At 41.9% G+C, this 288,358-nt stretch overlaps 5 protein-coding genes across 8 annotated transcripts; 4 read left to right on the top strand and 1 right to left on the bottom strand.

The window, feature by feature from the left end:
- Positions 1 to 49,164: 49,164 nt before the first annotated feature.
- On the top strand, positions 49,165 to 100,774 carry STAC2 (SH3 and cysteine rich domain 2). Of its 2 annotated transcripts, XM_081345395.1 has the most exons (11): positions 49,165 to 49,335; positions 79,441 to 79,732; positions 80,970 to 81,067; positions 83,631 to 83,724; positions 84,430 to 84,545; positions 84,854 to 84,935; positions 85,853 to 85,914; positions 87,196 to 87,293; positions 87,577 to 87,628; positions 96,685 to 96,822; positions 100,644 to 100,774. In XM_081345395.1, the coding sequence occupies exons 1-11, from the start codon at positions 49,243 to 49,245 to the stop codon at positions 100,746 to 100,748; spliced, it is 1,230 nt and encodes a 409-aa protein (XP_081201521.1). In that variant the 5' UTR covers positions 49,165 to 49,242; the 3' UTR covers positions 100,749 to 100,774. The 2 variants fall into 2 exon arrangements, with proteins under 2 accessions (XP_081201521.1, XP_081201522.1); XM_081345396.1 differs by lacking the exons at positions 87,196 to 87,293; positions 87,577 to 87,628.
- A 36,495-nt stretch (positions 100,775 to 137,269) lies between these two features.
- RPL19 (ribosomal protein L19) lies at positions 137,270 to 141,683 on the bottom strand. The gene is made up of 6 exons (XM_081344790.1): positions 141,653 to 141,683; positions 139,505 to 139,611; positions 139,078 to 139,200; positions 138,744 to 138,864; positions 138,279 to 138,389; positions 137,270 to 137,452 (listed from the first exon to the last, which is right to left on the bottom strand). The coding sequence occupies exons 1-6, from the start codon at positions 141,655 to 141,657 to the stop codon at positions 137,329 to 137,331; spliced, it is 591 nt and encodes a 196-aa protein (XP_081200916.1). The 5' UTR covers positions 141,658 to 141,683; the 3' UTR covers positions 137,270 to 137,328.
- A 16,909-nt stretch (positions 141,684 to 158,592) lies between these two features.
- CACNB1 (calcium voltage-gated channel auxiliary subunit beta 1) lies at positions 158,593 to 235,458 on the top strand. Of its 3 annotated transcripts, XM_081343815.1 has the most exons (14): positions 158,593 to 158,681; positions 162,528 to 162,614; positions 195,149 to 195,268; positions 214,153 to 214,275; positions 215,055 to 215,191; positions 221,623 to 221,699; positions 222,385 to 222,545; positions 224,893 to 224,973; positions 226,702 to 226,760; positions 227,375 to 227,484; positions 229,592 to 229,743; positions 231,391 to 231,486; positions 232,420 to 232,605; positions 232,861 to 235,458. In XM_081343815.1, exons 1-14 carry the CDS (start codon positions 158,595 to 158,597, stop codon positions 232,981 to 232,983), a joined length of 1,599 nt encoding a protein of 532 aa, XP_081199941.1. In that variant the 5' UTR covers positions 158,593 to 158,594; the 3' UTR covers positions 232,984 to 235,458. The 3 variants fall into 3 exon arrangements, with proteins under 3 accessions (XP_081199941.1, XP_081199942.1, XP_081199943.1); XM_081343816.1 differs by having other exon boundaries at positions 232,420 to 233,002; XM_081343817.1 differs by lacking the exons at positions 158,593 to 158,681; positions 162,528 to 162,614 and adding an exon at positions 188,865 to 188,913.
- LOC308678962 (voltage-dependent L-type calcium channel subunit beta-1-like) lies at positions 235,332 to 239,412 on the top strand (the record flags this gene model as incomplete). The annotated part of the gene is made up of 1 exon (XM_081346193.1): positions 235,332 to 239,412. A coding segment is annotated over one exon (570 nt), but the record flags the coding sequence as incomplete, so codon positions are not given.
- Positions 239,413 to 261,809: 22,397 nt separating this feature from the next.
- Positions 261,810 to 280,631, top strand: MYL4 (myosin light chain 4). Its single transcript, XM_081344417.1, has 7 exons — positions 261,810 to 262,236; positions 269,224 to 269,251; positions 275,473 to 275,622; positions 276,021 to 276,194; positions 277,526 to 277,603; positions 279,320 to 279,364; positions 280,212 to 280,631. Exons 1-6 carry the CDS (start codon positions 262,114 to 262,116, stop codon positions 279,346 to 279,348), a joined length of 582 nt encoding a protein of 193 aa, XP_081200543.1. The 5' UTR covers positions 261,810 to 262,113; the 3' UTR covers positions 279,349 to 279,364; positions 280,212 to 280,631.
- Positions 280,632 to 288,358: the final 7,727 nt, after the last annotated feature.

Genomic DNA, 288,358 nt, shown 5'->3' with positions numbered 1-288,358 from the left:
TGGTTCTCCAACGCCCATACCCATCTATCCCATGAACTGGATCCTGCCCAAGGCCTTTTTCTTTATGGAACCTTGGCCTTCAGTTTTCCTGTCTTCCAAACAAAGAGGAGAGAGACTCCAGCACTCCTGACTCATTTAGCTCAGTTGTGGAGCTGAGCACACGAATCCATCTCATATTTTTCTTTATTACGCTTGTAAAAGGGAAAAAATGTACATGCAGATGCAAACTTCAATTAGTTACAAATGATAAATAACAAATGACGTAAAAGAAAGCATTCTCAAATTGAATACTTAACAAATCAATAGGAACGTTTAAAACAAATTATTTCCCGCTATTTGTTCTTGTTACAGTACACAAAAATTATAATTATACTTGAAAGTCTTCCATTCTCCTTCACCATCATCTATAGCCAATTCCAGTATCAAGAGAGGTTACATATCAGTTATTCACTCTCAGAGATCAAATTTATGTTGAAATGCCATGTAATAATTTGTTTAGCTGGTTCTCCCACTTAGAGATTGACAATCCTTAATATGACATAGATTCTCTACCTTATGGAACATTTCTAAGACATTTGATGTACAAATGAATATCGGTAGCAATAATTTGCCTTAACAATTCTCAGTGCTTTTTTTGTAAAAGAAAAAGGTGCCGGAACTCACATATGTCATACAACCCACCTTGCCTACCCTACAGGGTTCCATCCAAAAAAGGTGCCGGAACTCAGTTCTGAGCGTTCTATGAGAAAAAAAGCCCTGACAATTCTTAATACCAAATGAAGCAGTAATAAACTATATGTTTGACTGTTGTATGCTCCCAAATCACAGGTGGGAGTTCATTAACGGTCTTTATTAAACAATCTTAGACATGCTCATAAACATGATATAAATATTATTATTGTGATAATTTTAATTCAAGAAACTAGAACAAGTATAATGGTGCATAAATAAGCCTGCTGAACTAAGCCAAGAGATTGCCTTTAAGTTTAATAAGATGTTAATCCTCAAGGAACTGGTCCATTGTATTAAATGTATTTGCAGGTATTACAAGAAAAGAGGGCCAATCAGAACTGTCCTCCTATTGCTGGGCATCCTTTCTTCTGCCCAACCAATTTTAGAGGGCAAGCGCATTGTGTAGCCTATATCATTTCTTCTCATTCCTCTCCTGCAGCCACCACTACAGCTTGCCTTTAATATTAAAATCTGATTTTTGCTAGGGCTGAGAACTAAGACTGAGATAGGCATGAGAAGCCTCTATAAAAGAAAAAGAAAAAACACACAACATCAGAATTTAAGGAAGGGATTGAATAATATCTTTTGTGGCTGGAGAATTCTGGGAGCTGAACTCCACCTATCTTAATGTTTTCCAGGCTGAGGACCACTGCCCTAGAAAGACTTAACCATGATTAAATAGCAAGGTACTAGTAATATGGCACCATCCCATACAGCTAGCTGTTCTTTTGAACAGTCAACATGCCCCCCCAAAAAAGATACACAATGTAGGTCAACAAAAACCTGGTTCCACATTTGTAGGTGCAATTGCCAACCAGAATTCAGAAGTCTAGTGAACAAATGGCAACCACTGTCATTTTTGGCAGCAGCAGCTCATTTTATTTTAGAAGCTTACAGAAGGATGATTCTACTTATTGTTGCAACAAAAGCAACCATGTCTTGATTTCTATGATTTGTGTGTAATCCTTATCTTCATAGTCTTGCTGGATTAGACCGAGAGTCCACATGATAGAGCTTTCTGTAGTAATAGCCTGCAAGAAGAATATGTGAAGCTTGTGGTGCTATCAGGGGAAGATTCTAGGGCAGAAAACTGTGGTCTAACTTAATAGAGCAAACAGAGTTTCTCTTTTCTTCCTTCTTTCCCAGCACTAGAACCTTTTCCAGAAAGTTGGATCTTCTCATAGTGTGTTCATTTGTGCCTCATAGTGTGATCATTTGTGCCTCAAGCGCAAAACTCTTGTTTTGTTTGATGAAACATTCGTTTGTTTTCTTGATTGTCTATGATATTCTCAGGAGTCTTTCCCAATACCAAAGTTAAAAAACATCATTTTTCTTCCTATGCTACTAAAAAAAACACCAACCCAACTTTTACTTCCATAGAATGTCACAGGGTATACAGTAGCATAGCTTGAATGACTCAAAACAGGATGATATGACTAATTTCCACATAGATGCTATTGTTTTTACTATACCCAGATAGTTATAGTACCGTATATACTTGAATATAAGCCGACTCGAGTATAAGCCGAGACCCCCAATTTCACCCCCCAAAACTGGAAAAAGTTATTGACTTGAGTATAAGCTGATCCGCCGTTCTGCAAGCCTCCGCCGCCGGCGGAGGCTGGATCCGCGCTCTGCAAGCCTCTGCCGCCAGCAGAGGCTCGATCCGCCATTTTGCAAGCCTGAATACACAGGAATACCCTGTGTGGCCGCGGCTCTCGGGGAAGCCCTGGCTGTCCGCTTCCTCGCTCCACGCTGCCATTCGGGGCCCGCGCGTTCCCCGGGCAAATCGCGGCGCCCAGCAGGCGAGGAAACACGCCCGCTCCAGTGGCCCCCCCCTTCCCTCAGGAGGCGCGAAGCAAGTGACCGCCCGGAGCTTACCGAGGACTTGCGCGTGGCCGAGGCTTCTGTGCTTCCAGGATCGCGCGCACCTCTCCCAAGCCGCCGCCGTCCGGAGACCTGCCGAAGTTTGGGGAGGTTTGGGGAGGTGCGCGCGCACCTCCCCAAACCTCCCCAAACGTCGGCAGGTCTCCGGACCTCCGCGCCCTGCCTGCCTGCTTCTTTCCGCTGCGGAAAGAAGCAGGCAGGCAGGGCGCGGAGGTCCGGAGACCTGCCGACGTTTGGGGAGGTTTGGACCTTTCTTCTAAGAGTTCAAGGCAGAATGCATACTCCGCTGCGGAAAGAAGCAGGCAGGCAGGGCGCGGAGGTCCGGAGAACTGCCGACGTTTGGGGAGGTTTGGGGAGGCGCGCACCTCCCCAAACCTCCCCAAACTTCGGCAGGTCTCCGGACGGCGGTGGCTTGGGAGAGGTGCGCGCGATCCCAGAAGCACCAAAGCCTCGGCCGCGTACAAGTCCTCGGTAAGTTTTTTTGTTGACTGGAGTATAAGCCGAAGTGGAATTTTTCAGCCCAAATAGTGGGCTGAAAAATTCGGCTTATACTCAAGTATATACGGTAATTTAAGAAGGGCCAGAGAGTCCTTTGGGATAAAGGCAAGTTATTCATTCTTTCTTCTTTCATCAGGTTTGGAGATTGAACCTACTGTAGTTAGAAATGCAAGCCTTAATAAACAGTTCTGTTGTGCTTTCTTTCCATTGTAACCTTCATTTTTCCTTTTTCTCAATAATCAGTTCAAAGCAAGGCAAAAGAAGGAACGGAAGAAAGGAATATTTACTTTCTTAAGGTGGGAAGGCACTTTATTTAAAAAAAATGGATGTGAGAAGGGCAAAATTAGGCAAAGGGGCAGAAAAGATCCATTAGCCTGTATGTCCATAATTTATTATTTATTTATTTATTTTTATTTTAATTCCATTTATATCCCGCCCTTCTCCGAAGACTCAGGGCGGCTTACAAGCTTAGCAGTAGCCTTCATTCTATGTATATGCCTGCTTATTAGGGCTTTCATGCACCCCCCCAAGCGGCATTATTACAAAGTCAGCTTAATTGCCCCCAACAATCTGGGTCCTCATTTTACCTACCTCGGAAGGATGGAAGGCTGAGTCAACCTTGAGCCTGGTGGGATGCGAACCTGCACTAATTGCAGGCAGCTGGTGTTACTTAAGGAGGCATTAGCCCACTGCTCCACCAAGGCTCATAATACAGAAGATGACCAGTATCTCCTCAAATGAGAGTCAAAGCAGTACCTATCTAGACTCTTTTATTCCACGGAGAAAGAAAAAATGCAAGTAGTCCTCAATGTAAGGATACAATTGGAAGCAGAATTTATCAAATTAAGCAAGGCAATTGTTAAATGAATCAGGCCCAATTTTACAATGTTTTTGCCCTGGTTGTTTAATGAATCACTGCAGTTGCTAAGTAAATCATGTAGACATTAAGTGAATCAGGCTTCCCCAGTGACTTAATTAATCACGGAAATGCTACGATGGTGCAAGGACCAGTTTGTAACTCTGTTTTTAAACATATTGTAACTAAAGGTCACTAAACAAATGGCTGTAAGATAAGGACTACTGTATGCATTCTCTCCTTTCAAAAAATGGTTTATAATAAAATAGGTTCTGTATAGGTGTCTATGAGGACCACATTCCAAGTAATAGGGAGACAGTGTTAGGATAAAAAATGGGAAGAACCAGCCAAAAACCTAACTGAAATGTAACTAAAGCTGGTAATTCAATTCATGATTCCTCCCTCTGTATTTAGTAATGTCTTTTTTCTTGTCAAATTAGAAACTATTGTTCAGTATTAACTTTTGGAAGAATTTGAAAGCTACATCTAAGACTTTCAGGGAATGGAAGTAGCCCTGAGCCTCAAACCAAACATCTTTTATCAATTTAACGATGACAAATGACTGTTCTAGAAAAAAGCACTTTGTCAGCACTACAAACATCTTTCTTCCCACCCACAATGCGCAGCACCATAAAGAAAATAATGGAGTTCTAGGTATATGCGTGAGCTGAATATCAATTCATAAGGAGAGATAATATGGCCCAGTGAACCGCTCACTTGAACATGACACCAAATCCTTGCAATGTGTGGTCTTACTGCATACACACCTTGATAAATGAGAAGAGGGCACATGGGTATATACGTTTCAAGCATTCTTGTCTGTAGTCATAAAGACTCTTGTGTTGGGAGGTTTGGATTAGAAGACCTCCAAGCACCCTTCCAGCCTTATTATTCTGATTAAATGATTCTACTGAAAATAAGGGTTCATGAGAAAGCAAGATGGCTGTCTTAGCTTTGGCCCAGCTGGAATTCAGGACCAGAACTAGATTAGCAGCTCTTGTGAAGATATATTCAATACATCTCCAACTTGTTTAAAATCTAAATCTGTCTTTTGCAACAGCACTTTTCTTCTATCTCGTCCAGCACCTTATGTTCTGAAATGTTGCTGATTTATAGGATAAAAATCTGCTTTGGAAATTTTACACGGGAAGGTGTGTCATAAATTATCTTATTTAAATAAATAACGTAACGGAAGTGTTTGGCTTGAACATATGAACAAAATGTATTTTGGACCTTGTAACTATTTTACAGAGGGCCGATCGTCCCACCCTTTACTGCTTTAGGAGTTAGCCTTTGAGTGAAAGAGCATATCCTATTGTTGAGGAATAGATCTGTGCCTCTTTCTCCCCAGGGATTTTTTTTTTGCACTTTTGCATTTCTCTCTATTGGAGTTTATTTGTAAACAAATAAGCAAAGGGTGTCTGACATAAGTTGTATCTCTCCCTCTACCTTTAAACCCCCAGCCCTTATTTCTCTTGTTTATACAGTATACATCCCAGAGGCTCTCACACTGTCCTAGAAACTGGGCATGTGTTTGATGTCAAAACATATGGAGATCAAAGGCCTGAAGGAGAGCAGCAGAGAGAAGAATCACATCCAAAGTCGGGATGCCTGGAGTTCAGCTGTAATTCCCTAGTAATGTTGTTGCTTGTGTGTTGCAAAGAGAGGAAGAGTATGTATCACAGCGAAAAGAAAATAAACAGGTACAGATTGGAATAACAGTTTGGTATGATATGGATGCAATGATAGGAATTATTATCTAATTTCAGTAAAAAAATATCACTATAGCCATCTGTATTTCTGTTCAATCTTCAGTCTAAGCAATCCAGAATGGTCCTTTAGGATGGGTGGCCATTCAAATATTTTAAATAAATTAAAATAAATAAATATGTCTGCATTCTAAGTATTCACAGATTAGGGTCAACGGCTGCTGCCACTGCTCTCTCTTTTGAAATCTTTTTATTTTTAAACAGGACTTGTGGTGGAGATGCTTTCACAAAGAGAGTGGTTCTCCATAAATAAATTTATATGGACGCCCTCTAGCACAGAGCTCCACTCCATGAGCATTGCTTCAGATGCAGAACAAAAGTGCACCCAGAGATAAGTTTATTTTGGACTCCCCTCCCCATCTATGTTGCATTTATTTTTCATGCTTTCCCCTCTGCTTTCAACATTAGGCACAATGAGTTTCCTGCTACCTAGGATTTCCTTTTTTTTTCTAACCAAATAAATGAAATAGGCTGTCATTTTGTTGCTGCCTCTCTTCAGGTAACCTTCAGATAAATTGGACAAAATCATTCTCATTACAGAAACATTTTTAAGGGAAAAAAAATATAATCATACCATTATGGCCCATTCATATTTCTTTAGAGATGCTGTTATAGATACTCTCTATAACAAAAATGTGACATTACAAATAAATAAGATAAAATACATTTGATTTTGTAGGCAATTGAAGAATTCACCATTCTAAGTTGCCAGTTTTGATATACTTTAGCTTTTCCTACTTGGTAATCCTTTTGAGAAATGTGTCGGCTCTTTTAACTGAACTTTATACTTTGTCAACCTTCTCTCTCTCTCTCTCTCTCTCTCCCTCCCTCCCTCCCTCCCTCCCTCCCTCCCTCCCTCCCTCCCTCCCAAGAAATTAAAATAAATTTTCATTTTTATCCCCAGTGCTTCTATTGGGCAGCCTCCTGCTACATGCATTCAGTTGTGTAATCAAGTACAAATATCACTTTGCACACTACTACATATAGGATATTGTTTCTTTTGAGTTGAAGTTGGAGAATCTGTGGTCGTCCTAATATTGCTGAACTATAACTCCCAAAACCTTCAGAAGCTGAGGCAAGGAATTCTGAGAGTTCATAGAATCTTAGAAATCTTAGTTGAATCCCTTTTTCAGTGCAGGATCCATTACAAGAACATTTCCCAATCTAATCAACTATGCATGGACTTACATTCCTAGAATTCTTAAAAATAGTTATGCTGGCTGGGGAATTCTGGGAATTAAAGTTTATGCTTCTTCAAGTCACTTGGATTGAGAAACACTAGGTCTCAGGCAAATGACTTTATAACTTTTTCACGATCTCCAATGGAGGAAAATGTTTCATGTGGCAGTCTGTTCCACCAGCAGACAGCTCATACAGGAGGGAAGTTACTCCTGACATCTGCTCTGGATATCCTTCCTTGTAATTCTAAACCTCTGCTGAAGGTCCTGACATCTGAGCCTCTTCCAATTATTTGAATATTGTTATCATTTAATCATCTCTTGGCTAATCATACCCATGCCCTTTCTTTGTTCCACTAAGGTCTTGATTTCCAGACCCTTCATTACTTTGGTAGCGCTTCCCTGAACCTGCAGTGAAATTTTCACAGTTTGAGTGAAAATAGATGTTCCTTCAATCTTCTCCATCCAAGTCACTGATAAAAAATATTCAACCGAGCCCTGTGGAACTCCACATATTAGTCCCCCCCAAGCTAAAGTGCAGCTAGGTAATGAGTTGTGTAATTCAGTGACTTCCAGCAGGCTACCAAGTCTCCATCTGTGCTTTTCTTGCAGACTGAAATGGACTATGCAATTATATTTGCACTACATACTAACTCCACTAAGTGATTTTCATCTAATTGCCTGGGTTCACAAGTACAAACTGTAAAGAAGCCACACAATCTGGGTTCATGCTGAATGATAAACAAGCCAACATAACATCAATCACACTGTAGCTTCATGAACTGTGTGGACTCAGTTCATCTGTTGGGCCAAACGTGCGTTCTCCAGGGATAGACTTTACCAGTCCACCTCCTGCCTCTCTCTATACCCCCAAATGTTCAAAACCTGTCAACTGTGAGTAGAAGAAAGGTGAAGCAACAATTAGAGGCCTTGGGTGTGGGGTGGATAATTCTGTACTTTGGATGTTTTCTATATACACATGCCCAAGTTTTCCTACCTGTTTTCAGTAAATATTATTTCACGTACAAAGCTAGTAAAGCTGCAAAGTCCTGCCTTTCTGTTAGGGAGGAGGAGAATTTTATGGATAGACACAGAACAAAAGAAAAAACTGCCTTTTCTTTAACATGTAACCCTTTTCAGCCATTTATTTTGGTCTGAAGCTGAACTGCTTCCTCCTTGGTAGGATGCTTAGACATTTTCACTTGCAAGGCCAAAGAATGTCTTCACATCTCTGTCCTGACGACAGATAGATCATTATGGCCTGTTGCTGCCCGCCCTGTTACTATTTCAGCTGTGAAACAAATTATTTACTCTTTTTTCCTACTACCACCATGGCTATTCCAGGTTTACAACAAGTTTGCCACTGGTGACATTTGTTATTTATTTGAGCAATTTAAATCTTGCCTTTCTTCTAAGAGTTCAAGGCAGAATGCATACTCCATCTTCCTGTTGTTGTTTTTTTAACTGTAAAACAGCAACTTGTAAGTAGGGGGAAGCATTAGTCATAATCTAAATTAAAGCTGACTCTCCCAAGCACATATTCTGGATGCTGGCCAACCTGATGTAGAAGTAGTTAATTCTGAATGTCCCACTCATGTAAATCGCAGTTAATCTGCAGAAATAAATAGCTCTGAATCTTCTGTCTGCTTCATGGCAAGTATATTTGCTTAGAAATAAGGCCATTTTGTTGAAAAAAGGAACATATGAAGCCTAGGAAAAATAATGTAAGTAAAAATATTAAATATTAGAAATAATAAAAATAATATAGGGAACCCATTTTTTTTAGCCGTAAGAAGAAGCAAGCAGAGACGATCAGGATTATTAGCCCAGTGGGTCACATCAGAAATGTAATGCCGTATCTTAAGCTATGGCTGGCTTCATCTGCTACCCCGGTCCTATAACAGTCATTATATTAACTGTTTGCGTGCAACTTCCCACTTTGACATTTGCATTTTAAATTATTTGCCCAAGTGTCACTGGGAAGATAGGGGCTTCTCAGAAAGGTTCCAGGTTGCAACCTTTGAAGAATTATAGTGCCCCCTGCAGCCCCAAAAAAGAACAGCACTGTCTCAAGTACATCACATCTCTCGAATTTTATTTCTTTTTTTGTTAAATTTATTTGTGACCCATCTCACCACAGGGAACTCTGGGTAGCTTACTATAAAAGCAATAAAGCCATAAAAATAAACAATTCTAATACAAATTATAATTAAAAGATGGGGGGAGGAGCAGGATGTGTGTGTCTGTGTATGTGTGTATGTGTGTGGGGGTAAGATTTTCATCAATCACCTCTAATGTAGGGGCCCCAACTCAATTGGCAGAGCCAAGTCTTCTGGCTCTTGCAGAAGGCCAGGAGGGTGAGAGCAGATCTCACTTTGGAGAGCAAGAATTTCCAAAGGGAATGAGCCACAGCAGAGTAGGCTCTACTCCTAGTTTCCACCAGCTGGTATTCCTTGACCAACAGGGTCTCCAGCTTGCCTCCTCTGCCAGCACAGGTGGGGCAGCCAGTCCCATTGTGGTGTGACAGTTCCTCAGGCAACCTGGACCCATGTTGTGCAGGGGTTTAAAGGTGATCATCAACATCTTGTATTGACCCAGGAGGAAAACCGGCAGCTTATGGAACAGTAGTGTAACATGGGCTACTCTAGATGCACCAAAGACTGCCCATGCCAGCATCAGTGTAGCTTCTGAATGCTAGTCAAGGGTAGCTCCTTGTAGAGCACATTAAATTAGTCTAGGTATCTCGGCCAGGGCCTGAGTGACTAAGAGCAAGACTCTTGATCCAGGAAAGCAACTGGTGCTCAGTGTGAAGTTGTGCAAAGACTCTCTCAGACATGACTGCCACCTGCTCTTCAGGCAGGAGTTGTGAGCCCAGGACAATTCCCAAGTTGCAGATCAGATCTGCCTAAAGTAGTGCAACCCCGTCCAGATCTAAGGATGTTAAAGTCCTGGATCTTGAAGCTCAGTGCATCCAAAACCACTCGATCTTGCCAGGATTCAGCCAAAGCCTCTTGTCCCCCATCCAGGCCCCCACATTCTCCAGGCACCATGAGAAGGCAGTAACAGCACTCTTGGATCACCAGGGGTGGAGATATGAAATTGAATATCATCAGCATACTGAAGATACTTCAACCCACGATGACAGATGATCTCACCCAGTTGCTTCAAATAGATGTTGAAAGGAGTGGGGGGAATATTAAGCCATGTAGCACACCACAAAAGAGCAGCCGCAGGCTGGATTTCTCACTCCCTATCAACACAGATTGGGGCCAGCCTTGGAGAAAGGAACTGAACTAGTGCTAGACTATGCTGCCCAGCCCCAAACCCTATAGCCACCCCAAAAGAAGGTGGCTGAGAGGCCAAGGAGAGCAAGGATAGTTGTACTTCACCCATTCCCCTCTTGCCAGAGATAGCATCAGAGATCATGCTATCTCTGCCCCACAGAGCCTGAATCCTGACTGGAAGGGGCCCAGATAATCATTTTCATTTGGGACCCTCTGAAACTGTCAGGCAACCACCTATTACCTTCCCTATTACAGGAAGATGAGAAACTTGATGGAAATTGTCCAGGCAGATGGGATCAAGTGGGTTTTTTTTTTCCTTTCCTGTTTTTTTCCTTTCAGGAGGGAGCAAATTCCCAGATAACTAAGCAAGATCTTTCCCCAGGCATCTCATATGAACTTGCACTACTCATGGGTTCCAACTGGGAACAAATCTGAGTGACTTTGTCCATCAGGTTTGAACAAATTCCTATGCAAGGCCCTGAAAATAACAGAATAACAAAATTTGAAGGGACATTGGAGGTCTTCTATCCAACCCCCTGCTCAAGCAGAAAACTCAACACCATTTCAGACAAATGGTTGTCCAATCTCTTCTTAAAAACCTCCAGTGTTGGAGCACCCCCAATTTCTGAAGGCAAGTCATTCCACTGATTAATTGTTCTAACTGTCAGGAAATTTCTTATTTCTAGGTTGCTTTTCTCCTTGATTAGTTTCCATTCATTGCTTCTTGTTTTCCATTCAGATGCCTTAGAAAATAGGTTGATCCCCTTGTAATGTATTGGGATTTAATTGAACTTTTTTCACGTGTCTTTTGAATGCTGCTTAAGGTTGCTCAATTGGTGTGTTTGTGTAATGGTCACTGACTTGCCAGTCTCCAAGAAGATCATTGGAGGATTTGGGGTGGGAATTGGTTCCTTTAAATCTATTGGCCACCGCCTAGTGGCCAACTGTATAAGTAGCTGCGCAGAAGCCTCTGTTTCAGTTCTGTTCCTGCTTGCCTCAATAAAGCAATGTTCCTGTTTGCAATGCCTCATCTCACTTACTGCCTCCAAAGAACTCACTACACAACACTGGTGATGAAGGTGGGATCCTGCTTCTTCAGAAGAGCTGAAAGTCACTAGGAGGTGAGGCCACCAAAGCGCCTGGCAGGGACCACGTTACTCACCCCCCTTGGTCAGCCTAGCAAGCCACGCTAGCGACCACACTACCCTGCAGAACAGTCCCAGGGCCTACAGAAGAAGCAGGACGAGGCAACGAGAGGCACAAGCCACAAAGACTTCCCTACAATGGCGAAAGTCAGAAAGCTTGAGGAATTTGATGTTACTCACCCAGAGAGATGGTCATCCTACATCTAAAGAGTAGAAAACTACCTCCGTGCCAACCAAGTCACCGAAGATGGCCTGAAGGCCGCAACACTCCTCTGCGTTTGCAGGTCTGCAACATTCGACATTGCGGAGAACTTAGTCGCACTGGTGCAGCTGGAGTCCGTTACTTACGCAGACCTGAAGAAATGGCTTGGCGACCATTTCCAGCCCACACTATCAGTGATTGCATGTAGGCATGCCTTCGAACAATGAGTTCTACAACCTGGAGAGATGGCCATGGAATTCATTGCGCAGTTGAGCAAGCTTCGAGCCTGTGCCAATTTTTGGATTTGGAAGAAAGGCTTCGAAACCGACTCATCTGTGGATTAAGGAGCAGAGAGCTGCAACAGAAACATTTTGCAAAAGAAAGAGACTCTCTCGCTCCAGGAAACCTTAAAAGAAGTCATGGCAGACGAAGCCACTGGCAGAGCAGTGAGGTTCAAAGGAGAGCTTCAGGCATTCCTGGGTCTCCTTAATTGTTACCATGCATTCCTTCCTAACAAGGCCACAGTGGCAGAGCCATTACACCAGCTCTTAGAGAAAAACACCCCATGGAAGTGGATCAAGGTTCACGAAAACAGCTTTAGGGCAGTAAAATCACTACTGTCCTCCAATTCAGTGCTTACACACTTTCATGAAACATTACCTGTGTGCATTGCATCTGACACATCCCATTATGGGGTGGGGGCAGTTCTAAGCCACATGTCAAGTGATGGGACTCAAGTCCCCATTGCCTATTATTCAAGGACATTGTCTTCAGCTGAGCACAATTATGCTCAGATTGACAAAAAGGCCTTGGCCATTGTGGCCAGGGTGAAGAAATTCCATGATTACTTGTATGGCAGGGAATTCATGGTCTTCACTGACCATGAATTTTTTTTTTGCCACGCCTCCTGGAAGATGGCCGCTCGCAGCTGATCGCGGAGATCAAAGGGAGCGAGTTTGGCATGGGGCCCTGCAGGGGGCTGTTGTTCCCTAGCCCGGATGGGTGACAGGACCCTCCGAGGCTTCGGTGGAGCCCGTAATGAGCGCCAGCGGGGTGGTGCTAGAGAGGACAGCGAGGTGGCGAGGAGGCAAGGCTCCCGGACTCAAAACAACCGAGCGGAACGGCTCGATCAGGCAGGCGGTCGAATTACAACGGCCGACAGCAACCGGCGGCACCCCACGGCAGCCTGTAAAACGGCCGATGATGGGCGGGCTGCAACGTGCAATTTACTGCCTTTTCTGCCTCGTTCAGACCGGCAGAAAGCATATATCAGCCAGCAGCTGCCGGTGGCATCTTGCGGCGGCCTCCAAATCAGCTGTTAAGCGGCCTGCTAGGATACGCGGCGTGCGGAAGCCTGCAACGGACCTGCAACGACCTGATCGATCTCCCTTCGACAGACAAACGGTCCGGTCCTGCAGCCACCTGTGGAGGAGCTGTAACGACCTGGGACTGCCTAGAAAGGTAGTCCGGATGGCGAGGCTCCAGAATCTGTGGCTGCTGCCCCCATCTGCCCATCTACTAGATCATCGAGCTTCCCCCCGACGGAGGTCTTTGGGATGGTCACCGTCCGTAGGCTGGAGCGCCATTTAAAACCCTCCTGTATCTGGTCTGGAGGGCGGAATTCACCAGGGACCACCTGAAGCTTAATTTGGAGGTGGGATATGCCGAATGGCCCCCGAGATAGCAGTTATCCCCTTGGGATCATACTTTAAATCTTGATAATCCCTCCTTCATTTTTTCACCGGAGACTGACTACAGCCCCTCGGTCGCGATGACATCTAAGACATGGAGATAGATGAAGTACCACCGCTCATCACCGGAGCTACGAAGTTATCCACCAACAGACTATCCTAGCATCCACCAGACTCTCTCTCCTCCTGCGACCTACCCAGGGCTGGATGGTGGTCCCCTGAGATCCTGATCACTGTGAGAGGGTGACCATGTTCTCAGGAGCCACTACTTCAGCTCTGTGGTCTTGATATGCAGTTGTTCCAACCAACTCGTCCTTTACTCCTATTTCCGCCTCTGATGGCTTACACCAGAAATGAGCTACTTGCCCTGAGAGCTTCCCCCCTCTCTCAGATGTGGCCATCAAACCTACGCCGCCGTTTCCTTAATGACGGGTCCTGGGACCCCGAGAGGTGGCATGGCGCCAAAAAGAGGCTCTTGGGTTTTCTTTTAAAAAATTTTGAAGGGTTAGGGAGGGGGGAGGGTCAGGCCCGGCAGAATGAGGGGAAGATCCTACCGGACCTGTCTCAGTCTAGGTTGGCCAATGGCCGCGGCAATATGAGGGCCGGGGAAAGTCTTGTGACCCAGGGGAATGGGATAGGGATACCGATCCCCACAGTAATTGGGAATGGCAGAAGATGGATGAGCAGAGGGCCATATCGTAATCTGAGATCGCGCCCCTGCTATCTTCAAGCTGTGACGCGCTCTGACCCTCTGGCTCTCACCTGCTGTCCTGGGGAAGAGGGAGGGCAGACTCCTGAGCTCAGGCTGATCTATTTTAATGCCAGGTCTGTTGTGAATAAAGCTCCCCTCATCCATGACTTGATCGAGGAGGAAGACGCAGACCTGGCGTGCATCACGGAAACCTGGTTGGGCCCAGAGGGAGGGGTCCCTCTGACTGATTTATCCCCTCCAGGTTTCTGTGTGCTACATCAACCTCGAGCTCAGGGTAGGGGAGGTGGCGTGGCGGTCATTATCAGAGAAACCCTCCATCCGCGGGAGGCCACTGCCCCTCAGATAGACGGATGTGAATCCCTCCTCTTAAGATGGGGTCCTGGTGGTCAGTTGGGCCTACTTCTGGTATACCTCTCTCCAAGCTGCACAGCAACGGTTCTACCCAAGCTACCTGACGCCATCTCAGGATTGGCGGTCGAATTTCCAAAACTTATGGTACTGGGAGACTTTAATCTACCATCCCTGGGCAGTGCATCAGAAGTGGCCCGAGAGTTCATGGCCTCCATGACGGCCATGGACCTGACTCAAATTACTCAGGACCCAACTCACGAGGGAGGAAACATGCCCGATCTTATTTTTGTCTCTGGGCAGTGGCTAAATGGACTGGATGGGGTTACTCCAACATCACAACCCCTTTCATGGACAGACCATTACCTCCTGCGGTTGGGCCTCCGTCACGTCACCCCCCGCTGTCAGGAAGTGGAACCGACCAGGTGGTTCCGCCCCAGGCGCCTGATGGACCCAGATAAATTCCAGATGGCGCTTGGACCGATTCCCACCTCCCTCTCCCACAACCCGGTCGAGTCCTTAGTTAATGCCTGGCAACAGGCTGCTTCGGAGGCTCTCGACCGCGTTGTCCCTTTGCGGCCTCTGACCCGGCGCAAGTCCCGACTCGCTCCTTGGTTCTCCAAGGACCTGCGGGAGAAGAAACGCCAGAGAAGGGGCCTAGAGAGCATTTGGAGAACCAGTCGGTCTGAGTCTGACCGAACACAGTTAAGATCCTTTTCTAGATCTTATCTTGTGGCAATGAGGGTGGCAAAGCGCGCCTACTTCACCACCCTCATTGCGTCCGCAGATAACTGCCCGGCCACTCTATTTAGAGTGGTCCGCTCCCTTTTAAGTCAAGAGACGGGAGAGGACCCCCTACATGGACGGGCTGAGGAATTTAGTAAATATCTAGTGGACAAAATTGCTCAGATTCGGGCTGGTCTGGACTCTGACTGGGCAGTATCTAACGAGAGGAAAACGATGAAGTTGGCCGAGTACATTTGGGAAGAGTTCGATCCTGTGACTCCGGATGAAGTGGACAAGATCATGGGGAAACTAAGTGCCGCCACATGTTTGTTGGACCCGTGTCCCTCCTGGCTAGTCTATGCATCCCGGGAGGTTACACGAGGCTGGCTCCTAGCAGTTATCAATGCCTCACTGAGTGAGGGGTACTTCCCTGCCGCCTTGAAAGAGGCGGTGGTAAGGCCCCTCCTCAAGAAACCGGCACTGGACCCAGCTGTTTTAAACAACTTCCGTCCTGTCTCCAACCTTCGCTTCCTTGCGAAGGTCGTTGAGAGCGTGGTGGCACGACAGCTCCCTTTGAACCTGGAGGAAGCCGAATATCTAGATCCGTACCAATCGGGTTTTTAGACCCGGGCACAGCACGGAGACGGCATTGGTCGCACTGGTGAATGATCTCTGGCGGGCCCGAGATAGAGGCTATTCCTCTGTCCTGGTCCTATTAGATCTATCAGCGGCTTTTGATACCATCGACCATGGTATCTTACTGCGTCGTCTTGAGGGGCTGGGAGTGGGAGGCACTGTTCTGCGGTGGTTCTCCTCCTACCTCTCGGACCGTTCGCAGACGGTGTTGGCAGGAGGGCAGAGGTCAAGCCCTAGGCCTCTTAATTGTGGAGTGTCTCAGGGTTCGGTGCTCTCGCCCCTCCTGTTCAACATCTACAGTATATGAAGCCGCTGGGAGAGATCATCCGTAGCTTCGGGGTGAAATATCATCAATATGCTGATGATACCCAGCTATTCATCTCCACCCCGAACCAACCCAGTGATGCCCTCGATGTGATGTCCCGTTGCCTGGAAGCGGTACAGATTTAGATGGGAGAAAACAGGCTTCGACTTAACCCGGCCAAGACTGAGTGGCTGTACATACCGTCATCTCGTTTAGTCTAAGACGTTCCATCTCTGACTATAGGAGGAGAGATGTTACCTCCCATTGATAGAGCACGCAATCTGGGCGTCCTCCTAGACTCACGACTCAGTTTTGAAGATCATATTGGAGTCGTGGCTAGGGGGGCATTTGCACAGATTCGTCTTATATACCAATTGTGCCCCTTTTTGGACTGAGATGCCCTACGTACAGTCACCCACGCACTCGTCACCTCCCGTATTGATTACTGTAATGCTCTCTACATGGGGCTGCCCTTGAAGACCACCTGGAGGCTTCAGCTGGTGCAGAATGCAGCTGCACGGGTTGTGATGGGAGCACCCCGATACTCCCATATTACACCCCTCCTGCGTGAGCTGCATTGGCTACCAGTTGCCCTCCGGGTGAGATTTAAGGTGCTGGTACTTACCTTTAAAGCCCTACATGGCTTAGGTCCGGGATACTTGCAGGACCATCTGCTGCCGGGAACAAATTCCCATCATCCAGTATGCTCACACAGAGAAGGCCTCCTCAGGGTACCATCAGCTAGGCAATGTCGGCTGGCGACCCCCAGGGGGAGGGCCTTCTCTGTGGGAGCGCCAGCCCTATGGAATCAGCTCCCCCCTGAGCTTCGGATGACCCAAAACCTCCAATCCTTTCGCCGCGGCCTCAAAACACTCCTGTTCCACCAGGCTGACCTGGACTGACAGGCATTTTAATTAATTTATATTTAGAATTTTTAATTTATTTTTAATTCTTTAATTTTAATTAATTGCACAGATGATTTCAATTTTATTTTTATCTTGATTTCTGTACTTATTATATGTTTTGTTGTTAGCCGCCCTGAGTCCTTCGGGAGATAGGGCGGGATATAAATCCCATCAATAAATAAATAAATAAATAAAATAAATAAGCCACTGTTTGGGTTATTTACTACAGATAGGCAGACACCTCAAATATTGTCCCCTAGAATGTTAAGATGGTCTATTTGTATGTCAGCCTACAGCTACAGGCTGGTTCACAAACCCGGCAAAGACATGGGCCATGCAGATGGCCTTAGCAGGTTGCCATTGCCACAGGTAGAGCCATATCCGGCTCCAGAAGCTCACATTTTGTCAATACAGGATTTGCCTGAATTTCCCCTCCATGCTGGGGATGTGGCTGCAGAAACTGCTGCAGACAAGGTTTTAAGTAGAGTCTTGTCATGGATTCACACCGGGTGGCTGGAAAATATCCCTGGACCAGAGTTCCAGAGCTATTTCACATGTAGACACGAGCTTTCAGCTCACAAAGGCTGCAGTCTCCAGTTCATTAAGGCACCGTGTGCTTCAGTCTCTGCATGAGGGACATCCGGGCATAGTCTGGATGAAGGCATTGGCACGAACCTACCTATGGTGGCTGGGGTTAGATAAGGCTATCGAGGCCCAAGTACACGGGAGTTACCCGTGTCAACAGTCCAGACCAGAAATGCCACATGTTCCTGACCACAGATGGGAGGAAACTCATACATCATGGTCAAGGATTCACACTGACTTTGCTGGGCCCTTTCAGGGACAGCTGATATTGATAGTGGTCGACAGCCACTCTAAATGGTTGGAAGTAATTCCTATTGCAACTATGACTACTGCTAGGACCATCCAGGTGCTTAGAAAGCTTTTTGCTACACACGGGCTACTGGATGTCGTAGTCTCGGTCAACGGGGCCCAGTTCACAGCAGCAGAGTTTCAAGCCTTCCTGAGGACTAATCTCATAAGGCATGCAACATTGGCTCCCTTTCACCCTTCGACTAATGGGCAGGCTGAACGCATGGTGCGCACAACAAAAGAGTCACTCAAGTGCATAGTGACCGGAGATTGGCACCATAGGCTGGCTGATTTCTTGCTTTGCCAGCACAGTACGCTTTGTACAGCAATGGGCAAGAGCCCAGCAGAGCTTCGCTGGGGAAGAAGGCTCATCACAAAAGTGGACAGGTTGCATCCTGACTGGGTGGCAGCAGACACCTCATGCCCAAAAGCTCCAAGGGGGTTGCAAGTGGGTGATGGGGTGTGGGCCTGGAACTATGGGCATGGGAACTTGTGGGTGCCGGGTAAAATTGTCAAAATCTCAGGCCCTCTTTCATATGAGGTGGCTCTGGATGGGAGGAGTGAGTCGTTCACTGCCATATTGATCAGCTGTGGAAGCGTTTTGCAGAATGGCCACAAAGCAAGGACCTCATGAAGGGTCAGCTGCTCCTAGAGCCAGAAACTGGCAATGTAACAGAGCAGTTCACACGCTCTGAGGACTCATGCAGTCAGTACAATGGGGAGGTGGTCTTAGACGGACACAATCCAGGAGTGCAACATGGGTCTCCTGACAGGGAAAGTCAACCCGAACAAGGCAGCAACTCTGCTAACTCTGCTTCTTCACTGAACTTTGGTTTAGGCCAACCTGGAATGGCCAGCCAAAGGGACTCAAGTCAATCCGACTCTCGTGAACTCATGAGTCCTGGTCTATCCAGCCCGGCAGGCAAGCTGGTGGACCGGGAGTTGCCTGGATCCCCCAGGTGGTCTGCAAGGTCGTGCAGACCACCACCATATCTACAAGACTTTATTCTTAAATAATCTTAATAATGTGTGTGTACATTCTAGCAGGGAGGGGTGTAATGTATTGGGATTTACTTGAACTGTTTTCATGTGTCTTTCGAATGCTGCTTAAGGTTGCTCAATTGGTGTGTTTGTGTAACGGTCACTGACTTGCCAGACAAGCTGTCTCCAAAATGATCATTGGAGGATTTGGGGCGGGAATTGGTTCCTTTAAACCAGACATGTCAAACACAAGGCCCGGGGCCCAGATTCGGCCCGCGAAGTGGTTTCATGTGGCCCGCGAAGCCATCCTGGAAACAGTGAGGGAACGGCCCCCACTGCCTTGGCCCTGGCCCAGAGACCCTCCTTCTGCCAGAGACCCTCAGATCTGTCCCACTCCTGCCCAGGCCCCCATAGGCACCCTTGATGCAAACAATGTATAGCTGGCCATGTTCACCCCGTAGGCCATATGCACTCTAGCCACGCCCACCCAGTAGGTCACACCCACCCTGGCCATACCCACCTGGCCCCCTGAGGGCAACCGCAATGCTGATGCAGCCCTCAATGAAATTGAGTTTGACACCCCTACTTTAAACCTATTGGCTGCCGCCTAGTGGCCAACCGTATAAGTAGCTGCACAGAAGCCTCTGTTTCAGTTCTGTTCCTGCTTGCCTCAATAAAGTAATGTTCCGGTTTGCAACCTGTCTCGCTTACTGCCTCCAAAGAACTCACTATACAACACCCCTCTTCTCTATGGAAGAGCCTTAGATATTAGAGCACTGCTATTATGTCCTTCATAGTCCTTCTTTTCATTAAACTAGACATATCCAATTCCTGCGACCATTCTTCATATGTTTTAGCCTCCTAATCATTTTTGTTGCTCTTCTCTGCACTCTTTCTATACTCTCAACGTCTTTTTATATCATGGTGACTAAAACTGGATGCAATATTCCAAGTGTAGTCTTACCAAGGCATTATAAAATGGTACAAACACTTCATGTGATCTTGAATCCATCTCTCTGTTAATGCAGCCTAGGACTGCATTGACCTTTTGATAATCACCAGAGCCCTCCTGTTCCAGGAGGCCCCAGACAATCCAGAATAGAGCCACTGGGCAACACTTTTTGGACACAATAAGAGTAGAGAAATAATGCTATTTCATCATTCTTACCACCATGAGGTAGGCCTTAATAGCAGCTCTAAGTTGTGTCCATTTTCCTCCAATGGTGCTCTAGGTGTCTCTTAAGTCTTTTCAGCTTAAGAGATGCCTAGAGCAGCTCCTCTATGAACCACAGGGAGAGTTTGGCATGAGTGGTTGGAAGAGGCTGGCCAGGCACAATACCATCCAGATTCTTGGCTGATCTTTGATTCCAGGACATTATCAAGGCTTCAGCAGGGCCATGCAGCAAAGCCCTCAAGTTATCCCCTAGATCCCTTTGGAAACCATTTAGTCCATCAGTGGACTGCTTAAGTGGTTCCCCCTTCACTGAGAGGGTCAGCATAAGAAAGTCTCAAAGAACCATAACAGAGGGGATAATGTCAGATCTCCCACCAGATCACTTTGCCATTGCTCCAACAAGAAGATCAAATCTAATATGTGACCACTGTCCTGAGTCAGACCCCTGTCTGCCGTGATTGTTAAGTATTGTGGGTCAACCGATCAGGAACAGATGACATGACACCGGGTCAGTGCTCAGCCTTATTGTGGATGGAACAGGACAGAGTCTCCACAGCTCAGCTCCTTTAAATACTGTTGCCGGCAAGCCAGCGACCAATCCACATCCTTAAAGGGTCCCGCCAGAACGGCCTGACCAATAGGATGGGAGTTACGATGCCACCTGTTGTTGCCGGGTGTTACACAGCTGATGCCCGGCTGAGCTGTCAGTTTAACAATAACACTTAATATATAACATTCCCTTCCCCCCCTAACAAGAACAAATAACAATAACTAGACTCTCCTTCTTGCCCTTGTGGATGACCTATGACCTTACGAAATCTTGCAGATATGCTGGGGGCTTGCGAATTCTACTGGAGCGTCTTAATGGCAGCTCTGCCCTGTCTGGAGACTGGCTAAGTTCTTCCCCGCTATCCCTTGGTCTGGGATTGGAGTCCCACAGCTGGTCCCCCGGGTTCTGAGATGCCTCACTGGTCTCTGGTCTTTCCCTGATACGTGTGGTTGGCATATACACATACGAGGGCCTTTCAGGTGTTAAGGTGATTGCAGGGCCTGAGGTTGACCCTCTGTCGTTGGCCTCAACCTCATGCTGGTTTTCTGGAGCCCGTTTCCTTAACTGATCTAAATGCCTTCTAAACTGTCGGCCCCCTTCCCCCTCAATAATATATGACAGTGGCCCAGTTTTATCAATCACCACCCCTTGAACCCAAAAGTCCCCTGCGGTGTAATTTCTGACCCACACACGGTCCCCCACTTTCAGCTCCTTCACGGTCGTGCACTGCTCCACTTCCGCTGCCACACGGTCAGGGTGCAATCTGTCCAGTTTAGTAATGAGGCGTCGGCCCCAACGAAGTTCAGCTGGGCTTTTGCCGGAGGTAGTGGATGGAGTGGTATGTTGACTTAATAGGAATTGTGCCAGTCTTTGGTGCCAGTCTCCGGTAATAATTTGTTTCAGGGCGTCTTTTGTTGACCTTACCATTCGTTCTGCAAGGCCGTTAGTCTCCGGGTGGAAAGGGGCAGATGTGATGTGCCTAATCAAGTTGGCTCTGATGAAAGCCTGAAAATCAGTAGATTTAAATTGTGGGCCGTTGTCTGACACAATGACATCAGGTAGGCCATGTGTTGCAAAGAGCCCCCGAAGCACCTGCACAGTTTTGGACGTGGTCATGCTAGACACAGGCACTACCTCCAACCATTTAGAGTAACTGTCCACAACTATAAGAAAAAGGTGGCCTTGGAAGGGGCCTGCATAGTCAATATGGATTCTTGACCAGGGCGTAGAAGTTGGTTCCCATTTATACACAGGGGAGTGTGGTTGTTCGGGCCTGGTTTTTTGACACTGATAGCACCCTGCAACCTGCCCTTCGATTTCCTTGTCGAGACCCGGCCACCACACATAGCTGTGGGCCAGGGCTTTCATTCTAACAATGCCCGGATGCCCTTCATGTAATGCCTGTAATACTTTAGTTCTCAGTTTGTCAGGGACTATAACCCTACTACCCCATAGTAGACATCCTTTATGTGAAGACAGTTCATTTCTTTGGGTAAAGTATGGTTGAAAGTCCTTCCCTGGGCTTTGTGCCTGCCAGCCTGAGGCTACCCATGCTGATACCCTGCTTAAGATTTTATCGCCAGCTGTGCTGCTTGCTATATCCTTAGCTTGGAGGGGGGAGTCAGGGAGCTCCTGAATGGTAATGACGTTACAGGCCGGGGCTGGGTCTGGCTCAACAACAGACAGGGGCAGCCTGCTTAGTGCGTCCGCATGTCCCATCTCCTTTCCAGGTTTATATTTCAAGTCATAAGAGTAGGCAGACAGAAATACGGACCATCGTAAGACTCTGGGGGATAGGATCTGAGGTGTTATTTTGTTGGTTGTGAATAACCCCAACAGGGGTTTGTGATCAGTGAAGATCACAAATTTCCTACCATACAGGTAGTCGTGGAACTTCCTAACCCCTGCCACGAGGGCTACCGCCTCCTTATCAATCTGCGCATAGTTCCTCTTTGCTGGTGTAAGTGTCCTGGAGTAAAAGGCAATTGGCTTTTGCTCCCCGGTGTCTTCTAAGTGACTGAGTACTGCGCCCACACCATAAGGAGAGGCATTGCATGCAAGGCATACAGGTTTCCCTTCAATAAAGTGAGTGACAGCTGAATTTCTAGAGAGCAATTGTTTTAGGGTTTTGAAACTATTGTCATGCTTTGTGGACCATTTCCAAGGGGCGTTTTTGTCTAGCAGCCTGTGCAGAGGTTCTGCAATGGTTGCCTTATGGGGTAAAAATGAATGGTAGAAATTAATCAAGCCTAGGAATGCCTGTAATTCAGCCTTATTTTTAGGAGTTGGAGCCAACTTAATAGCTCTTACTTTCGAGTCAGTGGGGTGGATGCCGTGTGCATCTATCCTAAACCCTAAAAATTCGGTTGAAGTTACCCCAATACAGCACTTGTCTTTCTGTAGTTTCAAACCGGCAGTCCTGAATCTACTAAGTACTGCTCTCAGCCTGTCAGCTAACTGTGTCTCCGATTCTCCGGCGATCAGCACATCATCAAAATACGGGCACACACCAGGGATACCTTTCAGCGTTTTTTCCATTATTTCCTGGAAAATTCCCGGAGCTACAGCAATTCCAAATTGTAAACGATTCACTCGAAAGGCTCCCTTGTGTGTGACAATTGTTTGAATTTCAGCTGTTTTGCAGGAAACCGGAACTTGCTGGTACGCCTGCGCCAAGTCGAGCTTGGCAAAGATGGCGCCGGACTGTATTGCTGCGAGGACGTGTTTCACCGAGGGGACCGGGTAAGCATGCGGATTTAAGGCCCAGTTTACCGAGGCCTTAATCCGCGCAAATTCTTATTTTACCATTCGGTTTTAGGGGGGTGACGATAGGAGTTTCCCATTCTCCCCCCTCTACTGGTTCTAGAATTCCCTGCCTTACTAGTTTGTGTAACTCGCTTTCAATTCTTTCTTTTAAAGTGAACAGGACCCTCCTAGCTTTAATTCTAACGGGCAGGACTTCGGGATTGAGTCTTAATTTTACTGGGGGCCCAGTGTATCTTCCCAATCCCCCCCCAAACACGTCTGTAAACTCGCTACAGACGGATTCTAGGCTATTAAATTGGACGCTGTTTATTCCCCCTAGCCAAATGCCCAGGGCCTCAAACCAATCCAAGCCCACTAGATTAGTCCTTTTTCCCTCGGTGATTAGAACTTCTAGCTGACCCTGGAATCCCTTATACTTGACAAACACAGTGGCTTGTCCTCTTAGTTTAATCGGGGAACGTTGGAAGTCCGTTAGTCTAATTTTGGTGGGTCTTATGCCAATCCGCTGCCTGCTCTTACAACAAATTAAAGAATAGGTCTCTGATGAAATTAAAGAAACAGGTGAGCCGGAATCCACTTCCATTTGGCAAGGGATTCCCTCCACACTGATAGTAATTTGGATTTTTGGTTTGAGCGGGGGGTGGATCGCTGACTGGCATGCCACTTCCAAATTTTCTATGACATGGGGTGCCCAGGTCCCTGGGGTTTCAAGGGGGTTACTGGTACCTGCAGGCTGCTTGTCGATGTCATTTAAGTTGTTGCGGTTTTGGGCTTGGCAGACGGACTGTATGTGGCCGGTTTTACCGCATGCATGGCATTTGGCTCCGTGGAACCGGCAGGATGCTCTGGGGTGGTTGCCCCCGCAGCTGGCACAATTTTGGCTGTTCCCTGTTGGATTGCGACTTGGGACTCTTGCATTTCTGCTGGCCCCCACCGGCTTCTTCTGTGACTGGATGTGGTCACGTCGGTTCTTGAACTTCTCCAGCCTCTGGAGAATAGCGTCGATTTCTGTTTCGTTGGCCTGTTCCCCTTCTCCACTGTCTGCAGCGTTCTCCTGATGCACGGAGCCGTTCGGGTTATTATTGTGTCTGAGCGCGTTCTTTTCGTTGATCGCCTTTTGAGCCATAATTTCGTTGATTACTTCTGACAGGCTCAGGGTTGGTTTTGCGATTATTTTTTGCTGGAGGTGATCGTCGCTCAGGCCGAACACAATTCGGTCCCAAATCTGATCTTCCAGGTTGGGGAATCTGCACATTCGAGCGGCTTGTCGCACGGCAGCCACGAAATCCATCGCTGATTCACCTGGAAGCTGATTCCTCTGGATGAATCAGAGTCACCAGTAGATTTCAGATTTCTTAGGCATGAAGTGTTGGCTCAATTTGCTGAAAAGGTCAGCGTAGGGCAGTGCCGTGACAGGATCTGGGATGCATAGCCCGATGGCCACGTCGTACACGGCTGGCCCGCTGATGTATAGTAATGCCGCTGCCTTCGCCTTATCTTCTGTGATTTTGTTCATGAACAAATATCCCTCAACTTGTCCCAGATGGGACTCCCATTGTCCTGGGTGATGGACATCAAACTCGCGGACGTGACCAATTTGTGTCATACTGTCCCAGTGCGGTTACTGCTCTTGCCGGGAAGGAATTTAGTCAGGAGAAAATTCTCTTCCCTCCTTTCCCACGTTCGTTCGTGCTTCAGCTCTAGTGACTCAGCTAGCGCTTCAGCTCTAAAAGCAGTATCCCATCCTTGTCGCCACTGTTAAGTATTGTGGGTCGACCGATCAGGAACAGATGACATGACACCGGGTCAGTGCTCAGCTTTATTGTGGATGGAACAGGACAGAGTCTCCACAGCTCAGCTCCTTTAAATACTGTTGCCGGCAAGCCGGCGACCAATCCACATCCTTAAAGGCTCCCGCCAGAACGGCCTGACCAATAGGATGGGAGTTACGATGCCACCTGTTGTTGCCGGGTGTTACACAGCTGATGCCCGGCTGAGCTGTCAGTTTAACAATAACAATATATAACAGTGATGTTTATGAATTCTTGGGCTGCCTCCAAAGCCAAACCCAGGGAAGCCAGACTGAACTTCCCCAGAGCCACAAATCTAGAGATCTCCACTGCCAACTCTGAGACAGCCTCCAATACTCAGGCAGGGAGGCTGGTACACTAGCAATAATGCCAACTGATCTCAGGAGCCTTGCTTCAGAAACAGGATCTCCTAGCCAGAGACTTGATGAACAAGGCCTCTGAAGCCAAAAGAGACTCTCTGATGAGCACTGTCACCCCACTTCCAGAGGTCTCAGCTGGTGCCAAACACTAAATCCATCTGGGCACATCTCCAAGAAGGGAACCCTCCCATCTGGAGTCAGCCACATCTCAGTGATGTATACCAGGTTGGCTCACTTCTCCTCAATAGATTCCTGAATAAGGGGAGCCTTATTATTGACCAATCTGGTATACACCAGCAGCAGCCAAAGCTCCGGGCCTCTGGCAGTATACTGGGAATGATCCCAGGGGGCCAGAACACACCACTAATACTACACATCAGGGGCATCTTCCCTGTAACAACCTGCCCTCTGGCTCCTGTAGCATTCCATGCCTGTCACTACAGGCAACAATTACAATTTTTTCAGAAAAAGCAAAGAGTATCTATCTGATGCCTGCCCAGAACATTGTCCCCCCAGAATCTATAATCCAGCACAGTTCTCACCTTGATCATGGTGATTGGGGACTATGGAAACTGAAGTCTACCACATCTATTGTGGGAGATAAACCATCATATTGCAGCCATAGTTTGTTTAAATAAGCACTGTATAGATATTTAGGATTGTAATGGATATCCAGAGAGATTTGGCTTTGGGAAATTGTAGCTAATAACCAATTAAAATGACAATATGTGAAAACCTAATAATGCAGCGTATCTCAGTCTTGGTAAGGTTGAAGGTGAATGGAGTTCAACTCCTAGAATTCTCTGGCCAACATGCTGGCTGAGGAATTCTGGGAGTTTAAGTCCACCCTACAGTAACAAACACTATAATAAAGATATACATATATCAAATGAAGCATAATTTGAACATTTTAAGTAAAAAGAATGAGCAAATATCTAAAAATAGCAAACATCTATGAACTTGATACTCAGACCAAAATGTCCTTCCATTCTCCTCCACAGGCTTACCTGTGGGAAGAAAGTGTTAACAAAGCAGTGGGATAGCAGAATGTCACTTGCGGGGAGCTATATAAACTGGAGAGAGAGAATGGGGAGAGAGACTCTCTCTCTCTGTGTGAGTGTGTGAGTGTGTGTGTGTGTGTGTGTGTGTGTACACACATACATCCAAGACACACACACACACACACAGTCTCCTGTTCAAAAATTTGCTGGCAGGTCGGCTGGCCAGAAAAGTTGGCCATGAACGCATTAAAGACCTGTTGCCAATCCCGCTATATGAAATGGGGAGCAGGGCGTCATCCGCGAGGATGTCAAGTGGCAGCTTCAATCAGGTGGCCAAAACCCTACCTTGACTTTTGTTTTACCTCCTCTATAAATATCCCAATTCCAATATTTTACTGTCCCTGATCTGGACTGTAGAAAAGGCCACTGCAGGTGGCCGCTAAGTAATGGGGAAAAAAATGTACCAATAGTATAATCCCATGTACCATTTATGTAGTCATAACAGATGACTGTTCTTTGCCAAATCTGGCTGCTTCTGAGAAGCTAAACAAAGATAGGCCTGCTGTAGTTAGTTCTTAGCAGGAAAGCAATTAGGGAGTTATAGGGTTAAAGGCTAGACTGGGAACTCAAAAGAAGATCTAAGAATTATAGCTTATAACTCTTCTGTGTCATATTCAACAGTAGATTATATTCTTAGTATTGCAGTTTGAAAATATTCTTGGGTAAGTTGACATTCTCTGAATTGATTTGGCATGATATCAGTGTGAACTAATGCTCTCTATGGATACTCAGCAAATCCAAGAATAGATCTGTGGCGTTTATCTTGCACCTTCAAAACATTGTGTTTTAAAATATTTATCTGCATGGCAGTCTGCAAATGTTGTAGAGGATAATGTTTTGGTAAAGGAAAAGACTGGGAACCACTCCGTATGTTATAACATCAGAAAATAGGTTCTCAAATCATTATGGAGAAGGATGGAAGGAATTAAATATATAAATTAAATTAGATTTATAGTACTAGTGCAGACATGTCAAACACAAGGCCCGGGGGCCAGATCCGGCCCGCAAAGTGGTTTCATGTGGCCCACGAAGCCATCCTGGAAACAGTGAGGGAACGGCCCCCACTGCCTTGGCCCTGGCCCAGAGACCCTCCTTCTGCCAGAGACCCTCAGATCTGTCCCACTCCTGCCCAGGCCCCCATAGGCACCCTTGATGCGAACGATGTAGAGCTGGCCACGCCCACCCAGTAGGCCATACGCACTCTAACCACGCCCACCCAGTAGGCCACACCCACCCTGACCATACCCACCTGGCCCCTTGAGGGCAACCGCAATGCTGATGCGGCCCTCAATGAAATTGAGTTTGACACCCCTGTACTAGTGGTTATTGCTGTTATTGCTGATCATTTAAAAAACAACAACTGCATTTATACATCATCCTATGTGTTATTAATGTTAACTTTGGACCTTTTTGTGGCTCAGTGTGAGGTATGAATAAAGATTGTTTGGTGAGCCTGTGTTATAGTGTATTAGGCAAATTCAGAAAATGGGTTAATTCAGTAGCTAGGTTAGGTATTTTGGTGGATGCAGCCTTGGGTTTCAGAGAAATGGGTCATTCTTCAGAGTCAGGGATAGGCTCACCATTCTGCTTACTTTTGTTTTCAGTTCTAAATAGCTATAGCCAGCGTGAAGGATGAGAAATAATGGCAGCCACAATGCACTATGTATTTATTTATTTATTTTATTATATTTATATACCGCCCTTTCCCGAAGGACTCAGGGCGGTTTACAGGGTGATTAAAACGAAAAAATACAAAAGTTAAAAACAATTAAAAAATTTATATCAATCCCTGAACAAATAAAAACCCCAGTTAAAATTAAAATTAAAATTCTCAGCCTGGGCCAGAGAGCTCGAAGAGCCAGGTCTTCAGGTCCCGGCGGAATGAACGGAGGTCGGGGGCAGTCCTGAGCTCCACGGGCAGCTGGTTCCAAAGGGCAGGCGCACCCACTGAGAAGGCCCTCCCCCTGGGTGCTAACCATGCAACCCTGGCCTAAGAGATTGATCTAAACAAAACTTTAGTTTTTGCTGTTGTCCAGGATTATTTTGGCTTTAAACGTTTCATCAAATCTATAGTATAATCTGACATATTTTCAATTTTTGTTAAAATGTTCCAGCCTTTCCCCAGTCAGGGACTTGCCTTGCTGGCTAAAGACAATATAATAGTTATAATTTCATTAGCCATCAGTGAGAAAGTTTTGCACTTTTCTTTTTATCTTCAGATTTTTGCCACTCTTGGAAATCACATGTGGTCTTCCAAGTGGAAAGTCACTTGTGGGGCACACCATGCCAGAGCTATGCAGATATACCCCTTATTCAAATGGTTCTCCACTGAGGAGAGGGATACCTCAGATTTAGCAATTTGGTTACGCTTGTCTTAAGTAATATGTAATCCTTCTCTACCAGGTGGCTCAGCAAGGTGGCAGGTGAGGTTCCTCCGTCCTTGTCCCCCTTAAATGTCTACCAGCATCATTTCCATCTCAGCAGCATTTTTGCATACACATTTTCATAACTCTTCATCCTGAAGCTAGCTGCATTGCAGCTTCTTAGCAGTGGGTAATAAATACATGCATGGTAATCAACTGCTAAATATAGCCAACGTTGGAAGCTTTTTATACCCAAGCACACCTGACTTAGCTGAGAAAAGAGGAGGGGCTAGGATATTTGAAAGGATGTTTGGAATGCTTCTTCAGCAATTACTTGGATTTCATGATCCAATAGTTATTCTTATTATTTCTACTACTATTATTTCTTCGGATGTTTCTCAAAAAAATCACCAGCCAGGCTATATGCTCAAAAGCAAACTGCTGGGTGAATTTGGAATTAATGACTATACTTGGTTTTCATCCAAAGCCGCAATTTAGTTCTGTGTGACCACATGGGCTGGCAGTCAGATATTTTGCAAACTTGTATGAAAATAAGCCCTGTTGACTTCAAGGGGGCTAATTGCCAAGGAAATGAGTAACATGCAGTCCGCTTGTAAATACTCTGATACAAATATGAATTCCCAACGAATTTTCTTCTAGGGCACAATATTTTCTGTCTAAGCATCTTTTATTTTGTGCATTCTCCAGTTCTTTGTAATGCTGAATGTATAAAAAGATGTAGACCAGAACAAAAGCCAACTTATCCACTGAATTTTGGGAACCAGAAACAGCCTCCTTACCTCCAGATGCTTCAATGTTAAGAGCAGCTATTCACTAGGAAAGTGCAGTTGTATTTCCTATGTAGCTATTGTCTTCTGATATTGTCATTTGACATAGTTTATCTTTCCTTGAACTGGTACTCTGGACTATGTTCTCCCATCATTTTCTGTCCTTCTATAGTTATCAGATACAATTGAATGGTGTACAATCAGAGAAAGCTGCCCTCATTCTAAGACTTAGCCTCATTGTCAAAAAGTGGCCTTTGGCTAAGTGGAGAGTAGGCTGTCTCAGCCTATGTCCTTCAGATTCCTTGCTCCCCTGGGTATTTCTCTGATTACCTCATCTCTTCTCATTTCTTCTCTTTTTGCCTGTCTGTTCCTTTCCTTTGGTGTCAGTCCAGAGGTATCTATTTCCTGTGTTGTTGTGTTATCTCTTTCTGCCGCACTTCATCCCTCTTGTCTCCCCCACGCCTTTATCTCTCCATCCTTCTCCAGTCCCAGCCTTGCCTATCTGTCAGTTAAACCACCACACACAGTCAGAGAACAGGCTCATTCATATTAAATGAAACAGCATTCTTTAAAAAGCAAAGCAAGACTAATCCGGTTGGATTTCCTTCTGGAATAAGAGGTCAGAGATCTTTTTAAAGCAGCCTGAGGAACAAAAACTGATGACAGCCCCCTCTGCTCAGTTTCCTAATTGAAAACACACACACACACACACACACACACACATTATTTAATCTAAATGTTAATTCGCTCTGACAGTCATGGAGAAAAGAATGGTTTCCTGAGTGGCACTATGGAACAATAAAAACCTATACTTGTATGATTTGACTTTGATAAGTTATTCAGTTAGTTTTACAACAACTCTTTGAGATAGGCAAATGGTATTACAGGTAGTCCTCAACTTACAACTATAATTTCTGTTACTAAGCAAGGCAAGTGCTAAGTGAGTTCTGCCTGATTTCACCACATTTTTGCCATAGTTGTTAAGTAAACCACTATAGTTGTTAAGTGAACCACCCAGTCGTTAAGCAAGTCCAGTTTCCTCCATTGACTTTGCTTGTCAGAAGCTGACTGGGAAAGTCACAAATGATTGGCCACATGACCAATACACACCAGTTACCAAATGTCCAAATTTTGATCACATGAAAACAAGGATGTTGCAATGGTTGTAAACCCCTTTTTTGTAACTTTGTAACTTTGAACGGTCACTAAAACCAATAATTATAAGTCAAGGGAAACCTTGAACTCTATTTATACCTTGCACTATATATCCGTTTCTTCCAGTGGACAGTAATCCAGATAGACAAGATTGGCTAACTATTTATTGTACTCTGCATATTCCCTTTCTTTGCTCAGGTCAAAAGATGCAACAGATGAGGGTGAACAAGCTAAAGCTCTTAGTGGATGGCTAGATCTGCTGATAGAAATGTTGCTAGGGACAGGAGGAGAAAAGATTTTTAAAAGACCATCCAAAACCAGCAATTAATTCTTAGGAAGCTGGTAGCTTGATTATTAGCAAAAGTGAATCAGAGAAAGTACCTTGTTCCAGCTGAAGCCAGCCATACCAGGAAGCAAGATAGAGCAGGTTATTTCAAGATAATAGGTGGGGCACAGTTGACATGAACCATGAAATCTTTTTGAAGCAGCTTTTTTCCACCTGGTGCCTTCAAGAATCATTGGACTTTAAGTTCCATTTGTTTTTCATCAACAAGGGCAAATGTTGCTGTTATGTTACATGGCCAGGATAATACTTGAAATCCAATCTGGAGGGTACCAATTTGGTGAGAAATACTTAAAGTGTTTTGCTTCAACAAATAATGTTCTGATGCCCTCAATGCATAGTGATTGCATAACCAAGTCTTCCTCTATTTGTTTTTAGAGCAAGCACATCATTCATATTTTTATTTGCTGCGTCTATAAGGTTGCTATTATTAAAACAGCAAAATATGTCAAGCATTGTATATTAAGCTACTCTGCTAATGATAACATAGAAAGAAGATGTGCATATACTGAAGTGCTTTTTTATTTTTAGACTATACACCCACTGAAACAATTAACACTGCTTATCTTGAATAACTTGTCCTATTATTTTCAAAATCTTCTCTAAATCTGCTCAAATTTGAACTCAATCCCCCAGATGTACAAAATTTTAAAACTTCATCTTTCATTCCATAGAAAAGAGAGGGATACATTCTTTCCTGTGGTGGATCAGGTTGCAATAATTTAAACTGTTTTTGAATAACAATTCTGTATTTATTTTTTTATTCATTCGTTCGTTTGTTCGTTCATTCAACTATTTCAAAAGGAATTACACTTTTTGCTTAATCTAAAGTTAGGCAGATTCTAATGGTATCTTTTTTCCATTGCTGCAAAATAAGTTCATTGGCTTTTTCGACTAGCAGGTGTATGAGAGCATTTTGGGATGGGAGTGGGAAGATTCACATTATGTGAACATTTGGGAGGATATAAATCTACAAGATCTAATAAATAGGATTAGATTCAAACTAAGAAAGCAATTGGCTGGAACAAAAGAAATTAGAAGGGGTGGAGCAGCTTCTCTTCAAACCTAGAGGTGGTTGAGGCCCCACTCTCTTTTTACCTGCATCACATATAAAAGGAGTGGGGGTTTGGTTGCGTGTTGTGGATGCCCTCTTGACTTTTGTAACCCCCTGGACATCCTTGCCTCTAACAGTGGGGAGTGGCAGCCCTTGCAAAAATCTATGGAATGCTCTGGAGGTGTTTTTGCCACCCTAGGCCCTGAATAAGGCCTTTTGGGATACTGGAAGGCTCTGTGGGATCTATCCAGTGTTCAGTCCCCCAAGGTTCATCTCTAGATAAAACAGGAAAGTCTTTCGTTTAAATCCTGAGAGAGCCACTGCTGGGCTGTGAGAATTTCTGCACTAGCAGTTCAGAGCCTCACCCTGCCGTGGCTGTGGCAGTATAAGCTGTGTCTGCATTTATGATTTATTACCATTGCTGTGGCTCATTGACACTATAAATCATTTGTGCAGAAATCTTCAATGTAAAGGCCATACCGCCTGAGATGAGGAAAAAGCGCTGCCAAAGCTGCCTCTGTTCTTGGGTAGTTGCCCAATTAAGAGATTTAATGTTAGGTACTTATGAAAATAACAAAAGGTATACTCAAAGCCAAAACAGCCATTTTTCATGCTCAGCCAGCTTCACTTAGCTCTGCTTTCTGAGTAATCGTCTCAGCCACTTGTAGCAAAAAGATCCAGAAGTCTGACTCGATCTAAACAGCTGACCAGTCTCATGGGGTGAAAACTTTTGTGGCTTTAAGTCTATATTTCTCTGTGAAATTCACTTCCAGAATTGAGCGGGGAGAGTGAGCAAAGGGACCAAAAAGAGGTGGGGGCAGAGGGGGAGGGGAGGGAGCCAAAGCAGCATTAATTTCTTAAAAGCTCACTTGCTTTAACCCACCTACACACAGAGACATTTTTTAGCTTTTCATCTATTTAATCACTTAAATATGAGCCAGCAGTGTGCTGCAGCCGCCAAAACAGCCAATGCAATCTTAGGTTGCATTAACAGAGGGATAGAATCAAAAGCACAAGAAGTATAGCACCGCTTTATAAAGTCTTAGTAAAACCATACCTGAAATATTTTTTTTTTATTAAAAGTTTTAACATACAATTTTTCCTTTAAAAATCCCCCCTCCCCCTCCCTTCTCCCTCCCCCCCTACCTCTCCCCCCTCCCCCCCTCCCCCCCCGACTTCCCAGAGCTAAGTACAAGGTATATAAAAAAAAACAATCATAAACAACCATATACTAACATCCATAAACTCTAAAATCCATCACTCTCTAGCTTATATAGGATAATATATATATATATATTAAATATATATAGAAAAACAAAAATAGGAAAAAAGAAGAAGAAAAGAAAGAAGACTTATTCAAATGCTACATGAAACTTCTTAACCCTATAAATCCATTTTCTCCATTCCATAATATAACGTTCTTGCGAAAAATCTTAGGCCAAAATCTACACCATCTCTGCCAGGTCAAAAATCTTTGAAGTCACTCTCCTATAATCGGCAGTTCCTCTTTCTTCCATTACTAAGCTATCAAAAGTCTTGCTGCCGTAATTAAATTTCACATAATTAGTATCCACAACCGTAACGTCCGCAATTATCCCCAACAAAAAAAAAAAAAAAAAAATTGCGAACAAAACTTTATCCTTTGCTTAAAAATCTTCTACATATTCCACCAAATTTTTATCCAAAAAGCCTTGATCTCCACATCTCCAACATTTTGGCTGATAGTCCGGATACATACTTGCACACTTTTTAGGATCTAAATGCCATCTATAAAGCATTTTATAAAAGTTCTCTCTTTACGTTCCTAACCCAAATCTTTTCCCACGTGTCCATTGCGATAACTTCCTAGGTGTTCGTTGTGGAAGTTCCATAGACTTCTGCTGGTCTTGCTCTTTTATTATTTTCTTTTTGATCGTTTTAAAGCAGCACGCGTCACCCTCCGCTCTCCAGGATCATCCAAAGAAATTGTAGCTTGATCTCCTCCAGCACCATTCTCCTCTATCTGTCCATCCTCAGTCTCTTGATGTTCTCCTTCTCCAGATCCCTTTGCAGCTTCCAGAAGTGATAATGAGGTTGCTTTTAAAACGTTATTATAAAAATCTCGTGCCTGCATCACAGTAATCAGACGGTACCTTTTACCTTCATACATCACCATCAACCCAACTGGAATCTCCCATCTGAACCTTATATCTCGTTGCTTGAGCTCTTGCACGAGGAATATGAAATCCTTCCTTCTCCTTAAAATCTTTGGAGGAATTTCTTTTAAAACCAAAACTTCTTGATCAGCAATCACCACTTTAGAATCATAGGCAACTTGTATAACTTCATCTCTAATTTCCCTCTTAGTAAAATAAACCACCACGTCTCTAGGCAGCTTTCTCTGTCTTGCAATCCATGAATTCACACGAAACACTTTATCCATGCCTCCCTTTATTTCAGATGCTGGCTGATTCAATACCACTTCCAGAGCCTCAGAAATCAGCTGCTTTAGATCTTCCTTAATATTCTCTTTTAAACCTCTAATTCTAACAGCAAACTGCATCTGGTAATATTGAACAAGACTCAATTCTCTGTCCATTTTGTCTCTTAAATCTTCATTCTCCAGTACTTTTGCTTCTAATATGGCATTCTTTTGAGTCAAATCTTCCACTTTTTCCTCCAATTCTTCCACACATTCAGCCACTTTATACACTGAGGACAAAATGTCTACCTTCATCACCCTGAACCTCTGTTCCATCCTCTCTTCCATTCTCTCCTCCAATTTCTCCAATTTCGCCTCCATCTGTGCAAATTTATCACCCATTGATTCCAGAATTACCTGGGCATGTTTTTCAAGAGCATCTTGTAAATCCTTCGATGTCAATACATCAGAAAGGTGCAACGCCTGCAATGATGATTGTTGTACCGGAGAAGTTCCAGCACTCCGAAGAGTTTTTGAGGGAGGTTTAGCCGCCATCTTTTTCACTTGTGACGCACTTTCACTTTAAGTTTAAAAAGTCCATCAAGCTAGAGAGTAGAATATAATAATCCTCTTCACCTTTTCCTCTTGTACCGCTCTGCCTGCTCCTTTTATTCCATAGTCCTTCCTTCAGGCAGGGGTGGTCGCAGACGCCTGGCTCTGCTCCATGTAGTCCGGAGCAGAGACGCTGACCAGCTGGGAGCCACCCAGGCTACGGGGGAGTTCAATCCTTCAGCCGCCCAAGCTACAAGCTCAGGCGGCCCCGGAGAACTCAACCCCTACCTGGGGCCTCACCCCCTCCTCTTCTCCCGAGGAGGGGGCTTCAAATTCGCCCGAACAGCTGATCGGTGCTGTTTCGGGCGAAAATCACTCAGCTGAGCCGTGGGCAGCCCGGGAAGGCTGTCTCCGGCGCCGCGCAGCCACCGGAAGTGAACCATACCTGAAATATTGTATCCAGTTTTGGTTACAGCGTTATAAAAATGGTGTTAAGACTCTGGAAAGAGTGCAGAGAAGAGCAACAAACATGATTAGAGGCATCCACTTGTCTGAAATGGTGTAGGGTCTCCTGCTTAAGCAGCGGGGTGGACTAAAACACCTCCAAGGCCCCTTCCAACTCTGTTATTCTGTTATCTGCACATGTCTTTTGGCAAGCATGAAAGTTACCCTACTGCATCCACTGTAGTGTTGTATGGGATTCTCTTCATTCGTATCTTGATATAATAGGGCGGTGTTGCAACAGTAACTTCATCCCTTATATAAGTACCCATACATATACCATGAGTAGCCCTTGCTTAGCAATCTGGTGATGCTCATTCAATCATTTCTCTCCCTTTCCCACCTGTGTGGGTGCCTATGACAGTGATTAGGTGGTGAATATGAAGGGGAAAAGGTGTTTCAGAGCAGGGAATGTAGCTAGCACATTCAAACACTCCTTAAACCAAAATGCTTAAGGAATGCACTGGGAGATGGCAGCCACAAGATCTTGGAAAAGGCACAGGAGCTCTAAGGAACCACCAGTAATTATTATATGAGGCTCTCCATGCACTCTAAAACAGTGTGTTCCCTTTGAATTCAAAGCCGTGTACTGTTTCAGCACATGCAGGACAATAGAATAGAGCTGAAAGGGACCTTGAAGGACTTCTAGTCCAGCCCCCTGCTCAACCAGGAGAACCTATACCATTTCAGCCAAGTGACTGTCCAATCTCTTCTTTAGAAACTCCAGTGATGGAGCGCCCACGATTTCTGGAGGCACACTGTTCCACTGGTTAATTGTCCTCACTGTTAGGAAGTTTCTCCTTAATTCCAGGTTGCTTCTGTCTTTGATCAGTTTCCAACCATTGTTTCTTGTCCTGCTTTCTGGTGCTTTGGAGAATAATTTGACCCCCTCTTGTTTGTGGCAGCCCCTCAGATACTGGAATACTTCTATCATGTCTCCCCTATTTCTTCTTTTCTTTAGACTAGCCAAACCCAAGTCCTGCAGCCGTTCTTCATATGTTTTAGTCTCCAGGCCTTGGATCATCTTAGTTGCTCTTCTCTGATCGTCCTCTAGGACTCCAAGGTCTCACAGTTACTGTTTTTGAGCCAGGTTTCATCTAATCTGTACTTATACCTTTGATTTTCCCTGCCTAAATGTAGAACTTTGTTTTTTTCCACATTAAAACTCATTTTGTTGGATAGGTCCCATTGTTCAACTTTGTCAAGATCTTATTGGATCCTGAGCTTGTCTTCTGGAGTGTTGGCTATTCCTGCCAGTTTGTTATCATCTGCAAATGTGATGAGCTCCCCTTCTATTCTCTCATCTAAGTCATTAATGAAGAAATTGAAGAGTACTGGGCCTAAGACAGAGCCTTGTGGCATCCCACTGCTTACTTCTCTCCATGTGGATGTAGTACTATTGAGGACTATTCGTTGAGTACGGTTTGTCAGCCAGCTACAAATCCATCTGGTGGTGATGTTGTCTATTCTACTTTTATCTAGCTTACCAAGCAGAAGACTTTGGTCTACTTTGTTGAATGCCTTACTGTAATCTAAGTATACTATGTCCACAGTGTCTCACTGGTCTACTAATTTAGTCACTTTATCAAAGAATAAAATAAGATTGGTTTGGCATGATCTGTTTTTAACAAACCCATGCTGGCTACCAGTTATAACTTTGTTTTCTTCTAGTTGTTTGCAGATTATCTTTTCCAGGATTTTCCCAGGTATTGATGTTAGACAGATTGGTCTGTAGTTTCCTGGTGTTCCCCCCCCCTTTCTTGAAGATGGGAACCACGTCAGCCCTTTTCCAATCCTCAGTTACTGAGATAACATCTGCCAGCTCCTTCAGAACTCTGGGAGGTAATCTGTCAGGTCCTGATTTATATTCATCAAGATCAGATAGGTGTTCTCTTACCATTTTCTTGCTTATTCTAATTTTTGTTTCTAGTTTGTCTTTTGCAGTATGTGCTATAATTTCTTTTTGTGTGAAGACTGATGCAAAGAATGTTAAGCAGCTCTGCTTTCTCCCTATTGCTTGTTACTTCCTTGCCATCTTTTCTTTAGTGGACCTACAGTTTCCTTGACTTTCTTCTTGTTATTAATAGGTTGAAAGAAACTTTTTTTATTATTATCCTTGATTTCTGTTGCAAGTCTTTGTTCATTCTGAGCCTTTGCTTTCCTGACTTCATTTTTGCATGTTCTGGCTGTCTGCTGATAATCAGCCTTAGTTATGTGTCCCTCTTTCTATTTTTTATACTTGTTCTTTTTGTCTTTTAGTTTGTCTGAGAGATCTTTGTACAGCCGTGCTGGTTTCTCTTTGACTTTTTTGTTTCTCTTTTTCAGTGGTATTGTGCTGGACTGGGCTTTTATGATAGCATTTTTCAGAGTTTCCCATGCTTCTTGTTTTCCCCTTTAGGATTTTCATCCATGGAATGTTTCGTAGGATCTCTCTGAGTTTGTTAAAATCAGCTCTTTTGAAGTTTAAGACTGGTTGGATTATTTTCTATTGTTTGTGTTTGCATTATATTGAATTGCAGTATGACGTGGTCACTATCTCCCAAGGTTCCAGCAACTTCAACTCCCTCTATCACTTCTTCTCTATTAGTAAGTGCAATGTCACGTGGTTGTACGGAGAGGCGGACACTTGAGCTGGGTAGTATTTCTTTATTGAGTCAGAAATGAAGCTGGAGCAAAGGGGTTACCTGGCGTCTCTTTATACCTGCCCAGGTGAATGGTGACCAATAGGTTTAAACCTGGGCTTCCCGCCAGTGCAGGTGGCCAATGGATTTAAACCCTGGCTTCCCACCAGAGCTGACCATGCCCTGGGGCTGTCAACGACTCGCTCTATTCAGGCTTTCCCGCCAAAACGGTTATAGCCTGGAGCTGTCCAGCCCCCTGCTGTGCTGACATTTCCGTGTATGCTTTACAGGCATACACTACAGTAAGGGTCAGGTTCAGTATAGCTTTACTTCTAGTTAACTCCTCCACCTTTTGGATAACAAAATCATGGCCTAGGTTGGTTAGGAATCTGTTTGATCTCCTGCTCACTGCAGAGTTTGTCTCCCAGTTGATATCTGGATAGTTGAAGTCTCCCATTACTACTGTGGTATGGTTCCTACATATATTTGTTTAATGCTTGGCAAAGAGTCCACCTATTTCTTCTGGTTGGTTGGGTGGCCTATAGTATACCCCTATGCCAGTGTCACTTCCCCCCCTTTTATATTGACCTATATACCTTCTGGAGAGATTTTATATTTGATCATGTGCATTTCTGTAGATATGCAGTATTCTCTTACATATAGTGCAACTCCCCTTCCTCTTTTTGTAGTTCTGTTTCTTTTGAACATCAGTCCATTTCACTCATGGGTTTCATCCCACCAGGTTTCTGTAATGCCAACCATGTCATACCAACCTCATGTACTATTGCTTCTAATTCACCCTGTTTTTTCTCCAAGCTTCAAGTGTTAGTACATAAACATTTAAGACATTTATGCCAGTCTGTGGGTGTGTTTCCTGGATCTCCCAATTGTTGTTTGATTTTTTCTTTTTTCTCATCACTCCTTACCTCTTTGTTTGATCTGGTTTTTTGGGATTTGTGATTGATTTTGTGTTCTAGAGATTCTAAAGATTGGTCATCCTTCCCCCTCAATTTTAGTTTAAAGCCCCTCTAATAAGTTGGGCCAGTCTTTTTGTGATTACATTTTTCCCTGTTTACATGAGCTGTAGGCCAATCCCTTGACAAGAGTCCTTCACATAGGAAATTCAGTCCATGGTCCAGGAAACCAAAGTTTTCTTGGCAACACCAGGCTTTTAGCCAGTGATTTATTTCTAGAATTCTTTTTTTCTTCAATGGGTATTGGCCTTTTGTTGGGAGTACTGATGAGAATACTACTTGTGCTCCTAGCTCCTTAACTTTATTGCCTAGTTGCTTATAGTCTCTCAATGTTGTGCTCAGGTTCTTTGTTGTGTCTTTGTCCCAATGTGAAGGAGTAGGAGAGGGTAGTAATCTTTGGGCCTAATTATTTTGGTTAGGTTCTCAGCCACGTCTTTGGAAGACAACATACCTCCCTGGATTGTATGTTGGGTCTGCAGATGGATTTGAAACTGAGTTAACTGTTGTAACCCAACATCTCAATCACCAGGTCACAGCAGCTCTCAAATTTCCTCAAGATGAATTCAACCCTTGATAACTATCTGGCCTTGCCTATTGCTTTCTTCTAAGATGGTTTTTTCTACTTTCTTTTGTTAAGAAACTGTTGGTGAGTCCATGTAGGTTGACGTGAAGGAAACTTTATCTTAATTTTCTTGGTTATTTCATGTATCAGACACAAAAATATGATTACCAGCCTTATATAATGGGCAGAAAGAGTAATCTTGAGGAACAAGAGAAAGAGCTGCTACCAAGACAATGGTCAGGTAAAAGAAAACTAAGTCTGAGACAGAACTGTCACCTGACATGACTCTTCCTAGTTATCAAAAAACTAAAGGGAACACCTGCTGACGGCGTCAACTTCCCTCCGCCCTGTGCGTTCCCACAGAGAGGGACTCCTCAGGGTGCCACCGGTCAGAGAATGTAGATTGGTGGCCCCCAGGGGGAGATCTTTCTCTGTGGGCGCCCCGGAGCTATGGAACCAGTTACCGGTTGAGCTCCGGATGGCGCCCGATCTTCGCTCCTTTCGCCGCGATCTGAAAACATACCTGTTCGAACAAGCCGGCCTGACCTGAGGGGGGATTGGTGGGGTTTTTTATTATCATTTTATTGGGGTTTTATTAATGTATTTATTGTTTTTATGGGCATGTATTTAATTACTTTTTAATTTTTGTAACTTTGTGTTTTATTCTTGCCCTGTACACCGCCCTGAGTCCTTCGGGAGAAGGGCGGTATAGAAATATTAATAAATTAAATTAAATTAAATTAAATTAAATTAAATTAAATTAAATTAAATTAAATTAAATTAAATTAAATTAAATTAAAAGGAAGATTCCTGGAAGCATATTTAGACTTCCAAGATTTTGTTACTGTAACCTTACAATAAAAGTAAGGTTTATGCATAAGTATAACTAGTCTGTCTACTTTGAAGTAATGATACCTTCCATAAGATCATTGGCCTGGGTTTTGTTGTCTGGATACTTACATTAACCCTAACGAAGATAATGAGGTAATGGGGCTTGAACTTCAACTTATCAGGGGATCAGTGATGCTGACTGTTCTCTTCTTGTATAAAAAATTCAGTTTAAGGAGTCTTCAAGAACTATGTCTTGAAGCTTTCCCTCATGGGATAGTATGGGTGCAACACAGATCAAAAGAAAAATGGTCAATGCAAAGATACTTGGATTCCTTTTGTGTCTTTGAAAAATATAACACAATTATTAACCTGCTAAAAAAAGCCACCAATGTACCTTTTTGCAGCAAGTTTGTTAATAGAAAATTGTGCTCAGTCAGATTGATTGGATTCAAACATGACTGGTGAATAAATTTACACTGCAGTTTAGATGCTGTGTCATCAGTGATGTATTATGCTATTTCGCCCATTTGTTCCTATGTCAGTGTTTGTATCATATTCACAGCTGCTGAAGATCCATTCTCTCCCCTGTGGATAAACTCAACCTGGCATTCAGCATTCTCTAGTATGGTTGGAAGCATTTAATTTAATGTGATGGTTTCTTTCCCAATTATAGATGGGTGACCCACTTACTGGGACTAAACTGTCCAAACCTTTGCTAAAACTCCAAGTAGCCAGTGGTGGGATTCAGCCAATTCGCACCACTTCGGCATAACCGGTAGCTAATTTTTTGTTGCCCAGCCCCAGAATGGACTTCCGGAGGTGGCATCCACACAGAGAACCGGTTGTTCACATATCTGAATCCCACCACTGCGAGTAGCCCTTTGCCTGAGTGTCCAATCTGGCACATGCTGATACTAGAACTAATAATGTTGTTTTAAAAAAATCTTGGGAATTTATTATAATCAGCCAGCTGCTGGATGGTATCCATAAAAGAGAGTGAAGCTGATGTGGGAACTGTACAACAAGCAAAACATGAAACTGAGGTGATTTAAAAAAAAACATGTCTGAGGGAAGGGGTGAGGGGAAAAAAGATAGCAAAGAATTTGAAAAGCAAGAAAAAAAAGCAGACAGGAAAGTCAAGGTTTCTTCTGCTATCATCATTCTCTACACCTTCTAGCAAGTGGGACCCTTAGCTAGGACTATCTCCTTTCTGTGAAGCTTATCAAATGCATAAGCCACTGCTCACTACAGAGAGCATGGGGAAGATGAAAAGCGCCAAGAAAAGGAACCTATTCTTGGTAGTTGTATCTTCTAGAACTGGCACCCCAACTATCTACTTGCTGTTGGCCTAGACCAGGGGTAGGCAACCTCGGCTCTTTTATGACTCATGGACTTCAACTCCCAGAATTCCCGAGTCAGCATAGCTGACTCAGGAATTCTGGGAGTTGAAGTCCATGAGTCATAAAAGAGCCGAGGTTGCCTACCCCTGGCCTAGACTGATGTTTAGCCACCTTTTCCTAAGCTGTTATAGGTAATGCAATTAGCGAGTAGCCATAAACTACTGAGAGTTCTGTTATTGTATGACACAGAACAATCTGCATCTTTCTAAGTCAACAGTCTATTGCCTCTCTTTATCTATCTTTACAATTGAGCAGGGAGAGTGAGCAAAGGGACCAAAAGCAGGTGAGGAGGGGGGGGGAAAGGACAGGAGGAGCCAAAGCAGCATTAATTTCTTAAAAGCTCACTTGCTTTTACTTACCTATATACAGAGACATTGTGTAGCTTTTCATCTATTCAAACACTTAAATATGAGCCAGCAGTGTGTGGTAGCCGCCAAGAAGCCAATGCAATCCTAAATTGCATTAATAGAGGGATAGAATCAAGAGCACAAATACTAGCACCACTTTATAAAGTCCTAGTAAGACCATACCTAGAAAACTGTATCCAATTTTGGTCACCACAACATTATTTAAAAAAATATTGAGACTCTGGAAAGAGTGCTGAGAAGAGCAACAAAGATGATTGGGGCCACAAGGCCATACCTTCTGAGAGAATCTGTTCCATGTCCAAGGTTGCACAAACAATTGGCAGTTCAGCCAGTAACTATATATTAAAAAGGGCAGCACCACCATCTTGTACTTTTCCACAAAATGCTTTGGATCAAGCATGATCATGAAGAATAAGTTTACATGGAGTGGCTCTTTAATATGCAGCAATTCAAAGGGCAGAAATATATGTTCCTGTGCAATCCAAATTCTGGGCAGTCCAAAAGCTGAATCATGCATATTTTGTTAATAATGCAGATTATATTGGTACATATTCTTTGGTGGTTTGGATTATTTATTCAGAATGTGCAATAACTAGAAACTTGTTTATAGTTCAAAAAAAAAAAACCTGAGCTCCAAACCTACTTATCTCAAATTCAATACTTTTTCTACTCTCCTGCAGAGATTTACGAGCAAGGAATGTAATGGTGGTATGTTTATTCTTGTCTAAAGGCCAAGAACACAGTCTGGTGTTATTGCCACATATTGTAGAGGTTAATATATTTCTTTACTTTCATTGATGGTACATTAGTAGTGTTGAACTATATGAAGTTCCCTTTTCTGGCATTGTCAGCTGTTGTTCAGTGACATTTTTTTTCATGGAGAACGCAAAAGGTCATCCTTGCCAAAGGTCATGTGGGTCAGGTAGAGCAGAAGAGGCCACTCTACACCCATCAAAAGTGTATTGCATCTAAAACAAGTCAAAGCATTTTGGCATGCCAAAATTTCTCACCAGAATTTCTTCCCATCCAAGGCAATAAAAATAAAACAAGAACAAATAAAATAGTTAAGAGGCAGCTCACTGTCACATCTATGATGCCCACATTTTCTGCTTGGGGAGGCTACCTCACTCTGTGACATAATACCGCCAGCCTTGATTCCAGCATTTCCTTTTCCCTTTTAATTTTTTATCTATATGTTTTCTATTCAAATCCATCCCAATGACCAACCACACATTCTAAAAGCTTACAGGGAAGAGCAGTTTAGTGATAAATAACTCATCCCTTGCATCAAAGACCAGGCTTAGGAAGAGCTCTATTATCTCTATTATCTTTTTTTAAACTGTTCCTCTGTTTCTACTTGTCATCCAGCAATCAAGGAAGAAAAGGCTGCAATATTATTTTAGATGTCTCATGTCAAAAGTGGCACTTTGGCTCCTATCCCTCTTTCACTGTTCAACTCAAAGGCAAATTCAACCTTTTCCTCACCACAAATCACTTGAAATACTAAAAATGCTTTTCATTTTCTGCTGCTTTCATTATTGCTGCCTCATGATGTGCTTTCCCAGACCGGTATGTTTTTATCTTTTTTTCTGTTAATCTGGTTTTCCAAACAATCCCTTTATTTGTTCTTTCTGAAGAAATTCTCTTCCTCCCCTTTCTAACAACAATGATGCCAGTTCCAGGGATTTCTTGCCTTCTGTCTTTGGGGCGAGGGGATAATCTTCCCTTTAAACAGCTGCTGTAATTTGCCAGGAAAGTAGGGGGTAGAAAGGATGAGGAACGGGGTGCTCTTGTGTTCATTGCAAGGTCATTGATGTAGACAATGGCTCATTTCCTTCCTACACACTCATCTTATTTTTTTTTTAAAAGCACACTCACATTTCAACAGAGTAAGATAATTTATGGTTTTCTTCCCCCAGAATCAAGGGGGGGGGAAAAAATACTTTTGGCTGTTTATTCCATCCGCCTGATGACTTCACCCGACCTATTCATATGCTTCCCACCACTTTTTACTCATACAGCTACCACCAACCCTGTGCACTGATTGTGCCAGATGCATATTATGCAGGGATCATGAACACCCATTCTCCTCCTTCCTCTGACCTTCATCTCTGCATCTCACAGTCTTAGCCACAATCTCCAAAAAGGTCTTTGCTCTCATTCAGGAAGCCTGGCTAGAAACATAGAAATGCAAGACACCAAAAATGAGAGGAAGAAAATAAATGTTTCCCATAATTTTTCTTACTCCTAGGCCTACTGCAGCAACATCCTGTTCTCACAACTGCAAGCTTCCCACTTGTTCAGATTGTCCTCATTCCCAATTCAGAAAGAATCAGCCTTAAGTTGCCACTTAATGGATCAATGTAAAAATAGTCTTTTCCATCTTAAGGCAATGCTATCTCACCATAATTCAAAATTCATAAAATCCATTATATTGGATGAGAAGCTTGAGGCTGATGAGATGCTCCAGGCAGGAAACATGCCCAGAAGTAGTACTCTTAACTTTATTGTAAGAATGCATCTGTACTTTCAGACTTGGTAGAATCTGGCAAGTCTGAAAATACATCTTCCTTCTGCGTACAATGCCAGAAAGTAGGGATGGTCCCTTCTGAGATGTTTGCCACACACTCATTCCTTCTGCAGTTTCAGCTGCCTCTTACCTGACCACTGTCTAGTTTGCCATTCTACCTCTTGTCTCCCAACACCATTCCACATATCGTTACATGAGGCCAGGTAATCCACTCCCTTCTAATCACTAGCCTACCTGCATCCCTCTTTCTCCCAACTTTGTCCTACCTATTACAGTTCGTTTCCTGAGTTCCTTTTGTCACCATCACTTTTCCTATTTGCACATTTTGTAACCTGTGCATGTTCTCTTAGATTGAAGAGAACATGCACGGGGAGGAAGAAGAGACAAATGTCATGGTTCCAATTAATGAGACAGATCAAAGAACACTGCATGGTTGTTTATTCCAAAAAAGTCTATAATAATGAGAATGGAGCATCGGCACTCATGGATGGATGCTAGAATCTGAATTCTCCTCCCCTTAACACATCAAATCATACAGAATCTCCCTCCCTTAATTACACATCATCAAACACATTCACCAATTAGTTTAACACAAAAAGTTTCACTTCCCTTCTGAAGTGCACTCTTATCTTCTCAAAACGTCCGGGTTGAATTCCTCCCACACTTTAGTGATTCAAAGCCAAACAGTTAAAGCAAAAGGCTGCCTCTTATACTGTCAATGCAAAAACATGTAAATGTTTGCAGCATTGACAACAAGTTTGTACAATCTCTTATTTTGAATATTTTGAAATGCCATCAGGACATCTGTACAACGGGGTAAAGCAACTCCACTTTTCTTATAGTAGCATCTTGAAAATTAGGAGGATATTGAACTACTTTATTATTCATTTATTCTCCATTTCCCTGTATTCATTCATTTCAGTTATTCATGGCACCCACTTCTCTGAAATAAGAGACATATGTAGTTACAAAGTTGTGTCAGTTTCAATTTCCTCATAGGACCTAACTACTTGAACAAGCATTGCAGACACTGGGTTATTTCTGTGGCTTTCCCCAAACTTAGTGATGACCCAATGAAATGTGAAATGTGAATCTAACTAAAATTATCATGCTGGTATGTCATGGCAGAAGCTCAGTCTTTTTATGCCATGAGTTATAGAAGTTTGTAGGAGCAAAATTAGCATCATCATACATATTTTATCCATTAACCCTCCTTACGTGACTGTGAGAAATCCAGGCAGAGTCCTGAAGATAGACCCATTCCATTTCTGCTACAGTGCCCCATTGATAGATGTTTTCCCCACTGATGTATCATATGCTGAAGGGGAGGAGCAGCAAATTTGGGGAAGAAAACTGACCATTTACATATAACAACTGACATCAGAACAACATAATGGTTTGGAATAGATGCACAAAAGACATAATAGGCATTAAGAATAAAAATTACAAATGTTATGCTGATGTTATGCTCTTCCCACTGAAGGAACAGTGGATAGCATTTTACTCAGTTGTGAGGAATAGCCACACCTTAGCTAATGCCCTTATGTTGGCTTTCCATATTCCACCTTCAACAGCAAGGCATATGGAATCTCCCTCCAAAAGGAATAATAGTCCTCTTTCCTAAAGAGGAATCTCAGCCCAGATAAGAGCACTTTGAAGGGGAGAGTATCACTAGAGAGATTCCTGCAAACTTTCCTAAGAGCATGAAACTAATTTGTGCAGACACAAGCATGATAAGAGCTGAACAAATCAATGCCCTCAGTGACATCTTGAAAAGGAAGAGAGGTAACAGCTTGCCTTCACTTACATTTCTTAGAGTAAGAAACTCTTCAAAAATAAAGTTTTACCATTTCGCCTGGCTCTTGCTATTGTTTTGGCTGCTCTCCCTGAAAAGCATTGTTTTCATTGTTATGAATGGGGTGAGGTGAGAATATCTTAAGGCAAGGAATCTCTGAGGAAGGGTCAGTCCCTCCACCCAAAATTGACCAAAGCTGGCCTGATCACAGTTCTCAAAAGGAGAGGCAAGATAAAAGACAAACAAGTTTCCATACAATTTGTCTGTGGAGATTTTCAATCATCCAGGTCACAGGTGCTTTTCTAAATGGCAACTAAGAAGCAAAATGTTTTCAGAGAGAAAAATTTTTTCAAAGAAAAAGCAAAAAAGTCTGGTTGTCTTTTGGAAAAGCAATACAATTGCACAAAGTCATTTAAATAAAAGAGCTTATTTGCTGACCTCTGAAAGGACAACCTAGGTGCAAGAAAAGTTGGTATCATGTGAACAAGGAGCAACATGGAGTTGCCATAGTATTTTAATCATATCAGAACTGGGAACTGAGGAAATGTTTATTTGCAAGTATTTCACAGGGTTGTCTACAGTTTGTAGGAACACAGAAATCTCAGGGGGGTAGTACAATATAATACTGTAGAGCTAGCGTGGCATGCTAGTTTGCTCACTTTGCTTTAAAGCTCCCAGTATACTTAGGGACGCGGTGGCTCAGTGGGTTAGGATGCTGAGCTTGTCGATCAGAAGGTCGGCAGTTTGGCGGGTCGAATCCCAAGTGCTGCGTAGCAGAGTGAGCGCCTGTTACTCATCCCAGCTTCTGCCAACCTAGCAGTTCGAAAGCACGTAAAAAATGTAAGTAGAAAAATAGGGACCACTACCGTGGGAAGGTAACAGCATTCCGTGTGCCTTTGGCATCTAGTCATGCCGGCCACATGACTACAGAGACGTCCTCAGATAAGCGCTGGCTCTTCGGCTTTGAAACGGAGATGAGCACTGGCCCCTAGAGCCGGAAAAGACTAGCATGCATGTGCGGGGGAACCTTTACCTTTTATACTTAGATAAATGATGGAAAGATTAGTGGACTAGCATCAAAACATGATATTTCATACTTGAAGATTTTAGGCATTCAACAGACTTTGGCTGTCTTTCCTCCAAAGGGAAATAATCCGATAAATGGTCAATTCATTAAACCGGCTACGTTCAGATTTAAAAGTCGAAGAAAGGACGGCCAGCAGTCAGGTGCACTATCAATTACAGTGGTGACGAACGCACCGTTGGGAAATTTTAAATCCCAGATTAGGAATAGATCATCATGCTCTCTGAGCTTGGTTGTTTTCTTGCAGATGTTTCATTACCCAAACTAGATAACATCATCAGTGCTAGTAAGGAGTGAGATTGGCTCTCAAGTTTACACGCTCGTGGCTTGACCTGTCACTGTTGGTGGTTGGTGGGGCTGTTTACTGTTCGTTTGTTTGGCAGTTCCTTGACTGGGGTATTGTTTACTTGATTGTTGGTCTGATGTTAATCTTGAAATTAATCTATGCTTATCTGGATGCTGATTGCTGGTAAGGAGGTGTTTTGGTCTTTTTGCTCCATTTTGGGCTTGTTGATTGTCTCTTTTGAATACTATAGTTTTAGAACTTAATTTCTTTTTCTGTCAGATTTAGGTGCACATATAACTTCTTAGTGTGGATCCATCTTTTAATAAAGAATGTCCCTACGTCTATTTTGTGGGGCATAATGGCCTATGGGAGAAGGTTATCTAACACAGGGGTCTCCCAACCTTGGCAACTTTACGACTGGTGGACTTCAACTCCCAGAATTCCTCAGCCAGCTGTTCTTTGCAAATATGCTGGCTGAGGAATTCTGGGAGTTGAAAACGCGCACACACACACACACACACACACACACACACACACACAGAGCGATTATGACAAACTTCAAATCACACACACACACACCGCGATTATGACAAACTTCACACACACACACACACACACAGAGCGATTATGACAAACTTCAAATCACACACACACCGCGATTATGACAAACTTCTCACACACACACACACACACACACACACACACACACACACACCCCGCGATTACGACAAACTTCAAATAAGAACTTCCAGAGCTTAAAGACTAGGAAGCTTTATCGGCGTTCGTCTGAGGGGAGGGGAGAGTAACTACGTGGGGTTGTAAATTCTCTTTTCATTTGCATAAAAGGGGAGGTCCGAGTGGTAAGGAGACCCATCCGCAGCGGCTTCAGAGTTTTCTACACTGAGAACCGTCTGTTGTCTCTTTAAAGAACGGGTCGTTTTTTTGCTTTCCTAAAAGCAAACTAAAGTGGAAGAGGAGGTTAATCCTCAAAAAATTCTCCCGAGGGGGGAGGGGGACAGGAGAATAAAGCTTCCTGGTCCATCGAGGCGGGAGCAGAGGCGCTTCGGATTTCAGGTGGGAAGAGAGGAGAGGAGGTAGAGCTCCGGTCCGCAACCCTTCCGGAGAACTGTGTTCATCTGCTTCAGCTCCGGACCCCCAGCTCAGCCGGACTCGTCCTAGGCGCACCATGACGGAAATCACCGAAAAGGAGAACGACCCCCAACACAGCACAGATGCGCAGCAGACCCCGAGCACTGGTTCCAGCCTGCAAGAAACAAAGGTAGCCATCTCCGGGTGCCCGTCTCCCTCCCTTTTCTCTAAACTAAGCGAGTTATTGATTGGCGCACTTTCTGATCTCTCGTCTCCTCCTTCAGCGCAGCTCTCCTTTCCCGGATCGAGGAGGCAGAGGGTACTTGTGTGCCGTGGAGATGTTTTCTCCTTGGTTAATCTCCACAGAGCCTCTCGTCCGTTCTTCCGCCCTGCCCCGCTCCATAACTAGTTCTCCACGAGCCCCGAGCGATCGCGTGTCCCCATCTCGCCCGGTTCCTCCATCCTCATCTTTCAGCTCCGCGCTTCCTCCTCTTTCGCCTGTTTTTTCCTCCCTGCAGTAGCCAAGCCGCGTGCCATCCTCCTGACTGTTTCATCACAACCGCAGTACTGTATAATCCGTCTGAAGTAAGCGGTAGCGCGCTCTTGTTGCCCCTTCGCCGATCTGGCGCCCTCTAGAAGTGTTGGATTGTCGGACCGATAGTCTGCAACGCCTCTGGAGAGCGATGTAGATCATTGCTGGATATTTCTGGGATTCCTTTTAGGCATGCACCTGCTGTGTGCATGTGGCATGGTGGGTTACAATTGTATGGGATGGGCGGATGGGAAGAGAGGAGAGAAAGCTGTTTACCATCAAAAAGACACTTCCGAATCTTTCCAGTCTGGTGACTGATTTTTTCCTTTATTAATCAGAATGCTGGATATACAACTGCATATAAATGTTTATTGACATTTAAGTAGAGAAGTACTCTAAAGACCTGAGTTAAGAATTTATTTTCTATGTCCCATTTATAATCTGAAAGCCAAATTATAGGGCAGATAATTATGTAGCTGGCAGTAAGAGACACAGCAATGGAATAGTTCGATCTCTTTGAAGTTGGATTTTTAAAAACATGATCAAAGCTTAAAAATGGTTGTATGTCCCCATTGTCATTCTCCAGGACCGATAGCCTTAATGTTCAGTTTAAAAGGTAAATAGGATTGCCAAGAAGTATCTTAACAATACATACATGTTTGTAAGGATCTAAAATATCACTTCAGTGTTAAGTGTGAAATAAGTGCAGGAGACTGAGGATAAGGGCACTGCTATTCAGTACACACACACACACACACACACAGAGAGAGAGAGAGAGAGAGAGAGAGAGAGAGAGAGAGAGAGAGAGAGAGAGAGAGACAGAGAGATTGAAGGGGATTGAATTTGAAAAGGTTACTATCTGGAAATTATAATAACATCTAATTAGGAAGGAGGACAGTCTTGGGGAGAACAGGGGCTTTGGAAAGTAGCAAAAATTAGCATTGTATGTGTTTGTCCACATGCATGTTTCTATCAACAGGGTGACTTATTACAGCATGCTTTAATTATAGGCTTTGTGTTATAATAGTTGTGTTCTTTTGTGTCTTAGGATCATGCTTTGGAGGGGAGAAGGGGAAGAAGATGGGTAACAAAATTATTTTGCTACGGCAGAAAAAATGCTTGAACTATATCAGCATTTCTTTGCAAGGCCACTCAGTGGGTAGAAAAATGTTCTTTCTTTGCTAGATGATTCTGGCATACAGAGGAATATTACTTTTGTAATGGGGGCTCCATTAATTGAATCAGCTAATTAGCCTATTCTCCCTTCATAAGAAGTATGAAAATTATTCCTGGGTTTGTTTGTTTTTTACATCATTGATAATATTTCCAGTATGAAGAAAGAACATGTGGCCAGTGCAATAGTGAAAAGAAGTCTTGACTTCTCTAGAATTTAGTTTTGCCAGCCCAACGCTTACTCCCTGTCTGCTAGAGTGAAAATGCACTCAACAACGTCAACACTTCTTTTTCCTGTTCTTACACTCCTGAGACCTGAAACCAAAAATAGACATTAGGGACTGCTATACCTAGGAGAGTGTGGACTGAAAAGAAGCTGATACATATATTAGAAACCACATTTAAAATGGAATCAGATCGTCTAGAATAACTTTTTCCAACAACGCATTCTCCACACATGTCAGACTGCAACTTCTATAATCCTCAACTCCATATAGCTGAGAACAATGGGATGTGTAACCTAACATATCTGGAAAGCCGGGGAAGGTTTTCCCAAAACCTGACCTGTTACGATCAGTTACATGAATCTGCAAATGCAGTCCAGAATCATGTGCGTCAAAATTTGGATTGTGATAGAGGAAATAAGAATTTCAGTTATCAAAAATAAGGGGTGTTTTCAATCCACTCCAGTTGCTACTAACGCAGGCTGTGCTGTGGAATGTGCAGGCTCATTCAGCTGCCAGTCTAGAGCCCTGCTGATGTCAAAACTGTGACGTTGGTTACTAATGCACGTAACAGCTCAAGTGGGTTTAAAATTCTAGGCAACACGTGCAGTTCCAACAGTGATACTGCAGCTTCTGCCCTTGCCAAATTTTTACTATGAAAAAAAGATGCCTCTGTGTATGTATGTGTGTGTGCGTGCGTGCGTGATTGTCTCTGGCATGTACAGCAGGATATGTTCCTACTTTACTCTGCAATTCACTCGCTAGGAAGCTACCTCTGTAAGGCAGGAGATGGATACAGTGTTATGCAAGTTCCCTGTGTGGGTGAAGAATTCCCACATGCCTCTGAAATCTATGTAATGTCTGGCACTTTTCCTCTCATATTATCAATTGCTTATCATTCTTTAGTTTTGCTATCCACCACCAAATCTGTGGGGTGACTCCACTGTTGCTTTAGAGCAGGCACGTCAAACTGCCGGCCCGCAGGCCAGATGCATCATGCTGAAACTATGCCCACCCCATTACTGGCAATGGGGGGAAAGTCACACAACGTCATGTGACATCGCGAGTTTGACATGCCTGCTTTAGAGGCTGACAGAAATGAAGGAGGACTTTATGTCCTGAGTTTTCCAGGCCATGCTGCTTGCGCCACACAAACCCAAGAATTCTGGCTTGCCTGATTTGGAATCATCTGAGTCTGATCTGCTTTGAAGATAGAAAATCCCATTGATACCCCTCTTCTCCTTTATGTAATTACCATTACTGAATAATTAACTATGTGCTGCCCTTTCGTGGCACTTACAGTCATTCTGCCTAAAGGTGCAGCCACCCACAATTTCAAGGACTAATAAGAAAAAGAGTCACATTTTTTAATGCTTTTGTGATGGGTGGGAGAATCATTTCTCTGTATGAAGGATGCACCTTATCAGTGGAATGGCACAACACGGCCTTCTCCTTGATAGGCTATATTTCATAGCACAGAGATGCTGATGGGAGCATGTATTTGAAAAACAGAGAAAGCCAGAAGAAATAATCAAGAATGCACCCTACTCATCCACAGGCAGAAATGATGCTCCTTGAGTCCATTGTCTGGATAAAACTGAGTAGAAACAAGGGCAAGGGTCACTAGGAATGTAAAGGGTTGTAACTGAATAAGGGGCAAAGGTTATGATAAATTAGAGAAGGCTTTCCCTCTACATTTTTTTTCTGGCTAATCCCCATTTTGTGAATCTGCTATTTCACTTCCATAAAAAGCAATATAGAATATGCCATCTGAATTTCCATTGTGAAAGAAATCACAGCAGGGAATGCGGTAATTTTGAAGTGGGAAAAGTAGTGTTATGGAATGGGAGAGAGGAGAGTTAAGTTAATTCAGATTTTTTGTCCATTCCCACAGTTGTGATTGAATTTCACACTCCATTTCTGAAGCTTCCTGGTGGTTTGTTTAAAGACACAGGTAGATCTACTATTTCTGTGAGTATTTGTGCCTAAGTTGTGCTTTTAGAGCAGCTTTTTCCAACCTGATAGTCTGTTTTGGAGGGCTCCATGTTGAAAAAGATTGATGCAGAATAACTTTCATGTTCAAAAGGATCCCTTAAGTACCATCCCAGAAGCAAAACCGAAGAAATTACAGCTGTTCGTTTGATACCATTTCTTAGTGATACTTCCTAGAGATGTGGTAGCCTCAGGCCAAAATATTAGGCTTGCTTTGTAGAATTGTTTTGAAAGATATACCTCCTTTCTTCTTTTCTCCCCAATGTCCCTCCCTTTTTAAAGTTTTTTTCCTTGGTCAAGCCAGTTGCTTAGCCCACAGCCTCTCTATGGATTTCGTTGCAGTTCCTTCTGAAGGAGCTCTGGTTTTTGTTTTGTTGGGAAGAGACGATTTAGCAGCCAAAAAAATATCTCCACTGGAAATAAAGTGATTAAGCACCCAAATATTCCTGACGTTCGAAAGATTAGCTTTCCCCACGTCCCAGGGAGACAGTTTGGCCTTACAGAAACCTGATAAGAGTTTTCTAGCCTACCCAAGGATTCTTTAGGAAACTTTTTGAAATAATAATAATAATAATAATTAATAATAATAATAATAATAATTATTATTATTATTATTATTATTATTATTATTATTATTATTATTATTATTATTTAGATTTATATACCGCCCTTTCCCGAAGGACTCAGGGCGGTTTACAGGGCATTTAAAAAACCGTCAATACAAACGTTAAAACAAAATTAAAAGAGATTAAATAGAACCCTGAGAAAATTAAAACCCAGTTAAAATTAAAATTAAAAATATTCTCAGCCTGGGCCAGAGAGCTGCTCCCTCCCTAGAAAACAAATTTTCCCAACTTTTAAAATTTTATTTAAGGACAAGATCTCACCAGAACAGGCACAGGACATAAAGCTCCTGCACATTTATGATATGTGAGGGAAACCTTCTGGTGGCTTTAAAACAGGACAATGAATAGGACGAAAGACTCAGTGGATCAGACCTGAGAGATTTCTGTACTTCTTTTCTTTTCCTTATTCTGGTTACAGGAAGACTTATAAACAAATGTCTGTACAATTCCAGCACAATTGTGGTAATTTACTTTGAGAAGAGGGGGTTGGGTTGTAGAGGTTGAATCTGTTGTGTTATAATTCCCTGTTCTCAACATATAACAAAACAAAGTTCCAGAATATCTCCATGCCATTCTGCTTTAGATCTGAATTAATTTGAATCATAGTCTCCTTCCTGAAGTGAAATTGATTTATTTCTGACTATAACTCAGTTTATTGGAAACCATTAAAAACTGACATTTTCCTTTGAACTACAACTCTGCAAATCTCATAGACAATCTGTTTTCTGTTTGGCAGGAGAAGCCTGATTCCAGGTCACAAGCTGCCATCATGGTTACATGTCCAAGGATCTTATTCCTGAAACTTTCCTGTCTCCTCATTGCCTCCCCCACCATAGAGGTGGTGAAATTTCAGCAGTAAAAACTTGGGGAATGGAATTCCTCAACATCCCCCTAGGGCAGAGGTGTCAAACTCAATTTCATTGAGGGCTGCATCAGCATTGCGGTTGCCCTCAGGGGGCCGGGTGGGTGTGGCCTGGGTGGGCGTGGCCTACTGGGTGGGCGTGGCTAGAGTGCGTATGGCCTACTGGGTGGGCGTGGCCAGCTCTACATCGTCTGCATCAAGGGTGCCTATGGGGGCCTGGGCAGGAGTGGGACAGATCTGAGGGTCTCTGGCGGAAGGAGGGTCTCTGGGCCAGGGCCAAGGCAGTGGGGGCCGTTCCCTCACTGTTTCCAGGATGGCTTCGCGGGCCGCATGAAACCACTTTGCGGGCCGGATCTGGCCCCCGGGCCTTGTGTTTGACATGTCTGCCCTAGGGGTTTATTTTGATGGTGTGTAGATTCTATCCTGGAAAGGTGTTGCCTATTATCTTGATACAGCACCATGAAAGATTTTTAAAATGATGATCAGCATTTTGAATTGGATCTGGAAACTGACCAGCAGCCAATGCAGGATGGATATAATCCTCTTCTGATGGGTTTGTCTTGTCAGGAACCTAGCCACTTCACGGGAAATTGGCTGCATATCTATTGAGATCTCTCCAAAAGCAGCACCACATAGAGTGCGTTACAATAGTCTAGCTCAATGAGTCATCATTGCCAAGTCATTGGTTAAAGTAGGATTGTAACAAATGCAGCAGCCAAAGCTGAGCAAAGGCTCCTCTTGCTATGGCTCCCAGCTCCTATTTCAGCAGAAGCCATGAGTCCATACAGCTAGTCCTTGCTTATCAACCATTGTTCAGTGACCATTGGAAGGTACAATGGTGCTGAAAAGATAATTTTATTGCCCCCTTGCAACCTTTGCAGCATCCCTCCATCAGGTGATTGCCATTACAATCAGTGGACACAGTTCTGTGCCTGATCTGTGTTTTTTCTCTCCCCACCCCCTTGCAGAGCAGAGAAATGTAAGAAAAAGGGATTGCAAGAAAGTAAGGTGTTGTTTCTACACACCAAAAGCAGTGTGATTGCACTAATAGATTCGTCCTGGCAGCCGTGTGACACTAGGCAAACAGCTTACAGCACTCTCTTGAAATCCCTTCTTCAACCTCTGTACTTTGGGGCAGCCTGGAATGGGAGAGAAAAAAGCAAGTGATTTATATAGGCACTCTCTCCTTTGCCTGCCCCCTTCAAACCCCCCCCCCCCCAAGAGAGACTGGAGAGGGATTTCAAGAGAATAAGCTATTTGTTTTGCTCCATATTGAAAGCAGTACAATCACACCAGTAATGGGAAAGGATCAGACCAATGATTGCCTACAGAAATTTTTCTCCCCCTCTCCTATCCCCCAGAGCAGACATGTCAAACTCGCAACATCACGTGATGTCGCACAACGTATTGGGAGAGTTTTGCCATTGCAGGCAATGGGGTGGGCGTAGCTTCCGGATGACGCATCCGGCCCGCGGGCCAGCAGTTTAACACCCCTGCCCCAGAGAGATTGGAGAGAAAGGGATTTCAAAAAAGTAAGCTGTTCTTGTAGCATGCCTGTGACACCCAGCCCTGGGCTGCAGCATGATTATACTGCTTTGATATGTATACAACAGCAGGCAGGCACTCAAGCATTCCAAAGAGTGGGGGAACAGTTTGGAAACAAATGAAAGCCAAAAGTATAAAACTGAGTAGCCTTGTATGTTTCCAGACAGATAGAACAGTTATGGTCATGTCATTTCTCCTTACTGACCACTTCACGTAGAAATGGAATTGCATATCCCAATAGAGTACTAAGCAAGGACTACTTGTAAAAACTGCAGATCATGCACCAAGCCCTTGAAAAGGAGCATTGCCCTGTCAAGAGTACCTACCAGGTTAAAAATAAAGCCATGATGATTGCTGGCACCAAACATCTCAGTGGGTTTTAGTCTGAGTTTTTTTCATTTCTTTCAGATCCTGCCCAAGCACTACCGGTAATTCAGGGTTTCCATATGTGCTTTGTGCAGCATCAGAAAACCATTTGTCCCTATGTCCAGGACTGTCCTAGATAGCTTTTCAGATAATGAATAAAGAGCCTGATTTATCCTGCTTTTATTAATATGGAAAGATCAAATATTGTTATCTTCAGCATAAAACTCATCACTGAATCCTGGAAAATATTTACCTAATGCATCTCAGATTATTTATTCAGAACAGATTCTATTCATCAGCTCTGATGACATCTGATTTAATTTAAGTTCTGAATGTTAAGTCAGGAATGTACTCATGAAAGATCCCTTAGCAACAAGATGTGAGAAGAGTTTCACTGGTCAAGATCATCCTTTTCCAGCCAAGGCTGCATTCAGACTGGAATCAAAGTGAGGATGTAATTGAGGGCAGGGCATAAAAATAATGGAGCTGAATCAGTTGTGATAAGTGTATTCTTTACAAGCTTCACCCATCAGTGTTTGGTTGCAAAAGAGGAATTTTTGTGGGCAGTGTGCCAAATTCCCTGGGGAACTTTGTGTGTAATTGCAGGGCATGAATTGTCCTGCTTGCTTAAGAGCAACTGTAAGTTAAATATGCAGCTTGGACTTGAGAAAACATGTTTGGTCCTCTTCTCTTCGTAGCGAAGGAGTATTGGGGTGATGTTAACAAAAATTAGGGTTGTATGATGATATTTAAAAGAACTTGAATGGACATGATAGAAGTATCTGCCTTAGTCCGTTCCCCTTGCGGTTAGTTGTCCTTCCTTCTCCAGCTTTCCCTGATCAACTTCTGTGAATGGGTCATTTCAAGAAGTAAAATTAGAAAATAAAACTACTAGCAGAAGAGAGAGAAGAACTAAAGTTAGAGATTTTGATCTTGTTAAGAGCATATAGGTAAAGGTTCCCCCGCACATGCGTGCTAGTCGTTTCCGACTCTAGGGGCCGGTGCTCATCTCCGTTTCCAAGCCGAAGAGCCAGCGCTTGTCCGAGGACATCTCCGTGGTCATGTGGCCGGCATGACTAGATGCCAAAGGCGCACAGAACGCTGTTACCTTCCCACCGGAGTGGTCCCTATTTTTCTACTTGCATTTTTACGTGCTTTCGAACTGCTAGGTTGGCAGAAGCTGGGACGGGTAACAGGCGCTCACTCTGTTACGCGGCACTCGGGATTCGATCCGCCAAACTGCCGACCTTCTGATCGACAAGCTCAGCATCCTAACCCACTGAGCCACCACGTCCCTTAAGAGCATATAGCTGACCTATAGAATACGCTGCAATCAGATATATCTATTAATTTAAATTGCTTTAAAAAGCATTGGACAAGTGTGTTCAGGATTAGGCAATTGGACAATAATAATTATTTACAATTCCAGGATCATATTGTAATACAAGCTGACCACACACACAGCAGAAGAGGGCTATTGAACACTTGTCTATGTTAGCTTTTTGAATGCACCTGGCTGGCCATTACATGGCAGAAAACTGAACTGGAGGCCTGAAGTAACAGCTTCTTTTCTTATAGTTTTGTCAGCAGAAAGGAAGGAGAAGGGAGCTTGGAAAAGATGACAAATCTTAATAGCAGCTGTCAGTGCTAAGGAGGCTCCTGTAGAATCTTGCATCTCAGGAACAATTATTATACTGAGAGACTTAAAGCCAGTAAACCGGACTGTTGATACACTGTGTTTAAAAGCCAGGCTAAAGAAACAGAAATCACTTATGTTAGTTCTCAAAGAGTTTGGGGCATAATCACAAGAAATATTCTCTGCCTGAACCTTGGCGGTCCTCACTGACTGGTTGGCACTGGACAGGACCATGCCCAAGATCCAGGTTCCAGAGCTATCTTCCAGAATCTTCTTGCTTACAGTCAGGAGGAACTTACTCCTGCATGCTGACCAAGGCAAAGCAGCCAGGATTAAGTTCCCTTCCTTTTCCAAAATGGCTCTTTCTGTGCTTTTTTTCTGCAAGGTGTCATGCTGGATGCTCAGGTAAAAAATGTCCGTCTGCTCCAAGCAGCTAAATCAGGCTGGTCTTCCCTTGTGAGGTGCCAATGTTTTTCAAAAAGTACAAGTGGCACCTTACTCAGGCTGACCAGGGGAAAAGGGGCTACCACAAAGAAGAGGGAGTCAAGCTATTCTCCAAAGCACCTGAGGGCAGAACAAGAAGCAACGGATGGAAACTAGTCAAGGAGAGAAGCAACCTAGAACTAAGGAGAAACTTCCTGACAGTTAGAACAACTAACCAGTGGAACAACCTGCCTCCAGAAGCGGTGAATGCTCCAACACTGGAAGTTTTTAAGAAGAGACTGGACAGCCATTTGCCTGAAATTGTATAAGGTTTCCTGCCTGAGCAGGGGGTTGGACTAGATGACCTCCAAGGTCCCTTCCAACTTTATGATGATGATGATGATGATGGTTGTTGTTGTTGTTGTTGTTGTTGTTGTTGTTATTATTATTATTATTATTATTATTATTATTATTATTATTATTATTATAAAAAAGCAGGCCAGGACCCAGCATGGCATTCCCAAAAAGAAGAACAAGAAGAGTTAGCTTTGCTCTTTGTTTTCAGAGCCACTCTTTCCCAGTAATATCGCCTTCCTTATTGAAGAAGAAGAATTGTGAATAGATACAGGAATGTGGAACTGGGGCAAAGTCAAGCTGAGGCTTCAGCAAATTGTTGATTGGAGCATAACTTGAGCATTTTAAATTTTATGTGATGTAAGAATTGAACTAAGGTTCAAGCTGTCCTTACCTCCATCCTGATTCTGAATTTTCACTTTGTTGGGATTTACTCACAAGTTTGCTTCAGTGACATAAAATCTCGATGGTTTCTGTCATGCCAGCCTAGGGAAAGAACAAGCATTGAACTTTTATTATGAGAAAGAAAAAAAATAAAAGATGTACATAAAGGTTCTGGTGTCTTTGTAACCTACAAAGAAGTTGCATATTGTAGTTTTTATATGTATAAGAACTTGTGTAAATGTGAGAAGGACGTTTTCTTTTAATTGTTCATTCTGTTCTAGACAACATCTGCAGCTTGTTTATGAAAGCCAAGGGATTCTGTTGTTTAAAGCCCATCACTTATTTATTTGTTTGCTTATCGAATTTGCATGGCTGCCTAACTCCATAATGTCTCAGGGCTGCATCTCCTATTAAGACAGTTTGGAAGAATAAAAAACAGAAAAGAGCAATGAACATCCAGGAAGAGCAAAACAAGCACACCCCTTTAGCATAAAACATCTCTACAATCCACTCCAGCCCAAGGCCTGGAGAAAAGCTAGGTTTAAATGAGGTCAGAGTAGGGATTATGTTGATCTTGAGAATGGGGAGAATGCTGTTCCAAAAAACATAGTGCATAGTGCAACAAAGAAGGCTTGTTTCTTGGGTTCAGGTCAGCTTATGAAACTTTCTGGTTCTGTGTGGTCCCAATACCCTCAGGCACTTGATGTTGTTAGGGCTGAGCCTGAAACTGTTCTTCCCCATCCAGACCCTGGACAATGTCAAGACCTTGACAGCATGATATCATTGGGCTGAAGTTGATGTTATGTACTGGGCTTTTGGTACCACACCACGTGTGTTGCTGGAGAGCTAACGGATCTCCAGCAACCCAGACAGGCCGTCTCCGGTCCTGCAATTGGTCAGCCCCAGGTGGCAAGCGCGGGTTCAATCCTGTTGACTGCTACCATAGGGCTTGGCTATATATTGTGGCTGGATGCGGCCCAAGCTCAAGTACAGTTCCAGCAAGAATAAAAGAATGAGTTTCTCTGTACTCAGCTGTGTGTCTTCATTCCTGCTCACCAGAGCCCACGACTTAACAGTTGAGATATACAATCAGGTACGATCTGTATATTGATGATACCTGACCCCAACTGATGGATAATCTCACCTAACAGTCTCATATAGACATTGCAAAGGAGGGCAAGAGCACTGAGTCCATGGCATCCTGCATATCAGACACTTTGAACTCAATCTCTCTCCACATGCTATGATCTACTGGAACCAATTACAGAGAAAGAACCACCATAACATTTCTAATCCCCAGAGGCAACTCAGAAGAATTACTATTTGATGGTGTTAAAAGCTTCTGAGAAATTGAGAAGAACTAGATGGCTTCACTACCTTGTCCTGTCTCTGCCAAAAGTTGTCAACAGCTGTGTGACCATTGCTTTCTCAATATTGTGTCCCAGTCTGAAACTGGCTAAAAATTGCCTAGATAATCCTTATTAGTCACAACTAATAAGGTGGCTGGCTGGGCAAGTGTCTAGGGTGAGCCAATAGCTTCTTGAAAAGAGGACACACCATTATTTCCTTCAACACAGGTAGAGCCACACCTCTTTGGATGTGGCTTTCAATTCTACCAAGAACTATAGCATGTAGTGAGATTCAAGGCTTAAGAAGAGAATTTACCATCAGGAAGAGGAAAAGGGAGAAGTTGAATGAGGGTAGCTCCAAAGAAAGGCTGTTATCTCTTATATTTGAATGTGTGATGCTGTGTATAAGGTGAAGGGAGGGAAGAATCAGTGTCTTATTAAATTTAATCCAAGCTTGAATCAGAAAGCCCTTTAAATAAAAATGTCTTCCAAGAGAGGATAGTTCTATGTAAAATAGTATTTTGGGATCTTTAGGGGTCGTGAAGAAAAAGAGGCTGGATATGAAAAAGACAGGTACAAAAGCTGGGCTACTGATCTTCGTGGAATCTTCCTTACTGCCTCATTTACAGACCTTGACTAATGAGCCAGGGTGTGTGTCCTCTGCAAGCATATGTAACGTATAATGCATGCCTATTTCAAGCATCTTATCTTGTTGTAGATCTTGGAGTAATGGAAGGAACTTTATTTTCAGTGTTCTTAGCTACCAAAAATAGAGACTGCACCCTCTCTAAACTGGTCTGATGTCTTGTAAGATCAAATTAAATTGGACGTTGGAGATGCTTCATTATATCTTCCTTCTCTCTTCATTTCTTCTAAGATCAGTCAAGTGGGGAAGCAAATTTGATCAGGACTGCAGTATTGGAGAAGAATATTTTAGTTGTTTCTCCTGTTCCAGCTTCCTCCCACCTGATGCCCTCTAAAGAGAAGGTACCAAGGTGTCCACTCCATCTTTTTTATGAAATACTTCAGGTAATTCAGGAAGAGGCAAAACATGATGGTGAGTTATGGCCTTAACCAAGTGACTTATCATCGCCTGTCTGAACTCTTGCATTGTACTTTACCCAAAGCTACCAAACACTGTAGCTGGGACAGAATGCAGCAGCCTGATAGTTAGCCACTGGGAATTCCTATAGCCACTGGGAATTCCTATAGCCACGTGTTACCGCACACAGTACAGTGTTTATCAACAGGTTTCCAGATAAAATTCAAAACGATGATTTTGACCTATAAAGTCCTATGTTGCTTGGCTCAAGATAGCTTCAGAATTGTGATTATGCCATAAAGGAGGGAGTGCTTCCCATTCCTCCTGTCTAAAAGATGGCTGGGGAAGGCGGGAGGTAGAGCTTTTTAAGTATGGGAATAGTCTTCTCCAGAAAACTGAATGGGCCCAAACTTGCTAGCATTTAGAGAGCAACTTAAATTGTTCTGTTCTGCAACGTGTTTGCATTGTGACTGATACTTCAGTGATAAGGGTCCTATTTAGCTGTTATGTAGGTGTACAGGTAATTTTTAAAGCTTTTTATTTTTGATGGTATGACTATAACAATTTTATTGTTTTGTGGCTTTGTTTATAGATAAAGTGCAATGTACGGTGATACAATATGTAGAATAATGATAAAGAGGAATACATGACAGCAAATAATATGACTGGACTATGTTTTTGGCATTGCTTACTTAAAACTGGGCAAAGATACAGCCAGGCAGAACAATTTTGAAAGAATTCCAAATCAACTCACCTGAAAAGACTCTTATCTTTAATACTGTGCTTGCTTGCAATATTTCTAACACAATAGTCCCAAGGGAAGGTATGAGAAATAGATGATGTTCCTATTCTGGCTCACATACTGAAGATGACTCCTGGTTTATGTTGATCCCAGGGCATTTAAACTAGAGATGTACAATCTAAGAATTCAAGTTGTGTATCCTCCTTCCACCAAATACAGATCCTCCATAGGCTGGCAATGAATTGTACTTTAGAATATCACAGAAGAGAATATTTATTATTATCTTTATTATTGCAAGGAAAATAATTTTTAACTTTAAATTAAATGTAGAATTTACCTATGTCTAAAACATATTTGTTCTGGCTTCTCCTATTTGTTTGTGTATAGACCCTGGCACATTAATCAAAATCTTGGTGAAGCTTTTAGTCATGGGTTCACCAGAAATAATCCAAATTGCACACCAGTTTTGAACAGGGAAGTGCAATCCATTCTCGGTTAAACACAGAAAGTCTCCAGTCCAAATAATCCTAACTACTAGCTTTTGTTCCTAAGTCTCTTTCCGCACACTCCTTCATAGTCCTCATTATTGCTTTTTCCAAAATGCTCTCCTTGGATTGAGTTTCAATGGAAGTTGGCATTCAGCACAATGATACACAGTTAAATATCAGGCTGGCCGAATTAGTTCTACTCAGCCCAACGGGAACAGCAATTGGTACCAATTTAAACTTCTCCAGGCTAGCTTCAAGCCTAGCCATTGAGAATGCAGTAAGATAATTCAACCTGAAGATGATAACATGAAAGGCCAAACCATTTCAGTTTTTTCCTACTGCTGCTATATTGGAGCAAATTCTAACAGAAATAAATTGTAAACTGCAAGCACCACTTTCCCAACTGTGACTCTCCCCTCCCCTTGGATAATGAGGTTTCTTTTCTGAATAGAAATGCTGTTCACTTACCTTCATCCAAAGCATTTTTAAGATAGCAGTTCTTTCCATGATTTGGTTAGATGAAAATGAGAATAACAGCTGAGCATTACCTGTATAAAATCCAGACCATTCCTTAGCAGAAAGCAGATGCAGATTCTAGTGTGATGCATATTCTGAACACATTGGCACATTTCACTAAACCACACTGTAATTTGCTTGCTATTATCTAAATGTATTATGTCAACCTTGCCACTATGATTTGTAACCAGTGGTCTGTGCCTTAGTGTGAGATGTAATCCCATCAACAGAGTAGATAAGTTGTGGCAATCATGAATATCGGTGGAGAAGGAAAGAGAGTTAAAGACATCCCCAGAGTTGTGAACTTGTGAATTGGTGCTTGAAGCCTTTGGAGGATATGCAGTGTTGGGGGTGGTAAGAGTGGCAGAAAGTTAAACATTGTACATCATTTCATAAATATGGGGAAAGGAAAGTTTTTGAAAAGGTTGGGAGCTGAGTCGCCAATGAGACTTATATTTGCCAAGCTGTTTTCACAGCAGCTGTGTTAAAAATAGCTTGCAGGGGCTTGAGCTACATGTCAAGAAATATTAGCCTTTTTTATAGTATCTTGGCAGGTTCTTTGAATGTTGCAGAAGGTGAAAAACTGAGAAATGGCAGTTTGAGCAAGAACCTGGGATCTGCTCTTTTGAACATCCATTTAAAACAGCATAATAGAACCTGGGTGAAGGGGAAGGCCTCACCCTCCCTTGGCATAATCCCTCCCACTGGGTGCTCTGTGAATGTGTAGGGACCACAATTCCTGTAACACCAAGCTTTCATACTGGCTTTGTATGCTGGAAATTGTGACCGCAATGCATTATAATTGGAAGGCAACAAAGAGGGAAGACTCCCTTATGGCAGCGATGGCAAACATTTGGGCTCAGCATATCAAAAATTTGAAAAAACAATTATTTACATATTCATCTATATATTTTTTTAATGAAGTCCAGTTGTGTGTGATCCCCAGGATCTGTCGTGCGCCTCTTACCATCAGGCCCTATTATTATTTGGTTGATAGGCCCCCTGCGGCCTACCAAAGGCAGCTCTAAGGCCTTCATTCTTTTTTTAAAAAAAACAAGTTTTATTGGTTTTTCAGTTAAAATCTACATATTTAGAAAGCATCATGATGACTGGGTAATCAGAGATTCAGTAACAAGGTTTTCAGTACATAATTCAGGTTATATTATCAAAACATCCTTCTCAATTTCCCTTAACATTTCATAAAGGTAAAGGTAAAGGTTCCCCCGCACATGGGTGCTAGTCGTTTCCAACTCTAGGGGCCGGTGCTCATCTCCGTTTCAAAGCCGAAGAGCCAGCGCTTGTCCGAGGACATCTCCGTGGTCATGTGGCCGGCATGACTAGACGCCAAAGGCGCACGGAACGCTGTTACCTTCCCACCAGAGTGGTTCCTATTTTTCTACTTGCATTTTTACGTGCTTTCGAACTGCTAGGTTGGCAGAAGCTGGGACGAGTAACAGGCGCTCACTCTGTTACGCGGCACTCGGGATTTGACCCGCCAAACTGCCAACCTTCTGATCGACAAGCTCAGCGTCCTAACCAACTGAGCCACCGCGTCCCTCTTAACATTTCATACAACCAGTTTAAACTAATAAATTTCTAGAAATAGCATGGTCAGTTGAAAAATTTGTCAATTCAATTTCATTGAAATATATCTATGTCCTGTTATTAAAGTTTACCTAATTTAAATTTTAATTATATTATTCAAATTTAGCCTTTAACATCCCAAATAATATTCACAACTCAAATTTCCCTTATTTCATTACAGCAAAAACTATAGCATCTAACGTGTACACAGTGGTTGAATAGCTATGTTCTACCTAATAAACATTGTCTGTTTCACATCCTATTACATCACATGTTACTGACAGGACCACAGTCTATGTTTATCAATCTACAACTATTTATGCCCAACCTGATTCTGTTTTAAATTTTAGCTAATTCTTAATTCTTAAATAGAATAATCAAACGTTTTTTAACATCAAACGTGGGATCTATAAACCAAATTTCCATTATGTCAGTGCACAAATTATAATGTCTAAAATAAGCCTAATAGATACATAAACACATTCTAGTTCTATCTCATAAACATTTTCTATTTTAGATCCTGATAGATCACTGATTACTAAAAGGTTAACCTTTAATGGTTCTCTAAGAACTCACTTTTTAAATCTGGCTTTCTTTTTTTGCCAATCAGGTTTCCAGACCAAGGCCTTTGAATTGCCAGATAGGTCTCCCTTCGCTCCAATACATATTATTTGAATTGAAGGAGGCCATCTAGCCATCAGTGATCCACAAAAACCAAACCATTTGTAATCATTATGTTGTTGCCCTGTTAGTTCTAGTCTCTGTATTTGCTCTAAAAACTTTATCTTCAGTTCGGTCTGGATTTCTCTTCCATCTGGGTTCATCTGCTTTAAGTAAAGAGTCTTATCCAATTTTGTAATTAATGTTTGGCTATCCAGGCTTTCAGGAGACTGTCTTGGTTGATCTTCCACGTCCTCTATGTTAGCATCACTATCTTGCACATAGTATACTTCTAAAGTTATAGGCTCTTTTGATGGAGTCAAAAGTTGAGTATTACGTTTTCCCATAGTTTGTTGTTGGTCCTTAAGGTTATTTGCCATAGTGATAGTTCCTTGTACTTTTAGAGTTGTCGGTTCTTTGGATAGTTGTTACTTATATTCCTCTGTCTCAATAGTAATATCTTCCAATTTTGTTATATTCTGAAGTATAAATTCTTTCGTTGCAGTCTGGGTTTCAATTTGTGACTTAAGGTTGGCATGTAAATTATTAAATCTGGAGATAGACATCTCAGTGACTCTGTAGATTGTTTCAAGTATGAGGTTATAGTCAAGCGAGGTTTGTGGCTGATCCTTCTCCATTCTGTAATAATTATAAATAGTCCTTGGTGGAGGCTATTTTTCAGACAAAAATCAGTCCACCTCCACAAGTCTAAGCCAAATTTATCTCCAGCTGCTTCAGCTTTTTATCTTAATGCCAAGGTCAGTCCAAAATGTAAGCAAGCTTGTTTGCCAATAGCATTCACTAGATATCCCCAGAGTATTTCAAATCCTTTTCAGACAGTATCTTTTTATTTATTTCTTTTTTTGTCCCCTTTTTTAGACTAATAGGTAGAATAGTCCATTTCTGTAAATATAGGAACTTTGGGCCAAAAGTAGAAAGCCAGTAAGTCCAATAAATCAGTATAATTTAGTAGAAGGCTTTTCTTTTCTCTCCCAATGTAGACAAAGGAGGGTGGGGGAAAAAAATCCCTTCCCTGTCTTCTCACAGGGGGAAGCAAATTCAAGAAGCTTTTGGCAGGGAAAGTAGACAATTAAGAAAACAAGAAGGCAATTGTCACCCAGTTTTCAAGTGCTTTGTTGTCCTTTTGGCTTCGGCAGGAAACGGCTAAATGATGGGCCATGGGAGTGGCCGATCCTTTCTTCTTCGGTTTGGAGAGTAGCTCCAAGCTGACAGGAGGTCCACTGCCCTTCTACCCCCGACTGGAGAGACCTGTCCCCTGCTCATCACCCCTCCAGGGCGACTTTCGACTCCTTTACAGCCCCCCCCCCCCCGATGAAGAAATCCAGGTGACATGAGGAGCAATTCCCTCACACGTCTGGATGCACCAAAAATCCGGAACCGGAAACTTAAGGCCTTCATTCTTGAAGTGGCTTCAGAGAATGCTCTTCCATATGCTCTTCAGCCCCCAAAAACTGGAGGCATGCCCATTCTCGCACAACTTCTGGAGGCTCTGGAGGCTACTCAGAGCATACTTCAATCTTGTGCAGCCTTCCCAGCTTCCAAAAATTATGAAAACAAGCATACTTTTGAAAATAGTTGTCAGGTGAACTCTGATATCAACCAAAACATGATGGTTGTCACCCTTGACACTCAGATTCATCCTCACTACCTTATGGGGAGGGGAAGGACTCAGTTTGCCAGTGTTATTTCCCGATAAACCACCTGTGTTATGCAAACATTTTTCTAATGGTTATATGATGTTGTTAGAAAGTCACAACTATTTTGTAGTTCATCTGTCTCATATTCCAGGCCATGGTTCACACCTTGTGCTAAGCCATATGCTTTGTTTCGTTTTGTTTTAGGGTGTTGTGTTATGTTGTGCTTCACAAATAGCTGAGGGCTTAGCATATTTTTGCCAAGCTTTTGTGGATTATTTAGCAAACTCATGTTAATCCAAAACAGTGTTTGAATTCAGAATATCCTTCAAACCCATTCCATTATTCCTATGCCAAATGTTTGTTATTTATTTATATCTCTTCACTTGAAACCATGTTTTTCAAAAAAAATAACTTAACTTTTCTTGAAGAAATAATAGCATCACTAGTATTTTGAGGTGTTTTCTTTGAGCAATATAAATTTGAGAGTTATCCTTCCAATTCTCTTATTTAAAGGCAGTAAGCAGAATTGAAGACAAACTATACTCTGCAGTTAATTTTCAATCCGAGCATATATGCTATACAGCAGATTTTCACAACAGCATGACTGGATGCTCAGTTAATACTAAGCTTCAAACCACAAAGTTTAGATTTACCCAGGTATTGATTTATCATGTGGTGTGAACCTAACCGCTGTGGTTCATAAACCATAATTTATCATATAGTATGGTATGAAAATTCAACAATTGTATTCATCCAATTATGGTTTAAAAATCTAGTATAACATGTGAATGCACCCATTAGGATATTAGAATAACAGAGTTGGAAGGTATCTTGTAGGTCAGACATGTCAAACACAAGGCCCGGGGGCTGGATCCGGCCCTCAAAGTGGTTTCATGTGGCCCGCGAAGCCATCCTGAAAACAGTGAGGGAACGGCCCCCACTGCCTTGGCCCTGGCCCAGAGACCCTCCTTCTGCCAGAGACCCTCAGATCTGTCCAACTCCTGCCCAGGCCCCCATAGGCACCCTTGATGCGAACGATGTAGAGCTGGCCACGCCCACCCAGTAGGCCACGCCCACCAAGGCCATACTCACCCGGCCCCCTGAGGGCAACCGCAATGCTGATGTGGCCCTCAATGAAATTGAGTTTGACACCCCTGTTGTAGGTCATCTAGTCCAAACCCCTGCCCAAGCAGGAGACCCTACACCATTTCTGACAGATGGCAGTCCATTATGATGTATAAAGGACCATGGTTAAAATAAACAAGTCTGTAGTGTAAAGTGGTGGATCTAGCATGTATCTCCAGTAATGCTTATTTTGAAAATAATAACTACTCATAAAAGGCAGAAACCTTTTATCTATCCTTAAATATAAGATGCCTTTTAGTACAGTTGGGACTGTGCATATGTGCTTTGTGATACCAATGGGAGCAGCAGGGTCTTCTGCCTGAAGAACACCAATTCCTCATACAGACACACACACCAGTACAAGAATTCTCCCTCTCCCCCCCCTTTCTTGGTATCTTGAAAAAAGTACACAAGAACAATTAGGCAAAATAAGAGACAACTCAGTCATGGGAATTGAGAAGATGTGAGAAAGAAATTCTGCATTGAGTTGGTTTGATATGAGAGGAAGGCAGAGGGGAGCTTTCAAGAAGATTGTGTTGTTATATCCTACAACAGTAATAGCATTTCTGGAATGCTTATGCTGTTTGTTTCCCAACCTAACCTGCCTCAAAGGATTGGCATACTCAAGGTTACCTAGGATCAGCCTTCTATTTGTTTCATTCTCCCCATTTTCTTTTCTTTTTTAACTGATCTGATTTATTTTGTATTACTATATGACATTACAGCAGCTGAAACACATTTAATAAATGAAAGTTTCCACATTCCATGCTTGAAAAGACTTACTTTACTCCATTTCCATATGCTAGACTGCTATTGCAAATATAAGAGCAATGATGTTTATCAAAAGAGGAAAGGAAATGAAGAAAATTTGACTATAGGTGCTCCTTGAATTACGACCACAACTGTAACTAGAACTTCCATCCTGAAGCAATGGATCATTAGGTTACTCGTGTCCCATTTTATGATTCTTATTGGTGCAGTTGTTATGTGAATCCAGCTTTCCCCCATTGCTGAAAACCCACTGAGATGATCACGAATGGCAAACATGTGACTGGGGCTCTTCAACCATCCTAAATATATACCGGTTGCCAAGCACCCAGATTTTGATCATTTGATGACAAGGACACTGTGGGTGGCTGGGTTCACATATGCATGAACAATTTTAAGAAGCCATACTGCAGGGGTGTCAACTGCTTGCCCGTGGGTGGGTTTCATCATAGCCACGCCCACCCCATTGCTGTGATGCGTCGCGGCACGTCACATGACATGGCGACTTTGACGCCCATGCCATACTGCATAGTGAGTTAGTTAAAAAGAACTTTAGGCATAAAAGACTATGGCTTTTCAGTTTGACAAAGGTTTTATCAGCTATTTAGCAGAGGCTTTATTTTTCAATGTTAAATATAGAATTTGATCCACAGAAGGAGCTGGTGACCATTTATTTTATTTCTAATATGCCTGAGGAGAAATAAATGGATGACTTGGAATTTGTAGTCCATCTGTAGATGGACAAACACTTGGGCCCAGTTCAGGCTCCAGGTGGGCCTCAAGCATCTTTTTACAAATAGAACTTCTTGAGTTAAAATAGATTATGTGCTTCTGTATTGTGTGAAATGAAGCAGCCTCTATTAGCACACTAGATTTGGAAGCCCAGCGGTATTTCTTTCGCTCCAAAGTTCCCAGCTCATCAGTATTTAGTGGAGCTGAAACCTTTTAAGCTCAGTCTGCAGAGACAGCTGGGCCCCTCCCCCCCCCAGCTTGCCCATACAGCAAATAGCCACAGCCAGTGAGGTGTACAGACAACCCACATGCACATTTCTACTCTCTCACCTTTCACTTTCCCTACCCCCAGCAATCTTTCTATATTTCATGTTTTTTTTGCTACCCCCACCCCCTTTTTTTTCTCTAGCAAAGCTGAATTAATTTCACTTCATAGCCCGTTTTAAAAGTCAGACCTGGTTCGTGCAAACTCATGGTACAGTAAATGTCAATTCTATGAGCTTTTCTAGAATAGGTGCGGGTGTCCCAGAATTAGGAAACAGAATATCTAGGCCAGTATAATGCATTACCCCAAACTAGTATTTCTCAAACTTAGCAACTTTAAGATGTGTGGACTTCCAGCTCTCAAAATTTTTCAGCCAGCATGCATTGCTGCATTGATGAAGCCTGACCCTGTGATTTCTAAACTATTAGGACTTAGTCTCAGGTGTGAATCCAATTATTGGCAATTTTAAAATAAATAATGTTGTGAGTACAATGTGTAAACTTTGCAGGAGGGAGGACAACAAGGCAGAATTTGGTACTAGTTGCAGAATCTGACTTACTGTGATATAATAACAAGCAGATGGAAGTAACTAAGCCGAGAGCAGCTGCAGATCCTACATCCTCCAACATCTTTTATTTTCTCTTCATTTAACTTTGCTCCAAGCTTTTTCTGCTCCATCTCCTGTCAGATAGACTAGCTTTTCCAAGCTGGGATGGGTGATAAAACCTGAGGCTAACAACTAGGGACCAGCCAACATTCACACAGCAAGTTTCATAGTTGAATGAAAATTGTAACCCAGCCAGCTGTATTTGGTGAGCTCAAATAGGCCTAGCCGTACTCGGCAGATTTCTAGAAGCTAAGGTCTGGATCTGGTTGCAGTATGGATAAAAAACCAATACGAAGTAGGTAGACTGAGAGGTTTAACAAAAACCCTATAAGAGAATGAGAAACTACTTCCATTGTATTGCCAAGAAAGCTACGTGGACGAATTTCTCCTTAAGGTCGATGGAGATTAAGTCAGTTTTGGTGCTAAATACTATACCAGACAGCCTTGCCTTTGTGGGACTCAGATAAATCTAAGAATACCCTGTATGCAACAATAAAAATGTACAAACACATCACTGTATTTTGGAAATTTTAATAATGGTGGAGCTGGTCCTGCACAATGTAATATATAAGGGGGAACAGTTGAGGGAACACTACCACGTCCCCCAATTTAAAGTGCAAATATCAGAAGGTGGCCAGTCATTTGGGAATTTGTGCAAAAAATCTCACAAGGATTTTCCCCCATTGGCAAAAAATGTAATTAAATAAGTAACCAGTCATTTGCAATCCTTGTAACAGGCAGCTAATATGGCTTGACGTGAGTCCTAACTTTGTAGATTTTTCATAGTGTCATAAATGCTCTTTTCTCCTTGAAATTATTTCTAATAAAAATGATTGTTTCTAAGTATTTGTTAGTAATGTAACTCTCCAGCTTTTGCTGCAGCACAGAAGCTTGCCCTTATTTCAAGACCTGAAATCTTCCACATATTTCTGAAACAAAAATCTCTTCCAGATTTTATTCTCGTTGATCTTATTGTCACTTTTTCTATTCAAAGGGAGAGCTGCAAAATGTCCCTTGTCCCCTTTTCCAATAAAAAACAAAAGACTTCTAGTTACCAACCAACATTACACCTTTCCTTCCTGACTTTTAGAACCAAAGATTAAGAACAGTTCTATTATACTATAGTCCTAGCACTAAATGACAATACAGACTATCAAGTTTACACTGATACAAGAGTAATGTGATACATCAGCAAATATTCAAATCAATATAAATGGTTCCTTCCCCTCCTCCCCCAATCCTCCTGAGAAGCTTTCTTAGAGAAGGTAGTTTATCTTTGAAATCCAGGACAAGTTAAACCACAAACTTACTCAACAATCCTAGTTATCTTGCCAAGGTTTTACAAAGAGCAGTTTTCTCTCCCGTCTTCTTAATTCTTCTTGCACCACACCACATTACTGGCCTCAATTCAAATTCAGGTGGACTCTCCATTGCTCTTCCTACCATGATCTTGTCTCTCAACTGTTCCACCTCCTTGGGCGCTTTGTCTGCTCTTGGCCTCAGTCCTTTCTCTCACTGGCATATGGGTTGATTTGTATTAAAGAGCAGTGGTTAGAATGCAGTACTGCAGGCTAACTCACTGCTCACTCCAGTAGTTCGATTCTGAGCAGCTCAAAAGTTGACTCGGTCTTCCATCCTTCCAAGGTCAGTAAGATGAGGAGCCAGATTGTTGGGAGCAATATGCTGACTCTGTAACTTCTTAAGAGGGCTGTAAAGCAAAATGAAGTGGTATATAAGTCTTAAGTGCTATTACTATTGCTATTAAGAGATGGGATAGGGCTTTGTGCCCCATTCTGCTTCACTGAAGCCAAAGCTACAAGCAAGGAATGGCATCTATCTATCTATCTATCTATCTATCTATCTATCTATCTATCTATCTATCTCCAACTCCAATAGAAATTGGATAGCAAAAAGGATAAAAAAATCCATCAGAACAAAACATAAAACCACACAATAGTAAATACTAAAAGACAGCACAGATGAAAACATAGCACTCCCCCCCACTCCCACCCCTACAGTAATGCATTAATCCCCCAGCCCTGAACCAAAGCCAGTAAAAGCTTCCTGGAGCCCAAGGAGAGAGCATTTTCAGGGGGGGAAAGTGTCATTGTGCCAGAAGAGACCAACTTCCTTAGTCTTGCAACATGATAATGTTTACTAGAGGGGACCTGAAGCACAACCAGATGAGCAGAAGCAATTGGAGACTTATCTCGGGAAAAGTGTTTTATCTCATCACTATAAAACTAATTCATTTTTTCTTTTTTCAGGTTGCTTCATTTGATCTAGTGAGTTCCTTTTTTTTTTGCTTCCGACCTAGTCATTTCTTCCAGCCTTGCTCTGTTGCTGGCTCCTTGTTTGTATCCAGAAGAATCCCTGTACCTGTAGGTCCCCAGATGTATCACTTGTGCCCCTCACCGACATCTTTTATATTCCCAGGGCTTTTTTCCTCATAGAACGCTCAGAACGGAGTTCCGGCACCTTTTTTGGATGGAACCTTGTAGGGTTGGCAAGGCGGGTTGTATGACATGTGTGAGTTCCGGCACCTTTTTCTTTTACAAAAAAAGCACTGTATATTCCTTTTCCCAAACATTGCTTTCAACTCTCTGAAGTGACCTTTCCCTCTCACCAGAAAGTCACAGTTCATATATCCTTGCACTTTGCCTTCTAAAATACTCTGAATCTCATCCTGTGATCTCAATACTCTATTTTCCTTTTCTTCAAATTTGTATCTCTTATTCCTCTGTTATGCACCCACCCATCCAATTACAGAGTTATTACTTCCAGCATTTTGCTCTGTCTTCACTCATTTGTTTCACTTTATTGCAACTTCCTGAGTCCCAATAATGAGTGCTGTTGGCTATATTTATCTTGGGTTTCAGATAGTATCCTTAAGCATTTCTAACTCTTAGCATGGATGGAGTCACTGAAGCAGTAGGTGTGAGCTTAAATGGACTCCAGAAGATGGTAGAGGACAGGAAAGCCTGGAGGAACATTGTCCATAGGGTCGCGATGGGTCGGACACAACTTCGCAACTAACAACAACAACAACAACAACTCTTAGCAGCTTAAATGATTTGGCATTTATTCATTTTAAAAGTTGTTTCAACAGTCTCTTTAGGTCAGGAACTTTAGTCATGGTTTCCCCCTAATTACAGATCCCATTTCCCATGGCCACGTTGGTTGGGGATGATGGAAAGATTATGCCACATCGCTGGTGCTTATAATGGGCCTCACTATTGTCAGTCCTTTTACCGCAGTAAGTGACTGGAATCATGTGGCATAGCAAAACTGGCATTATATAAGGAGAGTGGAAAATATATTAGTAAACAAATTCCGCAGAAAAGTTAAATGTGAGCCAGATTACAATACACATAGGTAGAAACGAAAAGAGGCCAAATTGCTAAGTTACCATAAAATATTGATTTACTCAACTACTAAAATGGCTGAGATATACTAAGGCATGAAATTATTTGTCCCATTCTTTGATGTTGCGCCATACTTGGTGCAAGTACAACTGCTTCACCAGCAAAATGGATTCAGTTCTCACTCACCAGAAAGTGATAATGAAAAGAGCAGTGAAATGGGGTTGCAGGCTAGCCAGCCCTAAGCTCACTCATCTCCAGACACACCTAGAGATTGGAGCATCTGTGGTAGTCCTCTAGGCCCACATGTTAGCCAGTGGGTTGCTGTTACATTGAGCAGAGCTTTTCCTCCAGGCCTAGAGCATGCTGTACCTTGAGTGCAGTTAGTCATGGTCTCTGCTCTGTATGTTCATGGTCCAATTCTCACAACAGCAGGTCAGTGGAAAATTTTCCTAACTTGTTCCACTGTTGACAGGCCTCTTTTCCCCAGCAGGAAAGAAAAACAGTAAAGAGAGGATAGTTTTTCTAGCACATATATGACCTGCAGCCTTAAACAATCTCTTCTTTGTCCTTTTTTCCTCTCTCTCTCTCCCCGCTACCAAAGCAGCCTCTCTTCCAAATCAGATTAAAGTAGTTTTTGCTTGCTTTTTAAAATAGAAACCTTTTCTTGACTTCCACGTGCCCTCCTCTAGTTATTTATTTGAGGCTTCTCTGGTAAATGTGGAAAGAGACTGAAGCATTTCTCTTCTGTGAAGTCCTTCATGCTCTCTCAGCTTGGCTGTTTCCTTGAAGATGTTTCATTATCAAACTAGATAACATCTTCAGAAATGAGGAGGAGAAATGGGTTAAGTTTCTGTTTTGACCATTCCCCCCAAAGCATTGCCTTCAGTTCCTTTTGGGAATTCCCCAGAAAAAAATCTGATGATTGATGAGAAAGGCAAAAATGAAGTTTATGAAGTATAAGAGGCTCAGTTTGATGTAGTAGTTAACACACCAGCTAGAAACCAGGAGATTGTGATAATAATAATAATAATAATAATAATAATAATAATAATAATAATAATAAAATAAATAATAATAATAATAATAATAATAATAATAATAATAATAATAATAATAATAATAATAAAATAAATAATAATAATAATAATAATAATAATAATAATAATAATAATAATAATAATAATAATAATATAAAGTTGGAAGGGACCTTGGAGGTCATCTAGTCCAACCCCCTGCTCAGGCAGGAAACCCTATACCATTTCAGGCAAATGGCTGGCCAGTCTCTTCTTAAAAACTTCCAGTGTTGGAGCATTCACAGCTTCTGGAGGCAGGTTGTTCCACTGGTTAATTGTTCTAACTGTCAGGAAGTTTCTCCTTAGTTCTAGGTTGCTTCTCTCCTTGACTAGTTTCCATCCGTTGCTTCTTGTCCTGCTTTCAGGTGCTTTGGAGAATAGCTTGACTCCCTCTTCTTTGTGGTAGCCCCTGAGATATTGGAACACTGCTATCATGTCATCCCTCACCCTTCTCTTCGTTAAACTACACATACCCAATTCCAGCAACCGTTCCCTATATGTTTTAGCCTCCAGCCCCCTAATCATCTTGGTTGCTCTTCTCTGTACCCTTTCTAGAGTCTCGACATCTTTTTTACATCGTGGTGACCAAAACTGGATGCAGTATTCCAGGTGTGGCCTTACCAAAGCATGGTAAAGTGGTATTAGTACTTCACTTGATCTTGATTCTATCCCTCTGTTAATGCAGCCTAGCACTGTGTTGGCTTTTTTGGCAGCTGCAGCACACTGCTGGCTCATATTGAAGTGATTGTCTACTAAGACTCCGAGATCCCTCTCACAGTTACTACTATTGAGCAAGGTACCACCTATACTATACCTACTGTATGCATTTGATTTTTCCTGCCTAAATGTAGAACCTTACTTTTTTCACCATTGAATTTCATTTTGTTAGATAGTGCCCAGTGTTCGAGTCTGTCCAGATCCTTCTGTATCTTAAGCCTATCTTCTGGAGTATTGGCTATTCCTGCCAGCTTGGTGTTGTCTGCAAATTTGATGAGTTCCCCATCTATCCCCTCATCCAAATCATTAATGAAGATATTGAAGAGCACTGGGCCCAGAACAGAGCCCTGGGGCACCCCACTACACACTTCCTTCCATGTAGATGCGGTTCCATTGAGGACCACACGCTGAGTACGGCCTGTCAGCCAGCTACGAATCCATCTGGTGGTAATGCTATCTAACCCACATTTTTCTATCTTATCAAGTAGTAGGTTGTGATCTACTTTATCAAATGCCTTACTGAAGTCCAAGTAAATTATATCTACAGCGTTCCTCTGGTCCACTAATTTTGTCACTTGGTCAAAGAATGTAATAAGATTTGTCTGGCATGATCTGTTTTTGACAAACCCATGTTGACTTTTAGTGATGACTTTGTTTGCATCAAGGCGTTCGCTGATTTGTTGTTTGATTATCTTTTCCAGAATCTTGCCAGGTATTGAGGCCAGGCTGATAGGTCTGTAGTTTCCTGGATCTATTTTTTTCCCTTTTTTGAAGATGGGAACTACATCAGCTCTCTTCCAGTCCTCTGGTAGTTCCCCAGTGCTCCAGGATCTTTGAAAAATATAGTTCAGTGGTTCTGAGATCACGTCTGCCAGTTCCTTGAGAACTTTGGGATGTAATCCATCTGGCCCTGGTGATTTGAACTCGTCTAGGCTGGACAGGTGCTCACTTACCATTTTCTCGCCTATCTTAACTTGCGTTTCTATTCTGTTTTTTATGGCACTGGTTTGGGTAGGTTGGACTGTTTTTCCCCTTTGTGTAAAGACAGATGCAAAAAACGAATTAAATAGTTCTGTTTTCTCCCTATTGCTTGTCACCTTCTTGCCACTTTCCCCCACTAATGGACCAATCATTTCCTTAACTTTTTTCTTGTTTTTTATATGTTGAAAGAAGCTTTTTTGTTATTTTTGACTTTGGTCGCAAGCCTTAGTTCATTTTGAGCCTTAGCTTTCCTCACTTCATCTTTGCAGGCACGGGCTATTTGCTGATATTCTGACTTAGTTATGTGCCCCTCTTTCCAATTCTTATACTTGTCCTTTTTATCTTTCAATTTATCAGAGAGTTCTTTATGCAGCCATGCTGGTTTCTTTTGAGAGCTGTTATTTTTCTTCTTTGTTGGTATTGTACTAGACTGGGCCTTTATTATCTCACTTTTCAAAATTTCCCAAGCTTCTTGAGTTGTTTTCCCCTTTAGGATTCTCATCCATGGAATTCTTCCCATGGTCTCTCTAAGTTTATTGAAATTAGCTCTTTTAAAGTCCAAGACTCTAGTTTGGCTGTGTTCTATTGCTTGTGCCTCCAGAATGTTGAATTCCAATATTGCATGATCACTTCCCCCCAAGGTTCCTGTGGCTTCGACACCTTCTATCATTTCATCTCTGTTAGTGAGAATTAAATCCAATATGGCTAATCCCCTAGTTCCCTTCTCTACTTTTTGGGAGAGAAAGTTGTCTGCTAGGTTTGACAGGAATCTGTTTGATCTTCCACTCGGTGCAGAGTTTGTCTCCCAGTTGATATCAGGGTAATTAAAGTCCCCCATTACTATTGTGATGTGCTTCTTACATACCTTAGTTAGCTGACTAGCAAAAAGTTCATCTATTTCCTCTGCTTGGTTGGGCGGCCTATAGTATACACCTATGACAATGTCATTTTCCCCCCCTTTTATATTGACCCAAATGCTTTCAGGTTTACAGTTTTCGTCATTGTTGTGCTCTATTTTTGTAGAGATAAAGTTATTTCTTATATAGAGAGCAACTCCTCCTCCTCTTTTGTTTAGTCTGTTTCTTTTAAATAGTTTAAATCCCTCTAGCTGTGTGTTCCATTTGTAGGTTTCGTCCCACCATGTTTCCGTAATGGCAACAATATCATATCTGCCCTCATTTACCTGAATTTCTAGTTCACCCTGCTTACTGTTCATACTCTGTGCATTAGTGTATAGACATTTGAGTCCTTTATGACTGACGCTGTGTTTACTTGCTGCATAACTTGTGTGGTGCCTGGCTTCCCCTATTTTCTTAGATTGCCGGGGACAGTGATGTACTGTATCAATTAACTCACTATCCCCATTATTTAGTTTAAATGTTCCTCCAAAAAAGCTGTGATTTTATTGCCAAGTAACTCAGTCCCTTTCTTGGATGGATGCAGACCATCTCTTTTATACATTTTTTCATTGGACCAGCTACAGACATCATGACTAATATAACCAAAGCCTTCTCCTTTACACCACTCCTTTAGCCACATATTAAATTCTGCTATATGCTGGCCTTTTCCATTTTGCTCCTTATACACTGGTAAAACCTCTGAAAAAGTAAGCCTACAGCCTATTCTGCTAAGTTCCTGCCCCAAGCTCTGGAAATCATTCTGCACAGAGAGTACAACTTTTTGGGACAGATCATTAGTGCCAAGATGTACAATAGCCTCCACATCACAGTCCTTGCTGGCATTCTTGATTATTTTGGAAATACGCTTCTTGTCCCTACTGGCAGTAGCACCTGGAAGACACCTGACCTCTTTCAAAACCTCTGTGTCCTTTCCTAAATTTACATCCCTTATAATTGAATCACCAACCAGAAGGTGGCTTCTCTTTTTGGATGCCTTTCTGTTCTTGCATGACTGGTGTGTAATACCAGATTCACACTTCTCCCTGTCGAAAACAAGTTTTTCATCTTGGACCACGATCCCCTGCTTATTTGAGTTAGTCCCACCTAAATCACAAAGCCAACTGGGTGATCTGATCCATCATTTTCTCTCAGTCCTAGGAAGAAACCAAGGGCAAACCATTTCCAAAAATCTTCCCAATAAAACTGCACAGACTAGCCCAGGCAGTCGCTAGGAATCATGGTGGTGCATTGGTTAGAATGCAGTATTGGAACTATTTCTGCTCACAGCCTGGAGTTTGATCCTGATTGGCTCAAGGTTGACTCAGCCTTCCATCCTTCCAAGGTTGGTAAAATGAAGACCCAAATTGTTGAGGGCAATATGCTGACTCTGTAAACCACTTAGAGAGGGCTGTAAAGCACTATGAAAGGGTATATAAGTCTTAGATGCTATTGCTACTGTTATTTGAAAGCACAAAATCCATTAAGTATATTGACTATTTCATCACTTCCAGTGGATACTGGGCAAAGTTCATGGTGCTAATATAATATGCCTTCCTCCCCAATGACTGCTGTTATTTCTTCCCTTTTTCTCTCCCCTTGTCTGATAGTTACAAAGGTTCAAACGCTCTCTGTCACTCAAGACCATCCTGCGCAGCAAGAGCGTGGAGAACTTTTTTCTGCGCTCTGGTAATGAGTTCAAGCTGCCCTCCGATGTCCTGCTCAGCCCTCCTGATTCCATGCCACCCCCGTCTCCACCCCCAGTTCCCTTTGAAACAGAAGCCTCCCCCAGAGCCTTCCACAAGTCCCTGGGGACCCTCAAGCCCATGAAGACCCACAGTTTCCAGGAACACATCTTCAAGAAACACAATCCTTGTGAAATTTGCCATCAGCTTATTGTAGGTAAGCAATTGGACGCCTTGTTTCCCCACCTTCTTGATAATGTTTGCTAGTTCTTGTCATGCACACTCAGGAGCTGAATTCCGATCATTCTTTTTCTATCCGTGTCTGGATTACCTTAAACTCTAAATCCTGAGCTACTGCCAAATCAGGATAACCCTCCTTCTTTTCCTCAAATAGATTTACATTTAATAAGGATTAGGCATTGATTCTAGATGAAGCTTGGAAAAATATGCATTAACGGAAGTTGGCTGTTGATGTATCTCATCTGCTTGAGTGGAGCTTGCAGAGAAAGAATAAAACAGCTGGAGCACAGCCAATGAAGGAACAAGGAGATGCCCCCAAGCCTGATTTTTCTTTTTCTTTTTTAAGCAGGCTAGCAACAAGCAATTGGAGGTGGCTGGAAACTTTATAGCTTAATAGTTTAATATCTTTTGTTGGGAAGAATTGTTTGTTTAGATTGGAAGTTATGATGGCTGTTAAGTGAAGCACCCATGTGTTCGTCTCATGTATGACCCCCACGTACCTCTTCTTCCCAATGCAGTCATTAAATGAATGTGTGGGTTGTTGAGCAGAGCATAGGATGCCTCAGGGTTGCCAGAGAACACCCCAACCTCTTGAGGCACCTTATGCTCTCCCCATGCCCCTCAGGATTCCCACCTCATCAGGCCCCTTATCCTCCTCCTTGCCCACATCACCAAGTTGCCCATCCCGCATGTCCCTAACCCAAGTTCTGAAGCTCTTCGAAAGGTACGTGTGTGATGGATGACATTGGGTGAGGAGGAGGTTATGAGGCTTGGTGGGGGAGATGTGAAGGGAGGTGGGAGGGCCTTATAGTATCCCTGTGGTCAGACCTAGGAATGAACAATCACAGGGGCAGTGCAGTGGCTGCAATGTCAGGACCAGGTTGTAAATAGCTTTTTTTGGGGGGAGGCGCTAAAATGTCCAGTTGTAAGTCAAAGGCTACCTGTAAATGAATAGGAAATATAACCCTAGAAATAAGGATTAAAAAAAATCAGAAGATGGTTGTTTTATAATAGGCCACCCTCCAGATATGTTGACTAGGGGGGATGGTAATCATTATCAGCCTAACTTGAGATGAGTATATAGCCTGCTCCTTGTTATCAGACATGTATTTCTGATTTTTATTCTCTGCCTCTCAATATTATTCCCACCAACATACATCTATTATCTTAGCAAAACACCTTGTAGCTCCCTTGTGTCTTGGTTTTACTTTTAGGAAACTCCAAGCAAGGTCTACGATGCAAGACATGCAAAGTGAGTGTCCATCTGTGGTGTTCAGAAGAAGTTTCTCATCAGCAGTGCCTAGGCAAGACAGTAAGTAGCTAAGCAAAGCTATGTAAGGGTTAGGATAGAGAGATCCAGGGAGGGAGAGGATGGACTGTATTCTAAAGTTTACACAGAGTTGATGTAATACAGATAGGCCTCACTTAACATCCAGTTATTGAACCACTGTTTGACATTACAGTGGTGCTGAAGGAAGGAATTTGTGTGCAGTCCTATAAATTCAAGCCATTGCAGTGCCTCTACAATCATTTGGACAAAATTTAGTCCCATCGGGGCCCACCTGCTTATATGACCACCTTTTTTGCCATCCACCAACACCAACATCCCAGCTGTTGCCACACTGCATACCATTACTGTATTGGGCAGGACTTGTTTCATACTGCTTTCCTTCAAGCTATGTAGCCAGGGCTTCAGTTTGCATACCAGCCAAAGTCTCCATTCATATGCCTGTCAGGGCCTCTGTTCTCAGGTCAGCCCGGGCCTTCTTTCACAAAAGGAGAGCCCGGCCAGTGTGCAAAAGAAGGTCCTATCTGTGTTGGCACAAAAAGAAGGTCCCAGCTAAAAGAGTACTTCTTTCAGGCACTGGCCTTCTTTCATGTGGCCTTATTTTTGGGGGGGGGGAGTAGTTCTGGCCAGTGCAGATACGGAGCCCTGGTTGGGACTCAAAGAGGAGACCTTACTTACTGTACAAGAGAACCCCCTGATTGCACCAGTGTGAAAGGAGATGGCCCAAAAGAAAGCCCCCAACTAGTATAGCAATGGCATGTGGTGTAGCAATAGACAAGGCTGGGCAGTTTTCACTTAGCACATAATATGTGGAATTCATTACCACATGGCATGATGATGGCTACTAACATGAATGGCTTTAAAGCAAGGTTTGTTGTCTTCGGATTGAATGTTGCCTCTGGCTTGGGGAGAACATGCCTCCAAACAGGTTAGAGGAACAAGGGGAGGGGAAGGTACATGTCCTTTTGCCACTTAAAAATACTCAGAGACACCGGGATGAAAAACGAAAATTTTTATTGATTTATTTTTCACATTTCTCAATGACCTGACTTCCTCAGAGAGATACTCTTAGCGATGTACAATAAAACATCAAAATATAAAAGCAGTATATACAGTAAAAAAGCATTATATACTGTAAAAAATGAAATGTTAGAATTAAATTTTTTATTATATTAAAAATTGTTAAAAATTTGTTGACAAAGGGCAAAAAAGAAAGGTCTCTCAAAATGCTGAACTAAGATAAATTTTGGGCAATTCAAGAAAATTCCTATTACGTAAGATCAAAATTAAGATAGGTGACCAGGTTTGGTTTTAAAATTGCCCTAACAAATTGTATAAAAATAAATAAATCAGTGAACATAAAGTAGACATAAAATCACGCCAAAAACATATTTCTCGCAACATATATTTTTCTCTACACTTATTGTTAATTCCAGCTATTCAGAAGTACTATTTTATAGATTATGCATGGAAAATAGCCCATTCATGTTTTTAAAAAATGTGTTCCTCAAAATAAAGTATCTTGAAATTAATTATCTCAATTCTTCATTACCTGATATATCTTTCTGCTTAAACTAGATAAATCAATTCATTTGTCCTATACCTTCTCTAAACTGAAAATAGATTAAAATACTTTATTCTTAGACACTTGTAATTTTTTTTCACTCAAGGACATTCTAAAAAACATTTGGCCACTAAGAAACACTTTTAAGGTATTTATCAATCCACCTCCTCTGTTTCTGTTCTTTTATATTTGCCCTTAACAAATTGTAGCTTATGAAATCATGCTTAAATGAGTTATGTTTCATTGCACACAAACAGTTGCTTGTATTGCAGTCCTTCCTCCATGTGAACAGTAAACTAAGAAAAAGAGAAGTTTGATATGCATTCTGAGACTATGGTTAAGAAAGAAAGAATGGAAAGCAGCTTTGCAATATAATTTGTTCTATTATTGACATGCTAAACTTGCATTATTTATTTTGTTGTGCAAAAGACACAAATGAATAAACTGCCTTATTATAATATGCATCTCTTTTGTGTTATAGTTAATTAAATTTTATTTTCTGGTTTTATCAATATGTATTACGTGTGCTTTCTACGGCTTACCAATTGATACTATGAAACAGAAAGTGTTGTACCACTTAGGAGTCAGTTTCTGCAAACTAATTTTGCTTCTTTGTACATTACAGATTTCATAACTTTTGACTTATTATATTTTATTCTCATGTTTTCCCAGGGATCTCAGACCAGTAGATGGGTTCACAACAGTCGTGTGAGATCAATGTTAGTAGATGACTGGGGAATTTTCTTGGTTTGAGACCAAACACAATCTGCTATACCAGATTTCTAGAAGCAAAGAGTCAATCCAAGAATTACCATTTTTAAAAGCTGATGTGCAGAGTTCTAAACTACTTCTTGTCCTGATTTATTTAGTTTAAAATTTCTCTGAAGGTTAATATACAAAGAGGAAATTGAGGGGAGCAAGCACTATATTAATTCATCCTCCTCTTGGCAACATGGCAGAGGGTCAAGCACATAGTACTCTATAGCAGGCCAGTGAAATATTCTTCTGTACTTTGTTCCTCAGCAGGCAACCTCTTTCCGCCGTAATCTTAGTTCTCCTCTGCTGCTACATGAACCACAGCCCCAACCAGCCCCAGCCAAGGAATCTCCTCCTACAGGTAAGAACTTGGCCATTCCCAAAATCTGAAAAGTCAAATTTCTGACAGAAATTCAATCAAAGAAAATGGATGATGAGGTGCTCCCAGGCTGCTGACTCCTAGTACTGCCAGACAGGACTTTCCAAGGGATGGATTCAAGATGGCAGACATGCATATGCAGTATGTGTAAAAAAAAGGGGTAGGTTTCACAGTTCTTATCTTCTGACACCCAACCTCTAAAATGCCTCTGCTGCCTCCTCAATGGATATTCAGGGGTAAGAAAGAATACAGAAGATGCAGTGTGAAAATGCAAGAGGATTATACATGGAAGATGATTATGATGCTGGGGTCACCAAGTAAATTGCCATGATCGAGGCAGGGCAATTGGATGGAAGGTGTGGGGGGGAGGCTCATTGTGGAATTCAAAAGCCTCCCAGATCCAGTTTAGCAAATAGATTCTTTATCAGGGAACCAAGTAGAAGAATTTGACTGGTCATTGCAACTCAACTCACTCTTTCCGGATTGTAATTAGGAAGCGTGGTGGGTTAATCTGTCTGAAGAGAACAGATTTCGCTCATTGCACAAGGAATTTTAGAAATCATCAGGAGACAGCATCTACTAATCGAAGTACAGAGTAATAGAATAAAGTGACCATGCTTATGACAGCTTCCTTTTCTTCTCTTTTGTGCCTGACAATCCAATTCTAAAATGTATGTGGTTTACCAGCAGGCCCCAGTGGAAAGGTAGATCCCGTTTATGAGACTTTGCGCTACGGCACTTCACTGGCCTACATGAATCGCTCCAGCTTCAGCAGCACCTCAGAGTCCCCCACCAAGAGTCTGGTATAGTCCCTAAATTCAAAGATTTCATTTTGGTAACATTAACAGGTCCCTGATGAATAGACTGGGGTTGAGGGAAACCCATTTGTAAAATCTAGAGGGAGATAGTGCAGAAAATGTTACTGGAAATGGATATGTGTGAAAAAGGATAGGAGGAAAAATGGAAACTATGAGTAAATCAAGAAAGCAATACACATTTATTTCACTGGTACTCATGCTATAAAGATCAATTTGAAGGAATGTCTAGTCAAAGCAGATAGCAACATCCAGCCAACCTTGGCTGATCTCAGAGAGGCATTTATTTCTTCCAGAATGAGAAGGAGGACATAGTTCAGAACACAGAAGGCTCAACAGCAAGTGGACCAACAGCAGAGGAAAATATTACCGATAATGGTGAGTGAAATTCCCATTCCCGCTTACAATATAACATATGTAAAATAACCTTTTTTGTTAACCATACCCAAAATTTACCTTCTCCCCACCACACACACATGTGTACATGTGTAATATATGAAAGGAGGGATGGGTTATCCTGCTTGCTCAGCCTGCATCAGCCTTTGTGCATAGTCACACCTCTCTCTCTCTCCCTCCCTCTCTCTCCCCCCCCCTTCTCCTCCTTACCTCCCTCCCTCTCTTTATCCCAGAAGTCACTGGAGATATCCAAGATGGCTCTAATAAAGGCAAGAAATCTTGCTTTTTCTAATTCTATTTTTCATATATTGATGTTTTATTTTCATGACTAAATCCTTGATTACTGTTTGGTAAGCTGATACAGTCAATCTCAAAAAACAAGCAAACATTCACTTCCAAACATTGTCCTAATGCAAATTCACACACACCCCTTGACCTGTGGAAGGCAAGACTGCCTCAGAGAGGAAGGCTTATGACTTTGAAGGCATTCAGCTCTAGCAATGTTTTGCTAAAGGGGCTGTTTTGGAAACCTAACAAAAAAAATCCCCCTGTACAAATACTGCTCTAATTGCAGCAAACATCATTTAATTAATATTTCCTCTCAAATTTAGGTCTATCAAAAAGGATTGCAAAAATCCAGCCAATCTCTTGTGGTTCAGTTTTGTAGCATCCTAATCTTTGCAACCCAACGGACATCAGTTTGCCAAATTTTCTATCAGTGACCGCTTCTCTGATTTCTGGGTATTGTTTCATAGTGAACTTTCCAGAATCCCTTGTCATCTCTGAATTTGGATTGCCGCCTCCTCAGGAAAAATAAAAGAAAGAAAAGAAAGAATATATGTTTTGTTGCCTACTGGACTGATGAGCCTTAATGCCTTCTATTTTTTTTTTTCGTTTAGTTTTCTCAGTGGCCACAGAAGGCGAAAGCCCTGTATTGGAGGAAAATAACTCAGGGCAACAGGTAGAAAATGTACCCATTTCATTTCAAGATTGAGAAAAAGCAGAGATTACTCCAAAAATGTAGGATCTAGCAATTTAAGAAGAAAAGGCTTCATGAACTAGCTCCTTCCCAGGATTTTCTTTCCAGAGAAAGAGGAAAAAAGGAAGGAAGGCAGGGAAGGAGAGAAATTGCACACAATAATATTATAATTGTTATTTAATTATATTTGGCTTTTATTCCTTTTTAAAATTCAAGAGCCAAAAAAGATTCTTTAGTACAGTAGTTCAGCTTTAAAAGTAGAGTTGCATGGAACAATAAGCCTACTCAATTACTTTCTTTTCTGGGATACTTATTTAACACTTCAACCCAGAAATCCTGTACCCTTTCTTATCAAACTGTAGTTATTTAGTGATAGTCCACTATCATCAAGTTCCTTAGTGAATCTTGAAGGAGACAGACATTTTATATGTGTGTAGAATTTCTTAAAGAAAATATAGTGAGGGACAATGAGAATGACTGGCAAAATAACTCCTACTAGACACAATTAAGAGAATTGTGTTTAGGGTTGGGAAACAAAGACTGAGACGGTTATGACTTCTTCTTCAGAGAGATTTTATCCAGAAGGCTATAACCTGTTCTTTGTCAGGAAGACAGATTTTGTTTGAAAGTTAAAAACATTTCTTGACAGCAATGGATTCAATTTCTTAGGGATATTTGCTAAATGTGTTTGGACAGGGTGAGTCAAATATTTGTCATTAATGCTTTAATCTGGATTTTCACATTGAGTGGGGGCTAAATCCATTGGCTCAAATGCTCTCCCCAGTGATTCTACAAACAATGTAAAGGTTCGCAGCTCTGCTCTTTAAGAAAACTAAGTGGCATATGTTCTGATTGTTTTTCTTCAAAGTACGTTAAGCTGTGAAAAATACAGCCAAGCAAAACAATCAATTTCAGGGTGGATAGAATGGCTGGACAGAGGCCCCTGTCAGCCAAGTGCATGACTCTTTCATACAGCTTTACTTTTGTGCTGCCTTCTGCCCTGTTTCTGACTCATTTCGTTCAACTTTCACAAATTCTTTCCAACAAACCTACACCATCTCTGGCATGGAAAGTAACAAGTTCTGATAATCATAAGATCTTTATCTCTCTCTCCCATAATAGCATTTTGCAAAGGGCTGTAAAATGTAGGAACACTTTGCATCAGATGGTATTTTGATGTTTACTTCAGAATAGATCCCTAAAGATTACACCATGTGTCTAAAGACTGCAATGTTTCTTCTTGGCTCTTTCCTTTTCCAATAGCCATCTCAAGCATCTACACGCAAAGAGGTCTCATCCATGTATTCTTATGTTGCTCTGTACAAGTTTCTGCCTCAGGAGAACAATGATCTGCCACTGAAGTAAGCATGCCCTTATTCCCAGATTTCCAATGTAGAAATCCATAGCATGAGATAGGCATAAAGTAATCAGTTCTTGGACTGTGAGACCTTGCTGATGGAGCTTAAAGGAATTACCACTCAAGATTAAGGCTATGGTTGCTATTGGAACACCTGCTAGTAATGACTGATGTACTTCTAGTAGGGCATACTTTATTTTGCCCAGTAATTTTTATACTGTGGCATTCCCTGCATCTCATTACCAAAAGGTATCTAGAGATAAACTAGACTTTGTCTGTCCCTGCAGGCCAGGAGACCGAATCATGCTGATAGATGATTCTAATGAAGATTGGTGGAAGGTGAGCAGAATATTATGGCAGAACACAGAGATCTGAACATATACTGTATCTCCCATATGCAAATAAAACATCCTCTGCTAAGAAATAAAATAAAAATACCTAACACAAATAAGCCTATCAGAAATAAAAAATACTATAAAACAATCCAACTTCTTACGTGAACAAGTGCCACCGCATGTGTTTGACCAATTGATTGATTGATCGATCAATTGTATTTTTAACCTGCTGTTCATTCAGAAGCCCAAGGCAGCTTGTGCAGCACTCCCTCTTTCCTATGTTTTCCCCACAACAATTCCATGAGGTAGGTTGAATTGAGAGAGAAGGACTGGACCAAAGTCATCCAGTGAGCTGTACTACCCTACTCACTCACACGTCCAAGTAACTGTGATTTAGTGAGTTTATTAATATTTCCCAGCAATTCCCTTCGCCAAAAGCTCAGAACTGCCCCAATTAAGTCCAGTCGTGAACAGGCCAAGATTAGTCCACAGAGCAATGGCTTAATAGTCCACAAAGAAATTGAAAGTTGCTCAAACACCAGGCAAAACTTAAATCCACACACGAGAGCTCACATGGCAAGAAAAGTTCAGAGTCTCCAAGGCACAATTCCAAACACGATGTCCATCCAGAGTGAAGCAGGAATTATGATGATCAAACGAACAGCTAAAAAACCAGCATGTTGTTCCCAGCAATGCCTGTCTCTGTCTGCTGTGATAAATAACCAGCTTACCGGTGCAGCCTGTCAAGACGGAAGGGGTCTTCTCCTCTCGAGTAGTCTGGCTGACCTCCAGAGTCCTGCCTTTTCTTTGCCCTGCGTGTTCTCGGATTAGGTGCAGAAGTCAGTTCCTCCTCCATTTTGCTGGCTGTCTACCACTGCCAACTTTCCCCACCTGAAGCCTCCTCCAGATCTCTTTTGGATGACCGTTCAAAGCCATCAATCAACCCAGTTCCTGACATGCCAGGAATAGGCTCAACCTACCCTGAGCTGACATCTGAGGAAGAATCTGGGAGTCACCCAAGGGAGACATCACACTATTGCCCCCCAGCATGGCCCATCCTCCTGGAACTCCCTGAGCCAAGTTTCCATGGATACCCGTGATGGAACCAATGAACCAGTCTACAGGCATGCACAGCATCAGCATCTTCCCATCACATGTCCTAAGGGCCATAGTCCTTCCAGTGCACTAAATATTGCAGATCTCCCCAGTGAATCATGGGAAGGTGCTGGGTGGAGAGCCAGACATGATCACCGATTGCAAAGGGAGACACATCTCAACAATGTTGATCCATGAATTTTTTATAGTCCTCCTTAGCCCGTTCCAATTGTTCCCGCAACACTTGGTGCATGGCAGTGAGTTCTTGCAGGAAATCTGTGGCTGCAGGTACCAGTGAATCTGCAGCAGTCAGAGGGCACAAACATGGCTAGACATGTGTCGAAGCATGCTGGGCATTGTTATATCCAAACTCCACTAGCACCAGCAGATCCATCCAATTGTCCTGCTGGAAATTCATGTAGCAACACAAATACTGGTCTAGCACAGCATTCATCCATTCCATGCTTCTGTCTATCTCCAGATGATGTGAGAATGAGAGACATATCTGTATCTGTAGAAGTTGCAAGAGCTCCTTGCCAAAAATGGGCTGGGTACCTTGGTCTAACACAATATGCTCAGGTAGGCCATGCAACCGGAAGATGTGACACACAAACAGCCATGCCATGTCTCGCGCCATGGGCAACCCCATACATAGCACAAAATGGGCCATTTTGTGAACAGGTCTACCATCAACACCATCATAGTTCCCTGTGACTTTAGAAGATTGGTGACGAAGTCCATGGATACACTTCCCCATGGACAATGGCTGCAGCAGTCCCGGCAATGGTCCTAGTGCATTCTTGGCTTGTTGGCACTTTGGGCATGATACCACATAGGTATCCACATTGTGGCAAATTCACGGCCACCAGAACACCTACCTCACCAGATGCAAAGTCTTGAATAGACCAAAATGCCCTGCCACATGGTTGTTATGACACTGGTGTAAGATCAGACTACAGGAGGGCCCCTCTGGCACATTAATCTTTCCCTGAAACCTCAACAAGCCCTCTGAGCATGACCAAGAGCCCGACAGGCCTCTGACTGAGTCTTAATTCCTGTTCTCTGGCCTGGACACAGGAGTCTCGACACTGCACCATCTGATTTGCTCTTTCAGAAGGGTTCTTGGGTCACTTGAATCACTGACCAGAGCTGCACCTTATCCCCATTACAGGTATACTCTGGCTTACATGACAAGGCATCAGCTCTCTGGTTCCAGCCTCCCAGACTATAGGTTACTCGGAAATCAAAGTGAGTGAAGAAGAGAGACCATTGGATCTGCTGCTGGCTGATCTTCAGGTGCTCCAGTTTCTGATGGTCTGTCTGCACTTCGATCTGGTGCCAAGCCTCATCTAGGTGGTGCCACCAAACCTCGAAAGCCACCAGGACTGCCTGCAATTCCTTATCTCAAATCATGTAGTTCCACTTGGCAGGATTTTGCTTATGTGAGTAATAAGTGCAAGGGAAGAATTGCTTTGAGTTCAAGGGGACTTGTAACAACACCGCTCCCATCGTGATGTCCGATGTATCTGACTCCACCATGAAGGGTCATGACGGGTCAGGGTGGAAAAGAATGGGGTCTGTAGCAAAAGCCTTTTTCAGAAACTTGGGGTCTTGCTGCTTGACTGACCCCCACATGAACTGAACCGCTTTCTGCAGCAACCAAGTCAAGGGAGCAGTCATCATGGCAAACTGGGGGATAAACTTTCAATAATAATTTGCAAACCCCAGGAGTCTCTGGATGTCTTTCACTCAGTGCGGGGGCTGCCAAGACTGCAGAGCCTCACTCTTCTCTGGGTCCACTGCAATGCTCTCAGGCAAAATCAGGTGTCCCAAAACGTCAGTGGTGGTTGTGCAAACTGGCACTTTTTGCACTTCACAAAGAGATAGTTCTCATGCATGTGCTGGAGTACCATTTGTAGATGGGACCAATGTTCTTCAGCCGATGACAAGTACACCAGGATGTCATCCAAATAGATCACTACAAAAGTAACCAAGAGATCCCAAAACACATTGTGCATGAGGTGCATAAACATGGAGGGGATATTGGTGAGACCGAATAGCATCACCGTATATTCAAAGTATCTGTATTGGGTGCGGAAAGCTGTCTTCCACTTGTCCCCTTTGTGGATTCTTACCAAGTTTTAAGCCCCCTGCAAGTCCAACTTCATGAAGAGCCATGCCCACCTTAACTGCTCCATGAATTCTGGAATGAGCGAGAACAGGTACAGCTTCCTCATGGTAGTGGCATTGAGTTTACGATAGTTACAGCAAAGCCTCAGTTCTCTTGACTTTTTCTTGACAAAGAGGAGCAGGGCCGCTAAAGAGGATGTCATTGGATGGGTGAAGCCATTCTTCAAGTTCTTCTCAATAAAGTCCTTAAGGGCCTCGAGCTCAGGTTTGGATAAGGAGTAAATCCAACCCACTGGAAGCTCGGCATTTAGAACCAGATTGATGGGCCAATTATAGGATAGATGCAGGGGGAGCTGCTTGGCTTCTCTTTCCCCAAACATGTCAGTGAAGTCTGCAATTTCTAAGTGAAGATCCCAAAACAAAGCAGGATGTTGCTGCATGGCATACACATGAAGCCAATGAGAACGGCACTTAGGGTTGCCCAGTTGAATGACCCCATTGACCATACAATCTATAGGTCATGTGCCTGAAACCATTCCAGTCCCAACATGATTGGAAAATGCGGAGTGGCCACCAATAGAACTCCAACCGCTCCATGTGGTTTCCTATACACATCTGAAGAGTCTCAGTAGCCATGACTACCGGCCCTGACTGAAGTGGCCAGGCATTGATGATTTCCACCAATATGAACAGTTTACCTCATGCTGTGGCACATTGCACTTAGTGGTGAAAGCTGTGCCCATGAACTTTGTGGTTGCCCCCGAGTCTATCATGGCTTGCATGAGAACTTCCTCACTTCTGGGAAAAGTCAACATCACGGCCACCACCAAATACTGGGTTGGTGTAATCTGCGGCGTTAACACCTGACCTACGCTAGACATCGCCCGACCAAGTGAGCCATTTCAGTCAGGCAGAGGGAGTTTCCTGCCATCACCAGAATTTTCTTTGTGGGACACTTAGCAGCTAGAGGACTGGGGCCTCCACAGTACAGGGACAAGCCTTTTCTGCCTGTGTGAGGTGTGTCTGTCCCCTTCTCACTTGCATGAGTTCCTGGGGGGGTTGAGGCTCTTCACAAAACCTCCTTGGTATTGGAGCAGCCACCTCATCACTGCACCCTTCGCTGCTGGAGCCAACCATCTATGCACAAGCACAGGTGCAATAGGGCATGCAGGATGCCAACTCATCCAGAATTTCAGAGGACAAGCTCTCCTGAATTTGGTCCATTAAGGCTCTTTCATTCCATCTCAAATCCTGACTGATCAGCCGCAAGTCAGAGATGTATTCAATTACAAGGTGACACCCCTGCTTCAACTCCCTCAGGTGCCGGTTCACTGTTTGCGCCTTGACAGGGTCCTCAAACATGGCCTTCATTTGAAGGCAAACCCCTGCATAGTCATCCACCAAGTGACTGGACTACATGAAGGGGGGATCACCCACAGGGCTGATGGTCCTGTCAATAGACTGATGATGAACCCCACCTTCTCCCAGTCTGTTTGAAAATCATCCGGTCTCAGGCTCATGAACAGCTGACATTGTCCAAAAATTGGGAATTGGGCAGAGTTCCCATTAAATTTATCTGGCATAGCAACCGGGCACTGATGGTGAGGTCTTGACGGTCCAGATGCCTGCAATTGTGCCAACTGATTGGAAAGGAGAGTTACTTGCTGAGCCAGCTTGACATTGCTGGCTAGCTATTGCTCCATAATGTCCAACAAACAGGGCTTCTGAGGAAAATGGGGCTGGGAGCAAACAGCTGCCCCACTCACTCACACATACAAATAACTGTGGTTTAGTAAATTTACTAATATTCCCCAGCAATTCCCTTCACCAAAGCTCAGAACTGTCCCAATTACATCCAGCCATGAGCAGACCAAGATTAGTCCACAGAGCAATGGCCTAATAATCCACAAAGCAATTGAACAAATAACTACACCAGGCATAACTTAAATCCACACACAAAAGAGCTTATGTAACAAGAAAAGTTGAGAGTCTCCAAGGCACAATTCCAAACACGGTGTCCATCCAGAGTGATGCAAGAATCATGACAATCAAATGAACAGCTAGAAAACCCACACATTATTCCCAGCAATGCTTGCTTCTGTCTGCTGTGTTAACCAGCTTTCTGGTGCAGCCTGTCAAATGGGTGGGATCTTCTCTCGAGTAGTCTGGTTGACCTCAAGACTCCTGCCTTTTCTCTGCCCTGTATGTTCTTGGATTAAGTGCAGAAGGCAGTTCCTCCTCCTCTTCACTGGCCATCTACCATTGCAAGTTTTCCCCACCTGAAGTCTGTTCAGAGCCATCAATCAACCCAGTTCCTGACATGCCAGGAATGGGCTCAGTCTCCTCTGAACTGACATCTGAGGAGAAATCTGTGGAGTTGCCCAAGGGAGACATCACATGAGCTCACCATGGACTTAAAATAGGAACTTCCTTTTCCTAGACCAGCTTCTTAACTATTGCACTACAGTGATGACAGCCTGCTCTGAAGGCTTTCTGAAAAGTTCTGACTTAAGAACTTTCCTGAATTATAAAAAGGGATGGGATCCTAAAGATATAGGTGAGGGAGGAAATCTGTAGCCCAGTGTGATTGAATGCTTTGTCTTTTAGGAGATAAGTGGTTCAGAAATGTGATTGCCAGATGGATGGATGGATGGATGGATGGATGGATGGAAGGATGGAAGGAAGGAACAAGCCTTGTATGGTTTGCAGGCTTGGAGGAATATTATGGTTCCCTGATTTTTATATATGTATTTCAGTATTATAACAGAATAACAGAGTTGGAAGGACCTTGGAGGTCTTCTAGTCCAACCCACTGCTCAAGCAGGAAACATATACCATTTCCGACATATGGTTGTTCAATTTCTTCTTAAAAATCTCCACTGTTCGAGCATTCACAATGTCTAGAAGCAAATCGTTCCATTGATTAATTGTTCTAACTGTCAAGAAATTTCATTTTAATTCTAGGTTGCTTCTCTCCTTGATTAGTTTCCATCCATTGCTTCTTGTCCTGCTTTCAGGAGAATTGGTTGACACCCTCTTCTTTGTGTCAGCCCCTTGAAACACTGCTGGCAGTCTCTTGGAACACTGCTATCATATCACCCCTAATCCTTCTGTTCATTAAAATAGACAACCCAATTACTACAAATGTTCTTCAAATGTCCCCTAATCACCTTTGTGGCTCTTCTCTGCACTCTTTTTAGAGTCTCAACATATTTTTATATTGTGGCGACCAAAACTGGATACAAAATTCCAAGTGTGGTTTTACCAAGGCATTTTAAAGTGTTATTAAGACTTCACATGATCTTGATTCTATATCTCTATTAATGCAATCTAGTACTGCATTAACTTTTGTGGTAGCTGCAGCACACTGCTGGCTCATATTTAAGCGATTGTTCACTAGGTCTTCAAGATCCATCTTGCAGCAGGTGCCACATGTTTTATACCTATGCATTTGTTTTTTTCGTACATAAGTATAAAACCTTACCTTTCTCTACATTAAATTTCATTTTGTTGGATAGGGTTCAGTGTTCAAGTCTGTCAATATCCATTTCAGTCCTGAGCATATCATCTGGGTTATTGGCTATTCCTACTAGTTTAGCATCTTCTCCAAATTTGATGAGTTCCCCTTCTAGCTCCTTGTTTAAATCATTGAAGAGTACTGGGCCTAAGACAGAGCCTTGGGGTACCCCACTGCATACTTCCCTCCATGTAGAAGCAGTTCCATTAAGGATTACAAATTGTGTGTGGTTGGTCAGCCAGTTACAAATCCATCTGATAGTGATGCTGTCTAACCCAGCAGTCCCCAATCTTTCTGTGTCCACAGACTGGCAGCAGTGGGGGCGGTGAGGGGGAGGGGTTGACTTTTCATGCACAGCTTAGTTCTCGTGCATGCGCAAATGAAACTTTGCACTTGCCGACCACTTATATGGCACGGTTCCCAATAGGCTGCAGACTGGTCCATGGCCTGGAGGTTGGGAGTTGGATGGCCCTGATCTAACCCACATTTTTCTATCTTATTAGGTAGTAGGTTGTGGTCTACCTTATCAAATGCTTTACTGCAGTCCAACATCTTCCTGGTTTTGTCACTTTATTAAAACATGCAATAAGATTTGTCTGACATAGTTCGTTTTTGGCAAACCAGTGTGGGCTTTGTCATGACTTTGCTTGCCTCTAGCTGTTCACATATTCATTGCTTGATCATCTTTTTCAGAATATTTCCTGGTATAGATGTCAGACTGATAGGTCTGTGGTTTCTTGGATGTATTTTTCTTCCTTTTTAAAAAATGGGAACTACATCAGCCCTTTTTCAATCTTCTGGTAGTTTCCCAATACCCCAGGACATTGTTCACTGGTTCTGTGATCACATCTGCCAGAAGCTTGGGGTGTAATTTATCTGGTCCTAGTGATTTGAACTCGTCTCAAGTGGATAGGTATTCTCTTACCATTTTCTTGTTTTTTTTATTTATATTCCTAATTTGCATTTTGCAGTTTTTTATATTGGACTGTTTTTTTTTTTCTTTTATGTAAAGACGGATGCAAAATCTCGGTTAAGCTGTTCTGCTTTCTTCCTGCTGCTTGTCACCTCCTTGCCATTTTCTCCTACTATAATGGACCAATTGTTTCTTTTACTTTTTTCTTGTATTTTACATGAAAAAAAGATTTTATTTTTGATGTCTGTCGCAAGGCTTAGTTCATTTCAAGACTTCAAGCTTTTCTGATTTCATCTTTGCAGATTTGGGCTATTTGCTGATATTCTACCTTAGTTATGTGCCTCTCTTTTCATTTTTTATATTTTGTCCTTTTTGTCTTTCAGTTTATCAGAGAGTTCTTTGTGCAGCCATGTTGATTTCTGTTGAGATCTCTTATTTTTTTTCTTCATTGGAATTGACTGGGCTTTTCAAAGTTTCCCAAGCTTCTTGGACTGTTTTCCCTCCCTGAGGGTTTTCATCCATGAAATCCTTCTAGTTATTAAAATCATATTTTTAACATTCCACAATGAATCTTTGAGTAGTTCTTTGAATGACAAAGAACAAAACTAACAAAACCACACTGGACTCTAGTCAGATTACTTATTCCTTAACTTTACTCCTGTCATCCTACCCATGACCATCTGCTTAGCAATCAAAGAATGCAGAATATTAGTCCTGAAAACTTTTTTGGAAATCCCTGACATACAGCAGCCTTTCTAACCAATCATTCTAAAGATTCCATATATTGGGACCAAAATTCACAAAGGCAACATTATTTGGATCTTCTGGGAGATGCAGTACCAACAAATTAGGAAGGTACAGGTTGGGGAGAACTGATTTTGAGAAAGAAGGTGATGAAGCTCTAATTATTTTAAAGGATCATTTGCACCAAAGCAGGTGTAATGGCAAATGTTTTACTTGAGTCAGTTATTTATTTCTAAATAAACTTCCACTCTGCCTTTAGAAAAACTCTTCCCCCTTGATGCTTTCCAATCACAACATAGTATAAAAATGTCAGAACAATAAATCCATTATAAAAACAAAAACTATAATTATAGAATTTTTTTCTACTGAAAAATCCAGTAGAATCCTGATGAAGTCAATACTTTTCTTTATTCCCTGTTGGAAAAAAACCCAGCAAATATATGACTATCCATATATTTACCATAAAGTAGAACAATTCTCAAGGCCCAAATTTACTTGCTATGGTTCTTACTTAAAATCCAGAGAATTGCAGGTCTCAGTTTATAATTTTTAATTTAAAAGGCCAGGCTTCTATGCCTGCTGATGAGCAGATATAAAAATATAATAAAGACTAATAAAGACTTTTGTGCTATAGTGGTGACATTTTTATTTTGCAATCTAGGGGAAGATGGGAGACCGCATTGGCTTTTTTCCAGCCAATTTTGTCCAGCGAGTTCGCCCAGGTGAAACTGTCTGGAGATGCTGCAGGACTTTCTATGGCAACAAAGAACAGGGACAGCTGAGCCTTAAAGAAAACCAGGTAGGAGTGTATGCCCCCAAATATAGACATGGTCAAGTAAGGCCTCTAACCTCATTTTCACAAAGGCTATTTGTGAACAGTCAGTTCAAGTTTGGAAAGATATGTCCTGCCTCTCAGCTGGTACCTACCTGAACTTGAAGAAGTGGAAATAAAATGGGGTCATCAAAGGAGAACTAAAATGCAGCTTTATTCCCATTCGTAACTTGTAGCCCTTGAGAGAAAAAGGTTCCCTATCCCTGAAGTAAAAGGTAATTTAAGATAAAAGGTGAAGACTACTTTGAGTCAAACATGATTCCTAGGAAATTTAGGCACAAGTCCATGTGTGTTTTTTTTTGAGTAGGAAAAAAACACATGGTTGTTTGTTTTGTTTTCAAATCTAACCTGTTTTCCTGGTATTGCCTGTTGAATCCAAACACCAGGTTGATCCTAAAAAGAATTGTATTTTTCTTCAGTCTTTGTAAATGGTGAACATCATTTTGCTAGAATCGTATTTATCCTTTGCTTCTTTATATTGTTATCTAGTCATCTTGTCTTTTGTCGGACTCTTCTGGAATTTTTTATTTATTTTTTATTTTATTTATTAATCTTTTATTTTTCCAAGAATTATTGGCTTGTACAGTGACTCGCCCTTCACAACAGGCATTCAAAATATTTAAGCTTTAGCATTCTTATTTATGCTTGCACTGAACAGTCTTAATTTTACTTTATCATGTATTGTTTGTATGATCCAGGTTAAACTTTTCTGACAATCCAGCTTTCACAGCCGTGTCACAACTGGAAAGCCATGGTCTTGATAACATGTATCTTTGTTGTCAATGTAATTTAACATTTAAACTAGTTATCCCATAGTTACATAATAATGTGTGAGAACTACCAATTCTCAAAGTTACTTGTCTTCTATATTTAGGAGCTACTGTATATCTGTGCTTCAGATTATGGTGATGAATTGTACATGAAGGTTTTATACAATGTTGTACAGTATTATTGCATACAAGCTGAGAGCACCTTGTTTGTGTTTTGCTCAAGAACTAAAATCTTGGAACTAAGTTAGGCACTGGAGACATTTTGTTGAGTCAGGACTTTTCATTGAATCACTATGTAATTTAGTAGCAATGCTTCTTTGATACTTTCAGATGGACTATAATTCAGCAAAATGAAATTGTCCAGAGATTGTGCAAAGAGATGTTCTAGCTTTTGCCCTTCAGTTGAGTCAGGACAAAAAGACTTAGATTCCCAGTGATTATGATAGCTTTGTAACAAATTAGGAAAAGCAGCAATGGAGCAGGATGACTAATATAGGGGTCCCCAACCCCTGAGCCATGGACTGATACTGGTCGGCGGCCTATTAGGAACTGGGCCACACAAGCAAAGCTTCATCTGTGCATGTACATGATATAGGTTGTGTGCAAAACCATATCCTCCCGATCCATGGAAGACAATTTTTCTTCCAAAACTGGTCCCTAGTGCCAGAAAGGTTGGGGACTCCTGGACTAATATATTCCCATACAGAATTTAATAATATTGGAGGTGGTCTATATATAAAGTCCTTGGTATATAAAGCACTTTGTCCTTAGTCTCCTTCTCCAGTGATTTTAATAGAAAACCATAGGATTAACTTTGCAGACAGTGCATTTTTCATTTGGGCATTCCAAAGTCCTTCCCTCTTGAACATACAAAACGTACTTAGCATCTCCTTGCAGCCATGTTTTTCTGCCAGCCTGATGCTTCAGCATCCACTCTCAGTGGGCAGGATTTCAGCCAATCTGAATTCTTTGGTCATTTTAATAAGTCTCATACAAACATAGTTATACCAAGGCAGTAAGGAAGGACTTTCTGCTACAAATAATGGAAGAAAGGAGCTTAAGGCAGTTTGGATGCCAAGCAGAGGAGAGCCAGTAGATGGTGGAGGTGAGGAGAGGCAAGCCAAGATGAGAAATATTGGAGCACAGGATCAATTCTAATATTAATAAACACAAAGACAGCTGCTTAGGGCAGTTCATTTGGAGTTTCCACTGAAAATGCTTCTGTTGTTGTTGTTATTTTTGTTGTTGTTGTTGTTGTTATAGTCACCCAGAAATATATCTAGAAAATGTATGTTGTTGAGAGGCAGATTCTCACTCATTAATGAATTTTCTTGGTATTAGAGTTTTCTTCTCTAATATGTGAAAGCCTACACAGAGGGCTGGAAAACCTATAATTAGGAGTGTTAACAGCATAAATATAAAGGAAAATTAGGTTCAAACTTCATGTAAGAGGGACTGTGGTATCTCATAAAATTTAATTCAGAATTAGGGGATCCAGTCTCTTCTCCTTATTACAGCAGTGGTACTGGTATACAAGAGTATCCAATACATTTCCCTCCTTTGTCTTGGAACCAATCTCTTACTCTTATTTTATTTTTCCATACACACGTTGCTATAGTATGAGGTTTAAGTATGTCATGTGTGGTATTTCTCTTTCTTGAACAGTCTCCCTATTATTATAGGCACTGTTCAGGAAAGAAAGGTTTTGGTTATGTTTATATATGCTGCATATACCACTCTTTAGCTGCCACTTGAAATTTTGGATAATTGGTCCTCTGGATATTTTTACTATGAAAGTTGTAGCTTTTATAGTTTTATAGTTTAAAAGTGCAATTTCTTGACCAGAACAAGAAGATTGTTGCTGAAAAGAACCTTTTGTTTAAGGAAAACTGACTATGATTTTAAAAATGCCCATGAGAGGTGTGAGTTTTAGAATACAATTACTATCAAATGCTTGTGACAGAACTCAAAAATTAGAATCAAAAGTGACTGAATAATACTGAGCCAACACCCAAACTGGATTTTTAAAAAATTCCTCCAACACACACAAACAAGACAGTAAAAAATACTTATTTACTACTCCAATTACATGTATTGTGGACATTTATTTATTATTATTATTTTATTTTATTGAATTTATATACCACCCTTTCCCGTAGGACTCAGGGAGGTTTACAGGGCATAAAAAACGTCAATACAAAAATTAAGAACAATTAAAAAGATTAAACTAAATCCCTGAAAAAATATAAAACATATAAAACCCCAGTTAAAACCCCAATTAAAACTCAGCCTGGGCCGGAAAGCTCGAAGAGCCAGGTCTTCAGGTCTCGGCGAAATGATCGAAGGTCGGGGGCAGTCCTAAACTCCACGGGCAGCTGGTTCCAAAGGGCAGGCGCCCCCACTGAGAAGGCCCTCCCCCTGGGTGTTATCCGCCGGCATTCTTTTACCGGCGGCACCCTGAGAAGGCCCTCCCTGTGGGAGCGCACAGGACGAAGGGAACTTGATGCCGGCAGCAGGTGTTCCCTCAGATATCCTGGACTCAAGCCATTTAGGGCTTTATAGGTAATCACCAGCACCTTGAATCTCACCCGGAGGGCAATCAGAAGCCAATGCAGCTCACAGAGCAGAGGTGTTACATGGGAGTAACGGGAAACCCCCATCACAACTTGCGCTGCTGCATTTTGCACCAGCTGAAACCTCCGAGTGGTCCTCAAGGGCAGCCCCATGTAGAGAGCGTTGCAGTAGTCTAAACGGGAGGTCACGAGCGCATGAGTGACTGTGCGTAGGGCATCTCGGTCCAGGTAGGGTCGCAACTGGCGCACCAGGCGAACCTTGGCAAAAGCCCCCCTGGTCACGGCTCCTATATGGTCTTCAAAACTGAACCGCGAATCCAGGAGGACACCCAAGTTGCGAGCCCTACATGTGGACATATTGTTAATACATGTACACTTACTAGCTTTCTTTCTGAATCTTTTGATAACATATGATTCTCCCCACCCCATCTTCCAATTCTCCTAGATCTGTCTTGGTGTGGGAAAGACCAAAGAGAATGAAGGTTTCATCAAGGTGACAAGTGGCAAAAAACGTGGGCTGGTGCCTGCTGACACTCTGACAGAAATTTGAAGATGAAAGATGAAGAGCAAAATGAGAGAAGTATACACTAAAAAGAGGAAGCCTACAAGGCGAGTGAAGCTGCCTTGTGTTCCTCTAGGCCACCCCCATATCGGAGCACCTGGGTAATTACAGTTTCACAGAATCTTCCCACTGGATCTTGTGAGCAGCTTTTGTGGAAGGGATGAAAGAAGGCTTGAGGGGGAACTGGCAGGAGCATTGCTTGCTGTGTATCTTTATCCATGCGGGGCTGGAAATTCACTCCTGTTTGACTAAGTTTCTCATCACATTCACTGCAGTCTCTGTAAAGGTCTTTGGTGAGAGCTCTCTGTGTTGTGAGTGTGAGTGAGATTTCCTCTGTTGTAATTCACACCCCGTCTTCTTGTCTTTGGACCCTGGCAATAGATGCCAGTTAATAATTAACCAGTCTTATTGGGAGGGATCTATCGTAGTGTAAGGCTCTTGACCCCCTCCCATTTTCAGAAATACCCCAACAATGCTCTGTTGCATGCAAGCTACCCATGGAAATGCAAAGTCCTGCTCTGACTAAGAAGACCACGTGGTGTGTTGATTTCTGTGTTAGTTTTCTTTCTCTGTATTTGTGTGACTGTATCACCTTCTGTCAAAAAGATGGTGTGGCCAGGCAATTATATACCGCCTTGGTCACATACTGAGGAATCTTACTTTGGAGCCTCTTCTGCTTAATTTTTAGGAGGCAAAGTGGTTGGCATTCTATTGTCCCCTTTCCTGGCTCCTGGGGAAATCATACAACTATGTTTGCTCCTCAGTGTGTAGTGGCTGACCCACCATATAACTGATGGCAGCATTGATCATTTCTCAGGGACCTTTCTTAACCAGACGCTTTTCTGAACTAAACAGAGTATGTTACTGCTTTGCTCATAGGAGTTCAAAGGCCCTGGTTACTCCAAATTTCATTTCCCAGTATGCTTTCAGCTATGTAATTTGCAGATATATTTTTGTAAAAAGGAAAGAAAGAAAAATGTCTATGATTTGAAAATTGGTATTTAATATATTTGCATAGACATCCCTAGAATGACTAAACTGGCATTTTTCTGACTTGGTCTGCTGGTTAAGAAGAGACGCCTTGTTAAATCCTATGTTTCTAGAGCCCAGTTGTAATATATAGCAGGCCATGTATATTGGCCTGTGAAAGATGGCACACATGAAATACTTCTGTAAGTGAGATAGATCACCATTCAATCAATAGTGTATATAAAAGATCCACTACATTATTAAATACATTCAACAATGATGTACATGCATGGCTCATTTACATAGGTTAAGCACTTATTTTCTTATATTGCATAATCAAGCCAGGGAAACAGAATTCTTTCCTAGGTATTTACACTGTGACTCTAGCCTATTAATAATATAGCAATAGGTATTCCTTTCTTTCCCCCAAACTCCAGAAATATATATTTTTTTATTTTGGTCTTTAAATTGCCCAAACAGTATACAAAATATAGAGTTAAGTTCTTAATTCATCTGGTATTTTCAGAATAAGACTTAAAAAACATCTTCCTCTTCAACATTTATTCCACACTGCAAAGCAAGAAAAAATCGATTAGTATTTCTGTTTTAGTTGAGATCAGACAGTGGTGGGGTGCAGCCAGTTCGCACCACTTCGGCAGAACCGGTAGCTAATTTTTTGTTGCCCAAGCCCAAAATGGACTTCCGGAAGTGTCATCCACACAGAGAACTGGTTGTTCACATATTTGAATCCCACCACTGAGATCAGAATATTGTTCCAAGCATTTCCATATTATAAAGACATCACTATATTGGCCCAATTCACATCTATATCATGGAATTTCTGCAACTCTAAGCAATGACTTGCAAATATGATCACCAGATTTCATAACCAGGAAGTTTATATTATTAGGAATGTTTTCAGCAAATGAGCTTATACATTCAGTTGCCAAAAATTAAGCATAATGAAATCAAATAATGTAAATGCATATGTGTCAGACTCTAGCTAGGAAAATTTATTGCTTGCAGAGCTAATATAAAAACAATAAGGATTGAAATGTATTTAAATGTCAGTGACACCAAGTGGAAGCTGTACAGGAAAAAGAAGCACTTAATGCTTGTTGGACAATATGTGCTAAAGTGTGGCACAATATATCTTCCACCAAGTACACAGACTTATATTGCCTTTTCTGGGTCAAGACCATGAAAATAGATGATATAATCAACAAGAGATTATCACAGTACCAATTTTCCAAAATAAATAATGCTTAGAGACCAACAATAGCAAAATCTATTTGGGAGATGGATTTCCCATTTTTACTTTGTTATGCATAGCTATGTTTGCACTATTTCCAAATTACTGTTGGATGGAACATTTCCACTTTTTGTGCATTAGTTTGGGGTTATCTAAAAACTAATCAAGCACTTAGTGAGTGCTTAATCACTGTCTCAGTAAACATGCAAACTTTCAACATGTACAGCAGCATTTCTGAAGAGTTTTGCTAGCTTGTCAGAATTTTAAAAAAATTAGATCCATAATCTTGACCATCATGTCAAAAGTGGTAGGAGGGAAGTACATAAGGCATAATATGAGATCTTCCAAATGGAGGGTTTAGGTTCGCTACTGCATTAACTCATATAGCAGATGTAATGTTGTCATTGGTGATCCTTTATTCTTCTTTAAAGGTTTTATTCAGTATGTTGGAGTTAACTGGAACATACTGGAGCACATGATGTTTATTTCTTTTCTAGTTAAAAATAATATACCAGTAATTACTTCTCAGTAAAGAACATCATTCTTGAAAACATCCCTGGTGGGGTCTATAAAATTGATTAGAAAAATGGAATATGGAAAGGAGGAAGAACATGTGGTCAAATACTACTGACTTTACTTGGTTAGTAATCCTAATGAATAGGGTAATACAGTGGTGAGCTGATCAAGAGTTCTCCAGGATAAAAGGCAGCAAGAAGTAAGGTGAGATGCAGAAGATGTGAAGGGAGGGAAATATAATCAGAATTACATTATGAGAAAACATGTTTCTCTTGATAATGTCATACTGATCTTTGGAATTAAATCTAAAAGATGTGATTACTTGCCCAGTGGATCTCCTGAGCTACCAGTGCTGGGTTTGTTTGGGCGGGGGGGGGGGGGTAATTTGTTTTTTTCTTTGTTGGCTAATTGTCACAGCAATAAGTGATTACACATCTAAAACAAACACAATACCAGGTTAACATATTTTCCTTCTTAGGCAGGCTGTGTGGGCGACTGGTCACAAAAACATTCAACCTATATTTGAAATCTCCATTGTATAGAAACCGTAGCACACTTGATTCCTTGCTGGAATCCTACTCATCTAAGCAATAATGTTCAGTTCCTTCTTGGCTGCATGTAAACATGTATGTTCATAAATGTCATCTTTGCATATGTTGAAGAATGCATTGTGGTCGAAGGGGAGAAAATGGAAGAAATGTTCTGAATTAAATACTATAATGAACCAAACACTGTGATTGATAGGTTTTTCTTCTCCTGATTTGGTCAAAGTCATATTGGTTTTATTGCCTTTTGGCAAGATAGTTAAAGGTATGGTGAAGAATTCGTAAAGCCAGAACCTTATACTTGAAGGTCAGCACTTTGCCTAAGCTGTTCTTATCGAACATTTCTCTATGTCTTAACTGGGTACTTCAATCTTTAAATAACTGTTGTTTCACACGTGCTATCAATGCTATCATCATCACCAAGCAAATGAACTTTGCAGCCTATTCATATGGATATAATATTTAAAATATTTGATATGTTTTCATAGAACTGGTAGTGTTCTTGACCTGAATATATTAACTCCAAGCTATTTAATACATATCTTGGAAATTTACTATTGGCAAGCTGCTTGCAAATTCTAGAGTCCATAAATATGCTTATTTGTCCAATATAGCAAGATATCCTGATCTGAAGAACTTGGATGACATGCACAGTGCTTATGCAACTAATTGGGATAGTAATAGTAAATCTGCCTTTACACAGTGAAAGCTAATGTGTGTGGTGAGATAGTGCTCTGCTAATAATCTCTATGTACTGTATGTGTGTAAGAGAGAAAGATACAGATAGAGAGAGCAGGGTTTTTTAAATGTTATACAGTATGTATAACAGGTTTACAGCTACTTCCCCAAAAGTTTATTCTTATATGTGAATGTGTGAATTCATGTGTTTTTGAATTTTAAGCTGTAACCCCTGCAGTTGGATTTTGCTTTGGCCTATATTAAGGCATTTCATTGTCATCTGTACCATTTCATTTAAGTTTCTTTGTGTGTTTAAGAAAGTCAGTATAAATAATTCTGTGTTGTCATGTGTCGATCCTTCCACTTTGGGTCTTTGAAGGGCAAAGAAAAGTACAGAATAAGGTTTCATTGAAGAATATAACAGTTCTGAAATAAGGTGATACTATGAAATAATTTTGTGACAAGGTGTGGCTCGGAGGTCTCTAGACTCCTTTTCCTGCAATATTGGTAAAATCTTCCTATGTGCTCCACACTGCTGTTGGTGCTGACCAGTTGCAGGAGCAGATATTCTTGCTGCCACAAATACTATATTCCTATGTTAACTTGCAGCATATAAGGAAAAATAACGCTGAAATAGGAGAAGAATATAATGAAATACTACCGAAGGGCAAGATGACATCACATTGATAAAAATAAAGATATCTATTGCATTGGTGGTGCAAACTCAATTGCAATTATTTTTTTTCAAGGTGATCTATTTTTCACACTCATTCTGCAGCTTGCTACGTTTGGTTTTTGGGGGTGATATTAATAAAGGAAAGGAGGCAAATATTAATGAAGCTATTAACAAGAATGAAAAATGCAAATACCGTAAGTGTTTCCCCTTTTGGTATAAAACTCATAATATAGTGTCCAACATGTGCTGATTAGCCATCAATCAGACGGATCCCTTTGCACATCCCTCTACCGAAAACCCACCCATACGGACAGGATCCTCCATTACAAGAGCAATCACCCCATGACTCACAAAATTAGTTGTATTAGAACCCTTTTTAAGCAAGTGGATACGCACTGCAGCACGCACAAGGTGAAAAAGGAGGAAAGGTGCCATCTTTACCGCGCCTGCAGAAGCAATGGATATCCACCAAATTTCATCAGGCGATATAGCAAACCATGTGAGCCTGTCCGTAATCAACATGAAAACATCTCTATGGCATGAATAACACTGCCTTACATTCATGGTGTATCCAAGGCCATGGCGCACATGCTGGCCCCCTATAAAGTCAGTGTTGCCCACAAACCTGATCAGACCTTGCATGCTCGTGTCATGCGCCCAAAAGATCCACTCTCCAATGAAGAGAAGTCCTCAGTTGTATATAAGATGGCATGTGAGAACTGCCACTATAATTATATTGGGGAGACTGCAAAATGGCTGAGGAATAGAATAGATGAACACGAGCTTGCAATCAGAAGACAGGAACAACATTCACAGGTGTGGGCACACATGGCCACATACAATCACACCTTTGATCTGGCGGGGGCTAAGGTGATCGCCCGTGACAACACCAAAGGTGGACGATTGTTCAAAGAAGCCTGGTATTCCGACCACCTCTCAATCAACCATCATATAGACCTCCCCCCTGCATACCAAGCCCTTAGGATTTGGGAAAAGGAACGGCATGGACAATGTGAACGCAGACAATGCGAACACTTACAGGGCACATCGCCAAACCAGGATCAGGATTGCATAACTACACAATGACCCCACACCACAGAATGTGAGAAAGAGGAAGAGCAACCATTAAGATCCACGTGCAATGACAAGAGCAATGGCTATGACTGATAGGACGGATAGCTCTCTCCCTTGGACAGCAAACACTCAGAGACAATCGCAGCCTACAAAAATTAGTGCATGGCAACTTGAGAAAATACCGCTGACAGAAACAAACAGACCGGTGACGCGTTCCATGAGTGGAGCGCAAAAATGCCAATGATATAAATGTAGTTTCACCACTCCAGCGCTTTTATCCTGACGACATCGGCAGTTTGGCCAATGAAAGCTTGATTTTATTAAAAACTGTTTTAGTTTTTTATCTTGTCCCAGTGTTCGAATTTCTCAAGAAGCTTGGGAAATTCTGAAAAATATGATCATAAAAGCCCAGTGCAATACCACTGAAAAAGAAAAACAAGAAATCCAAAAAGAGACAGCATGAATGCACAAATATCTTTCTGATAAAGTGAAAGACCATAAAAGACAGACTAGAAATAAATTAAGGCAGAGTACCAAGAAGTAAACCTGACTCGCAAAGATGAAATCAAAAAAAGCTAAGGCTCAAAATGAAATAAGACTTGCAACAAATATCAAAAACAATTTTAAAAAATTCAACATAAAAAACAAGAAAAAAGTCAAGGAAACAATCAGTCCACTAATGGAAAAAGATGGCAAGGAAGTAATGGTCAGTAGAGAGAAAGCAGAGCTGCCTAACTCATTCTTTGTATCAGTCTTCACTGATGCAAACATAGACAACCTAGCAAAAACATAACTGTAAAAGACAGACTAGAAATAAAAATTAAAATAAGCAAGAAAATAGTAAGAAAACACCTATCTGATCTAGACGAACAGATCAAATCACTGGGATATGACAAATTACATCCCAGGGTTTTGAAGGAGCTGGTAGATGAGCTCTCAGAACCATTGAAACATATCTCTCAAAGATCCTAGGGCAGGGATACTACCTGGGTTTATCAAAAACATCAAGCCAAACAAATCTTATTTTGTTCTTTGACAAAGTGACTAAATTAGTGGACCAGTGAAATGAAGACCTCCAGCTTTATACTATACGTTGTAGACTTTGGTTTCAGTAAGGCATTTGACAAAGTAGATCACAACCTACTTCTTGGTATGGAATGGGACATTTAGGCACCGACCCTTGGCTGTTCCCACTTCACTCCCAGCCAACTTCCACTGTTGAACCACAGCAGGCTTTCCTCTTCCATTGGCCCACTACCAATGATTGTCCACTGTCAATAGCTCCCTGACCCTCCACCTCCAGCCCTTTGTCCCAGCTGATTCCCCAAGGCACAGTTTGACCTGGATGTTTTGCTGCCTCGGACAAATAGCCACCAACCAAATGGGTGGCGGATGGCAATGATGGCACTGGGTGGGCAGTGCACAATTGGGCAGGGCGATCGCAGGGACTGTGGGGGTGGTGTGATGAAGTTGGTGGCAAGCTGGAATGGGAGAGCAAGATCGGTGGCATGTGACTGCAAGCAGTGCACAGGTGTAGGGGACTGCGGGATAAAGCACAAAATGCAAATTCTGAAACAGGAAGACACTACTATAAAGCTGTCTGGAAGTGCAAAACCACAAGACTATCTGCCAACCCTCCCTCTCCCAAATTAATTCTTTCTCTCAATCCTTTCCAATGGGCATACATACATAAATAAAAGAGCGGCAGGCAAGGCTTCCCATTTTGTGGAGTGGGAGGCAACAGCGGTGGTTTGGGTGTCAATATGGGAAGTTTCCACTGCTCCACAAGTTTTTTTTAACTCCACAAAATGGGAAGCTCTTCCTGCTGCCCCACACACTGCCATAGCTGAACTACTAGTTTGGCATTTGGGTCGGAGTTACGATACAGAGGCTGCCAACCCCATTTATTTATGTATATATGTACATTGGAAAGGATTGAGAGAAAGAATTAATTTTAAGGGGTTTGGCAGACAGATTTGTGGTTTTGCACTTCCAGACAGCTTTAGAGTAGTGTCTTCTTGCTTTGGAGTTTGCACTTTGTGCTTTATCCCAGGATTCCCCTCTACCTGTGCACTGCCTGCACTTGTGCACCACCACTAATTTTGCTCCCCACCACTGCCACCACTGATTTTTCTCTCCCAGTCCAGCCTGCCGCCGATCGCATCATACACCACCACCACAGCCCCTGCGATCGCCCTGTCCACCAATCGCCCCTTCTGCCACCTGCCACCAATCATGCACTGCCTCCCCAGCACCATCACTGCCACCCACCACCAGATTGGCTGGCAGCTATTTGTCCAGTGCAGCAAAATGCCTGAGTCAAACCATGCCTTGGGGATTGGGCTGGGATGCAGGGCTGGGGGTGGATGGCTAGGGGGCTATTAATGGTGGACAATCACTGGCAGTGCACCAGAGGAGGAGGAAAGCCTGCTGTGGGTCAGCAGCAATGGTTGGCTGAGAACAAAGTGGGCACGGCTAAAGGTCAGCACCTAAACGCCCTACCTAGACCCTCTTGGTAAGCCAAAAAAAAGAAAGAAAGTGAGATAGACAGCATCACCACCAGATGGATTTGTAACTGGCTGACAAACTGCACTCAACATGTACTCCTTAATAGTACTATATCTACATGGAAGGAAATAAGCAGTGGGGTACTACGAGGTTCTTTCTTGTGCCCAGTACTCTTCAATATCTTCATCAATGATTTAGACAAGGGGATAGAAGGGAAACTCATCAAATTTGCAGATGACACTAAGCTGGCAGGAATAGCCAATACCCCAGATGATATGCCAGGATCCAAATGGATCTTGACAGATTTGAACACTGAAGCCCTATCCAACAAAATGAAATTAAATGTAGAGAAAAGTAAGGTTTTACACTTATGCAGGAAAAATCAAATATACAAACACAGATTAGGTGAAACCTGGCTCAAAACAATTCTTGGAGTCCTAGTGGACAATCACTTAAATATGAGCCAGTAGTGTGCAACAGAAGCCAAAAAAAGCTAAAGCAATCTTTGGTTGCATAAACAGAGAGACAGTCAAGATTACATGAAGTATTTAATTCATAAAAAATAAATCTCTAATTTTTTAGGTATTGTTTGGAGTAGGAAAAGTAGTTTTGGTAAAATATTCATTTTCATTGTCGCTATTCTTCCCAAGGTTGTTAATTGTAAATTTTTCCATCTTTCCAAATCTGATTTTATTTGTTTTAATAGTTTAAAATAGTTATTTTCTTGTCATATACCTTGCTGTTAAGTATATCCCCAGTTATTTAACTTTCTTAACTATCTGGAGATCTGTTTTTTCTGACAGTTGATTTTTTTTGTTTAGCTGTAAGATTTTTAACTTTAACTTTAGTCTTATCTCTGTTTATTTTCAATCCTACTACTTCTCCAAATTCTTTCATTTTTGTCAATAATTTAGGGCTTCTAATATAAATACCAAATCATCCATGAATGCTTGCAAGTTGTATTTTTCATCTTTTATCTCCATACCTTTAATTTCTGAATGATCTAATATTTCTATTCAACACTTCCAGAGTTAAAATAAAAAATAATAGAGATAGTGGACACCCTTATCTTGTGCCTTTTTAATATTAAAATTCTTTCTAAAATCTCCATTTACAATTACTTTAGCCATTTGTCAATGGTAAATTGTTTTAATTATATTTACAAAGTTTTCTCCAAAGTCCATATAGTTTAATTGTTGTGCCATAAATTGCCAGTTGACATTATCAAAAGCTTTCTGCACACCTAAAAAATTGATGCCATTTGTTTCCCTGGATGCATTTTGTAATATTCCAAGGTATCTAAGATCATTCTTAGGTTGTTCGTTATTTGTTGCTTTGGTAAAAATCCATTTTGGTCTGGATGTATAAATTCAGTCAAAAATCTCTTCAGTCTTTCTGCTATTATTGAGGCAAACATTTTGTAATCCACATTTAATAATGATATTGGTCTCTAATTCTTTTATCTAAGTCAAATCTGAATCTTCTTTTGGTATTAAAGTGATATTGGCTTCTATCCATGTATTTGGTAGTTTGGCCTCTACTCATACTTCATTACATACTTCTTGCATTAATGGGCTTAGTCTATCTTGTAGGCTTTTACAAAATTCTGCAGGTAGGCCATCTAGGCCCGGTGTCTTGTCATTTTTTTGTCTTTTTATAGCTTCTGTCAGCTCCATCATTGTTATTTTCTCATTTAACATGTTTTTAAAATTCTCTGGAATCTTCGGTACTTTAGCATTTTCTATATATTGCCTTATTTTTTCCTGGGTAATTTTTTTATCATAAAGTATTTCATAAAATTCTTTAATTATTTTTTATCATATCATTTTAGTATTGTAGATGGCTCTCACATCTTGCAATTTATTTATCTGTTTTTTCTCTCTTTTTTCTGTTTATAGGCCAATCATCTATCCATCTTATTAGCATTTTCAAAAAAAGTTTTGTTTTATTCTTTTAATTTGTTGGGCCATTTCTTCAGCTTCTATTAAATTTAATTTGTGTTTTATTATCTCCATTTGTTTTTTTAAGGGTCTTTTTTGTGATTCTCTTCGTAGTTCTAATTCTAATTTTGTCAATTCTTCCTTTAGCTTTGTTTGTTCTTGGTTTTTTTCCTTGTTCTTTTTTGCCATGTAAGTTATGGCTAATCCTCTAAAATATGCTTTGGCTGTATCCTAAACGTTTTGGAGTCATGTATCTTCTTTCTTATTTTCTTTAAAGAAAAATTCTATTTCTTTTACTACTTTTTGTATAAATTCTTTCTCTTTCAGTAGAGATTGATTCAATATCCATCTTAATTTTTTCTTTGTTCCTCTCCATGTCATCTTTATCGGATTGTGATCCACCTATACATTAGTTTCTATCTCAATCTATCTCAACGTTAATTTTGAGTTCAGCAGATATCCATATCATATCGATTCTAGACCATGAATTATGTCTATTTTAGTAAATGTATATTGAGATTTCTTTGGGTTTTTCTTTCCCCATATATCCTGTATACAGATTTCTTCTGTCATTTTAAAAAAAGCCTTAGGTAAAATATTCCTACCTTTTCCCCCTATTTTACTACTTATGTAGTCTAGCTTTCCATCTACAATTGTATTGAAGTCTCCTACTAAGCAAATCTTTTGATATTCCATTTCCACTATTTTCCTTATGTAATTTTTAATAAAATTCTTCTTGTTTGTTGTAGATGGTAGATTCCTACTACCAATGTCTGTTTTTGGTTTAACGTCATTTCCACCATTAGTATTCTTCCTTCTTCATCTGCATAATTTTGTTTTGAGTTCATTATTTCTTTAATGTATAAAGCTATTCCTCTTTTCTTTTGTTGCGCTGATGAAAAGTTTCCCAATTTTCAGACATTCCAGAAATTTATGTTGTCTTTTGATATGTGTTTCTTGCAAACAAACTATATCCATTTTTAGTTTTTGTAGTTGTGTAAATATTTTTTTCCTTTTTAAGGGGGAGTTCAAGTATTAGTAAATACTTTATAAAATCTAAGTAAGACCATATCTGGAATACTACATTCAATTTTGGTCACCACATTATAAAAAAGATGTTAAGACTTTAGAAAGATTGCAGAAAAAAGCAACAAAGATGATTAGGGGACAGGAGGCTAAAACATGAAGAATGGTTATAGGAATTGGGTATGGCTAGTCTAGAGCAGGGCTTTTCAACCTTTTCACCCATTGTACCACTTTTAGGATATGGCAACATCCGAGTACCACTAGTTGCCTAGCAAGGTGTCAACTTGATGACCAAAAAAAAAAAGGAAAAAAGTGATGAACTACAGGTAGTCCTTGACTTACAACAGTTCGTTTAGTAACTGTTCAAAGTTACAATGGCACTGAAAAAAGCCACAGCCGAGCCACAGACAAGCCACAGCCGAGCAAGACACAGCCGAGCAAGACACCTGCCTGCCCATCTGGCAGCGCTCTTCCTCCTGTCCGAGGTTTTCATTGTTGTAAGCATTTCTGTTGAGGATTGACAGTGGGGGTGGGGTGGGGGATGTTTGTTTTTAATTCCCCCCACCTCTGCTGAGTGGTTGCAGCAGGTTTTGGTCACTTCACATGACCCTGGGACACTGTGACCGTCATAAATATGAATCAGTTGCCAAGCATCTGAGTGTAAATCAAAAGACCCTGGATATGCTGCAACATTCCAGCTGATCGGCGCTTCTTTTGGTCTCAGCAGAAGCACTGGGATCAGCGCCGAGCTCCAGCTGGAGCTTGGCGCTGATCCTGGCACTTCCACTGAGCCCTGACAGCCCCGAAGAAGCGCTGATCCTGGGGCTTCAGCTGAGCCCTGACAGCCCTGCAGCTCCAGCCGTCTCTCGCTCAGGCTTGTGCAGTGCTGCCACCGGTTCAGCTCATTCCCCTCCCCCGCTACCACTTTTCTAGGATGGTCATGTACCACCTGCCAGGTGCCAATGTACCACAGGTGGTACCCGTACCACTGGTTGAAAAGCACTGGTCTAGAGCAGGGCTTTTCAACCTTTTCACTGATTGTACCACTTTTAGGATATGGTAATATTCTAGTACCACCTAGTAAGATGTCAAAAACTTGACCAAAAAACCCCACCCTGTTCAAAGTTGCAATTGCACTGAAATGACTTATGACCATTTTTCACACTTATGACTATTGCAGCATCCCCAGGTTCATGTGATTTATATTTGGATGCTTGGCAACTGATTCATATTTATGATGGTCACAGTGTTCCAAGGTCATGTGATCCCCTTTTGCAACCTTTTGACAAGCAAAGTCAATGGCAGGGCTGCTGGTGGCCAAGTGCTAAGGCAGGACTTCCCTCCCTTCCTCCTTCCCTGCCTCCCTCTTTCTCATGCCCACCTCCTTCTGAAGGAAGAATCTGAACCCCCTCCCATATTTTCTGTCTTCCATATATTCATCAAACAAGGAAAAGCCCCCAGAGACTGAAAAGACAAGCTGCTGAGTGAACTAGCTTAAAAAGGTGCATTCCCCTTTAAGAATTAGCTACTGGCTAGAAAGGAAAGTTAAGGAGTGCAGCTGGCACTTAAGGAAGAAAAAAATGTAGTAAGTATTGGCTGCCTGCTAAGGCAGCCTCCCCAAATGGCTCCCTTCATAAGTAAAGGAATGCTGCAGGCAAAATCCATTCAGGAGAAAAATACTTCAAACTTCCTTGCAGCAAAACATACAGCTAACAATAGCAGAGCAATAAAAGCTAACATGAGACATCAGCCATCAGCCAAATAGAAATTGCCAAACACTCCTTAAGAACACAAAGCCCACATTGCACAAATCCCAGAACTTCAAAATCACAAAAGCACATAAGAATCCTTGCACTCTCCATCTCCCTCCGTGTCACCTCCAGCTGATGCTACCTTTCTTCATTGCTACCTTTCTTCATTACTCACAGGTGGCTTTCGCATAAGTTGTAGATCTGTAATGTATTGGGGTTTTTCTTGTGTGCAAAGTTCACGTGTTGTAATTGCTACTAACGGTTGCCTGTGTAACAGTTTGGGGGTTTTAGCCAGACTTAAGAGTCTCCTGCTCAACCATTGGCTGATTTATGCGGGAACTGTAGTACTTTAAACCTATTGGCTGCCACCTAGTGGCCATCATGATAAATAGCGGTGCGGACACATACGCAGCTCTCTTCTGTTCCAGCAGCTCAATAAAGCATGTTCTTGTTTTCACCTGCTCGTCTCGCCTCGTGCTTCAAACCAACGCAACACATAACAGATCAGGTCATAGCTGGCCTGCTTGATTTTCTCCCACCCCCTTTCTCCTTCTTTCCCTTCGGGGCAGCTAGAGCTGACTCCACCTCCTCCCAAGGCAGCTTCTTTTTTTCTCTCTCCCTTTTCTGCCTCCTTTTATAGCCTCTCCTGTCTCCTGCCCTGTATTATATGTAAATAGTTATTACTAATGTTAAACAATGTTAAGTTATGAGGTAAAGCTTTCTGACAGGCGAACACGCGGGAATTTTGACAGCTGTCAAAATTCCCCTGCAAAGCGCAGGCGCAAACCGGTTGACAGCTCGCGGCTGTCTAAACAATGCGGAACCGCCCAGCCACGAGGAGAGAGCTGTCAGAAGACGCGGAGCTGATTGGAGCAGAGAACCGCGGCGCAAAAAGACTGGCCTCTGATTGGACCAGCCGGCCGGCTGCCGGCTATAAAAGCCGAACCCTTCTGTACCTCCTTATCCTTGTTCTAAATAAACCCTGTTAACGTGCCAGCTGTCTCTGAGTGGTCTGTCAGCCACTTCACTGGCGACGAAGGTGGGATCTGCTCCACAGAGCTGAAGTCACGGCCAGGGAAGAGAGTTCCCGGCCGGCTGAACAAGTCACTGGAAGTTATAACTTCCACAACGGAGCAGACCACCGGACCCTGACAGCATGGCAAATTTCGGACACGTCAGGGAGTTCGACACCCGCCATCCAGAGCGTTGGGAGTCGCATCTGGGGCAGGTTGAGGGCTTCCTCTTCGTCAGTAAAATTACTGACGATAGAGCAAAAGCCACCGCGCTCCTCTACATAAGCGGTCCACCGGTCTACGATGCCACTGTGGGGCTGTTCAGCCCCGTACCGATCGCCAAGGTCCCGTACGCCGAGCTCACCGACCGGCTTAACAAGCATTATATGCCGGCCCGCTCCGAACTGTACTGGCGGGTACAATTCGCCCAGCGAAGACAGCGGCCGGATGAAGCTGCGAATGACTTCATCGCAGGGGTCCGGCATGCCGCCCGAAGCTGCAGTTTCCCGGACTTGGAAGACCGAATCCAGGACCAAGTAGTCATTGGGCTGAGAGACGAACGTCTCCAAAAAAAGATCATATCCAAGCCAGATATGAGCCTAGCCGAGGTCTCCCGGGAGATCTTGGCTTATGAGGACAACCACCGGAAAAAATCAGCCCAGGCTATGCCAGAAAACCACGGAACCGTACACCAGGACGAGGCCTCCTTCAGCGACGACAACGAATCCGTAGACCTAACAGACGTAGACGCGCTTCAACGCCGGATGGAGAGGCGACAACCCCGAAGAAGCGACACCAACGACCGACAAAAACCGAGAAGCCTCATGCCACCAAGAAGGGACCAACGCGACAACTGTGCCAGCTGCGGGGGCAACCATGCCCGGGCCAGCTGCCGATTCCGCAACGCGAAGTGTCACAATTGTGGAAAGACCGGCCACATCAAGCCCATTTGCCGGAGCCGCCCCCGCAACAACTTACATGAAGTGGAGGCTAACCCCCCAGGTACGAGCACCCTCCGAGCCAATAGGGAAAAGATCCCGGGTAACTTAGTGGAGGCGGTAGACAGGGTTCACTTGTTAACCCCAAAAGTAAAAATTAGAACCAAACTACAGGGAGTCGCCTGCGACATGGAGGTCGACTCCGGGTCGGCAGTATCCCTAATTTCCTTGAAAACATACAAGGAAATCTGCCGACGCACCAAAAGAACAATACCCTTAGAACCCCCCCACGTACAGTTAGCCGACTACCAAAAAAACCCCATACAGCTTAAGGGGAAAGCCCAAGTATGGGTTGAGTACAAAAAATTTAAGGGCCCCTTAGAAGTATTAATAACCCAAGGAGATCGCACCAACTTAATAGGGCTAAACTGGTTTAGCCCCTTAGGCATCGCCATCACCGGCGTAAATACTGTACAGGCCGCAAGCCTCAAAGCCATCTGCAACAAATATGCAGACGTCTTCGACGGCTCGTTGGGGAAATATACAGGTCCACCCATCTCCCTCAACCTAAACCCCACCATACAACCTGTCAGGATTAGGGCCAGGAGGGTTCCATTCGCCCTCAAAAAGAAAATTGAGGACGAGCTGGAACGCCTCGTTAAGCTGGGGGTTTTAGAACCTACCGAAGGGGGAAGCTGGGAGACCCCTATAGTAACCCCCATTAAACCTAATGGGCAAATTAGACTATGCGCTGACTATAAGGCCACCCTGAACCTAGCACTAAGTCCCCACACTTACCCGGTTCCTGCGGTGAGAGACGTCCTCGCCTCCATCCGCTCCGGCGCCATCTTCGCGAAACTGGATCTCACGCAGGCGTACTTGCAATTGCCTGTAACCAATGAAACCACGGACGCGCAGACGATCGTCACGCACCACGGGGCTTTCAAAGTAAAAAGATTACAGTTTGGCATTTCGGCAGCCCCGGGAATATTCCAAAGCATAATGGAAAAAACCTTGAAGGGGATTCCCGGGGTCTGCCCCTACTTTGACGATGTGCTCATCACCGGAGAAACAGAAGCCAATCTAGCTGACAGGTTGTCAGCTGTTCTGGACCGGCTCAGAACAGCCGGTCTCAAGCTAAAAAAGGAAAAGTGCTCCATAGGAGTTACTTCTACGGAATTCCTGGGATACAGGATAGACGCCCAGGGCATCCATCCTACCAACGAAAAACTCAAAGCCATCCAAACAGCCCCCAGCCCCAAGAACAAAAAAGAACTCCAGGCGTTCTTGGGGCTATTAAATTTTTATCACGCCTTCCTACCCCACAAGGCTACAATTGCGGAGCCTCTCCACAGATTATTAGATAAGGGCACACCGTGGTCCTGGACTAGGACACATGAGAGCAGCTTCCAATCACTCAAAAACATTATCTGCAATAGCTCGACAGTAACCCTATTTAAAGAAGACGTCCCTGTATGCATCGCTTGCGATGCTTCCCCGTACGGGATAGGAGCTGTCTTAAGCCACCTGGACAAAGACGGCACACAAAGACCAATCGCTTTTTACTCCCGTACCCTAACCAAAGCCGAAAGAAACTATGCGCAAATTGACAGGGAGGCTCTAGCTATTGTCGCAGGCGTGAAAAAGTTTCACAACTACCTATATGGGAGACCCTTCACGATCTTCACCGATCATAGACCCTTATTAGGTATATTTACGTGGGACAAGGCGACTCCCCAAATATTATCCCCTAGAATCCTGCGCTGGTCCACCTTTTTATTAGCATACTCCTACAAGCTGATACACAAACCAGGTAGAGAACTAGGACATGCCGATTGCCTCAGCCGACTTCCAGTACAAACCGAGGACCCAGCCCCAGCCCCTGCAGGGAACATACTGGCTATCTCAGAGCTTCCAGAGTGCCCACTCTCAGCCAAGGTAATAGCTGTCAACACCGCTAAGGACAAAATCCTTAGCAGGGTCCTGCGCTGGGTCACTGCAGATTGGCCAACTAAATGCCCGGAACCAGGTTTCCGCCCCTTTTTCACCAAACAACTAGAATTAACATCCCATCTAGGATGCCTCCTATGGGGAAACAGGGTGGTGATACCAAGTAAGAACACACACCAAACACTCGAAACCCTACACGAGGGACACCCAGGGGTGGTAAAAATGAAGTCCCTCGCTAGGAGCTATGTATGGTGGCCAGGCATTGATAAGGACATAGAAAACCACGTAGGGGGGTGCTACCCATGCCAATTAACCAGAGGAGAAACTCCCCACGCTCCAGTCCATAAATGGGAGACCACAAAAAACCCATGGTCCCGCATCCATTTAGATTTCGCAGGACCAATTCGGGGACAGAGTTTCTTAATAATAGTAGATAGTTACTCAAAATGGCTCGAGGTCATCCCCCTCAAGAAAACGACAACAAACTCCAACATACAAGCACTTAGAAGGGTTTTTGCAACACATGGCCTCCCAGACGTCATAGTTTCCGATAACGGACCACAATTCACTTCTCGTGAATTTCAGCCTTGGTGGAGCAGTGGGCTAATGCCTCCTTAAGTAACACCAGCTGCCTGCAATTAGTGCAGGTTCGCATCCCACCAGGCTCAAGGTTGACTCAGCCTTCCATCCTTCCGAGGTAGGTAAAATGAGGACCCAGATTGTTGGGGGCAATAAGCTGACTTTGTAATAATGCCGCTTGGGGGTGTGTGAAAGCCCTAACAAGCAGGCATATACATAGAATGAAGGCTACTGCTAAGCTTGTAAGCTGCCCTGAGTCTTCGGAGAAGGGCGGGATATAAATGTAATAAAAAAATAAAAAAACCTCCACCATACAAGCACTTAGAAGGGTTTTTGCAACACATGGCCTCCCAGACATCATAGTTTCCGATAACGGACCACAATTCACTTCTCGTGAATTTCAGATGTTCGCTATGAGGAACTCTATTAGATGGGTCACATCAGCGCCATTCCACCCGTCGACGAACGGAATGGCAGAGATCATGGTAAGATCCACCAAGGAGGCATTAAAAATTTTTATAAAAGGGGACTGGCACCGACGGCTCAGCCAATTCCTCATGGCACAACACACCACACCGTGCACCACCACCGGCAAATCACCTGCAGAACTCAGGTGGGGCAGGAGACTAATAACTAGATTAGATAGGCTGCATCCCGACAGAGCAGCCGCTGACCCAGAACTACTCCCCCCACCACGAATCTTCACACCGGGACAAACCGTCTGGGCCAGGAGCTATTCCAGCAACCACAAATGGGTCCAAGGGGTCATAATACAACAAACTGGACCCATCTCATACCTAGTGCACACAAGCTCCGAGGGCCACTTACGACGACACGTCGACCAACTCCGCACCAGGAGACCGGAAAATGCACCCCCACCACCAACAGACCAACAAGCCCACCCCACAACCGACGACCCAACTCCACCCTACGAGGACATAATGCCACCACTACCGCAGGAGGAAGGGGAGCCGGCAAACGGAACACCCCCACGACGCTCCAACCGTACTAGGAAAGCACCTGCCTACCTCCAGGACTACGAATGGGCAGGCAGCTGCAGTCAACAACCGGGGGGGTGGAAGCAATCCGGGGGAAGGGGAAGGGGTGTATTATATGTAAATAGTTATTACTAATGTTAAACGATGTTAAGTTATGAGGTAAAGCTTTCTGACAGGCGAACACGCGGGAATTTTGACAGCTGTCAAAATTCCCCTGCAAAGCACAGGCGCAAACCGGTTGACAGCTCACGGCTGTCTAAACAATGCGGAACCGCCCAGCCACGAGGAGAGAGCTGTCAGAAGACGCGGAGCCGATTGGAGCAGAGAACCACGGCGCGAAAAGACTGGCCTCTGATTGGACCAGCCGGCCGGCTGCCGGCTATAAAAGCCGAACCCTTCTGTACCTCCTTATCCTTGTTCTAAATAAACCCTGTTAACGTGCCAGCTGTCTCTGAGTGGTCTGTCAGCCACTTCATGCCTCCTCCTCCTCCTTTCTCATGGGGGAGGGTGAGCCAGAAGTGAGCCTGGGGCCTTTGCCTTGCCCCAGCCACTCTGCAGCTCCGGAGGACTCTCTCACAGTAAGTCCTTGCCTGCGCTGGCAATTTCCCTCCCCCACTACACTTGGCTAGGCAGGGCTGCATACCACCTGCCATGTGTTAATGTATCACAAGTGGTATGCGTACCACCGGTTGAAAAGCCTGGACTAGAGAAAAGGAGGACTAGGGGGTGACATGATAGTAGTGTTCCAATATTTGAGGGGCTACCACAAAGAAGAGGGAGGTAATCTTGTTTTTCAAAGCATCAGAAAACAAGACAAGAAATGATGGAAATTAATCAAGGAGAGAAGCAACCTACAGCTAAGGAGAAATTCCTAACAGTGAGAACAATTAACCAGTGGAATGGCTTCAGAGATTGTGGGTGCTTTATCACTGGAGGCTTTTAAGAAGAGAATGGACAGCCATTTGTCTGGAATGGCATAGGGTCTCCTGCTTGAACAGGAGGTTGGACTAGAAGATCTCCAAGATCCCTTCCAATTATCTTATTCTGTATTCTGTATGTTATACATATGGCAAAGTTCTGCTTGGCTAAATTTAAGTCTGATTGGTTGGGCAAGGAGAAAAAATGTGATTATGTGGTATATAAACTAATTTTTGCCCTAAATATTGCTGATGGCAGTAACAATTAAGTCAGTCAAGTGAAATTAAGAGTTGCATACAGAAAAGGGAGACAGGTACAGTTCAATGAGTTGAAATAACAAGGAAAGGGTAATTGTGTAATCATAATTTCCTAGAATTCTTTCTCTAATGCAGAGTCAAATTAGCATCTCATATAACAAACTTTGTTTTACCTAGTTTACTTTATGAATCTTGCCAGTTTATGATGCAGTGTGTCATGCTACATTACTTATCATTATTTCAGTTATAGGCCAGTATAAAATAATATTGCACCCATTTCAGTAATAACAATGAAAACTACATAATACAAACATATCTAAAATCTAGCATTTTCAACATGGCACTATGCCATTATAACACTAAGATCTTTATGTAAGGGTTTTTAAAACTAATACTGTAAATTAAGCAAAAATATAATAGAAAAAAATTGAATATAAAGACTAAAGGATTATAATTAAACTTTAATAGAGATACATAAAAATACAGGAATAGTTCTTATTCAATCTATTTATTTCTTTATCATAGCTCAGATACAAATAAAATATAAACTGTTTGGTATCATTTATATTTATATTTATATTTTATATTTTAATAATATTTCTATACCGCCCTTCTCCCGCAGGACTCAGGGCGGTGAACAGGGCAAGAATAAAAATACAAATTACAAAAGTTAAAACTAAATTAAATAAATGCCCACATACTAAAATAGATATTTAAAACCTAATAAATAGCCCCCGATCCCCCCATCAGGCCAGGCCAGCTTGTTCAAAAAAGTATGTTTTTAGCTCGCGGCGAAAGGAGCGAAGGTCGGGCGCCGTCCGGAGCTCAACCGGGAGCTGATTCCATAGCTCCGGGGCGCCCACAGAGAAGGATCTCCCCCTGGGGGCCACCAGTCGACATTCTCTGACCGGTGGCACCCTGAGGAGGCCCTCTCTGTGGGAACGCACATTATAGAACAAATGATAACCAATAGCTCCAGCAGGAATTTTGAACAGGAAATCAGGACCAACAAAGTCAGAAAAAATTTAGAGTAAAATAAAATCAGAACTGGGGGGAAAAACAGGAGCAAAAATTAAAACACATACAAAAAAGTTAAAAAAGACTTTTGTTCAAGCAAGGGTTTCTGGGAGCAGGAAAATCTGTGAAATCTCCTCAACCTATTTGGGCACTAGACCCCGCTGATAGTTAATGATCCCTAATACCTTAAGCATGCAAATATAAAATTCTAAACTTGATATTAAAAGCTTCTTCTCACTTATCCTACAATGTTAAATCTTCTTGTCATTGTTTTGTACAATCTAAATTCCATATAGGACCCAGGATTTTTAGCATCCTAGCTTGTAATTCCACCCCGTTATATTCCATTTTTGTTCTGAAACAACACTAATTGTTCCCAGACTTCCTCCATCCTAATTATCTTGGTCCATCACATCCTAGCCTGTATTCATTCTTTTCTCTGGTGTCTGCCTTTGTCCCAACCAAACTCTAGTGACAGATAATATATTGTAAGGACACATTGTCTAATGACATGATTGGATGTCTTTCCTTTCAAGACTTCAAAGTCTCTATATATGATGTAGATAGAGCTGCCTCTGACATAAACCAGAAAAGAATTTTAAAAGGTTTGGCTCCATGACAATATTTTTGGATGACCTTGAATTGCTCCTCATTTATGGAAGTATTCTCTTTTATTGCTCCTCTGATCATTCCATGTGAGAAATGCTGTACAGTCTGAATCACCTTGATCTTCATGATTCTGTAAGGGATCACCACTATTTTCATGTTACCACACAAGAATAGTTAGTTAGTTTATTTATTTTTTCTTTATCTCCTTTCCATCTCAAAAATGTCCGCAGCAGCTTTTGACAATAAAAATTACAGTTAAAATAACCACTTTTCAAACAGTGAAATAACAATTAAATTACAAAGTACTATTATAAGTATAAAAATCATAAATAAGTTAACGAAACTGAATTTAAAAGGTCTACTCAAGTTTCAATTAAAACGTGACCTCTGGAGACTGTTTTCTAAAACTGTAGAATGAGGAGTCTGATCAAGTTCAATGGAAGTTTATTCCAAAAAAATGGTGGTACTGTGGAAAAGGCCCACCACCAAGCTTCCTGCACAATGGGATAACCTGCAATCCTCCCCATATGAAGATGTTCTAGATACTGTATTTTCCAGCATATAAGATGACTTTTTAACCCATGAAAATCTTCTCAAAAGTTGGGGGGTCGTCTTATACACCCAGTTGTCTTATACGCCGGAAAATAGTACATAAACCAATCGAGCGCCCCCATTCTTGCAAAGCAACTTCAAGCCTCCTTAGTCCAGTCCCCCCTCCAACATGACTCTCCCTTCCCACCCCCAAGAGCCTCTAAGCCCTTTCCCCTCCCCCTTGCAAACGCCAGACCCCGGGAGCTCTTGCGTTTATTCCAAAGGGTGGGTGGAAGGAAAAGCCCCTTTCGGCTCCGGCTTGGTTGCAAGTCGACGAGCCCGGGAAGGCACGCCCTCCCCTCACTGTGGAGGAAGCAGGGCAGGCTGGCGTCAGGCGGGAGCTGGCAGGGCAGTCCTGCACACGCACGCGCTCCCCGGCTGCTAAGGAGTCCTCGGGGAGCCATGGCAGGTGCTTCACGCCCTTCCCTCTTGAGGCGGCATCGGCGGAGTCGTCCGGCGTCGGGCGGGAGCCGGCAGGGCAGTCCTGCGCACGCACGCGCTCCCCGGCTGCTAAGGAGTGCTCGGGGAGCCGTGGCAGGCACCTCACGCCCTTCCCTCTCGAGGCGGCACCGGCGAAGCTGTCCGGCGTCGGGCAGGAGCCGGCAGGGCAGTCCTGCGCACGCGCGCGCTCCCCAGCTGCTAAGGAGTCCTCGGGGAGCTGTGGCAGGTGCCTCACGCCCTTGCCTCTCGAGGCAGCACCAGCGGAGCCGTCTGGCGTCGGGCGGGAACCGGCAGGGCTTTGCACCATCTGCATCAGACGGGTCTGAATCAGGCTTGTGTCAGACACTTGGCAACTGGCATGTAAGTATTTTCCGGCATATAAGACGAAAAATCTTGAAAATCTTCTCAAAAGTCGGGGGTCGTCTTATACGCCCAGTCGTCTTATACGCTGGAAAATATGGTACTATAAAGGAAGGGTATACCTTACATACCCTTCCTTTATAGTTTAATATTCATATGACATGGCCACAGCCAATCATGTTTTAGCTAGAACAACTGGCTTTTATCTTTGTTTTTAGACTTCCCTATTTTATTCTTACCAAAAAATAAACGATGAGTGGGTGGTTTGAAGGTATATTTATGTAAATAAATATTGGTGGCAGCTGCATTCGTGGAAACATGTCCAAGGTTTTACACTCACAATGAAAATCATTTTAAATAGAATCATATAGTTAAAATAATCAATTAAGACCCACGCAGGTGGAATAATAGCATAATTTCATAACTTAACAGCATAACTTCAAACAACAATGAACTGCAAAATTGTTCATTAAAATCTTGTAACTTGGAACCTAAATGGTAAGAGGAAAAGAGCCATTTTGGTCCAGTGGTTAAGGCATCAGGCTAGGAAGTAGGAGAGTTCAACTCCTGTCTTAGCCATGGAAGCCTGCTAAGGGACCTTGGGCCAGTCAATTTTTCACCTCACAGGGTTGTTGTGAGGAAAATAAGAAGTGTTGGATATGTTCGCCACCTTGAGTAATTTGTAAAAATAATAAAGGCAGGATACAAATAAATAAATAAATAAGTAGTAAGTATTTCTGGAGAGAGGGTTATATAATGGGATACTGAGATATTATGGCAAAAATCTTTTAGTAGTGGCATCTGCCAATGGGTACAAAAATACCAAAATGACCGATCCATATATACTGGAGGGAATGGTGAGGTCATCTCTTTGGTCAATCTTCACAGTGTGTGAGTGTGAGTGTGTTTACCTTACATTATTAAAGGGTCTGTACTAGGCCGGATACACAGATCCCAGATAGTTTTTAATTCTAGCACTTACTCCTGAGACTTAAACATTGCCATCATCTTATCAATAATATAGATGTCCAAATTAATGCCCAAAGTAGAAATGTATCAAGGATCTGGAAAGCAGCATAATTCTATCATTCTACCACTCCTCTAAAGACTTCTAAAGTCTTCAAATAGGACCTTTTAGTTTACTTGGTAATTCAAGTGGCTGAATTTCAGAATTCACATGACATATTGACTCCCACCTAGTCACAGTGAAACAAGTTGTGTAAACAAAGCCAAAGAATGAATCTCAGCCATCAAAAATTTCCCTATATCTATTAAATGATTTAGTAGAGACAACTAACTATATTCATGTTCTGCTTTACCAGTACAACCTAATAGCCCCCATGAAAGTTTTACACTATACTTCTGATAATCCCTTCTCACAGGCTCCAGTGTTCAAACCAGACTGAATAGGTCTAAATCTTATACTAAATTCTATACCATCCTGGTCTTTGAAAAACCACATTCTTTTGTGGTATGCAATCTTCTTTATACAGCCATACATTTAACTAGACATTTTAAGGCTAATCATAAATGCTCTGAAACAAATCAAGGTGACAGTATTGTCTTTGCCATTTGTTATGCAAATTATTCTGATTCACGTCAGCCCCTCACTGCCTCCTTTGGGGAATAAAGGAGACCTTGTGGAAAATAAATATTCACATCAAATTGTCAGTGGCAAGTCAATTTTTAATTCCACAGGAATGAGATTTAAGAAGAGGAGAAGAAAAATGGGAGAAAAGCAGTTTTACTGCTGGCAGAGAAGCATATATTTTATTTTATTCCTCCCATTTGGCCTTATTGAAATACGACAGAAAACAAGAAGTGTAATACATGGGGACTTACCTGTTGCTGGGAAGAAACAGAAGGAATACTTCAGTACGATAAATTACCCAATTTTTTGCTACAGTTTGTCCTGCTCCAGATAGCAGGTCAGAGAATTACATGTCAGCAGTCCAATTTGTGCTAAGATCATTTTCCATGCAGCCTTATGCCAGAAAGCCTTGGACAACTCTGCTAATTATTCCAAAAGAGAGAAAATAGTAAAAATAATCATGTAGAATCAAATTAAATTTGATGTCTGTTCAGGTCCTTGAAATATATGTATATTCAGGGCTTTTTTTCTCATTGAATGCTCAGAACAGAGTTCTGGCACCTTTTTTGGATGGAACCTTGTAGGGTAGGCAAGGCGGGTTGTATAACATGTGTGAGTTCTGCCACCTTTTTCTTTTACAAAAAAAGCACTGTGTATATTACAAGGAATCATAGCCCAACATATGTATTAGTCATGAAATAAGCAAGGCAAGTGAAGATCTATTTGGGGAGCTCTGTAAGCATGCAGATTATTTTCGCCCAGATCTTTCACCCTCTGCAGTTCTGTTGAGCAATAATCCTCAGATACAAATTCAAATATCTTTCTTGTTATGTTTCGGGATCGGTGAGACATTGACGAGGCGTTTGGTGAAACAGCAACAAGTTTATTAAGTTAATACAGAAGCAGCGCAACCTGCCGCTAAGCTTCTATTTAAACAGACCACCGCTCGGTGGTGGCCAATGGGATTAAAGCAGTCTTTCCCGCTCAAAACACAAGTAACAACTCTAGAGACAAGCAGTCTGTAGTTTAAACAGACACAGTAGTTAACTAACAACAACAGTTTCCAAGTATTTTGCACCTATACATAACATTTCGGTCTAGAGATTAATGGACTTGTAGATTAACCTTTCTGATAGGTATCATCTTCAGGACTCTCATAAATCATTTCTGGAATGGATCCTACCTATGTGTCCATCTGTTCGATATAAATGAAACATTAGTTGGATTAGCAGTTGAGAAATCAAATATAAAATTAGCCATGATAGCCAAATTATAATATACTTTTCATTTCTTATCTTCTCCCTGAAGGCCAATCTTTGAATAATGTGAAATATTTAAGTTGCTTAAGGCTACCTGAAATTGGAGAAGAGTTCTGTGTTAACTCAAAGACTTGGGTCCAGTATGTCTAATACTGTAGTTTTAACAAGTCTTAATTATGAGTTTCTACTACCCTCTGCTGTTTTCAAGAAGAACAACAATGACAAAAATACCTTATAGAACTGCAGTCAATTTATGTTAAAGAAGATACAAAGATGAGCACCACACTCTAGAGATGGGCACAACCGGACAGGAAAATCTTTGCCTTTTTATTTATTTTCTGCCTTTAGATATATATTTCCAGTGTAAATTGCTTTGAACTAACTGAGTCATATTTTTAAATAAACAATACAGGATGACACTATACATTAATAATCTTTTTTCTATGGTATATTTATTTTCTTCCTTTCATTTCAGTTGCTTAAATATGCTAGTTAATATAGTTCAGACAAGGGATCCCAAGCCCAGGAGTGCAGCCCGCTACCATGCTGCAGCCTGTTCAGAACCAATTCACACAAGTGGCAGTCGAGCGAGCAGTAGCATGCAGCTCCATTTGCGTGAGTGGCAGGTGCATGCAAGCATGCTCACCCATTGCTTGCATGGAACCATCCCTTCTTCCACCACCACCACCGCCTCCAGGACTACTACCACTGGTCCACAAAGCCAGAAAGGTTGGAGACTGCTGGTTCAGACCATCTAAAGGAGCCCAAGCTGAGCTTGGTTGCTGCCATCCGGTGACTGTTCAGATTTTAGAAGTCCAAATACAATAGCCTATTTATATACTCTAGCCAAAACAACAGCTTTCTGTTACTAGAGAAAGAAATCACCAAAAGAGATATAAATTGATTTTATTTTAAAAAAATTAGCAGCAAAAGACGTTAAATAGCCATAGAATGTTCATTGCTAATATTGAAGAAAATAATAAATAACTGAAGAATAATTAAATGAGAGACATATACAGGTAGTCCTTGAGGTACGACAGGCAATTTAACGAATGTTTGAAGTTACAACAGACAAACCCCCACCCCAAAAGCTACATATGAGCCCATTTCAAAGTTACAATAGCTAAAGTGACCCTGCAGTTATTCACCCTTATGACCCACCACAGGTTCACTGCAGCACACCCTTGGCTCTCTCCCACCATCTCACTCCACCTGAAACCTGCAGTGCTTGGGCCTGCTTTGCACATGCCTATCATGCACCACATTTATATTTTGATGCTCTCCAGACTTCATGTTGTGGAATGAGAACAGGTCATGTGTCCCTAGCCCATGCAGTGGCAATCCAAATGCAGCCATTTTGTCCCACGCACATGTGGGTAGGGACAAAATGACTGCCACCAGATAACTTGTTTTGCTGCCTTCGTTTCAGCACAGACCTTGTTAAGGCAGTAGAATGAAGCAGTATGTCCCCTGACCACTCAGTGACCTGAATGCAACTGTCATTTTGTGGGTGGGACAAAATGGCGGCTGCTTTTGGAATCGTGCCATGAAGCCATGCAAAGATGGGCCTGGACCTGTGCTAAGCTCCAATGGCCTTCCCTACCCAGGAGGTAGCCCCCGCTCTGCATAATGACCCAGACATTTATTTAATGATTCATTGGGGGGGAAGCAGGGATAGAGAGAGTTAGGTGAGACATTTCATCTAAAGATTGCCGTGTTATGAGACCATAATGGGCAGGCTCCATTATGGTTATTTATTTATTTATTTATTTAGTTATATTTATATACCGCCCTATTCCCTGAGGACTCAGGGCGGTTTACAGGGAATTAAAAATCCAAAATACAAAAATTAAGAACCAAATTAAAAAATATTAAATTAACCCTGTAGTCAGTTAAAAAGAACCCCAAATTAAAAATTCCTCCTCAGTCTGGGCCCGAGAGCTCGAAGAGCCAGGTCTTCAGGCCCCGGCGGAATGATCGAAGGTCGGGGGCAGTTCTCAGCTCCACCGGCAGCTGGTTCCAGAGGGCAGGCGCTCCCACCGAGAAGGCCCTATCCCTGGGTGTCACCCGCCGGCAGTCTCTTACCGGCGGGACCCTGAGCAGACCCTCCCTGTGGGAGTGCACTGGGCGAAGGGCATTTGATGCCGGCAGCAGGTGTTCCCTCAGATATCCCGGACCCAGGCCATGTAGGGCTTTATAGGTGATAACCAGCACCTTGAATTTCACCCGGAGGGCAACCGGAAGCCAATGCAGCTCACGGAGTAGAGGTGTTACATGGGAGTATCGGGAAACCCCCATTACAACTCGCGCGGCCGCATTCTGCACCAGTTGAAGCCTCCGAGTGGTCTTCAAGGGTAGCCCCATGTAGAGAGCGTTACAGTAGTCCAAACGGGAGGTCACAAGCGCATGAGTAACTGTGCGTAGGGCGTCTCGGTCCAGATAGGGACGCAACTGGCGCACCAGGCGAACCTGGGCAAAAGCCCCCCTGGTCACGGCTCCTATATGGTCTTCGAAATTGAGCCGTGAATCCAGGAGGACGCCCAAGTTGCGAGCCCTATCGACGGGGGGTAACACCTCACCCCCCATCATTAAGGATGGAATAACTTGGTTAACCCGAGATGCCGATATGCACAGCCACTCAGTCTTGGCGGGATTGAGACGAAGCCTGTTTCTCCCCATCCAGACCTGAACCGCCTCCAGGCACCGGGACATCACGGAGAGGGCATCACTGGGTTGGTTCGGGGTGGAAAGAAAACGTTGGGTATCATCAGCGTACTGATGATACCCCACCCCAAAACCACGAATGATCTCGCCCAGCGGCTTCATATAGATGTTGAACAGGAGAGGCGAGAGAACCGACCCCTGAGGGACTCCACAAATGAGAGACCTCGGGGCGGATCTCTGCCCTCCTGTCAACACCGACTGCGAGCGGCCCTGGAGGTAGGAGGAGAACCACCGTAAAACGGTGCCTCCCACTCCCAGCCCCCTGAGACGCCGCAGTAAGATACCATGGTCGATGGTATCGAACGCCGCTGAGAGATCTAATAGGACCAGGACAGAGGAGCAACCCCTGTCCCTAGCCCTCCAGAGATCATTCACCAGCGCGACCAATGCCGTCTCCGTGCTGTGTCCGGGCCTGAAGCCCGATTGGTACGGGTCCAGATAATCAGTTTCCTCCAGGAACAGAGGGAGCTGATGTGCCACCACACTCTCAACAACCTTCGCCAGAAAGCGAAGGTTGGAGACTGGACGGTAGTTGTTTAAAACAGCCGGGTCCAAAGCAGGCTTCTTGAGAAGGGGTCTCACCACCTTCAAGGCGGCAGGAAAGACACCCTCCTTCAAGGAAGCAGTTATTACTGCATGGAACCAGCCTCGTGTTCCTTCCCGAGCCGCATAAGCTAGCCAGGAGGGGCACGGATCCAACAAACAGGTGGTGGTGCTCAGTCTCCCCATGATCCTGTCCACATCATCAGGGGAAACAGGGTCGAACTCATTCCAGATAACATGCTCAAGACCGCCTTATGTCTCAAGGACTACCTTTAAATATATAAAACACAATATAAAACATAAGGAGAAAACTGACTCATCTGTTATGAGACAGTTATTCTGGGGAGCTAATTAATTCATTACTTCTGAGAAGCTATTATTAAATATTTGCAAGGCTTAAAAAAATTCTTTTAAAATACTCCATTCCTTTTTTAATACTCCATAGGCAGTTTGTTTCTTCCTCAATCTTGGATCCCCTGCCAGAGACCTAGGAATATGAGAGTTTTGTGCAGTATCCTAGCTGTTCCTAACATTGCTCTCTTCTGGACAGAGAGCTCTGATATTCCTGGGATCTGTTGGAGCTCCTCTCCCAGGGTAGGAATCACAGCCCTAAGTACTGCTACCATCACTGGGACCACTTTGCCTTTTATTTTCCAAATCCCTCCTTGTTCCTTTTCTCCTTTGTGTGAAGACCCAAACTCTACTGAACTGGAAAGTCCATAGCTGAGTTTAATATCTGCAAGTGAAGAACGCCTGCTAGAATGCAAGTCTGTACCAAAGCAATTCTTCATACAGAAAATTAAATATCAGGAAGAAGTAACAGTGGCCCACATTAAGCACTTGCCCAAGACATCCAGTATCCACATTACAGAAAATTACTTGGTTCTGAATACCATATTATTCCATGTATAAGACGCTATTTTTTCCTGCAAACACCCTGTTCAAAAATCAGGTGCATCTTATACAAGTGCAGTGTCTTATACATGGAAAAATAATGGTAACTGTTATGTACTGGGCTTTTGGAATATCACCATGTGCGTTGCTGGAGAACTAACAGTTCTCCAGCAACCCAGACAGGACGTCTCCAGTCCTGCAATTGGTGAACTTTGGGTGGCAAACATGGGTTCAATCTGATTGGAGCACTCCTTAGCAGCCGGGGAGTGCGCGCATGTGCAGGACTGCCCTGCCGGCTCCCGTCTGACGCCGGACGGCTCCGCCGATGCTGCTTCAAGAGGGAAGAGCGTGAGGCGCCTGCCATGGCTCCCCGAGGACTCCTTAGGAGCCGGGGAGCACGCATGCGCAGGTCTGCCCTGCCGGCTCCTGCCAGACGCCAGCCTGCCCTGCTTCCTCCACAGTGAGAGGGGAGGGCGTGCCTTCCCGGGCTCGCTGATTTTCCGGCGTATAAGACGAAAAATCTTGAAAATCATCTCAAAAGTTGGGGGGTCGTCTTATACGCCCAGTCGTCTTATACGCCGGAAAATACGGTACCATTGGCTTAACAAAGCATTACATTTATTATTGTTTATTATTATTTTAGTATTTGGGTTGTTGGGAGTGATTGATAAGCCTTGACAATTGTCAAGGGTATTATAGCCTGATCTTAGGAGGGAGGAGTGTTATGTACTAGACTTTTGGAATATCACCACGTGCGTTGCAGGAGAACTAATGGTTCTCCAGCAACCCAGACAGGACGTCTCCGGTCCTGCAATTGGTCAATTTTGGGCGGCAAACATGGGTTCAATCCGATTGGTTGCTACCAGAGGGTCTGGCTATATATTGAGGCAGGGTGACTCCAAATCCTCAGTACAGTTTCAGCTTAAATAAAGAATGAGTTTCTCTGTACTCAACTATGTGTCTTCATTCCTGCTCATCAGAGCCCACGACATAATAGTAACCTTCGCAGCTCGGGGCATGCCTGTGTGGGTTACCATGCCGCCTGGTGCAGGTGTCAAGCCCCTGTGGGCTTGCCACTAACGGGACGGGGGAGGGGGCAAGATTGTTGGCGGCTGAACTTCCAGACTTGCCAGCTCAGTTTGTTCGGCGCTCCGCCAAACAGCTGAACGGCGCGGAGAAACTTGCATGCCAGAGCATCTTATACAAGGGTGTGTCTTATAGATGGAAAAATACAGTACTACTCAATTACAATTGCCTCTCCCCTTGAAGTGATGCAGCCCAGTCATGTACCATGTGCTTTGAATGACAAGTCCCAGAATTTGCACCCAGCAGACAGAACTTAGCATCTGTGATAAAATAGTAAGCCTCTTAACAGAAATAAATACAATTACATTACAGCAATTTAAAGTAAATTATTTTGAGCTTGTCAGAATGGGAGAATTGAAATTAGGATTGAACAAGAAGAAAAACAGACAATTTTTGATCAGGAGGCTAATTTCTGTAAAGTTAAACTTTTCATCTGCTTTAAATGGTTTGCTATATTATTGGCTGGCTGTAAAAATCTGGTTTTGACATTGTAATTTGGATCATTGCAAGTCTGTCATTTCTTATCTTGATTTCTTTATCTACAATATGTGTCTGTAATTTAAACAACATGGTTCAGTACATGGAAATGTAAACTGCATAATGAATTATTAATTTAGCAGCAACCAGGCCTCCTTTCCCCATCACAAAGGTTAGCAAAAATATATCTTTATTTTCCTGTTGATATTAAAAGCCAAATGTTTTGAGTATCTGCCTATATTGGGATTAACTGGGTAATTAAAAAGCAGGCATATGGGAGTATATCACTTCATTATTTGCCTGCACAAGACTTTAAGTAATGCATGTAATTGAGGGAAGGAAGGTCAGCAGACTGAATGTCAGTTAAGATGTGTACATAAGTATCAATCCTGTAGTTTGACTCCTGTGAAGCCCAAAATTATTTTAAGCCCTGTAAAATTAGCTCAAAAATTAACTCTATAAGAGTACAAAATATTAGAACCAAATCTAAACTTTGAATATATCTTTAAAATCCCTGCCTAAGAATATGTAACTCCTACCTTGCAATATGTAATTCAAGTGATTAAAATTGATTGGCCTGTTAGTTTTATTTACAATCCTGCTAGTTACTGCTTGCATATCTGAAAATTTCTATCCATTTCCTCTTAGAAAATTAATGTGCCTAAAAATGTTCAATTTCTGGAAATGAGGATGCATTATTTCATTTTTTCACCAGTTTACCTTTCATTCATTATTACTATAAGCCACTAAAGGCACCATAGTGATAACCATAGCTAATGAGCTTTATGCCTGAACAGGATTAAATTATTACATTCAGCTTTTACCATACACTTTTAGAAGATTTTTGCCTATCTAAACAAGGTTGTTGTATATGCATTCGATTTTGTCCCTGTTCTAGTTTACTTCCTGTGACACATTTTCCCTAAGTTTCTTAATATGGAGTTCTATACATTTAGATTTTATGTGCATATGAGTGTGCAGCTACTGAAATCTAGTAGTGGTTAGTGGCTAGAAAACGGGAGAATTGCCGAGTTCTAGTCACACAAATCATTCCAAACATCTTGACAAAAAAAATTACAGGGACTTGTCCAGGCAGTTGTCAAGAATCAACACTGACTTGAAGCCACACAAACACACACACACAGTCTTTTTCCCCCACAACCTTTTTGTAAATTGTACAATTATTATTTGAAAAGCATTTAAGTGTCTGTAGATGACACTCCTTATAACCAATTAAAATATACCCCAAAAATGACCAAGACCCAACAATGAGCATGTGTATTTATTTATTAAATGTATTCATTCATTTATTTATTAAATTTATTTCCTGCCCATCTCATTACAAAGCAAATCTGGGCAGTTTACAGCATTAAAAAATCATGACAATACAAAAACAAAAAATCATTAACAAAAGATGGAGAAGGAGAGAGCTGGATACATTGGGGGTGGGGGGTAGGGGGGGTTGGGGAAGCTAGGATTAGCACTTATGAACCAGTTCCAATGTGAAGCTCTCCATTGGGACCCAAAGCCATCTGGTAGAATCAGGTCTTAAGGCCCATATGGAAAGTCAGAAGAGTGGAAGCTGATCTCATCTCAGGGGGCAAGATGTTCCAAAGGGCAAGAGCCATGGCAGAGAAGGCCCCAACCAACTGAAATTCCTTACCTGGGGAACTACTGTATGCCCCCTCTATCAATGCGAGTGGGACAGGCCAATCACATTGGGGTGAGATGGTTCCTCAGGTAGCTTGGACCCATGCCATGCAGGGCTTTAAAGGTAATAACCAACACCTTGATTGCACCTGGAAGCAAACCAGCAACCACTGCAGCTCACAGAGCAGTGGTGTAACATTTGGGGGCCCTAAGAACTGCCTGCACTGCTGCACTCCATGCCAGCTTCCAAAAGTTCCAAGGGTAGTCCCATGTAGAGTGCATTGCAATAATCCAAGCAGGATGACCAGGTCTTGAGTACCAGGGCTGGACCAGGCAGGGCTGATCCAGAAAAGGCTGCAACTGGCACACAAGACAAAAATTGTAGAAGGCTCTCCTAGCCACAACCTGCCACCTGCTCTTTAAGCAGAATTCGCGAGTCCAGGAGAACCGCGAAGTTGCAGTCCAGGTTTATCTGACATAGTACCACCCCATCCAGATCTAAGGATGTTAAAATCTCAGATCCTGAAGCTCCATGAACCCCAAGCCACTTGGTCAGCCAAATCCTATTGTCCTCCATCCAGGCCTTCACAGCCTCCAGACACAGCAAGAGCAGCCACAGCATCATTTAGAACACCAAGAATGGAGATATAAAGCTGAGTATCATCAGCATACTGGTAATATCTCAACATATGGTGACAAATAATCTCATCCAGCAGTTTCCCATAGATGTTGAAAAGCAGTGGAGAAAGTACCAAGCAGGATCTCTCACTCCCCATCAACACAGATTGGGACTGGACTTGGAGAAAGGAGTTAAACCAGTGCAAGAAAGTGCTGCCCAGCTCCAATCCCTATAGTCACTCAAAACGGTACCATGGCCAATGGTACTGAAGGCCGCTGAGAGATCAAGGAGAGAGAAAATGGATGTATTACCCCATCCCACTCTTTCCAGAGATCATCAAGTGTGACCAATGCCATTGGGCCCATAACTGGGCCCAAATCCTAACTGAAAAGGGTCCACAAAATCCATTTTATTCAAGACCCTCTGAAGCTGCCAAGCACTCATCTTTTTCACTATCTTCCCTAAAAAGGGAAGATGAGAAATTGAACAAAAATTGTTCAGGCAGGTGGGATCAAGTGCTGATTTTTTTAAGGAGGGGTTGAACCAGGACCTCCTTGAAAGGACCTGGGAATGTTCACTCCTGCAGTGAAATTTATCACTGCTTGCACTCACTTACTAGTCACCATCCTGGAGGCATTCATCAACCAGGTGGGACAAGGATCTAATTGGCAGGTGGTTGTACTGACAGCACTGAGGATCCGCCTTCTTCAGGATCAAACTGTTCCCAGATAACTGGTCAAGGCAGTTCAGGCATCTCACATGACCTGAACCATGTGTTGTGACTCAGGACACCATGCATGGTTTTAAACTGAGAATGAATCCAAGCTACTTTGAAGGATTTTTTCTATATGTCCTTGGAGATGATCACCCAACCCTTCTTCTTCCAGCATTGTTTTAGGCATCTTATCCCTTTTCAGAACCTGCAATTCTTCTGCAAACCACAGGGAGATTTGGGAACAATGGGTCAAGAGAGGCTGCAGATACGTGATCCTTTCCAGAGCCCTGGCTGCCCTTTGGTTCCAGGCCATTATCAAGGTTTTGCCAAAGCCATGTACAAAGTCCCCAGGTTGTCTCCCAGCTCCCTCTGGAACTCATTTGGGTCCATCAGTCAAAAAGGACATACATTCTAGTGGCTCAGCCTCTGTGCAGAGGTGGCAGCCTAAGAGAATCTCAAGGATACCAGGGCACGACAGATGTCCTGTTAGGTCCTCTGCCAGGTCACATTCCCCTTGTTCTGGTAAGACAATAACGTCTGGTGTGTAGCCACTGTCAGGTCAGGCCTGAGGTGATCTGGGATGGTCCCATGGCTATCATGACCACGAAATCCTTGGCCACTTCCAATGCCAAACCCAGGAATGGCAGGTTGAAATCCCCCAACCGCAAGTCTGGGGAACTCTACTGACAGCTCCAAAATGGCCTCCAGCTCAGGCAGGGAGGTTGTTATGTAGCAGGAAGGCTGGCACAGTAGCAACACTCCCAACTGATCCCTTCAGTCCAGCTTCAGAAACAGGGTCTCACAACTAGAAACCTGGGGGGCAAATCCTCTGAATGGCAAGTGACTCTCAAATGACCACTGCCATGCCACCTCTCCTACTTTGGGGCCTGGGATGGTGCCAAACCCTAAACTGGGCTGGACACATCTCCAAGAGGGGAACCTCCCACTTCCGCAATCAGCCAGGTCTCAGTAATGCATGTCAGGTTGGCTTGTTCCTCCTCAGTAAGATTTTAGATAATAGAAGCCTGGCATTAACCAGTAGCAGCCAAACCCAAAAGCCTCTTGAGGTTATGTTCAGGTACAGAGAATGAGCCGAGGGGGCTGTAACACACCAGTTCCATGCATTGGGGTCATCTTCCCCTGCAATGGCCTGCTTCTGGCTCCCACATTGCACCCCATGCCTGTCATCACTCTAATGTGTTGTTCTGCCCAGCATTCTGAGATTTCCCCCCTCCCTCTTTGTAGAGCCAAGGTTCTGCCATCCCCCCTACCCACTCATTCACTCCTGCAGACCGGGTGGGGAGATAGGGAATATCTATAACTTAAACTATCAGCACCAACAGGGGTCCCACCATTTTATTCCACCACCACATATGCAACCTCCCACCTCAGCCCATCCCTCTTGCTGGCCAGTCAGCAGGATAATTATCCTAGACCAGTGATGGCAAACCTTTGAGAGACAAGAGTGCCTGACTGAGTGCAACCTAAACCTCACTTATATATCATCATGTGCCAAGTGGGTGTGGCTGCAGTGGTAATGGCAGACTGGGTGTGACTAAAAAGTTCAATCTATCAATTCCAATTTTACGAGATCTTCCCCCCCCCCCCCGCGAGAAGTTGAAATTGATTGAACTTTTTTTTTTGCACACAGCAGCCAAGGCCTAAAGTGAAAAGGTTTTCTAAAACCCAGCTGAAGGCCTAGGACTGGGGCGACGGTGCATGTGCCCAGAGCTCTGTGTGCCACCTGTGGCACGCGTGCCATAGGTTCACCACCAGTCCCACACCTTCCACCTGACTATCAGAGTGGGGGCTGCAAGCATCCATCCTAATACACTAGCCACTTATGGCTGCCTCAGTGGGCCCCCAGTCCTCATCTAGTATAGCTCCCGCTATCATATACAAATGCATAAAACATAATTTAAGTGGTATCTAAATGTGTACTAATAATATAAGTCTAATTTTCTATGTTAAAAAGGTGGATTTAAAATATTTATGATCTGCAGACCGTACAACAGAATGGGGTTTATTTTCCATATCACAGAATGAAGTCCTTCTATTCAAACTATTCCTTCCCCACAAAAAATCAACTGGCTAGTACGTAATATTCTGGCTAGCTTCCATGTGATAAGTTTTTGATTAAAAAACTTAAATCTTTCATACATACATTAAATAAGAAATTAAATACAGCAACTATTTAAAGTAAGTGAATAGTTACATTATACAGGCTTGAACCAAAACATTCTTTAAGAGACAAAGGTTTAGCTAAGACCTGTTATTACAGAAAGTAAAACCTACTTTATTTTAAATTCACCCCCTCCTACACAGAAAAAGATACTGGTCGCTGCTGTTGTTGAAGACATTTATTAGATACCCTTTGAGTACTATGTACACAAAAAGGCAGAAATTATTTCTTAGTTTCTTCTTCCTTAGATAGGGTTTTGATAATTTCCTCCTTTTTTGCTTGGAGACGCTCTTCCCGGCGCTTACGGGCCTCCTTGGTCTTAGACCTGCGGGCTTCAGCCTGGTCACTGAAGAATAAAGGAATGCTCAGATAGTTTAGCAACGAAACATTACTTTTGAGGCATCCAGTGATTATGTGTGTCAATTACACCAAGTATTTCCCCAATATTATTAACAATCATGCTTCTCTTCTTAAATTCTAACTTTTTCCTACAGAAATGTTAGCTTTTACAAGAGGTAGCAATGACTTTTCTTTTTCCGCAACTAAAATCTAGCTATTTTGCTATTTATGAGGAGCACCCTAAAGATTTATTTCTGTCTCTCATATACAAACTAATACAAACTAAAGTTAACTCCCTCCCAAATTTTTATTTAAGGACTGCTTCCTTACAGAAAATATCATCCTTGTTTGAAAAACCCTAGGTGCCTAATTTTCACTTCCTGCTGCAAATTAATGTGCTCAGACTAATTATGTAATTTGATCAATTCCACATTGGAGTTACATAAAACCAAGCAATCATATTAAGAAATCTTACTAATGATTGTACTTGCAAAAGTATCTCTTTAAAAAAATGTTCAGAATTTGCAGTGTTTTTTGATGAATGATATGGCTTATCGCCTACTTACTGTACTTTCTAATTAAGTGCTGCACCTATAAATGCTGTAACCAGATTCTTTTGAATCACGCTTCCCAAAGCAGAAAATCTACACACCAAACCTTATTTTCCAATATCCGTTTTCCACATTTTTGTAGTTTTTAATGTGTAACTCCTCACTAGTGTTACATTCAAAATTGTTAATACTGTCACAGTTAATACTGTGGTTCTTTATATGTAAAGAAAAAAAAGCATTACTGAGTAAATAAATCTGCCTAAATTTTAGTAAGGTACTTACGCCAGAAGCTTCTTGCGAGCCTTATCTGCCTTCAGCTTATGGATGTGCTCCATAAGAATCCGCTTGTTCTTGAACACATTACCCTTTACCTTCAAATACAAGCTATGGTACCTGTAAAACAGAAAAAAAATGAGTATCTATGAGTACTGAGGAAAAAATGCAACTTTAATAGAAATATTTGTCTAGATGTTCTGCCTTGGCACTTGAAATGTGGACCTTATGTTCTCTTTATATGACTTCCCCAATTTAGCGTGCAGAAGTTGTGAACTTCATAGGCTCCAGGCAGCATATGTTGTGGAATCTACCAGCCTGTTCACCAAACATTTAAGAAATTGACTTTATGTGTCAGTCAACAGTGCTAAGCAGCTTTATCTAGAATGTTCTGTTACGGGATGGGGCCCTAAGTAAAGAAAAATAAAGCTTAAACCTTAAACAGACCTTAAACAGACTATCTTCTAGACTTACATATGCCTGTCAATTTTTTTGGACTCCCTGTATCTGCGTAGAAGACGCCTCAAAATTCTCATCCTCCTCATCCAAGTTACTTTTTCTGGCATACGAGCATTAGCTGTACCCTTTCTCTTCCCTAGAGAGCAAAAGAGGTGGGTGTTAAATCAATTTTTGATACTTAATATTTGCACTTCTCCATAACTTTAAAAGCTTTTCTGTGCCTTATCTTTACAGAAGTCTACATAAAACTGATTTTTTAAACTTCATAATTGTAGGCGGAGTATATTACCATGCAACTACCAATAAACGAATTATAATTTGATATAAAGCAGGGGCAACCAGTACTTACCAATGCCCATGTGCCTGCCCTTTCGACGAGCCAAGGTATTTTTCCTGCATCGAGCTCTTGAGTGAACAGTCACAGGTTTACGGATTATTAGGCCATCTTTTATTAGTTTTCTGATCTGCTGACCTAGAATGGCAGAAAATCTATTTCTAACAGATGGTACTAAGGGCAAATTGGTAGATATCACATGAAAACTTGTTTGGATCTGACTAGTAGGTATCCAACTTCAAAACAAAATACTTATTATAAGCAATCCATTCTGATTACTTCAACAAGGCTGGAACATCCCATTCTGGGACAATACTTCCACTGAGAAAAGAGCCTGAACTGGGCATTCTGCAGCTGGTAAGGAATGGTTATATTTGAAAATGTTTTACATGTCTCTAAATGCTATAATATAGGCCTCCTATACATGGCAAATGAAACTTACGAGAGTTGGCATTAGCAATTTCGTTGGTTTCATTAGGATCCAACCATACTTTTTTCTTTCCACATCGCAAAACGCTGGAGGCCAGCCTCTTCTGCAGCCTTAACATACTAAGGAAAAGAAACACTACATGTAAAAGATGGAAGTCATTCAGGGAAAAAATGACTGAAGATGACATGGGAAATTATTCTAAGTATCTAAATATAATTAATTTTGAATAGACAAAATGATATATTTATATAGGAATCTTATATAAATGGTTAATCAGGATCTGTGAAGATCATCACCTATACATGCTTGTGATTTTAGATGTAAACACTAAGGACTTAACATATTTTGTCTGATAAATCTTGCTTACAGGGCAACTTTTATTAAATAGAGATTCTATTTCATGAAATTCCACCATTTAAATCTGCTTTATACATTATGGTGAAAATTAAAGAAAATTTCAAGGTTAAAAACATCCTATAAAAACACAAGTTATTTAAAACTGATATTTTTTATGAAACAACTGTTGCTCACTTGTTTCCTTTGCGGGAAATCATTTTAGTGTACTGGCCTATAATTGCCATTGTCCAAACCAAAATGAAGGGTATCAAATTAGCCAAAGATCCCTCACATTTGGATAATTTTATTCACATGACTTGTAGGAAATAAAAACTTAGGTATTTGGGGGAAAATGGAGATAGGCTTAGGAAGCAATATTATTCCAAATTTACCAATTTAATATTTATTTCAATAGTCAGTGTTCAACTAAGAACTATGCCTACTGTATAATGACACAAGTCTTCCTTTCAGAACCATCATTAAGAATCTGCATAATATACAATTTGAACTATGCCTAAGTTTTTCTTCAAACCAGGAATTCACTTTCAGGTATCTCTAGAATTGCAATAGATTTGTAATCCACAAGTCTTCAAAATACAGAAAAGCATTTATGCAATTTAGATTACTGGGAGGGGACATACTGTAATGAACAGGATTACAGTTCTAATTCTAAAAAAATTCTAATTTTGTTTTTAGAAATATATGTCTTTATGGTTTTCTTAATGCTGGGAAAGACTGAGGGCAATAGAAGAAGAGGACGACAGAGAATGAGGTGGCTGGATGGAGTCACTGAAGCAGTAGGCGTGAGCTTAAATGGACTCCAGAAGATGGTAGAGGACAGGAAGGCCTGGAGGAACGTTGTCCATAGGGTCGTGATGGGTAGGACACGACTTTGCAGCTAACAACAAATGGTTTTCTTCGAGCTACCCAGTCACTTTGAAGAGAGTTGAGCAACAGATTTTATTTAAAAAAACAGCCTTGATATGAAAAAGTATTCTGAACATGTAACATGACCCATCAAGAGACAAAATTATTTCAACCCTCTAAATACTATATCTAGTTACTTTAATATATTCGTATTAGGCCTTTTTACATAATAACTTATCATTAAAAAATCCTCTCGGGGAAAAAAAATTTTTGGAGGAAACATCACGACTCCTAGATTAGAAGCACAGCAAGATACAGCTGAAAATAGTAAATAGTATGATCTGGGAAGAAAAGATTTGAGATTATAAAATATAGCATCGTGAAAAACTGTTCATGTTACTCGAGAACCACTTGTTCGGTAAACTCCACAATGCCTCCAGTCTTATTCTTAAAATCTCAATTGAATGAATCCAAGTTACTTGTAAAGAAGAGAGACATGCAAAAGACTGCAGTGCAAACCGAATAATGTGAAACGAGGAAAATATGCTCTAGAAATAGGCGGCGCCAAACCCCACGAGGCCGCCATCGTCTACCGATGTCTGCTCGTTCTCCTCCCCTCTTCCTCCCGCAAAGCTTCCCAGGCCCCTCGCAGTCTCTCCCCTTCGGCTAGCGGGACAGAAAGGGACTCCCTTGCGAAAAGGGAATACTTGGTAGGAAATCCCGGGTTCCCAAATCTCAAGTGCCAAGAGTCACGTTTTCGTCGCCAGGCTCTTCCAGGCTTCACCAGGCCTCTAGGCCGCACTCCTCGTTCGCCTAGCCGCAACCCCTCGCCCCTCCGTTCCTTATAAAAAGACTTTCACTCCAACCGGTTGTCTTTCGGAGCATTTCGCCAATCTCAAATTTTATTACTTAAGGCTCACGCCAGACCCTTAAGCCCCTTCACAACGAGCAGCTCACCTCATGGCAGCAAGGCCGACAGCACTCAAAAGAAAGAAAGGAAGGAAGTGGAGGAGGGCCAACCCATCTCACGTAATGGGCTGCACCACTCGCTTTCACCCCAATCCTATCTTCGCTTTGCCTTTCTCGCTTTTTCTAAAATCCTGTTTATTTTCTATTGCACCCTTAAATCTGATCTTAAAGGCTATATCGAGGAAGACAGGTCACGTTACGTGTAAATAAAAATATATTCCCTCAAATGGAGACAAATGGTATCATCCAAAGTATTACTACGCTTGCGCACATCTCTTGGTATGTTAGCACGGGGCGGACGGTGCAGGGGAAAGATTTTGTGCCACGAACGTACGCGAACCGCTATGCGCATGCTCACATTTGATACTATTCACACAAATGCGTTATCGGCGTATGAATGCTCAAAGTAACTCCTTTTTAAAAAAAAAAAAAGCAATCTGATTTTCTCGTAGCCTTCATAAGCCACTAGCGACTTCCGCCATTTTGCTCATTTCAGAAAATCGCCTTAACAAAGGGGAAACGGTCTAGAAGGGCGAATAGTTTCCCCACATCTTAATGCGGGGGGGGGGGGTTATTGCGATTGAGAAAAAAACCTACAATACGGGATTCTAATTCTATGATCAGAAGATGGGCTGAAGAATTGACTTGAATTCCTCCTCAAGCATTCACTATTTCAAAATATCCTTACTACAGGTAGTCCTCAACTTAACGACCACAATTCAGCCCAGAATTTATGTTGCTGAATGAGGAATTTGTTAAGTGAGTTTTGCCCTGTTTTACAACTTTTCTTGCAACAGAATCACTGCAGTTGATCTGGCTTCTACATTGACTTTGCTTATCAGTAGGCTGGAAAAGAGCATCACATGACCCTGGGACACTTAATTGTCATAAATATGAACCAGTTGTAAGTATCTGTAAGGTTTTACACTTAGCCTCACAATTGCCCCAGCATTACTCAGGAATTTAAAAGAGCCAAAAGAAACTCCTGAGCCGAGGTTTCAGCAAGCAAACAACTTTTATTTTGATCAAAATAGAGTTGGGTGACCACATCTCTCTTCGTGGCTGGTAGAGAGATGAAGGCAACAACCAGGAAAGATGTCTTCCACCTTTTGTACCCCTTCAGAACAAAGAGATCTGGTGTTGGTACTAGGAACCAAAAGGTACAGAAAAATAATTCCTACGTGATGACTCAAACAACAACCCAGGCTCCACCACAGCTCCTTTCCCCCTCCCCTTACCATGCTCTTTTCATGTAAGCGATCACCTGTACCTAAAGCATGAAACATTTGCTTTTATATAACTAATTTCCCAATATAAAGCACCTACAAAGTTACTTGCACATACACAGATGATTACAAAGTATCACTACTAATATCAATATTACTAACATCAACCTTAAGCATAATAAAATCCCTTCATTCCTCCCTTTTTAATATAAAAGCCGAATAGGCTTAGGGACTCTTGAAGAGGGAAATAAAGTCAGAAGGTAAAGGTTTCAAAATCATTGCTTTAGCTGGTTTATTGTTATAGATAGAAGTGGCAGCAAAAGTTTGTGTGGATAGTGTGGATCTAACAATTCTCTAAATAAATGGGATAAGGCATGATAAACACAACAACCCTCCTAAGGTCAAAAACCACAATGAACAATATTCTTTTCCAATTATCAAACATTCCCAAAAACCATCCTCCAACATCCAGTGCTCCTGTCCATGTCTGGACAGGGACATGAACCAACTTGCGCATTCTGTCAGTGACTTCTTTGATATATTCCTTATATGTAATGGCGGACTGGGGTCTAATAATACAGTTCAGGGTCACAATGACGAAATAGAGGACCCATTTGGTTGTACAGTCCTTTTCTTTCAAGTCAAATGAAAATAAGAAGTGATGTGCTCTCAAGCTTCACATTTAAAAATGAAACAATTCTTTTGGGCCAGATCAATTAAAAAAAATGTCTTTGATACGGAGGGAACCTCAAAGGTGGTTTCCAGTTCAGGAAGATCAACTTGGACCCATATTTGTATCTGGTTCAATTGATAGCAAGTTCAAATGATGCTGAAAAATCCATTGGTCTGGTTATCTTGAAGCACACCAGGTTGCAGGAATCATCTGATTATGCCAGGTTGGGTAGGATGTGCAAACATATTTGGCATTTAATGAGTAGGCCTGTCTCCACACTTAGTCCATTTAGCTTGATTATAGTCAATAGCTTTACATGCATCAAAAAAAATATCTGGCACTTGTCCATAAATCTCATGTTAAAAAGGTAAGGTAAAGGTTCCCCCGCACATGCGTGCTAATAGTTTCCAACTCTAGGGGCCGGTGCTCATCTCCATTTCAAAGCCGAAGAGCCAGCACTTGTCCAAGGACTTCTCCATGGTCATGTGGCCGGCATGACTAGACGCCAAAGACACATGGAACACTGTTACCTTCCCACCGTAGTGGTCCCTATTTTTCTACTTGCATTTTTACCTGCTTTTGAACTGCTAGGTTGGCAGAAGCTGGGACGAGTAACAGGCGCTCACTCTGTTACGCGGCACTTGGGATTCGACCCGCCAAACTGCCGACCTTCTGATCGACAAGCTCAGCGTCCTAACCCACTGAGCCACCGCGTCCCTATCTCATGTTATTCTTCCCCAAAAGCTAATATCTGTATGTTCCTCCATATGTCCAGATTTAAAGTTGTTGGTAAAGCTGCACTATATTGACAGGAGCATACTGTAACAAGTGACCCTGTTGCCCCTTTGCAAGTGGAATATGTAGTCTTGTTAGAAACACAACTTCCTTTTCTTCCATAACGTATTGGGCCCATGGTCCTTCCTTCTACCAAAGAAGGTACGAGGGAAACAACAGGAGCAGAAGAAAAATATTGCAATACACAGTCCAGGTTCCATGAACATGATTTCCAGGGTAGTACAATCCATTGACGTTTTTCTCATACTTGGATAGAAACAGTTCAACAGGCGAGGCAGGTTGAAATTTCATTTGCAGGCTGTCCAGCTGCGGAGCTTGTCACTGGAGAGGGAATGATGGGACTTTCCATTGACTCACGCCTTGATTCCTTAAATCAGGAGGATTTGGCATGGTTGAGACCACTCAGGACTGGTATTTCTAGGTGACAGTTCTTTTCACCTGAACCCACTCTCCAGGAACAACAATGGGCAGAGACAGGTACTGAAATAGAAGACAAAACCTGCGCCAGATTAAATATTGAGTAACTTTATACTCTTCCTCATTGACTTTCTTGAACCTTCATGTAACAAAAGTCTCCCATACATTTATTTTATTTTATTTTATTTTATTTTATTTTATTTTAATTCCATTTATATTCCGCCCTTCTCTGAAGACTCAGGGCGGCTTACAAGCTTAGCAGTAGCCTTCATTCTATGTATATGCCTGCTTATTAGGGCTTTCACACACACCCCAAGCGGCATTATTACAAAGCTTAATTGCCCCCAACAATCTGGGTCCTCATTTTACCTACCTCGGAAGGATGGAAGGCTGAGTCAACCTTGAGCCTGGTGGGATGCGAACCTGCACTAATTGCAGGCAGCTGGTGTTACTTAAGGAGGCATTAGCCCACATCATTTGAAAGGGACAAAAACAGCTTTCCAATTGAGGCCTATGTTGAAATGGCCTCACCGCCAAATTTTGCAAAGCTTTACTTATATGTATCACAGATTTGTTTAACCAAAATATAAATACAACCTGTTATGTACTGGGCTCTCGTGATACACCACATGGGTTGCTGGAGCAGCTAACGGCTCTCCAGCCACCCAGACTGCCAGTCTCCTGTGCTGCAATTGGCTATCCCCAGGCGGCAATGGTTGATTCAAACCTATTGGCTGCCACCTAGGGGCTAGACTATATATTGCGGCTGGTTGCAGCTTTTGCCTCAGTACAGTTCCAGCAAGAATAAAAGTATGAGTTATCCTGTACTCAGTTTCATGTCTTAATTCCTGCACCTAAGAACCCACTATTTAACAGTGGCGATGAAGGTGGGATCCTGCTTCGCTGACTAAGAGCTGAAGTCCACGAGGGAAAGGCAGCACACACCGGAGGGAAGAGGCATTCCCCCCCCTCAAGGCCGGCTAGCAAGCTACACTAGCGGCCTTGTGCTCAGTGGATGCATTTATTTTTCTTCAGAATGCTGATATTTTTTTGTTGAGTACATTGGTATTAATTTGTGGTGTTTATGTGAACTGAACATGCCACCATAAAAGGAAATCATTGTGCTGAATGTTTTTCACTTTTACCTAGAGAACTAATATTTCTATTTAAATATGTGGTTACTTACTGCCTAGGAAAACATAGATTCTTGGTCATGGTTGTCTCAAAAGTGCTTTTTCAAAAGGCCACTGGACTATGTTTTTTCCTTGAGGAAGAAGACATTTTGCTTTTTTTTTATCCAAGAAGGCTCATCAGTTCTGACTGGATGATGATGGGGATGGAAAGATTAATTCTGATGCTTCTAATGTACTGCCTTCACTGGAAAAGCTCTTAAAAATTCAAGGAAATATTCAGATATATATGTCTTGAAAATAACCCATACTGAACTGTATAGCACTATCAACTAATAGTTGAAGGAACTGATCACAGGAAATATTTAATGACATTCTGTATTATATATTGTGATAATTTTATGTAATAAAATGCTTTATAAAATTTGCCTAATTATATTTCCATGTGAATCATGGTTCCCACACTTTGGATGCCTTCTGTAAGCTAGCCCATTTGAGGTACTTTGGTTCAAAAATTGTTGCCCTATGATGCACTGTTTTGCTCAGATAAAGGTTACAGATATGAGTTTTAGATAGGTAATCATAATTGTCCATTGTGCCAAGTGAATAAAGTTTTTTTGTAGAAAGAGATGCACACACATCCAAGAATCACAGAATGGACTATGGTATTATAGCACCAACAGTAAGGAATTAATTTTTAGCATATTCTCCCTCTTTTTCCCCTTGGGAGATTTTAATATGTTATAGTTAAAATAAGCCAATGGCAGTTTAAATTTGTCTTATAAATTTTCCCTCATTTTCATTTTCCCTCAAAAATCAACAAGTAGTAGTGGCATCATTACTACAACAGTTTGCTACAGCATTTCAGCAGTGTAGGCTTAGAAGTTTCCAGAGCAGGCATGTCAAACTGCCAGCCCACGGGGTGGATGCATCATACTGAAACCGCGCGCACCCCATTGCTGGCAATGGGGAAAAAGTCCCAATACGCTGTGCGACATCATGTGACGTCACGTGATGTCACGAGTTTGTTATGCCTGCTCCAGAGGATTCAAAAGAAAAGGGAAAGATTGGAATCACATGTAAAGCAGGAGTTGTCCATCTGATAGAGCAGGATTGGAATCTCATGTAGAACACGAGTCAAAAAGCTACTGTATGGCCAATTTATCAGTTTCTACTAGCAAAAGATGACTTTCAGATAGCCTATTCTGTGTAGGAATTCTCAAGGGTCAACAGGAGCAATTAAAAGAATAACAATACTAAATAAATTCCAGCATTTTCAACAGCACAGGACAAAATACATGAATTCTAGGTTAAACATGTCCTTTATATTTGTACTCAGATCTTTCAAAGCCTTATTCTTCTTCTTTCTAACTAGAAAATATCCTTTGTTTGCTCTATTAGCCTTCACAAATGCTGTAGGCTGATTTTATTCTCTGTGAAAAACTTCTGCATACAATTCCAGAGTCAAAGCTGGCCCACACATATTCAACAAGGATGAACTACCCTCCCTGTGGATTGATTGAAGCCTCAGATAAAGCTGCAAGTTAAATATTTAATTAGAGGAAGGCCTACACTCATTCATTCTGTCATTGCCAACAGCAGTTATGACAAGGATTACAAAGCTCCAAACAACTTTCCAATTAATCCAATAAAACATTTACCTTCCTTTATTGGCAGGAGAGCTGTTCCCCATCCCACCATCACACTTTTTTGTGTAAAATTAAAAAGTAATTAAACTACAATGCCCGTAATAAATTAATACATATTAAAAGTTAAAACCGATTATAAAACCCAGCCCCAACCCATCAGACCAGGCCAGCTTGTTCAAAAAGAAAGGTTTTGAGATCACGCCGAAAGGAGCGAAGGTTGGGGGCCGTTCGGAGCTCAACCGGCAAGCGGTTCCAAAGGTCTGGCGCACCCACAGAGAATGCTCTCCCCCTGGGGGCCACCAATCGACATTCCTTGATCGGAGGCACCCTGAGGAGGCCCTCTCTGTGGGAGCGCACTGGACGGAGGGAAGTTGACGCCGGCCGCAGGTGTTGCCGTAGGTAATCCGGACCCATGCCATGTAGGGCTTTGTAAGTCATCACTAACACCTTGAACCTCACCCGGAGAGCAACCGGCAGCCAATGCAGCTCGCGGAGCAAAGGTGTAGCATGGGAGTATCGGGACATAACATAACATTACATGTTACTGTAATGTGGAAATCATATTAGTAAGTATTTTGGAAACTGGAAAAACTGAACTTGGTATATCTGAAATATAAATCAGAGGTGAACAAAGCTGTGTTTGTAGTTACTATTGTAGTCCATTCTCCAAAATTAGAAGATAAAATGGATTATGGGGCATGTCCAGATAGCTTAATGTGTCTTCTTCTAGTCTGTGAGGTGGTATAGAAGTGTCTTGCCTGACACTGGAATTTATTCTGCCCTGGTTACAAGGCTAGTGAGTGCTGTCTTGGGGTTTTTAATGTGGGACAAGTTAACAAATAGATTGGAGTAGAAAGAATAGAGAACTGGGCTGGAGTCCAATTTTGACTGATGGGTTTAGCCATTTGTCAGAATTCTGGTCTGCAGAGCGGAAGGGGCTTTCTGTGGATCAGGCTGCAACTCCCACCCACTTTGTGGGTGATCCACAGATTATTCCTCACACTCATGCTGTCTCACTTTCTTTTACCTGTTAGTCACTTATACTGTCTTTTTCATTCATCTTTCTCACTCATACTCCATCATCTTCTGTGGCCCCATCATCACTCCATCACTTGCTTTTGCTCCACCACCTTCCGCAGTGCCTGTTTTCTCATTCTGTTATTCATTTCACTGCTCTCATTCATTCCATCATCGTCTCTTGCTCCATCACTCTCATTCAACTGATTTTCCAGACCTTTTTTTTGCTCGTTTACCTTTCTTCTTCACTCATCCTTCTCTTAGTTTCTTTTTTCTTTTTTTGCACTATTGCTCACTGTGTACTCTCTGTCTCTTACCTGCTGTGCCTCTTGCTGACCACAATAGTTATGGAAGGGTTGAGGTTCAAGGACTCTGGTGGATGGCCTCTGCTGCTTCAGCCAATGTACAACCTACCCAGGCATTCATTTAGCGAAGCAGATAAAAAATCCATGTAATATTTAGTGCTTCACATCAGATGACCACAGCTGGCAAAAACAGCTATAGAAACTGAACTGATCTTAGCCTCTATTCTATCATCACCCCAATAAAAATTTTTAAAGTATTTTATTGGGTTTTTTATCATTTCAATTTACCTGTGCTCAATAAACGACATGTTGTCTGGGTTAATTTTGCCTAGTCATACAGACTAAGTTCTTACTCTATCCTGCTTTTCTAACCATGGGTAAAATAAGTTCCATGTTTGAAAGTATACTGTGTCTTCTCTTCCTTTGATTGTCAATGTAACTCTGTCCATTTCCATACAGTCCAATATTTTCTTAATTATCGCTTCCTCCAATGGTAGTGTCTCATTTTTCCAGTGCTGTGCAAATATGATCCTCGCTGCAGTTAATACCTTTAATGTTAAATATACATTTTGTTTAGCAAACTTTTCTGGCATTATGCCTAGTAAAAAAAGTTCAGGTTTCAAATCTACATGTTTTCCTATTATTTTTTCTAACCACATATGTATTTTACTCCAAACTTTTTTTACTTTTACACAAGTCCATGACAAGCGATAATATGTACCAGGATTCTGATTACATTTCCAGCATTTGCTAGACATATTTTTAAACATTTTTGCTAATCTAACAAGTGGAAAATGCCATCTGTAATGTATTGGGCTTTGTCTTGTTAAAGGAATATCACGTGGGTTAATTGCTGGAAGGTTGCTCAAGCAGGGAAGCTGGCTAACGGCTCCCAGCTCCTCAGACAACCCGTCTTCAGCGCTGCCATTGGCTGCCTCTAGGGCGGCGATAGGTTGCTTTAAACCTATTGGCCGCCACCTAGAGGCCAGGGTATAAATTGCTGCATTCGCAGCCCTGTTTCTCAGTTCAGTTCCTGCAAGCAATAAACAATGATCTTTATTTATTTATTTATTTATTATTGGGACTTATATGCCGCCCTATCTCCCGAAGGACTCAGGGCGGCTAACAACAGTAACATATAATAAATACAGAAGTTAAGATAAAAATTAAAATTAAAGGCCTCTGTACAATAAATTAAAATTAAAATAAATTAAAAGTTAGAGTTAAAAATTAAAAATATAATTAAAATCCCTGTCAGTCCAGGTCAGCCAGGTGGAAAAGGAGTGTTTTGAGGCCGCGGCGAAAGGACCGGAGATCTTGGGCCATCCAAAGTTCATGGGGGAGCTGGTTCCACAGGGCTAGAACTCACTCGCCTCATCTCATCATTGAAGCAACGAGCCCAGTAGCAAACACTGGCGATGAAGGTGGGATCCTGCTCCTCCAACTGAGCTGAAGAGTCACTAGGGGAGAGGCCGAACAAGCTTGGTGGGAAAAGCAATTCCCCCCCCTACGGTCAGCCTAGCACAGCCACGCTAGCAACCACGCGCCCAGAGGACCAGTCCCTGGGCCACGGAGGAGCAGGACGCAAAGACAACAAGCCCCAGCCATAAATACCAGCAGAAATGGCCAAGGTCAGAAAGCTGGAAGAATTTGACATAGCTCACCCAGAAAGATGGTTCTCATATCTATCCAGGGTCGAGAACTATCTTTGTGCAAATCAAGTTGCCGAGGACGGTGTGAAGGCTGCTATGCTCCTGTGTGTGTGTGGCCCAGCCACGTTCAAAATCATGGAGAACTTGTTCGCGCCGACGCCATTGGAGTCCATAACATTCATGGACTTGAAGAAGAAGCTCGGAGACTACTTTCAACCCAAGCTGTCGGTAATTGCTTGGCGCCATGCATTTGAACAGAGAGTTCAGCAACAAGGTGAAACATCGTCCAAATTCATAGCGGCCTTGAGGCAGGCTGCACGCCTGTGCCAGTTCTCTGATGTCGAGGAGAGACTACGAGACCGACTTGTCTGCGGTCTCTGGGAACAAGAGTTACAGCAAAAGCTCTTTGCCAAAGAGACTCTGTCGTTTCCAGACGCACTGAAAGAAATCATGGCAGACGAAGCCACCGCCGGGGCCGTACGAGCCATGAGGCCCACAAAAACAGCACAGCATGAGGAAGCCATCACCACGAGGACACCGAGCACACAGAAGACCCCGAAGACGACCCAGAAGTCAACAAGCTACAAAGACACAACGACCAACAGTGTCACAGCGACAGACAACAAGGGGCAATTTACAAGGCAGATCCCTTCCTTAGCTGCCCAGGGTGTGGTGGCCACCACCAATGTTTGGACTGTTGATTCCAGACAGCCATGTGCCGGGCCTGCGGAAAGACCGGCCACATTGCGTCCATCTGCAGAGGTCGCCAGAGGGACTGGCCATCGAATCGCCAGTTGGACATTCTGACCAGTAGAGGTACCGGGGCCCCAGGACAGTATAGCGTGGGGTTTTGCTCCAGCCGCAGAAGCATTTGCCATACAGGAGCTCGCCACCCTATTAAGCTGAAGTTTAGACTTCAGGTGGAGTTGCAAGAGGTCCCCTGCAAGATGGGCTCCGCAGTATCTATCATTTCACTTGAGACATATAATTTTGTCTGCAATCACAGTAAGAGATGGGCCAAGCTGAGGCCTTCTGACATTATACTAACTGATTTCCAGAATGCCAGAGTCGCAGTCAAGGGTGAGGTCACACTAGCTGTTAAATTTAAGGGGTTTTCTGGGCATCTGGACGTTGTCGTAGTAGGGGGTCAGCAAACGAGCCTGATCGGGCTCAATTGGTTTGATGCACTAGGCATCCAAGTAACCGGAATTAACCAGACGCAAGTTGCGAGTCTAGCGACAGTATGCGAGGAATTCGCAGATGTATTTGATTCAGCTCTGGGGACTTACACGGGCCCGCCAATAACATTTAAATTAGATCCTACTGTAGTGCCGGTCAGGATTAAACCTTGTAGGGTGCCATTTGCTCTCAAGCACAAGATAGACGCTGAGTTAGATAAACTTGTTGAACAGGGCATACTGCAGCCAGTAGATGGGGGTGAATGGGAGACCCCAATTGTAATGCCACTAAAAGCCAATGGGGAGGTCAGAATCTGTGCTGATTACAAATGCAAAATTAACCGTGCACTCAAACAGCATGCATACCCAGTGCCAGTAGTAAGCCACATCCTGGCATCTTTGCAAGGTGGTACAATTTTTGCAAAATTAGATTTGGCTCAGGCCTACCAGCAGCTTCCTGTTGATGAGGCCACAGCCACGGCACAGACAATTGTAACCCACAGGGGGGCGTTTAAACTAAAGCACCTGCAATTCGGGGTCAGTGTAGCCCCGGGCATTTTTCAGGGCATTATGGAACGGATGCTCAAGGGCCTTCCGGGGGTTTGCCCCTATTTTGATGACGTGCTCATTGCTGGAGAATCCACCTAGGTGCTCGCAAGGAGGCTCAGAGCTGTCCTTCAAAGGCTACGCAAAGCAGGCCTCAAGCTTAAAAAGAATAAGTAAAGTGTTGAAGTCCCTTCAACTGAGTTGTTGGGTTTCCGTATAGATGCTGATGGCATCCACCCTGCTGAGCCTAAAGTAAAAGCCATTCAGATGGCACCTAGCCCCAAAATGAAGGGAGAGCTGCAGGCATTCCTAGGCCTCCTAAATTTTTACCACAAGTTCCTTCCTAACAAGGCCGCAGTGGCAGAGCCGTTACACCAGCTCTTGGACAAAAATGCTGCATGGAAGTGGACTAGTGTTCACGAAAGAAGCTTTCAGGAATTGAAGGCTCTTCTGTCCGACAGTTCCACGATCACTCACTTTAAGGAATCGATGACGGTATGCTTTGCATGTGACGCATCCCCATACGGGGTGGGGGCTGTCCTGAGTCACTTAGAGATCGATGGAACTCAGGTTCCAATTGCTTTTTATTTGAGGACACTGTCCTCTGCCGAGCATAATTACACTCAAATTGACAAAGAGGCACTGGCCATAGTAACTGGACTAAAAAAAATTCCACGACTACTTATACGGCAGGGACTTCACGGACTTTTATAGTGGTCAACAGCCACTCTAAATGGCTAGAAGTTATACCAATCACAAATATGACTACTGCTAGGACCATCCATGTGCTTAGGAAACTCTTTGCAATGCACGGGCTGCCAGACGTCGTAGTGTCCGATAACGGGGCCCAATTTACTGCGGCAGAATTTCAGGATTTTCTGAGGGAAAACCTCATTAGGCATGAGACATTGGCTCCATTTCACCCATCTACTAATGGTCAAGCCGAATGAATGGTGCGCACCACAAAAAGATCATTGAAGCATATAGTGACTCGGGACTGGCACCACAGACTGGCCGACTTTTTGCTCTGCCAACATTCCACGCCACGCACGGCAACGGGTAAAAGCCTAGCAGAGCTGCACTGGGGGAGGCGACTAATCACGAAACTGGACAGGTTGCACCCAGATCAGGTGGCAGCTGAGGCCTCTTGCCCAAAACCCCCAAGTGGGCTGCAAGTGGGCGACGGGGTGTGGGCCAGGAACTATGGGCATGGGAACTTGTGGGTGTCAGGGAAAATCACCAAAATGTCAGGCCCTCTCTCATACAAAGTGGGCCTAGAGGGTGAGCGAGTCATCTGTTGCCATATCAATCAGCTTAGGAAGCGTTTTCCAGAATGGCCACAGAGCGAGAACTTTGTCCCAGGTCCCAGCCATGGACCGCAAACCGGCAGCCAGGCCGATCAATCCATAGGCTCTGAGGTCCCAAGCAGTCAGAGCAATGGGGAGGTGGCCGTAGGGGAGCAAAGCCCAGGAGTGCAACATGGGGTCCCTGATGGAGAAAGCCAACCAGAACACTACAGCCACTGCGCTAACTCTGCAAAGCGATTGGACTCTGGGGTGGGCCAACCTGAAAGGGCCAGCCAGAGAATTCTGAGTCAGCCAGACTCGCTGGAACTTATGTACCCTGGTCTACCCAGCCCGGCGGGCAAGCTGGTAGGCCAGGGAGGGCCTGGCTCTCCCAGGCATTCCATGAGGGTTTGCAAGCCTCCTGCATATCTACAAGATTTTGTTCTGAAATAACTGAGCTATAATGTTGTTTGTATCATCCACGTGCTGCTAGCCAGGAAACTCTATGTATTAGCCAGTATGGAAAATGTGCACATTGCATGTGACTGTTGTAACTCTGTAAAACTTATACTGCTGTAATCATTCTCCTTTTGTTATTATAATGTATGTACATTCTAGGGGGCAGGGGTGTAATGTATTGGGCTTTGTCTTGCTAAAGGAATATCACGTGGGTTAATTGCTGGAAGGTTGCTCAAGCAGGGAAGCTGGCTAACGACTCCCAGCTCCTCGGACAACCTGTCTCCAGCGCCGCCATTGGCTGCCTCTAGGGCAGCGATAGGTTGCTTTAAACCTATTGGCCGCCACCTAGAGACTTGGTGGAGCAGTGGTCTAATGCCTCCTTAAGTAACACCAGCTGCCTGCAATTAGTGCAGGTTCGCATCCCACCAGGCTCAAGGTTGACTCATCCTTCCATCCTTCCGAGGTAGGTAAAATGAGGACCCAGATTGTTGGGGGCAATAAGCTGACTTGGTAATAATGCCATTTGGGGGGGGCAAAAGCTGTAATAAGCAGGCATATACATAGAATGAAGGCTATTGCTAAGCACATTGATTTGTGCTTTAAATTGTAAGCCACCCTGAGTCTTCGGAGAAGGGCGGGATATAAATGGGATTTAAAAAAATTGCTGCCTTCTCAGTTCAGTTCCTGCAAGCAATAAACAATGATCTTTGCTGAACTCACTCACCTCGTCTTGTCACTGAAGCAATGAGCCCAGTATCAAACACCATCTATAAAACATTTTATATAAATTTTCTTTATATGAAGTAGCCATTGTCAGTTTATAATTTCTTTCTCATAAATTTTGCCATTTCTCTAATTCTATGTTATGCCCCAAGTCAACAACACCTGATCAAACACTGTCTGATCTTTATAAAAGCTGTATTCTTTAACATCTTTGTCATACCTGGATTGCATTTGCAATTGGGGCCACCATGATAAGTCAATGCCTTGGTCTTCTAGGTCTTGTTTAGATTTTAATTTCCCATCTATATTTAGAATATCCTTATATGTTATTTTTTTCCAAATTTAACTAAATTTGGATATGTGAAAGCTTCCATTGTTGATAGCCATTCTGGGATTTTCATGTAAATTTTAGGTTTTATGTTTTCCCATACAGATAATAGTGCATTTCTTATGTAGTTATTTTGGAAATATGATTGGCGCATAAACTGAAAAAAGAAAGAAGAAATTGATGAATAAACTGCAAGATGAGAAGGGTGATTTACAATTTCAAACTGATGCAATTAAAAAAAGAGTGAAAGAATTCTATGAAAAACTATATGATATAGAAGGAATTTCCCAGGGAAAAAATGATACAATACTTGGAAAATGCAAACCTACCAAAAGTACCAGAAAATCTGAAAAATATATTAAATGAAAAAAAATATGGAAGTAACAGAAGCTATAAAAGAAAAAGGATAAAATTCCAGGACTGGATGAACTACGCGCAGAGGTTTACAAATGTCTACAAGATACTTAAAGCCTACCAATGAAGGAAGCATGTAATGAGGTATTATTAGAGGACAAACTACCAAATACATGGAGGGAAGCAAATTGTTGAGAACCCAGATTGTTGGGGGCAATAAGCTGACTTTGTAATAATGCCGCTTGGGGGGGCAAAAAGCCCTAATAACCAGGCATATACATAGAATGAATGCTATTGCTAAGCACATTGATTTGTGCTTTAGATTGTAAGCCGCCCTGAGTCTTTGGAGAAGGGTGGGATATAAATGGGATTAAAAAAATATTACTTTAATACCAAAAGAAGATTCAGATCTCACACAGATAAAACAAATTAAAGACTAATATCATTATTAAATATGGACTACAAAATTTTTTGCCTCAATAATAGCAGAGAGACTGAAAAGATTTTTGATTTAATTTATCCATCCAGACCAAAATGGATTTCTACCAAAAGGACAAGTAAAAAACAATCTGAGGATTATTCTAGATACAGTGGAATACTATGAAATGCATCCAGGAAAACAAATGGCTTTAATTTTTCTAGATGCTCAAAAAGCTTTTGATAATGTAAACTGGTAATTTATGACACAACAATTAAACTGTATGGACTTTGGAGAAAAGTTCACAAATACTATTAAGACAATATATGATAAACAAACAGCAAAAGTAATTGTTAATGGAGACTATATGGAGAACTTTAACATAAAAAAGGCACAAGACAAGGATGCCCACTATCCACACTGTTGTTCATACTAACGTTGAAGTTCTCAATAGAAACATTAGACAAGATCCGGAAATTAAAGGAATGGAGATTAAAAAATGAAAGTTACAAACTACAAGCATTTGCAGATGACTTGGTATTTATTTTAGAAGAACTGTTGGACACAATATCTAAACTGCTGAAAAAGATAGAAGAATTTTGAGAAATAGCAGGACTGAAAATAAACAGAAAAAAAACCAAAGTTATAGTTAAAAACTTGACAAATAAGTAAAAAACACAACTGTCAGAAAAAACAGACTTGCAAATAGTTAAGAAAGTGAAACATCTAGGAATACATCTAACAGCAAGATGCACAATGATAAAAGAAGATAATTATATAAAATTATTGAATCAAACAAAAACTGATTTGGAAAAATGGAAAAATTTACAATTATCAATGCTAGGAAGAATAGCAACTGTGAAAATGAATATTTTGCCAAAACTTTTTTATTTCAAACAATACCTGTAAAAATAGAAAAAAACTTTTTTGATAATTTGAATAAATTGATCTTGAAATTTATTTGGCAAAGAAAGAAAGCTAGAATCAAACTGAAAACTCTATAAGAAACTAAAGAAAATGGAGGATTTGGACTACCAGATTGGGCCTTATACTACCAAGCATGTGCTCTAACGTGGCTAAAAGAATGGATAACTCTTAGAAATAAAAAGTTACTATATTTAGAAGGATATGACTTACAGCTTGGGTGGCATGCATTTTTATGGTATCAAAAAAATAAAACCCACCCCAATAAATTCTTAAGCACCACTAATTGTGCATAAAGCAAGCCAATACCGGTAAAATATGGAAAATATAGGATAAGATAAACATAAAGTTATGTGGCCTCAGCGACACTCTAGAATGAGATGAAAGCTGAGTTCTGAGATGTCCTTATAAAATGGTTAAGAAGGAATCTTCACAATGCAGTTAGCAGGGCTTGTGAATGAAGCGAGGAATGTTTCTAAGCAAAAGAAATGAGCAATGGCAGCAATAGTGGAAACAGGCTGCTAGGATTAAAAGAAGATAGAAAATGTTGCACTTATTGACATTATGAGCACATTTGCAAAACATTTTAAGCCATAATGTGGTATGCTTTTTCACCAACCTCAAAGTTAAGCAAACCAGGCTTAGTATAATGGTGAATCAGCCTGTGTCTCATAATTTGAGTGATTTGGAGATAATGTTTCTTAAACCAAGCTCTATGAGACATCTCAATGGAGAAGACTAAAGTGAGACAGAAAGAGGAGAGGTACAGTTCAGCTGGAACAAACCTTATGAATAAATGTAACAGATTGTGTTTGCACAACAAGATCACTTATAGCTAATTTAACCAAGGGGATTTTATGGATTTGCACAACACCATAAACTAATAACACAGTCTGAGTTCACTCAATATATTAGACAAAACTGTGGCAGACTAACTTGGAGTTATGTGTTGTTAAAGCAACCCTGAGTTTGCTCCCATCTTCCACTTTTATGCTTATAGCTGTGGGGGGGGGGGAATTATCAGTGTTTGTATTTGAACCAAACTTAATTCCTGGGTGAGGGTTTTTGGGGTAACTGTATGTACTGCCAGGTTGACTTCCCAGCCATGGGGTGCTTGGTGGTCTCTCGTTCAGTATTAACCTTGCTTAGTTTCAGAGTCCAGAAAGGGCCAGTAGTCAAATGTAGCTATTCTCAGCTACAACCTGAAATCTTCTTGCATGACCCAAATTCTGCAGGGATCTCATCAGAAGATGGAGAGAGTGGAAAAAACAGAGTTGGAAGCAAAATGGTCGTCTCCAGCCTAATGCTGGAGGGAGATGTTAACCGTGGTTCGACAAAATAAAGAGGGGAAAAGTAGCTAGCTATAACCGGAAGGGAAGCTGAACAAATTTCCTTCCATTCTGGCTTCCTGGATGGGACAGCAGCAGGTGCACCCCAGAGGATCTTTGTAAGGAAGCTAGCTAGATGTGAGACCATTGACAGAAGCTTCCATCTTCCCCTCCCCTCCCCTCCCCGCCATCTGCTCGGCCCCACTTTGGCTCAGACCACACCCACCCCTTCTTCCTTCCCCTGGGCAGCTGAAGGCAGCAGTCAGCCCTTGCCAGTTGCCAGGAAGCGCTCGTAGGCGATGCCCTATGATTGGAACGCTGGGCTCATCCATCACGGCGGCGGCGGCGCGCGCGTAGGGGGCCTGCTTGCTCATCTTAGCCATCAGGAGGGGCCATGCCGAGGCTACGAGTTTGAGGAGGCTAGTAGTAGTCGGCTCCCTGGGCAGGCGAAAGGCGACCCCAATCTATCCTGGCTTTCACCATGAGTCCGGCGTGAGCTCAGCCGACAGAACAGGCGTCTCCATGGTGCAAGACAGCGGCATGTCACGCACACCTTACAGCTCCAGCCAAGACATCCAAATGGAGGTCTTAGACAACCCTGGCCTCCAGGTGCGTAACCGCCAGCCCGCTCTTCAGTCGGCTGCACCGGTCGGACGCCTTGCAGCCCATGGGGCTGAGGACAGCTTGGCTGTGATGTGGGAAACTTTGGACGTGGCGATCGTGTCCGAAAGAAAGGAGGGGCGGGGAGAAAATCAGAAGAATCGCGGCGGCGGGAGAAGGAGGGAGTGGAGAGATCCAGTGGATGCGACCGGGGGACCTTGCGAGACCCGACCCGGGCTGAGGCACCCACGTTCTGTGCTGAATTATTCCCCCCCCCCCGCCTCTAGCACGTAATTGAGAGAAACGTTGATTCTGGAAGAGGATGGGGTGGAAGAGCACGTTGTTAGTTTTCATGGATAGTCTTTACTGACTGTTGGCCACCCAAGAATAGTCAGGCTTTTGGGGATGGGTGGATGGGTGCTGAGTGCGATTCACGGAGTAGGACATAAGGGGGTGCAGCGATGGCTGTATGAGAGTTCCGGCTAGCCGGTTGGTCCAGTGAAAAGTATCGCTCAGCTTCAGGGCCTTCTGTTCTCCCTTGGGATCCTTAAATCTGTCCAAAGCCATCGGTGGCAGCACTTGCAAACCAGACTGAAAGTGGGGACTCTCTCTGCCTCGGTCCTTGAATTTCACGGGGAGGGGGAGATATACAATAGGATCTTGTATCTGTGCCTTTTCTTATTTTCTTAGGAGTTCCTCTCCTACCCCCCCCATTCCCAATCCCCATGCAAATTGGTTAAGATATTGTTGAGGCTGGTTATAAGAGAAGCTCCTCAGGCATCAGCCTTTGATTACTAGTGCATCTTTCCAGATGTGTCAGACTTTCTAGCCAGTTGTGATCAGGAAAGTGGCCTGGGAATTAAATGGCTACCATTCTTTGCCACTGAAGTTCAAATGTTTCATCTGGCTTTCTTCTCAAATAGAAATCAGGACTAGTCGATTCAAGATTGGTAATGATCCCCCCAGTTTATGTAAGAAGATATTCTTAGGGGTTTCAATAAAGATAATTAATTATATATCTAGCTATGGAGAAAACCTGGGATTTAGTAAGTTTTTTTTCTCTCTTCCTACACTGCTCCAGGATAGATAGTTCTATCTTTCAGGATATAACATGATTCATGGATGAAATGTCCTAATTTGAAGAAAAATGATTTGATTACACTCTTCATCCTTTCATATGTGTTAGACTTTGTTCCCACAATCTTCTACTTCTGTTTTTTAACTTTCTAAAGCAAGGAGTTTATATTCAACATCTCCTAATAGTTACAGCATAATGACACCATATTGACTATTGCTAAATATTTGTTTAGCTGCTAATTTTAGCTATAAGAGCTCCCAAAACAACATTTACTGGGTGGATTATTGGAAAATTGCTTGTGTTTTTATCTGCCAGCCACTTTTTTAAGGGATAAATTATTGGCCCAGACTGAAAACAAGGGATTCTCAGAAACTGCTGTACTATATGGTTTTGATGAGCAAAAGAGAAGGAGAGAAATATTGGATATTAATAAATCTAGATAGGCAGTGGGAGTTGGCAAATGCCAACATACTCTTTATTTTGATGTATGTGGATAATGAGAGAATAGAAGTCAGTGGCAATATATTTTAAGAGAAGAGGTTGAGCTACCTGAGTCCTTTGATATGATCCTAAAGATAGAAAATATCAGTTTTCTTGTGCTCACTTATGAACAGCAGGAGCTTAATTTTTTTTCCCAAAATAAAGGTACCGGTAGATCTTAGAGGGAGGAAAAGGAAGAGAGGCACAGAGAGATCAAGTTGATAAGGAAGTAGCATCTCCAATGCTCTCCCTGGATGGAAGAATCAGATGGAATGAAAGATACTATTTTATATTTTTCTGTGATGAGGTGTGTGGTCCCTCACAAGAGCTAGCCTCAAAAGCAATGCTAAATTGAGTATGTTTGAGGCAGTAGTGGGCTGTTTGGAGCTAAAACACCTTTTGGCAATTCTTTTGTCCTGGTCTTCATGGTCCTCCACGTGTTGGATCCTGACTGCGTATTGCAGCTATGAGTGACGCATATGCCTGATTTAGAATGGGGAGAGGAAAAGACTAAAAATACCAGCCTCATCTCTGCCTTCTTTTCCTGCCCTGCTTGACTTTAGAACTACAAGGACCTTGTTTGTGGGGGCCTAATAACAATGGGTTTCTCCTCAACCAGCTGTCCTTTCTCTCTCTGAAGACATGCTTGGGAAGCATCTGGCTCATTCCTGGTGTGCCCCCCCATCGGTGCAAAGGGTTGGTTCACGGGGGAGGGAACATTCTCCCTTGGGATATGGCAGAGGCATGATTCTTAGAAGCAGGTGAAGGAAAGAAGCTTAAATTGATATCCTCTCTCCTAAAAAAAGGAACTTGGTGTTGCTAGCTTGCTATGAAAGGAAAAAGCCACAGGTTATAACTGTAATGGGTGTAAGAATTAACTGACCAGCAAATATATGCGGGGGGGAGGTATCTTCCTGCTTAGAATTACATATGTGGAGGGAGAAGAGCCCTCTTTCCTTTTTAATTCCAGTAGAACTTCTTAATTCCCTCAAATGAAAATTGCACTAAATGCCCCGACTTTTTTCTGCTCAATAATCTTCTGATTAGATTATATCACCTATACTGTAATATTGATCCTCACATGCTCAGAAAATTATTCATGAACTCTCAGTAGGCTTTCCCAAAGCCTTGATAAATCAACTTTGATATTCAGTTTGGATGATCCAGATTGAATTAAAAAAAAGATTCATGGTTAAAGAACATGGACATTTAGCAGTTCACAGCTTACCCTCTTAAAAACTGGATTAGATATCTGGTTACTAAGACATGAAAAACAATAAACTATCAATGTTTCTCACTCAGCTTGGAAAAAAGGGAGGAACGTTGGTTATGATTCATAAGTGGGCCAACTCTTCCTAACTTTTCCTAAAGAAAGTCTCCTGGTGGAATTTTCTCCAAACAACTATATTGACCAACAACAAAAAAAGAGCAACAAAAAAGTAAATATGGCAATTGCAACCCTTACAACAAAGCCCCACCCTTTTTATGTGTTGCTTGTGAGGATGAGAGAAATTTATAATCCAACCAAGCCAATAAAGGATTCTCCCATTGCAGAATTCTGGATATAACGCATCTAAAAAAGCAATTGTTTTTCAACAATAGTTCTTTTTCAAATTACAATGTATTGCAAAGCCATGATACGTGATACAACATTGTTAGGCTCAAGGTTTTGTGTCTTGCTGCAGTGCTGACTTGTGTGAATTTAGGGAACTGACCTATGTGTATCAGAACAAAAGCAGGACATTTATGTGCCATTGGGGTGTATTTATACTTCATAGAATTGTTTGATTTTTTAATGCTCTTCTGCTTTGCATTTTTGCTCTACGTACAACAAGAGAATTAGTAGCACTGTAGCAGATCTTTATAACCAGATTCACAGAGCATGGTAAGTCACAGCACAGTTTGTTTAGTGAAGAGATTGCCATACTATTGGTGTTTTGAACCATGACTTATGGTTTAGTATTATTTGTGAATCAGGTCACTGTGTCTTATTCAAAAACAAGTGAATTTGGTGAAAAATCAATGTCTTCTGCAGCATGCAATGGCAGCTGCAGCCTGCTTGCTGAGGAATTCTGGGAGTTGAAATCAACACAACTTAGTGACCACAGTTGAGAAACATTGAATTAAAGAATATGGAACATGTTGTTCAACTGTCTGAAGATGGGGTTTATATCATCCCTTTGCTGGATTAGAGTATAGTGTTGTGTGTATCCACACTTTTTGTCACCTACTTACTTACTTGTGTATGTTTTTCTGCATTTGTGCTACTCTTGACCTTTTTATGTTTTTCCCATTAGGGGAAGTATAGCAAAAGGAAGAACCGTTTCAAACGCTCTGATGGCAGCACCTCTTCTGACACAACATCAAACAGCTTCGTCAGGCAGGTAAGCAACCCCAAAAAAAGAGAGAGTAGGTATTATGATGGGCAGGAGATGGCTACTAAATTCATGGGTTAGAAATTAAAGACTTGGGTTGATGTTATACTAAACTGTAGTTTGCTGTTTTTCTGCATTTCTGTCTTGCCTTCCATTCAGTTTTAAGTCCTGTCAACTGCATGGACTAGTTCCTTGCATTTGTGAAATAATTTGCCATGGTTTATATTAGAACTCCTGGTCTTTAACATGGTGCTTTCACCATTACACCAAACTCTTGCTTAAACATATATTATGCGAGCTGCATTGGCTTCCAGTTGCCCTCCGGGTGAAATTCAAGGTGCTGGTGATGACCTATAAAGCCCTATATGGCTTGGGTCCAGGATATTTGAGGGAACACCTGCTGCCGGCATCAAGCTCCCTTCGTCCTGTGCGCTCCCACAGGGAGGGTCTTCTCAGGGTGCCGCCGGTCAAAGAATGCTGGCAGATGACACCCAGGGGGAGGGCCTTCTCTGTGGGGGCGCCTGCCCTCTGGAACCAGCTGCCTGTGGAGCTTAGGACTGCCCCCGACCTTCGATCATTCCGCCGAGACCTGAAGACCTGGCTCTTCGAGCTTTCCGGCTCAGGCTGAGTTTTAATTGGGGTTTTAACTAGGGTTTTACATGTTGCAGGGACTTAGTTTAATCTTTTTTAAATTGGTCTTAATTTTTGTATTAATGTTTTAAAAATTATACCCTGTAAACCGCCCTGAGTCCGTCAGGAAAGGGCGGTATATAAATTCAATAAAATTAAAATTAAATTAAATTAAATTATTAAATTATAAAGTTCATGCTTGGCCATAAGGTAATTGGTATATTCTGAGGTAAGCACATTTCTAAATTCAGTCATGGGGCTTTTCCTCACTTGTATCTAGCCATGACACAAACAAATCTTAGCAACTTTTTTCTGCCATGTCCCCATGAGACTGTTCCACCTCCAGGGGTGTCTGCAGAATGTGGTCAAAAAAGTCAAGATGGCAGTCACAATACTGATTGAATCTCCATCTGCTTTTTACGTACAACATACACAAAAAGCTTGGAGCTTCAATCACAACCTCATGGCCACTATCTTGACTTTTTTGACCACACTCCCTGAAAATCCAGCCCAACATGAGCAAGCAAGTTTAACCCATTCTCAGCTAAAGTACTTTTTAAACCCCATCCCTTTTCCAAGCATCATCCAAGGGCACCTCAAGGAAAGTGAAGTAACCCAGAGGCAATGAAGGCTGAATTAAAGGATAAACCGTGGGGACAGCAAATATTATGCTGATAGCAAATGTTAGCCTAAATTAGTTTTCTGCTGACTCAAAGGCAGGCGAACAGCCCTTCAAGTCAACAATGGGGAAAGCCCATGGTTTAATATATTTTCAAAGTATTTCCCAACCATGATGAATTCCAGGTAGTAATTTTCAACTCTAAAAATTACACTGCCATAACCATTGATAAGAATTTGTTGATATCCAGTCACTGGGAATTTGCCATGGTGGAAATACTCTTCTTAACAATGTACTTTAATTTCAGAATTCACATATTTCTGAGATTTTTTTCCTACCCATCAGCAACTTTTTTATTGCAAGTTTGCGATTTTCTTCACCTGTTGTACGTATGCAGCTCAGAGAAGAAGAAATAAAGGGAATGTGAATGTGGGGGAAAAATTGGGTTTCTTCCCATGTAAAGGTAAAGGTTCCCCCGCACATGCATGCTAGTCGTTTCCAACTCTAGGGGCCGGTGCTCATCTCCGTTTCAAAGCCGAAGAGCCAGCGCTTGTCCGAGGACGTCTCCATGGTCATGTGGCCGGCATGACTAGACGCCAAAGGCGCACGGAACGCTGTTACCTTCCCACCGTAGTGGTCCCTATTTTTCTACTTGCATTTTTACGTGCTTTCGAACTGCTAGGTTGGCAGAAGCTGGGATGAGTAACAGGCGCTCACTCTGCTATGCGGCACTCGGGATTCGACCCGCCAAACTGCCGACCTTCTGATCGACAAGCTCAGCGTCCTAACCCACTTAGCCACCGTGTACCTTTGTACACTTTCCCATGTACACTTCAGTAATTTCTTCCTTGGTCTACACTTCACCTGTTTACTGTACTTTTTATTTGTTTCCTTTCTATTTCTCATCTGTTTTTCAAAATCTTGCCACTAAATCAAAGTCTCTGAACTTTTGGGCAAAATAAAATAATGAGACACTCATTTCCAAGATGTACATCTACAATTTATTTTCCTACTCTTGTCCCCACTTGTCCTAAAGATGTACGAGTTTTTTCTCCACATACATGTGAAACAGTAAAGTGGCTGAGAAAAATTTCCACTGAGGATCAAAATTTGATTTTTGAATTTGAGAACACAGTCTAAAACATACTCCTAAGTCTCTTTTCAAAAAGTGCTCTGAAAATAAGGCAGCAGCAGGTGGTAGTTGGGAATGTGGGCTGTAATCCTCTATTTATGGACCTGGGAGAAAGCTGCTCTGACTAAATAGCACTGATTCTTGAGTAACTATAAAGTTTGGATCTATGAAATGGAACCCTTCAGTATATGAAGGATCTAAATGACTGAAGAAACAGAGGCAGAGGGGAAAGTATTCTTTGTTGAGATGATAAAGAAAGAGTTGGGTCATACATGAAGATAAGCCAAATACAGTCATCTGTTGAGCTCTTAAATTATGCTGGAGAGGAGACATGTTTCAAGGTTTTCAGGATTAACCTCTGTTAAGCCTGCTGAAGAACACGCTGTAATTCTAATGTGTTTTCTACCTTTAAGATGGTGAAAAATATTATCACCATTTTTCAGCAGTAATAGCAAGACATTCTGTGCTATGAAGAAACTTCACTGGATTGGCTATTATGACAAGCTTCCATTGGTTTATCAAAATAGAGTGTTCATATTTCTAGAGGTCACATCAATATTTACAGTGAAACCTTGCTCTAAAGGACATTTGTAAGCAATGGATTCCTGTTATTCTTGAAATTGTGAGGACTGTGTTTCAGATGATCATTTGTATAACACGAGTTACTATAGACTTTTGTCTAATACATGGGAACTCTATTCAGTTGAGCTCTGAAACATCTAGATTTCGATGGTCAGGTCAATGTTATCAGTTTCTTTCTACTGGCTTAGAAGCTTTAATAAATGTCTTCAAAACCTCCCACCACAATATGACTTCAAAAACTACAATATCAGCTGGTTCAGGTAGTCCAAATACCAAGTCTTTGAGTTGACTAACCTGCCAAGTAACATACATATAGGTTTTAAATCAATAATTTTAAAAACAGCTGTACTGAGTTTATTCAAAATAATAATGAAAGATCTATTTTACATAGACCCATTTTTCCTCTAATAACAGAATAACATAGTTGGAAGGGACCTTGGAGGTCTTCTAGTCCAACCTCCTGCTCAAGCAGGAGACCCTATGCCAGGGGTGTCAAACTCAATTTCATTGAGGGCCGCATCAGCATTGCGGTTGCCCTCAGGGGGCCGGGTGGGTATGGCCTGGGTGGGCATGGCCTATGGGTGGGCGTGGCTAGAGTGCGTATGGCCTACTGGGTGGGCATGGCCAGCTCTACCTCATTCGCATCAAGGGTGCCTATGGGGGCCTGGGCAGGAGTGGGGCAGATCTGGGGGTCTCTGGCAGAAGGAGGGTCTCTGGGCCAGGGCCAAGGCAGCGGGGGCCGTTCCCTCACTGTTTCCAGGATGGCTTCGCGGGCCACATGAAACCACTTTGCGGGCCGGATCTGGCCCCCGGGCCTTGTGTTTGACATGTCTGCCCTATGCCATTCCAGACAAGTGGCTGTCCATTCTCTTCTTAAAAGTCTCCAGTGATGGAGCACTCACAACTTCTGAAGGAAAGCCATTCCACTGGTTAATTGTTCTCACTATTAGGACATTTCTTTTTAACTCTACGTTGCTTCTCTCCTTGATTAGTTTGTAGCCTCCAATCCCCTAATCATCTTTGTTGCTCTTCTCTGCAATCTTACCAAAGTCTCAATATCTTTTTTATAATGTGGTGACCAAAACTGAATGGATTATTCCAGATTTTGTCATACTAAGGTTTGATAAAGCAGTACTAATACTTCACATGATCTTGACTCTATCCCTCTGTTTATGCAACCAAGGATTGCTTTAGCTTTTTGGGCTGCTGCCGCACACTGCTGGCTCATATTTAACTGATTGTCCACTAGGACTCCAAGAACTCTCTCACAGTTATGGCTTTTGAGCCAGGTTTCACTTAATCCATGCTTCTACATTTGGTTTTTCCTGTATAAGTGTAAAACCTTACTTTTCTCTACATTAAATTTCATTTTGTTGGACAGGGCTCAGTGTTCAAGTCTTATCAAGATCCTGAGCATATCATCTGAGGTATTGGCTTTTCCTGCCAGTTTAGTGTCATCTGAAAATTTGATGAGTTCTCCTTCTATCCCTTTGTCTAAATCAGGCATGTCAAACTGCCAGCCTGCAAGCTGGATGCGTCACACTGAAACCGCACCGAAATTGCTGGCAATGGGGAAAAACCCCCAATACATCACACGACATCATATGACATCACGAGTTTGACATGCCTGGTCTAAATCATTGATGAAGATATTGAAGAGTACTGGGCATAAGATAGAACCTCGTGGTACCCCACTGCTTACTTCCCTCCATGTAGATGTAGGATTATTAAGGAGTACGTGTTGAGTGCAGTTTGTCAGCCAGTTACAAGTCCATCTGGGGGTGATGTTGCCTATCTCACTTTTTTTAATTTACAAAGAGGGTCTAGGACAGGGTAAGCAACCTTGGCTCTTTTATGACTCATGGACTTCAACTCCCAGCATAGCTGACTCAGGAATTCTGGGAGTTGAAGTCCATGACTCATAAAAGAGCCGAGGTTGCCTACCCCTGGTCTAGGACATTTAGGTGCTGACCCTTGATCATGCCCACTTCATTCCCAGCCAACCATTGCTGCTGAACTACGGCAAGCTTTCCTCCTCCCCTGGCCCACTGCCAGCGATTGTCCACCACCAATTGCCCCCTGGCCATCCGGCCCCATATTAAGAAATTTCTACTTAGTTCTAGGTTGCTTTTTATGATAGTTTGTTTTGTATGGATAAAGCATCATAATTTGATTTGAAACCCAATATTTATAATGCAAACATTGTGGCATTAAGTGTATGCATCTAAAGTGATTCTGACATAAGTAAGGATCTCAGTACTTCCCAGAATTAGAGGGATAAAATAACTTTCAAAATGAATCCACAGAGGAATTTCTGAGTTTCCAGTTCCTTATTCAAGCCAGCATTTGAGCCTAAAATTAATATTCAACAATAATCCTGGAAAAGTATGAAAAATTAATTCCACCTTTCTCAATAGATCATTGCAATTTTCATAATTAAAATACCACAGCATGTGTTTTCCAAAGAAATGTATTTAAAGCCCTATATTTTTGCTTAAAGTAGATTAATAAAATAGGAACTTCAAAATAGAAATCAACCTCAGAGCTAAATTTATCTGAATCGCATTTATCTTACTCTATATACTCAAATAAAGGGATGCGGTGGCTCAGTGGGCTAGGACGCTGAGCTTGTCGATCAGAAGGTCAGCAGTTTGGCGGGTTGAATCCCGAGTGCCGTGTAACAGAGTGAGCGCCTGTTACTCGTCCCAGCTTCTGCCAACCTAGCAGTTCGAAAGCACGTAAAAATGCAAGTAGAAAAATAGGGACCACTATGATGGGAAGGTAACAGCGTTCCATGCGCCTTTGGCGTCTAGTCATGCCGGCCACATGACCACGGAGACGTCCTCGGACAAGCGCTGGCTCTTCGGCTTTGAAACGGAGATGAGCACCGGCCCCTAGAGTTGGAAACAACTAGCACGCATGTGCAGGGGAACCTTTACCTTACCTTTACCTATATACTCAAAACAATTATAGAGTCTCTGTCTAGATCAGGCATGTCAAACTGCCGCCCTGCGGGCCGGATGCATCATACTGAAACCGTGCCGACCCCATTGCCGGCAATGGAGAAAAAGTCGTGATACGTCGCGCGATGTCACATGACGTCGCAAGTTTGACATGCCTGGTCTAGATCTTTATTCCTTTTTATCAAGGTAGAAAAGGTAGAAATTAAAATTTACTAACAGAGAACTTACAAACAAAATTTATTTCAAGATAAATGAAGGAATCAATACACAACCTAAAAACTTAGTCCAGATCATCAGAAGGAATGCTATAACTGAATGTATAAACATTGATTAATAATTTATTATGTGCATCGAGTCATTTTCAACTTCTGGCCAACCTATGGATAGATTTTCTCCATATGTTTTGGATAATTTTTCTTCATACGTTATAAACATTTGTGATGTTAAACTCCATATGGTGTGTGTGTGTGTGTGTGTGTGTGTGTATACACATACATGCACACACACACAGAGTATGACATATGAACTTTTTGATTTATAAATATAAAGCAAAATCTTATCCTCTGCCAATTCACTCCTTCTATAATTCCTTTAAGTCTTTCAGAGGTTATACTAGCACTTGGAAGAAGTTTTAAAGCAAGATGTAAATAAAAGAGAGAAAAAGAACATCGTTGATCATATTTCACAACCAGCCAGGCAAAGGGGGTGGTGTCAAAATCAGTGGTCAGAGCTTGTGATTCAAGCCCCACCCCCTTTATACTTGGAAGTGACATTGACTTACATCTAAAACAGATTATCTGCATCGCCGTGCTCTGTCAGCCATCTTACTGATTTTGCCCCTTCTAGGCAACCCTAACCACAGCTACACAAATATATGTACGAAAAAGACACATCTTTAATAATAATTTTTATTAGGTGATTTTTCCAATCTTTTCTAACATCTGTAGGAGGCTTTTGGGTGAGCTCATCTATCCCCATGAACCGAGGTATGCTAACGATATTGTATATCTTATCCCCTGGTGAATTAAGCAATGTCAGGTCCGTCTTACACCAGTACCTGGAACAAGAACAGGCATCAGCTGAACCCTGGCAAGACTGAATGGGTTTGGGTTTTGAGGCCCAGTATGCCATCTTTAGCGCTGGATGCATTACCTCAGAGAAATCCAGAGTGCAACCTGGGAGTCCTCTAGATTCTCTACTCCTGCAGTGAGCAAGTGGCAGTTGTGGCTGGGAGGGTCCTTACATAGCTTTCTCTTGGGTGCAGTTGTCTCTCTTCCTGGATCAGCAAGAGTCATTCATGTCTTAATGGGCCTACAGATTGGACTACTGCAATGCATTTTATATGAGGCTGGCCTTGAAAACTATCTGGAAGCTTCAACAGATACTGGATACAGCAGTGTGGATATACCCATGCATTCCTAGAATAGCACGGGTAATACCTCTGTTCTGCAAGCTGCATTGGTTGCCAGTTTGCTTCCATGTCCAATTCAAGGTGCTAATTTTAACCTTTGAAGCCCTTCATGACATAGGACCAAGCTATCTGAGGGGTCCCCTCTTCCCGATTATGTCAGTCTGCCCCACCATATCTTCAGAGAATGCTTTTGATCTTCGAAAAGACCCTCAAGATCTGTTTATGCACCCAGGCCTGGGGTTCCTGTGGAACCCAGATAGTCCATTGTTGAGAAATAACTTTTTTATTCTCCTTCCTTTATGTTTCTGTTTATTGTTTTTTAGGAATATTGTTATTAGTTTTGTATTTGTATTTGCTGTTTTTTATACTTTTTGATTTATCTATAGGTATGTGCTGCCCAGTCACCTTTGGTGAGATGGGCAGTTTTATAAATTTATTAACAAATTAATAAATAAATGTTGTAATTTGTGAGTTAAATAAACCATACTAAACCAAAGAATAACATTTTGGAGAAACCAAAGATAAACTACCTGAAAAACTTCCTAAAAAATAGAACAACAGTTTTCAGAAATTATAATTGTTGCATTTTACTTATTTTGAATTAAAGTAAAAATATCAGTTACAAATCCAATAATGCCAAAACTTTATAGCCCCATATAAATCCATACTGAATGAGGTATCTAAGGGTCAGTAATTCAGCTACTGTTAGTTATACAGTCAGCTAAAAATTCAGGGGGGATTTAGCATTTTTGTCCACCTGTCCAGTACTTCCCAAGGACTTTTGCATACGGAGTTGTTTAATAATATTAAAAGAATTATTGCAGGCTTTAAGCTGTTCTAAGTAAAACTACTTTTTTATTATTAAGGTTGGTCATATAACCAACCAGCTTTTAAAGTATTGTGTAATGCTGTTTTTTTTAACTAAATGTTGCATTTTTTTAAAAAAAATAATTTAATTCATTTATTACATGAAATATGAAAATACAAAAGCAAATAGTAAGGTACAACATTAGGGAAAGGGAAAACAAAAAAGTATGGAGAAGGGGAGGGGAAGAAACAAAAGATGACTTCTGACTTCCTCTGTTCTTTGATAATAAACATGTGCAACAATACAGCTTCAGGAGAATGCTTTGGCAGTATCCCACAAAATGACATCATCCGGTCCCTGTATTTATTTAATATATATTATTCTATGAAGCCACTTAAAGGATTTTTTAAATTTGTTATAAACATCACAAGGGCATGATCTAAAGTAGTAACAGCATTTTTATTACATGTATCAGCTTAAAAAATCAGCATATGAGATATAAGGAATTAATCTACTTGGAAACAGTATATATATAAAGCAGCACAACTCACCAGTTCAGGTCTAAGGCTGGCAGCTGAGACCAGCCCATCCACTCAAAACACATCCCCACCCAATCAGAATACAGCCCCCATTCAAAACACACTCCCACCCAATCAGAACACAGCCAAGCCTCCACCCAAAGAACACACCCCCTCTGGCAGTTTAAAAAAGAAGAAAAAACAGCCACTATCACACACTTCTCCCAGAAGAACAAAGCTGAAGTGTGTATATATATATATATAAAATAAATATATTTATTTTTTATTTTTATTACATTTATATCCCGCCCTTCTCCGAAGACTCAGGGCGGCTTACAAGCTTAGCAGTAGCCTTCATTCTATGTATATGCCTGCTTGTTAGGGCTTTCTTTCACAATATCTATATATTTGTTTTCTGAGGTTTTCGCGGGTGTATATCTTAGAATTCCCATAAGAAATACATTGGCCTGGTGGGAATGTGCTTCCAGAGACAATACTTTATTCTGAAGTAACTTATTTGCCTTCAATGAACTAGTTATAGATTTGCCTCCTTTGTGTTTTCCAGCTGAGATAACTTTATTCTCAGCCATGTCCAATCTGGAATGTAAAACATTTACAGTGTTATAATAGCTTTTATCTCCTCAACTCATCTAAAAACTATAGCTATTGTACTATTCATGAATATCATTGTTGCCTTGTAGGGGAAGATGATATGATATTTTCTTGAGCATTAGCTAAGCAAGTAACAAATAAAGCCTATATGATAATCAGAGCAGAACACAATAATCTATTTCTGATTCTGGAGAATGTCTACCTGTCAAAATACACCAACATCTTGACTAAACGTTGCTTGCCTGTTAGAAGGTATGAATGTGGACAGAAAGTTGATTCACCCAGTTCACTAAGCATAATTTCATTAAGCAATCTGTGGTTTTGTTTGTGTATAACATAAATCTGTAAATCAGGAGTTGCAATCCATAGTGGTGCTAAGTCAAAGCCACGTAAACCATATTATAATACTGCTTTATGTGATTCAAGCAGTTTTAATATTTTTGCCAAGTGATGATGGTTGTGTACCCTCCAAGTTGTCATCCGAGATAAAAGAACCAGTATTTGCACTTCTGCACTACAATATTTTTGTTGTTCATGTTTATCTGTTTCAGCTGCTTTGTCAGTTTCTTGCCTTGGCAAATAAAAAATAAACAGAAAGCATTTCTTCCATTACACAGGGAAGCAATGAGGTTGCTATAGCAATTCTCCATCTGCTGAGTGTCTGGAAAGACAGAAGTGAAGCATCTATCAAAGTATTTATAAACCAAGTAGGAGAAACATCTTTCAATTTAGCTTTGGTCCTGGCTCTGGAATAGAAATTGCCTGGGTCACCCTGAGAAGGTCTTTGCTTATGAACATTAGAGAAAGGGATAAAGGAGTGCAACTTTGTGGACAGGACTAAAATAAAATAAATACAATAATAACAAATTGTAACCTGTTCTATTTTAAACATTTTGAACAGACAGCAATGTTAAAATCAGGAAACCTGGGCAATTACTGGAAAAAAAATCATCAAAAGTTAATTTAAATGTATCCACTTCATAAAATTAGCTTGACAAATCCTCTGAAGACAATTAAGAGTTCATCATATGCCTGAAATGGTATAAGGTTTCCTGTCTGAGCAGGGGGTTGGACTAGATGACCTCCAAGGTCCCTTCCAACTCGATTATATTATTATTATTATTATTATTATTATTATTATTATTATTATTATTATTATTATTATTATTATTATTATTATTATTATTATTATTATTATTATTATTATTATTATTATTATTATTATATCCTGCCTATGATTTTTTAAAGGTTACAAGTAAAATAACAACAACAACAACAATAATGTTGGAAGAGGCCTTGGAGGTCATCTAGTGTCCAAACCCCTGCTCAGGCAGAGAACCCTATACCATTTCAGACAAATAGCTGTCCAGTCTCTTCTTAAAAACTTCCAGTGTTGGAGCATTCACAACTTCTGGAGGCAAGTTATTCCACTGATTAATTGTTCTACCTACCAGGAATTTTCTCCTTAATTCTACATTACTTCTCTCTTTGGTTAGTTTCCATTACTTCTTGTTCTGCCTTCACGTGCTTTGGAGAATAGCTTGACTCCCTCTTCTTTGTGGCAGCCCTGAGATATTGGAACACTGCTATCATGTCCCCCCTCGTCCTTCTCTTCATTAAACTAGACATACCCAATTGCACAAACCATTCTTTATATGTTTTAGCCTCCAGTGTCCTAACACAGGGATTTTCAACCAGTGGTATGGGTACCACCTGTGGTACATTGGCACCTGGCAGATGGTACATGACCATCCTAGAAAAGTGGTAGCGGGGGAGGGGAATGAGCTGAACCGGTGGCAGCACCGCACAAGCCTGAGCAAGAGATGGCTGGAGCTGAAGGGCTGTCAGGGCTCAGTGGAAGCGCCTGGATTAGTGCCGCTTTCCAGCTGATCAGTGCTTCTTCAGGGCTGTCAGGGCTCAGTGGAAGCCCCAGGATCAGCGCCAGGCTCCAGGTAGAGCTCGGTGCTGATCCTGGTGCTTGTGCTGAGCCCAGAAGAAGTGCCGATCAGCTGGAATGTTGCAGCATCTCCAGGGTCTTATGATTTACATTCAGATGCTTGGCAACTGATTCATATTTATGATGGTCACAGTGTCCCAGGGTCATGTGAAGTGACCAAAACCTGCTGCAACCACTCAGCGGGGAGGGGGGGGGTGGAATAAAAACCAAACACCCACCCCTGCTGCCAATCCTCAACAGAGCCTTGGTGGAGCAGTGGGCTAATGCCTCCTTAAGTAACACCAGCTGCCTGCAATTAGTGCAGGTTCGCATCCCACCAGGCTCAAGGTTGACTCAGCCTTCCATCCTTCCGAGGTAGGTAAAATGAGGACCCAGATTGTTGGGGGCAATAAGCCGACTTTGTAATAATGCCGCTTGGGGTGTGTGTGAAAGCCCTAATAAGCAGGCATATACATAGAATGAAGGCTACTGCTAAGCTTGTAAGCCGCCCTGAGTCTTCGGAGAAGGGCGGGATATAAATGGAATTAAAATAAAAAAAATTTAAAAAAATAAATGCTCACAACAATGAAAACCTCGGACAGGAGAAAGAGTGCTGCCGGCCGGCCAGCCAGGCAGGTGTCTTGCACGGCTGTGGCTTTGGGGGCACTTTTTTCAGTGCTATTGGTAAGTTTGAACAGTCACTAAACAAACTGTTGTAAGTCGAGGACTACCTGTACTTTATCACTTTTTTCCTTTTTTTTGTCATCAAGTTTTTGACACCTTGCTAGGCGACTGGTGGTACTCAGATGTTGCCATATCCTAAAAGTGGTACAATGGATGAAAAGGTTGTAAAGCCCTGTCCTAATAATCTTTCTTGTTCTTCTCTGTACTCTTCCTAGAGTCTCAACATCTTTTTTAACATTGTGGTGACCAAAACTGGAAATCTAATTTATTGAAAAAAAATCAAATGAGGGCTATTGCTAATAGCAACTAATTCAGTAATTTGAATGGAATATTGTCTTATTTGTTCAGGAGAGGGGAGCAGCTGTGGCCCTCCATACTCCCACCAGCCCAAATTCCTGGCTATGTTATTTGGGACTGGTAAGGGTTGGAGACCAATGGCCTTCTTTTAAAGGACCACCAATTCTCCAATCTTGCTTTACCATCTGTTTTGATGAATGAAAGCAGGAATATGCTGGGATTCATATAGGCCCAACATAGCTGGTTTAAAATGAGGTCAAGTGAGAAAAATAGAGGGAAGTAGATTGTGAGCATCCTGTTTCTTCAGTTCAATTTTTACCGGGTTGTGTCTCCTATAAGACAACATTGTATACTTTATATTATAAGCTTCTGTACTCCACTACACATAAACATACATCATGCACATGAACATTGTTGTGTGATTGGAAAAAACAAGGAAATGGAAGAAGAGTGCAAGGGAGACCATCAGTGACCTAGACTTGCATTGCCATAGTGATGACATAGGAGGCAGTTGCTATGGAGGAGATCCCTAAGCGATCCTTTAACACAGCATCAGCACACATTTAAAGCTATCATGCTATGCAAGCCTGCATTTACAGCAGAGGTCCTTTGTGGTACAGAGTATCACATTGTGTCCAGGCTTAGGGAACTGGGCACAAATAATGGCAAAAAAATTATTTTGGAATCTTAGCAAGGGGCTGTTAGAGTGAGCAGTTTGAATAAGTGGAAACAGTGAAGCTCAAGCTGGTTTAAAGAAGAATTGCAAATTTCCTGTCTGAAAAACGTGCAGCAGGAGAAACCAGATGTCCTCTCTTAGTCAGCCGGAGTGTGTGTGTGTGTGTGTGTGTGTGTGTGTGTGTGTGTGTGTGTAAAAACCTGGATCCGAAATTAGCAATTCAGAGCTCAACAGTGCAGTCTACAAAAAGGAAGGCTTCTTCCTCTCCCATCCCAACGTTACCTTCCATATCTTGTTGATGATACACTGTGGGGAAGAAATTGGGAAAACAATGTGTGGAGTCAGAGGAGGGATGCAACTACATAACATTAAGGAGACTTGGGTTTAAACAGATTTAGACACCACATTATTATTTTTTTCTTCTTCATGATACCCTCAGGCTAGTAGATTGAATGAACCAAACCAGTGTGATTTATTTATGAGTTATGGTTAGTATGTTGTTTAAACTCAGCCAAGTATGGGTTGTTCAATAAGCAAATCACAACTTAATGCAGAGAAATGTATATCTGTGGATTTCATTTCATTTTTCAGGTCTTTTATCTTCAGAGCCCTGCTCTGGCCATGATAGATAAAAACCAGAGTCACAGTTTTCTGCTTATTTCAGGTAGGAAACAGATAAAGATTATAATAAATTGTACATATACACCCAGAGAGATGCACACACATGCATGCACACAGAATATTACTTATGAGAAATATTTTAAATAAAACAAAATAATCCTGAAATAGGCATAGCAATTTAATTCTAAAAAAAGCTAAAAATCTCCCCACTGTCATCTCTGCTTATATGATACCTTTTCATATAATCTGAAGCTTACAGCCATCCCCTGGACCAAGTCATGAGCTACCCAAAGTAGCTTATTGTGTGAATATTGCTTTAGAGAGCAGGCGAGACAGCGAAGTTAAACAACTTAACGTTTATTAAGAACCAGGCAAACAACAGAAGAACATGGCTCCTATTTATACTAGCAGCTGTCAACAGGTTAGCCAATCAGGGCTGAGCCGGTTTCCCACGCCGTTCGCTTCCGCCAATTGGAGCCGCCTGGATTTGACAGCTCGGAGCTGTCATCGGCAGCGCGTGCTGTTACCAGGTGATTTTGACAGCCGAGAGCTGTCAGTGGGTTGGCGCCTGCATAGTTCGGACCGGCAGCTTTTGACAGCTGTCAAAAGCTGCCGCGGCTTTTACCTCAGCCCTGTTTAATACTTATATATAACATTAATAATGTGTGAATACATAACACCCCTTACCCCTCCCTCTGATTGAGTTGATGATCCCCAACTGTTTCTTTTTTGGGTTTCCCCATTCGAAGTCTTTCAAGTAGGCGGGGGGTCTTTTTATTCTTTCGGAGCGCCGGGGGGTTGTTTCAGCTGGTCGTTCCTTTTCCCCAGGCGTGTCGGGATCTGGCTCAGGTGGCATGGGGCATGGCTCCGGCGTTTCAGCGTCGTTTTGTGCGGGGTCTTGATGTGGTGCATTTTGATCGGGGGGTTTTTGGTGTGATAGTGTTTGCGGCGGGGCTTCTGTCTGCATTTCGTCGTTCCCCCTTTCCCCCATATTTTGTGGGCTGCGACGCCGAAGTTGGTCGATGTGTCTGCGGATGTGGGAATTGTGCCCTGTGTCTATGATGTATGATAGGGGACCCGTTTGTTCAATGACAACCCCCTGTGTCCATTTGTTGCCCCTGCCGTAGTTCCTTGCCCAGACAGCTTGCCCTGTGCTGAGAGTCCTGTACTGGAGAGGCAGTTCTGGGTTTGGAGGGGACCTGTCGGGATGTAAACAGTCCAGTCTGGTAGTTAGTCTCTTGCCCCAGCGAAGCTCTGCTGGAGATTTCCCTGTAGTTGTGCAGGGGGTGGTGTGTTGCGATAAAAGGAATTGGGCCAGTCTGCGGTGCCAGTTGCCGGTGATGATTTTCCGCAGTGCCTCTTTGGTCGACTTCACCATCACCTCAGCCAAGCCATTAGAGGATGGGTGGAAAGGAGCCGTGGTGGCGTGCCTAATAGAGTTCGCCGTTGTGAAACTCTAGAATTCGTAGGAAGTAAATTGGGGGCCGTTATCGGAGACTATTACATCCGGAAGCCCATGTGTGGCAAACAATCCCCTTAAAACTTGTACTGTGGCTGCAGTAGTTGTGCTAGCGACCAGGGCCACCTCTAGCCATCTAGAATAGCTATCCACGACTATCAGGAATGTTTGTCCCTGGAATGGACCTGCGAAGTCTATGTGGATGCGTGACCAGGGTGTCTTGGTTGTTTCCCATCTGTGTATGGGAGCTTGGGGCTGGGCTGCTCTGACAAGTTGGCAGGGATAACAGCCAGCTACGTGTGCTTCTATTTGCTTATCTAACCCTGGCCACCAGACGTAACTCCTGGCCAGAGCCTTCATTTTAACGGTGCCTGGGTGGCCTTCGTGGAAGCTTTCTAACACCTTTAATCTGTGTTTTTCGGGTATGACTACCCTGCTGCCCCATAATAAACATCCTTGATGTGTGGATAATTCTTTTTGTTTTAAGATGTAAGGTTGGAATTCCGGGTCTGGGGGTGTGGATTGCCAACCTGCTGTGACATATCCTAAAACTCTGCCTAGTGTTTTGTCCGCAGCTGTGGCTGCAGAAATGTCCTTGACGGATAATGGGCATTCAGGTAGTTCAGAGATAGCCAGTATCTTACCAGCTGGAGCAGGGTCTGGGTCGATTACTGGTTGGGGTAGTCTGCTAAGCCCGTCAGCATGGCCCATGCTTTTCCCTGGTCTGTATTCTAAGGTGAATGAATAGGCTGACAAAAAGGTAGACCATCTGAGGATGCGGGGAGATAATATTTGTGGTGTCAGTTTGTTAACTGTGAAGATTCCTAACAGGGGCTTATGGTCCGTAAAGATGGTAAATTGACGACCATATAGGTAGTCATGAAACTTTTTTACGCTCGCCACTATAGCTAAAGCCTCCTTATCGATTTGAGCGTAATTGCGCTCAGGTTTTGACAGCGTTCTGGAATAGAACGCTACAGGTGTTTGCGTTCCCTGCTTAGTTAAGTGGCTTAGGACTGCTCCAATGCCATAGGGGGAGGCATCGGAAGCCAGACATAAAGGTAGCTGTTCGTTGAACAGTGCCACCGTGGCGTTGCTAGTCAGTAAGTTTTTTAGAAGTTTAAAACTTTTGTCATGCTGAGGAGACCAATTCCAGGGTGTGCCCTTATCTAATAGCCTGTGGAGGGGTTCAGCGATGGACGCTTTGTGAGGCAGGAAGGTATGGTAAAAATTAACTAACTCTAGGAAGGCTTGCAGTTCCTGCTTATTTTTGGGGGTTGGTGCTGTCTTAATGGATTTTATCTTTGATTCAGTGGGGTGAATTCCCCTTGCGTCAATTTTAAAACCTAAAAACTCCGTTGAGGGCACCCCTATGGAGCATTTGTCTCGTCTTAATTTAAGGCCAGCCTCCCTGAATCTAAGGAGCACTTTTGTTAATTTATCTGCTAAGTCGTTTTCTGATTCCCCGGCAATTAGGATGTCATCAAAATATGGGCAGACCCCAGGGATCCCTTTGAGTGTTTTTTCCATGATTTCTTGGAAGATCCCTGGGGCTGCAGAGATGCCGAATTGTAGGCGGTTAATTTTAAACGCTCCCTTGTGCGTGACAATTGTCTGTGCTAAGGCGGTGTCAGGGGTGACAGGCAGCTGTAAATACGCCTGCGCCAAGTCTAACTTAGCGAAAATGGCGCCTGACTTAATGGCCGTCAGGATGTCTTTGACAGCCGGAACCGGGTAGGCATGGGCGTTCAATGCGCGGTTTAGGGTTGCCTTATAGTCAGCACATAATCTGATTTGGCCATTGGGCTTAATTGGGGTGACTATGGGTGTCTCCCACTCGGCCCCTTCTACTGGTTCCAGGACCCCTAAGTTAATTAACCAATCTATTTCCTTTTCTATTTTTTCTCTCAAGGCGAAGGGGACTCTTCGCGCCTTGATTCTGACAGGCATTACATTAGGGTTTAGTTTTAAGGATACTGGCGGTCCTGTGTATTTTCCTAGTGAGCTGTCAAAAACGTCCGCGAATTGAAGGCAGACGGATTCCAGATTTGACAGCTGAGTGGCGTTGACGCCTGTCAACGCTATCCCTAGCGCCTCAAACCAGTCCAGCCCTAGCAGGCTGGTCCTGTTTTCTTGGGTTACTAGTATGGTAAGGGGTCCTTTAAATTGCTTAAACTCTGCTGGGACGGAAGAGTTAATGGGCGTTTTTTGGAAATCCGCTAGGCGGAGTTTAGTGGGGCGTAGGGCCGGCCGATTTCTGCTGCGGTTACAAATGTCCCTGTAAGTTTGCCAAGAAATGAGTGAGACGGAGGACCCTGAGTCCACTTCCATCTCACAGGGAATTCCGTGAATTAGGACGTCCACCTTGACTTTGGGCTTAAGGGTGCTGTGGACTGTGTGCTCCCTCACTTTTTCCCTCACATGTTGCACTAGGATTTTGGGTTTGTGCCTAACCCTAGGTGTGGGCTGGTTCATACCTGCAGACGTCACCTCCAATTCATGCAGATTTTCTCGGCTCCTGCTGCGGCACACTGCTTTGAGGTGACCTGTTTTCCCGCATCCATGGCACTTGGCACTGCGGAACCGGCATGCAGCTCTCGGGTGGCTTCCGCCACAGCTGGCACATTTAGCCCTGTTCGGCTGGAAGCTGGCGCTCTTTTGGCTGTTGGCAGGGCCCCCTCGGTTGTTGCGTTGCAGTCTGAGCCTTTCGAATCGCCGCTGCACCGCGTCGATGTCCATGGAGGCGTCTTCGTCCTCTGGACCGCTGAAACTGCCGTCCTCCTGGTGCACAGACCCACTGGGCCCGCTATCAGGGGAACGTTGGTTGTCACAGTGGCTGTCCTCGTAGGCAATGACTTCCATTGCCACCTCAGCCATTGTCAGTGCGGGCTTGGCGATCAGCTTCCTCCTCAGCCGCTCGTCTTTGAGCCCAATGACAATTTGGTCCCGGATCCGGTCCTCTAAATCAGGGAACCGACATCGCCGTGCGGCGTGTCTGACCCGGGTTATAAAGTCATTGGCGGGCTCGTCGGGAAGCTGTACTCGTCGGGCGAAATTTACCCTCCAGAAGAGCTCTGACTTCGTGGGCATGAAGTATTTGCTCAGCCCCTCGGTTAGTTCAGCATAGGGGATCGTTGCGATTGGTTCTGGACTGAAGAGTCCCACAGCGGCGTCGTAGACGGCGGGCCCGCTGAGCCAGAGGAGAGCGGCTGCCTTCGCCCGGTCATCCGTAATTTTCTTCACCACCAGGTACCCTTCTATCTGGCCTAGGTGAGATTCCCAGCATTCTGGGTGGCGAGTGTTGAACTCGCGAATGTGGCCGTGGTTCGTCATGCTGTCTGTCGAGTCGTGGGTGCTGCTGCTTGCGTTGTGTGGAAGCTAGGCTTCCAAGTGACTTCAGCAAGTGACTAGCTCAGGCTAAGGGAAAAAATCTCTTCTCCCCTTAGGCGGTGACTTCAGCTATGCAAGCAGCATCCCATCCTCGTCGCCAGTGCTTTAGAGAGCAGGCGAGACAGCGAAGTTAAACAACTTAACGTTTATTAAGAACCAGGCAAACAACAGAAGAACATGGCTCCTATTTATACTAGCAGCTGTCAACAGGTTAGCCAATCAGGGCTGAGCCGGTTTCCCACGCCGTTCGCTTCCGCCAATTGGAGCCGCCTGGATTTGACAGCTCGGAGCTGTCATCGGCAGCGCGTGCTGTTACCAGGTGATTTTGACAGCCGAGAGCTGTCAGTGGGTTGGCGCCTGCGTAGTTCGGACTGGCAGCTTTTGACAGCTGTCAAAAGCTGCCGCGGCTTTTACCTCAGCCCTGTTTAATACTTATATATAACATTAATAATGTGTGAATACATAACAAATATATTCACCGTGTGTATTATGTATTCAGATTTATTTTCCAACAAAATTCCCTACAGCACCAGTAATTATAGCTATGGTAAGAATGTGTCCTGCTCTTGGCTTGTCAGAAAATTTAGATGCCACATAATTATATGAATAAAAATCTTAAATAGAGATTCAGTCATTTACAGGAAAAGGGTCAAGGAAGCAGTGTTTGTAAGATGCAGAATTACTAGCATCGATGAAAACCTTTGGGGAATCTATGACATTAAGAAATGCCATACAAAGGTTAAATCATTTTTAAATGTTTGTAAGGAGCAATGAACCAAGATGACAGAAGGGCTTGTACCCATAAAGAAAAATGCAACACTTTGCTGCAATGTATATGTGACTCCTTAATAAGCACACATTTTCTATATTGGTGTTTAACCAAATCACTTTTTCACAGATGAGGTACAGAAGATTCCTAATTCTACATTCAAAATGGATTTGTCTTTAACAGTGTTTTTAATGCAACTGTTAAAGCAGTTGCATCATATTTTAGGCCTGAAATTGCATTGTATTTTAGGGCAGCAGGAAGACATGTGTACATTAATGAATAACAGAAATGCTGTCCTTATATTCATGCAAGATCCAGAGAACTAATTCTGAATTATTTTCATAGAGTGTATACCTCATAGATTAGATTAAGGAAAGCCCATACGCTCCCACCACCCTGGCTGGGAAAATGTTTATCTCAGGGTAATTGTGACATTTGGTCCCTCTATTTCAAAAAACAGACACTCTTAAATTCCAGGGCTCATTCTAATACTAAATTCCAATTCCACCAAATGTAAAGTTGCTATAACACTGAATGGAGAGAGCATTGAATGAATATATTATGTGAACCCACCCATTTTGATTTGTAAACCATGATATATAATTTAGCAACTGTAGAATCTAATGACTTGTAGTTTATCCAATAAACAAACATTAACTAAACCAACTAATTTATAATGTAATGGCTCGATGTGGAAGCAAATTAGACAATTAGCTGTAATACCATATAAGCAAATCACTTGGAAGAAAAAAAAGAATGAGAGGCTTGCTTCTGCCACGGTTTTAGAGGAGAAGCAAAGTGTACAGGTTCATTTCTTGGCTGAATCAAGAGCCTTTAGCTCTCCATTAAGGTGACAGGCATAGTCGCAAAGAGAAGGAGTAAGAAGCAGTGAGAACTGGAAATAAATATCCCATTGCTTCTATTGTTTGATTAGGCTCCTATTAAGTGCCCAGCATTTTCCAAAGTGGGGGGTAAAATACATGTATATTCTTATCTCAGAACTTCCCCCACCTATCCTACCTTCCCCCAAAAGCAGCTCTTTTCTTAGAGTCTTTTATTACTACCTGCTAGCTCATTCTTTGTCTCTTTCAAGTACACCCAATAGTGCATTCAGAAAGTTTAAGCGATTAAAATGACTTCATTCACTGGAAGAAGGATTAGCATGGATCACATTGATTTGAACTGTTATGTTGGTGCACAGTTTGAATCATCCCTTTTAGGCTACTTGGGATAAAGCATGGTAGATAAATTACTACTTTATATAAAGTTAGTTATCTGAAAAACAGATCTTAAATGCATGGAAATGAGATCCTTGAAAACTGAATTATTCCAATTGGGATTGGAATGCTGAATTTTTGGCATTTATTCACATAGTAGCATCATGAATGAAGCCCATGTCTTCCCAATTTGGCTGAAGCTAGAGCTCCACGGAACACTGTATTTTCTCCTGGATTTGCGACTTTACACCCTACCTATAATTGGAAAAACTCTGGAACACAATGTGAATCTTATTTTTTTGCAGACAGACTTGGTTTCTCCTTTTTTTCTACAAAGCCAAACTTGCTGAAGTACTGGCAACCTGCCAGTGTCAATGCAGTGTCAGTTGGAGGAATGCTAGTCTGCTCAGGAAGAATTCTTGATAACTGTGTGAATATTCACATTACAGAATAATCTGTTATTTGGGTGGCTGGAACAGTTGCAGGGGAAACTTCCTAGACTTGTATCTGGAATTGGCTTCAAATGACCTTTTCAAATTCTTCACTATGTTTATTTATTTATTAATCAAATTTGTATGGCTGCCCATCTCACAGAAAATCTTGGGTGGAATACACAATCCTGCATAAATATTTATTTATTTATTTATTTATTTATTTATTTATTTATTTATTTATTTACTTAATTACTTATTTATTTATTTATTTATTTATTTATTTATTTATTTATTTATTTATTTATTTATTGAATTTATATACCGCCCTATTCCCGAAGGACTCAGGGCGGTTCACAGGGCAAGTTAAAAACAATACAAAAAGAGAGAATAAAATACAATTAAATTAATACAAGCCCACAAAAGTAAGATAACATTAAAATTGAAATTTAAAATTAATTTAATTTAGTTTAATTTAATTTAATTTAATTTAACTTAAAATCCCTCAGTCCAGGCCAGACAATTCAAACAACCAGGTTTTTAAGTCCCGGCGAAACAAGCGAAGATCAGGGGCAGTCCGAAGTTCCATCGGCAGTTCGTTCCAAAGGGCGGGCGCACCCACAGAGAACGCCCTCCCCCTGGGAATCACCCGCCGGCAATCTCTAACCGGCGGAACCCTAAGGAGGCCCTCCCTGTGGGCGCACACAGGACAATGGGAAGCTGATGCTGGCAGCAGGTGCTCCCTAAGGTAATCCGGACCAATGCCATTTAGGGCTTTATAGGTGATCAACAGCACCTTGAATCTCACCCGGAGGGCAACTGGAAGCCAATGCAGCTCGCGGAGAAGAGGTGTTACATGAGAGTATCGGGAAACTCCCATTACTACTCGCGCAACTGCATTCTGCACCAGCTGAAGCCTCCGAGTGGTCTTCAAGGGCAGCCCCATAGCAAATACCAATAGGAATAGCATTGTTATGCTATTATGCTTATACACTTATATTATAATTTTATTTATTATGCTTAGATACCACTCCATAGCCTTTTACTGCACTCTCTGGGTGGCTTCTAATATAAACATTATTTTCATATTGTTCTCAACAAACAATCCGGGACCTGATTTTACTGATCTCTGAAGGATGGAAAGCTAAATCAATTCTGAGCCCCTCACGATCGAATTTCAGGCTGTGGGCAGTTTGCCTGCAATACTGCACTTAAACCGTTCCGCCACCAGTAAAAACAGTAAATAAAGCAATCATTAGTTAAAATAATTATGTAATAATTTTTAAAAGAATTAAAAGCTATAAGAGCAAAGTTAAAACAGAGAAAGAATAATGCATAGAGGAATGTTAATAATAAGGGAATGACTTCATGGGATCACCATCTCCTGAAGTTCCAAGGGCTGCTGGCATAACCAGGTCTCGAGGGACCTTCGGAAGCTCAGGAGTGATGGGGTCTATCTCATCTCAGGGGGGAGAAGATTTCACAGCAGAAAAGGCCCACCACGTAGGGCCCGTCAAATGTAGCATTCTCAACACTGAAACTCTTAACATATCCATTCTGTGAAATCTGGTGAGACAGGTGGATTAAATTAGGGAAAGGCAATCTGTGAAATAACCCAGTAACGTACCATGTAAGGTTTTAAAGGTCAATCCCAGTACCTTGAATTGCATCTGGAAAAAGACCTGCAGCAAATGCAGCTTGTGCAACAGAGGCATAACATATGCTCTACCAGAAACCCCGTAGCTGCTTGCACTATTGCATTTTGCATCAGCTTAAATTTCTGCATACATTTCCAGGGAAGCCTCATGTTTTATGGGCAAAACATTGATGGAACATTCTCCAAGGAAGAAGAACTTCTTCAGTGATTTCTTAATGACAAGCCTCCTCCTTTGTGATCATAGTAGCATCATTGCTGAAAAACAAAAACAAAATATGATGGTGTGGTGCAGTGGTGGGATTCAAATAGGTGAACAACCGGTTCTCTGTCTGGATGCCACTTCCAGAAGTCCTAAGTAACTTAAATGCAAGGAAATTCTGCTTCAGTCCTGAAAAAGTCTCTCAAATTCTCCTATCCCTTAGAATAATTGCTAAAGCAAATTCCCCTTCATCAAATAGCAAGAGAATTGCAAAAAATGAAGAGTTCTTCTGCCCAAATTCATTCTAATCCTATGTATATGTATATGTGTATGTATGTATGTATGTATGTGTATACACACACACACACACACACACACACACACAAAACAAAAGAGGAGGTGGAGTTGCTCTCTATATAAAAATAACTTTATCTCTACAGAAATAGAGCACAACAATGATGAAAACTGTAAACTTGAATGCATTTGGGTTAATATAAAAGGGGGGGAAATGACATTGCCATAGGTGTATACTATAGGCCGCCCAACCAAGTAGAGGAAATAGATGAACTTTTTGCTAGTCAGCTAACTAAGGTATGTAAGAAGCACATCACAATAGTAATGGGGGACTTTAATTACCCTGATATCAACTGGGAGACAAACTCTGCACCAAGTGGAAGATCTAACAGATTCTTGACAAACCTAGCAGACAACTTTCTCTCCCAAAAAGTAGAGAAGGGAACTAGGGGATTAGCCATATTGGATTTAATTCTCACTAACAGAGATGAAATGATAGAAAGTGTCGAAGCCACAGGAACCTTGGGGGGAAATGATCATGCAGTATTGGAATTCAACATTCTGGAAGCACAAGCAATAGAACACTTTAAAAGAGCTAATTTCAATAAACTTAGAGAGACCTTGGGAAGAATTCCATGGATGAGAATCTTAAAGGGGGAAACAACTCAAGAAGCTTGGAAAATTTTGAAAAGTGAGATAAAAAAGGCCCAGTCTAGCACAATACCAACAAAGAAGAAAAACAACAGCTCTCAAAAGAAACCAGCATGGCTGCATAAAGAACTCTCTGATAAATTGAAAGATAAAAAGGACAAGTATAAGAAGTGGAAAGAGGGGCACATAACTAAGGCAGAATATCAGCAAATAGCCCGTGCCTGCAAAGATGATGTGAGGGAAGCTAAGACTCAAAATAAACTAAGGCTTGCAACCAAAGTCAAAAATAACAAAAAAAAGCTGCTTTCAACATATACAAAATAAGAAAAAAGTTAAGGAAATGATTGGTCCATTAGTGGGGGAAAGTGGCAAGAAGGTGACAAGCAATAGGGAGAAAGCAGAACTATTTAACTCGTTTTTTGCATCTGTCTTTACACAAAGGGAAAAAACAGTCCAACCTACCAAAACCAGTGCCATAAAAAATAGAATAGAAACGCAAGTTAAGATAGGCAAGAAAATGGTAAGTGAGGACCTGTCCAGCCTAGATGAGTTCAGATCACAAGGACCAGATAGATTACACCCCAAAGTTCTCAAGGAACTGGCAGACGTGATCTCAGAACTACTGAACTATATTTTTCAAAGATCCTGGAGCACTGGGGAACTACCAGAGGACTGGAAGAGAGCTGGTGTAGTTCCCATCTTCAAAAAAGGGAAAAAAATAGATCCAGGAAACTACAGACCTATCAGCCTGGCCTCAATACCTGGGAAGATTCTGGAAAAGATAATCAAACAACAAATCAGCGAACGCCTTGATGCAAACAAAGTCATCACTAAAAGTCAACATGGGTTTGTCAAAAACAGATCATGCCAGACAAATCTTATTGCATTCTTTAACCAAGTGACAAAATTACTGGACCAGAGGAATGCTGTAGATATTATTTACTTGGACTTCAGTAAGGCATTTGATAAAGTAGATCACAACCTACTACTTGATAAGATAGAAAAATGTGGGTTAGATAGCATCACCACCAGATAGATTCATAGCTGGCTGACAGGCCGTACTCAGCATGTGGTCCTCAATGAAACTGTAACTACATGGAAAGAAGTGTGTAGTGGGGTGCCCCAGGGCTCTGTTCTGGGCCCAGTGCTCTGCAACATCTTCATCAACGATTTGGATGAAGGGATAGATGGGGAACTCATCAAATTTGCAGACGACACCAAGCTGGCAGGAATAGCCAATACTCCAGAAGATAGGCTTAAAATACAGGAGGATCTGGACAGACTCAAACACTGGGCGCTATCTAACAAAATGAAATTCAGTGGTGAAAAAAGTAAGGTTCTACATTTAGGCAGGAAAAATCAAATGCACAGGTATAGCATAGGTGGTACCTTGCTCAATAGTAGTAACTGTGAGAGGGATCTCGGAGTCCTAGTAGACAATCACATCAATATGAGCCAGCAGTGTGCTGCAGCTGCCAAAAAAGCCAACACAGTGCTAGGCTGCATTAACAGAGGGATAGAATCAAGATCACGTGAAGTACTAATACCACTTTAGAATGCCTTGGTAAGGCCACACCTAGAATACTGCATCCAGTTTTGGTCACCACGATGTAAAAAAGATGTTGAGACTCTAGAAAGGGTACAGAGAAGAGCAACAAAAATGATTGGGGAACTGGAGGCTAAAACATATAGGGAACGGTTGCTGGAATTAGGTATGTGTAGTTTAACAAAGAGAAGGGTGAGGGGCGACATGATAGCAGTGTTCCAATATCTCAGGGGCTGCCACAAAGAAGAGGGAGTCAAGCTATTCTCCAAAGCACCTGAAAGCAGGACAAGAAGCAACGGATGGAAACTAATCAAGGAGAGAAGCAACCTAGAACTAAGGAGAAACTTCCTGACAGAACAATTAACCAGTGGAACAACCTGCCTCCAGAAGCTGTGAATGCTCCAACACTGGAAGTTTTTAAGAAGAGACTGGACAGCCATTTGCCTGAAATGGTATAGGGTTTCCTGCCTGAGCAGGGGGTTGGACTAGATGACCTCCAAGGTCCCTACATATACATACACACACACACACACACACACATATATATATATATAAAATAAGTTGGAATTATATATATATATATATATATATATATATATAATTAATATTATACACACACACACACACACATATATATATATATATAAGTTGGAATTATATATATATGATAATATAATATGTTGGAAATATATATATATATATATATATATATATATATATATATATATATATATATATATATATATATATATATATATATATATATATATATATATATATATATATATATATATATATATATATATATATATATATATATATATATATATATATATATATATATATATATATATATATATATAAACTCTGTGTATGTACATACACATAGTCTAATCCTGTAATATATACCACTGAATCATCATATTGTCCACAAGATGATGCTCTTTCCTCCTTTGTAAATTACCCCTCATTTCAGCATGGGTATCAGCTAGAATGACTTTGGCGTAGCCTCACACACACACACACACACACACCCACTTGGTGGGATGTCCAGTCCCTGGTCTAAATATACCGCAGCTGTTTGCTAATATAGCAAAATGTTTGTAACCTGAGAGCCCAGGAATAGGCAGAGCCACCTCTGTCCACATATCACCAGGCCTAGGCAGCATGGAGACACCCAGCAGCAAAGACCCCAGACCCGCTTTGGTGAGCACTTCTGTCTCTTAGCCTTACTTGGCCTCATGGGGAAACACCCTTTTCCATGGTCTTCCATTCCCCCCCCCATTAACTTGTCTCCCAACCTGAATTAGGGTTTTTAAACTCAGAATAGACCCCACTAGTACTCTCCTAGCCTTCTTAACGCTGCAGTACTAGAAAACCTGTGCATTCCAGATTCTTTCCTTCCTCCCCCATTTCTTCATTTCTCTTTTACCCTCAGAAAAGTTCATCTTCTGTCCCCATCACCTGTTCTTTTTTCATCCCCCCCCCTTACAAAGCAAATGTACTGTGACAGTGTTTTACTTTATTTTCCTTCTTCTACTTACTAGCCTTTCCAAATACAATTTGCAATATTACAGTTATACCTATTTGGTCAGCTAGCCCCTAAATCTTGATTGTTTGGAATCTAGAAGTAAATCTCTACCAAGTTTTTACATTTTGGAAATGATTCTGCCTGGCTGCGGAAGAGGTATGAAATGCTTTATAAAAATAGTGATTTGAAATAAATAAATGAACCCTGAGGTTTTCAGGCTAATAGGATTTTTTTCCCCAAATTTCTTTTGTGATGTGCTATATAGGAATGTTACCTTCCCACCGTAGTGGTCCCTATTTTTCTACTTGCATTCTTACGTGCTTTCGAAAGTTGGAAACGACTAGAACGCATGTGCGGGGGAACCTTTACCTTTACTTTATATAGGAATGTTGCTTGTTGTTCTGTCCCATATTGTAAGATAAGATAGTAATCTTCTGAATCCATATGAATTCTTGCATGGTCCATGGTTCACTACATGTAAGCTGGTACTTTTAACTTTTAAAACACCAGTCATCATGCCTGAAGGGATTCATCCCTTCACTGTTTATTGGAATGACTGGAATCATTTTTATTTGAGTATTATGATGATGTAGTGATGATTGGAAACTCATATAGCTATAAATAGAATGACAGTAATTGTAGCTTCATATTAATTGAGTTTAGAATAAAAGAGTGTGCTGGTATTTAAATGTCACCTACCTTTGAAATTCAATTCATGTTTTTCCTATGCCACCACCACTTTTTCCTGATGATTTTGGCTAGATCAGCTTTTTCTAACCTGTTCTTCTCCAGATGTGGCTACACTAGATAGAAATGCCAACAGTCTCAATCGAGGAGAGGAAGGCTAAGCTAGACCAAGGGGGGAGGGGGGGCTGATTCATCTGCTTCTGTCTTTTGATTTGGAAATGAAACTGTTGGATTGAACTATAATACCAATCTTTGGTAATCTACTGTCAGAAGTCCCTTTCATTCTGGACAAGCCCAGTCAGTCCTTGATGTCTTTTCTTGAAGAGCAAGTCTTAAACTCTCTTTAAGCACATTAATAGTTAGGAATTACTTTCTTTCTCTCTGCTGAGCCTAGATTGCCAGGACCAGTACATCAAAACTGACTTTTGAGGTGAAGATGGACTTGGGTATAGGGGAGATGGATGTCCTCTATGAATAGGATAAAATATGTGCTTCTCTATAGGGAGATATACAGTAATCACTTAGCAATGTCCATCTCAGGAGTAGAGGATATTTTTGGCATCAATATGCCAAGTCCCCAGCTTTAATTCTTAGTATTATTGGCCATGTGGAGAAAACTTGCTACCTGAAACCCTACTGAGACATGACCAGTCAAGGTAGAATCAATACTGGGCTTAATGAGACAATCTTCTGATGTAACATAAAGCAGCTTTCTAAGCAGAAGTTTTATTATACAATCTGACACATCCCTATTCAAAAGTATAGCAGGACTGATTTCCGGATAAATGGGAATAGGGTTGCATGAAGTCTGATTTTTCTTTAAACCAGGCTGTGATAGGAAAGTAACAAAAATCGTTTTTATTTTGCAAGAATATCATCCACATAGAGAGAGAGAAAAAAACTCTCTAAGAAAAATATCGTGAAATTTGTCTGATTAACCCATCCCACTTCTCTCTTTGAATTCAAAATTATTGCACTCTACATTTATCTCCAAAGATTAGTTGGACAGTAAGGCTTTGAGAGGGATCAGTAATCTGGGCTGGGTTTAGAATTAAAAAAACAAATAGAAAATTAGAATTTAAGGTTCAGTTCAAAAATAAAACTACAAATTCATTTTAGAGAAGTTTCCAACTTTTAGATATGGCTATGGGAAATAAATAAAATGGGATGTACTATAACCAGTGGTGGGATTCAGCCGGTTCGTAGCACTTCGGCAGAATTGGTAGCTAATTTTTTTTGTTCCCCAGGCCCAGAAAGGACATGGAAGCAGCATCCACACAGAGAACCAGTTGTTCACATATTTGAATCCCACCACTGACTATAACCTTCCTTGAGACCTTAGCATTAGGTGGGGAACAAATCTTAAATATACAGATCTTGGTTTTACACATGTAAAGGAAATTTTAAAAATATATTATCAGTCTGATGTAATAGAAGGATAATATAATAAAAACTGGTTCATGCAGCATGCTAAAGAAAATGTGGCTTGTTTGATTTTGGCTTAAATTCAGCCCTTGCAGTTTTAAACTATGATCTATAGGTTATGCTATGTGAACCCCAATCCTTATGGTTAATTCGGCAAACTATGATTAAATTAAAAAAGTGATGTGGGTATACTCTGGGAATTCTGGTTGAATACTCATATCACTATATTTGGTTAATCATATTTTTTCTGAATAAACCACAAGGATTGGGATTCACATTTTTGCTTGCTTTGATAATAAAAAATAATGGTTTATATGAACAAATCCTTTTGCCACTTGCCACAGGTCAATTTTATGCTTCAAAACATTTCCATCACAGGACATTCACTCTTCATGTCTACACTGGTTTTAAACAATGAGGCTCTTATGCATATATATTACAGATAAACTAAACCACATCCCAGCTTTGCTAATGAACAACACATAAACAAATAAGCCAATTGCATCGCAGAAGAATGTCATCAGCACTTGGCTCTTTCAAACATTAATCTGTAGATCTCATGCATTGGAAGCTAAAAAGCTGTTGAGCCAGCAAGACTCTCGCCCAGATTTCTCTTTTTTTTATCTTTCTTCCAAGTGGGAGAAGGACAGCTGGTGCCACTGGCTGAATTTGCCGTTCTTGCCTATTTGCAGTTTTGTGCTTCTGGAAGTATTGGGCTGTGGGTTCAGCTTCCAAGCCAGTGCCTCTTTGCATGATTTTGAGCACAGGGCGGAATGTTTGTGCTATATCCATAGCTGTATGCCTGACTTGCCACCTGCCAGGATGTACCTGTATGAATGGGATGATGATTCAGAAGCGGTGAGTAATTGCATATGCCAATTTTGGTACCTTGCATTGCTTATGACTGCCTTTGCCAAATTATTGTGGTGCATCTGAAAACATCAGAGCTCAGATTTTATTATTGTTTGCTTCCCCTCTTTTGTGTCAGGGGTCTAATCTGCATCTCTTTCCTTTCTGATATTTTTCTTTCAACCTTCTTTGTCCAGGAAAATTGTCCATTTTTAAACAGATCAGAAGGTTCCTAAAAGAAAAATAACTTGAAAACCTATTCTCAAATCAGATCAGGTTATTGAGTTGGGACAGACCACTGGGGAAGTCAATCAGTAATAATTGATAATCATTTCTAGCCCTGGAAGATTCTGATTCTGTTTTGTTTTGTTTTGTTTTGTAGTGGTAGGGGTTGGTGATAGCTCCATCTTCCCCCAAATATCCTTTTCACAAAGGGAAGATTTCATATATCATCACAAGCTTGGTTTTTTTAAGTGGATTTTTTTGGTTTCTATATTACCAGTCTTTATAGCATACCTATTACCTAAAACATGGGTTTGTGTTTGTTTGTTTATTTCTTTGCCCAAATCTGCCCCAACTCTAACTTCTGTTGTACAACAGATGTTGGATACATCAGGCTGAGATGCTGCCTTACTACCCATATGGAATGTAAGCAAATTGCAGCTGTGTCCTTTGTGCATTTTGTGTGTATAGAAACTATCTCTGGGATTAAAAAAAACACTACCATCTGAATGTTCAGTTTTGAAATTTAAGCAGAAATCAAGTTTCAGTGTGTGCACCTGGGAGGAGTCAAAATGAAGGGCAAAGTATTTTTGCTCAGTTTTCCTATTCTGAACTCTTCTGACCATTACCCCTGTGACTCGCTTTTTATGAATTCCACCATAAGTGTCTACTTTGCAGGATATCAGCTTTCTGCTTCCAGCTTTTTGGGGGTTTTGGCAAATTCAGCTGTCCAGTCTCCTTCTCCTTATAGGAAGTTTCTGCGTTCCTTTAGCTTGCAGAATGGCCTGCTTTTTTCAGTTGCACAATCAGCTAGAGAAGCTCTTTGGTCTCCACGTAGCTTCTGTTTTCTTCGCATTGCATTTGGTGAGAACCTCCCTTATGTTTGCAAACAGTGACAATAAAAGGCAAACTGTAGGAAACCTTCAGCTTAAATAATGGAAATATATCCTTTTGGAGTTGGAAACATTTTCCCAAAAGCAATCAGAGTCCCACAGGGCTATCTTAATAGGCGAACTAAAAAAATTATCTGTATACAATTGGGTTTAAATAAGCACCCCAGTTCCTTCCATCTTACTACTTGATAGGCAACTGCCTGAAGAGTTGTCACTCATTTGAGAGCTTTTCCTCACCTCAGCTTTTGCAGAAACTCTGCCTTCTCAACTAAGGCTCCTGGGGGGGCTGCTAATTAACAGTGGCATTTCAGCCCTTCAGATTCTCTCCGGTCAAGTGACCGCAATTCAAGAATTGTCAGAAGCATTAATTATCTGTTCATCGGGAGAAAAACATTATTTCCTGCATAAGGACCTGAAAAGAGACCTGTGTGTTCAGAAAGAGACTTAGCATCACTTCTTTTAGACAGTTTGTTTGCCTGTGACAACCAACATGTGAATATGGACATGCTTAAATGCATCACATCTGGGATATAGGTAGTCTTGACTTGCAATAGTTCTTTTAGTGATTATGCAAAGTTACAGTGGCACTGTATGACTTATGACCATTCTTCACACTTACGACTCCTGCAGCATCCCCAGGCTGCATGTATCAATTCTGAGAGATGAATATTGTCAAAAGAAATTACTCAGAATAAACAATTGTTAAAATTAAAACTAGCTCATCTCACTTTGAGTACTATAAGGTACTTAGTTGTTTTAAAGGAGGCAGATTTATTAGGCCCTTCAGAATAAATTGCTATATAGCAGTTGAGTGATTCTTTTTAAAAAAAATTACATAAGAGATAGGTTAACTGTCTCTAGAGCAAAACTGAATGTAAAACTAAGTACAAAGTTACTTAGCTATTAACTCGATCATACTTAATCCAGGTCCCTTGTCTTCTCCAATGGTGACTTCCAAACATGTTTATTTTGACCTGGGAACCTCCCTCCAGAGTGGCTCAGTGGGTTAGGACACTGAGCTTGTCGATCGGAAGGTCGGCAGTTTGGCGGGTTGAATCCCGAGTGCCGCGTAACAGAGTGAGCGCCTGTTACTCGTCCCAGCTTCTGCCAACCTAGCAGTTCGAAAGCACGTAAAAATGCAAGTAGAAAAATAGGGACCACTCCGGTGGGAAGGTAACAGCGTTCTGTGCGCCTTTGGCGTCTAGTCATGCCGGCCACATGACCACGGAGACGTCCTCGGACAAGCGCTGGCTCTTCGGCTTTGAAACGGAGATGAGCACCGGCCCCTAGAGTCAGAAACGACTAGCACGCATGTGCGGGGGAACCTTTACCTTTACCTTTTAAAGAAGAGATCTCATCCCTGCATAGCTGGCTAATCCACATTTTCCCCACTTTCTCCTTTTTCAGAAGGGGAAATTGTATGGGGAAAAGAAGGGGAAGGGTGCCCAGAAACTATACCTTTTTTTGCATTTGGAACTATATCAACATCAGTTTGCTGTTGGCAGCAAATGATTGCCTTGGGCCCAGGAGCATGATTGCTTTGTGATAGAACTTCATGCTTTATTTTTCATACAGCACACTTAAACTAGTCAGCCAGGAGCTCAGTCAGAGCGCTTTATCAATGTTCTGGAAATACGCAATCACATTAATTGGGTTATAGGCCATTATTGGAGTATTATACAGTACCCAGCCACCACTTTCTGGCAACATATGGTATCCTTTTGTGCTAGACTGGTATTGAAAAGGGCCCTGTTACATCACTAGTGCCTTCTCATTGCCCAGGCAAGCATCAGGAGTTTCATCTTTGTTTTTTCACTTCCTCACTCCTTTTCAGGGTTCTGCTGAGTCCTATACCAGTCGCCCATCTGACTCTGATGTGTCTCTGGAGGAAGACCGTGAAGCCCTGCGCAAAGAAGCAGAGCGCCAAGCGTTGGCACAGCTGGAGAAAGCCAAGGTGAGTATCTTCTTCCTACAAAGTTAGAGAGTTAGGATTCAGAAGATGACTTTTTTGTTCCAAGGGACTGCAATGCAGTATGTGAACAACAGGAAAGCAGAGGTTTCCATGAAGATCAAACTATGTTTCCTCTAGTGTATGAATAAGAAAAATAAAAGTTACACCTTATCTTGGTGAACTAGGATTTTTTTTCTTTGCATCAGATGGACAAACCAAGACTGCTTCTATTATATCTACTAAGTCTTGTTGTAAAAGATAGCTTATATTCATGTCAAAAGTGTCATCACAAATGCACTCCTTCTGCTGTTTGAGAAGTTATACCAGAGCAGAAATTTCTCTAGAAAGAAATATGTCTTCTACTTTTCTTCATAGAAAAAGAGTCTGCTTTTCCAGAATTTTTATTCCTTTTCTAGGATTTGTTATACTGTGTATTTGATAGGAAATTGTTTTTGCAAACAGAGCAGAGCAGAATTTAGGATGTTATATTATGTAACTGTCTCAAAGAAAAAGCTCCTTACAATTTTGCCCTGCGTGTAAAAATGGAACAGTTCAGAATGGTAGGTCTGATCCAGGGCCAGAAATATTATGAATCAAACTTCTTGTATTTAAGCTTTACTAACCTAAACAGTCTTGCTGCCTGATTACTAGATGAAATTTTATTTCTTTACTTAGTTAAAGACCTTCTGGCTCAAAATAGTTTTCATCAAGAATTGCCTTTCATTTATATTATTAATTTTTGTAGACTCTCTGAATTGTAAATTAATCTTTTGTTGCACCTGACATTTCAGCCTGTAGGAGAAAGTTTGTAGTGATCTACATGATATCTTGTGTAGTTTGGGCTATTATAAACATAATCCATCTATGCTTTCACCTTATTTTAGCAAGAAAAAAAGTAAGAAGATCTGACTAAATAGTTAGCTTTAGGTGCTATCCAACTGGAAGGATTCTTGGTCAGATATAGTATATAACCAAGTTTCCCAAGTGGCTATTCTTCCGATGTTTAGGATTATAACTTCCATTTCCTTTGACTTTTTGTCTTCCTGGAACCTGGATGAAGGTGATGGAGCCTGTAATCCAAATCATATGGAGGACTTCACCCTGAGGAAGCAGCTATATTGTTCATGGTTTTATTAAAAGCTCTGTCTCATTTCTCAAGAAACAAGGTAGTTCAGGTCACCAATATAAATGTGGCGATCACTTTGTGCATCTATAAATAAAATGGTGCTATATCTGTCACCGCATTAGAGATGATGACTTGATTGGAGTATTATGTTGAAGGGCATGTCAGATTTAAGTGGCTATATGCTGTAGCAGCTATTTTCCACCACAAATTAAATCTCCGTTTCTATCCCTTTTGTTCTGCTCATCTAGAGCACATGCATTACCTTGAAAATATTTCAGATTAAATTCAGCTTTCAGATGCTTAGGGTATCTCGTCAGATTAGTTTACAGATGCCTCCAGAGAACTGGAATAATAGGCATCCATATTGCCCTATTGCACGGGTCGGCAACCCGCGGATCCAGAGCCGCATGCGGCTCTTTCAGCCATCTCCTGCGGCTCCCAGTCCTCTGCCATGTACAGTCCAAAAAAAAAAGCGGGACTTAAAAAAGTTCAACCAATTAATTCAAACTTCTCATGGGAAAAAAAAACTTGCGAAGCTTGAATTGATTGGTTGAAGTTCTTTGGTTTGTGGGACTTCTCACAAGCTGTTTGTGGGACTGCCCACAAACCTCTTTTCTTCCTCGGCAGCAGTGGAGGAAGAGAAAGGAGGACTGCTGGATAGGTGAGTGGGTTGGCCAGATGGGGCGTGCCAGGGAGGGGGAGTTCTGTGTGTGTGTGTGTGTGTGTGTGTGTGTGTGTGTGCGCGCGCGCACGCGTGCCTCCAAATCCATTCATTGCCAAGCTTTCTTCCCAGTGAGGAGGGTCTGCTAGAAAGAGGGGATTTAGCAGCTTAGTTGGTCAGCCCACAAGCTTTCTCTTACCAGTTTTGCTGGATGAGGAAAGATGCAATCCCCTTTCCCGATCTGTACCCTCCCTAATACCCATTGGGCACCACTCTGTCCGTTAGAAGGAAAGAAACCAAAAGCCACCCCTTTGACGTTCCTCCTTCCAAACAGGGAACCTTTGGGGGGAGGAAAGGGTGAAGCAAACGCACCCCTCCCCCAACCATTCCTTGTAGAAGAAACTAAGACTGATCAGCCGCATTTATTAGGAAGCGGCCCCTCTATTCTGGAGAGCCAGCAGGGCCCCTGCTTCGCTTTTCCTACATCAGCAGGGCTGGCACTCCCTTAGCCTGGAAAAAGAAGAGTAAAAAACTCAAAACGATGGTTCTTGCTAGCAGCAGGGAGCTGTGAAGGTTGGTGAGTCGGGAGAAACGGCCGGGGGGCAAGGTGGTGTCGAAAGAAAGGGATAAAAGGAAAGCTTTTATCTCGCTCTCTCATTCACTCACACGTTCCTCGGAAAAGCTTCTCTTGCTCTCATTCTCTCACATTTTGCTCTAAAAAGCCTCTTTTACACTCATTCACTCACACTTTGCTTGAAAATGCTTCTCTCTCGCTCTCACTCACTCACCCACCAACTCAAAAGGCCAGCTGCAGCACCTCCATTGACTTCCATGGGAATGCTTGGCAATGAAGGGACCGATTAAAACCGCTCCCGCTAGTGCTGCCACTGCTAACTTTTACATTTGCTGCTTGGTTCCGATGAAACCGGAGAATCCCTGGATGCCACTGCTGGGGGTGGAGGAGGCTGCCCGGGTTCGGCCGTAGTGGAAGCTAATGACAATAGCGGTGGAGGAGGCGGCGAGAGAGATGCTGGAGGTCTGCCGCATCTCCATCAGCCTCCGCCTCCCCCACAGAAACAAATCCCTGTGCCGGCCCCCATGGCAGCAGTGAGCCCCAAGGACTGGGCAATTGCTCCGATGGTGGTGGCTGCTGTTGGGACAGCCTAATGTGCTTGCTGAGATGCTGGAGCATCTTTGGCAGCTTTGGCGGCAGGAGTAGCAATGCCTGCCAGTCGGGCGGAAGAAACAGGAAGGTTGGCGGTGGCAGCAGCTGCTGTTGAGGCAGCTTAGTGCCCTTGCTGAGATACTGGAGGTGTTCAGGCCCGGCAGAGCCACAGCACTCCTGGCTTTGGCAGCAGGAGTAGCAACGCCTGCCTGCCAGGTGGAAGAAACAGGAAGGCAGCAGCGGCGGGGTGTCCGGTAGGCAGTACTCGGCAAGTGGGCATGGCCGATGCACCGGCAGCTCCCACCCCTCCAAATACTAGGCGCTGCTGCCTGGACACACCGCTGCTCCTGCCGCCACAGCTGCCAAATATGGGGAACACGGCAGCTCCGCCAGGCCTGGACCACCTCCAGTATCTCGGCAAGGGCACTAAGCTGTCTCAACAGCAGCCACCACTGCTGCCACCAACCTTCCTGTTTCTTCTGCCCAGCAGGCAGGCATTGCTACTCCTGCCGCCAAAGCCACCAAAGACACTCCAGCGTCTCGGCGAGTGCACTAGGCCGCCCCAACAGCAGCAGATGCTGGTGGAGTGATTGCCCGGTCCTTGGGGCTTGCTGCTGCCATGGGGGCCGGCATGGGGATTTGTTTGTGCAGGGGAGGCAGAGGCTGATGGAGATGCAGCAGACCTCTAGCGTCTCTCTTGCCGCCTCCTCCACCACTACTGTCATTAGCTTCTGCTACAGCCGAACCCGGGTAGCCTCCTCCACCCCCAGCAGTGGCATCCAGGGATTCTCCGGTTTCATCGGAACCAAGCAGCAAGTGTAAAAGTTAGCAGTAGCAGCACTAGTGGTAGGGGTTTTAATCGGTTCCTTCATTGCCAAGCGTCCCCATGGAAGTCAATGGAGGCGCCGTGGCTGGCCTTTTGAGTTGGTGAGAGAATGAGAGCGAGAGAGAAGCATTTTCGAACAAAGTGTGAGTGAATGAGAGTGTGAAAGAGGCTTTTTAGAGCAAAATGTGAGAGAACGAGACAGCGAGAGAGAAGCTTTTGCAAACAAAACGTGAATGAATGAGAGCGAGAGAGAAGCTTTTCCAAGCAAAGGCGAGTGAATGAGAGCGGAGGGGGCAGGGCAGGTGCATGTCTCGCTTTAGGCTCCACACTTCTGTCAAGCATCTTGTTCTGTGCATGCGCGCCTATGCGCACCCATTTTTTGCGGCTCCCAGATTTTCCTTTTGTGAGGGAACCAGTTCCGAGTGGCTCTTTCACTGTTTCAGGTTGCCGACCCCTGCCCTATTGTAAGCCAGATTAATTTATTATACTTAAGTTATTTCATTCTCTTGATCTTTATGGTAGAAGAAAGCTAATATGCTTTGATAAATTAGTTTCAGAGAACCTTCTGTGTTCATGCAACATATTTAACCAAGTCAGTTACACATCTGTCAACTACTAACATATTAAATATGGTTCATTTGTTGATTGTTTTGTTTTGCTTTTAGCATGTTTTATAAACCCAGACTGTTTGGTTAATATATTGTGCAAATCCAAAAATTGGATTAATTCATGAACCACATTCTACATACTATTTGAACATTGTTTAGATTTCCTTATTTAATTAAATTAGGCTGGTATAGCTAACAGGCAAATACCTTTTTGGCAACGGCCTCTGAGCTATGGAACTTACTCCCCAAAGCCTTCGTTTTTGTACAGCAATTACACCCATTCAGGGATCCTGAGACCCTATTTATAGTCATTCATACCTTGACTGTTCATGCTTCAACTATTGCAACACATTCTATGTAGGACTAGCCTTGAAGACCATTGGAAGCTACAATTGTTCCAGAATGCAGCAGCACAAATAATTATAGATGCCACTGTTTTGCAAGCCACACTGGATTTATGTAAACTTCTAGGTACAATTCAAGATGCTAGTTATCATCTATTAAGCTCTTTATGGAACAAGGCAGATTATTTTTAAGACTACTGAATTCTAACTTTGACAGATTCTGATTATGTCTGTCCTTTTTAGAAGATCCAGCATAGTCATACTTCTAGTCCTCTTCATCAAACAATGCATCTAATGGGACCCAGCTTTTGTTGTGATACTTGCCTTTTGGAATACTTGCCTTTTGCTGTGACTTTAAACTGTTCCTCTGGGTTTTTTTAAAATTTTAAAATATTATTATCTTTTAAAGGGAAAAAAGATGACATCAAGCTGTCAGATTTTAAATACCAGAGTACCTTGATTTTCTATTTACACTGAACAACACGCTCCTCAAACATATTAATCTCTGCACTACTCTAGCAGTTCTCAAAAAATTTTTGTTTTTCATTAACAGTTAACTCATATATCTCCTATGGGATGATCAAATAACACACACACACACACCCAAGGTGGGAAATATGAAACAGGCACTTGAGGTCATGCCATATGAGGACAGGCTGAAGAAACCTGGGAGGTTCAATATGGAGAGAAGAAGAGAGGGGAGACGTCAAGTTCTAATACATGAAAGAAAGACATTGATTCCCATTACTGCAGAAATTATGGCCAGAAATAATGAATACAAGTTGAAGTTACCTAGATTTTACTTAACTACAATGGGAAACTTCCTGTTGGTAATATCTATATATTTCCCATGTATGGGACTATATAAAGAAAAAACGTATGAATTTTCTGTAAGGTGCTTTTTTGGAGTGGTCTCCTCTACAATTATATAGTCTTCTCTCATTCCTTGCTGTCATGCAGTTGGAACCATACCCTTTCCCCCTGGATTGTACCGTGCAGATAACCTGAAAGAATAGCTACTTTCTGGACTCTGAGGTATATGCAAATCACTACAAACTTCCACTTGGTTGGATGATCTTCCTTAGTTAGGCTTCAGAAAAGTTCCAAACCAATTTATGCAGGCACAAAAATGCCTCATGGCTGGCTCAGCTCAATTCACTAGATTCAGTTAAAATGAGTTGGAGACATTCATAGTTCAGTGCATGGATCCAGCCATTGTTTTAGGATATGATCCCACAATTGTTATCCCATTGCTCCATGTTAAAGTATAGCAATTCTTATAAAACCAATCAATTCATATAACTACTCCAAAAAGGCTCTAAACGGCTATATCACTTGCAAGTAAGCAAGATCCAACTTATAAAGAACCTATAACCTGATTTTTAGTAGGATATCAGGATCTGGGTTATCACTCAGGGCTTTTTCACTTTTTTCAGAATTCTATTGATGTTTATCTTATCATATAATAACCTGCACTAAATCATCCAAATGATTCTTCCAGATGAAAGATTCCATGTAACTCAATATTATATCATATATGATATATTATTACCTATTCTTTTCCAAAATATATGGTGTAATTTTCTATAAAATCTAGTAAAAAGCTAGCTTTCTCATACACCTTGTGACTTATTGGGGGCATTTAGAAGTGGGCACCATCTTGCTGATGTGAAATAAGCAACATTTCATGTATTAAAGTTTATGTTCCTAAAAGACTAATCTGGAGGGCTGCATCACAGAACTGCAGGAAGTGGTAGATGGGCCAAATGTTGTAGGTTGAACATTTTTTTCTCTTGATTGCGTCCCCTCTGTTTTGTAGAATGGGGAAAGCACTCCTTATTTTTATCAGAGTTAATCTCATACTTTCTCACATGCTTTGTCAGTCCATTTTGTTTGTCTGTTTTGCAAACAGTATTTGAAAATAGGCTAAGGATATATTACAATCGGTAACAAAATGAAGATACCACCTACGTTTTGTATCTAATTGATTAAAGGATCATGAAGATTATATTTTCTGTGATACTATTTGGTTGTCTTGCCTTCAGTTGTATGGCTTTTTACCTCTCTTGTTTATCCCAGCCTTACATTCTACAGATTGTTTATTATCTTATCTAAATGGTTATTTTTTGCATACTATTATGCTATTGAACCAGTGTAATGTGATAATAAAGATGTGGGATTGAGATGTGGTAAAGCCAAGTTCAATTTTTACTCAACAAAGATGTTACTAAGTGATTTTGAACCAATCATTCTCTCTCAGCCAAACTTTTCAGGGCTATGAAGATAAAATGAAGGGATATGCCACTTTGAATTTGCAAAAAGATCTGTTCAATTACAGATTTTCATAGTAATCTCAAGTTTAAATGTAATACCTGGGTCTTCTAACCTCCAATTCAAAGAGATTGGCCCAAATCTAGGCAGTCTCCACATTCTTTGCAACGAGCTTCATCCCATCTACCATTACAAATTCCTGGCTGGCCAGTCATCTGCAAATTTATTAGGCTAATGGCATGGTGACGCTTTATCAATTCAGGAGGTGGATGAATAGCTTTAGTAATATTTCTTATTAATTGAAATGGCTAAAGCAAAGCTACAAAAAACATGAACCTTTGCTGCAGATTGGCACAGTACCAAGTCTTGTCTCAGCACCTGTTCACCACAGGTATTTCACAGTTGCTATTTTCCAAGCACCAACCATGAATAGCAGATCCTGCTCACAATAACTACAGAAAGTAGCCTGAGAAGGATTAAAGAAAACTATTGTTGATCTATCAGCAGCATGCGTTAAAACAGCGATTGGAACTCTGTACAGTACTTAATTATGTTTGGGGGGAAAATAAAAACTCAGACAATAAGAGCTGCTATTTCTCTATACCATTTGTTATTGGACTGATGCTTTTAAAACAAACAAACAGTAAAATAATATTAAGAAAGAAAGAAGCAACCAGATTAGTTGGCTCAAAGGAAAATATGATTTACAACAGTGTTTTTCAAGTTGGCAACTTTTAAGATGTGTAGACTTCAACTCCCAGAAACCAACATGCTTCTGGGAGTTGAAGTCCACGTATTTTAACGTTGTCAAGTTTGAAAAACACTAATCTAAAAAAATAGGTTCTCAGATTTGTTCTTGGGTTTGCGATGGTGACTGATAACTTGCATGGGTATCAGTCTGAAATTTTCTTGATATGATATGATATTGAAGCAGTGCCTCTATTTTTTTGGGAGGAAGGAGGTGGAGGGAGCTTCTGGCCAGCTTTGTCTGGACTCAGAAACTAGACAAGGTTGGGACCTGCTCTGTACAAGAATGGGAGATCTCCAAGGAATATAAAGCCTATAAAGTACCCTGAGAATTCAAACAAACATCTTGGAGGTAAGTGAGGTTCCAGACAGTTGCCAAGAAACATGCATAGAGTTGGCCAGGAAGTCAACCAGAGTTGTGGTTTTATCATTTGGAGGAGATTTAGGACATCACTTGAAGGGATTAAAGATTCAGATTTTCAATTTGTTGTTTCCAGAAATTTGTTGCTTTAATGGAATTTATCTTGATTAAGTGTGAATGATTCGTTTTTAAAAATTTGTTTATAGATATGAGATAAGACATGAGAAGAAGAGTTTTAAAGAAAATGACAAGTTATTGGGTAAAATGCAGAAAAGAATTATGAAAATGATTTACTTGTTTAAAGTGTATTGGCATAGGCATCGGTATGCACTCTTAATGGATTCTTGCTCATTAAGATTGAAAGCTGAGATTTCGCTATTTGCCAATAGATAAAAGATGAAATGTAGGATGATGAGAGTTTTGGTTGAAATATTAGAGAAGTATTAAGATATTGAAAATGTTTGTACTTGTCTTAATGAAGGGGGAAGTTATTTCTCCCTATTTTTTTTCCTTCTTTTTTCTGTTTTATACCGGTATGTATTTCCCCCTTTCCCCCTTTTTTCTTTCTTACCTATGTATCTGATGGCAGTCTTTCCAGCAGATTTCTGTTAGGGTCCTGTTCATGACAGCAATTCATGACAACAAGTATCCTTATCGTAAACTATCAGATTTCTAAAAAGGAGGCTCCCTTTGGCTGCAGCCTCATGATTTTGACAGATGCAATTAGCTAATGAAGTCTCCTAGTCTCCTTCTGTTTCAGCTTTTGGCGGATCCTGTTGCTTCCTTCTTGCAATTAGGATGTCTAGAAGCATTTAGGCAACTGGGCTGGTCCAGCTTTTTTGCTGCCAGGATGATCTAGGAGAAAGAACTGAGTAGGAGTGGTGGGCACCCAGAACATTCCTAGCTTTCTGCTTGGGCTTCAAGCCAAAAGTTTCTCAGTTTCAGATTAACCCTGGGGCCCCATAGGCAGTGGTGGGATTCAGCTGGTTCGCACCACTTCAGCAGAACCGGTAGCTACTTTTTTGTTGCATGGACTTCCGGAAGCAGCATCCACACAGAGAACTGGTTCTTCACATATTTGAATCCCACCACTGCCCATAGGGGTCTGAAAAGTCTTGGCATCAGGTGTGCTTTGCACTAAGAATGATGGTGTACTTTCTTACCTGTTTCTTTTGCTACTTGGCCTCCGGGATGAGGAGAGCTCAAGTGTTGTTTTTCATTTTTATGTAGCATCATACTAATTAACAACCTGAAAAAGCAGATACAAAACAATTACATTTTAAAATATGGAACAATATTTATATACCCACCCACTTATCATGATTCAAAAGGATTAGCAATGTTGATAAAATAACTCTTTACTACCAAAATTCACCACATAACAAAACAAAAAACTGAGGAAAATGTCTGGAAATGTATCTCATAATCAAAACAACTGCAAGAAAATTGGAAAGGTTCCTAAAAGTTCAGTCCCATGGGCATTGTACACACCAATGCAGCTTATTCTACTAGTTAGCTATTATGACACAGTCAGCCAAATGTTTAAACTGGATTTGGCGTTTTTATCCATCTATCAAGTCCTTCCCGAGGACCTGGGACAGGCAGACATTTTTCATGGTGTTAGTGGTATGTTGTGAGATGTAAGCTGTTGCAAGTAAAGCTGTCTTTTGCAATTGACTGATGGTGATTTTATCAATGCCAATGGTGGTGGTGCTCCAAATATTTTGAGGTCAAGGAGCCTATTACTATTGGTACTATCTTTGCTTTCTTCTGTCACAGACATTCTATTTCTATTTACAGGTCTTTGTATTTTGTGATTTTCTCCACTTCTTTCTCTTTTACAGGTAGTCCTTGGTTTATGATCCTGCTTGGGCCTAGAATTTCCATTGTTAAGTTGGTGCAGTCATAGGTTGAGTCATCATGTCACCAAACTCAATTTTACAACCATTTTTGTAGTGATCACAAAGTAAATCACCATGATTATTAAACAAGTCATATGGTCATTGGATGCTGCCACCAGTCATAAATGTGAATTATGCCAAGCACCTGAATTATAATCATGTTTTGGTGGGGATGGTGAGATGGTTATAATTGTGAGGACGGGTAGTAAATTACTTTTTCTGAGAGTGTTGAACTGTGAACCATGATTCTGTAGTAAGTTGAGGACTTCCTGTATTTTACTATTTCCACACTGTTTTGTCTTTCTTTTGGACAATTATTAAGTCTGTGTGTTATGTGGCAAGTCCTTGTCTGTTTGGATTCTAACGTTCCAGAACATTTTAGCTTCCTTATTTTTTATTATTTTGTCTGTTTTATGATCACACCTCTAGGCAAATGGCCTTTCTTGAAGACATTTGATGCACCATTGTTGCTATTTTGTCATGCCGTTGTTTCTACTCAGTCTATGCGATCCTCTTGCAGCAGCTATTATAACTAGATGTTATAACTATATATAACTATATAAATATAACTAGATGTTATAACAACTATAAAGCAGTTTTTTCAGCTCCTTTCAGAGGTAGCATTTGCTGAATGTTGCTGTTTTTTCAACCTGACGTTGTACACATTTGTCCTTAAGGCTTAGTCTTGTACAGCCAGAATTAACTGCTCTATTTCTTCAATAATTAATATAAACATGCTGTGATGATTCCTTTAACGACATCAAACATTAATATCTGCCTATCTCAGTTTCTTGGGAAAGACTTGATAGGTGAACAAAGATGTCAAATCCAGTCTGAACGTCTGGCTTACTGTGTGATGAACCAAAATAATAACAATAATGTATATTTTACTGACTTTAGTAATTTAGGCTATTTTTGCATATCATGAGGAAGGGCAGCATAATAGATAACTTTAATCAGACAAGGGGCACTTTTCTTAAAGGTAATTGCAGGAGAAATATACATATCTAGTGAATATGGCTGAAGCAAACAAGGGGTGATATCGGAAATGAATGGGAAAAAGACATTCTTTTTTTTATTGAAAAGTTTTACAGTACATTTTATCTTTAACAATCCCCCCCTCCCTCCACCCCCCCTACCTAACCCTCCCTAACCCACCACCCATTCCCCCCCCCCGACTTCCCAGAGCTAAGTACAAGGTATAGAAACAAAAAACAATCATAAACATCCATATGCTAACAACAATAAACTATTACGTCTATCACACTCTAGCTCAAATAAAATGACTACAAGCAATACTAATATTACATAAAAAAGAGAAAAAGAAAGAAAAAAAAGAAAAGAAAACTTATTCAAATGCTAAGTGAAACTTTTTAGTCCCATATTTGTTCTGGATATAATCAATCCACTTTTTCCACTCCATAATATAACGTTCTTGTGAATGATCCTTCAAATAAGCCAAGATCTTTTCCATTTCCGCCAGGTCAGAAACTTTAAGAATCCATTCTTCTATAGTCGGCAATTCCTCCTTCTTCCAATATTGACCTATTAAGAGTCTTGCTGCTGTGATTAAATTCAACATCAACTTAATGTCCACAACAGTAGCATCTGTAATTATACCCAATAAAAACAATTGCGGACAAAACTTTATCCTTTGCTTGAAGATCTTCTGCATATTCCACCAAATTTTTATCCAAAAAGCCTTAACCTTTTTGCAGGTCCACCATATATGAAAATACGTTGCATCTTCGCCACCACATCTCCAACATTTAGGTTGATAGTTCGGATACATACTTGCAAGCTTTTTAGGATCTAAATGCCATCTATAAAACATTTTATAAAAGTTCTCCCTTAGGTTTTGGGCTTGCGTAAATTTTACGTTCCTCACCCAGATCTTTTCCCACGTGTCCATTGTAATAACTTCTTGAATATTCTGAGCCCATTTTATCATACAATCTTTAAAAAGACATTCTCTCTTACACACACACCCCTCTTCTGTCTTTCCTCTGTGGCAAACTGAGAAAATGACAAGTATTTCTTACCACAAATTAGCACTCATTACCTGTAGTAAGCTTATATTGAGAAGATGAAGGCTGGGGAATTCTGGAAGCTGAGGTCCACGTATCTTAAAGTTGTCAAGATTGAAGAACTGTGTAGTGTATGCTGGGCTGGCATTCACGTGTAGCAGCTGCATCAGGAAGCGCGGAGCTGGACAGCTCCGTGCAGGAACTACGTTCGGCGGGAAAGCTGGATTTAAAGGGATTGGACGCCTGGCTGGTGGGAAACCAGGGTTCAAACCTATTGGTCAGGCATTCACCTGGGCAGGTATAAAGCATGCCCAGGTAACCGTTGTCTGGCAGTTCAGACCACGCTACCACCAATAAAGATTATACACACACCTACGCCTGCGTCCCATCGATCCGCGAACCTGACTTAACAGTGGCAACGAAGGTGGGATTTTGTTTCGATTAGCGGTAAGACACCTGCAGTCAGCCACATCGTCAGGTAACTCGCCTGAAGTCGAAGCAGGACCGGTTGGATCGGACGCAATGGATCAGGTCGGTCAGGCTCCCGTTTTTAACATTGCTCAGCCAGAAGAGTGGGAAGCATTCGTGGGGCAGCTGGAATTCTTCATGAAGGTTAACCGCATTACTGAGGACAGCATGAAAGTTGCTGCACTGCTCAGTACTTGCGGAAAGGACATTTACAACCTGGCAGTGGGGTTGTGCTCGCCAACAGCCATCGGTGCTGTGACTTACGGTGACCTCATTGCCAAACTGAACCAGTTCATAAAAAGAGACCAGCAGCCGGGCAAATCAGCATCCGCATTCATAGCTGCAGTCTGGCAGGTGGCTCGTCTATGCAACTTCAAAAATCTAGAGAATAGGCTGCATGATCGAATCGTTTTCGGACTCAGGGACCGGAGGTTGCAGCAGAAATTGTTCGCCAAACCGAGCCTGACCCTCAAGATAGTCCAGGAAGAAGAACTGGCCTGGGAGCTAGCAGAGAAACCAGAGATGGGCAAAGCCAGCCACAGCAGCCCGAGCACCACCATTCATCAGACGAGTGGATCCGGAGGAAGCAGCGAGGACGGACTTGCGGCAGAGGTAGATGCACCTGAAGGCAAAGGTAGATGCACCTGAAGGCAGAGGTAGATGCACCTGAAGGCAAACCAACCATCGGGGCAGCGGGATAGCCCGAGGGGTCAATGGTTGGCAGCCACCGCCACCTGCCAGGAGAAGAAATGCTTCGGATGCAAGTGTGGCGGGTCTAAACAACGATGTGCAGGGTGCAGAGGAAATCATAACCGAGCCACCTGCAAATTCAGGTCAGCCAAATGCAGAGCGTGCAAGATGGGACACATCGCATCCATCTGCCAGAGCTGAAACCGCGACAATCTGCATGAGGTGGATGCCGAAATTCACCTGCCGACAGGTACTGGGGCTCTGAATCATATCGCGCCCATCAGCTACACCAAGAGCAGATGGGCAGTTTGTAACACGGGGGCTTGCCAATTCTTCACCCCCAAAATCAAGCTAGATGTGCATCTTCAAGGGGTTCCCTGTAAAATGGAGCTGGACTCCGGCTCATCAGTCTCTGTCATTTTTTTCGAGACTTATACCGTATATACTTGAGTATAAGCCGACTCGAGTATAAGCCGAGACCCCCAATTTCACCCCCAAAAACTGGGAAAAGTTGTTGACTCGAGTATAAGCCGATCCGCCGTTCTGCATGCCTCGGAGGCTGGATCCGCGCTCTGCAAGCCTCTGGGATCCTGGGAGGCCTAATGCAAGCACCAGCCCGCCTGCCTCAGGTCTCCCCCACCCCCAGATACTGGGCTTCAGCACAGCTGGCTGTCTTGCCAAAGAGAAACATCTGGGAAGGAAAACCCTGTCTTACCTCTTTCCCAATTCTGCCTCTGCCCTTCCTCCTACCAAGGTGTTCTGGGACTAGTTCCCTAGCCTTTTGGAGCTTTTGGTGTTCGCCCATCAGCTGTCTACGGGGAGGCAACAAAGCTGCCTCTCTAGGCTTTGAGAAAAGGCCCCTTGCACAAAAGGCAGCTTCAGGATGAGCTTCCAAAAACCCTTTCCTTCCTTAACGCCCTCCCCACCTTCCCCCAGAAAGCCATATTTCTTTTTTTTTTATTGAAAATTTTTATTGAAGTTACAATATTATCCCCTCCCCAACCCACCCCAGAACCCCTCCCCCTCCCCCATATTTCTTCAATAACAAAAACATAAAAAGCTGGTTGGGATGTACTCGCTGATTTCCCCCCCCCCTTTTTTTAGATGCTAAAACTAAACTCTCCCTCTGCCTTCCAACCAATATCCCTTTTTAAAATCTTACCTTGGCTCCAGATGGAAGAGTAGAGGAACTAAGCTAGTAAGGAGAGAATTTTTTTCTGCAACTTTTTACTCCTGAAGTAGTAGTAGTAGTAATAGTAGTAGTAGGGATAATAATAATAAATCCCTAAAAGTTGTGCCAGAAAATGGAGGACGCTGGGTCTTTGCAAGTTTTAGCTGTCTGTCAGACTGCCTGAAAAGGGCGGCCTTCAGGCAGCCAGGCAGACAGCTAAAGCTTGCAAAGACCCAGCGTCCTCCATTTTCTGGCATAACCTTCGGAGATTACTTTAAAAAAAAACAACAAAAAAAACCTTCAGAGGAAAAACAGCTGCAGAAACATTTTGTCTCCTTGCTGGCTTGGTTCATCTACTCTTCAGCCAGGAGGGAGTCCAAGGCCTAGAGAAGGAGAGCTTTGCAGCATCCCTATGGACAGCTGATGGGCAGACAGCTGAAAGAAGCAGGCAGGCAGGGCGCGGAGGAACGGAGACCTGCAGGTCTCGGACGGCGGTGGCTTGGGAGAGGTGCGCGCGATCCCGGAAGCACCAAAGCCTCGGCCGCGCACAAGTCCTCGGTAAGTTTTTTTGTTGACTGGAGTATAAGCCGAAGTGGAATTTTTCAGCCCAAAAAGTGGGCTGAAAAATTCGGCTTATACTCAAGTATATACGGTAAGTTAATTTGCAGCCGGAGCGGCCAGCGGGTTCCCTTGAGGTCATCTAGCATCACCCTAACCAATTTTCAGAACACCCCAATACAAGTCCGGGGGGAGGCTACCTTTTCTGTGCGGTACAGGGAGTTCCAGGGGCCCTTGGATGTCCTAGTGGTCAAGGGACAAAGGACCAGCCTGCTAGGGTTAAACTGGTTTCAAGCGCTGGGAATCCGCATTATTGGAATCCACCAGACCCAGGTTCTCAGCATCAAGTCCGTGTGCAAGGCATTTGCAGACGTGTTTGATGAAACGCTGGGCAAATACACGGGACCACCAATCGCGTTCAAATTAAACCCCAGCATCCAGCCCATCCGAATCAAACCCCGGAGAGTACCGTTCGCATTAAAACACAAAATTGAGCGGGAACTCAACAAGCTAGTCACGCAGGGAGTTTTGCAGCTGGTCAAGGGAGCTGAGGGGGAAACCCCCATTGTGACCCCACTCAGAGCAAATGGCGAGGTGAGGATCTGCGCTGATTATAAATGCACAATCAATAAAGCATTAAACCCGCACGCGTACCCAGTGCCCACGGTCAGCAGCATCCTCGCATTGCTCCAGGGAGGTGCTATCTTCACCAAACTGGACCTCGCTCAGGCTTATCTGCAACTCTCAGTCAACCCAGAGACCGCCGATGCACAGACTATAGTAACCCACAAGGGGGCGTTCCGGGTAGACCGGTCGCAGTTCGGAGATAGCGTAGCTCCAGGCATCTTTCAGGAGGTGATGGAGCGAACGCTTAAGGGTATACCAGGGGTATGCCCATACTTCGAAGATGTTCTCATTGCAGGGGACTCGGAGGAGATTCTGGTAGAATGACTGCAGGCTGTTTTAGGGAGATTTTGTGCTGCTGGCCTCAAGCTCAAAAGGGAAAAGTGCAGCATTGGGGTGCCAGAAATGGAATTTTTGGGGTTTAGAATTGATGCTCAGGGGGTTCACCCCACAGCATCTAAGGTGCAAGCAATCAAGGAGGCTCCCACACCTAAAAATAAGGCGGAGCTGCAAGCTTTTCTGGGGTTACTCAATTTCTATCATGCCTTTTTACCCCACAAAGCATCTATTGCTGAACCTTTGCACAGTCTACTGGACAAGCACACCACATGGAACTGGACCAAGGTACATGACACCAGTTTCCAGGCCCTAAAAGATCTGCTAACAAGCAATGCCACAATCACTCATTTCATAGAAAACAAACCAATTTGCATTGCATGTGATGCATCCCCTTATGGGGTGGGGGCTGTGTTAAGCCACTTAGAGGGGGATGGCAAACAAGTCCCTATTGCATATTACTCCGTGACATTGTCTGGGGTTGAGCGTAACTATGCCCAAATAGACAAGGAAGCCCTGGCAATAGTTGCTGGAGTAAAGAAATTCCATGACTATTTGTATGGTAGGAATTTCACCATTTTCACAGACCATAAACCATTACTAGGCCTGTTTACAACAGACAAGCAGACCCCGCAAATTCTGTCACCCAGAATGCTCCGATGGTCAATTTTTCTATTGGCTTACTTGTGCAAATTAGTGCACAAGCCGGGCAAGGAAATGGGCCATGCTGACGGTCTAAGCAGACTTCCTTTAAACCATACAGAACCAGATCCTGCACCAGCAGCCCAAATATTAGCCATCCAGGGACATTGCAGCCAAAACACCAACAGACAAGATCTTGAGTAGGGTCCAGACGTGGGTAAACACGGGGTGGCAAGACAAATCCCCAGGGCTGGAATTCACGGCATTCTTCACCAGGAGGCACGAGTTGTCCACACACAAGGGTTGCCTATTGTGGGGATGCCGGGTTATCATACCAGAGGAACTGAGAGACAGGGTCATTCACTCACTACACGAGGGTCACCCAGGGGTGGTACGAATGAAGGCATTGGCAATGAGCTACCTGTGGTGGCCGGGCCTTGACAAGGACATTGAGGGACAGGTAGCTGGTTGCTACACCTGCCAAAGATCTCGGCCAGAACCGCCTCATGCCCCAGTCCACAAGTGGGAGGAAACCCACACACCCTGGTCCCGAGTCCACATTGACTATGCAGGTTCTGTTAATGGCCAATCATTCTTGGTAGTGGTGGACAGCCACTCCAAATGGTTGGAGGTGGTACCTGTGAGTAGCATGACCACAACAGGGACTGTCCAGGCGCTCAGGGGACTCTTTGCCACACATGACCTCCCCGATGTATTGGTCTCTGATAACGGTTCACAATTTACTTCCTCGGAATTCCAGGCGTTCCTGAAGACCAATAGAATTAGACACGTCACATCCGCTCCCTTTCACCCTTCGACCAATGGCTTGGCTGAACGCATGGTGCACACCACAAAGGACACACTGAAGCGCATCATCCAAGGGGACTGGAAACAACGGTTGGCCAAGTTCTTACTACAACAACACACCACACCCTGCACCTCTACCGGAAAAAGCCCAGCGGAACTTCGGTGGGGCAGGCGTCTTATAACCACTCTTGACAGATTACACCCAGACAGAGTGGCAACGGACGCTGAATACCCAAAGACCCCCTGAGAATTCTCTAAGGGGGACTCCATATGGGCAAGGCACTACGGCTCTGGTCATGTATGGGTGCAGGGGGAAGTGGTTGAGAGAACAGGCTCATTGTCATACATTGTAAGGGTGGAGGGGGGCCTCCAATAGGAGACATGTTGACCAGCTCAGGTGACAGGCCCCTGAAAAAGTTGAAAAGGCCCCAGCCAGTAACAGCCAGGAGGAGATTCCCGGACCTGAACTCAGTCAAAATGACAAAGGGGGCACTGAGGAAAGGGGAGTGGCTGCCAAATCTTGGTCGTGGGGACAATTCCTACCCCATCAACATCGGGACAATCATAACGGGGCCATGACACCTTCCACTGTACCAGGGAGCCCTCATAACTCCAGGTACAAGAAGGTCAGTCACAACGTCACACCTGGAACATCATCACCGGTACCTGGGGCTCACCACAACCTCAGGCCTAACAACTCAAGTTGCAACACCTCGCCGGTAGGGGGGAACCCCTGAGGCGATCTAGCTGGTCCCATAGGCTTCCTGCTTAGACTATGTGCAGACTTGAGGGGGGGCACGGGGTTTTGGGGGGGCAATTTGTACATAGTTATGTGGGGGAAGAATTTGAAAATTATGAACTCATGGGGCATTGTCTATTCTTATGGGGGAAGGGGTGTAGTGTATGCTGGGCTGGCATTCACGTGTAGCAGCCGCATCAGGAAGCGCGGAGCTGGACAGCTCCGTGCAGGATCTATGTTCAGCGGGAAAGCCGGATTTAAAGGGATTGGCCACCTGGCCGGTGGGAAACCAGGCTTCAAACTTATTGGTCAGGCATTCACCTGGGTAGGTATAAAGCATGCCCAGGTAACCGTTGTCTGGCAGTTCAGACCACGCTACCACCAATAAAGATTATACACACACCTACGCCTGCGTCTCATCGATCCGCGAACCCGACTTAACAAACTGTGACATAGATGCTAGATTGATAGATGTGCAAAGTTAGTTGGAGGATTATATTTCTGTGCTACACAGATTACTGAGGTGATGTTTATTGATCTCAAGAAATCTGTTTCAGTCATTCAGTCCTCTGAGCTCTGGGATGTCAGTCTATTCTAGATAATCAATGGCAAAACCTATCTTTGCTGTTAGAAGTAACTCATTCATACCAGCATCTTCCTCTTATATGGCTATATAAACAATTTTATGTATTAGTTTTTAAACTGAGAAGTTGCATAATTTATTTTCCATGTTAGACAGTAGCTTCTGGATCTATAGGCTGTGCTCATCTCATCTCTGCTTCTCCATCAAAGTGTTTTTGTTTGTTGTTTTGTAGACCAAGCCAGTAGCATTTGCTGTGAGGACAAATGTGGGCTATAATCCTTCTCCCAATGATGATGTGCCAGTCCAAGGCATGTCTATTAGTTTTGAACCCAAAGACTTCCTTCATATCAAAGAGGTAAGATGTCCAGATGAGGTAGCAGAAACAATCTGATGAGGAAATGTAAGGGCTCACCCCAATCCCAATGGTTATAAAATGTACAGAGCAGGGTTTCTTAACCAATGGAACTTTTACTACTGGTCCTATCTACAGTAGTAATAATCTGGGTGGGGCATGACTCCCACCCTTAAATCAGGAAACAGAAAAAGAGAGTAAAATGAAGCAGAGGCATCAGTCTCCCATACAGCATGCAAAGAGAAGGAATAATTTGTACATTGGACTAAAGAAAACGTATGAGAGGTTTGATTTATGACTTAAGAAAACTGAGAGGTGCCAAATTAAATATAACCAATGTCTCTTTCTTGTCCCCTCTCTCCTTTTCATTATTTGAAATTATTTGTCATCTGGGCTTACATAAAATTGCTCCCACAGTAGGAAGCGCTGCTTCAGCCCTGTTAGATCTCATTTTATAGTTGTCAGTATAATTAATAGTATGAATGCATCTTTTATGTTCTTAAAACTTATGGTACTTGATCAATACAGAAAAAGATTTTTGTGAACATGTACAACATGTCTAACACACATACATACACTATATCCTTGTTAGAGAAAGTAGACATTTGATGTTTAGCTAAGGGGAGACCCAGAGTGATTAGTGGGTTTATGATATGAAAATTTGAAAACCATAGTATTTATCAATGGGTAACAAGGAGCAACCCAGAATGGCTCTCCTCTCTCTTTTCCACCTCATTCATTTTATGTGTTTTATATATTTGTTTCTGTTTTCTCTGCTACAGAAATACAACAATGATTGGTGGATTGGACGTCTGGTCAAAGAAGGTTGTGAAGTGGGCTTCATCCCAAGCCCGGTCAAACTGGAGAACATGAGGATGCAACAGGAACTAAAGATGAGACAACATCGGCTTAGCTCAAGGTGAGATAGGATGAGACTGGATGGAGGAGAAGGAGGAACTACCTTGCAACTCAGTGCTCCAATAGTTGATTTTAAAAGTTTTGCTTTTAGAAAAGCTAAATCCTTGGTGTTTTATCTGATCAAGAAAAACCTATTGTCTTTCACTGTTTTTCAATTTTATCCATAACCATTTGTTACTCCTGACTTATGTTAGCTGAAGCTGAAAGTACTGTTAATAGAATCCAAGAATATCTGAAAGGCTGCAAGTCCACTATCTCTGAACTAAAGGCCCAGGGAAGTTCTACACCTGATAACTTTAGAAATGTTTTCGACCTCAGTCTGTTAGCAATTTAGCAATTCAGTGTGCTGCCCCGCTCCCCTCCCCATTATTGCACATACAGCAAGAGTCTACAGTCAAACCACCACCCCCCAACAGGTTCTCATAAAGCACCCCCATTGCACAGGTCTGGATTCTGAGCTCAGAAGGGCAAGTAACTGAATCCCATAGGCACACAAAACCAGGAAAGTAGTCCATGAGTCAAACAGATCAGAATACACAGCATGAGCACACAAGGCACAGAACTTGGCATGTTGCTCCAGCAATGGAGGGCAGGATTAAATAGGCAACACCAGTGTAGCCCTTCATGAGAGGCGAGGTTGCGTCCTCATGAGTAGTCTAGATGACCAGCATTGTGCCTGTCTCCTCTCTGCTCTATGTGTCATTGGATTGGGAGGAGGTGTGAACTCCGTTCCTCCTCATTGCTAACGGGTAGCAGCTGCTCCCAGTCACACCCAGAGCCTCCTGGCCAACTTGCTGCAGCTGTGGCTCGCCTCCCTCAGCCTCAGCCTGTCATTAGTCCAATCGACCAAGCTGAGGCAGCTCTGTCAGGCTAGTGCTCTCTGAGCCCTGATCCTGACCAACACTCGGCTCCGTGCTTTCCTCTGCCAACTCAAACTTCCCCTCCTGCCTCTGAACCTGCGTCCAGAGAGAGGTGGGGGGGGGGGGAATCCATGAGAATTCTAAAGTAGAATAATTTTTTGAAGGTGTTAGGGTGGGAATGTTCCTAGTGTTTCTCCACCTGTTCTATTACCTGCTTCTAATCATATGGGAAAGCAAAAGACTGGAAGGGCACTTGGCCTAACTTAATACAGGAGTGGTTTTTATAATTATAACTGCAGATTATATACACACACATGTGAGTTAAAAATAGCAATGAGATAAGGCTGAGACAATCTTAATTAATTTATCTTACTATTTGCCCTTGCAGGTGAGTATAAGCTTCTTGAACTTTTAGATTTTCCATCAGTAGGCAAGACTAATTTCAAATTTCCTGACAAAGGCTTTGGAGAACAAAGTACTAGAGATGCCACAGGGGGGTAATCAGACACATATCATGTATCGGGTTTTTTTCAAACTTGACAATTTTAAGATGTGTGGACTTAAACTCCCAGAATTCCTCGGGCAACATGGGAGTTCATCCACACATCTTATAGGATCCAATCTTGGTCGGTCACCAGAACCAGAGGTTTAGTCTTCCGAGCTTTCAGACTTATGCTGGAACCCATCCTCAGGCAACTTCTCTCTCACCAGAATGTGTGTGACACCTGTGTGACAGACATTCCCTGAGAATGGGCTCCAGCATCAGTCCAAAAGTTTGCAAGCCTAAATCTCTGTTCCCAGTGACCAACTCAGATTGGATCATGCAACATTATTCTTGGACACATATATTTGCCTTCACACATCTTAAAATTGTTAGGTTTGTAAAACTGCAATATAGAGAGATTGGGTTGAAGATTGGTTGGACAGATGTATAGAAATAGTTAAATGTGAAAAGTGCCCTTACAGTAGTTATATTTGAAGAATTTAGTTATTTTACTCTTCCTGGAAATTCAGGATACTGTAATTTTTTTAATGAAGTTATTTATTTACTTAGTAAATTTCTATAGTGCCCATCTCACCAAGTGACTCTGGGCAAGTTATATATGCACTCAAATCATAGCACCAAACATATTATTCCAACAACATCAACCCTATCCTATAAATATAAAATTATTCATATGGTGTCATTTGTGTCAATTTATATCATGTGGATAATTGCATAATTGAACAAATGATGTAAATATTTTTGTACAATCGATGTTAACAAAACTGAAGGATACAGTGGAAAGGAAGACAAGTTGAGGAAAGGAAAGAGGTTGCACTACTTTTGTTTTGGCCATTGTTGTTGTTGTTGTTAGTTGCGAAGTCGTGTCCGACCCATCGCGACCCTATGGACAATGTTCCTCCAGGCCTTCCTGTCCTCTACCATCTTCTGGAGTCCATTTAAGCTCATGCCTAATGCTTCAGTGACTCCATCCAGCCACCTCATTCTCTGTCGTCCCCTTCTTCTATTGCCCTCAATCTTTCCCAGCATTAGGCTCTTCTCCAGTGAGTCCTTCCTTCTCATTAGGTGGCCAAAGTATTTGAGTTTTAGCTTCAGGATCTGGCCTTCTAAAGAGCAGTCAGGGTTGATCTCCTCTAGGACTGACCGGTTTGATCGCCTTGCAGTCCAAGGGACTCGCAGGAGTCTTCTCCAGCACCATAGTTCAAAGGCATCAATTCTTTGGCGCTCAGCCTTTCGTATGGTCCAGCTTTCACTGCCATACATTGCAACTGGGAAGACCATAGCCTTGACTATACGCACTTTTGTTGACAGGGTGATGTCTCTGCTTTTTAGTGTGCTGTCTAGATTTGCCATGGCTTTCCTCCCCAGGAGCAAGCGTCTTTTAATTTCTTGGCTACAGTCCCCATCTGCAGTGATCTTGGAGCCCAGGAAAATAAAATCTGTCACTACCTCCATTTCTTCCCCATCTATTTGCCAGGAATTGAGAGGGCCAGATGCCATGATCTTGGTTTTCTTAATGTTTAGTTTCAACCCAAGTTTTGCACTCTCCTTCTTCACTCGCAACAAGAGGCTCTTTAGTTCCTCTTCACTTTCTGCCATTAGAGTGGTATCATCTGCATATCTTAGGTTGTTGATGTTTCTTCCGGCAATCTTAATTCCAACTTTTGATTCATCTAGCCCTGCCTTTCTCATGATGTGCTCTGCATATAAGTTAAATAGGCAAGGCGACAGTATACAGCCTTGCCGGACTCCTTTCCCAATTTTGAACCAATCATTGGTTCCGTGTCCAGTTCTCACTGTTGCTTCTTGGCCCACATATAGGTTTCTCAAGAGACAAATAAGATGGTCTGGTATGCCCATCTCTTTAAGGACTTGCCACAGTTTGTTATGATCCACACAATCAAAGGCTTTAGCATAGTCAATGAAGCAGAAGTAGATGTTTTTCTGGAACTCTCTAGCTTTCTCCATGATCCAGTGTATGTTAGCAATTTGATCTCTAGTTCCTCTGCCTCTACGAAATCCTGCCTGTACTTCTGGTAATTCTCGATCCACATACTGCTGGAGTCTAGCTTGTAGAATTTTAAGCATAACTTTACTAGCATGAGAAATGAGTGCAATGGTGCGATAGTTTGAACATTCTTTGGCACTGCCTTTCTTTGGAATTGGAATGTAAACTGATCTTTTCCAGTCCTGTGGCCACTGTTGAGTTTTCCAAATTTGCTGGCAAATTGAGTGTAGCACTTTTACTGCATCGTCTTTTAAGATTTTGAATAGCTCAGCTGGAATACTGTCACCTCCACTAGCTTTGTTGTTGCTCAGCTTTTCTAAGGCCCACTTCACTTCACATTCTAGGATGTCTGGCTCGAGGTCAGTGACCACCTCACTGTGATTATCAGGGATATTAAGCTCATTCTTGTATAGTTCTTCTGTGTAATTTTGCCACCTCTTCTTAATCTCTTCTGCCTCTGTTAGGTCCCTGCCATTTTGGTCCTTTATCATGCCCATTTTTGCATGAAACGTTCCCTTCATTTCTCCAATTTTCTTGAAAAGATCTCTGGTCCTCCCTATTCTATTGTTTTCTTCTATTTCTTTGCATTGTTCATTTAAGAAGGCATTCTTATCTCTTCTAGCTATTCTTTGGAATTCTGCATTTAATTGGGCATATCTTTCTTTTTCTCCCTTGCCTTTCGCTTCCCTCCTTTCCTCAGCTATTTGCAAAGCTTCCTCAGACAGCCATTTTGCTTTCTTGCATTTCTTTTTCTTTGGGATGGTTTTGGTTGCTACCTGTTGTACAATGTTGCGAACCTCTGTCCATAGTTCTTCAGGCACTCTGTCTATCAGATCTAATTCTTTAAATCTATTTGTCACCTCTACTGTATATTCAACAGGGATATGATTTAATTCATACCTGACTGGCCTAGCACTTTTCCCTACTTTCTTTAATTTAAGCCTAAACTTTGCAACAAGAAGCTCATGGTCTGAGCCACAGTCAGCTCAGTTTTGGCCATTAGGGAGTCCTATTTAGCATCTTCTACAAGGTGGACAACCAAACATTCTCCATCAATGATTCAGCTTGGTTTTCCTAAAAATGGCCTTGCATGACCCAGTAGAAGGATGACCCAGTATGTTAGAAATACTGATCTGACATATTTTGAGGGCAGTGATTGAGGAAAACTGGTTTAAACAAAAACAAATTTCTTTAAATTTTGAAAACTACATTGAGTCATACAATTTTAAGAAAAAAATAGCTTGTACAACCTTAGAACAGAGTTAAAAATATAGAGCTTATAACTTCTCTGAGTAGAAACTGCAAAACTACAAAATAAGGATTTTTTTAAAAAAATATTTTCAACAATGGCATTTTTAGGAAGGAAACAAAAGAGGCAAGAGAGCAATCAGCACAGTGCAATCAAATTCATCCCTTTTTATAAGCATGCAAGATCAATATGTGTACAAGAGGACAAAATTGTGCTGGTCTAACTGCCTTCTGCCTTCTTGTCTTTTTTAAACCTCTTCTCTTCTGGGCATCACTGATAACCAATATCTCATCTGAGGGTTAAATCTTATTAAATATAGTGTTCTTATGAGATGTCTTCCTTTTCAAATGAAATTAAACAAGATCTTGCAGCTGAGTCTGCTCATCTGTGGGGCCACCTTTGAAAAACTGTTTAGTTACCCATGTCATTATGCAAAACTGTACAGTAGCACCTGGCGCCTGCAAATGATGTCAATCACTGTTTTAGAGTACAAGGTGGGTGTCAGTTTCATCTTTCTTGCTACCATCAAGTGTTTCAGGGAATAAAATTGTCACGCACCTCATTAATCTTTAGCCTTATTAAACTTCATTGTACATTATGGATCTTAAAATCCCTCGGACATTCATTCGTCCATTCTATGGCTGCCCATCATATGTGCTGCAATTCTGAATGGCTCACAACCAAAGTAAAAACACTGAAAATATCCAGCAAACATAACACGTCTTGAGAGACACTGCAGAATCCTTCACATGATCTAACTCCTCTTTTAAAATACATGCAAAAGATAATCTCTCCTTACAATGTTTCAAATTTATTTAATTCTCATGACTCCTAATCCTTTAATTACTGGATCCATTTTCCTGCAAGTCCTTCTTCTAATGAAGAATTTTTAGCAATCTGCAAACTTTAATTATTAGTAGAGCATCTTTCTTGGAAGCTGAATATGGTTACCAAATGTTTTATATCTATATTCAAAATGTGCCTTAAATTTCACAGAATATTATCACATTAGATTTAGAGAGCCACCTGATTCCAAAATATACTGAAAAGACAGGAACTAGATGAACTTGTGTTGCAAGTAATTGTTGTGATTCAGGGTCAGCCTGTGGGTTCGGCAGTTGGGTCGGATGACTCAGATGAGGGGGAGGAGGGGGGTGTTGAAGAACTTGCTGATGATGGCTTTGAGCTCCGCAGAGCCCCCAGCCAGGCCCCTCCCACCTGGTGGAGACCCAGCTGTGTGAGCCTGACAACGTGGATGAAGATGACCCACAGCTGGCCCTGTTCAAGGACGCCCGACGCAGGAGGCAGTCAAGTAGGAGTAAACAGAGGAAGGCAATGGGGCTTCTCGGAAGGAGGGAGAGAGAAGCCACGCCCTGAACTCTTTATAAAGGACTTGTGTGGGGAGGGCTGGTTTGCTGAAAGCAACCGCTCAGATAGTGTTTCAAAGCTCCGGTATCTTGGTTCATGTCTTGTTTGTTTGTTTTTGTAATAAATTTGGCAGACGTATTCCAGCCTCTTGCCGTCTGTAAAGGGGTTGCCTTTTCTGTAAGGCCGGTAGCAGGCTGGTACAGAACAGTAATAGTTATCCAAGGGAAGCCTATCAGGCAGCATAAATAGGCAATTAAATAATGTTATTCTGCAGCAATGTTTGTCCAAGAATCAGAAAATTTAGCTGAATGAAGAAGTTAATTTTCTAGTGAGTAAAGTTGGCAAGGTTGGATCTTATGGTGATTCTCCTGTGCTATAGCTGATTTTTCCACAATCTCATCTTTCCACATTTTATTTTAATGGTTTGTTTTTATTTTTGCAGTAAATCAGGAGACAACTCCACTTCCAGCCTGGGAGATGTGGTGACAGGTCCCCGGAGACCCACCCCACCTGCTAGTGGTAAGGCATCTCCTTCTCAGAGACAATGGCTTTCACTGTTTTTCTACTTTCACCCTAGGTGAAAAGTCCTGCATCTCTCCTTACTGAGAATGAGAAAAGTCTGAAGCATCAGGAAGACCTGACTCTTTATGGGTGATGTTAGGCATTCAGCAAAATGAGATTCCATGGGAATTCTATGTTCGAATATCCCCTACATTTATATCTCACCTTCTGCCCAAAAGCCTTTATGCTCGTCAATATGCATTTCAAATGTATATTAGCCCAGCCTTCTTTCTAGGATGCTAGGTGTTCTGTTCTTTTTTTCCTCTTAACAATAAAAAATTGCATTTGCAAATAACAAAAAATTTCATTTGCCTTTCCCTTGTCTGAAATAGTGTAGGTTGCCCTGCCTCTCCAGGACTCCCTCTCTATAAGTCATTGCTTATGAATAGAACCTTTCTGTGCTTAAGCCACTGCCATGGGACAATACTTTACGGAAACTGGAATTTCTACCCCATTTTTTCCTTGCATTCTAAATTATTTTATTTTACTTTATTTTTTTTCCTTTCCTTTTAATTTATTTTACCTCCTGCTATTTCCAATACATACTGTCTCAGTTTGGTTATTGTTCTTGGGTTCCTTCTTTTTTTCTTTCTCTCTTCCCCTCCCCCACCTCTCATACCTTTTCACCTCATCCTTGTCCCAGGTACCTTGGAACTGACTAACTTAGCTTATGACCCAGATGCCCTTGATTTAGAGGAGGAGGAAGAGGCAGGAGCCGATGAGAGCCACCGCACCCCTAAAACTAGCGTTAGCAGTGTCACCACACCTCCCTCTACCACCAAGCGCATCCCCTTCTTTAAGAAGGTAACGGTGCCCCTATTTACTTGCATCTGCTTGCTATGTCCTGATAAGATGCCTGCCTGTGTGTATAGGCTGTTTTTGTCAAGGTCAGGCCATTGTGTGGCTAGGATAGAGGTGACCAAAAAGCATGTTGGAGAGCTTATCTTGTCATTGATCATCCATTGGCAATAATGAATCTAGAGCATAAGTTATAGGAATGAATATGGTGATGGCCTTCAAACAGTAAGTGGCATATTAAATGCACAATCTCTTGGACAGCAGGTGCTGTTCATAACATTTGTAACATGTAAATATAGTACATAAGAATGGTATATTCGCGTGATCACACCTATTTTTCATCTGTATGAGCTAAAAGATGTATTGGCAGCTAGTTCATACTCATGTGTGGACCATATTGCAAGATGGATCCAACATATTATGTGTCCTTTCTCCTGTTCCTCCCTGCCTTACATATCATGACAATAAAATAATTGAAGGGTAAGAAAGAAATATTTCAGTCATCCAATTATTTTCTCAGTTCATCCCCCCCCCCGTATAAATCCTTGAAAACTGAAAATTCAAACCATTTTCTCACTGTGCAAGTGACATTCCCATTCACTCTTCCCTAAGATGATGAGCCTTCCCTGTGCTGATTATAGGAAGAGAACATATTCTCCATTTGCTCACCTAAGGAAAATTCCACCAGCAGAATCTTCTGATAGCAAATGGGTGAAATAATTCTGCAGTTCCTCACAATGTAGACATGGGATTAAAGCATCCTGTTGGTCGCAATCATTCCATAATAAGCATGAATACAGAATTGCTAATAGCTTTTCCTCTCCAGATAAAGAGAACATCTCCAGATAAAGAGAACATTCAGCATTACAATGTTCTCTTTATCTGGAGAGGAAAAAGCTATTGGAATATTTCATATTCATTCTGTTCGACTGATTAAAAATTTTGTACAGTTCTGCACAAATATTATCTTCTTTTTGTACCTCTGAATATGAAATGGGGCTATTCAGAGCCTTCCTTAGAAAGTGGGAAGAAAATAACCTGGAGCCTAATTGTTAAAGTAATTCAAGATAAAGGTTGGGAAGTACTGCAAGACTAAATTACATGTCATATTAGTTTGCTATGAAGAAGAGGAAAGGGAGTGCTTAATTCTGTCTCTACTAGATGCCTTTCTCCAGAAATATCTTCCAAAGCTTTTCAGATGGAGGTGTAAATAGTTTGAGAAAGCACCTCCTTCTCTCTTGCAAGATTGAGTTGGATATACTACAAAGCTTATCCTGCACCTTTGTCCCTATATCAGCCATTTGATAATCCTATCCCATTGTCAGAATTGAGGTTTAACTCCTAGTTTGTGTGGGTTCTGGAACTGGAGGAAGAGGGATAAAATTTGCCTTAAGGAGCAAAAGAACTCTTCCATTGCCCTGTAGTATTATGGGGCTGCCATGAGTAAGAAGAGTAAGGAGAAGAGAGATCAAACTGGATGCTTGATGGAGGGTTGTTCTCCACAACACTAGTAGGTGTGAGGATTAATTTATTGATACTGAAAAACAGCCAGTATCCTGCTTTCCTTGGCCCTAGGTTTTTTTTCCTCCCTTCCCTTCCTGTGCTGACCTATGCTTCTGCAAGTGTGAGCTGTCAGTAACACGCATGCCCTGTTTGTTTTTCTCTTGCCTGTCCCTTCTCCCATTCCCATATCCCTATCCCCACCCCACCATTAATGGCGATCACTGGACATAGCCAAGCAGAAGCAAAAATCGGTAAGTAAGCTTATGAAATATCACATGAAGTGAAGGTTTCCCAGAAATTTAATTACTGAGATTCTGGGTTCAGTTGTTGTCATTAGTCAAGGACCACTTGTAATCCACAATATCAAGCTGTCCAAAGGCCTTCTGTTATGTCCGCCACCTGTTCTTTGAACAGGAGCTGCCAATCCATGAGGTTCACAAATTGCACACTGTTTTCTGTTCTGCTTTCATCCAGGACAAGCAATGGAAAGTCCTCAGGACCTGGTGGCCATTGAACCCAGAGCTACTCAATCTTGCTAGGGTTGAGTTGAAGCCCATTTTTCCTCACCCAGATTCCAATAGCCTCCAGATACCAAGAACCTCTATAGCACTATTTGGTTGGCCAGAGATGGAGGTATAAAGCTATGTGCCATGAGTGTACTGATGATATCTTATGTCATGCCATCAGATTACTTCATTCAGCAGCTTCATGTAAATATTAAACCAAATGGAGAGAGTGCCAAACCCTAGGGATCCCCACAAAGTAGAGATTGAAGTTATGAGAATCTGGAAGCACAAGTTAAGTGATCAGGAGCAAAGCTAATGTTTTATTCTTTCTTCTTTGTCCTCAGACAGAGCATGTGCCACCATATGATGTGGTTCCCTCTATGCGACCGATCATCCTTGTGGGCCCATCTTTGAAAGGCTATGAGGTGAGACATAGAGCATGTGGGTGGAAAGTTGGATTAATAGTGATGTGGAGAAAATAATATGGAGGAGTTAGGTTACTCTACAGGGATGCTGGAAACATTTCCAAAGGGCCATCAGATGTTTATACGTATTTTTTCATCTGCCAATTCATCATTCAAATTTGAGATACATCTCCTAAAACCATTGAATGGTATGTAGCTTTTACAAACTTTAGTGCAGTCCCCAGAGCAGCTCCAAAGGTTTAATTTTAATGTTTAATTTATAACAGAACTGGGAAATTATTAGATACAGTCTTTAAATGAAGTGAAATCAAATTTTTGCTCACTTTTTACTTGTGGTTTCATGCGGAACATCAAATGTTGAATACAATCTCAACCCTTAAAGAAGTCACTCCAATCCAACTTCCTTCTATGCATTTGAGTGAGAGTTGATGCCTCATCTTAGTGCAGCTCATGTCAACTTTGCTCCCATTTTGACCCATGATTCTATAAATCAGAGGTCCCCAACCTTTTGGGCACCAGGGACCAGTTCCATGGAGAGAGGTTTCTCCGCAGACTGGAGAGTGCTTGGTTTTGTGTGCTGCCTGCATCTCACACCTGGGTCTGTGCTTGTTTGTGTGGACCAGTTGCTTGCATGCCACGGACCAGTACTGGGCCACGGACCAGGGGTTGGGGCCCCCTGCTGTAAATCATTTTTTCCATCCTTCCCACTGGCTTTCTACACTATTTTCCAGTAGAAATGATTGGCAAGTGGAACACTATTAAACCTTGAAATCTCCATTTGAGATAGGGAGATGAAAGATCTTTCAAAGGTGTCATTCAGATGTTTAGAATAGATTGTGGATGTGCCTATCAATTGTTTACCCAGACATGGTCATTTCCTTTCTAATATAGTTGACTTTCCAGGTCTTTACATTATCAGTCTAAATCTACTTTCAGTGTTTTACACTCTCCTTTTTCCACAAAAATGCTAAGAAGAATTCTCATAACAATTTTAAAAAGCTGAAAACTAAATTGTAATACTTTTATGTAGATTAACAATTCTCTCTTCCTCTTTCTTGAGCAGAATCATTCAAAATAAAGACAAACTATTACAAAGGCATGTTGGTTTTGATTTTATACTAATATTTTGTATGAAGTCAACTACAGTGTTTATTAAATGATCTATCTATCTATCGATCTATTGATCTATCGATCTATCAATCTATCGATCTATCTATCTTTCTAACTATCTATCTATCCTTATATATCATCCAGCACATTTATGAACTCCCACTCAAAATAACTCTGGACAGCATTATGGCTCAGCTTTATATGAATGAACAACAGAGTTAGAAGGGACCTTGGAGGTCTTCTAGTCCATCCCCCCTGCTCAGGCAGACAAATTATTATCCAATCTCTTCTTAAAAACGTCCAGTGTTGGAGTACCCACAACTTATTGAGAAAAGTCATTCCACTGCTTAATTGTTCTAACTGTAGGGAAATTTCTCCTTAGTTCTAGTTTTAGTTATTAAATCCAAAAGGGTACCTATTCATGCAGAGAACAAAAACTGTATCCGCTGGCAATTGAACTGCAACATATCCAAGAGTTTTATACCCGAAGTCTAGCGGACAATTTTTTTTTATCAAATGCTGGCATAAACCTTTGCAAATATACAAACTTTTGGATTTTAACTTTAATTTTAACTTTTAACTGTATACCTCTCTCCCCCTTCCCTTTTATCTTCCCAGGTGACAGACATGATGCAGAAAGCCTTATTTGATTTCTTGAAACGCCGATTTGATGGCAGGTGTGAGCAGGACCCTTGGGGGGAAAAGAGAGGTCTTGGGGAAAACCTAGAAATCTTATGGCCCCATCTATGTGATTTCTGGGGAAAAAATCCAAGTAGGGGTCATAAGATATGGGAGGGTTGCTAGAGAGTTTCAGCCTTCCAGAATTTTAGAAGTTTTCCTGCATTTTACTGACTATAAAACATTTTCCCCTCTTTCTTCCAGGAGATGAAGGTTTCTTTTTGAAATAAAAAATGAAAGAAGTTAGATTTTTTTGGTGTGGTTTGTTAAAAACTCCTTTCCTCAGTGCTTTTTTTGTAAAAGAAAAAGGTGCCGGAACTCACACATGTCATACAACCCGCCTTGCCTACCCTACAAGGTTCCATCCAAAAAAGGTGCCGGAACTCCGTTCTGAGCGTTCTATGAGAAAAAAAAGCCCTGCCTTTCCTTATTCATGAAGAGAAACAAGTTTCAGTTTGGTTTAAGTGGGCTGATTTATTAAACTTCTATTGGCAGATATTTAGAATCCTTTTTCTGGTTGTAACACCAGAAAAAATGTCCTAGTGATCTGGTGGGAATACCTGGCGAATGAAGTTGGCTTCCTCAGCTATTCATCCCTCTGTGTCTTCCACAGAATATCCATCACACGTGTGACGGCTGATATCTCTCTTGCTAAGCGCTCAGTCCTCAACAATCCTAGCAAACACACCATCATTGAGCGCTCCAGTACCCGTTCCAGTCTGGGTAAGGCTAAGTTGAGGTCCCGCAAGAAAACTTCAAATCTTTGTTTTCTTCTACATTTTTTTCCTCAGGATGTTTCCCCCCCCCCTATAGAAATAGTGGGAGGGAAGAGAAGGCAGCTCACATTACACTAACATTTTGCATGGTGACTATTTAAGCCTTGTCTAACTCTGATCTTTATCAGTTGAGAACATCTTTTCCTGAATGCTATTTGATTTTTATTTTTATTTTATTTTATGTTTGTAGTGTTGTCTTTCTTCCCCTCTCCCTGACAGAACCCCTTTGACACAATCCTTGAGCAGGGCATTGGGATGGTCTCTAGAACAACACGAATTTATCTGTATCCAGGAATGGAAGTGGGGACACCCTAAAACATGCAGAGCATGGACAATGGTATCAGAAGTATTATAAGACGCATTTTAAATCATATACACTTCTGTGCATGAGGAAGAATGTTCCTTCTCAACCAACAATTGAAAAAGGAGAAAGCAGTTGGGTTTGTCAGCAGCCTTCTCTATGTTTAATTCCTCCCCATGTTGTGACTTCCTCAGTCTTGTAGGCATCTTTTGCTGCTTCCCAATGACTTCGACTCACTCTTCTCTTTTTCCCCCCCTTCCCACAATTTCCCTTCCCTTGTGTCTGCGCATCCTCTTCCTTTCTGTACTCCTGATACAGATGTCTTGGGTATGTAACCTTTAACTTCACAAGCTCTCCAGTGTTCCATTCAAGTGCCAATTTAACATGCTTAAGTTCAGCATGGGAAATATGTTTAAGGGAACGGGGCAGGGGGTGATCAAAACCAGAACAATAAATATTGTTCTTGCCAAAATGTTTAAAACATTTTTTTTTGGATTTTTAATTGGGAAGTGAAAAATGCAGAGTCATATCAGTCTCATTTTTCACTTTAATTCATTTCCTAGGATCTTAATGAGCCAAACCAAATCCAGAAAAGAATGTTTTTGGTTTTCAGTTCATGGCCATCATAAGGACAGCAACAATGCTTAATGTTTTGATTGCAGCCGTATGCATATTTACCTGGGAGAAGACCATTTAAATTCAGTGGGACATATCTTTAAATAGACTTAATGCTCTGACACTGTTAGAGAAATCACTTGGTTGTAAAAGGTTACAGATTCTATATTTAGATTTATTTATTTATCTATTTATTTATTTTTTGGACATTTCCTGTATCTGCCATTTCTAATTTTGCTATTCTGCTGGTTTTTAGACTTTGACTCCCAGAATTCTCAGTAATGGTTATGCTGCCTGTGCAATTCTGGGAGTTCCACACAGTTGGGCTGTGGTCGTATTGAGGAAGACTACCATACTGAAGTCATAGCATTTCTGCACATTAAACTGAAAACTTATATATAAAAAACCCAAATAGAAATTTTTAAAACAAGGAGATCACTTTGGATTACAGGTAGCATTTCCATGTGGTGCATTGCCCATATTACTGTCACGATGTGGCACAAACTCCATTAAAAATTATCCTAGAAGTGATGAGGAAGGACTAGATACTTCCTATTAACGCCCTGGGGGATATCTTGCTGTATAAGGCCCCGTGAATCAGAACTTAGCTTTCTTATTTATATTTCAAACTTGCTTCTTGTGGCTGGCAGCTAGTTTACTTTTCATTTGAGGATGGCTTTAAGCCAAACTGTCATTGGATCAGACTGATGGTTGATCATTCAGAAATGAAAAGAATTAATGTTTGTCCTATAAAATAGGCAGATTTAATAAGTGTATTCTTTTTCAAATGCAGCTTCTTCCAAAATCTCACAATGATGGGCGCTATAGCTGTGGTGCCTAAATATATTGGTGAAAATAGTGAGTTGTGAGATAATAATTGATTACATTTCATGCATTGAACAAAGGCTACAGAAAGAAACAGTAAAGACATCCCCAAATCTGTTGTTTTTCTTTTCTGTTGATGTTATTTCTCAAAATTCCATAACTAGAATGTCCAGTTTTTCAGAAGAAAACCAGGTTGAGAAAAAAATGTTCTAGGGCTTTCACAGGGCAGTGTGGATCTTGCTGCCATTTTTTCCCCCATGGCAGTGCTGACCTTGTCTTCTCCTTTTTTGCTACTTGCTCTCTGCCTTGGCAGCTGAAGTGCAGAGCGAGATAGAACGCATCTTTGAATTGGCTCGAACATTACAACTGGTTGCCTTGGATGCAGACACCATTAATCATCCAGCTCAACTCTCCAAGACCTCATTAGCACCTATTATTGTCTACATCAAGATATCTTCTCCAAAGGTGAACAAATTCCCTTTTTCTTCCACCTGATTCTACTAACAAACTACCTTCCACCTGGTTTGGGAAAGAAAGGTGGATGGCCATAGAAGGACTTGGCGCTAAAATAAATTAGAAAGAGTACATAAGAAATATATAAATATTTTTAACAGAAATTGTTAATATCTTTCAGAAATTGGCTAGTGTTAAATTATAGAGGAGAATGCTTAAGTTACATAGAAGCCAGAAATTGTTGAGCTGAACTAGTGGTGCACTTACCTTGTACTATTTTTATTGGCTGCCACTGTTCTCCACGATTTCAGGAAGGAATTTTTCCCAACCCTTTTGATGTCAGGAATTGAATTTGTGAACTTTTTGCATGAAAATCCTGTGCTGTCTCTAATGAATTTAAGAAGTTCCATTCTTAAAGGGGGGAATGTTAAACAGCCTAGAAAATATAATATTCCTGAGGTGATCAGAAATGTATGAGACATTTTATAACCTTATTTTCTTCCTTTTGTTATTTTATTATTTATGTCTTTACCTTGTTGTTTCCTTTATATTATTAAAATTACTGGTTACCTCAAAAACATATTTTAACAAATCCAGTGAAATTGCATAACCTGCCTACTTTGGCCTTGGCCATATGGCTGATCATTTTTGGAAATACTTGCGTGCATGATTCTGGTAGCACTCAGGTTGCTTCTTTAATGAGTTTATTTATTTAAAAAATATATACATTCACATTTTACTACTAGTTTCCATTTCCCTTTCTGGACCTTAATGAATGCCTCTATGGTCTAAATTTGAAATAAGAAAGCACTAATAGCAGAAGAAATGTAAAAAATGGTTAATTTGCTAATGTTGTTCTCCTTAACTGCTTATAGTTGTAATCTGACTTTTGTGATGGGAGGATAGTAACCATAATATAAGTGAGGCTTGGGTGAAATCTTGATCATGGGAAGAGAATGAACAAGTATGCTATGGAAGAGATAGAAGAAACAGCAGGTCCTATCCTGGTCCCTGAATGCAGCAAAGACCAAAGAGTTTTCCAGTTTTCACCCCGGGCTGGTTGTGTTTCATGTGTTCTCTTTTCAAAAACGTAATATTATTTTGAGCATAGGTTGTTTAAAATTGAGTGTGATCGTGCATAAGTGAAATTATGCCCTGTTAAACGTAAAGACATCACATAGTTCATACAAATTCATCAGTAGCTTCTTGTTTCTCTTTTGAAACAACTGCACATACAAAAATAACTTATCACAAATTAGACAACTGGCCCAACTAGTTCAGAAACTTCAGGCTCAAAGGAGTTATTTAAGATGTCAAGCAAAGACACAAACATTTTGACAGAAGTTGCTAGGAAATGAAGACAGGATGCAGAAGGCAAAACATTGCTCTATTGTCACTGCAATCTATCCACTCTAGATCACTAGTTTATCTCCACAATATGAAATGTATTCTTGTGACTATTTTCTCTGATGAATAAAGGCTCTGTGTTCAGGGGAATACCTCTTCCCTGTATATAATTGTTCATACATTTGCAAGGGTTCCTTCAGGAGAAAGATGAGAGCAAGAGTTCTTTGGAAGTATCCTCCTCTCTTTTAATAATTGGTTTGTTCTAATCGTGTCTCCATTATTTTGGGCCCTGACATATTCTTTCTCCAACAGGTGCTGCAAAGGTTGGTGAAATCTAGAGGTAAATCCCAGGCCAAGCACTTGAATGTTCAAATGGTGGCATCAGACAAGTTGGCACAATGTCCCCCAGTAAGTTCTCGCACTGGGTGCCAGCATCCTAATTGTCAGGACTCTTCAACTATTCTCTCCCTTCCTTCCATATTTCCAATCCCAGTTATACCAAGCAAATGGAGCGTTTGGCCCTCTTCTCATCACTACCAGTTTGCTCTGCCCTCCTCTTTGTGGTACCAAACTTCACATTTCAGCCTCTGTTGTGATATTCCATTATTTAGCTAAGTTCTTGGTCGGTATCTTTGCCCATGTTTACAAAGTAAGCCAAGTAGGGTAGATATTGTGATTTTTCTGTGCTCAGTATCATGTCTAGCCTAGTCTTTTCTAGTTGTGATTTCCAGAGATGATGGATTACAATTCCTAATAAATACACCTGGCCAGCACGTTCATACGGAGGAAACGCTGACCAAAATGTTTTTACCACTAGTAAAAAAAAAATAGCAATACATACAGTATTTTCCCCTTTCTCTCTTACAGTGCCCATTGCACTTGCAGCAGAATAGTTTTTCAGTACAGTAATGGGATAGTATCCTTTATCGTATCTGAAGGATTCAAGTAAGCTTAGGTGGTACAGAAAGATCATGTTGCTCATGTAGCTCTCCTCTTCAACTCTTTGTTCCCATCTCCCAAAGTTTACCCTCTGAAAATTGGAGAAGATTGTGTTTTTAAAAACCTACTACTGCATTATCATTGGCATCCTTCAGTCTCAAGAGACTATGGTATCGTGCTCTGGGAAGAGGTCCTAAAGCAGCATCTGGTGTGGCTAAAAAAGCCAATTTGACAGTGGCAGTCCCTTCCACACTGCAGCCCACTGGCTTCTATTCATACAAACTATCCAGCTTCCTCTTTTGCTTCCTGCTGTTCTTGATATTTCATCCCATTTTTATACCCCCCACCCATCTCTCTATTGCTCCCATTGAACCAATGACTCTTCATCCTATTTTTCTGCAGGAAATGTTTGACATCATTCTGGATGAAAACCAACTGGAAGATGCTTGTGAACACCTGGCGGAGTACCTGGAAGCCTACTGGAAGGCCACACATCCTCCTAGCAGCAATCCACCCAATCCACTGCTAACCCGCACCATGGCAACTGCTGCCCTGGCTGCGAGCCCTGCCCCGGTCTCCAACCTCCAGGTACAAGTGCTGACCTCCCTCAAGCGCAACCTGGGGTTCTGGGGTGGAAGGGGCAGCCTGGACGAGGGGCTGAGTGGAGCTCTCCGGGTTGAGGAACATGAGTTATAGCTTTCTGGAAAAACTGGGATGTTGCTCCAGAAAGAAGAAATAAGGGAGATCCACAAACAAGGCTCCTGCTTGCCCTCAAAGGACTCTTGGTACTGCTGTTCAGTGAAGGTGATTGCTCTCTGTTTCTTCTTCCGCTCTCTGCTTTAGACTTCTTGGATGAATCCCTCTGCTAAGGACCCCTCCTCCTTTTCAAAATTTACACTAATTTTATTGAAAGGATGCCTTGTCAGGTTTCCTGTGTATCTCCATCTTCCCCTGCCTTTGTCTTAACAAGCGATACTTCCTAGGAAACTGAACTGAGAATGTTGGGTCTGGAGTTTAAGGAAAATATTGCAATTTATTTTAATCATGGTAAAATGGTATCACAGAAGCCGTAAAAGCATTCATTTTCCTTCACTTTCTTGCCAGGTCATGCAGGAATTGACCAAGCTTTCTGCAAATATATGTACATGAATGCAAAAGCTGGGTTACTATGCCACAAATCTGACCATGGTTGCCATTGTTTTTTTTCCTGGATGAATTTGCACTACCATTCACCTCCTCTGCCATGCTATGTTCCTACTGTATTCCTAAACACAGTATAAGAATGTGGAAAAGGGCTGTACTCGAAAGGTAATTATTCCCCAATTTGGTACTGCTCAGATCTACTGATTTCAACTCAACTGCGTGAATTTTCGGTGTGCTGAAAATTCTCTGTGTTGAGCTACAGCACATCTAGAATACACCAGGTTGGGGAAGCTCCAGTGGAGTGAGATTATTTTTTAAAAATCCACTACTACTGCGTCTCCAAATAATATACTATCTAAAAACCTAATCATTGTTGCAACTTATCAAAACAATGTCCTGTTCTAGCTTCCTAGCAATTAGTAGACAAGTCAACACCAAACTATCAGAATCAGCACCCAATTTTGTCAGAATCAGCACCTTCCATATCACATTATTCAATGTCTTATCTTTTTACTTCAACTAGGACCCTCATCTTTGAAAGTTAATTTCCATTGCAATCCTAAGCTAATTCAAAGATTGATAGGCAAACCTAGTAAACTAACTTCTGGCATGAGGCTCATCTAATATGTTTCTTTCTTCAGTTGAAAATATAAATTTGCACCATAATTATAATAGTTTGTTTTTTCAGGAGTGAAGGTAATCTGTTCCGATCATTCAGAAACTTGAGTTTTCCTTGTTTCAAATGGATGTTTGAGTATATGATGAAAAAGTCACACGCTTTTTATTTTTAGAAAAGTGCAGGCTCTGAAGTGGTAAACATATCTGAAGCTACTACTTAAGTTGATCCTTTTCCCAATTGGCCCTCCTTGCTTTTTTATGGGTCTGCATGATGAGACTCAATAGACTACTAATTTCCTATATAAATGGCATTGTGTCAGAACTTGACCAAAATCCAGGTACAGTTTATCCTCGACTTACAACAATTCTTTTAGTGATCATTTGAAGTTATAACAGCACTGAAAAAGTGACCTATGACCATAGCAGCATCCCCATGGTCATGTGATCAAAATTCAGACACTTGGCAACTGACTTATATTTATGATGGCCGCAGTGTCCCGGGGTCACTTTTTGTGACATTCTGACAAGCAAAGTCAATGGGGAAGCTAGATTCACTTAACATCTGTGTTATTAACTGAAGAACTGCAGTGAGTCATTTAACAATTGTGGCAAGAAAGGTCTTAAAATGGGGCAATACTCACTTAACAACTGTCTCTCTTAACAGAAATTTTGGGTTCAATTGTGGTTGTAAGTTGAGGACTACTTGTAGTCCCACAGAGCAGTATGTAGTCAGTTTGATCGTGAGCTATGTAATCTGAAATCTTACAGGTTATCAAACTGGGTAGTAAGTCTTTTTAATGTTACAGAAACAATGGAAAAGTCTCATTTTTCTCCTAAATAACTACATGTGTGCATGTACATATCTGTATGTATGTGTGCATGTATGTATGTATTATGTCACAGGGAATGAAATATAGCCAAATTTGGAAGAAGAAGTGCTGGTGAGCAAAATCCAATTGGAGGAACAGAAGATTCTCATTCCTGTTCTAGTTCACATTGATTCTGCATAACTTGTCCAAAACTATATCTAAACAGCAATTTCTGACAACATGCCAGAACTAACATTTTTCTCTGACGCTATTTCTCTTTTTCCTGGTGATGCCATTCAAGGCAGAATTTGGGGGCAAATAGATCCTAGTTTGGAGAGCCAAAATATAGCATGGCATGGTTTGTTTTCTGTTGAAGTAAGTAAAATAATATACATTATTGCCTAAAAGTACACTTTATGCTATTAAGTCTGGACTTTATAATTAACCAGCAACACTACTGTTCCAAACCTCTCTTCCCACACCCCTAATTTCTCAGTCCCTCAATTATCTATCTTCATTTCTTTGCAAGTTTCTTTGATATTAAGATGCATGGGGATTTTCTTGTTCGTCTGCTTGGGGAGAAAGAAGAGGAAATGCTGCCCAAAAAAATGGTCTGTCTTGGCCTGGGGAGAGGAAGTCTGATTGCTTTCTTAAATCTAGGGTGATTCACAAGACTAGAGTTCAAGAATGTCTCATTCTAACCAGTTTGAGGATATTACTGCTGCTGTGTAGTGGCTGCACTAACATTGTTTTATCTTTTTCTTCTGTTTGTTTGCATGGTGTGCGATATCTGCTTCTTTCAATCAGGGACCCTATTTGGTGCATGGGGAGGAACCTCATGACCCCGAGCATCCTGGCCTCCACAGCTACACAGGGCAGCCAGTGGGGCGTGGCCAGATCCGTTCAATGGTGCCTCCTTCTCACTTGGCTGCCCGAGGCCTTTCCCGACAAGACACCTTTGATTCAGAGATGCCGGGCAGTCGTGATTCTGCTTACACAGATCCAGCGGATTCCTGCATGGACATTGAAACTGACCCTTATGAGGAGCCGGACCTTCCTTGCCTGAGTCACCGCCAGGGCGCCTGGCAGGCTGAAGAACCTGAGCCTCATCACTTCCAGGGCCACAGTCATCGTCCCCTCCAGTGCCAAGGCTCCCCAGAGGCCAAGGAGCCTGACCGACAAAACCATAACCGGTCTCTGCGTGGGCGGGGCAAAGGGCGGGAACATTACTGCCAGGAAGAGGAGGAGGTGGAAGCTCTAGGTCATAACCGTAACAATGTGGAGGACTGGGGGCGTGATGTTTATATCCGTTAAGGCCTCAAGGGCAGGTTTTTATCTGCCTAGAAAGAAGCTTGTTCCCACTCAGACCTTTGGGGGTGACAGCTGAGAGCCACTGAGGGCAGAGGCTGTCCCTAAAAGATTGGCCTTCAGCCCCACAGGTAGAGCTTGGATGGCTGTAGTACTTGCACCCCCAAAGCCACATCATCATTGACTAGCCTGTAACTCAATGCCCCTCCTTGTCTGGGGATTCCCTCCATTCTCTTTTTGCCATTTGTGCCAACAACATCTTTAACATCCTCACCCTGCCAGCAGCACTGCCTGGGCTTTCCCACAAGATCATGAAGAATCACATTGACCTTAAATTTTTCTTTATATTTCAGGGCTGGAAGGGTGGGGACAGTCCCTGAGGAGAAGGGACAGGAAGAGAATTGGTCTCCGCTGGTGCCTCAGATTATCCCAAATGCTTGGGGAATGGCAGGGTTGGACAGTGACCATAGACTGGCTCTTCTAAAGTCCTTCTTGCCTGTCCCCAGCCAGAGCCAAACAGCTTCAGGAGGAAGATGGCCGCCTTTCCTCTTTCAATTTAAAACTGTCTTAGATCTCTTCCTTTGCTATCTTATGGTGCTGCATCCAGCCCGCCACTGTGGGGGAAAGGGAGAAAAGATAACTCTCAATTTTTCTCCCAGGATTTGTTCATTGCCAGACCTTTTCCAGTGCCTAAAAAAGAATTACAACACAAATCACCTTAAATCAGCCTTCTCCATTCTGACAGCCTCCAGTCCTGTTGCATGATAACTGCATAATTCCCAGCCAGCACATCTGGAAGTTATCATGTTGGAGAAGGCTGCCTTAAATGCTTCAGCCCTCCAGTGCCTCTGCTCAGGGCCCTTCTGTTCGTATTTTGCATGCTGAACAGATTCTGATCATACAGAATGCATGCATGTACGTGTGGTATGCGCCATGTGCCTGGCAGAGAGAAAGTCTTTGACATCCCTGTAAATTGCTCTCTGGATCTCAGTACTGACTTTGGAAAACTCCTTCCAGCATGTGTGATAGCCTGGCTCGAGGCATTAGGCAGATAAAAGGCAGAGCAGCTCTCACACCCCTTAGCCCACAAGGAGGCAATTCTAGCTAGTCTCCTTTGCCTTTGCCTTTCCCTTGTGGAAAGCTTGCGTGTTGACCCACCCTGCTATTGCTTCTTTCTTCCTGAGGATTTATTTTCCTTGGTGAACTTGGGAACCTAGCTGTCTTCCTCTTCTGATAATGTGCCAGATATGTTGCAGGTAAAGCAACCAGGACAAAAACCAGAAATAAGAGGAATTGGGATAGATCAAGTTGGAGTCCTAAATCTGCTACTATTGATTACACATGTGCAGGTCTAGAAAGCTGCTGGATCTAGGGGAGATCTAGGGGAGGACCAGGGATGATCATCAACGCAGAACATATTAACTATGTCCATAGTTGCTGCTTGCTCCTACCGTTATCAGTTATGCTATGATAAGACTCTCTTACCCAGACCAATGTTTTAAGAATGTAATTTTTGGGTCCAAATCTACTTCCTGCCTCTAGTCCCCAGGATCTTCCTATAAAAGGATTTTAACAGGTAAGAATTGTGATTTCATGGACACATCCATTTGGTTTACTTGACAACAATATGGGGGTAATTTATTATTATTGCCCTGTAAGTAGTTTTAATCAACTTTGCTTAACGTTTCTTGAAATCAGCTACATTCTGTACTTACTTACTCTTAAAAGGATTAATCTTTACTAAGATTCATTATTGTGGCATGGAATTGTAACAAGCAACCCTTGTAATTTCTAAATAACACAGAGACCTCAGGAGTTTCCCTTCCCTCCTCTATAGATATGTCAGGCTTCTATGTGAGCTTAGAAAAAAAAAGGTGCCACAGCTTTAAGAATCATATTAATTTTGAATGAATAGATTCATTAAGACTTGGATGGATGCCTGAAAAAAAAGGAAGGCTAATGTATAGTGGAGAAGTGCTGTGCTTACTCTCCCGTGAGTACTGAAGCGCTTGTACATCATTTCTGAAGACTACCCACCCTTGTTTATAAATTATATGCCCTAGGCTCTGTTAGAATAGTGCTTGTAAAAATATTCAATAAAGGAAGATAATGGAAACTTGGTTGTATTAGGAGGGAGAAATAGTAAAAAAAATGTACTGACATCAGATTCTTGGATTTGGGCCACCTTCTTCAATGTGGTGCCAAAGAGTAAGGATTGAGGGAATCCTAGCTCAACATAGCTGAAAGTCTCCAATTCAAGAAGGACTGGCATCTTTCTTTGATAAAGCTGGTAAAATTTTGGCATATTCAACTAGCAGGAAAAAGGGAGGACATTGTGGCATATAAATCCAGCCTACCTATTAATGTACCAAGAAAGTACAAGGAATTAAAATGAAACTCTGCTGCAAGGCATAGGAATAACTGTTAACCAGAAGTACAGGTTGGTGAAATGAGACACAATTTTTTGGATTTATGACATCTTGCAATGATTGGAGGTGTCTCGTCCTGATAGGTTTTGACCTGACGGTTAGTGGCAGAATGATTGACTTGATATGTTTTGGGTCTTTTCTGCTATAGGGAAAAGGAAATAAAAGAAAACAGATAATCTCCCCAGAGCTTTGCTATTGGTTTGATCCAGTTATGTAATTCTTTCCCACCTACTCTTGAAATGGAAGTTCTCTTTGGTTTATTGCATCTTTGATTCCTTATTTTAAGCCGCTGCTTCTTATTCCAGAGCTTTGCACACCCACAACACTTTAGTGGATAATCTTTCTATTAGATACAACTGCTGCATAGATTGCTTTAATTTTTCTGCTCTGGGAACTTCAACTTCAGCAGCCCTGGACCTTTTGTGTTCAATTGATTAAATGATGATAAAGATAGGAATAGGCTATTTTGAGTTCTGTAAATCCAAATTAGCTTAGGGTTTTCCCTTCTTTCCATGCCCACAAAGTTCTCAATATGAAAGATAATAAAAGATCTATTACTCTACCTACATGTTCAAATTTGTTCTGTGATGAATTTAAATTTATTCTGTTGCTTCAGTGGAGATAAAAAGTTGCAGACTCATAAACTCTCTACCAACAAGTTGTTAACGGTGTAGCTGAGTTACAAGAAGAATATATCAAATTATAAGATTATTTGAAGAGAGAGTATTTTATATTATTTATTGTAATGTTCCTTGAGATAAAATTACTTGGCCAAATTTCTAATGCATGATTTCACCAAAAGACTTACAAACAGGAGTTTCTGAGGAGACAAAGAGGTGGTGATGGAGATATTTTTAAGAGTATGCTGTTGAATTTTCAAGTAATTAATATTGATCATCTTCATCCCCTACTTATTTGTACCTCTTGGTTTTATTCTCCTCTTTGGGTTGTTATGTTGCTTAATTTGAGTGGGGAGCAAAAGAGAAAGATTATTAATAGAATATAAATTTTATTAAGTTTTTGCCTCATCATTATACCACTGGTTCTTCAATGCTTCAATAATCCAAACCTATCATTATCATGAGAATAAAATTATTTTCTAAAATGCTATCTCTCTGAAATGTTTATTGTGTTCAGTGAAGAACAGTGAAAAATACCTTATCCCCAAATCATACATATTAAAGGGAGGAATACTGAGATGCTGCTTGCATGCAGTTGCATAACAAGTAACCCTTGCAAAAAACTTGCATCTAAAAATGTGGAAACATGGATGTAACTAGAAATCCAAAGCTTCTATAACTCAGGTGGATTCATTTGCAATAAGAATCTGTCCTCTGAATGCTGGTCTTCAGGAATCTCATGAACAAGGTGGATATACACATTCCAAACAAAATGCAAGAGGCAAAGAAGTGCTATGAAAAACAATTGCCTCTTCCAGGGAGCTACTTTAACCTGCTTTCTTCTACTAAGTTGGCCAATATACAGTAATCTCCTCTGTCTTGACAGCTGATTTCTGTTATCCTTCAGTAAAGGGGTCAGAAGGTAATGTCCTTACTGTGTTAGTTCACGAGGCTGCAGTCCAGGGATCCCACTTCCCCTTGCTAACTGGGAAAGGTAAAGGTTCCCCCACACGTGTGCTAGTCGTTTCCGACTCTAGGGGCCAGTGCTCATCTCCATTTCAAAGCCGAAGAGCCAGCGCTTGTCCGAGGACGTCTCCGTGGTCATGTGGCCGGCATGACTAGACACCAAAGGTGCACAGAATGCTGTTACCTTCCCACCGTAGTGGTCCCTATTTTTCTACTTGCATTTTTACGTGCTTTCGAACTGCCAGGTTGGCAGAAGCTGGGACAAGTAACAGGCACTCACTCTGTTACGCGGCACTCGGGATTCAAACCGCCAAACTGCCGACCTTCTGATCGACAAGCTCAGTGTCCTAACCCACTGAGCCACCGCGTCCCTTCCAACTGGGAAAACATCCACCTAATTAATGCCTTTCTTAATGTGGTAGAGTGGGGTTGGGAGATGGGAGTTAGCAAATCTAGGACCTGGCACCTTTCCTCCCACAGAAGCTATCAGAGTTACATTGATAGTTTAACAAGCATATTGAAAATACTGTAAATGTCTTGCAGCACTGTCACTTCGGCTAATTTTGAGCTCATATCTAATGGGACAGTGTTAGACACATTTCCCAAAACAAAAAGGTTGATAAGTAAGTTGGCACAGTACGGGTGTGGGGCACAAGGAAATTGCCCAAAATAAAAAGGCCAATAGATAAGTTGGCACAGTACAAAAATTTCCAGCTGAGCTCCATCCTGTTTCATCCACTACACAGAAACACACACACACACCTTTTTTAGACAGATTATCCCATAAATTAGCAGAAAAATCACTATGATCAGTGTCCATTGCTGCACCCAGCTGGAATAATGGTGGATGTTATTGTCTATCTTCATGTTGATTTTGCTGCTGCTGTTCCATTCCTGGTTTTGAATATTGTTTTGTTTTTTTAAAAAAAGAGCACTTTAGATTTTCTCCAAGAATAATGGACATATATTTTGGAAGTGGTCCAAAAGTTGAGATGTTTTATAGGAAGGTTATAAAATCCAGTGCTTTTTTTGTAAAAGGAAAAGGTGCCGGAACTCACACATGTCATACAACCCACCTTGCCTACCCTACAAGGTTCCATCCAAAAAAGGTGCCGGAACTCCATTCTGAGCGTTCTATGAGAAAAAAAGCCCTGATAAAATCCATCTCGGGCTTCAGCATTCTGCCGGCAGGAATTGTGCAAGTAGCTACCTGTGGAACGGGATAGCATGTCAGTTGAACAACACAATGCAAAATGTTCAGGATGGACAACCAGGAGGTGATCTACATGAGTGCTGATCGCATCCAAACTCAACCATGCCTTTTCAGCATGATTTTTGAATAAGCTAGAATTGGGTTCATATAACATTATATGCAATACACCACAATTTACACATTATTATAGTTTGGTTCAGTAAGCCAAATCTAAATAAACCACATTATATTTTAACAGAATGAATGAACTTGCCACAGGGGTTGTCCAATTTATTAAGATTACAACAACAACAATAAGTACGACAACACTGCCACTGAGCACCAAAGAATTTGAAGGCGTGGATCTCTCTTCAGTTCTCCAACTTCTCTTAGTAACGGAGAGGTGCAAGGAGGATTCTGCCCTGCTCCCTTTTCTGTGTTTTCATAGGCATTTTTTTCTACGTTGAATAAATATGTAAAAGCCAACACAAGCATGCCTATATCTTATCATCACCCCCATCTTATCTGCAAATCTTTCAACATCTGAAAGAATAGGGCTGCTCAGAGCTGGTTGGAAGATTGGCAGCTATATAAATATTTTAAGCAAACAAACTAATACATGTTTCCTAAATATAAGAGCTGTTTAACAATGGAAGAGAGAACTTCATGGGGTGGTGGACTCTCCTCCACTGGAAGAATTTAAAGAGATGTTGAATGCTTTTTTGTTGTGGCTGCTGTAATAGCCAAATCCTGCACTGGGCAGGAAGTTGGATTAGATGATCTCTATCTTCGTTTCTAACCCTTGCAATGATTCTGTAGATGTAGTCAAATTATCTCTTTTTTTGTGAGGTGGGGTGTCAAATTATTATATATTTCCAGATTTTTTTCCTTTTAATTATATGCAAACTCTCCCTATTGTTAAATGCTAATTTAGATCACAAGATCTCTATTTTAAAAGACCAAAAGATACCGCTGATATATGTGTTTTATATCTGCATTGTTGTATTATTATCACTGGGTTATTCTTTGCTTAATAAAATACACTTTTACACAGTTTTTCCATGTCAGGAAAATTTTTGCAATGCAAAAATAAGCTTGTCTTATACAAAGGAAATGTTCACAAAGGAAAGAATATGCAATATTCTCTCTGCTATATATTTTCTCTGTGTTTTAAAAAATATATTTCATGTGTTTATCTCCCTTTTTTCATTTATTGTCAAATTCAAATTGCCATCCTTAGGATTTTCAGCAGACTCAGACCTGGTTGCCTGCAGCAATGCAGTTGCTTGTTGCTTTTTACTGCATTCATAGCATGCAGTTTATCCGTGAATAATTTCAAACCCTCATCCCAAGAAAAATCAGGGGGTTTTTTTCCTCCAAATCACAGCCTTTCAAACTCAAGACTCATAACTGAGTTGTTCATAGAAATCTTCTGTAAGCAGATTTAATATGCAGAATCATGAGCAGGATCCATGCTCACATACAGTTTTGAGCTCCGCTTGGTGTTCACTATTAAGTATTACAGCTCTGCATCAGCCGATTGTTTATATATTTTTATGTACTGTAAAAATCTTCTCTGTATAGATTTCCGGATGCTTAAAGATGCACAAAAAAGGCCGAAAGAAGCAACGAGAAAATGTAAAAGGATTACAAATGGAAATTAATAATGTCTGATGTCCCGATCACTCAATCTGTATATTCAGTGAATGTAATGATATGTGGGGAGGACCTTAGTAGATAGGAAAACCAGCGTGTAAAGAATGTCTTATCCCAAAGAAGGAGGGAGGGTGTAAGAAATGTTTCAGAAGGGATCCTGCCTAGTTTTGCAGAGTCTAAAAGGAAAGGAGCGGGAGGGGAGAAATACATTCACTTGCCAGTTTGTTCTTAATAAAGTCTTACAATAAAGGTAGGGCCAGGGCTTTTTTTCTCATAGAACGCTCAGAACGGAGTTCCGGCACCTTTTTTAGATGGAACCTTGTAGGGTAGGCAAGGTGGGTTGTATGACATGTGTGAGTTCCGGCACCTTTTTCTTTTACAAAAAAAGCACTGGGTAGGGCTAAGCACTCCTAATCGTGTTTGTTGTTGGGACTAACAGTGAATGAGGCAGAGAGAGAAAGGTCCTGTTCCCCATATAATCTTCTCGGCCATCCCTTTCCCCAATTTTTCAGGCAACTGACTTTTGTTTTAATAATTACACTAATAGAATGATTTTTTAAAAAATTCCACAGGTCTGCAGGCAGTTTTAGGATTACACATTGTCAATTCTGAATCCTTTTTCTTCAAAATCATTTAGCTCTGAAAACTACATCTTATTTTCTTATTAGTCCTCATGGTGTTGGCATTAAGGATTGTTTCGTTACCTGCAATGTTGGATTTACATTTAAGGCATTGTAACCACAGAGCTGCTTACTGTATAAGGGCGATAAATCAAAAGGAGGCTGATTGCACCTTTACAACTAACAGATTTTATTCAAAGGCATAACATTATCTGACCTGCAGCTCATCCAAGTAAATTACAAGTCAAGACTTCAAATTATGAGGGCCCTCTCCAAGCCAAAAAAAACCCTTTCATTTTCTTTACATCATTTAGAATTATTTCTAATTCACTTGTATTTATTGAAAGATAATGGCTGTCCTTTAAGTATTAGCTTAAATAGTTTATTAGTTTTTGCCTGACTTCTCTTTTTTCATACAAAAAGCCAGTATTCCTCTTTCTCAGAAGTAACTTGAATATAGTAGCTGCTGACAGATGAAGAAAATCTGGGATTTGACCCTTCATCTGGGATGACTAATGCTCTGGAAAGACTAGAGATAGAAAAGTTATAAATGGATGAATGCCTGGAGTGTGGCCTGACCAGCAAAGGCTCTGCTACTGAATTATATCCTTGCCCTTCATCTTGGAATGGTATTATGTATATAGATGTATATAGTTGGGTGATCATATTAGCAGTGGCCACTGACACCACCTGGTGGCGCTATACTGCGACAGGATTGGCTGGCTCATGGACAGCGGGAAATTCAGTTAAAGGGATTGGCCTGGGGTGTACCTGGCCAGGTATATAAGGGATCAGGCAGCCCCTTTGTTCCAGTTCAGTCTGACCACAATAAAGAGCTGATATGCTGCACTCATCTGCCTGGCGTCTTTCCATGTGGTCCATGCGGTCCAAAACCCACTACACAATAAATGGTAAGTATACTCCATAGAGCAGCAGCAGGTTTTATCCACCAACATATCATAACATTTTTGCCTTGTTTGAATTCTATTTTGCACATGTGCTTTTGAAAATGATGTTTATTTCAGGAACTGCAGATTTTGAATCTGATCGCACATCTAATGAAAAAGACTTAATGTGCTATTTTGGTCATTCTGATAACTGAGCATCCTGGCCAGCAGATTTATCAAAAGAAATCATGAGCTGGTATATTCTGGCTTGCCTTTCCCCCCCCCTTTTTTTTAGTAAACTTGGGATACAGATAATAGTTTTTCTGCCTTGAAACCTCAATATCTAAAAGCTAATCAAGGAGTGATTCACATGGCTCATGGAGAGTTAAGGGAGCCGAGAGCACTGGGGGAAAATGAAGAACAAACTCGACTAAATACAAGTTAAGGCCACGAAGTGCTCCCTATTGCAGAATGCCCAGACTCTGCTTGGAAAGGGAAACTCCGGGCCATGAGGAGGAAATTTCTGGGCATCTGGAGGGTAGAATTGCTCAGATTTGTTCCCAGCTAGATACCAAGTGTGGTTTAAGTCCTGGGGAGATGCCTGGGGAGAGGGCTTACCTTATCTGGGAACTGCAGGATTCATTCTGGGTCGATCACTGGGACCAGAAGATTTTGTCTTCTGAGCTTTCAGACCCATACTGAAAGACTCGTCTCAGGGGACTTCTCTGTGTGCTTTGGGCTGTTCTCTGTGTGTGGTATTTATATGGTGGCTGTAGTGTGTAGCTTTTAGATGTAGATTGTGTTGTGTATTGGGTTCTTTGCTTGAGCGAAGAGATGAGGCGAGTGAGTTCAGTCAGAAACATTCTTAATTTGCTTGCAGGAACCGAACTGGGGAAACAGGGCTGCGAATGCAGCTATTTATACCCTGGCCTCTAGGTGGCTGGGGCCGGATCTGGTTCGATTTGAGGCAATGGAAGTAAACAAGTAGTGGTGGAATTTTTTTACTCCAGCTATAAAGGCCAATGCCTCTTTATCAATTTGTGCGTAATTACGCTCTGCAGAGGACAGTGTCCTGGAATAGAAAGCAGTTGGGACTTGAGTCCCATCGCTCTCCAAGTGGCTTAAAACAGCCCCACCCCTTATGGGGATGCGTCACACGCAAGGCATACCGGCATCGACTCTTTAAAGTGGGTGATCGTTGAACTGGCAGACAGTAGGGCCTTCAATGCCTTGAAGCTGCTTTCATGTACCTTGGTCTGTTTCTAAACAGTGTTTTTATCCAAGAGATGGTGTAACGGCTCTGCCACTGCAGCCTTGTTAGGAAGGAACGCATGGTAAAAATTTAGGAGGCCTAGGAATGCCTGAAGCTCTCCCTTAGTCTTGGGGCTGGGTGCCATCTGAATAGCTTTCAATTTGGACTCGGCAGGGTGGATGCCATTGGCATCGATATGGAAACCCAAGAACTCAGTTGAAGGGACTCCTATGCTACACTTGTTTTTCTTAAGTTTAAGGCCCACTACAAAAAGCCCTTGAAGGATGGCTCTGAGCCTCCTTGCAAGCACCTCAATGGACTCACCAGCGATGAGCACATCGTTGAAATAGGGGCAGACCCCCGGAATGCCCTTAAGCATACGCCCCATAATGCTTTGAAAAATGCCAGGGGCTACACTAACCCCAAATTGCAGGTGTTTTACTTTAAAAGCCCCCTGTGGGTTACGATTGTGCCACGGCTGTGGCCTTGTCCACAGGGAGCTGTTGGTAGGCCTAAGTCAAATCTAACTTTGTGAAAACTGTACCCCCTTGCAGTGATGCCAGGATGTGGCTCACTACTGGCATCGGGTACGCATGCTGTTTGAATGCACGATTAATGGTGCACTTGTAATCAGCATAAATTCTGACCTCTCCATTGGCTTTTAGTGGAGTGATAATTGAGGTTTCCCATCCACCCCTATCTACAGGCTGTAGTCCCCCCTGTTCTATGAGCTTATCTAATTCAGCATCTATCTTGTGTTTAAGAGCAAATGGCACTCTACGAGGTTTAATCCTGATTGGCATTACAGTAGGATCTAATTTAAATGTTATTGGCGGGCCCGTGTAAGTCCCTAGACCTGAGTCAAACACATCTGCGAACTGCTCACATACTGTTGCTAGACTCACGACTTGCGTCCGGTTGATACCAGTTACCTAGATGCCTAATGCATCAAACCAATAAAGCCTGTTCAGCCTCATTCGCTGACCCGCTACTATGACAACATCCAGGTGCCCAGAAAACCCCTTAAATTTGACGGCCAATGTGGCCAATGTGTAGCCTTTGACTACAACTCTGGCATTCTGGATGTTGGTCAGTATAATGTCGGATGGCCTGAGCTTGGCCCATTTCTTGCTGCAATTGCAGACAAAGTTAAATGTTTCAAGCGATATAATGGACACGGCTGAGCCCATGTCCAGCTCCATCTTGCAAGGGATCCCTTGCAGCTCAACCTGAAGTTGAAATTTCGGCTTAATGGGGCGGCGAGCTCCCATGCTGCAAATGCTTCTGCAGCTGGAGCAAAACCCTACGCTAAACTGCCGCGGGGCCCCGGTACCTCTCCTGATCGGGATGTCCGACTGGCGCTTCGATTGCCGGTCCCTCTGGTGACCTTTGCAGACGGACATGATGTGGCCAGTCTTCCCGCAGGCCTGGTACATGGCTGTCCGGAACCTACAGTCCAAACATTGGTGGTGGCCGCCACACCCTGGGCACCTAAGGAAGGGATCTGCCTTGTAAGTTGTCCCTTGATGCTTGTCGCTGTGATGTTGTTGGTCGTCGTGCCTTTGAAGCTTGTCAACTTCTGTGTTGTCGTTGGCGTCTTCAGCATGTTCGGCATCCTCATGGTGGACGGCCTCCTCATGCTTTGCTGTTTTGGGGGGCCTCATAGCTCGTATGGCCCCGCTGGTGGCTTTGTCTGCCATGATCTTTCAGCACGTCTGGAAATGACAGAGTCTCTTTGGCGAAGAGCTTTTGTTGCAACTCTCGATTCCAGAGGCTGCAGACGAGTTGGTCCCAGAGCCTCTCCTCTATGTTGGAGAACTGGCACAGGCGTGTGGCCTGCCTCAATGCTGCAATGAATTTGGATGCTGTTTCACCCAGCTGTTTCACCCTTTGTTCGAATGCGTGGCACCAAGCGATTACCGACAGCTTGGGCTAGAAGTGGTCACCGAGCTGTTTCTTCAAGTCCGTGAACATTACAGACTCCAATGGCGTCTGCATGAACAAGTTCTCTGTGATGTCGAACGTGGCTGGGCTGCAAACACACAGGAGCATAGGGGCCTTCAGGCGGTCGTCGACGACTTGATTGGTGCAGAGGTAGTTCTTGACCCTGGATAGATACGAAGACCATCTTTCTGGGTGAGCTATGTCAAATTCTTCCAGCTTTCCGACCTTCACCATTTCGGGTTGGTCTTCATGGCTGGGGCTTGTCGTCCTGCTCCTCCGTTTGCCCAGGGACTGATCCTCTGGGCATGTGGTTGCTAGTGTGGCTGTGCTAGGCCGACCGTAGGGGGGGAATTGCTTTCCTGCCAGGCGCGTTCCGGCCTCTCCCCTAGTGACTCTCAGCTCTGTCAGAGAAGCAGGATCCCATCCTCGTTGCCAGTGTTGTGTACTGGGTTCTTTGCTTGAGCGAAGAGACGAGGCAAGTGAGTTCAGTCAGAAACATTCTTTATTTGCTTGCAGGAACCAAACTGGGGAAACAGGGCTGCGAATGCAGCTATTTATACCCTGGCCTCTAGGTGGCGGCCAATAGGTTTATTGCTGCCCTAGAAGCAGCCAGTGGCATCACTGGAGATGGGTTATCTTAGGAGCTGGGAGCTGTTAGCCAGCTCCCTGCTTAAGCAACCTTCTAGCAATCAAAACCCATGTGATATACTCAGTAAAACAAAGCCTGATAGCTGGCTAAAAAGCTACACACTACAGCCACCAATAAATACCACACACAGAACAGCCCAAAGCACACAGAGAAGATCCCTGAGAGGATGAGAGCTCCAGCACAAGTCCGAAAGCTCAGAACACAAAGCCTCATGGTCTGGATGACTGACCCAGAAAGAATCCCACAACACTATCCTGGGACACATAAACTAGCCTTCATTAATATCTGGGAACTGTTTGATTTTGTTGCAACTGAAGAAGTGGACCATAAATGCCATCACCTGCACATTAGATCCATGTCCCTCCTGGTTGGTTAAGGCCACTTGTGAGGTGCCATGTAGGTGAGTCCAAGCATTGGTGAATTCATCCTTGTTGGAGGATGAATTACTGCTCTTTTTAAAGAGGTGCTGGTGTGCCCCCTATTCAAAAAGCCACTACTGGATCCTACCATACTAGACAAATTTTGTCCAGTCTCCCACTTCCCCAATTTAGGAAAGGTGGTTGAGAAAATGGTGGTGCTGCAATTCCAGAGGATCTTGGAGGACACAGATTATCAGGATCCTTTTCATTCAAAAGGATATGGGATCCAAATGGCATTGGTTCACTCATAAATGATTTCTTGCGGGAGCAGGATGGAAGTGGCGCATCCATCCTTCTCTTCTTGACCCCTTGGCTGCTTTCAACACCACTGACCACGGTATACTTTTGCGCCATTTGGGGGTGGGTGGCACAGTTTCCTGCTAGTTCACCTCCTTCCTCCACGGCTGGTCCCAACCGGTGTTAGTAGGAACTGAGACATCCAGCTCACTGCCCCTGCTTTGTGGGGTGCAATAAGATTTTGTTCTCTCTCTGTTCCTTTTTCAAATCTACATGAAACTGCTTGGTGAGATCATCCATTCTATGGGATGAGGTATCAGTATGTTGATAATACCCAATTATATATCTCCATCCTGGATGAAATAAATAATACTGTAGATGTTCTTTCACAATGCCTGGGGCCCTGGGTGAGGAATAGACTTCAGCTGGTTTACCAGGAAAAATCTGGTAAAATGGAGTGGCTGTGGCTCCTCTACATATCAGGAATCTTCAACCTATGAGCCAAGGCCCGGTACCAGGCCATGGCCCATTGGCCATCGTGCCCAAGGAATGGCTGGTGAGTGCATGCACTTGCGTGCACACACCCCACTTGCATTAGTGCCACTGCATGGGCACTAGCGGCCCATTTGCACATGCACGGGGGTGTGCGCGCACACACACACATTTCCTTGCTCCTCCCTTTCCCTCTGGGCCACCAACCCGGAAAGGTTGGGGAGCTCTGCTCTATATAGTTTTATCATCTTTGGTCTTGAATGGGGTGATACTACCTCAGATAGACACAGTGCATAACCTATGGTTCTCTTGGAACTATGGTTGCTGCTCAAAGAATAGGTGGCAATCATGGCTAGTTCAACTCCTTGTTGTGTGGCAGTTATGCCCTTTCTTGCATAGGGAGGCTCTCCACTTGGTCAGTCATGCTCTGGTCCTCTCCCATTTGGATTGCTGCAATGCACTATAGATTGAAAAATATCTGGGAGCTTCATTTGGTACAGATTGTGGCCATGCGAGCTATATTGGGTATTATATCGGTCAGTGAATTACCTTGGGTGCCTGTCTGTTTCTGAGTCCAATTCTGGTTGTGACCTATAAAGCTCTAGCATGGGAGAAGGTTACCTATGGGATTGGCTTCATTCCATTACATCAGCCTGTTCACCCAGTCAGGCAGGGAAGGTATGTTGTGGACCCCATCAGTTAAAGAACTCTGACTGGGAGGATGTAAGATGAGTTTTCTCTCCTATTGCTCCTGTGCTGTGGAATATTCTTCCCTTAAAGGTTAGGCAGCACCTCACACCTCTCCTGGCCTTCTGAAAAGGAGTTAAGGCATAACTTTCCCAGGCTCCATGTAGGGAGCCCAAAAGAGCATGGGCTGCAGGGCTGGTTGGAGCCCTAGGAGCCCTCCCTTCGCCTTTTTAACAGGGTTTAATTATACTTGCCTCTTTCCAAAATCTTAATTCTAAAAATTTAAATTTAACAGCTTAATCTTTATGTATTGTTTTTTATATTTTAACATTTTATTGTATACCAACCAGAATGCCTCTTTGAGGAAGAAATGTGAAAAACCAACCAACACGAAAACAGATAAACAATCAAATCCTAAAACAGTTTTTTCACACCTTTTCTTTTGTTGTTTATTTATTTAATTAGCCACCCAACTCCGGTAGGCTCTCCTTTCCTTCATGGAAACTAACATTATGCAAAGTACAGAACACATGTAAGAACTAACAAAAAAATTTTTTAAAGAGATGAGATAAATGTAAGGGCAAATACTATTCATATTTCTTTCCTATACACTGCTATGTTGCAGAGCATGCTCTCATCGCATCCATACTCCAGTTCCTTTTGTTTTTAATTCATATTTAAAGACATGGGATTTGCCTTGTCCCTGGCTTAAAGGAGACTCTTCTAGGTGAGTCTGCATCTTTCAGGTATATTGGACTATGTTTATAGTTTGGATAAGGGGAAAATATTCGGCGGGCAACAGATTAAATAAGATGAGGAACATATTTTATCAGAGTGATAAGTAATCCTTCAAGGTTGCAGAAATGGATTCTCTTCCTGTGTTTGGATCAATAGATTCAGCAGTGAAGTACGTAAGAAAAGCAGGAGAGTGAATCCGGAGACTTTACACAAACTCAGCAATTTCAGCAGCTGCCCAGCCCATCTATCTCCACTCCACCTCCCCAAGAGCTTTGAAGCCTGCACATATCCTAGTGTACTTGCTACACAACACCTGCTTAAGAAACCTGACCACCCCCCTGAGAGGCTGCAAAGTCAAAATATCTCCCGGACTGATGTTCAGCTCTTCCCACTTCAGGTTTTGCTATGATAAACTTAGCTGGCTAAGAAAGACAGCTGAGAAGGAAGAGCGAATCTAAAAAAGGATAGACATGGAAGCAGGGTTGGAAATAGAGCTCCAGGATCAATTCACAAACAGCATTTTCTCTACAGCAATAATAAGTGATCGTGGGATTGTAACATATGCTCTTTTTACAGTCAAACAAGAGGGGGTGTTGCTCATGGCAAATAACAGGCATAGAAGGCAAGGGATCCTGCCAAGAAATAGCTTTTAATTCCCGCCTTCCTGTGCTTCAGACTCAGTAACTATTGGAAATACATCTGTTGTTTATATTAAAATAAAGCCTTAATCCTGTTCAGTAACAGGAGCTTTCCTTCTCCGGTACATTAAAGTAACAAGATAAATTCATCCCATCCTATTATATGCGCTCTCATAAAGATGTACTTTACAAGTACATGTTCTCTACAGCAATAGGGAGATGTATATGAAGGCAAGACAGTTACACTCTTCACATAAGCACATAGTTTAGTGATAGGATATTTTTTAATGGTTCCTTATCCTCACCAATGGGGGACATGAAAGGAGCTTTCCTGAAGATTGCATTATTTTTGGCAATTGAGAGTCCCTTGGGCAAATCCTTTCAACTCTAGAACATCTTCAATCAGAGGTAACTGTGACTACTAAGAAGAACAACTTCAAAAAATGGCCCTTCTCAGGGCCCAAATTGACATCAATCACAGTTAACATAAAAGGAGTGTCCGTGGTCTAAGAAATCCTCCTCCAAGAATTTTGCAACAAATATAAATGTGACCTCTTATGTTTGCAAGAAACTCATAGGGAGGAAAACCAGCATGCCCTAAATTTCCTGGAATGCGATTAATTGTTGAACAATGTCACCAGCAATATGGAAAAACAGATATTGCTAGAACTGATATTCATATCTTGTCTATAGCAGTGATGGAAGAAAATAATGTAGAGATATTAATAGCTGAGCTCAATGACTGCACAGTGACATCTATTTATAAAACACCATCTTTAAAATTTTCATTCTTTGAACCACCAAACTTTCGAAACAAACCAGTTAAGTTTATATTAGGTGACTTCAACAGTCATAATAACCTGTGGGACTATGAAGATAACAATGAAAGCAGAAAGGCCATAGTAGAATGGGTGGAATCCAACCAACTATCACTTATCCATGATAGAAAACTACCAGTGTCCTTTAACAACAGTTGATGGAGGAGAGGCTACACCCCTGACATTATTTTCCTAAGCGAGAATATAGTACACTAATGCTTAAAATTGGTAGGAATGCCAATACCAAAGACCGAACATCGACCTATTCTATGTGAAATTACTGCTGCTGGCTTACCACAAGTTGTGAAAACCAGATTTCAGCCTAAAAATACACAAACAGAGAATAGTAAGGAACAAAGAATGGAAGATAAGCAATCTGACAAACTCCTTTACCATAGGAGAGTTGGAAGAGGCTAATAGAGAAGCGTAAGAATAACAAAGCAGCTGGTATTGACGAGTTTTGGGTTGAGTGGATTAAACATTTTTGATCTAAATGAAAGAAAATTTTCTCAGCCTCTACAACAGATGTTTAAACATTCTTCAGATACGCAAGATATAGAGGAAAGCCTACATGATAAGTCATACTTAAATCAGACAAGCCATCAGAAGATCCAAAAAACCAAAGCCCATATCGCTTCTCAGTTATTTATACAAGGTATTTGAATGTTTAATCCTGAACAATGTTTAATCCTAGTCTGCAGAACTAGAGCTCCTGCTTATACCACACAAGTTGGCTTCAGACCCGGTAAAAACTGTGCAGCTCAAATTCCCAACCTAACCATAATACATAGAGGACAGTTTTGAACTGAAGTAAATCACAGGAATGGTGTTTATAGATCTCACCATGGCTTACAATACAGTCAGCTATGCAGTCCTGTTGAAGGAAGTCCCTCACTTTACAAAGGATTTTAAATTTACAAAAATTATAGGATGCCTATTATCATAGCTATCATAGATTTTATGTCAATTTTCAGAGACAACACTGTCGATGGAGAACCCCAAAAAATGGACTTCTGCAGGGCAGTGTGTTAGTTCCTGTGCTGTTAATATGTATACACCAATGACCAACCACTGCTGGAAACTACTAGGAGTTTGCTTACACCAACAAACTGGCAACAGCAATACAGAATGTAACTTTAAAAGTTTTCAAGAAAAAATTGACCAAGGCTCTGGTCACATACTCTAAGGGTAACCAGCCAAACTGCCTAAAAACATAACTTTGTGCTTTCCACTTGAAAAGCCATGGAGCATCAAGAACATTGCAGATACAATGGAATGGAACCAGCATAGAACATTGTGCTTTTCCAAAGTATCTGGAAGTAATTCTGGTCTGCACACATATCTTTAAGAACCACTGTTTTAATACCAAACAGAAAATATTTCCTAGGAACAACATTCTGAGAAAAAATAACAGGCACAAGTTGGGGCGCCCAATCACACACATTAAGAACTTCTATATTAGCCCTATGTTACTTTGTAGAAGAATATGCCAGGTCTGTTTGGTGTAGATCAGGGGTGTCAAACTCAATTTCATTGAGGGCCGCATCAGCATTGCGGTTGCCCTCAGGGGGCCGAGTGGGTATGGCCAGGGTGGGCGTGGCCTACTGGGTGGGCGTGGCTAGAGTGTGTATGGCCTACTGGGTGGGCGTGGCCAGCTCTACATCGTTCGCATCAAGGGTGCCTGTGGGGGCCTGGGCAGGAGTGGGACAGATCTGAGGGTCTCTGGCAGAAGGAGGGTCTCTGGGCTAGGGTCAAGGCAGTGGGGGCCGTTCCCTCACTGTTTCCAGGATGGCTTCGCGGGCCGCATGAAACCACTTCGTGGGCCGGATCTGGCCCCCGGGCCTTGTGTTTGACATGTCTGGTGTAGATCAAAACATGCAAAACAGGTGGACATGGCCCTAAATGAAACAGAAAGACTGGTCACCGGGTGTCCAAAACTGACCAATACAAAAGGTGCATTATCTAGCTAATATCCTTCCTTCAAAATTCTGCCAGGAAAGTGCTGTGTAGAAAAATGAGTTAAAGTGACAACTATAGAAACACACCTATTATAAGGCCACCAACCTCCAAGATCGAGACTGAGATCGAGAAACAGCTTCCTCAAAACTTTCATCCCTCCTAACAATCAGCCACCACATACCACTATGGAACTATGGAAGGCAAGTAAGGAACTAACTACTGGGCTGCTGAGCACAACTGTACAATTGTCACCTAGTCTTGTCCTATATGGAAATCGCTAAATAAATTGGGCACCAACATAAGAAAATCAAAGGATAATTTAAGAAAACGGGGCTTCCCTAAAAGATATTCTGTGTGAATGTGGAGAACAGCAATCCATTTCACATGTGCTATGATGCATACAATGAATGACCTTCAATATGTACACAGGAAGACCTCATGCTGGTGAAAAAAAATGCTGTTGGTGTGTCCTGATACTCATTAAATGTCATTAGTTTTAATCCTATTTATTTTATATGCTTTTTACACATACTGTTTTATATCTATTTTATATGCTCAATATTTAAAGGTGTATGTCTATCACGTTCCTACTTAAGGTAAGGAGACCATTCCAATGTTTCAGTTTATACTTAGTTTCATCTAGTGCAGGGGTTCCAACCTGTGGACTGTGGCCCACTAGTGGGCAGTGGGCTGCTGGCCATTAGGCCACAGGTCTGGCTGGCCAGTACGTGCATGTGTGCATGCATAACTCACCTGTGCTAGGATGCCACATGGCACGGTGCACAAAATGGGCCACTGCTGTGCCTTGTGGCATGAAAACAGGATGCCGCCACGCATTGGGGTGCAAAAATGGGCTGAAGCAATGCCTCGGGGTGTGAAAACGGAATGCTGCCGTGCTGCCATGCAGAAAAATGGGCTGCTGCTGCACTGCAGGGTGCAACAACAGGACATTGCAGCACTGCGGGGTGCAAAAAACCACCAAGCCACAGGGCACAAAAACGGGATGCCGGATTGTGCAAAAATAGGCCAATGCCGTGCCTCAGGGTGCATAAACACGGCACTGTGCACAAGAACAGGGCAAGGCTAGCGAGTCTCACGCAAGTGCTAGCCCCACCCCATTTGCGTAATTTGCACGCTTGTGGCCCCATGCGCACAAGCACACGTAAAATGTGTCCCTCTCCCTTTTCTTCTGGTCCACCAATGAAGAAAGGTTGGTGACCTCTGATCTAGTGGTTAAAGTAGCAGGCTAGAAACCAGGAGACTGGAAGTTCTAGTCCTGCCTTAAGCATGAAAGCTTGCTAGATGACTTTGACTCTTTACGCCCAATCTACCTCACAGGGTGGTTATAGGAAAATAAGGATGGAAGGAAGTAGTATTATGAATATTCACCTCTTTGAGTTATTTATAAAAATAATAAATATGGGATAAAAATAATTAAACAAATAATTTTTGAAACAGGTTCTGCATTTCTAAGTTTTTACTTTTCTCCCTTGAATTGAAATCCTTTAAGGAACCGTCTCATGGCAGGGATGTGTAACTTTTGCCCTAAAGCCAAGCAGTCTACTTCATAGTATACCTCCAAATTTCAGTGGTCAGAATTGGTACCTTGATAAGGTAGAAACCAATAAAATCATCTAATTTTACAGAATAGGTTTAAAACAAAAATGTTTTAAAAGGAGAGGGGAAAAATCCAGCAACCTGGAAAACTATGATAACCCCAACTTTACAACTGGCTATAATACAGCCCCCACATATTTGGCATAATTGTCCCACCTATAGTAACTGTCCCTCCCACTCCTCAAATCTTGGCATCAAAAGGTCAAATCAAATATTTATTAGTCAAAGATCAGAACAAAGAGGGTGGGGTCAAAGGGTGGTCATCCCTATTTTGTAGAATTATATAAATTACAAATATATAGTTCCATTCATTATCATAGAGTATAGAAAACAAATATTTATAACAGTCAGGATTATATCTACACAAAAAAAGATCACATGCAGTCAGTTAAGGGAAGAGGCTACAGGAAATGCATTGTTTCTGTATGTTTTGGGCTCAGGGTAGGGGTGGGGGAGTGGCGGTTGTTATGAGGGAGTCCTTGTGTCCGCGGAAGGCCACCGTTCCTCAGATAGTCGGGTGTGAGTCTCTCTTTCTGAGATGTGGCCCTGGTGCGCAGTTGGGCTTGCTGCTGGTGTACCTTTCGCCTAGTCACGCAGCAACAGCCCTGCCTGAGCTTCTCGATATCCTCTCTGGGTTGGTGATTGAGTTCCCGAAACTTATAGTTTTGGGGGACTTTAATCTACCATCCCTGGGAGGATCATCTGAGTTAGCTCAGGAGTTCATGGCTTCCATGACGGCCATGGACCTGACGCAAGTAATTTCGGGACCGACTCATGTGGGAGGCCACACCCTTGACCTAATTTTCTTATCTGGATGGTGGTTAGATGATCTTGGTGGGGGCTCCCCAATTGTTATGCCCCTGTCATGGACCGATCATCATCTCCTGCGGCTGGTCTTCCGTTTTGCCACTCCCCACCGTGGGCGTTTGGAACCAACTAGATGGTACCGCCCCAGACGCTTAATGGACCCTGAGAGGTTCCAGGCAGCGCTGGGGTCCCCACCTGCCTCCTTCGCTCACAACTCGGCGGATGCCTTAGTGGAAGCCTGGGAAAGGGCAGCCACTGAGGCTCTTGACCGAGTTGTACCCTTGCGGCCCCTGACCCGATGCAGATCCCATCGAGCTCCATGGTTTTCCGCGGAGCTCCAGGAGATGAAGCGTCGGAGACGGGGCCTAGAGAGCGGTTGGAGATCCAGCCGATCCGAATCCGACCGATTGCGACTAAGAACCTATATTAGGTCTTATCTCGCTGCGATAAGGGTAGCGAGGTCTAATCACTTTGCTACCCTTATCGCGTCCGCAGATAATCGCCCGGCCGCCCTGTTTAGGGTGACTTGCTCCCTTCTTAATCAAGAGGTGAGGGAGGAACCCTTGCAGGGTCGTGCCGAGGAGTTTAACCAACATCTGTCGGACAAAATCGCTCGGATTCGGGCCGGTCTGGACTCTGACTGGGCAGAGTCTGACGATCAGGACACGGGCGGTCTTGTCGATATTACCTGGGAGGAGTTTGATTCTGTGACTCCGGAGGAAGTGGACAGGATTATGGGGAGGCTGAGCTCCACCACATGTTTATTGGACCCGTGCCCTTCCTGGCTGGTTTATGCAGCCCGGGAGAGGACACGAAGCTGGTTCCAGGCAGTTATATCGGCTTCTTTGAGTGAGGGTAGTTTCCCTGCCGTCTTGAAAGAGGCGGTGGTGAGGCCTCTCCTCAAGAAGCCTGCCTTGGACCCAGCTGTGTTGAACAACTTTCGTCCGGTCTCCAACCTTCGCTTTCTTGCGAAGGTTGTTGAGAGTGTGGTGGCGCATCAGCTCCCTTTGGTCCTGGATGAAGCGGATTATCTAGACCCGTACCAATCGAGTTTCAGGCCCGGGTACAGCACGGAGATGGCATTGGTCACTCTGGTGAATGATCTCTGGAGGGCTCAGGACAGGGGATATTCCTCTGTCCTAGTCCTATTAGACCTCTCAGCGGCTTTCGATACCATCGACCATGGTATCTTGCTGCGGCGTCTCAGGGGATTGGGAGTGGGAGGCACGGTTTTGCAGTGGTTCTCCTCCTATCTCCTGGGACGTTCGCAGTCGGTGTTGACAGGGGGTCAGAGGTCGACCTCGAGGTCTCTCGTTTGTGGAGTTCCTCAGGGGTCGGTCCTCTCGCCTCTCCTGTTCAACATCTATATGAAACCGCTGGGTGAGATCATTCGTGGTTTTGGAGTTGGGTATCATCAGTACGCTGATGATACCCAGCTTTTCATTTCGACCCCAAACCACCCCAGTGATGCCCTCGACGTGATGTCCCGTTGCCTGGAGGCGGTTCGGGTCTGGATGGGGAGGAACAGACTTCAACTCAACCCCGACAAGACTGAGTGGCTTTGCATACCTACATCCCGGGTTATTCAGGATATTCCATCTCTCTCTATGGGGGGTGAACTATTACCCCCTGTAGATAGGGCTCGCAACTTGGGAGTCCTCCTAGATTCACGGCTCACTCTGGAAGACCACATAGTGGCTGTGACTAGGGGGGCCTTCGCCCAAGTTCGCCTGGTGCGCCAGTTGCGGCCCTATCTAGACCGGGATGACTTATGCATGGTCACTCACGCACTCGTGACCTCTCGTCTAGACTACTGCAACGCTCTCTACATGGGGCTGCCCTTGAGGACCACTCGGAGGCTCCAACTGGTACAGAATGCAGCCGCGAGAGTTGTGTTGGGAGTCTCCTGATACTCCCATGTCACACCTCTGCTCCGTGAGCTGCATTGGTTGCCAGTTGTCTTCCGGGTGAGATTCAAGTTACTAGTAATGGTATTTAAGGCCCTACATGGCATGGGTCCGGAGTATCTTAGGGAACACCTGCTGCCGGCATCAACTTCCCTTCGCCCTGTGCGTTCCCACAGAGAGGGCCTCCTCAGGGTGCCACCGATCAGAGAATGTCGATTGGTGGCCCCCAGGGGGAGATCCTTCTCTGTGGGCGCCCCGGAGCTATAGAATTGTTCTGATCCAGCCAACTACCGGCCTTGTAATAAGGCAAACCCCTGTTCAAGCAGTAGAGACTGGAGAGCGTCTGAGGTTGCAAAGCGTCTGCCAAGTTTAATTCACAAGCAAAACAACAGAACAAGAAACACAGGAACTTGAATCCTCAAGCGGAAGGGATGCTTTCAGCAACCAGCCCCTCCCCAAACACTCCTTTTATTTAGAGTTCAGGGCGTGGTCTCCCTGTGCCTCCTCCCGAGGAGTCCCACAGCCTCCAAGCCATCATCAGCCGGTTCGTCTTCCACACCCTCCTCCTCCCCCTCATCTGAGTCATCCGATACATCTGAACCGGCTGCCGGACCCACCGGCTGGCCCTGAGTCATAACAAGAATCAGTTACCGGTTGAGCTCCGGATGGTGCCCGATCTTCGCTCCTTCCGACGCGATCTAAAGACATTCTTATTTGAACAAGCCAGCCTGGCCTGATGGGGGATGGGCGGGGTTTTCTTATTGTTATTTTAATATTTGTATGTACTGTTTTTAGTGGGCATATATTTAATCCTTTTTAACTTTTGTAACTCTGTATTTTTTATGCTTGCCCTGTTCACCGCCCTGAGTCCTTCGGGAGAAGGGCGGTATATAAATAAAATTATTATTATTATTATTATTATTATTATTATTATTATTATTATTATTATTATTATTATTATTATTATTATTATTATTATTATTATTATTAAACACAAAGAATGGGAAAAAGTGGTTTCTGAGAAGCTGATCCATAAACTGCAGCATAAATGTTGGGGAGGCACACAGAGATAACCATTTTAATAGACGCTAACGCGGTGGCTCAGTGGATTAGGACGCTGAGCTTGTCGATCAGAAGGTCGACACTTTGGCGGGTCGAATCCCGAATGCCACGTAACAGAGTGAGCGCCTGTTACTCGTCCCAGCTTCTGCCAACCTAGCAGTTCGAAAACACGTAAAAACGCAAGTAGAAAAATAGGGACCACTACAGTGGGAAGGTAACAGCGTTCCGTGCGCCTTTGGCATCTAGTCATGCCGGCCACATGACCACGGAGATGTCCTTGGACAAGCGCTGGCTCTTCGGCTTTGAAACGGAGATGAGCACCGGCCCCTAGAGTCGGAAACGACTAGCACGCATGTGCAGGGGAACCTTTACCTTTACCTTTAACAAGTACAATCTGGAGTACTATTACTTAAGTTTAGGAGGAATTTTACCAATGCTACAATTTAGACATTGATTTCTTTAATGTTAAATCTGACATAATAGAAAGAGTAAATTCTTTTCATTAAGAAACTGCTATAGGAGTATATTTATAACTGATAACAAGATTTTTTTATGCTTAGTTGTACAAAACAATGTGTAAGTTCCTCCAAGGTCAAGACTATGGTAATGATCTTATAAGAACATTTTAAAAGAACAAGACCATCTGTATAGGTTTGCTCTTGTTAACACTAAAAATCCCTGAGACATCATATTCATGTTAAATGAGAAAAGCTTATCTGATTTTTATATATATATATACAGTAGCCAGTGGTAGAGGACAGGAAGGCCTGGAGGAACATTGTCCATAGGGTCGCGATGGGTTGGACACGACTTCGCAGCTAACAACTACAACAAGAGTAGCCAGAATTATCAGTGCAATCTCAACCAAATCTCTAGACCCAGGAAATGCCAACCCATATTTTGTGAGCTCTTCTGAGTGATGGTCAATGATGATCATTCTTTATTTCTTAAAAATTAATTTGGCTAACAGAAGCTCCAAATTAAATATTGCAGGTTTTTATACTTGCCTGAATTGTGTTTCAATATTTTACATTTTGCATTCAACCTAACTTCAATAATATTGTCTCTCTCCTTTTAGCTGTTTTCCACTCATTATGCAAACAACACCAATAAAATTAGGTGCTCCTGCTGCATTTGATATGCACTTGGAAGATGGTGGCCTGGTTTGTCAATACAATCTGGTTATTTGTGATTCAAAAAAATCTAACTTGTTATGTGACGGACACTTTTTTGTGATGAGTTGGGCTGTGGGAAGAGGCAAGAATGTGAGTGGTGGGGTCACTCTCCCTGCTTTTTTGCCTGCTTATAGTCTTCTTGTTTAGGAAAGAAAATATCTCTGGAAGGATGATTCAACACATTACATTGTTTCATACAATATGATGCTAAACAAAAAAAAATGCATGCTACAATTTTATAGTAATGTATGCGTGCAATCACCCTTATGAAAATTGCTGGAGACACCCCAGTTAAATTTAGGCCTAACTTGTTGCAGACTTAGTCCAGCTTGTTACTTCATGGTTTAGTATAATATATGGATCCAGAGAATTGGGTTAATTGAGCAAACTATGTTTAAATTATGAATAACTTAAAATATGAGTAAGGATAGTTGTGAGAATGAAACCATTGAGTGGATATTTAGTATGTCAAGCCATAATGTGATTTGTTTGGTTTAGACTCAGCATGATATCCAAACCTAGCCATTATAGTTAGTAAAACCTGGTTTGGTTTATCCACCATGGTAAAAACTATAATAATCTAGCCATGCTTTGTTGATTAAATTACAGCTGGTTAGGCTTGCACACCCTGTTCAGCAAAAGTCAATACAATAATTTAGTACTATGGAACCTAGGTGTTGTCATTCAATATGTAACATAATTTTTTGAAAAATAATTTGTTGCTAGGGAAAAGGCAAGATTGCAAAAGATATGATTGATAATAAAATGAGAGAAAAAGCCAAATAAGGCTCTCCAGCAAGATTAGCTAGTAAAACACACACACACACACACACACACACACACACAAGAGAGAGAGAGAGAGAGAGAGAGAGAGAGAGAGAGAGAGAGAGAGAGAGAGAGAGAGAGAGAGAGAGAGAGAGAGAGAGAGAGAGAGAGAGAGAGAGAGAGAGGATCAAACAGCTTGCAGTCAACTATTCCACTGGGAAAGTGTCAGAAAGTAAATCCAGACCTTGAAAGGAATCTGTGGCATTTGCACTTGTAAGGCTTGCCTATAAAAAGACACACTTTGTTCCCCTTGAGTATAGAGGCAGATTGAGGAGCAAAGAGCTGTATAATTTTTTTTTCTGGATAATCCTCTAAAAAAAGCATTTCTATTTCAGTAAGCTTTCACAGTTCAGGTGTGCAAAAGCAGCCTGCATTTCCTATCATAGGACATGGAGCCAAGCCAGGCCCTTGTGGATGACAAAGGACAATTGTTGAGTGAGAGACAGGCTACTTTTTTGGAGACCCTTCCTTTTATAGTAAACAGTTGTCTTTGCAATTTACCCACCCCTCCAGTACGAGAACCACAGCTGAGTATATAAGACGTGGATGCAAGTATTGCCTTTTGTTCCTTGAAGCCCCTAAGGTTTTTTCAACCAAGCAATTTGGCAAGAAATCCAGACTCATGCCTCCTAAAAAGCCGGAACCCAAGAAAGAAGCCCCCAAAGCAGCTGCGGCTCCAGCTGCGGCTCCAGCTCCAGCTCCAGAACCACCTAAAGAACCTGCCTTTGATCCCAAAAGTGTGACTGTAAGTAGGAAATTCATTTCTCCTGTTCCAGCCTCTGCTAATCTGCTGCCCTCAGATGTGTCTGACAATATTGCTAAGCACATTGATTTGTGCTTTAGATTGTAAGCCACCCTGAGTCTTCGGAGAAGGGCGGGATATAAATGGGATTAAAAAATAAAAATAAATAACTCCTATAATTTCCAGATAATCCTCGAGAAGATTGTGGATAGCAAGATCCAACACATCTGAAAGGGCATCAGGTTTAGAAAAGCATAGCCATTCATTATCCTTACTGGAAATAGGAGCAGGGAATACAGTTCTGCCACTGACACATTAAATTACCTGCAGCAGGTGACTATGTTCAAACAGGGTTCCCCAAGCTAGTGAATTTTAATAGTGGAAGAAGCCACATTTCTATTCTGAATTTATCATTTGGCTACTCTGAAATTTAGTTTATCAGCCTCCCACTTCTTCCTTATCCAGCTTCAGGTAATATTAAATATTCGTTATTTGTTTTAATTAAATAGTGTGATCTGCAATAGTTATTTTGGAAATCAGCTTCTGCTTGATGAGTATATTTTGCAGAAATGGGATAGTACAAGTTAATTGTAACCTTTAATATGTCTGGTGCTTGATAAAAAATAATTCACATATTGAAAGTTTTGCTAAGATTTGTATTTAACCTGAAATTAATTGTTTGTAACATGTTTTCATCAAATGTATTATGATTCTAAGGAATGAATATTATATACTGTATGTTCATTTTCTTGGTCTGAAAAAAACTGAAAATGTTGAGAAATGTTTAATTTCCCATAAAATTATGGTCGAATAGTTTTCTTGTTTAAAATCATGCTGACACTGTTGAAAATGGAATGAACGTTCACAAAATAATTATCAGACCCTTTTCCACATTGTTTTCAACTGTCTGAAGAAATCATCTACATCTAGCTTGAAAGACTTCCAAAAGCTTCTAAAACTTGAAAATCTGCCTATTCAGGGATTTTTAAAAGTTCGGTATAGATCCCTTCTGTGATACTGCATTATTCTGAAGAAACAAAAGATATCATTAGTGTACAAAAATTGTTTTGCATTGAGATAAATTAATTTATAAGTATGTACAGTGTTTTGTGCACTGATTTTTCACAAATACAAACAAATTTCATTCTCATTTTCTTTCCCAAATAACACACTTTCCAATCTTGTTCTCCTTTGATATGTTAGATATCTCTTTTCTCTGTGAATTTTCACATAGAAAAAATAGCAGGAATAATGGTGTCAAATGATGGACATCACAACTTTCTAATTTTTTTCCCCTAATGGCTATGGCCTCCATTTTCATTTTCCAGGTAGATTATTGGGCAGAAAATAACATCAAAGATGTAGTTTCAACATTTTTATATAGTCATGTTGAACTCATGAAACATTAGAAAATATTATAATTTATGCATAGTTTTGGAATTTCAGCTGATAAGTAAACCCAGGTAAAAAAAACCAGATGAGACAATATAAAAATAGGAAGACACAGATTTTTTTTTGAAGTTCTCTTTTTCTTTATTTTTTAAAGAGAGAACTTATTCTTTTGGAGCTACTTGTTTTACTGTTGAACATAACTAGGTTCATTCACCATACAATAGTATGTTTAATCATTATTTATCAAATAAACCACAATTGATTGGATTTGTACAGATCCTAGGGACTGGATTTACTTTAAACCCAAACTAAGTAAGCTGCATCACAACTTATTACGCTGCATGAATGTTAATTTATATTGGTAGTCCATGTATGATATACCATGCGCTAAATAAACATTGCATGAAATAGGTCAGTATATCTGCCAGATGTATACAGAAGCCAAATGGTTTCATTGAAGCTAACCCTAGCCCTAAAATAATAGAATGGGAAGGGCTGTTTAGGGGAATCTAAAGTAAACCATTCCAGACAGATGGCTACCTAACTTCTATTTCAACCCTTTCAGAAAGGTGCAGCTTATCATCCTGTGGAAAGTTGGTTCTACTACCCAACTGCTCTTTATTCTTTAGAATGGTAGCACTCTACAATCCTAAAGAATAATCTTTCCTTTTTTCTATGTTCCATTTGCTCAGGTATTTGTTAAGTTCTATTTCCCCCCCCCTCTACTTTTTCTTTTCAACACTAAACCTTCCTAGTTCCTTCAATATTTCTTCATAGAGCTATGGTATTTTCCTAATCCTCTTGTCATATGGTTTGCCCTTCTCTCATGTTCTCTGAATCCTTCTTTTTTATATATAATATTTTATTAATTTTCCAATTTTACATTTGAGTATTTAAAAAGCAACGTGGTGACTGGGTTAATCAATAGTTCAGTAACAAAATCTTTAGTGCAGATCTCAGGTTACAACATCAGATATTTCTTCTCTTTTTCCCTTAACATTTACTGTCTCGAATTCAAGCTAGTACATTTCTAATTATATCAACTCAATAAAAACATCATTATTACATTTATCAATAATTTTTAGTTTATACATTCAATCTTCATAAACAATCCAAATCCTGTTATTAATTTTTACATAATTTTTAATTTCTCATCAATATTCCAATTTAACCTTTGATATCCATAATTTTCAGACTTTGGGTAACCAAGATTTTCCTTATCTCACTTCATAACAAACTATAATGTCCAAAATACACATTTTATCTATTCAGATGTAATCTTGTTCTATTTCCTAAAAGTTATCTATTTCCAACCGTATTAAATCATTTACTTAATAATACAATATCCCCTTTAATAAATCAAAACCATTATATATATTGCCTGGGTTAATCAATAAATCAAACATATTCATGGTGAATTAATCTTCTTTTCCCTTTTAGATCTAATTTTTCAATATTAGACAAATCAAATCCTTATTTTCAACTGATTTCCAACTATTTTAAATCTAATAACCAAAATTCCCCTTATCTCAACATCTCCCTTTAACCCTCTAGTTGACAATATAAAATCCCCTCTAATGAATCAAAACCCAATTTTTTCAACCTTATTCTAGCTTTCTTCCTTTGCCAACTTTTTTTTAAAATCCCATTTATATCCCACCCTTCTCCGAAGACTCAGGGCGGCTTACAATCTAAAGCACAAATCAATGTGCTTAGCAATAGCCTTCATTCTATGTATATGCCTGCTTATTAGGACTTTCCCCCCCAAGCGGCATTATTACAAAGTCAGCTTATTGCCCCCAACAGTATGGGTCCTCATTTTACCTACCTCAGAAGGATGGAAGGCTGAGTCAACCTTGAGCCTGGTGGGACACGAACTTGCACTAATTGCAGGCAGCTGATGTTACTTGGCTTCCATATCAGCACTTTTAGATCAGAAAAAGCTTATGAGGAATGTGTCAACTTGTTATCCATTGTTTGTCCATAATATTTGATATTTAGAGGTACATTTCTTTTTAATATTTAAGTGTCAGTAAGCTACTCTTAATAACAATGAAACACACTTAACTGTCTAACAAGCAGTAGGTCATGTGTTTCTTGTTATCATTTGCTTTCCACAGGCACTCAAAGCAAATCCCCAAAACTCTTGCTCTCTGAAGTTATCATGCAGGCAAGGGGAAAAAACTTTTTGCATTCCTCTCCTTTGATAGTGGCACATTCTTGTAAGATAGGTCTTGGAGTTGAATTATTAATAGCTACAGAACAGAATGGAAAAGGTTTGGAAAGATGATTTATGCTACGGTAATAAATATATATATAAGCAGTGCTTTTTTGTAAAAGAAAAAGGTGCCGGAACTCACACATGTCATACAACCTGCCTTGCCTAACCTACAAAGTTCCATCCAAAAAAGGTGCCGGAACTCCGTTCTGAGCATTCTATGAGAAAAAAAGCCCTGTATATAAGCACAAACACAGATACTAATACATAAACTTGGTAAATCATAATAAATTGGCTTGGATCACTTATTACCCTAAGCTTCATTATGGGTTTTTTTAATATATATGAATTCAGCCAGTTGTGTTTTTGTGTGTGTGTGTGTGTGTGTGTGTGTGTGTGTCTGTGTCTGTGTGTGTATGTGATGTGTGTGTGTGTAGATAGATGAATAGATATAGATATATAGAGATAGATAGATGATAGATAGATAGATAGATAGATAGATAGATAGATAGATGATAGATACAGATAGATAATCAACACTAGCACTCTATAATTAAACCAGAATGACTGAAATCTTCACTTTTTAAAATATTCCTCTCATGTGCAATTCAAAGCACACACTTAAAGATTTGTACATATTGATTGCAAAGTGTGCAAACAAAGGCACCAAAAGTGTATGATATATTGGATAAGGATTGAAATGGGTAATGGAGATCCAGTTCAAGTCTGTACTGAATATTTACTGGATGCTTTTGAACCAGTTGCTATTTCATAGCCCAATTTACATTGCAGGGAAAAAAAATGAAGAGATATAACTGGAATAACTAAAGGAAATAATCTAACAAATAATATGAAAGAAAAAAACATCTACAAAAAAGTATATCCTAAGAAAGGAATATAAAGAGATGTATAATAAAGAGAAATGTTCATAAAAATGAATAGGACTTTTTAAAACTAATGTAGAAATGTATAGGAACAAACATGAAACTGACATACTATGTTTCTCCACTCACAGTGACAACCTGATTACATTTTCCTTCAGTTCAGGATTAGGTCAATGGGGAGAACCTGGACAATAAATTAAGAAGTAGAAGCTGCCAGGAGATCAGAAAATAAGGAGATGTTTTAATAGTGGGACCGCCAGAAAAAAACTTGCAATGGCAGAGTGCTCCTTTTTATTCTTCCATTTAGTCAGCCACATTCTCTTCCATGATACTATACTCCAGTCTATCTCTTCTCTGAACCCCAAATCAGCATTCTGTTGGGCTGTCATTAGGCTATTTGTGAGTTCCACAACTTGCCTGACTTTTTGGTATTTCTGAAACCTTATGATTTCTTACAACATTGGGTGTAAGTGGTAGTACTCACATATGACCGCTGGCAGCAAAGAATGGATGTTACATTATAGAAGATGGAACTTTCCTGTCCAGATTTTCAATATAGTAACCATTACCTCTTGCAAGGCAATAGATTCCTTCTTCTGCATTTTTATCTTCTCTCATCAGTTGACGGATATTTCCATACTAATGAAAATGCTTAAGTCTCATTGTGCTATTTCACTCTTGAGATTTAACCTTCTATAAAATAATTATAAAATGGATGATTTTGTAGAAAAATATACCTTCTACAAAAATTCTAAAAATATTTTTTACATAATAGTCCTTATTTAGGTTATATTCCTTCAAATGTTAATACAGAATATTCTCAATAATGTTTAATTAAGCCAAATTAGCTTGGTTTGCCAATAATTGGAGGGGGATGTCTCAAACCAATCAACCATATTGCAGTTTTTTCCTGATATTCTTTCATATCATCTGGAACAAAAGTCTTCATATGTAAAGTGTGTATGTACATAGATGGGCTTTTAGACAAGGTAATGAGAGTACAGTTTTATGTACTTTGCACAGAGCTTCCGCAGATAGTTGTACTGAGTGTGTTAATGACTACATAAAGGCAGTGCCATTTTTAGTTAACTGGGATGGGAGTGGAACTTGAATGGAAGCTTTAAGAATGCCTTGACTGGGGTTTATCACCTTTGGAAGATATGAGATGGAAGACACAGGAAGATGTGAGCTATCACATACGTACTGTACAGGGCAGTGTATTTCTGTGTGATTTTATGGCTAGATTATGAAAAACAACTAGAAACCAAAACATTTCTGATTAAATAAGAATTATGTTTAGCATCACTTTGTGGAACTTTATAAAAGCAACAAATAAACTCTGCTGCCTGACCAGTATTGCAATCAAAGTTTCAGAATGAAAGAGACAACAGAGGGAAGGGGGGAATGGTTCAGATAGACTCTGAACAACAAGAGATGAAGCTAGGGAAGAAAGGGTAAGTTTTCATTTCAATTTGAAGAATACATGTCTTTGGCTGGGATTTCTAACATAAAAATATTTTCATGCTATAGCAATTTCATGCAATTCTGTATACACTTTAGCTTACAATTGACAGATATAATTGAATTCACCCATCATTCCAAAACATAGTTTGCTTAAGTATGATTTATTGAAAAATCATAGCTCATTAGGTTTGAGCAGTATGTACAGTATAGCCAAATTATATAAATGTTATGTGAATCTACAGAATCCAACCTGAGAAATGCACTAAATATAAAAGTACAGTTTCTCATCATTGACGTCTCCTCTCCAGAAAGCATGACCAGATTTTAAAAAATAAGTAAATGAAATTATCTACAGTAGGCCTTTACTTATAACTGGTCATTTAACAACTATTCAAAATTATGACAGACTTTACAAAAGCTATTTATGACCTATTCTCAAAGTTACAACTGCTGCCCCTCTCCCTATGGTCACATGATCACATTTTGGGCATTTGGCAACTGACTCACATTTAAGACTGGTGGCAATGTTCTGTTATCATGTGATTGGAATTTGCGATATTTTTTGCCATTTACCAGCAGAACATGGGGGAAAAAACCATTGGATATGCTGGATTTGCTTAATGACAGTGAATGACTTCACATAAAATTGGTGATAAAATGTCCAGTCATGTAGTGTCTCGACTTACAACCACAATGACTTGTGATCAAAATTCTGGAATCTATGGTGGGTTATAAGTTGAAGACTACCTCTAGTCTTGTTTGTACATGTACTAAAAAGCTTGTAGACACCTTAAATTATTCAAATAATTTGACTAATTATGTGGTATCATGTCAGTGTCAACTCTTAGTGACCTTGTAGATTTTCTCCATGATGATCTGTCCCTAATTTGATCTTTCAGTTTGCAAATAGTGCACATTGCTAATTTTAGTATGCAGTACATGTTAAGAGATGGATTGACCCAAGTTGAGTCAAACTCTAAAAAGGGAATAGCAAATAATTAATAATTATGCCTTTCCCTTTCTCTCCCATAGATTGAATTCAATGCTGACCAGATTGAAGGTAAGTAATGGTTGATTTAAATCTATTGTATTCATATGTGTGCTACTTTCTACTTTTCCATGTTTTAGTGAATTAAATTGCCATTAGTTGAGTTCACAAAATACATTAAACCATAAACCATGAAAGCCTTAAATTCAGCAGGACTTATGATAAAAATTATTATGTTGGTATCAGATCAAATGCATTTGCTGCATTCACATACCATATTGAGACTTTTAATGATGGTTTTATAAACAAATTAGAATGGCTTGTTTTGCATATGTAACATTATAGTGTAGCATGATTGAACAAAATCAAAGACCATAACAGAACAACAAAGCTGGAAGGGACCTTGGATGTCTTCTAGTCCAACCCCCTGCTCAAGCAGCAGACCCTCATATCGAAAGCCTCCAGTGGTGGCGCACCCACAAGCTTTACCACTGGTTAATTGTTCTCACTGTTAGGAAATTTAGATTTAGATTTAGATTTTATTAGATTTATATACCGCCCTTTCCCGAAGGACTCAGGGCGGTTTACAGGGCATTTTAAAATCATATCAATATAAAATACAAAGTTAAAAGAGAATTAAAAGATTAAATTATCCCTGCAAATAAAACCCCAGTTAAAATTCTCAGCCTGGGTCAGAGAGCTCAAAGAGCCAAGTCTTCAGGTCCGGCGGAATGAGCGTAGGTCAGGGGCAGTCCTGAGCTCCACGGGCAGCTGGTTCCAGAGGGCAGGTGCACCCACAGAAAAGGCCCTCTCCCTGGGTGTTATCCACCGGCAATGTTTTACCAGCGGCACCCTGAGAAGACCCTCCCTCTGCGAGCGCACTGGACGAAGGGAACTTGATGCTGGCAGCAGGTGTTCCCTCAAATATCCCGGACCCAAGCCATTTAGGGCTTTATAGGTCATCACCAGCACTTTGAATCTCACCCGGAGGGCAACCGGAAGCCAATGCAGCTCACGGAGTAGAGGTGTTACATGGGAGTATTGGGAAACCACCATCACAACTCGCGCGGCCGCATTCTGCACCAGTTGTAGTCTCCGAATGGTTCTCAAGGGCAGCCCCTTTCTCCTTAGTTCTAGGTTGCTTTGGTTAGTTTCCATCCATTGCTTCTTGTTTTGTCTTCTGGTGCTTTGGAAAATAGGTTGACCCCTCTTTTTTGTGGCAGCCCCTCAAATATTGGAACACTGCTATCATGTCGACCCTAGTCCTTTTTATTAGACTAGACAAACCCAATTCCTGCAATCATTCTTCACATGTTTTAGCTCCATCCCACTAGTCATCATTATTGCTCTTTTCTGCACTGTTTCTGGAGTCTCAACATCTTTTTTATAATATGGTAAACAAAACTGGATGCAGTACTCTAAATGTGGTCTTACTAAGGCTTTATAAAGCAGTATTAGTATTTCACGTGATCTTAATTCTATTCTTCTGTTAATGCAGCCTAGGGTTACATTGGCTTTTTTGGCTGTGCTGCATACTGCTGGTTCATATTTAAGTGATAATCCACTAGGACTGCAAATCCACAGTTATTGTTATTAAACCAAGTTTCACCCAATCTGTACCCATACATTTGGTTTTCTTGCCTAAGTGTAAAACCTTACTCTTCTCTACATTGAATTTCATTTGTTAGATAGGGCACGGTGTTCAAGTCTGTCAAGATCCATCTGGATTTTGAGCCTATCTTCTGGGGTGTTGGCTATTCCTGCCAGTTTATTGTCATCTGCAAATTTGATGAGTTCCCCTTCTATTCCCTCATCTAAATCATTTATAAAGATGTAGCAGAGTACTGTGCCTAAAATGGAACCTTGGGGTGCCCCACTGCTTACTTCTTTCCATTTAGATGTAGTCCATTAAGGACTGTATATTGAGTATGGTTTGTCAGCCAGTTACAAATTCATCTGGCAGTGATGCTGTCTATCCCACATTTGTTTAGCTTACCAAGAAGTAGTTTGTGATGTACTTTTCAAATGCTTTACTGAGATCAAAGTATATTATGTCCACTGCATTTTGTTGGTCCACTAATTTAGTCATGTTGTCAAAGAATGAAATAAGAGTTGTTTGGCATAATCTCTTTTTGACAAATCCATGTTGGGTTCTTGTTTAACTTTGCTTGCTTCTAAGTGTTCGCAGATCTTTTGCTTAATTATCTTTTCCACGATCTTCCCAAATATTGATGTCAGACTGATTGGTCTGTAGTTTCCTGGATCTATTTTTTCCCCTTTTTGGAAGATAAGAACCACATCAGCTCTTTTCGAGTCCTCTGGTAGTTCCCCAGTACTCCAGGAACTATGAAAGATATGGTTAAGTGGTTCTGAGATCATGTCTGCCAGCTTCTTCAGAACTCTGGCATGTAATCCACCACATCCTGGTGATTTGAAGTTGTCTAGAGTGGACAGCTGTTCTTTTACCATTTTCTTTCTTATGTTAATTTATATTCCTAGTCTGTCTTCTACAGTTATGTTTTTGGTAGGTTGGGATGTATTATTTTTTTGCATGAAGACAGACGCAAATAAACAATAGCCTTGTATAATAGCTTTTGCTACCTGAAAGCTATTGAATAAGCAGCTATGTTACCTATATATAGAAACTTCACAATATTTCAATGGGTTTTAACCTGTATTTTTGAGCACTAGCAATTTCCCTTTTTTCAGAGGAAGAGACATATAATGGCGAAACCTAGATAAGGTTAGATATGTTGAATTATATTTTATTTTGGTTGACAGTATGGCAAAATACATTGTTATCTACAAATAATGGGAATTGTTGGCTAAATCTCAAGCAATAGCTTGGGAAGGTAGAAAAACTGCACTGGGGGTGTGTGTCTGAATTTCAGTCTTGAAGTTCAATTCAGTTTACAAATCCTTTGATATATTATTAGCCATTGTGATATCACTGATGACCTAATAAGAAGCCAACCTAACTATTGCTGTGGCCCAAGGATTTCTGTGGAGCTTAAGACACTTGGGCTTCCACTTGTCTGAGGTTGCACGTTGGCTCTGACTTCTTGTAATCATTCAACAGTAGAGATACAATAATGAAAAAGGTGATGTTGGAGATCCAGAAAAAAGTAGACCGTGCCTCAGAGGTAGTGAAGGATTTTGATGGTAAAATTTCAGCCTTGAATTCACGGATGGATATGCTGGAAGAGCAAATTCACAGCCTGGCCCAGTCAATTGCTGCAACTAGCTCTATAATTGAGCACGAGCAAGAATGCAGACAGGATTTGGATTGCTCAACTAGACAAAATAAATACCTCAGTTGCTACATGAAACAGATGAAGAAATCAATGCAACTTCGAACTCTCAGGATCCATGGCTTGCCTGAGAAAGAAGAGGGCCACAATATGGCAGCCTTCATAGAAAAATGGTTACCACAGATTCTGAAATTAGAAGGCCCTACCATTGTGGTGGACAAAGCCTATCGACTACCACAGAAAAGGGACAAATCAAATGCAAATCAATGCAGCAGGACTGTTCTTATTCAGCTTGCAGAATTAAAGGATAAAGAACGGATAATGCAGCAAGTTAAGAAGCTAAAACCTATCACATACAAAAATAACATAATTCTGATTTTTCCAGAAATATTCATCCCTGAAGGTAACATTCTGGGCTGAAATTAAAACTGAACATTTCAGGTAGTACACAGTTTATAGGATCCAGATACAGTAGTTATACTATGAGTATACTGTTTGAAATCAATGGGACTTAATAATTTCAACTAAATTCAATGGATCCACATGGATTATGCTATTAATAAGGTTTCAGTTCAATCAATTTTTCTGTTCAGATGGCCGTACAAAAGAATGTAAGTTTCCTGCAACTTTAAATAAAACATAGATTAAAAACATAGGATAGTTTATTTAGGAATTATCTAAGCACAAAGAGATTTAAGTTGATTTAATGATTCCTTTAAATGGAATAGTAGTACAATACTATAGGAATAGAAGCATTCTTAGAAATCATGATTCTGATCTGTTCAACATAAAGATCTACAATGTTGAATGCATTGGCTTCGTTTCTGCTCAAATGTCTCTTCAGAGCCAAGTAGACTATACTGTTTTTAGTATTGGGAATTTTCTTTTGAAGTTCAACTAAAACCTTTCTCTTCCCCCCACCTTTCTGTTCAATTGTATTCAATTCCTGGATGTCCCTGGAGTTTTCCTGGTAAAGTTTTTCAGAAGTGGTTTGCCACTGCCTTCTTCCTAGTGCTGAGAGAAAGTGATTGGCCCAAAGTCAGTCGGATTTCCAAACTCTCTACCTTTTCCTGTAATCTATTCCAAATGAATATGCTGGAACAAATACCATGCCTGGCACATCTTTTAAATTACCACTTTATTTGTACAATATATTCAAAGAACATTATTCATTTTTATGTTAAAATATTTAACTGTTTTCTTCCCCTTTATTATGCAAGAGCTGTCCATAGGGTCTAGGACAGTTGTTCGTGGTTGCCTGGCCACACCAGGTTCAACTTGAGCCCCCAACCGCAGCTGACTCACCATGGGAAGTCATTCTTGGCTGGTCTTCCACCGGTGCTCCTCTCCCACTACTGGTCCTGTTGCTTCTTGCCTGCCCTCTCGTCCCAGGCAATTTGCTGAGGGACACTTGTCCCTGGCCAATTAGCCATGTGTCCCGGCTTTCTGAAGTGGAAACTGGAAAGGTGTGCGTGTGGGTGTGTTGTTTCCCCTAGCAAGAAGCGCTGCTTCCTGACCCACTGCGCTTTGTGTGTACACAAGCGGGAGTGACTTGGTGACAAAGTGCGAGCTCAGAGTGGCCTCATGTATGGGCATGGTGAAAAGGACAGGAGAAAGCAAACCAGAGGAATGATTCAGTGGGTCCCTGCAAGCTGCTGCCTTCCAGATGTTCCATGCTTTTTTAGGGAGCCCCTTGGCTCAATGCTGCAGTTTCATGGCAAGACAGCAGATGGGGAGGTGGAGATTCGAGGTGCTTCTGAAAGGGAGTGATTGGCTAATAATAGAGTCCTTCCAAGCTCATCCAGAAATCAGGAATTTGTTTTAAGTTTCTAAATGGAACTTGGAAGAAGGGGTTGGCTGAAAGTTTACCTTGTTGTGCCCCAATTGTTCTTCCTTTCTTCTGCCAAATTAAAAGAAACCCTGCTACTGTAATGCTATTGTTAAAAATTAGGGGTTGGAAACTTACTATCTTTTATAAGATTACCAATCACAGGTCTAGATTAGTTTCTTTATACCGTGTTGAATTAGTGCCAGAATTTGACATTGCTCAAAATGTTTTGGATTTGATCTATGCTTAGACTCTGAGATGGTGAACGGGGAAAAAAAATCACAACGCCATGGCTAGCCAGGCCCTGCCTGAGTCCACCTTGGCCAGCCCTACCCTGCCCCCTCCAGCTAGTGATGGGTTAGGGTTAGGCGAAAGGAGTGACAGATCGCAACCAATAAAAAGACTGGATGAATTTTCTCTCCAGGGAATGATTGCTAGGGTGTCTCACTCCCAAGTTCATGTGACCAACTGTTTCTCTTTTAATATACTCAGCCATCCAACGTTCTCGAGGCAGCTGGTGGGGACAGGGCCCTTCCTTTACAACCTTTAAGGAGGAGGAGGCCACCGGCTCCTGTTGCATCCTGTCTTGCCCTGCTTTGCACCCAGCTCCTTCTCACAATGCCGAGCATCTCAGAGGAGCTGGGTGCAGAGTGGGGGCAGGCAGGGTTTTTTTTATTTTAGCAGAGGAAATTAAACGAATTCCTGATTTCTGGGTGTGCTTGAAAGGATTCTATTATTAGCCAATTCTTCCCTTTCTGAAAATCTCTGCTCACTTACCTGCTGCCTTGCCACGAATCTGCAGTTTTCAGCCCAGGGGTGCCCTACAACAGTGTGGAATGTCTGGCAGGCAGCAGCTGATGATGAGCATCCCTGATGAGTCAGCTGTGGTGGGGAACCTGGGGTGAAGTGGGCATGGCCTGGTGGCCACAGCCAATTGTCCCATTCCAATGTCCATAGAACAACAGCCCAAATCACTTTCTGCTTTACAATTTCTCACATGGAAAGAGATATGTTCTAATATTTCTGTTTGCTACCTAGTCTAGCTGTTATGCTTTCTTTTATGTTCAGATAAATATAACTCCAAAACTCCCATATATAGAAAAAACAGGCCTCCATTTCTGTTCTTTGAACTATTTCCACCGGTTGGTTAGGAAGGATTTCTACAAAACTTTCTGCTAATGCTAAGAACTAATGGAATTTTGTTTTTTGCCCAGAGTTCAAGGAAGCATTCATGCTCTTTGACAGGACCCCAACTGGAGAAATGAAAATCACATACAGCCAATGTGGAGATGTCATGCGAGCCCTGGGACAGAACCCAACCAATGCAGAGGTCTTGAAAGTGCTAGGGAAACCAAAGCCAGAAGGTACGTATATACAGGAAAGATTCAGCCTTTTCATATCCCACTCCAGAAGTTTCCTACCTATCATAAAATTATACATTTGCATGTTCAATAACTGATCTAGAAGCAATTGCCAAACCTAATTCTTCTGAACTATAATATATCTTTTCCAAGTTCAAATCTGCCTGAATTAGTTTCCAAGTTTGTTGTCACAAGGAGCTATATTGATGAAATGGGAAAACTGTAACACACAGGGGAAGAGTGTGGGTGTAGGTGTGTGTGTGTGTGTGTGTGTGTGTGTGTGAGAGAGAGAGAGAGAGAGAGAGAGAGAGAGAGAGAGAGAGAGAGAGAGAGAGAGAGAGAGAGAAATGAGAATCAGAACTGTTATTTTTGATATTTGTCATCATGTTCTTTCTTGTCAGAAATGAACACAAAGATGCTGGATTTTGAGACCTTCCTCCCAATGTTACAACACATTGCCCGATCCAAAGACCAGGGGACTTTTGAGGACTTTGTGGAAGGACTGCGTGTCTTTGACAAGGAAGGAAATGGCACTGTCATGGGAGCTGAGCTACGTCATGTTCTTGCTACTTTAGGTACAGGAAGGAATTTAGTCCGTAGCATGTTGAAGGAAGTAGAAAATCTGTAGAATTTGTGACAAAAATTATGTTTGGGCAAGGTTTGATCTTCCAGAATAATTAGCATTTAGTCAAATAATCCATATGTTCATACATACCCCAGCATGCATGCACTATATAGCACATTATTATGATTAGTTTAGGGACGCGGTGGCTCAGTGGGTTAGGACCCTGAGCTTGTCGATCAGAAGGTCGGCAGTTTGGCGGGTCAAATCCCGAGTGCCGCGTAACAGAGTGAGCACCTGTTACTCGTCCCAGCTTCTGCCAACCTAGCAGTTTGAAAGCACGTAAAAATGCAAGTAGAAAAATAGGGACCACTACGGTGGGAAGGTAACAGCGTTCCGTGCACCTTTGGCGTCTAGTCATGCCGGCCACATGACCACAGAGACGTCCTCGGACAAGCGCTGGCTCTTCGGCTTTGAAACGGAGATGAGCACCGGCCCCTAGAGTCGGAAACAACTAGCACGCATGTGTGGGGGAACCTTTACCTTTACCTTATGATTAGTTCAGACAGTAGATTGGAATTTAAAGCAGGTTATTTTTTGTGATACTTCTATGAATACTGTGTATTTGTGTGCCGTTATAGTAATATGTTGTGGTTTATGGAGCTGCCATGTTAGGGTTTTTTTCTGATTGTGCAAGATCAATGCCTAGAATGGGAGAAGGGGCCCAAGTGTGAAAGTGACTAAGGTGTATCAATAATACTTTATAATAAACGAACAGCCCTGCCCTTAAAAATCTCAGGGTAAACTTCTCAGGCATTAACCTCTGTTTATGATTATGGAAGCATAGCAGCCCATACAGAAGGCATTTCTGTATTGCTTGGTTTTCTAATTTTCTTCATTTTTGTCACAATTCCCATTCATATGTAAAACAAGCAGAACATTCATTTCTTGCAAGAATTCATTCTCTCATTTGGTAAATGCAATTCTTTTGTGACTACAGATATTTCTGGGATTATTGTTGCATATACAACTGCATCAGGAGCTACTTATCACAGGGTGCAATGGAATAACTGGAGGCTTCTGCTGAATTAAGCATCTGTCTTAATCAGTTGTCCTTGACTTGGTGCCTTTCAGAATTCTTTTGTCCATGCTAGCTAGTCATTCTGTAATTTACAATCCAAATAGATTTGGAGAATGCCAGGTTAAGAAAGACAAAAACTAGATCTTATTTAATAATAATAACCAGATTATTTAAGTAATTCCCATTTCTGTTCTTAGTACTTCTCCTGCATTCAGAGATAAGCACAGAAACAAAATTAAACTCTTTTGATTTCTATTTTATAGGTGAGAAGATGACAGAGAGTGAAGTTGAACAATTGATGGCTGGACAAGAAGATGCTAATGGCTGCATCAACTATGAAGGTATTGTAAGTGGATCAAACCCACTTTTAAAAATCTGTTAAAAAGGATCCTTTGCACTTGCTGTTTATTGCTGGAGCTATTGCTAAAACTTCCTAATGCTGTAAAGTTTCTGCTGATACTTTATTTCTCAGAAGTCTCAGTACAAAGCAGCCAGGAATAAACAGTGACTCTCTGAAGAAATAGAATGAAACGATATTGAAATGTTTCGGCTGCTGAAGTTACTGCTAGAATAAATATTGATACTGCAATCACATAGTTTTCTATTAATATGATTGAGTAGGCTTTCCACTCCATTCAGCTGCTTTCTATTTGGGACATAAGGACTACTCCTATTAGTGATACCATTAGAATGGCCTGAGAAGTTAATGCCATTTAACTTTCTATAAAAAGTATTTCTTAAATTTAAGATCAAAACTTTTTTCTCACTTATTTACCTGCACTTTTACAGAAGGGGTTGGCACCATTTTGGTGATCAAAGGACAGAATTGGGGGTGGGAGAGAGAGATGTAGCTAGCCATCCAAGAGCCGTGTTATCACAGTGGTTAGAATGCAGTATTGCAGGCTGTGCCAACTGCCAGCAGTTCAATTCTCACTGGCTCAAGATTGACTCAGCCTTCCACCCTTTCGAGGTAATATGCTGACTCTGTAAACTGCTTAGAAAGGGCTGTAAAGCACTATAAAGTGCTATTGCTATCTACAAAATTTCTTCACTATTATTACAATCGAGCCCAATCTGAAGATTCTGAACATCATACAACACAGCAAGAAATGTAAAACAAAAACAAACATTCAATTGTGATCTGTGTATGTGTAAAAATCTTGTATTAGTCTGTGACCTTCAACTGGGCAAAATTGGAAGGGTAATAATTATTAAAACAAACTAATTTAAATGAAATAATTTACAGAATGCCAGGAATCATGACCAAGAATAAAATTGGGGGAAGTGGTGGCCATTTCAGCATTTACTAAATTTTTTGGCTACATTCTCCAGAAACCCATAGGTTACATGGCACAAGGGAAGGTGGGACAACTATTTCCCTGCCCTTTTTCTCATCTCCCTGGCCCCTGCACCAAATCAACCGGCAGCAAGGCCCTACAAATAAGAGAGGATTGGCTGCTTTGAAAAAAAGGCTGAAATCTGAAATTTCATAACGGCAGCAGGCAGTGAGGGAAGGAGGGGCTTAGATGCCTACTAGTAATGTCATAGTTGGCTGAAGGATGCTGATAAGTGATGGGTGAGCCGTTTTCCTCCCTGGAGGGAGGGAGTCCTTGGGGACATGCCATAATGGGGAGTGAGGGTGCAATTTTCCTTATGCTCTGCAGCTTCCTTTATTCCCCATCCCTCAGCAAAGTGGCAGGCAGTTTCACAGGCCTGATTTCCAAGCTCCCTGCAAGTGACCCATTTAAAAATATTGATAGAAATGTATAAATTATCAATTTATGTTGAATTAATGTAAGGAAAAAAAAGCTTTCTAGAACTGTGTTGTAGCTTGTTTGTTCAGGCCATCTGAAACTACCTTTCAAATTCTTTAAAAAAATTTTTATTATACTTAATGATCTAGATTATGTGAACTGAATTTTGAAGGCTCTCCACTGACTATGGTGGGACTTAACATTTGACTAAATCTGCAAAATATTTTTATGTAAAACAATTCTTTCCGATAATCTACAGATTACCCTGCATTACTTCTAAATTTCTGTTTTTATTTTCCTCAGCTTTTGTCAAGCATATCATGTCTGGATGATGCTAGAATCTTGAAAGTAAGTACTTTTTCAACATTTCTTGTTTAAATTGTTATATAGTATGATTAGGAAAAGATGTATGTTTTCTGGCATATATTAACACTTTTCTTAGTCCTGAAAGTAGGTGTGTAAGGTGATGCTAATGCTAAATATTTTAACATTAGCAAGTCTCAAAATAGCAATGTGAAGGGGAAAAATGAAATTAGAAAATAGAGGGTAATGTCATGGAAGTTTCAGGATGTTGCAAAACTGATGGTGACCTAATAAAATTAATTAAAACTAGGACGAGAACTAGAGAATAAAAAAGCAACAGAGCTATAAACAGACACAGGGATTATAAGGATTCCTTAATTGACATATTTTGCTTTGCTTTCTTTTGCATTTTCATAAACATTTGTACAATCAAATGATTGTGCAGTACTGGTAATGGGGCAACATGGCGTGCACACACACACACAAATATCAACCAATAATTACAGTATTACAAAAGACACAAGTGTGATACTCTCATGTGATGTTTGGGCAATTCCTCACTGAGAAAAACTAACTGGAAGGACACTAATTGATTACACTAATTGAGCTTCTAATTGATCTAATCACTATTTGTGAAATTCAAAACCACACTCCTTTTGTGTCTTTTTGAAGCAGAAAACTGGCCTCTTCCACAAGACTGTGTTCAACAAAGTTCTTTGTAGTTGCAGCCATAAATAACAGCATTTGCTGTATTTTATTATTATTGGAAACAATCTTGGTTCCATTGAATGAAAATGTATAGCTAACTATATCATGATTAGTTTACACAGTTAACATTTTTTTAAAAAAAATTACTAAGAGGTCATTCAATTATCTTGTTCTTTCTTTCCAGATTCTTCAGATGAATAAAAAACTGATTCGGCAGAAATTTCCTCATACTATTTCCCCCTTAAAACTCTGTAGGAGATGAATCTACCACAAACCACATTAAAGGGGCTGCCCATTATAATAACAAAACCACTGCATTAAACACCTCTGCATCAATTTCAAATTTTACTTTTTTTTAATAGTTTCTTCTTTTTGTTGCATCTGGTACATTCAAATTAAAATATGAATATCTGTGCAGGATGCACAAATTATTATTTGGTTAAAAAAGGCCAGAAGGGGAAAATAGTGTGCATATGTAATGGCCATAAGTAATGGTTATTTGACATGGGATAGTGGGAATTATAATTAATCAGATATGGAACACATCCGATTGGAAAATGTTGCTACGTGAAAAAATAAAGATTTGTTTGTTTCTATCTTTCAACCAACTGCAGAATGTCCCATTTTTGGTAATGGATAGTAAACTGAGATACACTTTAAACGAGGAACATACAGTTGCTGAGCTCTCTTTAGGATGGAACTACACAATATCTATAGAAGGCAGACTGAATTAAATGCTCAAAAAAATAAGCAATATTAAAACACAAAATAAAAGAAATCTAGCTTTTCATAATTAATGATCAATATATGAGCAACTTAATAAGTTTGCCAAGGTAACAAACATTATCATCAAATATTTTCCTCCTGATATGTGAAGCACTCTCCCCAAATTGATGCTATATAGACTTGTAGGATTTTAGTACTGACACTTGACCATTCCATCTTGATTCAATGGTGACAGTTCTTGTAATCCAAGATATCTGGAAGGCACCAGCCTAAGGAAAACATTAGAAGGCAGCAACTATTTGGCTTTTGTAGAAAGGGCAATTTATAATCAATATATACATTTTTGCCCCATATCATGATAGGTATGTATAGTTATTAAACACCTGCCACATGTTTGGAAAAAACCCTTCAAGGTAATTTATAATTAGAGCAGACATGTCAAACACAAGGCCCGGGCGCCAGATCCGGCCCGCGAAGTGGTTTCATGCGGCCCGCAAAGCCATCCTGGAAACAGTGAGGGACCGGCCCCCACTGCCTTGGCCCTGGCCCAGAGACTCTCCTCCTGCCAGAGACCCTCAGATCTGTCCCACTCCTGCCCAGGCCCCCATAGGCACCCTTGATGCGAACAATGTAGAGCTGGCCATGCCCACCCAGTAGGCCATACGCAGTCTAGCCACGCCCACACAGTAGGCCACACCCACCCAGGCCACACCCTCCCGGCCCCCTGAGGGCAACTGCAATGCTGATGCGGCCCTCAATGAAATTGAGTTTGACACCCCTGAATTAGAGTAATGCAGACATAAAGTAAAAATAATCACAGAATACGTAAATATAAAACAAAGATACAAATATATTTATGGCAATTATTTATATCCTACTGTTTAGAATAACAATCCCCCTAAAGCAGCTTCTATTTAAAACAATTATTACAATATTTTAAAACAAATATCTAGAATCTTTCCCATATGGCAAGAAATGGTTTTTGTCAGGGGAATTCAGCAAAAGTCCAGCTAGAATAGGCTTTGGTGATCATCTTTGACTGTCACATATATACAGGCTTCCAGATGCAATTTAAAGTGCTGGTTTTCATCTATAAAACCTTTCACGGTAAACCTTTCATTGCATGACTGCAAGTCTCCAACTTTCTCTGTTCGTCCCACAAAATCTGGCCCAATGAGCATGCTTCAGGTTCCTTCTATCAAAGTATTCTTCACAAGGCATAATTAGTATTAAGAAATTATCAGAAAATGTAGCCATGGCCACTAATTTGGACAAGCGGGCAGGGGGAAGGGTGAATACATTTATGGAAGATAGTCTACCAAGGAGCAGGACAGCACACTTCCAAATACCAACTGCAGCAAAATAACTGACAAGAATAAAATGCTCTGCTTTCTTCTTCAAACATTCCTGAGGCATCTGTCAGCTACTATGAGAAAAAAAAGTGCTAAACTAAGAGACCTTGATAGCAGGCCAAGCTTATCATATTAGATCATTGCTCCATGGATACAAGACAACTTAAGAATGAATTCACAGCATTCCATTATCAGTAGCAACATTCCAGGGTTGTATTTGGGTAACACTGGAAGATACGTAATTTTCCTTACAGGAGTTTTCAGTGGTAGGTAAACAACTGTAAAAAGCAGAAGACAGCATGGTTGTTTGGAGTGGGGGAAGATCTCCAATCTATTCCTAAGCAAAAATAAGATGCATGCAAACTTTGACATGCTGTTCACCACTACAGGATTGATGTATCACAACTTGCATAATAAAACAGGCCTTAAATTCGATACAATTTAAGGTGCATTTCATTAAAAGTAGATTACTTGCACACTTATTCTACATGTATTTAATACTTTTCCTGTTTTGAAATATGAAAATTATAATTCAACTGCAGTTCTGAATAAATCGTATGACAGGGATCACAGGTTGTGCTTTCTTGTTCTCTTAAAACCATTTTTTTTAAAAAAAGAAGAGAACACCTGGCTTAAGATTTTCCTCACTGTTTTGTGACATTTGTTTGATCAAAGACTACTGAGTGAAGTTTGATTCCTCATGACTACATGAATATATTCAACTTGCGCTCTTTGCATGTATTGTTTTGACCTCCCCATCTTTTCTATAGCCTTAGATTCCCAGTTGTCTTCTATCTAAATATTATCCAAGTTTGATCCTGCTTAAATCATATTTTCTAATGGTATGTTTTAGACCAATGGATAATAATTCTACACATGGAGGACTTGAGGTATAAAATTAATTTGCTACAAATTGTAATTATATATTTATTTTAAATAAAAGTTAAAATCACTAGTAATTTCTGTTGGCAGACAAGTTTTTATAGAATTGACATATAGTATGATCCCATCCCTTAACATCGGGGATGAGTTACTACCCCCTGTTGATAGGGCCCGCAACCTGGGTGTCCTCCTAGACTCACAGCTCTCCCTGGAAGATCACATAGGAGCTGTGACCAAGGGGGCCTTCTCCCGGGTTCGACTAGTGCGCCAACTACGGCCTTATCTAGACCTGGATGCCTTACGTACAGTCACCCATGCCCTTGTGACCTCTCGCCTAGACTACTGTAACGCTCTCTACATGGGGCTGCCCTTGAGATCCACTCGGAAGCTTCAACTGGTGCAAAGTGCAGCGGCATGGACACTTTTGGGAGCTTCCCGATACTCCCATATCACACCTCTCCTCCGTGCGCTGCACTGGCTTCCAGTTGCCTTCCGGGTGAAGTTCAAGGTGCTAACAATGACATACAAAGCCCTACATGGCATGGGTCCGGACTACCTACGGGAGCACCTTCTGCCAATGTCAACACCCCACCGCCCTGTGCGCTCCCACAGAGAGGGCCTCCTCAGGGTGCCACCGCTCAAGGAATGTCGGCTGGTGGCCCCCAGGGGGAGGGCATTCTCAGTGGGTGCGCCAGCCCTCTGGAACTGCTTACCAACTGAAATCCGGATGGCCCCCGACCTCCGCACCTTCCCGCGCGACTTGAAGACTTACCTATTCCAGCAGTCCGGCCTGGCCTGATAGCTCTAATTGGGGTCCCAGTTTGTTTTGTTTATTGTTTTTTCAGTACTGTTTCATTATGTTTTGCCTACCTTACTCTGTACACCGCCCCGAGTCCCTCGGGAGAAGGGCGGTTTATAAAAACAAAACAAATAAAATAAAATAAAAATGATAATATTTCTTCAAATTGAAACTATACTTCCTGAATATCAATGTTAGACATTCTCCACGATAAAGGCACTGTTAATTTGGATGACCCTGTACTTTGCTGATAGTTTGGCCCATTTCAATTCTTTATACCTTCCTCAAATCTTATCATGAGTTTGCTATTCAGACAGGCTCTTCTAAAGAAAAGGAGGCCATATAACACACAGTATGTTTTATTACAGATTTTTGTTGGCATCAGCTGTCTCCCTCTCCTTCAAAATTTCCTGTCACAACTGGAGAAGGAGGACAATATAAATAGAAACCTAACAGGAGTGAATTCTCCCAGGACAATGGCCAACACTCAGCTGTTTCCTTTTAAAGTTTGGAAGCATTTTCTTCTTTAGCTCCTAGGATAGCACAAGATTTAAAAGGCAGGGGTGCTTGAAAAGAAACAAAAATAGCAATCTATTCAAGGAGAGCCTTTGCTGGCATTTGTTGAGTTTAAGAAAACAATTCATACCAAAGATAGTTTTGATAATGGAAGCATGAATTTAGTCAATGAAGGGGTAGAAAAAGGTGACCAAAGAAAGCTAAGAGAATAGTGCATAAAATTACCAGTGATCAAGCTTGAACCTGTAAAATCAGGTTTACCTCATCTCAGAATGAGTATTGTTGGTCAATGATTAAATGAAAAGAAAATTCATTTATACCTGTATAACCCAAGAATAAGATATAATTTTGCCCTCTAATCAAGCCCCATTTAGGATTATCCATAGGCTACAATTGAACTTATGTCCTTATGAGGGACAATGAAACAAATCAAAGATCAGGCATCATATACTAAGTCCAGTACAACAACTGTGAAAATAACTATGTGGGCCAAACTGGAAAAAAGCTATCTACCAGACTGCACGAGCACTCCCTGGCTATTAAAAGACATGATCCACTATGCCTTATTTATTTATTTTATTTATTTATTTTATTACATTTATATACCGCCCTTTCCCGAAGGACTCAGGGCGGTTTACAGGGTGATTAAAAACAAAAATACAAAAGTTAAAAACAGATTTAAAAAATTATATTCGTCCCTGCATAAGTAAAACCCCAGTTAAAATTAAAATTAAAACTAAAATTAAAATTCTCAGCCTGGGCCAGAGAGCTCGAAGAGCCAAGTCTTCAGGTCCCGGCGGAATGAACGGAGGTCGGGGGCAGTCCTAAGCTCCACTGGCAGCTGGTTCCAAAGGGCAGGTGCACCCACTGAGAAGGCCCTATCCCTGGGTGTTGTCCGCCGGCAATCTCTTACCGGTGGCACCCTGAGAAGACCCTCCCTGTGGGAGCGCACTGGACGAAGGGAGCTTGATGCCGGCAGCAGGTGTTCCCTCAGATATCCCGGACCCAAGCCATTTAGGGCTTTATAGGTCATCACCAGCACCTTGAATCTCCGTCCACAAGGACTCAGAAGGACACAAGTTCAATCTACCCAGGACCACAATTATAACTCAAAGTCAAGGAGAGAAAGAGAATTCCACAAGGCCTAGTTCTCTCCAACCAGTGAACAGACACATTAACATCGACCCCTCCTGCCAACCACTGAGACCAAGAAAGCTGCTTCAACTGAAATACCGGAAGCAACATTCCAAACAAACTGAACACAATTCAAACCGCACTGAAGATGCCCTCCCAGAGAGGAAACATTTGCAACCTAATTACCAAGCCTGGAGATCAAATCAAAGGCCCAGCTACCAACCAGAGCTACTAGTATTCAAATACATCTCAAAATCATATATTTAAAACTATATATATGTCTGTGTGTTTGTGTGTGAGAATAATAGTAATAGTAATAATAATAATATAAAGTTGGAAGGGACCTTGGAGGTCATCTAGTCCAACCCCCTGCTCAGGCAGGAAACCCTATGCCATTTCAGACAAATGGCTGTCCAGTCTCTTCTTAAAAACTTCCAGTGTTGGAGCATTTACAGCTTCTGGAGGCAGGTTGTTCCACTGATTAATTGTTCTAACTCAGGGGTTTCCAACTGGGAGTGCTTGCACCCTCTGGGGTGCGAGACGATATTCCAGGGGGTGCCAAAACTTGGGTTTTCAAAATTATAGTGTATATGCATAATTTGTTGCCGTTATTTTGAAATTTTGTAAGGGGTGCAAGAATATATCAGAAGCGTTCTAGGGGTGCGGGGTATAGAAAAGGTTAGGAGCTGCTGTTCTAACTGTATATATGTGTATATATGGTTTTATTTTGATGTTATAAGTGATGTGGGCAGCAAACAAATTTAACAAATAAAATGTCCGTGTTAAATAACAATAAAACAAGCGAGCAAATACTGAAGTTTCAATGTTATAGGGAATCAGCATATTGTTGTCTGTCTAGCAATTAAAGCTAGGCTTTTTACATTGTTTTTCATCTGACACTCACTAAGTAATAATCTAGACTAAAGGATTTTGAATACAGTACTAATTTTATCTATATTAATTGATCTACTTTTCTTGGCAAAATTCCATCTAAATTACATGCTTATTTAATAGCTCAGAGTTGGATTGGCTTTTAAACCTTTCCTTTTGACATGTTATCTTGCTATAAATCTTGGAATTTGAGATGGCTGCAGAGAGATATTTGTTGTCTCCAAGTATGTGAAGGATTTCACCCAGAAGATTGGGCAAACATTTTCAGAATTGTTGTAGATGATAGCACTGTAATTTAAGAAAATAAATTTTGGTTAAAATCAGAAAAAATCCCATTAGTAAATGTTCTTTAACAGTGGAATAGACCACTAAGGGAGTTAAAATCCTTTTTTAAACAAAAATCCTCCAGAGAGCCACTGCTAGGCTGTACTGACAATAACAGAATATACCAATTCTCTCACTATTTGCTTATTTATTTATATCCTGTCTTTATTTTTACAAATAATTCAAGTTGGAAAATATATCCTGAACACCTTCCTCCTACTCTTTTCCTTTCAACAACTTGTGAGGGGGTTAGGCTGAGAGTAAGTGACTAGTTCAAAGTTACCCAGCCAGCCTTCATGGCTGAAGCAAAACTTAAACTTATCTAAAATTCAATTGCTTAGCTTTTTTCAGTAAGTCAATTATTACCTTCTCACCAGGTTTAAGACTGGCTCTCTCAGAAGAGGGTTAGGGTTAGAAACTTGATTAGAAATTAGGATATTCTGTAACATTTGCAGATACACAGCTTAACATTAGAGGTAACACTTCCTTTGCCATCCCATACCCAAAGAAGTACCGTAATCCCCAATGATAGACAGTGTGATTTAACAGTCTAGGATGCCACGTTATATTTTGTATAGTACATAGTGATCTCATTTTGAATTATTGCTTATCAATAATTATGGAATTTATTTTCAGTTAAACATTTTACCACAGGGCTACAATTCCAGCTTTTCTGATGGAAGTAGATTAAACCTTGTTTCACCAAAACTTTTTTTAAACTCTACAATAATATGCTTTGACTTAGTCTTGAGTCATGGTGACTACGACAAACCCCCTAAAGTGTTCTTAGCAATACTTTCAAAAATGGTTTGTCTAGGATTGAGAGAGTGACTAGCTCATAGTCACCCAGCTGGCTTCTCTGCCCAAGCCAATACTATTAACTATTAAATAGGAAACCCAGAGTATAAAATGGAACTTGGCAAGGTTGCATGCTGTCACCTTTACTATTAAACAAGTACACAGGAATAATTATGAGAAATGCACATTTGGAGGAATCTACCATTTCAGTTAAAATCAATGCTAGGAATATCAACAACTCCCAATATGCAGATGATACAACATTTTTCATGGAAAGTTAGGAGGATCTGGAGTGACTAATTCTGAGAGTCAAAGATGAAAGTGAAAAATTTGGACTGCATCTTAACATCAAGAAAACAAAATTACAACTGCAGAGAACACACAAGTCAGAGTGTAGATCTAGTGCAGATTGACAATGAGACCATTTAAACAGTAAAGATATTGATCTTTCTAAACTTTAAAATCGACCAAAGTGGTGACTGCAGCCCTGAGATCAGAAGGCATATAGCACTTGGAAGAACTGCAATCTCTGGCATGAATAACATCTGGAAGAGTAAAGACATCAACCTCACAACCAAATGTAGATTAGTTAATGCAATAATTTTTACAATTGCTACAATTGCTGCAAAACTTGAGTCTGAAAAAGGCAGTTGGGAGAAGGGTAGATGCCTTTGAACTGTGGTGCTGGAGATGACTATTACACATTCCATGGGCTCAAAAATAACAAAATCCTAGATCCAACCTCACCACAATATCACTTGAAGCTAAGATCAGCAGAGGCTATCATACATTGGTCATGTCATGAGAGCTGACTCATTTGAAGTCAATCATGCTGGAATAGATCAGCGGAAAAAGGAGAAGGGGGCCACCCTAGTACCTGCTGGCTGGACACCATAAAGGATGATCACC

The sequence above is a fragment of the Vipera berus genome (genome assembly GCF_964194415.1).
Source record: "Vipera berus genome assembly, chromosome: Z".
Taxonomy (NCBI): Eukaryota; Metazoa; Chordata; class Lepidosauria; order Squamata; family Viperidae; genus Vipera; species Vipera berus.
Note: the sequence above shows the minus strand (reverse complement) of the source record. Positions and strands in the feature narration are given on the sequence as shown.

What these genes read in the sequence shown, in the direction of transcription:
- MYL4 (XM_081344417.1), top strand. Translation starts at nt 262,114, where the DNA reads ATGCCTCCTAAAAAGCCGGAACCCAAGAAAGAAGCCCCCAAAGCAGCT. An exon ending in AGGGAAACCAAAGCCAGAAG is followed by an intron (nt 275,623 to 276,020) that starts GTACGTATATAC and finishes CTTTCTTGTCAG; the next exon opens with AAATGAACACAAAGATGCTG. An exon ending in TCATGTTCTTGCTACTTTAG is followed by an intron (nt 276,195 to 277,525) that starts GTACAGGAAGGA and finishes TCTATTTTATAG; the next exon opens with GTGAGAAGATGACAGAGAGT.
- STAC2 (XM_081345395.1), top strand. Translation starts at nt 49,243, where the DNA reads ATGACGGAAATCACCGAAAAGGAGAACGACCCCCAACACAGCACAGAT. An exon ending in AACAATGATCTGCCACTGAA is followed by an intron (nt 87,294 to 87,576) that starts GTAAGCATGCCC and finishes CTGTCCCTGCAG; the next exon opens with GCCAGGAGACCGAATCATGC. An exon ending in CTAATGAAGATTGGTGGAAG is followed by an intron (nt 87,629 to 96,684) that starts GTGAGCAGAATA and finishes TTTGCAATCTAG; the next exon opens with GGGAAGATGGGAGACCGCAT.
- RPL19 (XM_081344790.1), bottom strand. An exon ending in AATTGCTAATGCCAACTCTC is followed by an intron (nt 139,201 to 139,504) that starts GTAAGTTTCATT and finishes CTGCCATTCTAG; the next exon opens with GTCAGCAGATCAGAAAACTA. An exon ending in AAAAAAATTGACAGGCATAT is followed by an intron (nt 138,390 to 138,743) that starts GTAAGTCTAGAA and finishes TCTGTTTTACAG; the next exon opens with GTACCATAGCTTGTATTTGA.
- CACNB1 (XM_081343815.1), top strand. Translation starts at nt 158,595, where the DNA reads ATGGTGCAAGACAGCGGCATGTCACGCACACCTTACAGCTCCAGCCAA. An exon ending in CAAACAGCTTCGTCAGGCAG is followed by an intron (nt 162,615 to 195,148) that starts GTAAGCAACCCC and finishes ACTCCTTTTCAG; the next exon opens with GGTTCTGCTGAGTCCTATAC. An exon ending in CATCTTTGAAAGGCTATGAG is followed by an intron (nt 224,974 to 226,701) that starts GTGAGACATAGA and finishes TTATCTTCCCAG; the next exon opens with GTGACAGACATGATGCAGAA.